The 274,038-nt window shown below is 36.6% G+C and overlaps 17 protein-coding genes, 1 long non-coding RNA gene and 6 other non-coding genes across 49 annotated transcripts in view; 8 read left to right on the top strand and 16 right to left on the bottom strand.

Annotated features, from left to right (window-relative positions):
* Positions 1–3,176: 3,176 nt before the first annotated feature.
* Positions 3,177–32,721, bottom strand: ppp2r5b (protein phosphatase 2, regulatory subunit B', beta). The gene is made up of 13 exons (XM_067400404.1): positions 32,399–32,721; positions 22,031–22,227; positions 19,380–19,481; positions 19,121–19,213; positions 16,480–16,610; positions 16,311–16,370; positions 14,745–14,853; positions 7,491–7,544; positions 7,332–7,382; positions 6,501–6,620; positions 6,244–6,371; positions 6,049–6,150; positions 3,177–4,054 (listed from the first exon to the last, which is right to left on the bottom strand). Exons 1-13 carry the CDS (start codon positions 32,592–32,594, stop codon positions 3,886–3,888), a joined length of 1,512 nt encoding a protein of 503 aa, XP_067256505.1. The 5' UTR covers positions 32,595–32,721; the 3' UTR covers positions 3,177–3,885.
* A 3,051-nt stretch (positions 32,722–35,772) lies between these two features.
* Positions 35,773–41,076, bottom strand: batf2 (basic leucine zipper ATF-like transcription factor 2). Its single transcript, XM_067400615.1, has 3 exons — positions 40,806–41,076; positions 40,460–40,564; positions 35,773–37,154 (listed from the first exon to the last, which is right to left on the bottom strand). Exons 1-3 carry the CDS (start codon positions 40,935–40,937, stop codon positions 36,816–36,818), a joined length of 576 nt encoding a protein of 191 aa, XP_067256716.1. The 5' UTR covers positions 40,938–41,076; the 3' UTR covers positions 35,773–36,815.
* Positions 41,077–46,839: 5,763 nt separating this feature from the next.
* Positions 46,840–51,606, top strand: arl2 (ADP-ribosylation factor-like 2). Its single transcript, XM_067401567.1, has 5 exons — positions 46,840–46,907; positions 47,089–47,199; positions 49,011–49,173; positions 49,319–49,399; positions 50,461–51,606. Exons 1-5 carry the CDS (start codon positions 46,843–46,845, stop codon positions 50,593–50,595), a joined length of 555 nt encoding a protein of 184 aa, XP_067257668.1. The 5' UTR covers positions 46,840–46,842; the 3' UTR covers positions 50,596–51,606.
* An 829-nt stretch (positions 51,607–52,435) lies between these two features.
* Positions 52,436–56,654, bottom strand: LOC137030224 (uncharacterized). 2 transcript variants are annotated; one of them, XR_010896393.1, is made up of 14 exons: positions 56,631–56,654; positions 56,052–56,093; positions 55,453–55,499; positions 54,980–55,025; positions 54,753–54,800; positions 54,499–54,550; positions 54,255–54,304; positions 54,036–54,085; positions 53,816–53,842; positions 53,589–53,619; positions 53,288–53,349; positions 53,059–53,102; positions 52,851–52,896; positions 52,436–52,676 (listed from the first exon to the last, which is right to left on the bottom strand). It is a non-coding gene; the product is annotated as an uncharacterized lncRNA (long non-coding RNA). The 2 variants fall into 2 exon arrangements; XR_010896394.1 differs by having other exon boundaries at positions 53,589–53,616; positions 56,631–56,653.
* LOC137031408 (small nucleolar RNA SNORD31) lies at positions 52,749–52,816 on the bottom strand. Its single transcript, XR_010896546.1, has one exon. It is a non-coding gene; the product is annotated as a small nucleolar RNA SNORD31 (small nucleolar RNA).
* Positions 52,958–53,029, bottom strand: LOC137031406 (small nucleolar RNA SNORD31). The gene has a single exon (XR_010896544.1). It is a non-coding gene; the product is annotated as a small nucleolar RNA SNORD31 (small nucleolar RNA).
* On the bottom strand, positions 53,176–53,247 carry LOC137031407 (small nucleolar RNA SNORD31). The gene has a single exon (XR_010896545.1). It is a non-coding gene; the product is annotated as a small nucleolar RNA SNORD31 (small nucleolar RNA).
* Positions 53,418–53,544, bottom strand: LOC137031409 (small nucleolar RNA SNORD22). Its single transcript, XR_010896547.1, has one exon. It is a non-coding gene; the product is annotated as a small nucleolar RNA SNORD22 (small nucleolar RNA).
* Positions 53,916–53,984, bottom strand: LOC137031404 (small nucleolar RNA SNORD30). The gene has a single exon (XR_010896543.1). It is a non-coding gene; the product is annotated as a small nucleolar RNA SNORD30 (small nucleolar RNA).
* Positions 54,155–54,219, bottom strand: LOC137031403 (small nucleolar RNA SNORD29). The gene has a single exon (XR_010896542.1). It is a non-coding gene; the product is annotated as a small nucleolar RNA SNORD29 (small nucleolar RNA).
* Positions 56,655–58,818: 2,164 nt separating the features above from the next.
* sb:cb1058 (uncharacterized protein LOC394209 homolog) lies at positions 58,819–64,820 on the bottom strand. 2 transcript variants are annotated; one of them, XM_067401566.1, is made up of 3 exons: positions 64,733–64,820; positions 60,759–61,382; positions 58,819–59,631 (listed from the first exon to the last, which is right to left on the bottom strand). In XM_067401566.1, exons 2-3 carry the CDS (start codon positions 61,347–61,349, stop codon positions 59,476–59,478), a joined length of 747 nt encoding a protein of 248 aa, XP_067257667.1. In that variant the 5' UTR covers positions 61,350–61,382; positions 64,733–64,820; the 3' UTR covers positions 58,819–59,475. The 2 variants fall into 2 exon arrangements, with proteins under 2 accessions (XP_067257667.1, XP_067257666.1); XM_067401565.1 differs by lacking the exon at positions 64,733–64,820 and adding an exon at positions 61,514–61,636.
* A 5,981-nt stretch (positions 64,821–70,801) lies between these two features.
* Positions 70,802–79,705, bottom strand: b3gat3 (beta-1,3-glucuronyltransferase 3 (glucuronosyltransferase I)). Of its 3 annotated transcripts, none has more exons than XM_067401563.1 (6): positions 79,529–79,705; positions 79,250–79,428; positions 79,008–79,164; positions 76,286–76,640; positions 74,871–75,161; positions 70,802–71,792 (listed from the first exon to the last, which is right to left on the bottom strand). In XM_067401563.1, exons 2-6 carry the CDS (start codon positions 79,335–79,337, stop codon positions 71,694–71,696), a joined length of 990 nt encoding a protein of 329 aa, XP_067257664.1. In that variant the 5' UTR covers positions 79,338–79,428; positions 79,529–79,705; the 3' UTR covers positions 70,802–71,693. The 3 variants fall into 3 exon arrangements, with proteins under 3 accessions (XP_067257664.1, XP_067257665.1, XP_067257663.1); XM_067401564.1 differs by having other exon boundaries at positions 79,250–79,352; XM_067401562.1 differs by having other exon boundaries at positions 79,250–79,705.
* Positions 79,706–85,449: 5,744 nt separating this feature from the next.
* On the bottom strand, positions 85,450–95,812 carry naa40 (N-alpha-acetyltransferase 40, NatD catalytic subunit). Of its 2 annotated transcripts, XM_067400443.1 has the most exons (8): positions 95,468–95,812; positions 92,984–93,079; positions 92,800–92,852; positions 92,595–92,690; positions 92,162–92,320; positions 89,101–89,184; positions 86,709–86,786; positions 85,450–86,508 (listed from the first exon to the last, which is right to left on the bottom strand). In XM_067400443.1, exons 1-8 carry the CDS (start codon positions 95,471–95,473, stop codon positions 86,364–86,366), a joined length of 717 nt encoding a protein of 238 aa, XP_067256544.1. In that variant the 5' UTR covers positions 95,474–95,812; the 3' UTR covers positions 85,450–86,363. The 2 variants fall into 2 exon arrangements, with proteins under 2 accessions (XP_067256544.1, XP_067256545.1); XM_067400444.1 differs by lacking the exon at positions 92,595–92,690.
* An 8,241-nt stretch (positions 95,813–104,053) lies between these two features.
* rcor2 (REST corepressor 2) lies at positions 104,054–111,673 on the top strand. The gene is made up of 12 exons (XM_067400696.1): positions 104,054–104,174; positions 104,473–104,529; positions 104,849–104,929; positions 105,704–105,756; positions 107,891–108,052; positions 108,544–108,668; positions 108,778–108,844; positions 109,406–109,645; positions 109,940–110,017; positions 110,226–110,283; positions 110,937–111,154; positions 111,308–111,673. The coding sequence occupies exons 1-12, from the start codon at positions 104,054–104,056 to the stop codon at positions 111,671–111,673; spliced, it is 1,626 nt and encodes a 541-aa protein (XP_067256797.1).
* Positions 111,674–115,429: 3,756 nt separating this feature from the next.
* On the bottom strand, positions 115,430–182,529 carry mark2b (MAP/microtubule affinity-regulating kinase 2b). 9 transcript variants are annotated; one of them, XM_067401550.1, is made up of 19 exons: positions 181,568–182,526; positions 158,410–158,580; positions 156,658–156,711; positions 155,080–155,128; positions 151,637–151,702; positions 151,365–151,435; positions 150,280–150,336; positions 147,057–147,293; positions 146,829–146,948; positions 145,142–145,244; positions 143,654–143,766; positions 143,408–143,546; positions 143,183–143,322; positions 141,348–141,436; positions 134,192–134,338; positions 128,408–128,671; positions 125,051–125,077; positions 118,544–118,582; positions 115,430–116,805 (listed from the first exon to the last, which is right to left on the bottom strand). In XM_067401550.1, exons 1-19 carry the CDS (start codon positions 181,616–181,618, stop codon positions 116,367–116,369), a joined length of 2,376 nt encoding a protein of 791 aa, XP_067257651.1. In that variant the 5' UTR covers positions 181,619–182,526; the 3' UTR covers positions 115,430–116,366. The 9 variants fall into 9 exon arrangements, with proteins under 9 accessions (XP_067257651.1, XP_067257653.1, XP_067257652.1 ...); XM_067401552.1 differs by having other exon boundaries at positions 118,544–118,579; XM_067401551.1 differs by having other exon boundaries at positions 145,142–145,241; positions 181,568–182,525.
* A 335-nt stretch (positions 182,530–182,864) lies between these two features.
* Positions 182,865–191,629, bottom strand: krcp (kelch repeat-containing protein). 3 transcript variants are annotated; one of them, XM_067400706.1, is made up of 13 exons: positions 191,470–191,629; positions 190,968–191,129; positions 190,816–190,888; positions 190,036–190,095; positions 189,665–189,932; positions 189,450–189,581; positions 187,352–187,539; positions 186,934–187,130; positions 186,691–186,782; positions 185,673–185,727; positions 185,385–185,482; positions 183,491–183,585; positions 182,865–183,388 (listed from the first exon to the last, which is right to left on the bottom strand). In XM_067400706.1, exons 1-13 carry the CDS (start codon positions 191,529–191,531, stop codon positions 183,254–183,256), a joined length of 1,617 nt encoding a protein of 538 aa, XP_067256807.1. In that variant the 5' UTR covers positions 191,532–191,629; the 3' UTR covers positions 182,865–183,253. The 3 variants fall into 3 exon arrangements, with proteins under 3 accessions (XP_067256807.1, XP_067256808.1, XP_067256809.1); XM_067400707.1 differs by having other exon boundaries at positions 190,968–191,126; positions 191,470–191,624; XM_067400708.1 differs by lacking the exon at positions 191,470–191,629 and adding an exon at positions 191,224–191,443.
* Positions 191,630–195,273: 3,644 nt separating this feature from the next.
* On the top strand, positions 195,274–204,552 carry adad2 (adenosine deaminase domain containing 2). The gene is made up of 8 exons (XM_067402355.1): positions 195,274–195,682; positions 195,763–195,891; positions 197,913–198,063; positions 198,303–198,470; positions 201,622–201,836; positions 203,006–203,240; positions 204,099–204,231; positions 204,374–204,552. The coding sequence occupies exons 1-8, from the start codon at positions 195,274–195,276 to the stop codon at positions 204,482–204,484; spliced, it is 1,551 nt and encodes a 516-aa protein (XP_067258456.1). The 3' UTR covers positions 204,485–204,552.
* Positions 204,553–206,848: 2,296 nt separating this feature from the next.
* LOC137030989 (uncharacterized) lies at positions 206,849–229,359 on the top strand. Of its 7 annotated transcripts, none has more exons than XM_067401542.1 (24): positions 206,849–207,040; positions 212,480–212,584; positions 212,847–212,961; positions 213,087–213,481; positions 213,786–215,457; positions 215,571–215,843; positions 216,013–216,402; positions 216,499–216,924; positions 219,217–219,483; positions 219,562–219,813; positions 219,943–220,188; positions 220,263–220,520; positions 221,515–221,823; positions 221,926–222,195; positions 222,310–222,393; positions 222,780–222,924; positions 225,027–225,091; positions 225,191–225,402; positions 227,588–227,844; positions 227,927–228,040; positions 228,290–228,461; positions 228,530–228,574; positions 228,726–229,010; positions 229,228–229,359. In XM_067401542.1, the coding sequence occupies exons 4-24, from the start codon at positions 213,127–213,129 to the stop codon at positions 229,281–229,283; spliced, it is 6,153 nt and encodes a 2,050-aa protein (XP_067257643.1). In that variant the 5' UTR covers positions 206,849–207,040; positions 212,480–212,584; positions 212,847–212,961; positions 213,087–213,126; the 3' UTR covers positions 229,284–229,359. The 7 variants fall into 7 exon arrangements, with proteins under 7 accessions (XP_067257643.1, XP_067257642.1, XP_067257639.1 ...); XM_067401541.1 differs by having other exon boundaries at positions 212,551–212,584; positions 229,225–229,325; XM_067401538.1 differs by having other exon boundaries at positions 229,225–229,325.
* A 396-nt stretch (positions 229,360–229,755) lies between these two features.
* LOC137030990 (PC-esterase domain-containing protein 1A-like) lies at positions 229,756–237,011 on the top strand. Its single transcript, XM_067401546.1, has 10 exons — positions 229,756–229,887; positions 230,018–230,093; positions 230,163–230,242; positions 230,637–230,869; positions 230,946–231,096; positions 231,183–231,417; positions 231,598–231,672; positions 234,681–234,743; positions 234,871–234,996; positions 235,072–237,011. The coding sequence occupies exons 2-10, from the start codon at positions 230,036–230,038 to the stop codon at positions 235,173–235,175; spliced, it is 1,125 nt and encodes a 374-aa protein (XP_067257647.1). The 5' UTR covers positions 229,756–229,887; positions 230,018–230,035; the 3' UTR covers positions 235,176–237,011.
* Positions 237,012–237,444: 433 nt separating this feature from the next.
* On the top strand, positions 237,445–245,805 carry LOC137030606 (PC-esterase domain-containing protein 1A-like). The gene is made up of 10 exons (XM_067401019.1): positions 237,445–237,504; positions 237,640–237,715; positions 237,838–237,917; positions 239,325–239,557; positions 239,652–239,802; positions 239,889–240,123; positions 240,334–240,408; positions 245,252–245,314; positions 245,443–245,568; positions 245,651–245,805. Exons 2-10 carry the CDS (start codon positions 237,658–237,660, stop codon positions 245,752–245,754), a joined length of 1,125 nt encoding a protein of 374 aa, XP_067257120.1. The 5' UTR covers positions 237,445–237,504; positions 237,640–237,657; the 3' UTR covers positions 245,755–245,805.
* Positions 245,806–247,996: 2,191 nt separating this feature from the next.
* On the top strand, positions 247,997–255,076 carry LOC137030333 (PC-esterase domain-containing protein 1A-like). The gene is made up of 9 exons (XM_067400583.1): positions 247,997–248,057; positions 248,193–248,268; positions 248,390–248,469; positions 249,981–250,213; positions 250,308–250,458; positions 250,548–250,782; positions 251,861–251,947; positions 254,660–254,722; positions 254,898–255,076. Exons 2-9 carry the CDS (start codon positions 248,211–248,213, stop codon positions 255,068–255,070), a joined length of 1,080 nt encoding a protein of 359 aa, XP_067256684.1. The 5' UTR covers positions 247,997–248,057; positions 248,193–248,210; the 3' UTR covers positions 255,071–255,076.
* A 479-nt stretch (positions 255,077–255,555) lies between these two features.
* On the bottom strand, positions 255,556–258,373 carry cskmt (citrate synthase lysine methyltransferase). 2 transcript variants are annotated; one of them, XM_067400585.1, is made up of 2 exons: positions 258,154–258,353; positions 255,556–256,388 (listed from the first exon to the last, which is right to left on the bottom strand). In XM_067400585.1, the coding sequence occupies exon 2, from the start codon at positions 256,369–256,371 to the stop codon at positions 255,709–255,711; it is 663 nt and encodes a 220-aa protein (XP_067256686.1). In that variant the 5' UTR covers positions 256,372–256,388; positions 258,154–258,353; the 3' UTR covers positions 255,556–255,708. The 2 variants fall into 2 exon arrangements, with proteins under 2 accessions (XP_067256686.1, XP_067256685.1); XM_067400584.1 differs by having other exon boundaries at positions 255,557–256,388; positions 258,215–258,373.
* Positions 258,374–258,409: 36 nt separating this feature from the next.
* On the top strand, positions 258,410–270,134 carry otub1b (OTU deubiquitinase, ubiquitin aldehyde binding 1b). 2 transcript variants are annotated; one of them, XM_067401537.1, is made up of 8 exons: positions 258,410–258,475; positions 259,029–259,090; positions 260,915–261,013; positions 261,103–261,221; positions 261,435–261,519; positions 264,537–264,731; positions 269,197–269,368; positions 269,901–270,134. In XM_067401537.1, the coding sequence occupies exons 1-8, from the start codon at positions 258,433–258,435 to the stop codon at positions 269,903–269,905; spliced, it is 780 nt and encodes a 259-aa protein (XP_067257638.1). In that variant the 5' UTR covers positions 258,410–258,432; the 3' UTR covers positions 269,906–270,134. The 2 variants fall into 2 exon arrangements, with proteins under 2 accessions (XP_067257638.1, XP_067257637.1); XM_067401536.1 differs by lacking the exon at positions 269,901–270,134 and having other exon boundaries at positions 269,197–269,846.
* Positions 270,135–273,579: 3,445 nt separating this feature from the next.
* The window catches only part of shroom4 (shroom family member 4), a 71,527-nt gene continuing 71,068 nt past the window's right edge, over positions 273,580–274,038 (bottom strand). Inside the window, exon 10 of one of the 3 annotated variants that reach the window (XM_067401533.1) lies at positions 273,580–274,038. This exon is cut by the window's right edge and continues 1,219 nt beyond it. The gene's annotated coding sequence lies outside the window, so the exon portion shown is untranslated. The other 2 variants (XM_067401534.1, XM_067401535.1) reach the window with 2 other exon arrangements.

The raw sequence follows: 274,038 nt of genomic DNA, 5'->3' as shown, positions 1-274,038 counted from the left end.
AGGCTTATTTCACCCAAAAAATTAAAATTCTGTCATTTATTACTCACCCTCATGCTGTTCCACACCCGTAAGACCTTTGTTGATCTTTGGAAGACAAATTAAGATGGCTCCGTGAGGCCTCCATAGGGAGCACTGACATTTCCTCTCACAAGATCCATAAAGGTATTAAAAACATATTTAAATCAGTTCATGTGAGTACAGTGGTTCAATATTAATATTATAAAGCGACGAGGATATTTTTGGTGCGCCAAAAAACACAAAATAACGACTTATTTAGTGATGGCCGATTTCAAAACACTGCTTCAGGAAGCATCATAAATGAATCAGTGTGTCGAATCTGCTGTTCGGAGCGCCAAAGTCACGTGATTTCAGCCGTTTGGCGGTTTGACACGCGATCCGAATCATGATCCAAAGCTTCCTGAAGCAGTGTTTTGAATTCAGCCATCACTATATAAGTCGTTATTTTGTTTTTTTGGCGCTTCAAAAATATTCTCGTTGCTTTGTAATATTAATATTGAACCACTGTACTCACATGAACTGATTTAGATATGTTTTACCTGTCATTGCTGGCTATGCAGGCCTCACGGAGCCATCTGATTTCAACTAAAATATCTTAATTTGTGTTCTGAAGATGGTTTTACGGGTGTGAAACGGCATGAGGGTGAGTAATAAATGACAGAATTTTCATTTTTGGGTGAACTAACCCTTCAAATGATTTGTGGCAGTTCTTGTGGTGGGTCCTCTGATTGCCATTACATACATGTGACCAGCAGACGTCGCCAGCGTGCGGTATGACGGGGGTTTGTATAGAGTAGACATTACTAGTTAAAAGCTTCAGAAATTCCCATTTCGACACACCATTTCTTGTATAAATATAAGCCATAAACAAGGCGTTGTATTTGTCATCTTTTTAGAGCAGAAAAGTACGTTCCAAAGTGCTTTACTAACTCAAATGGCATAAATCTACACAAATGAACAAGCAAATTTATGTAACGCTAACAACTAAACCTGCTGAAAAAAAACAGCATATGCTGGTTAAGGTAGGTTTTGAAGCTGGTATGCTGGTTTATGCTGGTACTGAGCTGGTCCTATGCTGCCAATGCTGGTCCTGGACCAGCTTAAACCAGCTCAAACCAGCATACCAGCTTCAAAACCTACCTTAACCAGAACATGCTGGTTTTTTTTTTCAGCAGCAACATGACTTGTGAGATGCTACGGTGCTACTTCTAATTTATCTTTAATTTTGAATTTCAGCAAATTTAAGTTTCTAATTATGTGAAAGTAATCCTTTTTTATGTCAAATTATGTAAATTAAGTGGACCAGCGTACTTTATTTTTGAAGGCTATTTTATTTTGTCTCTTGACTCCCATTTATTCCCAAATTTTAGCCTACCTGCTAAGTGAATGAAACAGAAATTTTACACATTATTGTTATTTAGTGTAAGTAGGCTGTTAGGTTCGTCAGTAAGACCCGATAAAAAAAAAACTGTAATGTAAATTAATATAATTTATGAAAAAAAAAATTACTAATTAATCTAATCAGGTAGTTATGGCAGAAATAATCATAATCCATGAATAAATCCTTTTTTTTTTTTCATTTAATGTAACAGTAATTGGAAATGTACAGTTTTATAATTTAAGAGAGCAAATTTTAATATTCATTATAGAACTTTTAGCATACATTTAATGTGTATAAAATATGGTCATTCGTTCTGAAGGGCATCAGAGAGGAAACCTGGAACAGCTCTGGTCATGTGACTGAGTATCGATACCTGCCATGTAAAAATGTTTACATGAAATCTAGACACCCTGCACTTCCATTTATAGTTGACAACTTTAACTCATTGGGATTAAATCAATGACATTGATGCTCAGTCCTTATAGAATCACACAAAATATCAATAAAACAAGAAACTCACCTATTTGAGTCCACAAGCAGATGCCAGAAGCTTTTGGGAAGAAAATGACCAAACCACATTCCTTCACAGACTGCCTTCTTGCTGTTTTAAAGCGCATTTATAGGACAATCTGACATCACTCTAATTACAATTCCCATTAATCTAGCCTGGAACATTACATGTAAACTTAACCAAACATGTTTTAAACATCTGCTCGTGTTTTAGGAATGAGCCGAATGACATCAGCTTCAAGTCAATGATGTGAACTAATGTTGCTAAAACTAAAGAAAAGGGTCAGCTTTGAATGAACACCTTTCAGAAACCCATAGGCTACTAGAGAGTGAACAAAACCCCCAGATGTGTCAAAGGTTTTGAGTGAAAATAATGACAAAAGTGTTCTTGATGCTGAGTTTTCATGTTTACATCCCACTTTTATACATTCATATCCCAAAACCGCTCATCCCCCAAAAATACATTGCTATGTTTAAACACAAGACATTGATCAAAAGGACGGTGCAACTCTAGTTTAAGTGATGCTACGTATGCATACAATTTCAGTCCGTTTTTATTGCCGTGTCTATTCTATTTCATTTTTTCTTTTCCGTTTTGTTCCTATGAAATGTGATGTTTCTGCAGATACCAGTTTTCTCAGAGGTCAAACAAAGGGTGTTAATCCAGATGCAAGAGTCATTAAGTTTGCTTTTCTCAATAAGACAGACTACTGCAAATTAATAATCAACAGTGGCAGTTCATTTGAGTGTTGACGCACACTCAAAATGAATGGTACATTCTGATCTAATCCCTGTTTTCTTCTAAACTGTAATAAGCTTCTCTACAACATCCACACATCAGTCTCTTCCTAAGCTTTCTCAGTATGCCTACACACACAGTTCCTTCCCATTAACAATCCTCTACATCAATAAATATAAGCGACAAAAAACAAATATACAAAACTCAAGACTGTCCTCTCTTTAAATTGAACACAAAAAGAGAATGAGTGCAAGCAATTTGATTGAATGAAATAAATAATAAAATAAATACAAAATAGCCGGACACACATTATTCAGATGAGATGAGAATATTGCTAAAATAAAATGTTTTGAATGTTATGTGTATATATATATATATATATATATATATATATATATATATATATATATATATATATATATATATATATATATATAGATAGATAAATAAAAAACATAAGAACAGACTAAAATGTTGTCACTTCAGAACAAGTTTCGTTTTACCTAGCAGCATACTTCAGTCATGTTTATGAGGTGCTACACTAGAATACCCCCACCAACACTATAATCAGACATAGATATCATATTTATATATATATATATATATATATAAAAACATCAGTTATATTAGCATAGAAGTAGTACTTATAGAATAAGCTGTAGAAGTAGGAACATTATAATCTGTACTTTTAAAGAATTTTCATCTTTAGGATCATCATTATTCATTCCTCTTCAGAGTTTGACAGTATGCAGAGTCTGTTGGTCGATTGACGGGGGGCTCGGATCGGCCCGAGAGAAACAGAGCCAGTTCTGGAATGACAGTAATGAACGATGTACGCGTTCGATTTCGAGTGTGCGCATGTGTGTCACCTCATGCAGGTATGTTTCGCATGTTAAGGTTGATGATCCCGGTGCGTGTAGGAATAGAAAGAAAAGATGCAGAGAGGCAGGTGTGTGAAGCGTATGAAAGAGTAGGACGCGTGTGAGAGGTACTCATTTTTTTCTCTTTTATATCTCACTCGTTGTGTGTGATGTGTGCTTCTGTGTTTTTCAGATATCTACATATGGACAGCCTGTCGTACGTGTGCTTGTGACGGTCGTGTCTGCATGGTGTGTGCACGTGTGTGTGTGTGTTTTCAGACGGCGATTGAGGCATTGATTGGTTCCCAAGTCAGGTAATTGTTGTGTTTTACAGTGCTGTGATACTGTGTGTGTGTCTGTATGTTTGCGTGTGGTTTCTAGGTGGTGTTGGCAGCGCTGGTCTCTGACTGGCTCTTGGTAGTGTTCTCTCTCTCCTGCAGGTTCTTCTGGTTTCTGCTGGCCTCGGTCAGACTCTGCAGTCGCCTCTCCTGCAGATCCTGCAAATTCTTCCACAGCTCGGCTCGCTCCCTCTCTTTTTTCAGCTCCCTAAGGAAAGGAGATGAAAGAGGGATGGGGAGGAGTGTAAAAAAGGATAGAAATACTTGCTGTGCTCAAAGAAATACATGTCATTATAAAATCAAAACTCATTTACTTTCTTAATACACAATCCTGGTCTAATTGGTGCATGTCTTATCCCAAATTATATCAAAAATATTAATAAATAAATAAAATTACCCCCATGGAATTGGTTTTCAGCTTCGCTTTTTTAAACATAAATAGACACCAGAGTTATTTTAGTATAACTTATATACTATTATAGTATTTATTAATATTTTAAATTTCAGTTTTCATTTGAATGTTATGTGCTTTTGTCTTTTATTAGGTGTTTTTTAATATACACCCTTGAGACACCCCTGACAAAGTGTGGTTTTGGATGATATCAGCATGAATCCTTATCATTTTTTTTGGTGCAAATACATTACAGTAACTTGACATTATCATTGAAGACCAGCAGTAATAATTTTCATTTTGATATTTGATAATAATGGCAATATATACATGTCAAAATCAGACATGCTCCTTTGCCAGCTGTGATGCCTGCTTACTGTTTTAAACTCTGCCCAGGTTTGTAAAAGATTTGTGGGTCAGCACACCTTAATAGCTTCAACAATTGATTGCCAATTAAGTTTAGAATACAATGAACCAATCAGAACCCAGTTTATGTCAGATAGTGGCTAATGGTGGATATTCTTCTATGTGGAGTTTTTTCTATGCATAAACTGTTTATGTAATAAAATATGTCTTCATAGTTTGTGTTGTCCCTTATCAGTGCAAAATTATCACAAATTAAAAAGGATTCATGCCAATATTGTCCAAAACCCCACTTTTCTAGGGCGTTTCCAAACTTTTGGAGGGCAGTGTGTATATATTTACATTTATTTTATTTTATTTTATTTGAGTTTTATTTTATTTAAATTAGTTGCAACATTTCTAGCTTTCATTTAATTTTTTAACATTTTAATAACATCTAATATTTATGTTTGATTTTATTTCAGCATTATTTCAGTGAATGAAAATTATTTTTCATAGTTTTATTATTTCACAGCTAGAATATGACGGCCACACAAATAGATTTTTAAATGCCAGTCACAGTTTTTATTATATTTCTTATTGTGGTATTGTAATTTCAGGTATGAAAAAAAAATTGTAGACATAAATGAAATGCGAGACACTACTTAAGTCTTGCGGGACGCGGGACAAAGCTCCCAATTTCGGGACTGTCCCACATTACCATCATATTTAATATGTTTTTAAAATAGGCTATATAAATAGTAAAATGGTTCCAACAGATTTTCCTGTGGTGCTGAAAGTGGTACCGAGAACCATAAAATCTTTATGGTATTGGTACCGACTACTGGAATTTTGGTACCGTGACAACACTAGTTTATACTCTTGTGTACTGTATGTTTGTTTTTTTGTTTTTTTTTGTGCTTTCTTGTCGTTCGTTCATCATCTTTGTTTTATTTTTTGCGTTTGTGCATGTTGGGGGCGGAGCTATGGAAGGAGAGAGTGTGTTCATTTGGGTTCATTTCAAAAACAGTGTTCAACAGCGATTTTGAGAATTGCAATAATCTATTTCATTTACACCTTTAAGTGTAAATGAAATAGATTATTGCTGTTACCTCTAAATACAAATAAACATTAAATCCAAAAGTACTTGTAAATCATGCATCAGAGATCATACACAATTAATGCTCTTCTAATTTTATAATTGCTCATTACTTCAGATTATCCAACTCTCTACTGTCTCTGGTTAATTTCTGAACCTGACTTACTTCACACGTCACAAATCCATATTTTTTTATTCCCCCAATTTCTTAATTTATAATATGAACTCCTCCCATCCAACCACCTTGCTTCATTCTTGTATGTAATGGCCACTTCATGCAACCAACTCCATCCAGTTTCATGTCATATTACACAAGTCAAATGAGTTTTAATTCTGTTTCATGTTGACTTAAACACCGTCCTGTACTCACTTCTGTTTCTCCACTTTGTAGGAGGCAGTGAGATCATCAAAGAGCTTGCTGTTCATCTCCATGAATGTCTTCAGCACATTGTAGATAAGAGAGATGATCGTCCTGAATAAGACAACAGAGAAATGTCCTTGATTGATGTCAATAGCATTAATGTTATTGAAGAGTTTCTAAAACGCATGTTAGAATGACACTGACTGGTTCCAGTGCTCTTTGGAAACTCTGTACAGTGTGCCAAAGACCAGAGGCAGGATGACCTGGCAGTTCTCCTCTATTAGACTCAGAATGTACTCATTATTCCAGAAATACAGAGCCCGCTCTGCAACCTGAGACAGAATAAAGAGAGAGAATGAGAAAAGAGTACACAAACAGGTGCATTCATCACCTCCGCGTGTTCACAAGTACTACAGGCAGACGAGTGGGAGGAATGCTCCGGTGTGAAAGAGGAAGCTGACCTGGAAATGAGGGCTGGAGATGCAGGCAGCAATCTGTTTGAATAGAGGCTCCTGCACACGGATAAACTGAGATGGCTCAATCACGTCCAGAATCTCCTCGATCTCCCCCAGGAACATCACCTGTGTTCATGTGACAGGATTATACAAACACACTAGCAAATATTTCCAAGTTCATTTGCAATCAGAAAACATGAGTGGATTTCAATGTCTCAATTCATCAGCAACGATTAACGGCAATAACAAACTTCAGCATCTGCATCAGCCAATGCAGATAATCTTAACAAGTCAAACATTGGCTCAAGCTATGTATTTTAGTCGGTCACTAACAACTATCACTAGCCTGGTTTCCATTCACACTTTTTATGCAAATTTGGTTTTTGTCATATTCAGATTTTTTGCATAAATTAAATTTGCAGCTTGAATGAAAACATAAATATTGTCTGAGACGGGATTTCCCAATTGGGGGTTCTATTATTATACAGAATGTAAAAATAAAATATATAAATGGGGCGTGATTATCAAATCAAAGGCTGCAATTGAATTAAATAACTATAGTCTGATGCACTGTGTGTTTCAGAGTGATTTATCATTATAATTATCAAATATAATTTTTTTTATTTTACAGTACAATTGTAATGTACATCAGTAATATATTTCGGTCTTTATTTTAAAACACTACTACTAATAATAATAATTATTATTCACATCAGAGGATGATGAACATGTGAAATATTAACTTAAAATCGAAGGGGTTACTTATTTTATGTCTGAGGGGTTTGTCTGACCTCTGGTCTGAGAGGTAAAACTATATGTTTGCAATGCTTTTCTTACCTCTTTCTGAGTGCATGTTTTTGGCCAGTATCTCAGCAGCCCCCTGATGATCTAATGAAGTACAGAAGATTGAAAAATGTAAAAGACAATCTTCTTTTTTAATCTGACAGCGCAGTGGTATGTATATGAAGTTGCATGACATAATTAAATTCAACGTACGTGTTCTGTAACTGTGGCATCTTTCTCCATGAATTGCACCACACAGTAAGCCAGCTACATGAAAAGAGCACAAAAAAGATTTTTAATAAAGTCACTTGCAGGCAGGTTATCTACACAGCGTCACTTCAATGGCTTATTGATTTTACCTGCAGGTGCTTCTGATTCAAGGGTATGAGAGTGAGGACATTACCCCATGTCCCCATTTTTCAAAAGGTGTATAAATCATACAGAATGAGTTTTTTTTTGAGAAAATAAAAATGTGCAGTTTCCTGTGATGGGTAGGTTTAGGGGTAGGAGTAGTGTAGGGTGAAAGAAAATACAGTATAAAAACCATTACGCCTATAGAATGTCAATTCACAAAAACAAACGTGTGTGTGTGTGTGTGTAAGTGTGTGTGTGTGTGTGTGTGCACTTCTCTGCCTTTCATGATTTGATCTGAAGAAGCACTAAGCTAACTTCACAAATAAACCATTCTTCTTATCAAGATCCTAAATGCCACCACATGGCTTTATCTTTAATCTGCCCACACTGGGAGTTTCTGCAGCAGTCAATGCATTGGCACATATCTATACTCAACAATCCATATGCGAGTGCCAGTTATGTAGGCTTAGCTGCTAGATGTCTGTCAGCAAATGTTTGACTGCTTTCTGGACTTACGGAGAACAGTTCTTTGTGAAACACAATGTGTAGCACGTGTAAAACGTAGGTTCTGTGCACTAAAGCAATAGTAAACCTGCAGTATAAGCCGGCTATAGTGAATGGAAATTTAGCAGACATGGTATGCTTTTTTTTCTAAATGTTGTTCATTTTTATGAACTTTTAACAGGGACAGTCCCCCTGGAAGAACCTTGTGTTATATGCATTGCTCAAGGGCACAGTGGTGATAGCACATGTCCTGTTCCTCGTGAGCATCACACCAGACACCACCTCAGTGGCGGAGATTGCCTTTTCGGTACAGTATGTGGGTGTAAGTGAGAAAGCCTGGGTTAGGTGCAAGCTCTAGAAATTGGATAAAGTCCATAACAACTAACAGCAGAAACGAATATCAATATATACATTCATACACAGGTCAAAATGATGTCAGGAGGGGATATTTGTTTTAATGACTCTGTAAGTTTGATTAAACCATCAAATTATGAGGAAAATATGATGTACATTTGTATGGCCTATATATGTATAAAGCTGTATCACATGATTAAGAGTATCATGTGATATAAAAAAAATGCCTGGTTGATACTGCTTTTATACAGCTGCTCAATAAACAAGAAATTAATATTGAGTAACTTTATTGTGTTTAAAATATAAATAACTCAATATTAATTTCTTGTTTATTGAGCAGTATAAAAGCAGTATCAACCGTGTTAATAAGTTCATACTTATTTCGAAGTGTTTATTTTCTTTCTTTTGCATACAACACAAGTTCACAGATTATCTTGCTCTCTGGGTGTTGTAAGGCAATATTGTCTATAAAACTGCTTTTAAAGGTGCCCTAGATTAGAAATTTGAATTTACCTCGGCATAGTTAAATAACAAGAGTTCAGTACATGGAAATGACATACAGTGAGTCTCAAACTCCATAGTTTCCTCCTTCTTATATAAATCTCATTTGTTTAAAAGACCTCCGAAGAACAGGCGAATCTCAACATAACACCGACTGTTACGTAACAGTCGGGATCATTAATATGTACGCCCCCAATATTTGCATATGCCAGCCCATGATCAAGGCATTACACAAGGGCAGAACGTCTGGATGAGCACAGCTGAATCATCAGACTAGGTAAGCAAGCAAGAACAATAGCGAAAAATGGCAGATGGAGCGATAATAACTGACATGATTCATGATAACATGATATTTTTAGTGATATTTGTAAATTGTCTTTCTAAATGTTTTGTTAGCATGTTGCTAATGTACTGTTAAATGTGGTTAAAGTTACCATCGTTTCTTACTGTATTCACGGAGACAAGAGCCGTCGCTATTTTCATTTTTAAACACTTGCAGTCTGTATAATTCATAAACACAACTTCATTCTTTATAAATCTCTCCAACAGTGTAGCATTAGCCGTTAGCCACGGAGCATAGCCTTAAATTCATTCAGAGTCAAATGTAAACATCCAAATAAATACTATACTTACGCGATTAGACATGCTGCATGACGAACACTTTGTAAAGATCCATTTTGAGGGTTATATTAGCTGTTTGAACTTTTTTTATGTTGTTTAAGGCAAGCGCGAGCTCTTGGGACGTGGAGCACTAGATTTAAAGAGCCACACACCCTGAATCGGCTCATTTCTAATTATGCCCCAAAATAGGCAGTTAAAAAAATGAATGAAAAAAAAATCTATGGGGTATTTTGAGCTGAAACTTCACAGACACATTCAGGGGACACTTTAGACTTATATTACATCTTGTAAAAAAAAGTTCTAGGGCACCTTTAACATTGCTCTATTAGTGAGTAGAATGAGATATGTTTTCATATTAATACGAAAATATTTTCCAGATGATATTTTATTCATTTAGTTTGAATTTAGTACATATACATGTTAAATTTATAACATTCAGTACATATATAAAATTTAGTACATGAAAATTCTAATCGAAAATAAACGTCTTTATATTTTAGGAAGGGGGTCCATTTCACAGCACCCATACAGTACATGGCCAGATATATATATACAATGAATCTATGTATAATTTGTTAATGTTTTAGCTGATAAGGAACTGATTATCTGGTTGTCAGTACAATATTTTAATTCAAGGGGTTTAAAGTGATTTCAGTAGAACAACCTATTACAGAATCTTAGTTTCAAGAAAGCAACTTAGAGCCTAAAGAAAAACTACTGAGACTGTACATAACTAAATGATGACATCCTTGGTCTGCACACACACATGCTGCATTTATTTCCAGATTAATATATTCCCTGAAGAGGAAAAATTCACAAAGCACCTGAGCCTCAGAGATTACAGGCAAAAGACTGAGAAAAGGATGTTTTTATAATGGGAGGTTACACAAATGCGTGTGTGTGTGTGTGTGTGTGTGTGTGTGTGTGTGTGTATATATGTGATATGGCCACAAGAGTGTTTTTTGTTGCCATGAAAGCCCTTCTGCACCGTTGCCTAGGTGAGCTGTTAGGGTGGTGATGGTGTGTGTGTGTCTACTTTGGAAGGGCTGATGTCACATAAAACGTCTGTCTTTTCCCCAGGGGGTGAGAGCCCTGTTAACTCCTGTTTTTTTTGGTTTTTTTTCACTCTCATTCTTTTCCCAAAAAGAACATCATAATTATCCTCTTAGTCTCAGTCTATGCAGTGCATTACAAAAAGGTTCAAATGTTTAGTTTGTGAGAGTATGTTTATGTGCATGTGTCTGAATCTTTGTAGAAGATAATGGAAGCCTGTTATGCCCTCAGCGTAAAAAATCTCACAAATATATATCACAAATGTAACTTCATATGTCCCAATTATAACTTATCTTACAACCTCAACTTTTTTAATACCAACTGCAACTTCATCCCACAATTGCAAATGAATTTCCTAGTAATTGTAACTTTTTACCTCAAAATTGCAAATCTTACAATTCATAATTATGACTTACAGTTGTGAAAATAATTGTGTAATCCTCACATTATTCTTCTTTTGTCTTTTTTAAGTGTGTGTGTATGTGTGTTTACAGGTTTATATTACCTGTATTAGGATAGTAAAACCTGAATCACCTACAGTGTGGGGACCAGCCAGCAGTCCCCATGGGGGAAATGGATTAATAAACATACTAAATGATGTTTTTTGAAAATGTAAAAATGATGAAAGTTTTCTGTGATGAGTAGGTTACTACACACGCTGGGTTAAAAACAACCCAAGTTGGGTTGAAAATGGACAAACCCAGCGATTGGGTTGTTTTAACCCAGCGGTTGGGTTAAATGTTTGCCCAACCTGCTGGGTAGTTTTATTTAAACCAACTATTATTTAAAAATGTCTATATGGCTAGCTTAAAATGAACCCAAAATAGTTGGGAAATTAAAAACCAGATGCAATTAGAGACAACAATAATAGACAAAAGGTGAATGTTTATTAATAAGCTTTAATATTGTATATAAATTTATTAATAAGCAATTTAATAAATGTTTATTGTTTAATAATTATTCATTGAACATTAATAAATGTTCATTTCCAACATACTTTGGGTTAATTTTAATAAAGCAATACAGTAATTTTCAAACAATAGTTGAGTTAAATAAAACTACCCAGCAGGTTGGGCAAACATTTAACCCTACCGCTGGGTTAAAACAACCCAATTGCTGGGTTTGTCCATTTTCAACCCAACTTGGGTTGTTTTTAACCCAGCATTTTTTAGAGTGTAGGTTTAGGGTTAGAATATACAGTTTGTACAGTATAAAAACCATTACGTCTATGGAGAGTCCCTACAAGGATAGTGAACCAGACTCTGTGTGTGTGTGTGTGTGTGTGTGTGTGTGTGTGTGTGTGTGTGTGTGTGTGTGTGTGCGTGAGCACGCATTTATGTGATTTATGAGGACACAAATTTGTATAATGACATGGGTATTACACTGGTATTATGACGTAAACATGAAATATGAGGGCATTTCATGAGTCCTCATATTTAAAATAGCTTTAAAAACATACTAAATGTTTTATTAAAAATGTAAAAATGCAGAATGTTTTTTCTGTGATGGGTAGGTTTAGGGGTAGAGGTAGTGTAGGGGGATAGAATATACAGTTTGTACAGTATAAAAACCATTACGCCTATGGAATGTCCTCATTTTGATAGCAAAACAAACCCGTGTTTGTGTGTGTGTGTGTGTGTGTGTGTGTGTGTGTGTGTGTGTGTGTGTGTGTGTGTGTGTGTGTGTGTGTGTGTGTGTGTGTGTGTGTGTGTGTGTGTGTGTGTGTGTTCGTATGTTTTGTCTGCCTGAGAACCAAACATTAGTCTGTAAATTACTGGCCAAGGTAAAAGTAAGATTAAATCTCAACACTTTACAAGGCTTTGGTATGTTTTGACTTGGCACAAGATAAAAATCCCATACCCAAGAGACACCTCAGTGAAAAATATATCCCCTGGTGTCACTCAGTAGTTTGAGGCTCAATGAGGACTAAGCTCTAATCATCCAGGATAAATCCCCAAGACTTAACTCAACCACTCACCATTAGTTCCTATGCAAACAAATAAAATAGTAACCAAATCACAACAGCCACAGATTACACAGAGGCTAAAAGAATCACTGAAATGCACACTTAATGCTGGTGACAAAACCATTTATAAAAATAGAGTTCGGTATTTAGCCTTTCATCTCGCTAAGAGCTTTCTAGAAATGTGTGATGTTCTGATGAAGCCTTGAGGGAAGTGTGATTAAGGATTTGGCTGCACTGTCCTTCTGTTTCTATGGAAGCTACATAAAATAAGTCTGGCCACCCAAAGGCATTCCCTGGGAGAGCTCTATATGCCCTTGTGGCGAGTAGGAAGTATAAACAGCCCGGAGTGTGGGCACTGAATTATGGATGGGGTGATATCGACAAGGGAAAGGGCGAGTGTAGGAATGTAGGACAAGCACTTTCAGAATACACACACACACTTATAAACATATACAAACAGGCAGTACTAACATTACAAAAGCACTTTTCAGACATAACATGCTGTTAATATGCGGAATAATCTACTGAATCTTTAGAAAGAATGCATGTGCAATACAGTTCAAAGGATTGGGTTGTTAAGATTTTTATGCTCAACAAGGCTGCATTTGTTTTTGATAAAATACAGTATTTTGAAATATTATGATTTTAATAAATTTCAAAATGAAATGTATTCATGTGATGGCAAAGCTGAATTTTTTTCAGTGTCACATGATTCTTCAGAAATCCCTCTAACACCTTAGCATTCCTGTAAAATCTGCTTAAAATGCCTTAAAAAAAAGGCACGCCCAAAGTAAATTGCATGCTATTCTTGAACCACTTGGAGTATATGTATGGTTTTGGTCTCTTTTGAAAGGTATGTGTACCACGGGTGGTACAGTGGAACGCTAACAGGCTAAACATGTTGATTTTGTGCTAAAGAAATACTTCTTTGATGAATAGAAAGTTCAAAAGAACAGCATTTATTTGAAATATAAATTTCTTGTAACAAAGCAAAAGAGATCAATTTAATGTCCTTGCTAATAAAAGTATTAATAAAAAAAAAAAAAAATCACACTGACCCCAAACTTTTGTATGTGTATGTCATAGGCAGTGTTGGGGGTAACACATTACAAGTAACTTGAGTTACGTAATCAGATTACTTTTTTCAAGTAACTAGTAAAGTAACACATTACTTTTATATGCATTACTTTCTAAACAAATAACGCAAGTTAATTTTTTTTCCCATGTATTGACTGACAGCTCTCCTGTCGCCATGTAGAGAGAAATCGAGAGTAAGCGCATGTAAATGTGAGTATTTACTCATCTCACTTGCATAACAACGGAGTCAGTATTCCTCAAAATGAATAAAAACAGTGAAATGCATACTCAATAATTAAATTAAACAAATATACTTGTATACTTATATATTTAAATATATGTATTTAATCTCACTTTATTCACCAGTTTCTTTGCTGCTGACCTTCGATTATCCAATTCAACCATACACTCTAAAAAATGTTGGGTTAAAAAATGAATTAAAAAATTTAACCCAATGGTTGGGTTTGTCCATTTTTGACCCAAACTTGGGTTGAAACAACCCAGCATTTTTTAGAGTGTACTAATAAGCAAAAATGACTTTAGATAAACATCATATTTGTGATCAGCCTGAGGCTTGGTGTGAAAAGGTCTTTACATTTGCCAAAAATAGACAAACAAACAATCAAGCCAAGCCCAGCCCAGCTGAAAAAAGTAACACAACTTAGTAACGCAATTAGTTACTTTTTTTAGGGAATAACGCAATATTGCATTACTTTTAAAAGCAACTCTCCCCAACACTGTTCATAGGCACACACACACACAAAGGCAAGATGAGTCTTCAAAATGTCCAAAAATTCTTCTGGACACTAAACATGTATTCATGTTATTGCATAAAATAAAATATCAAACCAAGTGGATTGGACTGACTTGGGGAATGACTTTTAACCAACTGGCCATTTTTGTGAATGTATCAAGTCAATTTTCATTAGTATTTAGCGCCCCCTCGTGGTGTGATATCCCATTACAGTCCATTAATTAACAGCATGAGATCTGTATGTGCATCCCAGTGTGACTGTGTCTGGGCGTCTGACTCTAACCTGTGCATGAAAAATGGAGAGAGACTTGGCAGTGTGCAGGGGGATCAGGACCCTCACCAGGAACTGCTTGTGCTCTGATTTGAGAGGCAGAGCAAAGCCATTTATGATACTGGAAAAGAGGAGAGGAGAGGAGAGGAGAGGAGAGGAGAGGAGAGGAGAGGAGAGGAGAGGAGAGGAGAGGAGAGGAGAGGAGAGGAGAGGAGAGGAGAGGAGAGGAGAGGAGGCGGAAAAGAGAAAAGGGAGAATAAACAGGATTAGTATCAGTCGTCCTGATGATGCTCTGTACACTCATTCGCCACATTATTGTTCATCAGCTAATCCCCCGCTAAACCCCCCTCATCTCCTCCTCTCTTTCTGTCAATCCTTCTTCTACTAGTTTTATCTTCTTCTACTCAATCTGTTCCTCCCATTGCTTAACTGTTATTTAATTCCATCTATACTGTCTTTCTCTGTTTCTCTCTTTTGTTCTACAATCAACTCTCTTCAATCGACTCTCTATCTTCTTTACTCTTTGTCTTTCTCTCTCATTTTACATACTCAATCTTTCTCTAATTCTACCAGTTATCTTCCCTTCCCCTCTTTTCTTCTTTTTACTTTGCTTATCTCTTATCTCTTATCTTACTGCATATATATAAAAACATCTGAAACAACTGAATAATTCAAACAGTTCAACAACAAAAAAAAAAAACAAAAAAAAAATTGAAAGTATATTTGGTTTAAATTTGTGTTTCTTATCTATTCCCAGGAAACACTGATAAAACTGTGTTTAAATTTATTTTGGAGAATACTTCTGTATTTTATGACATATCATACATTTTGTATATTGTTTAAATATTATTATAATATTTATATAAATATAAATATTGAAATATATTTTAATTTTACAGATTTTAAAATTAAAATATGCATGTATATATATATGTGCATACATACAGCTCTCTCTCTTTCCCTCGTTCTACCTCATTCTCTCCTCAGTAGTGATCAGAGAGATGTGTGGGTGGGAGGCACTATAAATACTACTGGCATCAACCTGAATTTAGACCTCCATCCCCAACACTCTGACTCATGCCTCCCCCTGGTTGTCTCTCTCTTCCCCTGTTTCTCTCTGTCAAAGGTTTTCTTTGTTTATGCTATTAAACACACTGAGAAATAGGCACCATTTTGTGTACATTGAACCCAATATGCAAAGCAGCAGTGGTTTTGCTGAGAACATGGCTGTGAATTACATGGCTGGTAAAATGGGAAACATGACCGGGGAACAGGCAGCAGGTACATGCAGCAAGCGCTGATGTCTGAGATCTTTGCAAAGTGTCTGAATCACCAGCTCACACACCATAATCTGCCACATTAAGTTATGTAAAACTATAATTTACTCATTCAAGATTATAGTACAAATGTCATGAGATATTATATGTACCTCCTAACACTGGAAACAATGAATAAACCATAGGGATCTACCTTAAAATCTTCTCATTTACATTGCTTAGCTATATAAACATCATCTGAGCTGGTTTTTAACATAAATTTAGTGTGCTTTCTATTATGAGAATTTGAAAGAGTATCTACCTTCCCAAAATTTCCAGAAGTTCAGCAACTCCATTGAAACGCTCAGTTTCATAGATGAACCTGCAGAGTTTAAAAAAAGATATGACATTTTAAAGATGAACAAAGAGCAGTTATTGTCTGTGTAATATCAATACTGGTCATGCTTTTTGTCTACACGACTGTGTCTGACCTGAGGAAGATGTTGTTGATCTGTTTGCGGATGTAGGCCCTCAAGCCCAGGAGTTTGCCATAGACACGGTGCAGGATAGTCTTCAGATATTCTCTCTCTCTGGGGTCCTCACTGTCAAATAACTCCAGCAGCTACATCCACACACATAAACACAAGCAAGTCAGCCTTTTTGCACTTAATTAAAAGCACTAATCATATGTCCTGACATTTAAAGGGATTGTTTATAATTGGTGTAAGTAGCCTTGATAAAGTTTCAAATCGAGATCAAAATAAATACAAATCAGAAATACTAACAGTCAAACCAGGAGGGTAGATTGCCTAATTGGAAAGTATTTATTTTGACAAATATTGCGATTTGACTATGATATGATAAAAATATAACATCTCATATTGCTGCTCTAAATCAAGGCCAAAAAAACAAACAAAAAAAAAACATCAAATCACATTGAAAATGTTCAACCGTGGGTGCCAAAACTACAAACTAGCAATGTTTTTCTCCCAACACTGAACTTGAAGATGGACTAAAATCACCTACGACCGCCTTGACTCCACTTTACTTGTCCATTTTCATTCACAGTGTTTCATTATATATTTATTTTCATTTATATTTATTATATAATAAGAAAAATATATAGATAAGTAGAATAGTGCATGCAAAATATATATTTATTTTAATTCTAAATATGTACCATATGTATATATATATTAGGGCCATAACCACCATAGGCATTGAGGGTCCACCCCAATAATTGGTCAAATTGTCCCCCCCAATATTTGATATTTCTTAATGCTGCTCTCCATTATGCATCACTCTTTATTGTTAGGATGACAGTTTAAAAACTCGTTGTCCCCGCCCCAATGTCATGGTTAGGCTTTGATATACAGTACAATCAATATTTATTTAGACACCTTGAACAATTCATTCATTCATATTCATTAATCAGTTTATTCACTATAGTTTAACAAAAAATGGTAATAAAATATGACACAATCTCAGAGTTAAACTGTGTCAGAAAAAAATAATCTTAATTATGTCAGGCAACACTTAAGCAAAACATCATCAGGTCAAAGTCTCTGAATAATTTTTGGTTCCAAATTTTTATCAATTTTACTGGTAGTCCACTGTATGAAGAATTTTTGGGTATAATATGTCACAGTTTACTTTATTTTGCTATCCTCACTTACATAAAAGAACTATAGTGTCCTGCACCCACATATCAAAAATGGTTTGACTAGATAGATAGATAGATAGATAGATAGATAGATAGATAGATAGATAGATAGGATGGGAATATATATATATATATATATTTGTTTATATTTTTTCTTTTTTTTATATTAGCTGCGTTTACATGGACCCTAATAATCAGATTGTAATCGGAATAGTAGCACAGTCGGAATAAAAAAGTCACATGTAACCACGTCACTCGTAATTGCAGTACAATACATGTCGTATGACGTATGACACCTGCAATGAGCTGTTGTTGTTGTTGAATGAAGTGTCATAAATGACTGTCATGTCATTCTAAAATTCTCCTTCCGCTCCTTCCGATCTGTTGAGTGGAGCAGGACAACGTCCCACCGATCCTTATTTCGGACTCTCATCTACACCTTGGATGAGAACCACCTTGGAGAGAAGACACCTTGTTTTGGGTGCAGGAAGGGGCATTTTTACTGCTTGATAAATATAAGCAGCCCAATACAATGGTTCATGTGCTCGTCATCTCCTAATCAGGACCTGAAACAGATAAATATTAAAGGTGCCCTAGAACTTTTTTTAAAAGATGTAATATAAGTCTAAGGTGTCCCCTGAATGTGTCTGTGAAGTTTCAGCTCAAAATACCCCATAGATGTTTTTTAATTCATTTTTTTAACTGCCTATTTTGGCGGTTACGCAAATATCGATGGCTCTCTTGTCTCTGTGAATACAGTAATAAACGATGGTAACTTTAACCACATTTAACAGTACATTAGCAACATGCTAACGAAACATTTAGAAAGACAATTTACAAATATCACTAAAAAGATCATGTTATCATGGATCATGTCAGTTATTATTGCTCCATCTGCCATTTTTCGCTACTATCCTCACTTGCTTACCTAGTCTGATGATTCAGCTGGGCACATCCAGACGTCCTGCCCTTGTCTAATGCATTGAACATGAGCTGGCATATGCAAATATTGGGGGCGTACACCCCGACTGTTACGTAACCTGTTCCTCGGAGGTCTTTTAAACAAATTAGATTTATATAAGAAGGAGGAAACAATGGAGTTTGAGACTCACTGTATGTCATTTCCATGTACTGAACTCTTGTTATTCAACTATGCCGAGGTAAATTCAATTTTTAATTCTAGGGCACCTTTAAGTCTGCTCTATAAAACAATGCAGGGAAATTCTGTATATTCGTGCAGTGTGCACATGTCAAAAAAATATATTCCGATTTGAAGCGTGTGACATATAAACATGCACATCAACCCGATCATTTTATTTAGCCTTCATGTAAACACTATGTTAGGATTCATCAATTGGAATTAATTCATTCCAACTGAAACAAAAGGTGTCCATGTAAACGTAGCTACTGCACCCTTTTTAGGTTTACACCTCTATACCTATACCTCTACACCTATACAAGCTCTTTACCTGTAGAACAAATTTCTGGTCCACGTAGCGCTTGGCAAGAGAAGGCTGGAAATCCGGACTCTCAAGAAAGCGTAAAAAGAACTCATACACCAACTAGATAAAAAAGTATAGGAGGAAAAGACAGAGCAAATGAGATCGGAGCTGTGACACAAGCTATAAAAAACAAAATAATAATGCTTTCTCACTCCATGCTGTCATGCCGTAATGTATGTGTTAGTGTGTTTGAGTGTATTATGAGAATGTGAGAATGTACATGTACCTGTAAGTGTGGCCAGGAGGCTTCCAGGGCTGGTTCATCCTCCTCTGGGTCAAACTCAGGGTTCTCACTGGGTGGGAGAGTTCTAAAAATGTTCACTGAGATCTACAGGAAGAAGAGGGGTTGAAAAGTTGTCTTTTAAAAAAGCATGGAAAAATACTATTGCTTCCCCATAGCAACTGACATTAAAAGAACTAAGATAGACAAATAAATCAATGAAGGCTCCAGCTCCTGCTCTAACACAGGGGTTCTCATCGCTGGCCCTCGAGGTACACTTTCCTGCAAAGTTTGGCTTCAACCTTGATCAATCTCACCTGCCTACAACTTTCTAGTAATCCTTATGAGCTTTATTATTTTGTTCAGGTGTATTTGATTAGGGTTGGAGCTAAACTCTGCAAGAAAGTGGACCTTGAGTGCCAGAGTTGCAGACTGTCTCATCATATTCAATTGTTCCCTTATGCTGTGAATATTTAAATTAAAGGGATAGTTCATCCAAAAGTGAAAATTCTGTCATCATTTTCACAACCTTGTGTCCATACATGACTTTCTTTCTTCTGTAGAACACAAAAGAGGATATTTTGAAGAATGTTGGTAACCAAACAGTATTGGTTACCATCAGGGCTGGACTGGGACAAAAAAATGGCCCTGGCATTTTTGCTCAGACCGGCCCACCACAATCGGTCGGACACCACCCACCAGAGTATTACAATTATTTGGTAGAGTTATTAAAAGTACACTTAGTAAGAGTAGGATTTCTAGATGGACAATGTGCTCCATGATATAAAAGCTAACCCTTAGAACGTGGATGTAGAATACTGATAATTCTATAAAGAATAAAAAAAAAAAAAACATTTCAATGAAACAAACAGCAGAAAATCTATAATTTACAATTACAAATATACTATGCTTTAAAGAGCACAAACCCCTGTTTAAGTGTCAAACATTTACCTCTCATTGTTTAGATACTCCCCATTAAAAACAATGAAAAAGAAAACTATACTACCAAATTACTCACAAAAAATGTCCTAATAAAATGATATTCATGCTATTCACTTGCCATAAACAACCAAGTGTTCATACCAGAGTAATAGGGTACAAGAGCTACAAAACATAACTTTTATAGCCGAAAAGTGAGATCTAGTAGACCATCATCACGACTAACAGCTATAAATAGGCACCTATAGTCTCGTTGTGAAATAAACACATCATCAGTAATATTACATTATAATAATAACCTGAATTTTTTTTTTTTTTTTTTTTTGAAAAATCAAATTGCATAATTTCAGGTTTTTCTGAAGGGCCGTTACTGCATAAGTGAACTCTGATAGCTACAAGGGCACTGCTAACTACAAAAAACAGTGCAAAATAACTTTTGCTGTGCTATTTGACTTTAGCTGACTGAGTGACCAGTGCAGTAGGTGACAATCTGACTTTATAATAACGACGACGATTATGTTGTCTTATAATAATCATTAATTTAAGCATCATTGTCGCCGTCGTCGCATCGTGAGTCCCTCGCTGTTAATCATGTAACTACCCTGCTTACCGCTTCTATTATACTCTCCTGCTTACTCTGTCCCTCATTGGCTTCACTGTCAGACACCTGCTGCTCCTTTGCCTTACAGGTCTCCTCCATGTTCTTCTATGTTCACCTGTTTTTGCACGTCAGGTACTGTAAGTTTGGAAACTGAAGCTACAGTAACCACACTAAACATGCCAGTAATTTTTGCACGTTGAGGCATCAACCTCTATATTTTTTTATTTTTTTGCCCGCAACTTCTCCGCACCCCCCTTGCACTTGCACTTTTGTTTCTCCATCCTCCTAATCCACAGATGTTCTGGCGAAACAGAGGGGACGGGGTGGAGTCTAAGAGATGTGATTGGGCCAGCCCAGAGTCAGTATGGAAAATGAACCAATGGGCCGCTGTCCCTGCTTTATGGGCCGGTCGTTGGCCAATTTTATGTTTATTAAAAAAAATCATATCATATAGCGGCCCCGCCCTCAAGTGTGTCGGCCCACCGGGCATTTGCCCGGTATGCCAGATTACCAGTCCAGGCCTGGTTACCATTGATTTTCATTGTATGGAACATTGTATGAGACATTTAAAAAAAAAAAATACAGGTTTTTGATAAAGTCTCACTGCTATTTGCTTTACGCAATTGCACAATGTTGTGCCATTTCCGTAGACAGAATGCAAGTAAAAGGAATTTCATTTTAAAAAGATATTTGTGTACATTTTCCATTGATCAGAGCAACAGTATTTCACTGTTACTTGATTTGCATAATTCCTCTAGTAAACAAAGGGCTAAAACAAAGGCAGCAGGCAGCATATTTAAATAAACAGCACTATCAGATGCCATAAATTAATTTTTAGCGAATTCCCCGCCTTTGTCTTTGACATCAAAACATGAAAGGACTAGTTAACAAAAATCAATTGCTCCCCAATTAAGGTGTTTCTGTATTTCAACTTCATACTGTAGAAAACTAGCTAAACACAAAGAAACGTAAATGCTTTTGAGTCTTTAAGTGCACTTTAGTGCATTGGAGATCTTGTGCATCCCTCAAAATGATTTATCTCCCTCTGCCTCTTCTGCTCTTTTATCAAATCCCATCCTACTCCATCACTTTTTGTCTCTTTTGCAATTCATCTCACCATCTTAATAGCCTCTGGGTAAAGGGGTTCGATGAGGACTCCGCGACTGGTGGCCACGCTCTCCACGAGCTCGTTCAGCGCAGCACGTTTGATCTCTTTCCCCTTCAGGTCGGCGACACAGTCCAGAAAGTCAAAAAGCACGCAACACTGTTGCAGCTTCTTACAGAACAAGTCATGAAGTTCTGCCACTGGAGCATCTGAGGGACAGGAAGAAGAGGAGATGTAATCAAATATACAGATACTCAAAAATATACTGCACATTTACTATTTTTTTCCTAGTCTAGCTTCCCAATAAGCCTGGCATTGTACACTATGAACATGATTAATTTTTTTAATTCCCTTTGGACAAAGGCGTCTGCTAAATGCATTAATGTAAATGTAATGTTTTTTTGTTGTTGTTTGTTTGTTTGTTTAAAAAAAACAGAAAGCATCTTCAAGCACATAAATATGATAAATGACTATAACTGTAATTTTTTTGTAATGCTACATTCTTAGAAAACAGGTCCAGTGGGGCTCTACACAGAACCCTAGAGTTCTTTACTCAATTTTAAACAACCTTTTATGCCAAAAATCCTAAATGGTTGCATAATACTTTCAACTTTAACAGGTTATTTCAGTTTTTTCTAGCGATAAAGTATTATTATGAGCTGTTTAATCCATAAAATGAAAAAAAAAAAAATATTAAAACCAAATTCATAAAATGATCCCAGGATGGGAACCCCAAATTGTTCTATATATTAAGTGCCTAAAAGAATCTTTTAAGGTTCTATATAGAACCTTTTCTTCTAAGAGTATAAAGTGAACCTTTTTGGGAACCTTTCTGTAAACAGTTCTTAAAAGAACCATTTAATTTTCTTGCAAAAACACATTTTGATAATCTTCAGAACCTTTCCCCTCTAATAAGAATCTTTATTGCAATGGAAAGGTTCCATGGATACTAAAGATTCTTCATGGAACCCACAATGCCAGTAAAGGACCATTATTTCTATGCTCCCCAGCAGCACAATTACATTAAGATTGTTGGAGTTACACGGACCCTTGGGTCTATCGGGTATATTAATGCAGATTTCTTGAAGTGGATGGACGGGATGCTAATGAGAAATGAGTGGAGGCGTCTGGTGCTAACAGGATTAGCGGGTGCTATCTTTAACCCTGCGCTGCCTCGGCCCTCTGTGGACGTAGCGCCTCGAGACACGATAACCATGACAATCCACTCCATTCATCCAAAAACTCAACACAACTACATGCCTTTTTTGTTCCTGTACCTCGGCATGTGAATCGCTCTCTCTGTCTCTCAATCTATCTTTTTCTTTAGCCTCAGCCTGCTACTTTGCACAATTACTCTCCATTAAAAATGAATTAGTCTTAAAGTTCACAGTCTGCCAAAGGTAGAGTCAAACAAGTGGGTAGGAGTGCAGTAGGTAAGGTCAAAGGAGACAGATAGAACAAGAAGTAAACAAAGTGCAAATAAAGATTGCTGAAGAGAATGTGATGCAAAGAGGCTGGTATGTGTTTGTTTGTAGATGGGGGAAGGACAGAGTGCAAAAGAGCATGACACAGCCACAGCAGTCTGAACAGAAAAACTAAATTGTCTAGGGAAAAGTGTGAGAGAGAAAGAAGGTGGAGACATGTGGAACTGGAGATGTACAGCGCATTAGAGGAAGAGCGAAGCTGAGAACTGAGAGAAGGAAACTATAATTATTAATGTGAAGAAATAGCAACAATTTTAAGTCTGAAGTTGAATGATATCACTCCGGTTAGACCAGTCGGTGCTCTATTAAACATGCTGTAGTGTTGAACATGCAAAGCTGCTAAATATAGAGTGGCCAATAAGCAACAGTGCGACAGAGAGAGAGAGAGAGAGAGAGAGAGATGCGTGCTAGGCAAAGAAAACAGTGCAGAGAGAGCAGGAGAGATGATGTCATCCCTCTACCCTGTTCCTCTCATGATCTCCTTTTACCCCTCCTCTCCATCCCTCTCTCACTCTCATTCTCTTTGTGGATCTCTTTCAGTGGTAGTGTGATTTTAATGAGTAAAGTCCTTCTGTTTAAAAAGTTATTATTGTGTTAGGGTGGCTGTTGAGTGCCTGTACTTTTGAGCCACCACAACTCATAAAAAAGATTTAAAAGCGAAAAACAGGAGTTTTGAAATGCCACGTCTCACATGAGATTTATTTTGAGGACGTGGAATGATGTTCAAATAATATTTTAACTTGTTTCATGGACATCATGATGTTAATCTGATCATTTAACTGCAAAACCAGCACAAAATACAACCTTTAGTGACAGGTACAGTTCTGATAATGAGATATGTGATAATCACAATGATAGGAATACCAGTGTGGGGTTGTGTGTGTGTGTGTGTGTGTGTGTGTGTGTGTGTGTGTGTGTGTGTGTGTGTGTGTGTGTGTGTGTGTGTGTGTGTGTGTGTGTGTGTGTGTGTGTGTGTGTTTACAGTATACTATAATTCAGCAAGGATGCATTAAATTGAGCAAAGTGGCAGTAAAGACTTGCTACATTGCTACAAAAATCTGTTTAAAATAAATGCTTTTCTTTTGAAGTTTTATTCATCAAAGAATCCTGACTATATATATATATATATATATATATATATATATATATATATATATATATATATATATATATATATATATATATAGTTTCAACAACAAAAAATATATATATTAAGCAACAATTTTAAACATTGATGATAATAATAATAATAATAAATGTTTCTTTAGAACCAAATTAGCATACAGAAATGATTTCTGAAGGATCATGTGACTGAATGATGCTGAAAATACCATCACATGAATAAATTACATTTTAAAACATATTACAAATAGAAAATAGAAAACAGTTATTTTGAATGTTAATAATACTTAAAGGATTAGTTCACCCAAAAATGACAGTTCTGTCATTAATCACTCACCCTCGTGTCGTTCTACACCCGTAAGACGTTCATTCATAATCCGATGGCTCAGTGAGGCCCCAGAAAGCTACTTAAGACGCATTTAAAACAGTTCATGCGACTACAATGGTTCACCTTTAATGTTATGAAGCGACGAGAATACTTTTGTGTGACAAAAAACCTAAATAACGACTTTATTTTACAATATCTATTGATGGGCGATTTCAAAACACTGCTTCATGAAGCTTCAAAGCTTTACGAGTGTTTCGAATCAGTGGTTCGGTGCGTATATCAAACTGCTAAAGTCATGTGATTTCAGTGAACGAGGCTTTGTTACATCACAAACGTTTCGAAATTTCAATGGTTCACCACTGGGGGGCGTGACTTTGGCAGTTTGATTCATGCTCCGAACCACTGCTTCGAAACAAAAGATTTGCAAAGTTTCGAAGCTTCATGAAGCGGTGTTTTGAAATCGCCCATCACTAGATATTGTTAAATAAAGTCGTTATTTTGTTTTTTTGCCGCACAAAAAGTATTCTCGTCACTTCATAACATTAAGGTTGAACCACTGTAGTCACATGAACTGTTTTAAATACGTCTTTAGTAGCTTTCTGGGCATTGAAAGTGTAAATTATCTTGCTGGCAATGCAGGCCTCACTGAGCCATCGGATTTTATGAAAAATATCTTAATTTGTGTTCTGAAGATGAACGAAGGTGTTACAGGTGTAGAACAACATGAGGGTGAGTAATTAAGGACAGAATTTTCATTTTTGGGTGAACTAACCCTTTAAATAATTCACATTATTACTATTATACTATATTATTAATACAAAAACTATTCTTTTTGATCAAATAAATAAAGCCTTATTGAGCATAAAACAAAAAAAATACTGACCCCAAACTTTTGAATATATATATATATATATATATATATATATATACACACACACACTCAAATAAAATTAACTGTTGGATTTACTTAAAAAAGAAGTGTCAAGTGGTTCCACGCAACTATATTGAGTATTTTGTACAAATAACAATTTAGTTGTATGAACAAAAGAAATTCAAGTAAAGCTGACAAAATTTCTTTGAGTAAATACAAATCATTTGAATGTCACTGTTACATAATATTTATATGTGCAGTTTACTTAATAATGTTTATTACGTAAGGTGAACACAATTATTGACTTAATTTACCTTATTAAATGAACTATTTTCTCTACAAAATGCACTCAAAAAAACAACTCATTGAACAAACTCAAATTGAATTGAGAGCAGGAATTCCATTCTATAAACATGCAGCTTAAACACGGGCGACACTTTTCTGCATAATGGTAACTACAAAATTCAAAAACATTATAGAAACTTCTCTAAATGTCCAACATAACTGAACATTAAACACTAACATAAACTAACAACATCTTTCCCTTTACTGAAAAACACATAAAATAACAATTTAATCAGTTAAATTACATTCATGTAGTTACATGAGTTTTTTTAAGTAATGTGAACAAGGGTGGTTTGAGTGAAACCAACAACAGTGAAATTTTTTTTTAGGTATATATATATATATATATATATATATATATATATATATATATATATATATATATATATATATATATATATATATGTGTGTGTGTACTTGTTTATTTTACATTGTGGGGACCAAATGGATTAGGGGTAGTGTAGGGGGATAGAATGTACAGTTTGTACAGTATGAAATGCATTACGCCTATGGAAAGTCCCCACAATTCGCAGAAACACAACGTGTGTGAGTGAGTGAGTGAGTGCATGTGTGTGTATTTTTCCCTTTTCCACATTTAGTGCTCAACACTCTCCCTCGGTACACTGTTCCTGCACTTACAGCCTCACATGCTTATCCATTTCACTTTCTCTAATGCTCTTTTTCTCTTCCCTGTCTCGATAATCACTCACTCCCTCTTTTATTCTCTCCCTCTTCCTCTCTTGCCCTCTTTATTGATCGGAGGAGGCCAGAGAGGGAGCAGGCCTTCTGTGTACTGTAACCTTACACCAGCCCTGACCAGCTGGACCCTGCACGAAGAAGCAGGCGGATATATACCCACCACTATGTTCTTTAACATAGACATACTTTTTTACCCTGAAATAATGATTCACAACCTCAAAATAATGGTACAGTAATCTTCACACTCTGAGGTGATTGCTAATAGATTTATCATAGCTAACCCAACAAGTGCAAATATTTCTGTTCTCTTATGAAATTGATGCGATTTGACTGTGTAGACGAGTCACAATGCGAATGAGGCTGAGAGCTCTGAGCTGCCCATTGTCCGTGTGGAAGACACTTTGCCTCCAGCAGTGACAGCTATTTACAGAGGCACACGCTCGCAAACTCACGAGGACTAGTAGTGAAGTCACTCAAGAGACTTATGTGGAAACAACAACCCAAATTAACTTGAAGAGCAGAATTTGAAGGTTTACAAATGAGAATAAGCACCACCAATGGCTTTTTTCAGTAACTAATAACATAAACTAGCAAACCTGGGCCATATTTTTGGCTGGTCAACCAATTAAATATTCAGGTCATGTTTTGGACTGATAGAGCATCTCAGCTGTTTTCTTTACTTGCTCTCTATTTTACACAAGCACAGACAGGGACTCACAGGTAAATTCACAGACCACACAAACACTCACAGGTTCTATATCAGGTGGTGTCTGTCATGCTCCACTAAGCTAATCTTGTGTTTAAAGAGCATTATATATGTCACATCTAAATATCCTGTAGCATTAATGGAGCTTACATATGTAGCAGGTACATGTTAAAACAAAAACATTTTTTTAGCACACTGATAGTAGACGTTTGCCAATCCATAATTGCCATAAGCTTTATGAGGTATAATCTAACACAAGCACCCAGAATACCACAAAGATTCACCAGAACTGTGCATTTTATCCAGTTATGGTTTAAGAAATAAAACCAGAGGGCTGAAGTAAGAGTAGACTAGACTTAGTAAGAGTAAATTAGACAGACATCGATTAACCGAGGAGATGTGTTTCAGTGACATGTGAATGACTAAAAGCAGGTCAGTTGGATGGTTAAGCAGGACAGAAGCTCAGTCTGGAACCCCTGTGACACACCAACTGGCAGCAAAACCTCAGCTGGAGAGTCTCATTAAAACTGGTACCAGTAAATCCTACTTCACTGGAAATGTACCTCAGATGATTCCTGTATTAGACTAAGTGAATCATATCCTGCTGAAGTGTGAATCATGAAGTTGTGTAAGAACTTGGAACACCTTTGAAACTGAGTGCCATCTATGAAATACTGTGGGATAACACTGTATTATTTGTGAATATTCATTGCTACTCAACAATGCATCTACTTTTATAGGGTTAGTTCATCCAAAAATGAAAATAATGTAATTTATTACTCACCCTCATGTCGTTCGCACCTGTAAGACCTCATTTATCTTCGGAACACAAATTAAGATATTTATGATGAAATCCGATGGCTCAGTAAGGCCTCTATTGCCAGCAAGTTAATCTACACTTTCAGTGCCCAGAAAGCTACTAAAAACATATTTAAAACAGTTCATGTGACTACAGTGGTTCAACCTTAATGTTATGAAGCGACGAGAATACTTTTTTAAATAAATAAAAAAATAACGACTTTATTCAACAATATGTAGTGATGGGCGATCTTTTAACACTGCTTCGAATCTTTTGTTGCGAATCAGTGATTCGGATCACGCATCAAACTGCTGAAATCACGCTCCAAAACACTGATTCAAAACAAAAGATTGGACGCAGTGTTCTGAGATCGCCCGTCACTAAATATTGTTGAAAAGTCATTATTTTGTTTTTTTGGCGCACAAAAAGTATTCTCATCGCTTTATAATATTAAGGTTGAACCACTGTAGTCACATGAACGGTTTTAAATATGTTTTAGTACCTTCACTGACTTGCTGTCAATGGAGGCCTCATTGAGCCATCGGATTTCATCAAAAATAGCTTAATTTCTGTTCCGAAGATGAACGAAAGTTCTTACGGGTGTGGAGCGGCATGAGGGTAAGTAATAAATGACAGAATTTTCATTTTTGGGTGAACTAACCCTTTATGCATCTCAAACTGCTTATTTAAAGGTGCTCTAGAATCAAAAATTGAATTTACCTTGGCATAGTTGAATAACAAGAGTTCAGTACATGGAAATGATATACATTGAGTTTCAAACTCCATTGTTTCCTCCTTCTTCTGTAAGTCTCATCTCGTTTAAAAGACCTCCGGAAAACAGGCGAATCTCAACATAACATCGACAGTTACGTAACAGTCGGGATCATTAATATGTGCGCCCCCAATATTTGCATATGCCAGCTCATGTTCAAGGCATTAGACAAGGGCAGCCAGTATTAACGTCTGGATCTGTGCACAGCTGAATCATCAGACTAGGTAAGCAAGCAATAACAATAGCGAAAAATGGCAGATGGAGTGATAATAACTGACATGATCCATGATAACATGATATTTTTAGTGATATTTGTAAATTCTGTCATTAATTACTCACCCTCATGCCGTTCCACACCCGTAAGACCTTCATTCATCTTCGGAACACAAATTAAGATATTTTAGTTGAAATCCGATAGCTCTGTGAGGCCTCCATAGGGAGCAATGACACTTCCTCTCTCAAGATCCATAAAGGTACTAAAAACATATTTAAATCAGTTCATGTGAGTACAGTGGTTCAATATTAACATTATAAAGCAACGAGAATATTTTTGGTGCGGCAAAAAAACAAAATAAAGACATTTAGTGATGGCCGATTTCAAAACACTGCTTCAGGAAGATTCAGAGCACAAATGAATCAGTAGGTCGAATCATGATTCAGATCGTGTGTCCAACTGTCAACGGCTGAAATCACATGACTTTGGCACTCCGAACAGCAGATTCGACACACTGATTCATTTGTGCTCCGAATCTTCCTGAAGCAGTGTTTTGAAATCGGCCATCACTAAATAAGTCGTTATTTGGGTTCCAAAAATATTCTCATCACTTTATAATATTAATATTGAACCACTGTACTCACATGAACTGATTTAAATATGTTTTGAGTACATTTAGAGAGGAAGTGTCATTGCTCAATACGCAGGCCTCATGGAGCCATTGGATTTCAACTAAAATATCTTAATTTGTTTTCCGACGATTAACAAAGGTTTTACGGGTGTGGAACTGCATGAGGGTGAATAATAAATTACAGAAATTTCATTTTTGGGTGAACTAACCCTTTAATGATGCCTCAAAATAGGCAGTTAAAAAAATTAATAAAAAAAAATCTATGGGGTATTTTGAGCTGAAACTTCACAGACACATTCAGACTTATATTAAATCTTGTGAAAGAACATTCTAGGGCACCTTTAAGACTTAGTCTATATAAAATAGATGTTGGTTGTCAGAAAACTATTTCACTCATATACTTCTATAAAATTAATGGATTACTTCAAATTACCCCCCACTAATAAGATCAGGACAGTGGATTCCCAGCCACTTAGAGTTTCTCCCTCATTTCAAGTGGATGACAGAAATGAGCCCATGGAAAGAAACTATCAGGGTCTTCACACTGAAGATGCTTTTAACCACAAAGAACTTAGCACTAACTATGACAATGCAACTGGAAACATGGCATTCAAAAACAGATTTTTGCTGCTAGTTAAATTGAGTTTAATGCAACACAATTCCTACTTGATTACATTGCATTCAATCTACTTAAAGGCATAGTTCACCCAAAAATGAAAATTCTGCCATCATTTACTCACCCTCAAGTTGTCCCAAACCTGTATGAATTTCTTTCTTCTGCTGAACACAAATAAAGACAATTTTAAGAATATGGGTAACCAAACAGTTGATGGTATGGAAAAAAAATACTACGGAAGTCAATGGTGTCCATCAAGTGTTCAAAATATCTTCTTTTATGTTCAGCAGAAGAAAGAAATATTCATACAGGTTTGGAACAACTTGAGGGTGAGTAAATGATGACAGAATTTTCATTTTTGGGTGAACTATGCCTTTAATTTGTAAAACAGAAGCTTACTTATTGCATTTGTGTTGGACTTAATTAATCATTTTCGTTAGGATTAATTAAAACTGCACAAGAGATTTCCGTTTCCCAGCAAGCTTTGCATGGGACTACGATTAACTAAAAATGTTATTTTATGTGTTTTTGAAGCAGATACTATGGTTTATGTTGTACTTAATGATTACTATATGCAAATCCCACTGCAATGATCATTTTGTTCTTTCCTGCAATTCCCGTCGACTGCCATGGTAGCTAGTACTGCAATAGATTCATTTGAGTTACTTTGACACATCTAATCTTATTTGGTGTTACTTAAATAAGGGGTTAGTTCACCCAAAAATTTAATTTCTGTCATTAATCACTCACCCTCATGTTATTCCAAACCCACAAGACTGTTAATCTTCGGAACACAAATTAAGATATTTATATTTTTTATCTCCCATAGAAAGCAATGAAAATACCACATTCAAGGTCCAGAGAAGTAGTAAACACATTATTAAAATAGTTGACGTGACTGCAGTGGTTCAGCCTTAATGTTATGAAGCGAAAAGAATACTTTTTGTGCGCAAAAACAAAACAAAAATAATAATTTTATTCAACAGTTTTTGTCGACACAGTGAACGCAGTGCAGATCTTCCGTGTTTACGTCCGAACGCTGACTCTGTATTGGCCGGCTCCTACATCAGCATCACACGCATGCGTCATGGTGCTCACGTGAACAGCGTCGACCAATACTGAGCCAGCGTTCGGATGTAAACACTGCACTGCGTCGACAGCATTGGAGACAAACATTGTTGAATAAAATTCTTATTTTTGTAGGCAAAAAGTATTCTTTTCGCTTCATAACATTAAGGTTGAACCACTGTAGTCACGTCGACTTTTTTAACAATGTCTTTACTATTTCTCTGGACCTTGAATGTGGTAATTTCATTGCTTTCTATGGGAGATAAAAAAACCTATCAGATTTCATCAAAAATATCTTAATTTTTGTTCCAAAGATGAACGAAGGTCTTGCGGGTTTGTAACAAAATGAGGGTGAATAAATAATGACATAAATTTCCCTTTAACTTTCTGCAACACAAGATATTCAGGTTGCATTGAATTTAATGTTACAACCCCTCATTTCCAGTATATATCAGAAGTTCAGTCAGAAAATGTGTGCATCTTTTAAATTATGTACCCTTGAATGACAGAAGCATTAAAGTGAATTTTGCTGAGCCTAGCTGTGCTCCTCAGAAGATTTAGTTACAGTTGGAGTCCTTATGGTGGTACCATGACATTTCTCAATGATGCCCAAGAAGACAATGAATTCACCAAAATGGCTGTATTTAGTATTAGAAGATGAATTATTATTCTCATTACTTGCTAAATAACAAGTCATTAAAAACAAACCAGATAAAGCAACCTACCTTTAAGTAAGGGCAGCGGCGTGAGCTCCACCTGGGAGCTCTGATAGCGGAACTGTGAGGAGCTGTGGGACCGTCGCTGCCGGGCACGGCGCATCGAGCGGCGGGGGAAGCCGTCTACCTTTTCCGCGCTCGGTACAGAGAAGCCCGTAGTCGGCGATGATGGGCTCGACGGAGGTAGCTTCGTGGGGGTCTCCATCGCTGCAAAGGTGGTTCTCGACAGAAGATTGTTCGAGGAAGGAAGCCAGTGGCGAGAATAGGCACCCAAAGCGCCTTGTTATTGAGTCAGAAATATTTTTTCTCGGATTGAAGGGATCCAAGCAGGGATCTACTACAGACAGAAGTTATCTAACCTGGTCAAAATTGTAGACAGAGTAACGTAAAATCTATCGGTGTTCAATTTTGACGCGTCTCTCGCTCGTGTTACATTAACCCCCCCAAAAAATACGAGATTAGACACGGAAATAAGCACAAGGGTGAATGTAATTGTCTATATCTTCATGAGTTGCGAACATATGTTTCTACAATAAAGACATCTCTGCCGTACTGTCGTCATTAGAAAGTCATCGGCCTAAATTTGGTCTTTATTTAAATATTTATAGGCTAGAGGCATAAAGCGGCACTGTATTAAAACTCGGATGTAATAATGATTCTATCCAGTGATAATGGCCCAATCAATCCATGTTGAAAAACAAATGGGCGATTAAAATCCCGTCATTTATCTCCTCCACACAGGTACAAATGCAACACTTACTAATTAAATGTTATCGTCATATTACCAGTCACCAGTTCTGCACCTTAAGTCCTTTTCAGAGCCTTCCAGTGTCCTGCTATTAAATCCGTAATTGCACAGTCGGTTCGGTTCGGTCAGATCCACACAGGGCGGGGATGAACTGCTTCAAACGTGCCTACATGTGTAAAGCATCACGGCGGCCGCTGCAGCACTGATACCCCCTTCTACCTCCTTCCCTCAAATACAAGGAGGTTCAATTACTTCTATATCACAAGGACGTTGACAGTCTCGCTGATTTTGCCCGTCTCCCTTCCTCTCTTCTGTTTTTCCTCCGTTTCTTTATTTCCCAGCAGCAGTCGGTGTCGGTCGTTGTCTTCAGGTGGTGCAAGTAGATGTAGATGCTACACACACTGCAGATGACGCTCACGCGCTCTTATTTATTTATTTACTCATCTTAAATTTGCGCGACCCGCTTCTAGACGTCGCGATGTTATGGCTATACCGTTTGCTCTATTCACCGTTTAAGCGAGCATATATGTGCTATTTGTTTTTATTTCATCCGTATCTTTATCAGACAGCTGTTTTCTACCTCAGCCCCTTCCCTTCTCCTCCCTCTCTTTCCCTCCCTCACTGGCTGACACAGTCTCTGTTAGCCGCGGTGTTTTGGGACTGTCAGGTTGGCCATTGTTCTTGCTTCATTCGTTCATTATTCCGCGCGTTCTCTGATTTTTGTTCAATCCGTCGCTGAGTATTCTCCGAACACGAGTTTTGTCATACCAGTCGACCGACGACGTGTCGCTGACCTACCTAAAAGACCACTAAATGTGATGCTGAATGCTATGGGCGTTTCGGCCATCGAGAGACCATCCCCTGCTGTACCACAGAGAAAGATTGATTTGCCTCGTTTTACAGAAATGTTCAGGATTCATAAACTGACTTATTTTCAAGTGTATAAAAGAGTTAATGATGAATAAGAAAATAAAAAGAACATAAATAATTGTTTTAAAAATCAAGTCCTTAAAATACATTTTCTAATACATTTATGATTTAATGAATCTAACATGTAGATGTTTAACCATCAATAATACACAAAACTTTTTTTATTTTTTGTAAATATCATGAATTTTTGAGTCACTCATATCATATGACCTGAAAAGAAGATTCCTCCTAACAGAAATATCAAAATATCTGGGGGTTTTTCTGTGTGAAAATTATATATATATATATATATATATATATATATATATATATATATAGAGAGAGAGAGAGAGAGAGAGAGAGAGAGGCATATATATATATATATATATATATATATATATATATATATATATATTAGGGCTGTCAAAATAATGTGGAAATAATAATTAATCGGAGAAAAAATAACGCGTTAAAAAAATAACGCAGATTAATACATTCCGTAGGACAGAACGAGCAGAGCTCCTCCCTCGTGCGCGCGAGCTCTCTCTGTCTTCAAACACCGTCAATACAGAAAACACAGAAGTGTTTTCTGTGTTGACAAATCTTTTGCAATGTCCTAATAACAGTCGCGATTCGCATGCAACGCGTCAACGTCCGCTAACGACCTAATGACTCATTTGAACAGATTCATTTTAATGAATCATGACAACAACAGATCTGTCCACACGGTCTATAATGAATCATTTACTCGAACAACTCTGAAATGAGAACATAAGTGTGCTTACCCTATTTAGCAAGAGTTGTTAGTAAAATTAGCCTTAGGTTATTTAAATGACAATGTGTAGTAAATTAGGCCTACCTATAAAATCAGTTAGTTTAGACTGAAGTGAGGTGAAACCAGAACAAAGCAAGTTGTTGTTAGCTAGGTGCATTCAATTGTATAGAGTAGAATATTATATTATTAGTTCATATAACTTCTAAATGCTACTTTGTAATACTTTTCAGGTTTAGCAAAAAAGCATCTTCTCTAACAAAGCTATAAAATCACAAAAATTTTTGCAAAGAGGGCAAGAAAGAATTACAGTGAGAATGATGGGTACTTTATTGTCAGTATCGGGCTCGCAGATCACGTGGGTAGGGCACTTTTTACTGTTTGTGTGGATGACCATGTCTGTCACTACCGAAGACCATTTTTGACCCAGGAAAAACCCTGCATTGATTCATTTGAATTGAAATATTTAATACTTTCACAGCAAAAATTCTGTATGCGATTAATTTAGATTAATTCAGGATTCTTTGATGAATAGAAAGTTCAGAAGAACAGGGTTTATTTTAAATAAAATCTTTTGTAACATTATAAATTTCTTTACTTCTGATCAGATTAATGCATCATTGCAGAATAAAAGTATTCATTTCTTTAATTTATTTAAATAAAATAGAAATAAAAATAAATGAACAAAAAAATAAAAATAAAAATTCTTACAGACCCCAAACTTTTGAATGGTAAATTTAATACAATTTAAGATATTTTAATCACAAATGAAGTGGCTGTATTGGCCTTTGGATGGTTAAACCGAATTACCTTTTGACACTTCAAAAACTTTAAAATACCTTTTATATGTAGCAAAATATCATTAAAGTTGATATTGATAAAAGAGATCTAGTCGTACTACCTTGCATGTTTGGATGTCATATCTTTGTTTTTTATTATTATTAAGCCCTTTGGACAAAAAAATGACCCGTCATGTGTGTGTATATGTATGTGTATATATAAATATATATACACTGCCCTCCAAAAGTTTGGAAACACCCCTGGCAAAGTGTGGTTTTGGATGATATCAGCATAAATCCTTATCATTTTTTGGTGCAAATACATTAAAGTAACTTGACATTATCATTGATCATAATAATTTTCATTTTGATTACATAATAATGGCAATATATACATGTCAAAGTCAGACATGCCCCTTTGCCAGCTGTGATGCCTGGTTACTGGTTTAAACTCTGCCCAGGTTTGTAAAAGATTTGTGGGTCAGCACACCTTAATAGCTTCAACAATTGATTGCCAATTAAGTTTAGAATACAATGAACCAATCAGAACCCAGTTTATGTCATGCTAATGGTGGATATTTTGATGAATTGAAAATAAAAGTTTTTTTCTATGTATAAACTGTTTATGTAATAAAATATGTTTATAAATGTATGTATGTTGTCTGTATATATATATATATTTATTTATACACACACATTTTCTACTGTAAGCCCCACAAGTATTCAGAAATTAAAAACAGGCTAATTGAAACATAAGTGGTATAGTGTCTCATCATGTTTTTTAAGAAATTAATTTTTAATGTATTTTTGAATGACTTTTATGTGGACAACAGTGAGTGACACTGAACAATACTTCAATAAATAACATTTGAAATTATTAAAATATAATTTATTAATTAACTGAAAACTCTCATATCAATCACAAATCAAATATCACAAAACCAAAATGGATTAAAGTAAGGAATACCTTAGCCCAACATTCGGTTGTGGTCTTGTAATACATTTTAAAAAATAATGCCCATTTTTCAAAATATAGCTACATGTAAAAATAAATCTTGACAAGTATTGTTTAAATAAATTAGAATATACAACATATTCACACCTTAATGGATTGTGGGTTTTAGCACCGTTTGTATTTGAACACAATAAAAAGAGCTGTTTGCAGTATGTGGTAGTGTGTAAAGTTTGTCACCAAATAAGAACGTAACTGACTGCGCCTCAAAACTGCTGTAGGCACCCATTCCCATTCAATGTGTCCCAAGGAGACCAATCGCTACTGTCGAGGAGCCCTGTTAGAGGCAAATCCACTGAATTAGTGTCTGGTAATAATGTAAGGTCCGGAAAGGGGTTGAGTTCTGGGATGAAGTTGGAATCTGAGGTAAAGGGTGTAGCTGTGGATGGACCTGCTGGAATACCAACTGATGGTCCATATGGACATGGTTTAGTGCAGTGAGGTTCATGTTGTTCCAAAGCAGTGGTGTACATTTTAAGCTCTTTCTCCAGTTCAGCGATTTCTTTTCGGATTGCGGCATTAGACTGCTCTAGAGATTGGAGTTCCTAAGTAAAAAATAAAAAATAAGAGTTTATAAACAGTGCAATAAATGCATTCAGCTGAAATGCAGAAGTTACGAAGTAAAAAAGAAAATGTAGCACAGTAAAATACAGAGTAGTTGTGAGTAGTTTAAAATAGATTTCACCTGAACTGCTCTTCCCACATACAGTGCACAGCATAAATGAGTATACCTCCTCTGAACAAATACAAAATATGTACTTTCTTTATGATCACTAATACAATTCATGGAAAGATGGCAAAACTAAAATGTATTAAACATATACATAATAAAAACTGAGAAATATATGTCATTAATAGCCATTAAATAAGTAAATTAGCCAATTTTGTTTAAATTAAGGATTGCAGAAATCAGTACACCCTAGATTTAATTCAACAAATGTATAATATTCAGGCACTTAGTATGCCCTCCATAATTTTCAATATACTGCTCTGACCCTTCTTGGCACGGAGTATACAAGTCCATGACAAATTGTCACATCTGTCCTGTTTAACTCCTGGATGATGAGCTCCTTAAATGCCCTGATCTTTAATAGGGAGTGTTGCTCAACTCGTTTCTACAAATTCCCCCACAGGCGCACAAGAGTGTTAAGATTGAGCGCAATACATCTCCACAGAAAGTTTTTCACCTTGGGAGAAAAAATGCCCAACAATGCAGAGAATGAGGTAAGGTTAACATCTTCTGTTACAAGTTTGTGTATTAAATTACACAGTGGTGTGGGAATTCATGACAGCATTGATAAAGCACAACTCCCTCATACCTTCAGCACTCATACATCCCTATATAACAGCTTTACTGCCACTGAACTTTACTGTGGGAACCAGGCACTTGTCACTGTGCTCCTCCTCTAGCAACACCATAACATTTGGATGCTGTTAGATCCAAAATGATTGATTTGGTCTCATGAAACCAGAGCATTGATTCCCAAAATCTCTATTTTGTAAATATGGGTTTTGAAATGGCTAACTGATTTTATTGTGCTTTGGCTACAGTAGGTAGTTCCAGTGAGAACAACAACCATGCATGTAATTTCTGCAGTCTGCATCTTACTCTGTGAATAAACAGTCACTCTTTTCATAGCTTTTGCTGAGATATTTCAGGCTCGCTTGGTATTTCTCCTGCTCTTTGTCTAGCCAAAAAAATCCCTCATCACTAAATGAAAGCTTAAAATGAAGGCCTGATTATTTCGGGGGCCTTGTTACAAGTCCATTGTTTTTGAATTTCTGTGTTACTTTTGCTCTATTTTTACACTTAAAGGTACCATAGAATTAAAAAGGGAATTTATATTGGCATAGTTAAATAACAAGAGTTCAGTACATGGAAATGACATACAGTGAGTCTCAAACTCCATTGTTTCCTCCTTCTTATATAAATCTCATTTGTTTAAAAGACCTCCAAAGAACAGGCAAATCTCAACAACCGACTGTTACGTAACAGTCGGGGTGTACGCCCCCAATATTTGCATATGCCAGCCCATTGAACCCATGATCAAGGCATTACACAAGGGCAGCCAGTAACGTCTGGATGTGCACAGCTGAATCGTCAGACTAGGTAAGCAAGCAAGGACAATAGCGAAAAATGGCAGATGGAGCAATAATAACTGACATGATCCATGATATCATGATATTTTAGTGATATTTGTAAATTGTCTTTCTAAATGTTTTGTTAGCATGTTGCTAATGTACTGTTAAATGTGGTTAAAGTTACCATAGTTTATTACTGTATTCACGGAGACAAGAGCCGTCGCTATTTTCATTATTAAACACTTGCAGTCTGTATAATTCATAAACAATTCTTTATAAATCTCTCCAACAGTGTGTAATGTTAGCTTTAGCCACAGAGCAAAACCTCAGACTCATTCAGAATCAAATGTAAACATCCAAATAAATACATAATCCGACGCATGCATGCAGTATGCATGACGAACACATTGTAAAGATCCATTTTGAGTGTTATATTAGCTGTGTAAACTGTGTTTATGCTGGTTAAAGCAAGCGCAAGCTCCGGGGGAGGGGGAGCACGAGAATTAAAGGGGCCGCAACCTATATATCGGTGCATAGTTAATGATGCCCCAAAATAGGCAGTTAAAAAAAAAGGAATAAAAAAAAATCTATGGGGTATTTTGAGCTGAAACTTCAGACACATTCAGGGGACACCTTAGACTTATATTACATCTTGTAAAAAAAACGTTCGATGGCACCTTTAAAACAATGATTTGGTAATTCCTCTTGTACCACTGTCCTAAGAAATGTGCTAAGAAATAAGTCTCCTGACAGTTCTCTCCCAAGTGGTTCCATTGTTGTCAGCATTAAGTCTGAGAATGATTCAGTGGGCTATATAACACTTTTAATTGTCAAGAAATTACTTCTCTTTAAATGGTTTGGCTCAACATACTTGTTGATCAAACATTGCCTTAAACTTACCAATAATTTTGACCGCTTCTTTGGTAATTGACTTGCTGGAACATTATCTCTCTAAAGAACCCTAACATGTCTTCTAAGAAATTTAGTAATTGCTGACTTTCAGAACTTTCAGAGGGGGTGTACTCATTTATGCTGTGCACTGTACAAAAGTTCAGAGGGAAAAAATAAAACGATTTGTTTTTTTTGTTTGTTTTTTTTTAAAAGAAACAAAAAAAAAAACACATGGAAAGAGTGTGTTGGATAAAAAGGGGAAAGTCCAAGATTTACACATAATCTGAAGAGAAAATGAAAGTGAAAATGAAGTTGGGTCAGATTGCAAAGTGAAATAACTAGTCTGGCACTAGCGCAATTAATCTGTAAGCTGTCCCAGTCATGTAATGTGTTTCCCAGAAATGCCTGCTCTGAACTGAAGTTGTGCAATACTATGCTTCCTCTCTCCTCCACACACACACACACACACACACACACACACACACACACACACACACACACACACACACACACACACACACACACAACACACACAACACACACACAGAGAGAGACTACAGAGTAATCATTAACAAAAACACACAAAAAATAACCTTTACAGAAACATACAACTGCAACATTTACACACACATTCTGCTGAAGGTTATGATAATGACACATTAATTCATGATTCCAAGTAATTATAAGGGGACAGGTTATGTGTCTGACAATTACAATAAGATATTTGTGTTTGTGTGAGTAACGTGAACGAAAAGATACATACACAGCAAATGTGAGGATTTGAAGATATAAAAAGATAACAAGTAGTAACAAAGCAAAAGTAACACAATGAAAAGGTGAAAGAAAGGGTGTGTGAAAGGTCCCAAATGCCACTGACCTCGTGCAGCGTGTCAGCCTTTTCTGTCTGTTTTCTTCGACTCTTGCGAGCTGCATCTCTGTTTTTCTCTCTGCGATGGTACGTGTGGCCATCTGACTGTGTGCTCTGAGGATACACAACATCAGATCATATATATATATGAATTATAATGTATAGATTTTATTTATAAAAATATTCTTTAAATATAGAGATATATTTGGAGAATAACTGTGAAATTATGCTTATGTTTTAAACTAAAAATAAGTATTATAAATATAAATTTAAATATTTTATTGCTTGTTATAACAGCATTATAAGTAGCCTATACATAGTACAATTACATTAAATAAGTTAATTCACCCCCTACCCAGTCTTGAGGACTTTGAGAATCACTTTGCGAGAATGGACTTCCCCGGTCAAAGTTGTCCATGACAGCAGCTGGCATCTCCAAGAGCACGGATTGTTCATCGACAGTTAAATCAGAACAAAATGCTTGCATGTATACTTTCAGAATAAATCAGCAGTCTTTTGTCATATTTCCGTAATATACAAAATTCTTCGAAATGAAAAGCGAGCGAGTTAATAGAATGTGGAGGCAACTGTAGCCGAGTCTGCAAAACTAAGTGCCTGTTCATGATTTAAACTGCTCGGAGGTCTTTAATGTAAGCAGTGGGCGGTGGAATGAGGTGACGCAACAGAGGGGTGGACTCGAGTGTTTTCGGTTTCGAATTATTTTAAATGACCCGGTTAGCGGAGTCGAGCCTGGAGATCATCGCTTCCGGCACATCGATGCCCGTAACTGGGTTGCTCATTTCCCGCACTACATTGACCAATACTGGGAATTCCTAGAGGAAGTCCAAACCGGTGGAACTGTGTGGGATATTCATGCGGTGGAACTGTGTGGGATATTCAGGCTTTACTATGTGTGTAAGGCTAATGAATGTGTGGGCTAATACAAATTATGTAGAAGCATAATTTAGCAGCGTTAAGGGTCTGGTGGAAGACGAGTTTGAAGTCACGTCTTTCATTGGCTAAAGGTAAGCCAACGGTGTTGAATGGATAAGCATCTATGTTGCAAAACAAAAGGGCTGCAAGTTCAAGAGGGGGAAACACAGACTCGAGACAGACTAAACAAGGTATTTACCGTAAGGTTTTTTTTTTTCTCTCTCTCTCTATGGATGAAAGCCAACTTAGAAACATTCTATTCAGTTACAAATTTTAGATCACAGTGTTCATCAATTAATTGTTTATAAAAATGAGATATTATACCACATCATCAAAAAAAAATTTTTTATTATTATTTCCATACTTAAAGTGTTAGTTCACACAAAAATGAAAATTCTGTCATTTATTACCCACCCTCATGCCGTTCAAGATATTTTAGTTGAAATCCGATGGCTCAGTGAGGCCTGCGTAGACAGCAATGACACTTCCTCTCTCAAAATCCATAAAGGTACTAAAAACATATTTAAATCAGTTCATGTGAGTACAGTGGTTCAATAATAATATTATAAAGCGACGAGAATATTTTTGGTGCGCCAATAAAAAACAGAATAACGACTTATATAGTGATTGCCGATTTCAAAACAATGCTTCAGGAAGCTTCAGAGCACAAATGAATCAGTGTATCGAATCAGCGATTCGGAGCGCCAAAGTCACGTGATTTCAGCCGTTGTCAGTTTGACACGCGATCCAAAACATGATTCAATACACTGATTCATAACACTCTGAAGCTTCCGAATCATGATTCGGATTGCATGTCAAACTGACAATGGTTGAAATCACGTGACTTTGGCGCTCCGAATCGCTGATTCGATACACTGATTCATTTGTGCTCCGAATCTTCCTGAAGCAGTGTTTTGAAATCGGCCATCACTATATAAGTCGTTATTTTGTTTTTTTTGTGCACCAAAAATATTCTCGTCGTTTTATAATATTAATATTGAACCAATTTAAATATGTTTTTAATATATTTATGGATCTTGAGAGAGGAAATGTCATTGCTCCCTATGAAGGCCTCACGGAGCCATCGGATTTCAACTAAAATATCTTAATTTGTGTTCCGAAGATGAACGAAGGTTTTATGGGTGTGGAATGGCATGAGGGTGAGTAATATATAACAGAATTTTCATTTTTGGGTGAACTAACCCTTTAAAGGATTAGTCCACTTTTAAATAAACTTTTCCTGATAATTTACTCTCCCCCGTGTCATCCAAGATGTCCATGTCCTTCTTTCATCAGTCGAAAAGAAATTACAATTCCGGCAGTGTAGACACTGCTAAGTGTATTACTGCCCTCCACATGTCAAAGTTTGAACTAATTGTTATATACTAGAATATTGCATATAAAAATGAGTTCAAAACTTTGACCTGAGGAGGGCAGTAATACACTTAGCAGTGTCTACACTGCTGGAATTCTAATAAAGAAGAAGAAGAGAGCTAGTTCAAGATGAGCATTTATGGTTAAAACTTATATAATATAAATATATATTTTTATATTATAATATACTTATATTTTCAATTTTTTTCAGAAAATGAGTGATGGTTTCTCTAGATAAGACCCTTATTTCTCATCTGGGATCGTGTAGAACTATTTGAAGCTGAAGTGAAACTAATTTTGACCTTCAACTGTTTGGTGTCCATTGAAGTCTACTATATGGAAAAAAATCCTGGAATGTTTTCATCAAAAACTTTAATTTCTTTTTGACTGAAGAAAGAAAGACATGAACATCTTGGATGACATGGGGGTGAGTAAATTATCAGGAAAAGTTTATTTAAAAGTGGACTAATCCTTTAAGCATACTATGCTGCAATAAACTTCTTCAAAGTACTCTTTTTTCTGTCTCTCTCTTGTTATTTACCATCATTATTAAATGTTTTCTAATACTATTCATAGTTTTCACATGACACACACTTACAGGAAAGCCTACCTGGAGGGCAAAACCAGGCTTTCCTCCATTGCCCACCAGTGATTTTTAGCAGGTCTGTACAAAGTACTAATGAAGTAAGATGGTAATATTGGGGGACCAAGTTCAGTGTGCACCTTGTTGATGATACATACTATGTACAGGCAAGCAGATGAACCCAGAATATAAACAGAATCTTTAAGCATTTTTTCCATTAAAAAAAAAAAAACATTATAAAGAACATATTTAACAATTTATATTCTGAGCTCATCTCGCCTGTGTGCTGATCATTTTCTTTTAAGGAGGGGTGCAGGTACAGCAGATTCCTACCCATCCCCCACTCACAATATTTTGTATAGGGTATATGTCGAACATCACATGACCAAACCAGAAAACTGTCTCATTGCATCTGCTTGTCAGAGAAAGTGTTAACACCAGTATGAACTGACGGCATATCTATGGGCTTTTAAGGTAATCAGCGAAACTTTCACATTGTTACAGGTGTTTTATTCCATTAAATATCTTTTTTAAAAGCTTTTAAATATCAATCTGCATATGCAGGGGACATCAGTTATGCCTTGCTTGCTCTTTTAAGTTATCTTGAACAAAACAGCTAATTTTTTCATGAAGCACGTACAAAAGACCTAAACCGGAAGCGATCTGATCCATTTTACAGAATACGGAAGTTAGATTGCACATAACCCATATTAGGTTTAATTTAAATAAATTTTAATTTTAAAAAGAGGAACCTTCATGAACATCTCTTCTTATAAGCTAATTAATTTTACACAGGCTAAATTTCATTTCTGCTTTTTTGTATGGTAGGTTACACGTACAATACAAGTCAACACAGCCAGTGCAAGTGAATGCCTAATCGCCTTCAAGGAGGCCATTCTCCTCGCCACATGTCTCATAATAATAAAAATAAATTATTATTATTACATGTCTCATGGAGCCAGTCCTTGCAAACAATGCACATGATCCAGTCCTCTTCTTGGAAACATTTTTATCACCATTCCTGGCTTTGGAAATGTCCTGGCCATCCAAGCTTGTACCCCCAATCTTTCTCTTTTTTTCTTTTTTTTTTTTAGGTAATATAAGCAGTTTAAGTAAATTTTTGTTGAAATATCTAGCTAGCTAACTAAATTTATGAGGGACATATAAAAAGGGAACTCAATTCCCCTATTAGAATGACTTGAATGGATGTCACAGTTTGCCAGTAATACCCTATCCCAGTTTAACAATACGCTATTGGCAAACTGGGACAGTGTCAAATTGCATAAAAAAAAAAAAAAACAAGAAGATTAATATAAATGTGATTTTTAAACATTCTGATTCACCATTACATCCTATAGCAAAATATATAGCAATTACAAACGATCCATGAGTTTTTAGTTTTTATTATATAACCTTAACATTATTCACCTCAGAATGCTATGTCATTTTACCTACCATCACGGTTCACTGCAAGGTTGAATATGGTGTACCGCATTACCGGAAGTGATGTCATAGCCATAGAACCTTTTTTTTTTTTTATCGCACACTTGCTTATTTGGGTGCCTGTTGTTTTTCTAAAGTTAATATGAACTGCAATTTATGCATTAAGGATGTTTTTTGTTTTTTTGAAAACCAAAACAATCTTTAGAATCGACTATTAACTTTCTTATTCTTGTGGCAAAATTGTAGGTTTCTTAAGAAAATATCTTACTGATTTCTTACGTGAAGTAGAACACTTATTCAAACCACTCAGAATAATTAACAATAAAAAATGTACGTACTTTTTGAAGAAATAAGTATGATGAGATCTTTCATGTACCGTGATTGATACCTGTTTTGCTGTTTTTGTTTGTTTGTTTTTTGTTCTTTCTTTCTTCCTGTTTTTGTCCATTTTGGGAGTGTCACTGTGCTAGAATGAATGAACAATATTTTAAAATATGAAAATAATGTTATTTTCATTTTCTAAAAATTAAAATAATGTAATTTATTACTCACCCTCATGTCGTTCTACACCCGTAAGACCTTCTTTCATCTTTGAATCACAAATAAGATATTTTTGATGAAATCCGATGGCTCAGTGAGGCCTGCATTACCAGCAAGATAATTAACACTTCCAATGCCCAGAAAGCTACTAAAGACGTATATTTAAAACAGTTCACGTGACTACAGTGGTTCAACCTTAATATTATAAAGGGACAAGAATACTTTTTGTGCACCAAAAAACTAAATAACGACTTTTCAACAATATCTAGTGACGGGCGATTTCAAAACACTGAATCATGATTCGGCTCATGTGTCAAACTGCCAAATTGCTGAAATCATGTGACTTTGGCACTCCTGCTGATTCGAAACAAAAGATTTGAAGCAGTTTCTTGAGAAACCCATTACTAGATATTGCTGAAAAGTTGTTATTTTGGTTTTGCTAAAAAGTATTCTCGTCGCTTTATAATATTAAGGTTGAACCACTGTACTCACATGAACTGTTTTCTAAGTAATTAATGACATAATTTTTATTTTATTTTAATAATAATTAAAAACAAAATCACACACTTGCTTATGATGAGTTCAGTGCTAATTTTTAGTAATGGAAGCATATACATATAAAGATAGTTTACATTACATAAAGATTGTGTTTTAAGCATCTCGCTGTTTTAGTGACTGAAATACAGCAGCAGGTGCTGGATATGCATCACGGGTGCCCAAAACACATATTTTTGTTGTTCTTCTTTAAAGAAGAAGAAATTTGATGAAAATTTGACAGGTCTGTAATGCAGTTCAGTCATGTGACTGAAAACTATGAAATGTGGATGTTCTTGTTTTTAAATTATTATTTTATCGTCTATTTTATGTTTATTAATTACATTTATTTACATTTCATTCTATTGTATATAACATACCTGTACATACTTATGTATTTTTTATATATATTTATATTAACTTTTATTACTTTTATTATCTGTCTTGTCACTGTCATTCTGTCTGTGCACTGGAAGCTTCTGTCACCAAGACAAATTCCTCTTATGTGTAAGCATATTAGCAATAAAGCTCATTCTGATAATAAATAATCTAAAAATATATGCACAACTAGCATGACTGACCAACCGATCATACAAGCAGACAGACAAAAGTAAGTGAGATGAACTTACTTGGATACTATCGGGCTTTTTAATGGAGTTGCTCACATGTTTGGAATACGCACATAAGGGGGCGCTGCTATAGAAACGACAGATTTTACTAAAACGCGAACACGCCCTTGTCGCGGTTCTCCTTTGCCAATAGAAAAAGCCAAAGTATAATTGACAGTTAGAACAACCAATCATATGCCTTCAACATCACACTTGCGCACTGTCTAGTCAGACTTGAATGTGTGTGTTACGCTTCCTCGTTTCCAGTATGGCTTTGCCCTAATACGCATGTTAAGGAAATTATTTCATGCTTTTCGATAGTTAATGTGCGATTTAGGGTTTTAGACAACTCCAGTGTTTACATTTAAACGTCAACGATGGGTTTACTGACGATCTTGAAGAAGATGAAGCACAAGGAGCGTGAAATGCGTCTACTGATGCTGTATCTTTTCATAGAACTGAAATGTTCATATTTGTTTCATATGTCTGTATTTTTGTAAGTGTCTGTAAGTGTATATAATCAGCTTACGCGATGCACGACTTTCAGAAAGGCTCGTTTAGTGTAATGTTTTTATCAGCTGTGACGCAGAAGACTATTATGGCCCTTAACTGTGCTTTTATAGTGGACTTGACAATGCTGGAAAAACAACCATCCTGAAGAAGTTCAACGGGGAAGATGTCAGCACCATCTCTCCAACATTAGGCTTCAATATAGTGACGCTTGAGCACAGAGGGTATGACTGAAGCTTAATTTATTGTTATGCATCAGCACGAAGCTGAGAACGTGATAAGATGCTATCTTTTACCTTATTAAAGGTCTCTGAAGAGTTTTAATTAAACTAATTGTTGAATATGTATATCCTCCTGAGACCCAGAAAAAAAAAGAATAAGAAAAATAATAAAAAAAATAGCATTTTTGAAAAATTATATTTTATTCATATATATATATATATAATATATATATATATATATATATATATATATATATATATATATATATATATATACTCCTCTGTAGTGGACATTAAAAATAACATGGCATGAAATTACATGTATAGGCAAAAACAATGAGATTTTTTTTTTTAATCACCAATTAATTTTTTAGGCTTCAGGATTGTTTTTAACCAAACTTTGTATAAAGATGATTGTCAACTATGTTATGAAAGATATAAGTGATATACCACTTCATTTTATGCAATATGTGGGTAAAATAGTCATACATTGATTTTCCCATTCAACACAATGTATCTATACACTGTACCTAATTTGCATATTAATCTGTTCTTGGAGCAACATGTAATGAAAACAGAAGTGTAATGGGAGTAATAATTGGCAACATTTTCATAATAATATGTAATATCTAATAATTAATATCAATATTTATATATAATTTATTTCCCTATTCACTTGTTGTATCTCATAAAATGCCTGATAATCATGATTTAAAGGGTTAGTTCACCCAAACATAAAAATTCTGTCATTAATTACTCACCCTCATGCCGTTCCACACCCGTAAGACCTTCGTTAATCCGATTGAAATCCGATGTGTCCGTGAGGCCTCCATAGAGAGCAATGACATTTCCTCTCTCAAGATCCATAAAGGTACTAAAAACATATTTAAATCAGTTCATGTGAGTTCAGTGGTTTCAAAACACTGCTTCATGAAGTCAGTGTATCGAATCATGATTCAGATCGCGTGTCAAACTGACAACGGCTGAAATCACATGACTTTGGCGCTCCGAACAGCAGATTCGACACACTGATTCATAACGCTCTGAAGCTTCCTGAAGCAGTGTTTTGAAGTGGGCCATCACTAAATAAGTCGTTATTTAGTTTTTTTGGGGCACCATAAATATTCTCGTCACTTTATAATATTAATATTGAACCACTGTACTCACATGAACTGATTTAAAAATGTTTTTAGTACATTAATGGATCTTGAGAGAGGAAATGTCATTGCTGGCTATGCAGGCCTCACTGAGCCATCGGATTTCAACTAAAATATCTTAATTTGTGTTCCGAAGATGAACGAAGGTCTTAAGGGTGTGGAACGGCATGAGGGTGAGTAATAAATGACAGAATTTTCATTTTTGGGTGAACTAACCCTTTAAAGTCCTGGTGTCCTCTACAGAGGTCATGTATGAAAACAATGCCCTGTTTAGTAACAGAAAGTCATATTTTGATTTGAAACCCCATAACATTTTCCTGAGATGTTGATTTATAGCAAACAATTTGAAAATTAATCCAATTTAAATGATAATTACAAAATATCATATTTCCATAAGAGTGCTTATTTTCATTTTCAGTCATATTTAAAGACCAAGAAGTTGTTTTCATGGTATCTCTGCAAAGCCCTGAATGTGCTCTCTACAAGACATCCAAAACTGTGACATGTATGATGTCAGAGAAAATCACTAAAATATAATGTCCACTACAGAGGGCAGAAGTCTATTCCCGGGTCCCAGGAGAATTTAAACAGTCTGCATTTTCCACAATAATTCCCAAATACATTGTGTTTGTTTCTTTTTCTTCACATTGAGACTAGGTTTAAGCTGAATATCTGGGATGTGGGTGGTCAAAAGTCATTGAGATCATACTGGAGGAATTATTTCGAGAGTACAGATGGACTGGTGTGGGTGGTGGACAGTGCTGACAGATTGAGACTGGAGGACTGCAGGAAAGAGCTGAGTACTTTATTACTAGAGGAGGTGAGATGACCAATATCTTTATTTGGACCTAATAATGTCTTACAGTGTTTAAAATTAAATGAGTAGATAAAATGTAATGTGTAAGTCTCTCTATACACTTAATATTTTACATGAGTTTGATTCATTTTAAATTTTTCTTGAATAGCGATTAGCAGGAGCCACACTGTTAGTTTTTGCCAACAAACAGGACTTACCTGGTTCTTTATCAAAAGATGCCATTCGAGAGGTGAGCCTTCAGTTAAACAGGCATTTGTAGGGCTGGGTAAAAAAATATTTATTTCTCGATTTTAATCGATTCTCATTTTTACAAACCGATATCAATTCTTAAATCCCAAGAATCAGTTAGTCTAGTCTGTTTTCAGTTGATAAATGAGCAGAATATGTAGCGCCTCCCATCCAATTAATCACAATAATCTTTGTGATTTGTTACTTTTGATATGAAGCAAAGTCTCAGATTTCAAATGATGTCAATCTTATTATGAGATTCAAAAAATAAATACCGTTTTGGCGCTGTTAAATGTGTTGTGACGGATCGCTTTAGCGCCTCAGAGAAGCGGCAGCGTGGAGCGCATGTGAACATCCTCTCCTCCGCTTTAATACTAGTTACAGCGTGAAATATGAATAAAGATCTGAAGGTATGTTAAAAGATACATTACAACTTACCGAAATCTGTATCTTGTCTCGTGTCATAGCTCAGTGTCAACCTTGGAAAGACGTTAAAAAAAACAACTTGTAAACAATGTCACGTAACGTCACATTTACCTCAGAAAAACCATATTCAGTGACCATAAACTCATTAGTCCGCTAGAAAAGTGATCTTTCATATTCATTATAATTTTTAATGTTCTTCAATATTTAATGCATGTTTGAATAAATCAGTTATGACAGCCACGATTTAAATGTTTATATTTAAAAAAAAATGAATTGGAGTAGAAATATGATTATGTAATTCTAAACTTTATTTATAATAAAAACATCATCAAGTGTAATTTAAGTGTTTGTATATAAATAAGATAATTTAACCTTCAATATTATTATAGTAGTACCAACTGACTCCTGTGTGTCGTTTACAGCATTAGTTGAGATTTTTTTCCTCTAGAAAATTTGCCATGTACTGTAACTGAAATACTACATCCAAAATAATCGATATCGAATTGAAATCATAATCGAATCGAATCGTGAAAATTGTGTCAATACCCAGCCCTAGTCATTTGTAATTGCATGAACGTGACTTGCATTACTGTAATTAGTAAGTAAGGTCTTGTTTTCTGAATTTTATCCATGCAGGTTTTAGCCCTTGATGACATTAAGACCCATCACTGGTGCATAGTGGGATGCAGTGCTGTGACGGGTGAGAACCTTCTTACAGGTGTGGACTGGCTGCTTGATGATATAGCAGCTCGGATCTTTACAGCTGATTGATGAACTGGAAGTTCAAACCTGATTTGTGGAGAATGGACAATAAAGAAGGATCTTGTTGGACTGCAAATGTATGAAAAACAACTGTATCTTAAATTTATTTAAGATGGTCAATGTAGCTGTATTAACAGGTTTAGTGTGTTTTTAAAAGCACACAGACAAAAGCTGCTTGCTTTAAATGGTTGGAAATGGAAGCCATTTTTAAAGGATTAGTTCACCCAAAAATGAAATTTCGGTCATTAATTACCCTCATGCCACCTAAACCCGTAAGATCTTCATCTTCAGAACACAAATTAAGATATTTTTGATGAAATCCGAGAGAAATTGCCACATTCAAGATCCAGAAAAGTAGTAAAAACATCATTAAAATAGTCAACGTGACTACAGTGGTTCCACCTTAATTTTATGAAGTGAGCACTTCCATGTTCTACGTCAGAATGCCAGCTCAGTATTGGATAACGCTGTTCACGTGAGCAGCACGACGCATGCGTGTGATGCTGATGCAGGAGCCGGCCAATACATATCCAGTTTTCTAACTTGGAACCTGGAAGTGCTGCATCATAATAGTCTAGGAGAATTAACAAATTTATTGAATATAGTTATTTTTTGTTTTTTCACACAAAAAGTATTCTCATGACTTTACATTAAGGTTGAAACACTAGTCTCAAGTATTTTTACTACTTGTCTGGACCTTGAATGTGGTAATTTGAACTTGAATGGCTTTTTATGGAGGATAAGAAAAACTTCAGATTTCATCAAAAATATCTTCATTTGTGTTCCGAAGATGAATGAGGGGTCTTGCAGGTTTGGAGTGACGTGAGGGTGACTAAATAATGACATTTGTGCTTCATTTTTGGGTGATCTAACCCTTTAATTGATTATGTACTTTTCAGCACCACTTGTTCAGGTGCGTACAATAAAGATGCATCACATCTGCCAACTGTACACGTTTCTGCCTTGACAAATCTGGTTATTAAAATTGCTGCTCTTACTGCTGCTGCTTGAAGTAATTACAGGTCAGTCACCAGCCTTTTTGATTCTGGAGGGCAGTTGCCGCTCAACTAGCCACTGAATTTAAAATATCATGAACCCAGTTCAATTGGATTATACTATCAGAACACTATGAAATCACTTAACTGTAGATAACCTCATGAGAAGCTGTATGCTGTAAGTTTTAGCTCCTTTAGTTCAAATCTAAACTTGAATCAAGATTATTGTAAGTTAATATCATGAACACCAAAAACACTAAACAAGGTTCATTAAACATTGTATGAACCATGAGCAATACATGTTACTGTATTTACTAATCTTAACATTAGTGTAGTTCGTTCAGTTTGTCAGCGTTAGATCAGTGCATTAACTTATGCTGCACACACACTTAACGATTGCAAGGCTGATTATGTAAATTGATACTTATGACTGATCACGCTCAAACGCGTCCACTCAGAGCCTGTTGCCTTCAGTCTGCGATTACAATAGTGTTCAAATTCCATGTGTATATAAATCAGCTCCCAAAGGAAACAATCGGTATGTGTGTTCAGTTCACTCTTATGTTTCAGCTAATTGTTAGATGTATCCCCAGCTTTAAGATTAATGCATTAGTAAATGCTGTATAAGTGCAGTTCATTACTTCATGTTTATGAACCTTGTTAAGGGTTACCCCAAAACTTTTCCATGTACTGTAAAGGTTAAACCACTACATACCAGCATTATCAAGTTAAATGTATATATAGTGTATTTTACATATCCCATTACTGGTTCATATTGACTACTGTAAAAAGGTGTCACCCTTCAATTTAGTTAACCGATAAATACCCTGGTAAACACGAAAGATGAAGACTAGTTTGAAATTTAGCAAATCCATTTATTTAGCAAACTACTTCATGTCAGAGGGGACACTTCCCAAAAAGCAGTAACATTACCAAGTGAATTTTACTAGTACAAAATGGGGTGGGAACATTTATATTGTCAGTCTTAAACATGCCATTCAAAATCAACACTTCAGCATACTATAGGAAATCAGGAGCCAACAAATCAAGGTTTCATCCAATATTCAGCTTTTCCCTGGATGCCATTTAGGTGACCTGGGAAAAAGAGGGTAAGATAGGGAAGGTCAGTACAAGTCAATTTCTTAAATGTAATGAGTCAAAAGAAATTGTTTATCAGAGTTATCGATCAGTCATGACACATCAGACTGGGGCGATATGAAGTCATCAGTTAAAAAAAATAAAGTGAACTCAAACAATGAAACCACAAACCTTTTAGGTCAACAAAACACCAGCATTAGGTTACAACTGGGGCAACCTGGAAAGACAGTAGCAACAATTAAAGTCACAAGAAAAAAAAAAAATTAAGACAGACAAAGTATGGATCAGAGGGGTTACCAATCAGTCATGATTTTTCAGCCTGGGGCGGTAATTAACTCATCACATCCATACTAATGATATAAATATGCATTTTAGGTACCTGTACACAGGACAATATCCTTAATCAGCCAGTCATGGAACCACCTGAGGGAGAGGAGAGAAAGACTTGTTTTAAATGAAGTATCACATTTAAAGTACAAATTTAAAGTCAAGTCAATTGAGGTCAGAGGGGTACCATTCAGTCAGATAAATCAGACTGGGGCGGTAATCTCACATCATCACACCTACTTGTTCAATAGGTCAAGTCAAAAAAACAGGGAAGAACATACCATCTTCAGTATGAAGTGGGTACAGAACTTCCAAGTGTAGGCACAGAACTGCCACTGTAGTCCTGCATAAAATAAAGAAACAAAAGTTAGTTGGCACAAAAGGAAAGAGTTCATCTACACTAAAACTAGTCCTTCTCAGACTGTTGGTAACCCCAACGGATCATCCCCTTGTTGCCAAGGTAACACCAGTGGGTTCACCTTTTCAGGTTCTGGTATTGACACAAGGCGTAAGACGTGCGCAAGTTACATCATAAAAGGACAATGGGTTTGCCATGTTACATATTTGGGATTGAATTCTTACCTGTTTGGATGACTTCATCAGGTAGCACCTACTGGCAAGAAAAAAGCACTTCAGATGGGTATTGCACACATGCAGAGAAACAATGCTAGTTCTGTAACATCAGTACGTTAGTTTATCAGCAGGACTTCAGACGAACGAGACTACAAAATCATCATAGGTTACAGAGTATTAAAAGGCACAACTTAGAGAATTTGTAATTGGATTTAAGATAGATAGCACATTCTTACCTGTTAAAACTACTTCAGGTGCACAACCTTTCAGGAGCAAAAGCAAACCTGGGCGTTATTTGATGCATAAAACCTCTCAACATAGATAACACATGTAATGTAACATCAGTAATAAAACGTATCAACAGGATTTCAGACGAACGAGATTCCAAAGTAAATCATCATTAGTTACAGAGGGACTGAATATTAATAAGCACATGGGAACAGCAAGAAACCTTACCTGGTACCACTAAAGGACTTGACCCACTTGGTGTTGGACAAACAATAGTCCTGTAGTGCAAAAAGAGAGGGGCGATGTCTGACATGTTCACAATATTAGAATAGTTACAAAATCCATCAATCTCTCAGTTGTTCGTTACTTTTCACATGGGTTCAAAGTGAGCTAAGTATCTTCATCACAGAGATTGTGTAAAATACTACGTTAAAACACCACAATTACCTTTGAAAGATGCCAGTCCTTGGTTAAAGGTCATTTTGTGCAGATGATACCTAAACACAAAAAGGTTTTGGCTGAATATTTACACTACAGAGAAACAAAATCACCATGTTAAACATTGTCTGATCAGTGCTTTGGTGACTATAATGCCATGGAGCAATAATGCCGTCCACATATTAAACGGTATAAACCGTTCATCCTCTCAGATGACTCAAGCAAACACCATTTAAAAAAAAAAAAAGCTCACCTGATCACCACGACAACCACGCTATGGCCACCAGGACAAAAGTGGAACCCACCTAGATAGAGAAGCACCGTAAGCACAGAAACCAACCAATATGGTTCAAAAAGTAGTACTGAAGTCATATGGTCTGATCAGACTTTGGTGACTAGAACGCCATATGACAAATCTGTCGTCCGGTTATGTTGTAAAAAAAAAATCATCATTTCAGACAATGCAGAATTTTGAAGCCAATTAAAATTTGATTTTGTAAAACTTACCAATACAGCATCTATGGACATCATGCACTCCAAGTATATGCAGGCAACCTTAAAAAGAACAATTTCTCAAAAAGCTGCAACAAGGAAGTGATGATTTAACTTAAAGCCATTTACATTGTCAGAGTAAAAAGGCATACATCACGGTTATTCAGATATATGCTTGTCTTTAAAAATCATCATTTAAATGTTTATCCCAAAATAAGAGGACCTTCAATACTTAAACTTACCTTAATTGAACAGGCCTCTGCCTCATCCCAGCAGACTCCATAGAAACTGCAAACAAAAAAAAATGTTTTACAAGAGCCTGCATTCACAAGCAATGCTAAAAACAAAAACACTTGGCTGTGTGTCCAATGCTACTCAGTTAAGAACAGTTAGAACAATTCAGGAAGACAATTTGAAAGTCATAGTACTGGATGCCTAAATGCATGCACTCAGCACATAAATGCCGCAGTAACTTCTTGGGTGTGGTAGACAAAAAGTCTAAACACTAATAGAACTGTGGACCGTCTCATTCAAGCTCTCCTTAGGTTTCAATAGGGAAGTGGGCCAAATTAAACTGAACAAGTTATCCACATAATATCAGAATAAAAAGGCAAACATCAATGCAATTCAGACATATGCTTGTCTTTGTAATCATCATTTAAATAAAATAAAGAGGGGGGGGGGGGGGGTGAACCGTCAATACTTGAAAATGTACCTCGAATTTAACAGGCCTCTGCCTCATCCCAGCAAAACGAATGGAAGCTGCAAAAACAAAATGTCTCTTTACAAGAGCCTGCATTCACAAACTAACTAACAAAAGAAACAGCAATGTTTGATGTCCAATGCTACTCAGCTTAGAACATTTACATCAAAGCAATTCAGGAAGAGAGAATTCAAAAGCCATCACAGTAGCACTGGATGCCTAATGCATGCACTCAGCACAAAGGATGCTTCTTGGTGTGGTGGAAAATTAGTCTAGACCATCCTAATAAAATCCTATATCATTTGTCACTTAAACTCCTTCAAATTTAAGTCAAGTGTGCATAAAGTTATAAAACATGCACAAATAATCTGTTGGAAAACAATTCTCATTGAATTCCTTAAAATCAGGTCCACATGAGTGCAAGTTCTCTAAAACACCTAATACTGCAAATATACTGTGCACTCATAAGCAAAGATCATTGATGTAATAGTTTGCATATCTTTAATGTTACTCATTCAAATTAGAAAATGGCCAAAATACATGAAATGTCAACAATATCTGTCGATCTCTACTACGCATGTTTTAAGATATGAACCTACAACAGAACTTACCATCCCATGATCCCCGGGACTTCGTGCTCGTCGCAGTCATGACTGCACAAGAAAAGACGTAACGTTAGTTGAGACACGTGTTTCCATACGAAACTTAAGAACACTCAAGATTTACTAATATAACTCAAATGCAAATCATGCGAAATTCAGTGCAAATCTCTCTTCAGATAAATAAAGATGCAATCACAGTGTTTCAGTACAGGTCTGTGAAGATTATCATCACTGAGAGATCTCGTCAAAGTCGGAAAAAAAACAAGCCAAATAACAAATATGCGGTAATTGCGTTATGGCAACAAGTAAACTTTGGTAAAAATGGTAAAACTTCAAATAATAGTAACAAGTGAGCCAGGATGGCTTCAGATTCAGAGGCTCGTGAGGGAATGGATTGCAATGCAAACACCCGGCAGATGTCTGCTTAAGGCCTCTGTACAGAAATAAACCTTTAAATATATACTAACAAAGAACAAGGGACCATTTATAAATGAGGTCCTCTATAGAAAAGGGCGATTTAAAAAAAAAAAAAAAAGCCACACAAAACAACCACACTTCAGTTAACAAACGAAGAGTAAAACACCTTACCAAAGACGAAGCTGCAGCAAAATGGACGAAACGAAGGTCTCGTCGCTTTTTATTATTGTCACATGTGAAATCCACGCCCATTTTACAACAACCAATAAGGTTACTGGATTATATTAAACGCGCCAGCATAAAATGCAGCTTGTGCATTAAAGTTAAACAAATAGATAAACTGTAACTACACAAAATGTTGTTGAAAATGATGTTAATTCTTGTGCACATAATACACATTCTAAATTGCAAAATAATAAATGCAGCAGACGAGACACTGAGGCTAAACAATGTACTAATGTGAGCATATAACAGTAGTGCTTGCACATAAGTATAGGTGTAGAACTAGTGCGTTTTGCTCCATGATGGTTTGTAAAGTAGATGAAAATCATAACTCTCTTTTTTTTTTTTTCAAGCTTCACATTTTCCACTAGATGGCATCACATCTGCACCGATACAAGAGTCGTACATTAGACTTGGAAATAGCAATGCTACTCATTCTGGTCTAACCCTCCTGTATTGTATGGGGTCAAATTGACCCCAAAACTACTTTGACATCTCTGAAAAATATACTAATTGTACTTATTAGAAGAATTCATAAACATCTACATCTTGTGTTACAGAGGTTTCAAAATGCTTGTAAACATTTTTACCCAATCGGTGATGGCTGGGGGCATTTTGACCCCACACAAAACATTGCTGAAATGTACACATAAAGAGGGCTTGTCTATATCAATGGAGTATACAGTGCATAGTATGCCCATTTTCTGCATGCATCAAATACCCACCCCATTAGTCAAATAGTCCAGTATTGAACACACTGCATGGGATATAGTCAGAGGTGTAAAGTATTTGAGTTAATGTAATTAGTTACTGTACTTAAGTATCTTTTTGGCTACTTTGTAGTTGTACTGAGTATCAAAGATATTGGCAACTTTTACTCTCTATTTGACTACATTTTTGAATAAGTAAATGTACATTTTACTCCACTACATTTGTGATGAGTAATGCAATTACAAATTACATTTTTCTTGGCAGCTAACTTTTTCTGAAGCAGTTTGTTTTTGATATAAAGAAGCGATATCGCCATCTAAGGGCATTGAAGGTATCTTTTTTTTTTTTTTAGATGAGCTCACAAAAATTAAATGATGACTTCTAAATGTTTTATAACTATCTGAATTAATCATGAATTACAGTAGGTTATATGTATTAATAAAGCATTTATTAACGCACTGAGTAAATAATACTCTATAAGATGCACAAATAAAGTTTATTAATAATTTCTTCACACTTTCTAAATTATCTTATGAACCACTGACAACTCCTAAATAACTGGTTTGTAAATAATATAATACTTTATTAATGATCAATTTATAATTTCTAAATTATGAAAATACAATTATTATACACATTATAGATATGCTTAGAAATCAAGAACAAAGCATTTATAGATGTATAAATTGCTTACTAATGTCAATTAATGCTTTATAAATAATGAATCGACTGTAATGCTAAACTAATGCTTCATAGCATGAGTTATTATAAAGTGTTACCACATTGTTTTATTTATCCACTATATTGACAAGACTTTTTTGAAGGATATTGGTTTACTTGTGGCATTTCTGTGGCCTTACTTAAGCTCAACTGAGACTTGAGAGTTTGTAGAAGTTTAAAAAGTCATTGTGTCGACCTTGATTTATTTGCAACATTGAGGTGTTCAGTTTTATTTTGATTTTAAAAAATAAACTTTATTTCTCATCTTACAAATCAATTGTTTCTTATTTTCACCGGTACATCTCTCAGGTGTCAAGGACTAGTGCATCTTTGAGTCTAGATTCAGTACGAGTAAAATACTTAAGTACTATTAAAATCAGATACTTTAAGACTTTTACTTAAGTCGTATTGGAATTGGTTACTTGTAACTTGTAGTTCTGTCATTTTCATTGTAAGGTATCCGTACTTTTACTCAAGTATGGTTTTCATGTACTCTTTACACCTCTGGATATAGTACTAGGCCTATCCCACAATGCAATGTATCTGATTTGACCTTCCATTTCTAGTGTGATGAATGAACCATATCAACCACTTAAAATTTCTTTCTTGACTATTTTTCTGTTTAAAGAATAGCATATACCATTCTTTTCAAAACAATACTTTTGTACAGTAGAATAGAATAAATTAAGTACTAAGCAAATTTAGTTTTTTATACCTTTCTTTTTTATTAGCATTGGTTTAATGTCACAACCCAGATAAAACAAGACATTACACACAAAATACTCATTTCACCTATGTGACATTAAGAAACAGTAGGTAAGATACAGAAGATAAATAAGTCAGAACACAAAAGCCATCTTCACCCCATCTTATGGCTCAGTTATTTACTTCACTGCCAGTGATGTTGTCCCTTTTGATGACTTTTTAAAATTTATTTATTGTATCTTTGAGCTCCCAGATTCGTTTTTAAGAGTTAACCCAGCCTGGAAGAATACATTTTCATGGCCAAAGTACAGAAACCCTGCTTCTGTTCACAGCTCAAAAACATTATTGCATCCAAAAAAAAAAGAAAAAAAGAAAGAAAAGACATTTTTCTTGTAGGATAGTTAAAACCATTGCCCTCTTGTTTCCTTACGAGGGAACAAAGATCAGGTACACGCCTCATTAGTTAGTGCAGTGATAGCAAATTCATACACTGATAAAAAGTTCAAATATTGACCTCTCATGTCAGGTTACATAATGACCATTTTAAAACAAGATCAGTTTTATGCAAAATGCAACAATGCATATTAAATATTTGCGCACATTTAAATTAATAAATGAAATTATTCATCAATTTGAAAATATATACAAGTCATTCCTTTCATGATCTGAATTCTGCTAAAACACGATTCCTGCTCAATTCAGTTTTGTCTGATAGTGTGGATGAAGAAGAGGTTGATGATATAGGTGTCAGTGTCACACTGTACAGATTGGCAACGAAAGTCTCCCATCCTCGACGGAAAGCTCTGTCCATGGCCTAAAAGAGAAATAAATGATGAAGTCAATTTATCACAGAAAACACACATTGTTAATAAGGAAGAAGTTTGTTCACTTTGAAAGGGTCATTGCTCTGAAAGAGAAAGAATGTGCCTTTATCGGCTAAACTAGAGTACATGGAATGTAGGTGAAGTGACAGGGTCGTTTGGTTATTTGCAGATGTTCCTCCGAACAATGTCACCTTGTATATGACTGAAAAGAGTTGTTGTCCCTGTATTGATTACTTGACTTGACTATATATAAGAGCAAACATAACAGATGGTGACATAACAGATTGATCAAGAAACTGACTAATTAAACAAGGGAGTGCAAGGGGTGCTTAGTTTACTACTGAGGAAAAAGCAGAGACAACCATGCTATTGCACTATATATAAACATTGTTGGACTCCGGCAGAACTCAATAGGCTGCTAATTTCTACACAATGCAGAAAAAGGAACTTTACCCCAGATGCCTCACCAAAATATTTTCCCTCACCAAACCATAGATGGTTATGGAATAACCATGACCCCACCAAGTAACGGATAATGCTATCCAATATTTGTCCTTAACAACAACAGGCTACAAACAAAAATATGGAAACATATTTTTCCAATATTTATGAAATACTACTAAGCAAATGCATAATTTGTATATTTATCTACAAATTGTTATATGTAGGCCTACAACCAATCAAAAATTAACCATGGTTTTCTGATAGTAAAACCATGTTTTTTGGCGTATTGACTATTATTTGTATAACCACAACAAAGCCATACTTAAACTATGGTTTTTGCAACATGGTTATTTGTGGCTACCATGGAATAACTATGAGAACCATGGTTTTTCATACTCAACTTTAAGTTTCACATTGTTGTGTTCGATTCACTAACAAGAATCGACTCTTTAAAGTCATTAGTTCGATTTAAGATGGTGGCATGCATGCTTTTATTCACTAAAAAGAACCGCAGCAGTGTTGCGGCACCGCTGAACAAGTTACAGGGAACTCTGTCAGGGTATTTTAGTATAGAATTGCAATAATGAACGTCAATTAATGTAATTCAATTCCATGGTATTTTTTGAAATTCTTATTCAGAGCCGGTTATAAGTTCTCAATAGCTAAATCTTACCTTGCGATAATTCTTGAGAGTGTTCCTCTTTACAATTTCCATTGCCTCTCCATTCAATTTGTCTTCTGTCTTCTTCTCTTTTCTTGTGTCGTCTATTTCCCCATCTCCTTCTTTCTTCCCTGATATCAGAATCTGGTCATCAGCATGTTCCCTCGCAGAGAAATGGACCATTGTTGGTTCTGATTCTCCACTGTTTTCAGGGGTTTGAGTTGCTGGTGGCACCTCTGGGTTGGTCTCATTACCCAGTCCTTTGTGTGAGGAAAATTTGTCATATTTTCCCTTCCTGGAGCTCATCCTGCTCCAGCGGCGACTTAGTCTGCTGGGCTTTCTCTTCAGTAAAGTGGTCCCATCATCATCCATCATACCCTGGTTAAAATCAACCACATGGTCATCTTCTTCTATCCAACCTGGAACTGTCCCATTGTCTTGGCTGGTCCGGTTCAAGGCTCCAATCTGCTCTTCTGTGGGTTCTCCCTCCAACTGTACATCGTCTCCAAACGTGTCATCCAAACGCCCATAGAATCCATTAGCCTTGTCCAGGAAAGGAGAACGAAGGGCCTTGTTCTTTTTGGAGCTCTTGCCGATAGTCATGGTCTTGAGAGATGTTAATCCAAGCTTTGCAATCTAAAGAGGAAGGAAGGAAGAAGGAAACATGTGAATTTGACGTGTAATAGTGGTCATCTGTTGAAAATGTTGGGAAGAGATCAGACATATATTTGTCATGGAGAACTGAGCCTACAGACAACATTCCTTACATAATCGAACAAAAGAAGAAGAGGAAGAAGAGCAGCAGACTTCCTCGAGGCTACTGTCGAAATGAAGCTTACATGGCCCGAGGTTTATCTTTCCCCTCCATCCCACAGTAATGAGTGTTTATCAGTCATGTCATCATAGGCACACTGTTCAAAGTTCATTCTGTGTGTATACAGCGTATCAGTAAGTTCCTATTTAGGGACAGTGTGTCTCCTAAATTGACAGACTACCCTCTGCTTTATGACTTTTTGATAAGATGAGCTCCAGTCTGTCATTGACTTTGACTCCAGTTGGTTGTGCTGGAACTGCAGCTGGTGCCAAGATGACTGTGACTCAATATCACTCACAAATACGTCATACTGCACAGAGATTTAAAGTCATTACTGCATGATTTTTTTATATTATTCATACAAAAGTAATGGACTATGAGATAAAGAGCTATTATACAGTAAGTATTTGACCAAACACATTTTAGTAAAGCCTTTAACTTATATATAGAGTATGTCAAATCATATAAATCGAGTAAATAATTTACAAGCCGTGCTAAAGACTTCAACTCTGGAAATGGTGTTATTTTCTCATATTCTCAATGTTTTCTCTTCTTTTTAGAAGAAAAGGAATTGACTAGCTTGTTCAGAGTTAACCATGTCAGTACAGTACAGTCCAAAAGTTTGGAACCACTAAGATTTTTAATGTTTTTAAAAGAAGTTTCGTCTGCTCACCAAGGCTACATTTATTTAATTAAAAATACAGTAAAAAACAGTAATATTGTGAAATATTATTACAATTTAAAATAACTGTGTACTATTTAAATATATTTGACAAAGTAATTTATCACTAGAAGTCCCAGAGATTTGTAACCCTCCTTTAGCCAAGTGGATGCTAACTGGCTACTCTTTTGGCTATCATTAGCATCAATTCATGTGTAAATATGGTCATTACCTGAGCAATCTGCAGGGGGGCTGGGGGTGTGTGTGTGAATGGTTGCTGGTGGCTTGTTTGTATGTGTGGGGGAGGGAGGGCAGCTAAAAGCAGAGAACTTGATTGACCATGGGCCGGTTTCAGAAAGGAGGTTAAGTGAAAACTCTGACTATGTTAACCCTGAAATGAGGGAGTGCAAGTGATGTTTAAAAAGTTAACTCACTCATTCACACTGCAAAAATGCTTTTCATACTAAGTTTTTTTATCCTATTTCAAGTAAATTTAAAAAAAAAAATCTTAAATCAAGATGGATTTTCTATATGAGAAAATTATATGATATTTAGTCTTGTTTCCTGGGGGGATCTAAATTAAGTGCATTTTACTTAAGTAAAATGATCAATATCTGCCAGTGTGGCAATAAAAATAATCTTAATGCAAACGGAAAGTGTTGGAGTGTCTACCCAGGTGAAAAAAAAAGTGCAGTAAAATACACTTTATTTTAGTACACTTTTACACTTCCATAATGTACAGTGCTCTATTTCCGTGCACTTATTTTGTACTTAATATACTAAAAGCTCTTCTTTAGTACTTCTTAAGATAATCTTAAGAACATCTAAGTGTACTCAACTGTGCTACTTTGAGACACCGTGAATTTGAACTAAAATGTGCTTTTAACATACTATCTCTATATAGAAAAATGTATTTAGTTACCACTTGTAGTACACTTGAACCCATCTTTCAAACACTTTTAAAAATGGACTTATGATGTATTTCAAATATAAGATTAATATATAATGAATATATACAAAATGCATTTATAATATATTGCCAGGCAGTGCCAGGATTGTGAGTGATTGCTGGAATGTACTCACTCACTTTTTAATATTATTTGTAAATATATGTACAAATGGTTGGTTTCTTTATTTTATTTTGTACTATTTTTTATCAATAGATCTCAGCAACAAAGTAAAAAAAACATGTGTGTTGATTTCTCCCTAAGATGGCAAAGTGAAACACAAATTTCCTTGAAGTGGCTCAGCATGGCCCCACATTGTTTACATAACAAAAGCAACTGTTCACAGCTGATTAAGAATATTAGCCTAAAGCCTTCCAGCCATTCGGCTGTCCTGCGGGTTTTATAGGTAGAAAAGCCAAATGGCTGCTCTCTGGGACTTCTAGTGTTATTCCTGTGATGACAAAGCTAAAATTTTAGCATCATTACTCCAGTCTTCAGTGTCACATGATCCTTCAGAAATCATTCTAATATGCTGATTTGCTGCTCAAGAAACATTTATGATTATTTTCAATGTTGAAAACAGTTGTGTACTTTTTTTTTCAGGATTCCTTGATGAATAGAAAGTTCAAAAGAACAGCATTTATCTGAAATACAAAGCTTCTGTAGCATTATACACTACCGTTCAAAAGTTTGGGGTCAGTAAGAATTTTTATTTTTATTTTTTTTTAAAAGAAATGAAAGAAATTAATACTTTTATTCAGCAAGGATGCATTAAATCAATCAAAAGTGGCAGTAAAGACATTTATAATGTTACAAAAGATTAGATTTCAGATAAACACTGTTCTTTTGAACTTTCTATTCATCAAATAATCCTGAAAAAAAATATTGTACACAAATATTTTGTACAATTGTACACATTAAATGTTTCTTGAGCAGCAGATCAGCATATTAGAATGATTTCTGAAGGATCATGTGACACTGAAGACTGGAGTAATGATGCTGAAAATTCAGCTTTGCATCACAGGAATAAATTACTTTGTCAAATATATTCAAATAGAAAACAGTTATTTTAAATTGTAATAATATTTCACAATATTACTGTTTTTACTGTATTTTTAATTAAATAAATGTAGCCTTGGTGAAATTTAAAAAAAATTTAAAATCTTAGTGGTTCCAAACTTTTGGACTGTACTGTATATATAATGTGGTATTCTAAATGATATTTTACACAAATAAAAGAAGAAAAATCTGTATTTTCATATATATATATATATATATATATATATATATATATATATATATATATATATATATATATATATATATATATATATATATATATATATATATATATATATATATATATATATATATATATATATATATATATATTACATTTCTTCATCTTATTGTCTTATTCTTATGTGTAAACTATCATAGACTTTCCCAAGATCAAGGTTGCTTCACAATAAGCTTAAATCAAACCATTTTAAAGAAAAAGAACATAAACACACGTAAAATGGCTCAGATAGAATACAAGAGCATTCAAGTTTGAGCGACTTACCTACTGGCAGTGTTCGCGTGACTCTTCTCTCACTCGTTCTCTATGTTCTGGGCCCAAACTCACCTTAATCTGACACACACAATCGTCACACTGTCTGAACCTGTCGTCATTCAAGCACATTAATTCCTCTCCTTCTCCCTCCCCCTCTCTCTCTCTCTCTCTCTCTCTCTCTCGGTTTCTGTTTCATTTAATTAACTGAAGAAGACAAGCAGCCTACAAAAACTACAAAATAGTAAGTACAGCCAACACAGATCTAAATACATAAACAGTATGAAACTTTTACTGCATATGTTACACTGTTAGCCCGGATAAGTTGAATTTACATAAAAAATTTGAGGAAACTGGTTGCCCTAAAAAAATTAAGTAATGATTAAGTAATGTGAACTTAATAATTCGAGTTCATTGAACTTAAAATGTTTTGTAATATTAATTATTTTGTAGTTATTACAACTAGTATATTTAAGTTCAATGTACTAAGCAAGTTAACTTGCCACCAATCAAAATTCATCCATGCCTCCCATCATGCATTTCTGCATGAATAAATTACGAGCTGAATTGTCTTAATAATTTTCTTTATTCTCACTATTTAAATTTTGCTGTTTTTCTGTGACTTTTTAGTAGCTTGTTTTCTAATGTTCAGAGTTGATCTGTTTATCAGAATATTTTGCTTGTCACCGTTGTTGAGATTCATACGCTGATTCTTGATGTCTGTGTGTGCCTAAAATATATATATATTTTTTTTTTTTGTGATAAGGACAACTTAAAAAAAAATATATATATTGTAGAAGTTGATCTTCTGCTGTAGAATCTCAGTGCTGCTGTAATCAATAATGTAAATCTAACTCAGAGATTGGGCTCTAAATGAGTTCAGTGATTCAGATCAAATAATGATTATGTGAAAACATAACCAAACCTGATCATTTTTTAACTTTGCTTGTCTGGTTGGTTTTAATGCAGTTAAAACTGTCCAAACAAAATCTAATATTTAAAAGTTAAGGGTCAAGAGCTCAACTAAAACAAACCCTGACCCTCGATGATGGTAACTCAAAAATTGTGATTTTCTCCTTTGGTGAAAAACTATAAAAAGGTAAATGTTTGGAAAAAATGTCTGTAGAACAGCCAAAACAAATGTTCCAACTGCTCATCAACAGCTCCTTGAATTCATACACACCACGACAAAATGGCGTCATTACCTGCTGCAAACCAGTGTGAAGGAGGCGTGGTCAGGAGAAAAACTTCATAATTTAAGTGCATTTAACTTACATTTATTAATACATTCAAATACACCCACAAATTAGTAGAATTTACTTATATTTTATAAGTAATGCAACCAAACTTAAATATTTTAAGTATATTGTAATTATATTTTTAAGTAAATATAAAATCCGGGCTAAGAGTGTATAAAGTTGTAAGTGCTGAGAACAATTATCAGAGGAACTGACACACCTGAGCTTGGCTCTTAAATGTGTTTTGGGGATTATTCACTGGGTGGGAACATGATGTACGGTCAGGGATTTTCATTTCCAAAAGGAATGCTACTCCAATGAACTCTCACTGTACAGAACACACACTCATAACACACTATTACCAAATGCTCTTGCTTATTTACAAGTTTCTCACCCTCAAAATCATGTTGAAATAAATAAACAGGGTAAAATAGGGCCAAGGGAGCTCAAAATACAAAAGTGACAGTGATGGAAAGAGTTGAAAAGAGAGTGAATACATGCCTGGAAACACTAGGTGTGGCATTTAAGACAGCTAAAGGGTAATACTTAAGAAAGTGCATGTAGACGTGGGTATTCGCATGTAATTGTACGTCGGAGTGATGTCTAAATAGCTGTCTCATTGAGTTCTTTAAAATAGTTTAAACAACAGTTGTCTTTTGAAGAATCATCTATCCTTGTGCTTCCAGACAGAAAGCTGTAGAAGAGTTAAGGTCATTGCCCAGTGGCATATACAGAAACAGCTGTTTCACAGATGTGATTGCCCTTGTGTGTTTGGTTAAGAAGGCACAGGATGCTGTAGTAATGTTGAATCATTGTAAAGAGGGAGTTTACTGCCTGCTTATTTAATCCTTGTGGTTTCTGGGGCACATGTGGAAACATATCCATAGATATAGCTGGTGAAAACAGACAGCAAATTCGTGAAAAGGTTAGGATTAATTTGTCTGTTCAAGAGGGCTTCAAATTAGTAGACCTGCATGCTATTCAAAAACATCAAAAAAAATCTTCTTTTGTTAATGAGAGAGTCATGACATAACAGGTGGTGTTTGAACATGCTTCAAGGGGCCTTGACATCAGGGTTATTCGGTTATTCATCAAATAAATTGAGAATTCTTTTTAAACTCCAGAATTTTAATTAAATTTGAACTGCGGTAGCAAACAGAATGCAAAGCCTTATTTGAAGGTTTTGAAAAGTTCAAATTAGATCAATAGGTTCTTGTTATTTCATGAAATCCAAGGTTTTCTTATCCCCCACAGAAAGCGATGTAATTACCTTCATTCATGGTCCAGAAAAGTAGTAAAGACATTGTCTACAGGTGCTGGTCATATAATTAGAATATCGTGAAAAAGTTCATTTTTTTATTGTAAATTATTTTTAAAAATGAAACTTTCATATATTCTAGAATCCCTACATGTAAAGTAAAACATTTCAAAAGTTGTTTTTTTTTTTAAATTTTGATGATTAGAGCGAACAGCTCATGAAAGTCCAAAATCCAGTATCTCAAAATATTAGAATATTTCCTAAGATCAATCAAAAAATGGATTTTCAAAACAGAAAAGTTCAAGTTCTTTAAAGTATGTTCATTTGTACACTCAATACTTGGTCGGCAGCACATATTACAGCAAATGACTTGCTCCTAGCACAAATTACAGCATCAGTAAAGTGTGGCATGGAAGTGATCAGCCTGTGGCACTGCTGAGGCACTATTGAGCCTTCAGATCATCTGTATATTGTTGGATCGACTGTTTCTCATCTTTCTCTTGAAAATATCCCATAGATTCAGGGGTCAGGCATGTTGGCTGGCCAATAAAACACAGTAATATCATGGTCAGCAAACCACTTGGAAGTGGTTTTTGCACTGTGGGCAGGTGCTAAAGTCCTGCTGGAAAAGGAAATCAGCATCTCCATAAAGCTTGTCAGCAGATGGAAGCATAAAGTGCTCCAAAATCTCCTGGAAGATGGCTGCATTGACTTTGCACTTGATAAAACACAATGGACCAACACCAGCAGATGTCACGGTCCCCCAAATCATTACTAACTTCAGAAACATCCCACTAGACTTCAAGCAGCTTGGATTATGTGCCTCTCCAGTCTTCCTTTAGACTCTGGGACCATGATTTCAACATGAAATGCAAAATTTACTTTTATCTGAAAAGAGGACTTTCGACCACTGTTCACTGTCCAGTTCTTTTTCTCCTTAGCCCAGGTAAGATGCTTCTGACGTTGTTTCTGTTTCAGAAGTGACTTGGTAGTACTTTTCCTGAAGATGTCTGAGTGTGGTGACTCTTGATGCGCTGACTCCGGCTTCATTTGACTCATTGTGAAGCTCTCCCAAGTGTCTGAATCGGCTTTACTTGACAGTATTCTCAAGCTTGTGGTCATCCCTGTTGCTTGAGCACCTTTGCCTACCCAATTTCTTCCTTCTAGTCAACTTTGCATTTAATATGCTTTGATACATCACTCTGTAAACAGCCACCACATTCAGTAATGACCATCTGTGATTTACTCTCTTTTTGGAGGGTGTCAATGATTGTCTCCTGGACCATTGCCAAGTCAGCAGTCTTCCCCATTAGTGTGGTTTCAAAGAACAAGAGATACCCGGAATTTATACTGTAGGGATGGTCATTCAAATGTAAATATTCTAATATTTTGAGATACTGGATTTTGGACTTTTTAATTAGCTGTACGCTCTAATCAACAAATTAAAAAAAAAAAAACATTTGAAATTTTTTACTTTACATACAATCTAGTATAAATGAAAGTTTCATTTTTTTTTAAAAATAATTTCCAATAAAAAAATGAACTTTTTCAAGATATTCTAATTATATGACCAGCACCTGTATATATTTAATGTGACTACAGTGGTTCAACCTTAATGTTATGAAGTGACGAGAATACTTTTTGTGCGCAGAAACACAACAAAAATAACTTTATTAAACAAAATCTTCTCTCCCCTCTCATTCTCATACGCTGTTTATGTTCAGCACCTTCCTGGTTCTACCTCAGAACGCTGACTCCATATTGGCCAGTTCCTGCATCAGCATCACACACGTGTCATGCTGCTTACATGAACGGCGTCGGCCAATACTGAGCCTGCGTTCTCAGGGCCGGCCCGTGACGTAGGCAACATAGGCAGTTGCCTAGGGCGCAAAATGGGGGCGCCGTACAAAAGTTTTTTTCTATGAATTGTGACCATTGTGCACTCCTAAACCCATATATTAAGCAAATACTGACAATTAACAATTTTAGTACTGATCAAACTGATTAAAATAATTTTCACATCAATGAAAAATCATAAGATTTGACAACATGTCATGTTGGACTAATTTATTATGCATGGTAAACAGTTAAAATGGTTTTGCCATTTATGTGCTCTGAAAGTATCATTTCTAAAAAATGAGTGAAAAAAGAAAATTGTCAGGTGCACAAGGCAGGAAGTGACGCAAAGAAGAGATGCAGAAAAAAAGAGCAATATAAAAGGTAAGAATCACAAGTTAATCACTTTGTATTAGCCCATGATGTTTATGCAGTATTTTGAAATAGCCTTTTTAGAACATCTTAACTGGCAACACTGACACTGTGGAACATTTTTGCTTGAGTTAACTGCTTATTTAATTTTACTTTATTTTCTTTAAAATAAATGTTAGCTTCTGTAATGTTGTTTTAATTTCAGTTACATCACTGCTTGCTTTTAATTCACCAAAAAGTACACTAAATGTCTTTTGTAAAGCTGATTAAAACCTGCTTGAGGTCTACCATTCCCCAAGACTTGCTGTCATTAGCATCACTAATGAGATTTCTCAGAATTTGTCATTTGATGCAGACTTTGCTGCAAAGAAATCCAGGTGTGTTCAGTTTTGAAACCGTTCTGTAATTCTGAAAATATAATAGTTTTTTGCACTTTTTAGTTGATTTGCACTTTAATTTTTGTGTTATTCTTCAGGTTACTAAGTCAAATTTGTTTATTATCACAATTTATTTACGACTTATTTATGTTGATACTTATGTTATATTATAGTAAAGTTTAGAAAAATCTGCATTTTCTGAATTTTTAAATGGTGATCTAAAATCTCGCCTAGGGCACTAACAGTGCCTGTGCCGGCCTTGCGCGTTCTGACATAGAACCTGGAAGCACTGAACGTAAACAGTGTACAAAAGAATGACGGGAGAGAAGATTTTGTTGAATAAAGGTATTTTTGTTTTGTTTTTGTGCACAAAAAGTATTCCTGTCGCTTCATAACATTAAAGTTGAACCACTGTAGTCACGCTGTCTATTTTAACGATGTCTTTACTACATTTCTGCGCCATGAACATTAATTACATTGCTTTCTATGGGGGATTAAAAAACCTCTTGGATTTCATCAAAAATATCTTAATTTGTGTTCCGAACATGAACGAGGGTCTTGCAGGTTTTGAATGACAAGAGGCTGAGTAATTAATGACAGAAATGTAATTTTTGTGTGAACCAACCCTTTAAGCTAAAAAAAAAATATTTGGAAAAAACATTGCAAAATGTGCATATACAAATATTTCAGTAGTTTGATAGTGTAGGGAGACTCTATTACGTCATTCATTCTTGTCGCGATGATCTGATAGGTGAAGATTCCTCTGCCATAGTTTTTCACCAGGAATTCTGCTGTTAAACATGAATATTTAAAATAAGCTGAAATAATGCAGGCTGCTTCAACAAAAGCATATACAACTGATTAACAACCTTGTAGCTTAGAGTAGAACTGTCTTTAATGGTTTATAAGTTATTGTTAAAAATCAATTCCCCTAATCAGAAAATGTTGCAGTTGCACTAGATTGAACTTACTGTGAGATGACAAACTCAAGAACTGGAAGGGAGACAATACTTTAATTCAGCATTTTGCACATCTTGATTGACATCTTTACATTCTTACATTATTTACATTTGGATTCAGTCAAACAGGTAGACCTCTAAAGCATAAAACATGGAATGACAAACCTGAAATTGAATTGATCTGCTATATTCAGCTATCTACATTTTTACATCGCCACCGTTATGATAATGTGCATAAGAACTCGAAACGTTCTCACAGTCTGTAAATGTTTTCACTCTAAAATGTTTCAAAGGGTCAAGTGACATGATCTGTACTTTACACTGAGTCACCTGAAGCTTTACCAGTGCCACGTACACAACATGCCACTAGATTAAAGATAATCACGCCTCTGTGATTCAAAAGAGATTATTAATGGCATAAATAGACACCATATCTGACCTATTTATATCCTCAACCTATCAAATAAAAAAATTTGTCTTTATATCAAGACATAAGACAAGTATGTCTAGAATGACAGAGACATGGACAGCATAGACATAATGAGTTCACATTATTATAAATATATTCCAAGCAAACCTCACGCTTTAAACAAGTGTGTTTCTAATATATAAATACAAGCTCATCTTAATTACTGATACTATATGTACAATTCCCTTTAAATACTGTTTAAGGTATAAGGACGGTTTATGGGGTGCATGATGATTTATAGCAATCCATTTCCTTTTAGCCTGCAGGTTTCTTTGTCTTTTTATCCCCGCATTCACCTGCACTCATCACCTTATGTCTTTTGTGTGCAGCCCAGAAATCACACTCACAGTAGTGTCTTAAGTACATTACAATTTACCTCTTGCCATTTAAATAAGAGAATCTGTTTGGCACAATGGAAGTGTGGATGTTTGGTGAAGTTCAGGCATGTTCTGAGGAGGTGGTGCTCACACCTCCACATCCGGATCTGAACCCAACCCTTGCTTCTGCAAAGCGTCTTCCCTCTTCATCTTTGGCTTCTCAGTTCGGGTGTGCCACACCAGCACCTGAGCAAGAGAAAAATCATTTCAATATGAAATAGTTGACCCAAAAAGGCATCTTTACTCACCCTCATGTCATTTCAAAACGGGCTGGGCAAAATTTGGTTCACTTTTCATTTTAATTCTCCACACAGGAATTTGAATAAGATTTAAATGAAGTGTAAATCACCGAATAACAATTCAGAGAAGCAGGTCATGTGATTCAGAAATGAAACTGGAATTTAAAATCATTCTTAACTGATTTCTAAATGCGCAACCCTGATTCCAACGAAAGTGGATTTCTTGTGTGTAGCTCTCAAATCTAATTAGGTACTTGCATGTCACATGATTGACCATAATGTGGTAAGCAGTGTCGTTATAGACCTTATGCTCCAAAGAAACAAGGGCGCAGTCATCTTTAGAATATTGTGTTTGAGCTTCTGTTTTTGCGGTAGCTCTGTATATTTCTATTGCATCGCTGTTGAAGAGTAATTAGCTTATGAAGTAGATTTACTCATTGTAGAGTTAATGAAAGTTATCATGAGCATTGTAATGTTGGAAGTGAATGTCAGTAGACTGGTTCATTCATAAAGCCGTAAGATCTTACCTTAAAGGGTTAGTTCACCCAAAAATGAAAATTCTGTCATAAATTACTCACCCTCATGTCATTCCACACCCTTAAGACCTTTAATTTCTGAACACAAATTAAGATATTTTTGATGAAATCCGAGAGGTATATGACTCGTTTATAGACAGCAATTAAACCGAAACTTTCAAGGCCCAGAAAGGTATTAAAGACATTGTTAAAACAGTCGACGAGACTACGGTGGTTCAACCTTCATTTTATGAAGTCGTGCTGCTCACGTGTGCAGCTTTGACCAATACTGACCCGGCATTTGGACATAAACACGGAATCCTTCACTGTGCTTACTGCGTCACTTGCGTAAGACAGGGAAGAGAGGAGATTGTGGAATAAAGTCGTTATTTTTGTTTTGTTTTTGCGCACAAAAAGTATTCTCGTCGCTTCATAAAATTAAGGTTGAACCACTGCAGTCACGTCGACTGTTTTAACAGGGTGTGCCTCATACGTCCTGAAAAGTGAAGCTGTGGGCTCTTTGATCGCCCCCTGGAGGCTGGATGCAGTACAGGTCATAAACCCCGCCCTCTCAATGCAGACGAATGAGACTTAAGTTAAAACATAAAAATAAATTATGCTTCAAATAAAGTTTTCCGAAAGATGGTCTTGGTCATTTAAGGTAGTTGTTATCACGCTGATATATATTCAATTGTTCGTTTTTGTGATAAGATTTTAGCTAGCAATTTGGTGCTATAGAAATGGGGCGTGTCGTCGTGGTTCACAGTTGATTGACAGCTTGTCTGAGGACTGTCAGAGCTTAGAGGGGAGATTGAAGATATATAACTATTAATTTTCAATTTCTGTGTTATTTCACACCGACAAAATGAGTTGTTCAGCAGTAAACTGTACTAGCCGACCTACAGGATCTGACGGATATCTGAGCTTTTCTCGGTAACGTTAAATGTGGGCGTTATAAGCTAATTAATAAATGTTATTAGTTAAGATAACATGCCTAACGTTAGTCATGACGGAAAAAAGCAGGCGATCATTATCTGGCAGTTACTAATTATTTTTATGGGTATAAAATAATAATTAGCAGGATAAAACTAATGATAGCCTACTCTAATTAATTATAGAGCACTGTCTACAGCAATCGATCTCCTGTAACGTTAGTTTAAACATTTTATTTAAAATGGCAGGACCGTTTCTGACATTTTAGAGTTTCTAGAGGCATATTATATTGAGTTTATCTGAATTTGCTGTTTCAAAAATATTATTGCTCTAGAAACAGAATAGGCTATTATTTTATAGGTAGAATTTTAAATTGTATATAATTTATATAGCCTATTTAAAATAAATCATCGATGACGCAGTCGTCTGGGCGGAAGTTTGATACCGTGACTCCGCCTCCAGGCTCCACTGACGATTCTTTCTGTGCATGCCCAGTCTCCAAACCTTTTTTTTTTTTGACGTTTTTGCGTAACGTGTCAGCTCCCATCAGCGTCCATTTTGGCTTCGGTTCAATACAATGGAAGGAAGCGGCGTCCATCTTTTTTTACAGTCTATGGTTTTAACATTAAAAGTAATGTATTTTAGTACTTTTTTGGACTTTGAAAGTGTCGTTATATTGCTGTCTATGGACGAGACATTTACCTCTTGGATTTCATCAAAATATCTGATTTGTGTATTCCGAAGATGAATGAAGGTCTTGCAGGTGTGGAACAACATGCGAGTAATTAATGACAGAATTTTCATTTTTGGGTGAATTAACCTTTTAATGCTGTGGAAATACAAACAGGAAGTCAGAACACAGAAAGTGCAGCGCTGAAAAGAGGCGGGGCTACATAAGGTCTGTAGTTACTAAATATACTAAAAACTATTTAAAAACATATTATATAATAAATAATAAAAAATATTATTCTACTTCCTGTGAGATGACCAACTCATGAATTGAAAGGGAGCCAATACTTTAACTTTTGTTAACTGAAATAAAGCTGAAATAAAATAAAATCTAAATATTACATGTATTACAGGAAAATTAGAAAAGTTGCTTTGGCAACTATCTGAAGTTGAAATGATAAAATTACTAATTGAAATAAAACAAACTAAAACTGAAATACAAATAAATTTATACTGTTTAGAAATAAAAACACTAATAAAAATGACTAAAAATTCAAATGGAAATATAAAAATAAAAGTTAATTCAAAATAATACTAAAATAACCCTGAATATACACAACACGAACAGCTATGGCATATTTTTTCTTTGCATGGAAAAGTGCTACTCTGACATTCTTTCGCACATAAAAAGAAAATAATATGGGGTCGGAATAATATGATGACAAACATTTCATTTTTTGGAGAAATTTCTTGTTCCTGCATGACAACTGCATGCAAACTAATTTATTTTTATTTGCAAATGTATAAGTGTTAATAAACAAAACCTTAAAGAAATAAGAGTCATAAAATAAGCTCATGTTGCATTATCTTAATATGCAGCAATGCTAGGTGCAGAATAAAGGATTTACCTTGGTGCACAGGTCTGCTTTGGGTTCAAGGTCATCCATAGTAACCAGATGCTGAAGAAAGCTACTTTCCAGGAAGCCCATCTGAGCATCACCGTCAAACCTTGCTTCGGGATTGGTCATAACTGACCTCAGGGACACTGCAAAACCAGCCATGTCGATGGGGAAAGGGCGATTGGGGCGCCAGCCAGTGTGGAAACGCACAACCTTCCCATCCTCCACCACGGGCCGCTCAAACTTCATCCCACCCACCAGACCCACGGGCCACACAGAGACACGGTATGTGTACCGCATCTGAGGATGAAGGGAAGGAGAGTGGGAATGGGGGAAAAAAAGTGTTAGATAAAGACAAAGAAACAAATCAGGAAACATTCTGTCTATATTTCCATAGGACCCCACATGGTTTTGAGAAGGTTTGGTGTAAATGAGACTTTGAATACATCTGCTCCACCCCAAGCACAGCTCCACCTGGAGGTTTAACCAATAAACACCCATTTAATGACTTGAGATGATCTCAAGTTCAGTTTTCATTACAATTCTCCAAAACATTACATCCGGAACAAAATTTTGCATCGAAATCTACCAATTTTTTGTACCATTTTATACATATCAGAACAATAGAATTAATTAGAAACATCATTACAATCTTTGAAATAATCCAAGGAAGTATGTAGTTATAAAACAATTTTAGTTCAGGTAAAGATAATTTATGCGTTTAATTTTTTTCATCGTGTTTAAAGAAAATCATTGTAGAAACAATTTAGATTTTCCTACAAAACTTATTTCAGACATTTATTGAAACATTTAAGCCATTAAAAGAACAAATTATCATGAGAAATCTAAATTCATTTAATAAGTCCAAACATTTGACTGGTAAAAACTAAAGTTCAAAAGTTTGGGATCAGTAAGATTTTTAAAGAAATTAATACTTTTATTCAATACCGACGCATTAAATAAAAGTGACAGTAAAGACTTTTATAATATTACAAAAGATTTCTATTTCAAATTAATTATGTTCTTTTGAACTTTCTATTCATCAAAGAATCCTGGAATAAATGTATTACAGTTTCCACAAAAATATTAAGCAGCATAACTGTTTTCAACATTGATAATAATAAATGTTTCTTCAGCATATTAGAATGATTTCTGAAGGATCATGTGACACTGAAGGCTGGAGTAATGATGATGAAAATTCATCTTTACCATCCATCATCACTGGAATAAATTACATTTTTAAAACACAAATAGAAAACAGTCATTTTAAATTGTAGTAATATTTCACAATATAACAGTTTTAACTGTAATTTTTGATCAAATGAATGCAGCCTGAGAGCATGAGAGACTTTCAAAAACATAAAAAAGTTACCAACCCCAAACCGTTGAACAGCAGTGTATTTTTACTATTAAAAGCACCTCACCTCTTCAAAAAGCTGCAGGCTGTATGTGTTGTCATCATCAGCAAAGTAAACCACAGCCTCCTCGAGAGCAGCCGCTTCCTTTCCCTCAGCAGCAGCGCCCATCTCCCGGAGCCAGCGTAGACCCTCGTTCCTCTGCTCAGCACCCCGAGGCTTCAGCCAGCTGGGATCACCTTCCTGGAGCTTCCTGTCCTTAGGGGTCAGCTTGTGTAGATGGGTGTAGGTCAAGCCAGATGCAGCCAGGAAGTCTGTGACAAGTGAAGTTGGATGGGGAGAGTCCTCCACCACGATCCAGTGGAGCTGAGGAACATGGAGGAAGGTGTGAGACAAACGAGTGAGCTCAGCTTTCTGCACCAGTCTGGAGAGAGGATGAAGAGAGAGAAAGAGAGAGATTCAATTCTGTACAGTTCAGGGTGACTTTCCTCAAACGATTTTTTATTCTTATCCAAAAAGTTCATTAAACCTCATTTTGGAGGTATTTTAATGTCTAAAGGTCCATTCTGAATGCATTTTTGCATTTAAAAACACAAGTGGAAGTGGAATGGAAAAATGCACAAGGTCTAGAGATGTGCTTTTTAAAAGTTGAACTTTTTTAAATGCCATGTCATGCGCAAGACAGCGCACAAGACAAAAGATGCGAGTGCAATGTCCATATTGCGCATGTTTACATAAAAGAAACTGAGTGGAATGCCAGAAGGTGAGATGCAAGTTCTAAAGACATGTTTTTTTAAAAACTTGAACTTCTTTTAACTTGAGCGCTACGTTTTTAGAACGTGTCTCACGAGCGAGGTGTTGAAAAACACGAGACACAAGCATAATGGCCAAACACGTCAGTCCAGTGCAGTGGAATGCAAAAACATGTTTTGTGTGAACGGTCCCCAAGAATGTTCACCATTTAAAATGTAATTGTATACAGCATTTGCATACTGCAAAGCTTAGGGCGATTCACACAGAATGCATTTTTGCAGTGAACAATATGAGCAGTGGAACGTGAGCACTGACTTGGCTCTTTTTAACAAAATTTATGCTGCAAAAATGTCTTGATGTAAACATCATGTAGTTAACTGTGTTATAGGGGTGTAACAGTACATGTATCCGTCCCGATATTGCATATTACTAGGTTATTAGCTGTTTATTAATGCCTTATTCTGCATCCCATAATCCTAACCAATACCTAAACTTAACTATTAAAGGGTTAGTTCACCCAAAAATGAAAATAATGGCATTAATTACTCACCCTTAAGCCGTTTCACACCCGTAAAACCTTTGTTAATCTTCGGAACACAAATTAAGATATTTTTGATGAAATTGGAAGTCTCAGTGAGGCCTGCATTCACAGCAATGATATTTCCTCTCTCAAGATCCATTAATGTACTAAAAACATATCTAAATCAGTTCATGTGAGTACAGTAGTTCAATATTAATATTATAAAGCGGCGAGAACATTTTTGGTGCGTCAAAAAAACAAAATAACGACTAATTTAGTGATGGCCGATTTCAAAACACTGCTTCGGGAAGCAATGGAGCGTTATGAATCTTTTGCGTCGAATCATGATTCTGATCACGTGTCAAACCGCCCAAACTGCTGAAATCACGTGACTTTGGCTCTCCGAACCACTGATTCATAACGCTCTGAAGCTTCATGAAGCAGTGTTTTGAAATCAGCCATATAAGTCATTATTTTGTTTTTTTGGCGCACCAAAAATATTCTCATCGCTTTATAATATTAATATTGAACCACTGTACTCACATGAACTGATTTAGATACATTTTTAGTACATTAATGGATTTTGAGAGATAAATGTCATTCCTGGCTATCGGATTTCAACAAAAATATCTTAATTTTCGTTCCAAAGATGAAAGAAGGTCTTACGGGTGTGGAATGGCATGAGGGTGAGTGATAAATGACAGAATTTTCATTTTTGGGTGAACTAACCCTTTAATAAGCAGTAATTAGGGGTTTATTGAGGCAAAAGTCATAGTTAATAGTGAGAATTGGAGCCTAAACTAAAGTGTGACCATTTTTCCTATTATACCGAAATCGTGTGTATTGTTCCTAATGTAGCATTTCAAATAGTAATGCCAAATTTACACTGCAAAGGTGGCATAGAAGTGCTTCTAAAGTGGCATTTAGGTTTCTTTCCACAGGCTGTTTAATGCTGCTCAGAGGTGGCATTAATGCATTACACAGCAAAAACGGTATAATTTGATACTAGGAGTTGAGGTGGGTCAGAGCAGGCATAATTTAATTTGGCTTTTATCTGGCACTGCGTCTTTACACTGAATTTTGAGCAGGCACAGACCCGCCTTAAAGGGATAGTTCATCCAAAAATGAAATTTCTGTCATCATTAACTCACCCTCAAGTTGTTCCAAACCTGTATGAATATTTCTTTCTTCTGCTGAACTCAAAGGAAGATATGTGGAAGAATGTCAGTAATCAAACAGATATCGGGGCCATTGACTATCATACAACTACGGTAGTAAATATGGGGGCATATTTCTTCCAAATATCTTTGCAAGAAATTCATACAGGTTTGGAACAACCTGAGGGTGAGTTAATGATGACAGAATTGTCATTTTGGGGTGAACTATCCCTTTAACTCTGCTGAGTATTAAATCTTTATTCTATTGATGCCTTGCAAGCTTTTATATTTCTTTCAGTAAAACTACATGAATGAATGACATTCCTGCATTGTTGTAATCTTGCACCAGCAGCCTACATACCTTGCATATGTGGGTGTTATCACATAAATTTTGGGAACATCAGTCTTCTTCAGTTCCGATGTTTTTACATGTTCCTGCAGCTTCCGCAGCTCCGTTTGCAGATGAGAGATCTGCTGATCTTTAGACATGTCATGATCTCTGCAGTCACAACGCTGACCTGGAGAAGAGTCATCGCCATGGTTAACAATGAATGATTCGAGGCTGAATGAACAAGGTAAGGATGATAGTGATTCCAGTCTTACCCAACTGCATCAGCGCATAGATGAGTCCCAGCAGTGACACCATGAAGTACATGACAAACACAGTCTTCAGCTTCAGCCTCATTCTCATGATGACCTGCTGGTGCTGAAATCAAGACAGATGGAAACCGGTGATCATGAAGACAACCCATGTGAATGCATCACAACAACCACGACTACAGCTGGATACAAAACAGAGATGGTTTGCAGCTTCGCAGAGACTCCCAGTGCATCCAGTGAAAATAAAATCAGATATTAATTTCAGTATATATATAAATTTACCGTTACAACTAATGTATTTTAATATATTACACTCAATGATTTGATTTTAAGTTAATGCTGAGATGAATAAATCCTTTCCGGTCGCTTCATTTTGTGTATTAAAGACTGCGTTGTGCGTCTCTGTGCATACTATTAAAGTGCACTATATACAGCGACCCCATTCATCCACTGCGCAGTACCAACAACTTCCGCTTTTAATGTGTAACACGGTCAATGATCTCCTGAAGCATGGAAATAAACCATAGTTCCGCCCTCTAACTTTTGTTCCAAGGACTTTGAACCATAGACTTAAAGGATTAGTTCACTTTCAAATTAAAATTTCCTGATAATTTACACACCCGCATGTCATCCAAGATGTTCACGTCTTTCTTTCTTCAGTGGAAAAGAAATTAAGGTTTTTGATGAAAACATTCCAGGATTTTTCTCCATATAGCGGACTTCACTGGAGCCCAAACGGTTGAAGGTCAAAATTACAGTTTACAGCAGCGATCCCAGACGAGAAATAAGGGTCTTATCTAGAGAAACCATCGCTCATGTTCTTAAAAAAAAAACTAAAATTATATAAGTTTTAACCATAAATGCTCATCTTGAACTAGCTCCCTTCTTCTTCTCTATTAGAATTCCAGCAGTGTAGACACTGCTAAGTGTATTACTGCCCTCCACAGGTCAAAGTTTGAACTAAATTGTCATTTACAATATGCTAGTGCAATAGTATATAACAATTAGTTCAAACTTAAACCTGTGGAGGGCAGTAATACACTTAGCAGTGTCTACACTGCTGGAAATCTAATAGAAAATAAGAAGAGAGCTAGTTCAAGATGAGCATTTATGGTTAAAATGTATAACATTTTTTATATATTTTTAGAAAATGACCTTTTAGAAATAAGATAAGACCCTTATTTCTCGTCTGGGATTGCTGTAAACTGTAATTTTGACCTTCAACCATTTGGGCTCCAGTGAAGTCCACTATATGGAGAATAATCCTGGAATGTTTTCATCAAAAACCTTAATTTCTTTTCGAACGAAGAAAGAAGGACATGAACATCTTGGATGACATGGGGGTGAGTAAATTATCATGAAAATTAAATTTGAAAGTGAACTAATCCTTTAAACCCTTTTAACCCTCACTACAAGACATTCTTAAAAAAAAAAACTCTTATGAGTGAAATGCCAGATTCTTTAACTTTTTTTGTATTATGACTTGTTATAAAAAAAGATAAAGGGTAAAACATGTTGAATATACTAATTTTGAAATACCATTATAGTGATTAACCCATTTGTGCCCAAATTTTTCTAAATGTTTCATGCATATAATTGTGTTAATAGTGTCAAATATGAACATATTTTGCCCTTGACAAACATGGAACACACAACACTATAATAGTCGAGTCAAGTCACCTTTATTTATATAGCGGTTTTTACAATGTAGATTGTGTCGAAGCAGCTTTACATTGATAACTGGTACATTATTTTTGGTGCACGGCAGCTCTTAAAGAATAGTGTCAATGCAGGCAGATCAAAGCACTGTTGAATATCAAATGTCAAGTCAAATGTCAAGTGTCCCCGACTAAGCAAGCCAAAGGCGACAGCGGCAAGGAACCCAAGCTCCATCAGGTGGCAAACAAGTGGCAAATAGGTGTTAAAATGGAGAAAAAACCTTGGGAGAAACCAGGCTTAGTCGGGGGGGCAGTTCTCCTCTGGCGAACAGTGCTTTGTTACGAATAAGGTTGCTCTCATAAGTCTGATAGGATCGTAACATTCAAAATATTTATTTAAGTTCAATCCAGTTGAGGATCGTATTCATCACGCCGGTATGGACGGTTGTTGAGGAACTGTGCCACTGGTTGTCGTGTTGATGATGTCTTCACAATGGATGATCTAGTTGACTCAATCTCTGCTGATATTTCAGGGCTGCTTTGTGGGCATGTCGAGGCGCAGGTCCTCGGTCTCACCTGGATACGGCCCGGATCCGGTTGACTACGGTAAACCTCGGGATAAACAGAAAGACTAATATTAGCGTAGATGCCATTCTTCTTCTGATGTAACGAGTAGCTACATCTGGTGTTACAGAACATTATTATTTACTTAAATCACATACTTATTTATACTTATTTATATTTAAAATTTGCACACATCATAACTGTACATACAAATTGTCTATATATTGTTTTTTGCTTTTTTTGCATATTGTATATTTGTATATTATTCTTTATTCTTTTTATTATCTGTGTCTTGTCTAGTCGCTGTCACTGTTGCACTGCAGCTTTTGTCACTAAAACAAATTCTTAGTATGTGTAAACATACCTGACAATAAAGCTCTTTCTGATTCTGATTATAATTTAGTTTCCGCAGATTTTTGTTTTTTTCTCCTTAAAAATCGTATTCGAATGTGCAGCAACTATAGTTGCCGCTGGGCAAATATGTTGTAAGCACCCTTTCATTGTCAAATTTGAATAGGAGGAGAACATTTGGCATCTAACTCAAAATAACTGCTTTCAACAGATCAATCTCTGCAGATCAAAGCTGCATCTATCTTATAATCTCTTTAATATGAAAACACAACAAATCCATTTGTCTTAAAGTGGTGGAACACGGTGCAGAACAAAGTGCAGCCATTAAGTTGCCCAAACAGGGCATTGTGAATCAAAAAGTTAAATGGAAATAAATAAATAAATAAATAAAAATCATAGGCTAAAGAAAATTTTACTTCTATGTGACCCTGGACCACAAAAGCAGTTATAAATCACAGTTGTAGCAATAGCCAACAATCCATTGTATGGGTAAAAATTAGCGATTTTTCTTTTATTCCCAAAATCATTAAGAAAGATATGGAAGAGGATTAGGGCCAAGCAATAATGAAAAAATAAAACCATCTCGAGATTAAATTTCGAGAAAAAAGTCGTTAAATTTCGAGAAAAAAGTCGAGATAAAATTTTGAGAATAAAATCGTTAAATTACGAGAAAAAACTTGTTAAATTACGAGAAAATATTCGTTAAATTATGAGAAAAATTTTGTTAAATTTCGAGAAAAAAGTCGAGATAAAATGTTGAGAATAAACTAATTAAATTATGAGAATAAAGTCATTAAATTATGAGAAAAAAAAGTCGTTAAATTACGATATTATATATTATTATATTATAATTTAACGACTTTTTTCTCGTAATTTAATTACTTTATTCTCAACATTTTATCACGACTTTTTTCTTGAAATTTAACAATTTTTTTCGCGTAATTTAACGATTTTACTCTCAACATTTTATTTCGACTTTTTTCTCAAAATTTAATGAGATTTTTCTTGAAATTTAACAACTTTAATCTCAAAATGGATTTATTTTTTTATTATTGCTTGGCCCTAATCCTCTTCCGTAGTACGATCATGTTCCGTGAAGATATTAAGTAAATTTCATAAATATATCAAAAATATTGTTAAGGACTTCATTTGGACAACTTTAAAGGCAATTTTCTCAATATTTTGACAGTGTATGCAGACAATTTCTTTCAAAAGACATTGGGAATAGGAAGTTATGTCATATGTGTCCTCCCTGCTCCCCTTTTCTCTCTTGGGTAGAGTTTTAGTGGTTTGCATGAAATTTCTTCAAGCACTCAACATGCAATATGTTGTAATATTCCTCACATGCAAAGGAAGTGCGTCCATCACTACCAAACTAAGCTGTACAGCAGAGATGTCAGTTAAAGTGTTAAATTATGTTTTAGGTGGGATATTATGAAAGAAAAAAACCCTAAACAAGACCAATAACCTTGATTTATTAACACAGTATACCCCATTTCCCCATGATATACTTACAAGTCATTTGCCCACCGGCAAGCTTTGACTTTTGACTAAGTGTACAAAAAACTATAGATCTCTTGTAAGATTTGTTTTGTTTGGATTCTAGAGACCTTCATGATTATGTAGATATGTATATGTCAACAAAAATATTTATTGGTAACATGAAAATTAAGTTTCTTTAGGAGTGTTTGCCTTCACCATGATTCCTGGAAGTAGGGGTTGGAAGTTGACAGCCTCAAGTGGCAGGAAGGAAGTGAATACTTTTTTTGTTTTGTTCTTGAAATCCTTTATTTGGTTGTTTTCTTGCATGTCATTGAGACATAAAACATGGATAACATCTAGAAAAATACTTCCAAAAGGAAAATGACAACTGTACACTGCGGCAACTATAATTGCCGGTGGGCTGAAATGGGTTAAAAGATATCCAAGGGACTTACTTAGCTGATTAAATTTCTATTTGATAATAAAATACTCTTAAGAGAGCTGGGTATATTGCTTATGGATTGTAGTTACTGATTACAAATTACATGACAAAATTTGTAATCAGTAATATAATCTCTTAGATTACACAGTTTTGTTAATGTAATCTGACTACTTTTGGATTACATTTAGAACAGATACTGAAAAGCATGAAATTCTCAGCTACATCAAATATTTCATCTATATTTCATATATATATTATTATTATATTATTATTTCATATATATAGATTTCATATATATTCATCTATATTTCCCCCTCATTGCCGGAAAAACTTGAAAAATCATTAATGTGCATAAGTGGCAGATTTTTTATGAAAAAAAAATTAACATTAAAAAAATGACAAATGAGGAAAATCAATGAATTGTGAATAATTTACTGCTATTGTGTAAATAATATGTAATTATGTAATCCATAAAAAAGTAACTGTAGTCTGATTACGAGTATTTTAAAAAGTAGTTTACTCTAATTACAAGTACTCAGATTTTTGGAATCTGATTACATAATCCAGATTACATGTAATCCGTTACTACCCAGCTCTGACTCTTAATATATCCCAACAACCTTCATATGAGCATTTGTGGAAGAGTATGGAACAAAGCAGTGTTGCTTATTCAGACAGAAACATCTTACATTTATATTTTACGTCCATGAAACGTCCGGTTTCACAGACAGGGTTTAGCCTAAAACAGGATTAGGCTTTGATTCAATTTATTCAACATTTAAGTAACTTTTATAAACAAACACTAGAAAAAAGCATTATTGGTGTGAATCTTGAGACAAAACAATGACACTAACATATTTTAAGATATGTCAGTGCAAGGTACTTTCAGTTAAAACGGCTCAAACATGCATTTTAATCTTATGCCTTGTCTGTGAAACCAGGGGAATGTTTCCCAAATATTGGTCAATAATAAAACATTTGTTAAAATAATCATTTTTAAAATAAAATAATACTTTTATTCAGCGACGATGCATTGATCAAAAGTGACTTTTACATTGCTACACAAAAAAGTTTTTACAATAAATGCTGTTCTTTTGAACTTTCTATTCATAAAAGTATTATGAAAAATATTGTCTCAGTTTCTACAAAAATATTAAGCAGCACAACTATTTTTAATACTGACAAATGAAATGAGCACCAAATCAGCTTATTAGAATGATCATGATTCATGTGACACTGAAAAAAGGCTTTGCCATCGCAGGAATAAATTACATTTAAAACTAATTAAAATGATTCACAATATTGCTGGTTTATTGTACTTATCAAATAAAATGCAGCCTAGGTGAGCATAAGAGACTATAAATGATTTTTATCAACCCTAAACCTTGGAATTGGTAATGTATTTTTCTCAAAACCTTTTCTTGAAAGGTCTGTAAAATTTTAAATAGCGCAGTTGATATTCCTTAAAATAAACAACATTATGAAGATGCTTGTTCTCTCTTCAATGTGAAGTTCAAAGGACTCAGAGAACAAAGCAGCCTTTCTTAATAAAACCGAGGGTGGGGATTTTATTATCAGTGTCACGGCATGATCCACAGTGAAGTTTTTTCCCCTACTAAAATCAACGTTTAAGAACAGCTTATTCAAGGTACATTTGAAACTCAGTGAGACCATTAAATATCAAGAAGTCAAACAAGATTCCTTTATTGGTTGCATACAAATCAAACGCATAACAAAGCTGGAATGACCTTTCGTTTCAGTTCAACAGGAGAGCACAAGACAGGAACACTCATCTCTCAAACTGTTTTTAAGTTTTGTATATCATTTTTCCAATGTCTCTGAAGGCAAATAAAATGTACATGGCAAACAGATTATATACAGTGCAGAAAAATGGAAATATACAGTAATGACATGATAAAAATGTTATGATAAAAAGTAAAATGAAAGTATATTTCTACCATAGCTAACATACCAACGCCTTTATCAAATCAAACATCAAGATAATCCTCATCCATCAGTTCCCTAATATAGCTGTTATAAAACATTTTGTTGAATGACCTGAGACAGTCTAAGTGATTACGAATTATAAACAGTACAGATTGTTGTTTTCATATTCTTGAAGTGAGAAACAAACGTCCGCTTGTAGTTAAAATACATTTACCCTGAAAAGTGGTATAGAGTAAAATGGCTGTAATAACCACTGTGACCAACACCTGCATTCACTCACTATGGTATATATTTATATATAAAACAAAAAGATAAGGGAAACTTTCTGGGGGAAAAATAAAATGCAGGCTTTTTTTTTTTTTTTTTTGATATGACATACATTTGAGTCTCACCATGCTGATACCTGAGGTGAGAAAAGTTACATTCGGCTCACAGTGGCTTTTACTGCCATTTCTTTGTCAGTCAAACCTGTATGAAACTGAGAACAGCATACTATCGCTTATTATGTGAAATGCTGGATGAGCTTTTTAAGTTAAAAAACAAGAGCAAGCATAGAGGGGGTTTCATTGACGATTATGGGCAGGAGAGTCTGTTTTAAGGGCTTTCTAAGAGGGGATTGTGGGTGATGGAGTGAGGATGAGGAAGCTCTGAAAGAAAACAGGAAGGCTTGCTCTTAATGGCAGCAGCCTCCACAGTGGCCGCCCCCATGCGCGTGCCCCGACGCCTCGCCATATTTTGTTCTCCGGCTCAGAATTTCATAGGAGCAGTCCTCTCCACAGCAACCGGACATACTGGGTGACGTTTCGTCAATCTCAAACCTGAAAGGAAGAGGGCGGCCATTGGTGAATTCCTATTTTAACACTGAATAAAGAATAGCAGTTTTTTTCAGTAGTTGGCTAAGCACTTGTTGCCATGGCAACTGCTATCATCCAGTGTTTGGCCAATCATAGAGGCCTGTATAAAAATCTGTATTCAGAGGAATGTTGAATGTGTATTAGTCCAGAAGGATGGGACTTACTGTAAAGCCTCCCTAAAGAACTGGTAAGCCCCATGATTGTGTTTAAATACAGTCAGCATGACCTTTTTCATTTGCGTGCTGAGGAAAGACACAAGGACAAAAAGAGAGTGAATCATGAGTTTTGTACTACACAGGTAGGGGTGTGCGATATATATATAGTGTACGATAATACGATTTACTTTATTAAAAGTTCTGTAAAAATGCTCCTGTATGTGTCTTTTAGGCTATATTTATTATCTTATGATATAGCTAAGCAATAACACAAAGAGTGTCGTTTCCCCCCTCAAATATCAACACGATTGCAATGCGATATTGATTTTATACAACAGTTGAAACAATTAAGCGACTTATTTTAGACACAATATTGCCTGTTTTGCTCTATTTTGTGGATGAAAATAGTTCCAAAAAAACTCTGAGCAACACAGTGGTGTTTTGTTACTGAATGAATCAGTCCATTTAAACAAATCAGTTGAATTAATGACTTAAAGGGTTAGTTTACCCAAAAATGAAAATTCTGTCATTAAGTACTCAACCTCATGTCGTTCCAAACCCGTAAGACCTTCGTTCATCTTCTGAACACAAATTAAGATATTTTTGATGAAATCCGATAGCTGTCTGACTCAATTGACAGCAATTTAACCACTGTCAAGGCCCAGAAAGGTACTAAAGAGATAGTCCACGTGACTACAGTGGTTCAACCTTAATGTTATGAAGCAACAAGAATACTTTTTGTGCGCAAAAACAAAACAATAACGACTATATTCAACAATCTCTTCTCTTCTGTGTCAGTCTCACAAGCAGTTGAAGCAGTAAGCACAGTGCAGGCTTCCAGGTTCTACGTCAGAATGCTGACGATTATTGGCCGGCTCCTGCGTCAGCATCACATGCATGCGTTGTGCTGCGCACATGTACAGCTTCGGCCAATACTGAGCCAGTTCCGAAGATGAATGAAGGTCTTAGGCCGGTTTCACACTGCACGTGTCAGCAGAGCGCAAACAGCGCATATTTTTTTTAGGCACCCATGTTAACAGACGAGAGCATTCACACCGCACACAGAGGCTGCGCGGCAACGCGTTGCAGGAGCAGAGCAGAAGCAGCGCCGTGATTGTTTTGGCGCTGGGTCTATTTTTGCTGTGCTGCTAATGCTCAATTAAAGTGAAAGTACACCTTTGATGGACAAAAATATGATTTCACACAAAAGAATTGGAGCAGGAAAGAAAATTAATATTAAATATTTATAGAAGATTTACTCATTTAAACTTGTTTTTAATTATTCAGTTTGGGTCAAGTATGGTGTATTACAAAAAGAAAATATGATATATAAACATCATTTTAGTTATTACACAGACAGATATATAGGCTATAGCATACCCAAATCAAACTCATTTGTGTCACAAGGCTTTTAGTTATTTATTTTTATTTTTTTTATGTTTTAATGCGGGTGTTGTACACCTCCCCATGTTAAACTTTCAAGACTATCAAATTTATAAATGACCAACTTATAAAAACAAATTTATAGTTGTCTTTGTAAAGAAATGCTCACTTTATATGCAGCTTGGTGCCGCTGCTATGACGTTGTACAAACGCTTCCAGTGTGAATACTCGCGCATCTCTGCAGCTGCAGTTCACGCTCACGCGCTGCTATCATGCACCGCTGACGCTTGTGGTGTGAAACCGACTTTAGGGGTGTGGAACGACATGAGGGCGAGTAATTAATAACAGAATTCTCATTTCTGGGTGAACTAACCCTTTAATGATTCGCTTTTTAACAGTGACTTACCACCACCTACTGGCTATTTTAGTTTCATATTTAAAGTATCTTTTCAATTTTAAAATCATTTGATATCAATGTTTTATTTTTTAAAACATCAAAACATTATTTATGCATTTGTAACTGCAGGTTAAATGCATTTATGTCACATCTGAGCTGCATGAAAAAGTCTGTGTAAATATATCCAAATGCCACCAGATGCAGCTTCTGCCTTTCCTCGGCATTGCGTGGATTTTGTTGATACTGATTTCATTTGATATAGTATCTTATCATACTAATTTAATTTATTGATTAAATGTAATAATTTGACATAATAAATGGTGCATTGGCTACATTTAAAATGCCCTTATAAAAAAGGTAAAAATGCAGATAAAAGGTTAAAAATAAATCAATTTAAACTTATTGGAAAATTTTATATCCGTCACTGCCGTGAACCAACCACCACACAAAATTATGAAGAATAACAAACTTCAGGAGTCAGCTGTCCATGGCGGTACCCACACACACACACACAATACACACTCAGCAAAATATCGTCTGATTAAATAGAGATATTTTGTGTCAATATCGCACACCTCTACGCAGGAATCATTTTTTGGAGTGCTGTGTTTGTTGTGGTACCTGTTGGCGATAAGCTGAAGGATTTGGATGAGAAATTTCCCCAGGCCTTTCCGTCTGACTTTACTCTCCAACTGAACTTCATAACTGAGGAAACATTATTAGAATCAGTCAGATAGAAACAGCAATCTCTGAAGTCATGTGTCTTATATGACTCAGAATCAGTGAAGTCACACGTTGCCAAAATAACAAGCGAGTCAGACGCCCTCCCACAGACTCTCACAAACAATGTGTGCAATGACAAATGGACAGAGAGATATGCACAATACATCAATAAGCCGATAATGGTTTTGTTTTTGTAAATATTAAAAGGACAATAACTAAAAAATTCTATACCATTTTGTCTAAAGTACAATCAATCATTTTAAATGCAACATGTTAATTTAGGTATAACATACTGTATGGAAAATGAATATAAATTTTCAGTGTCAATCAGAGTGTTTTGTACCTTGTATTAAGCTTTATCCTCAATCCAATCACAAGTGGACGAAGCTAAACACAGGTATAAATGGGGTCTAAAACATTTTGAGCTTGTCCACTTTCGACTACTTCTAAAACGCATTCGACCAGATTTCTTTTGTAGTGTAGACGCTCATGTGGTCAAATATGTTCGAACAGCAGCAAAAGACCACCTACACTTCACCTAACATTAAACACTATGGGAACTGCAACTAGCCAAACGGGATTTAAACTGTTGAATGAAGACCCAAGTTTGGTTTGAAGATGAAAAACGTAAAGCACAATGTTCTCTCACCATTCCCGATTTCTAACGCACTCACCATGTTCGAGTGAATCATCTGTGGTCTTGCAGCTGCCAGAGCAAACGAAAGCTACTGCTCTATGTTTTTCCGTCTTCTTTCATGTTCATATGTAAATTGCGCAAGCTTATTTAGTCCATTAGACAGAAAGACTTGAAAAATCGTATACATTTACCCTCCCCTCGAAGAAATCAGGACAGAAGTGGCCGAAAGTGGACAAAAGACGGATTAAAACACCAGGTGTAAACAGGGATGCGTCTCCCTCGTCTACTTGTGATCCAATTGACCAAAACACATCTTAATATCAGGTCTAAACACAGCCTACGTAGGGTTGCAGAGGGGTGGAAACTTTCCTTAAAGGTGCCATAGAATGCTTTTTCACAAGATGTAATAAGACTAAGGTGTCCCCTGAATGTGTCAGTGAAGTGTCAACTCAAAATACCCCATAGATTTTTTTTTTATTTATTAATTTTTGTAACTGCCTATTTTGGGGCATCATTAAATATGCACCGATTCAGGCTGCTTCCCCTTTAAATCCTTGCGATCCCTGCCCCCGAGCTTTCAACTCTATAATACATTACATAAAGTTCACACAGCTAATATAACCCTCAAAATGGATCTTTACAAAATATCCATCATGCACGCTGCATGCATGCATAAGATCATGCAAGTACAGTATTTATTTGGATGTTTACATTTGATTCTGAATGAGTTTGATAGTGCTTTGTGGCCAATGGGCTATAGCTAACATTACACACTGTTGGAGAGATTTATAAAGAATGAAGTTGTGTTTATGAATTATACAGACTGCAAGTGTTTAAAAATAAATAGCAATGGCTCGTCTCTGTGAATACAGTAAGAAACAATGGTAACTTTAACCACATTTAACAGTACATTAGCAACATGCTAACAAAGCTTTTTGAAAGACAATTTACAAATATCACTAAAAATATCATGATATCATGGATCATGTCAGTTATTATTGCTCCATCTGCCATTTTTCGCTGTTGTTCTCGCTTGCTTACCTAGTCTGATGATTCAGCTGTGCACATCCAGACGTTAATACTGGCTTGCCTAATGCCTTGAACATGAGCTGGCATATGCAAAATTTGGGGGCGTACATATTTATGATCCCAACTGTTGCGTCACAGTCGGTGTTATGTTGAGATTCGCCTGTTCTTCTGAGGTCTTTTAAACAAATGAGATTTACATTAAGGAGGAGGAAACAATGGAGTTTGAAACTCACTGTATGTCATTTCCATGTACTGAACTCTTGTTATTCAACTATGCCAAGATAAATTACATTTTCAATTCTATGGCACCTTTAAATTTCTGAAAACTTTCCAGAAATTTTCCATGAGAAGTCAAGGTGGGGAATATTGAAAATTATATATATAATTATTATATATAAAAATCTTCTGATTCCAGAGTGACAAGGGGCCTCATGTATAAAATGTTGCATAGAAACCATCCAATATTTGATCTTACAATCATTTCTTCAATGGGCATCTGTCTGATTTAGAGAAGGAATGTATGCAGAAAAAATGTATGTACACCTCTCTTTCATATGTGAAACCTATAAATCACAAATGATCTTGAAAATGACAAAAGATCACCAGTCAATGTCCAAATCCTTTACTTGAGAGTTGTGAGCAGCAACAATTGGTTAGATTCCCAAATTCCTACAGTACTCCGACTCTATTCCATAAAGAAAAGTGTGCATGCCTGCTTAGAACCTGACGTGGTGCCAAGCACTTTTCCACATCAAAGACCTTTCTATAAATACAGTACGCACACCACGTTCAAATCTGTGTATGCACGTTTTATAAATGAGGCCCCAGGATTCTTGAAATTATCTGTGCATGTGATGGAGGAATGCACAGTGCATGCAGGAGCTGTGGCCTCAATAGCCCTGCAATAAGTAGTCTGCTCTGTGCATGTAATTGAGGAATGCACAGGGTAGAAATTCAACTGAATTTACATTAAATTTGGTTGTTTTAACCAAGATTATGCTGCAAGATGATTTTTTTCAAACTACATTTAAGTTCAGTTAATTCCCCTTTGCAACCCAAGGCCTAAATGAGTGTTAGATGATGGCAAATGTGATCTAAATGTAAAAATAGGGGAACTGAACAATTAAGTGTCCAATACTGATTTTAAAAAACAACACACCTCTTATATCAGCCGATAACCACCATGGTACTAAAACACAGTGCATTCTTAATAAACTGATAGATTTTATATTAATTCCCAACAAGAAATTCATAGCCGCCCTGTGTGATACGTAATAATTAAAGCAACGTTACCAATATAAAACCTCATCTCCACACTCCACATCAAATCGAAAGTGGGAAAATGCTAAAGGCGTGGAGTCAGCATCACGGGCCAGAAGATACCACGCTCTCTCGTCCTTCATCTCCTCCCTTTTCTCTCTCTCCTTCCATCCCCACTCACTCTGTTCATATCTGCCAAAACAACAGAACAACATTCACATTTCGCAGAAGCAGCAAATGCACACTTTTCATAGGTTTATATACTCGTTCACAGGGACATTTCTCACTGAACTGAAAGTCTATGGGACACAACAAACTAACAGGTATCCATTAAGAAGCTATACGGGAAAGCTCAAGATGCCAGACACTAAAAATTTGACAAATAAAGCAGCAACAAAGTTACTACTAAGGCAGTAACAATATGGGATGTTGGATTACCCCACATGTTGACTTGCTCAATACCTACAGCGTCTGCATGTTGGCTCTAGTCAACTCATAGGCCCACTCCACTGTATCTGGACTCAATGCAGTTACCCGTTTACACTCAATCACCAGGTTTAGCCTGTGACCGATTCAGACATTCACAATATTAGTATAGCATTAAAAAAAGAAAAATTATTTCAGTTCACAAGCAGACATATCCGGCAAAGGGGAAAACAAAGATAACATACCCATTTCTGTCATACTTTTTGAACACTGGCATGGCAGACAGTGGATCGTCAAGCTGTAAAAAAAATAAATAAATAAAATAATATGGACACACATTGCCTTAATATTTCTCTATTTCAAGAGCCTAAACAAATGTTGCATGTTAATTTTAAGACAAGTGCACTGATATATTGTTCTCAATAATACCTTATTGGCTGCATCCACCTTAGCACACACTGCATCCATAGCTGCCCGTTCTTCAAGTCTTCTCTGCTTTTTCTCCTTTGCTCTGTTTGATTTTCTCTAAATAGTAACGGAAAAACATACTGTCAAACACCACCCTCAGATAAAGACTGAAAAAAACCTATATTATATTATAATAAATCTGGGAAAGTTAAGAGTAAATACAAACAGACATCGGATAATGTTTTTTAATTGTCTAGAGAGCAGGCTGGTTGATGGTCAGAATAATATGAATATACATACAGCGAGTTCTGAAGTGAACTGAATCAACATTGAAATTAAGCTGAATAGTGACACTATTGTTTTCAGAAGCTGCTTTACAGCTGAAAAAGTCATTTCATAATTAACTGATTTTGCAACATTAAAACTGTTATTTTCCTGTTTGAAGCTGCTTTGAAAATCCATATTGAACTGCATAAATAAATGTGACTTGACTCAAAATCTGAGACATTGATAATCTGGTATCTTTTATCATGAACTTTTAGGCTTTTGGAAAAACTTAAAACAATGTTATGATATTAAATGAAGACTAAATGGATCATTAAAGGTGCAATATGTAAAATTTTCTGTCCGCTAGAGGCCTATTCAAAACAAAGGCGTAGCTTGATGCCAAGTTTGAGCGCAGAATCTTGGGACATGTGGTCTTCACCTCAACGGACGGTGCAAAAGAATAGGGATTGGACTCAGGAAGAAATCATGTTCATGGATGCGATTATTAACGTTACTGTAATATGAAGCAGAGCAGGACCGAGTGATGTTGGAGCTGAACGAGGCCGCTGGGACTTTTATTATGACACAGTCACCGGCGCCACTTCCACTTTTCCGGTCATCAGTATGTGGTAATGCAGCTCTGTTTATCATATTAGATACATTTGAGTGTGTTGAAAATTATGTTACTCTGTACGTTCGTTCGGCGGCTGCTGTGAGACACTGTTACACACTGCAGTAAGATAGATCCATAATAGAATATCATATTAAATGCTGGATGGCTTGTGTTGATAAATGGCATGCAGTTAATTTAAAAACGTATTGTATGATGGAGAAAATGCTGTATTACTGTTACTAAAAATAAAGCTGCATCTGATTATGCAATGTTACCTACTTGACAAAATAGTGTTTTTCTCTGAGGCATGGTAAAGCATGGTACTCGCAAATAGAACAAGAAAATTAGATTTAAACAATAAGACTAAACGTCTTGAGCTATATAACAATAATTCGAACCGAGGGTAACGCGGGTATGTGAACAAAAAATCTTACATATTGCACCTTTAATCAAATTAAAGTACATTTTGAATTTTCGTACAGACGGTCAGCTACTCTTGCTTCCATGGAAGCACAAGATTTTTAACTTAACTTTTCACAAAAAATTGTGGAATTAAATGCTTATTTTATCATGTTTAGAAATAAAATAATATTAGCTAGAAATGTTAATGTTTTACTTTAGTTTTAAAAAGAATTATCGCCCTAAGCTGAACATCTCAAAATGGCTATATTGTCCAGGTCAATTCAAATTACAAGCAAACAATAATGTTGCCTTCAAAACACATCCCATAAACATAATTATGACTGCATTTGTTCCTATCCACATGTGACCACATGAAAGTTAGTGACACATTTGTGGATGTCATAGGATAATGGTATTTCTGAAAAACTGAGTATTTAAAGCTCGTTTTTAATAACTACATAATATATTATCAATAGGAGCACATATCTAGCTCGAAGCACAGAAAGCAAGCCTTTCTTCAGCTCAAGGTATAGCACTGGCAAGAGAAGCAGGAAACAGGTGCTGAGAACACAAAGCACGTGGAGATGAACGTGGTTAATAATAGTTTTCTAGGGGCTTGACGATGGCGGGCTCTGTGCATAAAGTTCACTACTGCCAAACGCAAATTTATCATTCAAACGCGATGACTGAGCACTGTCGGTGTCGTGAAGGGTTTGATCTCGCAGTGGCTGTTGGCATCATGCTAATTAAAAAGCCAGTATGGTGAGCTCTCAAATAGTCATATCTGACCAGCTCCTTGCATGACTCTGATACATCGACTGTTTATACAGCTGATAATACAGGCAGTTTGATGAAAACGGCAACAGTTTGCCGTGTTAAATGTATCAGTGTTATTGTGCTTAGTGTTGAAATGGCGCAGTCGACGAGGCACCTGAAATGAACCAGAAACCACTTGAGGTGGACATTTGTGTACTTAGATGGACACTACAAGAATCTATTCGGGACTTGAGCATCTTTAAACCACCGAATTCCCACCACCACCACCCCCTCGTTATTCATGAGCTCCGCGTTTGCCTCCATCACACACACACATTCACACACATTCACTCTTTCCGGGGATCATGATTTGCTTCCATCGGTCTTTGTTCAAATTGCCGCACGCATTTATCAAAACCCAAGAAAGAGCAAAGCTAACAACATACAACATGGACAGACAAACTCACCCCCATTGTGCAGATTTTATACGACCACCTTGACGCGACTACTGCACTCTAAAATGCTTTAAAGAAGTTAGAGATCTGAAGATGAGATATGGTCTGTGGTAAAGAATGTTAGAAATGCTAACGAGCGAGCTAGTCTGATATAATGCACGAGCTCGCAGGGTAGGCAGCCTGAAAACACTCTACAAAGCAACTAGCGACGGCTGTTCGCTTTTATTTTTTCCTGCCAGATTCGCGCCAAGAAGCGGGGACGAAATTTCCGCGCTCTACTCTCCCTTTCTTTATCTCCTTCTCCTTTCCTCCCTCCCTCTCTTCACTCTTTCTTTCCCTCTCAGCAGCACTGGGCATTAGCTGCTGAGTCTTGGGGAAATGACGACATAGGGTTTGGGGTTAAGGGTCAAGCTCTCTCCACATGCTTCCTCATGTTAAAAGGTATTTAGTGACCTAGAGCTATAAAGATAAAGGACATGTAATTGATATAAATGGGAGTTTTCTTTGATGGATATCGTGAATGCTGTTTAGGTGCAACCTAAATGTGTAACATTCTTTTTTAAAATTATGGAATTAATGATACTTGTTAAAAAAATAGTCACAAAGTTAATGTTGTGCACACGTTATGTAAAAAGTTGTTTTTAAATCACATTTTATTATTTTTTGGAATATCATTTTTTTTTTGTTTATTTTCAATCATGTCAAGAAGAAAGTATTCTGAATAAGGACAGTTCTGCGACATCATGCGTTCATGTAGGTCTTCACTGTATGTTTGCTAGTGAATACACACAAAGTGTATTTTTGACTTTTCCAATAAAGTTGAATTTATTCATTTTCTACTATTTTTACTATTTTCTTCCCTCGGTTTACTAAAACATGCACACGATTTACTATTTCGTTCCCTCGGTTTACTAAAACGTGCACGATTTACTATTTCCTACCCTCGGTTTACTAAAACGTGCCCACGATTTACTATTTCGTTCCCTCGGTTTACTAAAACGTGCATGATTTACTATTTCGTTCCCTCGGTTTACTAAAACATGCATGATTTACTATTTCGTTCCCTCAGTTTACTAAAACGTGTGCACGATTTACTATTTCCTTCCTTCGATTTACTAAAACGTGCATGATTTACTATTTTGTTCCCTCGGTTTACTAAAATGTGCACGATTTACAATTTCGTTCCCTCAATTTACTAAAACGTGCACGATTTACTATTTCCTTCCCTCTGTTTACTAAAACGTGCACGGTTTACTATTTCGTTCCCTCTATTTATTAAAACGTGCCCACGATTTACTATTTCCTTCCATTGGTTTACTAAAACGTGCCCACGATTTACTATTTCGTTCCCTCGTTTTACTAAAACGTGCACGATTTACTATTTCCTTCCCTCTGTTTACTAAAACGTGCCAACGATTTATTATTTCGTTCCCTCGGTTTACTAAAACGTGCATGATTTACTATTCCGTTCCCTCGGTTTACTAAAACGTGCACGGTTTACTATTTCGTTCCCTCGTTTTACTAAAACGTGCACGATTTACTATTTCCTTCCCTCTGTTTACTAAAACGTGCCAACGATTTATTATTTCGTTCCCTCGGTTTACTAAAACGTGCATGATTTACTATTCCGTTCCCTCGGTTTACTAAAACGTGCACGGTTTACTATTTAGTTTCAACAGTTTACTAAAACGTGCACAATTTACTATTTCGTTTTAACAGTTTACTAAAACGTGCACGATTTACTATTTCGTTTCCTCGGTTTACTAAAACGTGCACAATTTACTATTTTGTTCCCTCGGTTTACTAAAACGTGGGCACGATTTACTATTTCCTTCCCTCGGTTTACTAAAACGTGCACGATTTACTATTTCGTTCCCTCGGTTTACTAAAACGTGTATGATTTACTATTTTGTTCTCTCAATTTACTAAAATGTGCATGATTTACTATTTCCTTCCCTCGATTTACTAAAATGAGCGCATGATTTACTATTTCCTTCCCTCGGTTTACTAAAACGTGTATGATTTACTATTTTGTTCTCTCAATTTACTAAAACGTGCACGGTTTACTATTTCGTTCCCTCTATTTATTAAAACGTGCCCACGATTTACTATTTCCTTCCATTGGTTTACTAAAACGTGCCCACGATTTACTATTTCGTTCCCTCGTTTTACTAAAACGTGCACGATTTACTATTTCCTTCCCTCTGTTTACTAAAACGTGCCAACGATTTATTATTTCGTTCCCTCGGTTTACTAAAACGTGCATGATTTACTATTCCGTTCCCTCGGTTTACTAAAACGTGCACGGTTTACTATTTCGTTCCCTCGTTTTACTAAAACGTGCACGATTTACTATTTCCTTCCCTCTGTTTACTAAAACGTGCCAACGATTTATTATTTCGTTCCCTCGGTTTACTAAAACGTGCATGATTTACTATTCCGTTCCCTCGGTTTACTAAAACGTGCACGGTTTACTATTTAGTTTCAACAGTTTACTAAAACGTGCACAATTTACTATTTCGTTTTAACAGTTTACTAAAACGTGCACGATTTACTATTTCGTTTCCTCGGTTTACTAAAACGTGCACAATTTACTATTTTGTTCCCTCGGTTTACTAAAACGTGGGCACGATTTACTATTTCCTTCCCTCGGTTTACTAAAACGTGCACGATTTACTATTTCGTTCCCTCGGTTTACTAAAACGTGTATGATTTACTATTTTGTTCTCTCAATTTACTAAAATGTGCATGATTTACTATTTCCTTCCCTCGATTTACTAAAATGAGCGCATGATTTACTATTTCCTTCCCTCGGTTTACTAAAACGTGTATGATTTACTATTTTGTTCTCTCAATTTACTAAAATGTGCATGATTTACTATTTCCTTCCCTCGGTTTACTAAAACGTGCATGATTTACTATTTTGTTCCCTCGGTTTACTAAAACGTGCATGATTTACTATTTTGTTCCCTCGGTTTACTAAAACGTGCATGATTTACTATTTCGTTACCTCAGTTTACTAAAACGTGCATGATTTACTATTTCGTTACCTCAGTTTACTAAAACGTGTGCACGATTTACTATTTCCTTCCTTCGATTTACTAAAACGTGCATGATTTACAATTTCGTTCCCTCAATTTACTAAAACATGCACGATTTACTATTTCCTTCCCTCTGTTTACTAAAACGTGCACGATTTACTATTTCCTTCTCTCGATTTACTAAAACGTGCGCAATTTACTATTTCCTTCCCTCAATTTACTAAAACGTGCACAATTTACTATTTCATTCCCTCAATTTATAAATCATATGCAGGATTTATAAATCGAGGGAACGAAATAGTAAATCGTGCATATGCAGTCATGACCTCATCTCATAAATCAAACACCTGTGATTCAGAAACTACCTGCTAATGCACTCACATTCATGTAAAGTATCCTTGTTGACAAGTTTGGGTAAGCAAAGGCAAAACGCACAAGATACAGTATCTTCAATGCCCTGTAGATGGCGATATCGCTTCTTTATATCAGAAACAAACTGTTGCAGAAAAAGTTAGGTGTCATATAAAATGTAATTTGTAATTGCATTACTCATCACAAATGTAGTGGAGTAAAAAGTACATTTACTTGTTCAAAAATGTAGTCAAGTAGAGATTAAAAGTTGCTAATATATTTGATACTCAGTACAACTACAAAGTTGTAAAGTTGTAAAGCCAAAAAGATACGTAAGTACAGTAACTAATTACAGTTACTCAAGTACTTTACACCTCTGCCAGCCTGTCACCCTCCGGACTGTTTTTTTGCCATGGCTTCAGTCATAAAGAACTCCAACTCTGAATTCTTGTTTGTGCTATTTTGTAGTAAATTCCATAGTGTGCTGTTTTGTGTGTACTGTGCATCAGTAAAACAATTAAATGTGATGGTGTTATGTTTGATGATTTTTTATTTATTTTTTATTTTTTTGGCTCATAAAAAAAATTAATAAGCTTTTAATGATTATGGATTGATTTAATTTTTAATATATAGGAAAAGTTTATTTGGGTTTAGCCTGGGGAACACAGGTCAACACTGTGTTTTCAGTCAATAATTATGTGTTTGTTTTTTTGTTTGTTTGTTTTTTTGCATAATTGGAACACATGTAACAGAAAAGAACAATGAAACACAAATAGATGCTAATATTAATTAACCAAAATTCTAAGCCCATCAGGGACATTATTAAATGCTTGGTATCATATTATATTAAATATTCAATGAATACAAAATTCTTTCGATTCCTATAATAGAGATATATGTTTAGGTGAAACCACCACCAACATGTCCGAGGGAATGAATTATTTATCAGAGGCCTATAATGACCCTACAGTACCTCTTTCGTCCACAAGGAAGCACTAGTTGACAATACAGGGCAGCAAGTTAAGTTGCTACTGTGGAGGAACTGCTACTGTGTGTCTCCACCTTGGAGAATTACCATGGCTTGAACTGCATACTTAAATACCAGTGGTAATAATTTCAGTACACCGAATACTACAGTAAACTTTGAACCTCACACATTTAGTAAGGATGGTCCCTTGTTGAACACCAATTGCTTCTTTATTATAAACAATCCACAGCCATAACTTATAGGATCTATCATGTGTTGAAAGCAAAGAACGCTGCATATTCTTGACCACGCCCCTCTCGCAGATGGGCCGTCACGAAGCCCCGCCCCGAAGCTTTTGTTTTCGGGTAATCTGTCTCGCGACGGGGAGAGATGGCATTTTCAGGAGGGGAAACAAGGGAGGGGGGTCAGAGAGTTCACCACTGTTAAAATCACCACCACAACTCACACTCAACCTTCATACATGCTCGATAACCACGATGGAGTGATTTTAATGCCTATTAAAATGTTTATAAATCAACAGATCACGACCTAAATGGCTATACTAATGCAGCACGAGAACAATGGGATGTGGCTTTCAATGTTATTGCTGAAAGTTCGTGTAAAAAAATAGGGCAAGACTCAAACTACACCTCCAGGCCTGTGGTTGCGAGCAGAGATCAGTCCTGTAAACCTCTTTCTCTGACTAGTGTGCATGTGCGCGCGTGCACGCCTGCGTGGGGGGTGGTGGAGGAGGGAGTGCAAGAAGAGGAGGAATAGAGAGAGGGGGAGGGGAGGAAAGAGGAACTCAGAGGTGATGAGGATGGAGGAAGTCTAACAGAGAGGAAGAGGAGAGAGAGAGAAAAGAAAGGAGAGATCATCATAAAGGGACAACTAAGGTGAGTTAGAGAAAATGGAGATGGTTCTTTTGCACAGTACTGGCAAGATGGCATGAAGGAGGGGAGGGAGAAGATGGTTGGAGAGAGAAACACATAGACAGAGAGGGGATGGTTGGGAGGGGTCTTGTGCCACAAGTGCTGGTATGTCTGTCTCTGTTCTTGTCTGCAAAAACCACAGAGAAAGAGTATCAGTGAATACGAGTGAGGATCTGTCCATCACTTGGGCCTGCTGGGAGATAGTGTCAGTCCATATAATCCAGTCTTTATATGTCAGTATCAGTGTTGTGCCTTGATATCAAGTTTATTCTCACCTGTAATAGCTCCAGGTTATGTTTAATAATTGTAGACCATGGCTTACAGTGTAAATCATATTGATTTCTTTAGGACTTGGATGTTGTAAAAGAACTATAACTGAAGCTTAATCCATGATATTCATCATAAAATGCTCATTATTAAGCTAAACAAGCAAGTTCTAGGCTGTTTTTCCCCTCTCCTGCATATATTAGTGAAGAGTCTAGGCAGCCTCAGCACTGCATTGCACAGCTGACGAATCCCTTCGCGCACACAGCAGGAAGTAGTTCCGTTTGATTTAATGTAGGAGCACCGCAGGTAAATCACAAAGTAATGGATCGGTATTGAGTTCGTTTTATGAAGAGATTTGTCTGAGATGTTCTAAATTTTTTTTAAATATAAACAAATGCGCAGTTAACAGTGAAATAACGGCTTTTTACGACGGGACTGTTTCACTTAGCGTTTTGTTATTAATGCTGCGCATTTGCGAACGGCGAGAGTCAGATTAACTCATGAAACGATTGTCCAAGGCACTTGTTATGAATTTGATGCCGGTTAAACGGACTATGTAATTGACATGGAAGTTAGTTGGGGAGAGGCGAACACAGCGGAAGGTTTTCTCGGTTGTGAGGAGTTCTCCGGTCTCCCCGGCACATACACACGGATAGGATCCGTATGTGGCCGATGCGATGAACTGGAGAGAATGAGAAACGTGCGAATATCCACTGAAGCTCTAATGTAGTTGAATATTACCAAACGTGCGGAGTGCTGATGTTTTAAAGCACTTATTTCTCGCTTAATAAGTTTGAATAGGTGAGAAAGAAAGCAAGCCAGGTAGTAAACTGCTATTCGGACTGGCAACTAACGTTATAAGGCAAATGTTCTAGCCATCAACTGGAATAGGGACATAAGCGTGGCTCTACACAAAAGGACTCAGACTTGAGTGAGCGACTGTGCGAAAAGAGAGGTGAGGGGAAAGATGCTTTTTGTCCCTTTTGTGTACTTTTGAAGTTTGAATGATGAATTATCATTAGCCGAGCAAGATGCGTGCGCGTTTACTCACAGAAATGTTTAAATGAACAAGGAACGGTTGATTGGATGGTGGTCGGATGATGCGACCTCTCGGAGTTTTAAGGGGGCAATCGATAACTGTTTTCACCTGAAACACTATTAAGAGTTGATTTGGACACTTTTGTTATGCGAAGGACGGTCCAGTGCCACATAATTGAGTGTTTTGGACTGAATCTGAATTCACACCGAGCCGGACGGCAACTTCAATCAATAGAGACACTGGTCGTGACGTCACGCTCTCTATTCAACGCTTCATTTTATGACACATAACGATTTTTTTTATTTTTTTATTATTATTCTTTTTTTTAAAAAAACTTAATTTACAAGTGTGAACAAATACTTAATCTTATTTAATATTTTGCTGACGTGTAATCAGAATAAAGCCAAATTATGTAATTTATTTTGTCAAATGCGTCTTTTGTGTCAACTTTTATAGATTAGAAACATTTTACTTTTTATATTTGTGTATATTTTTGGGTGTTCAAATGCACAATTTGAGTTTTAACTTATGAAAACGGCGATAGGTGCAGGTTGGCCATCACAATGGCATTTAGCTTAACAAAATAGTTTTTTGGGTCATTGTTTACGAAAATGATGGTATCTGTTGTTCTGCAACTGTTCATCTACATATTTATAAAATGATGAAAGTCAGCTCTAGTGTTCACTACCAGTTTTCGCGAAACAAAGACTTCTTGTCCACCGAGTGAAAGTCTCATTTATTGGCGTTGAAACAAATGAAAGTTATCTAATTTCGTTACAAATTTAGAAACATTACACTACAGTGTATCCCGCGCTTTTTGGTTTTATACCTCAGCCAGGCGAAATGAACTCCATCACCTACTGCTCAAAACGCAGCCAAGAGCATTTAAACCCCCACAACATCTAGCCAGACTTCATTTCCATACAGATATGTTTCAATTGTTTGTACTAATTTGAGGTTAATTTGATTTTATCATCACGTTTCATAACAGACTGCGGCTGTTCACAGAAAGAAAATACGTGTAAATAATGTGACTGTTGGAATAATGTGACTTGAGGAAGTAAATAAAGTCAAAAATTCGCCACTGCAATGTATGTAAAGATACATTTGGTGTTTCCTCAGACTAGTGGAGCCCTTTAGACCCTCATATATATATATAATATTTTAGCAGCACAACTGTTTCCAACACTGATAATTAATCAGCATATTAGAGTGATTGCTGAAGGATCATGTGACACTGAAGACTGGAGTAATGATGCTGAAAATTCAGCTTTGCATCACAGAAATAAATTATACTTTAAAGTATATTAAAATAGAAAACCATAATTTTAAATTGTAATACTATTTCACAATATTACTGTTTTTTCTGTATTTATTATTAAATAAATGCAGTCTTAATGAGCATAAGAGACTTCAAAAACATTTAAAATGGTAATGTTTCCAAACTTTTGACCAGTATAATATATATATATTAGTCTGAGGAACCTCATATGGAGCCTTTCATTGTTTTTTTGATTAGCTGTTGTACCTCCTTATGCTGGCTGTCTGTTTTTTTTTTTTGTTATAATATTGTGGTTAGACACATTTTGTTTTACAGCAATATGTCTTATGAATAAAAACAGATCAAATTCTTTCCATGAAGCATAACTTATTATATTAGTCAATTAATTTGCATCAAAGATGCTTCTACGTTAAAGGCATAATTTAAATACAGAAATTAAAATGATCATTCATCATTTACTCATGCTTATGTTATTCTAAACCTGCATGACCTTTTTCTGTATTTTGAAAAATGTCTATTTTGTCCATACACTTAGTTATTAGGGCTCAGTGTTGTTTTAAACCATGTTGACTTTCATTGTATAGGTTTAGGAAGACATGATGTGAATAAATGATGACACAATTTTCATTTTTGGGTGAACTATCCCTTTAAGACTTTGAAAACAAAGGCCAATGCTGATCGTTTTAAACTCTCTCTCTCTCTCTTTCTCTTTCCCAGCCATGCCATCAGTGATGGAGCGATCAGGGTCTGGTGTGCTGTCCCGAAGCAGGGCCAAAACAGTCACGAACGGGAACAGCCAGCACTCTGAGGAAGAGAGCAGCGATGAGGAACACACACATGGTGTGTCTGACACATTCACACACAAACCCAGCAACTCCAAGCCACCATCTGCACCTTTATTCCCTTACATGTTAGCACAGTTTCAATCCTAAATTGTTTAAATGTAAAATGTTTCAATATATCAGTGTATGTATGTGTATTTGGTCAAGCATCCCCTATTCTTTTTACCTCCTCTCCCTCCACCCACTTTTCTTCCTCTGTCGTCTGTCAGGATGCACTGCCTGCCTGCCTGTTTTTTTTTTGTTTGTTTTTTTTCTTCTCCCTGACCGTCCTTTTCCCTCTTGCTCTTTTGAAACAGACAGTATGATCCGTGTTGGTGGGGACTACCAGGCACAGATCCCAGAGTTCAAACCAGGTAAAAAGGAAGATGGGAGTTAATCTCTGAAGAGATGAATATATCTCTAAACTCCATGCATTTTTCACAGTCTGTATGAGCATGATAAGATAAAGGGCTGTGTGTAGGTGTTTCTGTGTGCACTCAAGTTATGGGGAGTAGGATGGGGAGTAGGAGAGAACACAGCTATAGTCTTTGAGTGTGTGTGTGTGTGTATTTATATATTTATTTTTATATATAATATAAAAAAGAAGGTTGTGTGGGGAGGAAGCAACTGCAGAGTTATTTGAGCGAGGCTGCTGTGCTGTGGGACAGACATGTTTGTTCTTTCTGTTGACAGACTGTGCATCCCGCTACAGTGAGAATGACCACAGGAGCATGCTGGTCTGGTCGCCAAACAGCCAAGTGTCCGATGCCATGTGTAAGAAACGGTTATTTACATATAAAATGTTTAAAAACTGCTGCGAGTTTGATTCAGGCTATTGATGAGGAGTGCTTTAGAAAAGAAAAGAAACGAATCTTATTCTTAAAATGATGCCAGTTATACTTGTAGGGCTGTACTGATACAACCGTATATAGATGCAATGTGTATTTTTCTTACAACTTGTTTTGCTTTAACTAGTCAAAAATCTAAATGCATTGATTGTGAAACTACCTTTAACTTGTGAATCATTTGTGTTGGCCAGTGATCTATTTAAAATGTTAAAATTAACCATGATTCATTAAGTTAATGTGCAGTATTTAAATGCTTCTCTTTATTGGCATATGTGTAAGTGAAAGTAGTCAAAGCATTATGTTGTGTTGTGATATTTGGATTTGGTTAATCCACAGTAACTGCTCAGTCTCTGGTTATGTAGTCTACAGATTGTTTGGATTGTGCTCTTAGTTTTTTTAAGTAATGTGCTTCTTTTGACGTCTAGAGTAGTTTGTATTTCTTTTTCTTGATATATTAAGATATATTAAGTATTTAAATCCTTTTAAATGTTTTTTTTAATAAATCAGACATACTCAAATCATACTCATATACTTTGTTTTCTATTATGTTATTGCGATGCCTTTCAACGTATTCATATTGTAGGTACCATCATTGTATGAATTATTAGGTCATTAGCTATTCCCATTCCTTTGTACACTGTCACCAAATATGCCATTTTGGATTGTAAAGAAACTTTATTTTCCATTCTCTCACTCTCAGTGGATGAATATATACTGATGGCCAAAGAGAAGCACGGATACAACATGGAACAGGTACCATTTCACTTAAATCAGGGTTCCTATGCGGTATGTATGGAATTTGATTTGAGTAATTTCCAGGTCTGGAAAAGTATTGAAAAAAGAAAGCAGAGTATGGAAAAATATTTGCATTTCCAGACTATTGCCCCTATTTAGTTTTTTAGAATAGAAAATTAAGTTAATTTAATGAAAATAATTTTATCATACAAGAAGTATTTATTTTCATGGCAGCTGTTTAATGATTATTTAGTGATTGTCAAACATGACTGAATTAATTCAAGTTGCACTTTTTCATTATGCAAAAATGCAGGTTATAAGTATTTTGAGTTTCTTCTCATGATATTCTAAGCGCTCTATTACAGAGCCTCTAAAAGGACCTTTGCTAAAAAAAAAAAAAAAATGTATACAGACTTTCCTGTGTGCACAAGAAAACATTTAATGGTTTATTGGCTGCCAAAATATGATGTACTGCCCCAACGAAAGCCTAATTTTGAACACTTTTCTTTTACAGTACCAGTCATTTTTATAGACCCTTGAACTTGGCGAATAGGACAATGCACACAGCCGTATTGTGCCATCAGCCCATTTTGTGTCATGGTTTCTCTGCTTCCACAGAGGATGCATTAAATTGGATATTAGGCCTTAATATTAGGGGTACTACCCTAAGGAAAGACAAATTTTGTGCAAATAGATCTCTATAAATTCATGCGCATCCATGCTCTCGTTTTCTTCATAGTAAGATGGCAGTGACGCACAAAGGAAATAGGTTACAGTATGTATAAAAACTAGAAATTGTAACGCGTAAGCGGCACACGTGAATAGTTTCTCGAGGGCACAAAAAAAGTTTCTTGTGTGCATGCAAAAGTTTATATATAATTATATAATTTATATGAATTTTATATTTATATATATACAGTACAGTCCAAAAGTTTGGAACCGCTAAGATTTTTAAGGTTTTTAAAAGAAGTTGCTCACCAAGGCTACATTTATTTAATTAAAAATACAGTAAAAACAGTAATATTGTGAAATATTATTAAAATTTAAAATAAGTTTTCTATTTGAATATATTTGACAAAGTAATTTATTCCTGTGACGCAAAGCTGAATTTTCAGCATCATTACTCCAGTCTTCAGTGTCACATGATCCTTCAGAAATCATTCTAATATGCTGATCTGCTGCTCAAGAAACATTTAATGTGTACAATTGTACAAAATATTTGTGTACAATATTTGTTTTCAGGATTATTTGATGAACAGAAAGTTCAAAAGAACAGTGTTTATCTGAAATCTAATCTTTTGTTACATTATAAATGTCTTTACTGCCACTTTTGATTGATTTAATGCATCCTTGCTGAATAAAAGTATTAATTTCTTTCATTTCTTTTAAAAAAATAAAAATTCTTACTGACCACACACTTTTGAACGGTAGTGTATAATGCTACAGAAGCTTTGTGTTTCAGATAAATGCTGTTCTTTTGAACTTTCTATTCATCAAGGAATCCTGAAAAAAAACATTGAAAATAATCATAAATGTTTATTGAGCAGCAAATCAGCATATTAGAATGATTTCTGAAGGATCATGTGACACTGAAGACTGGAGTAACGATGCTGGAAATTCAGCTTTGCATCACAGGAATAAATTACTTTGTCAAATATATTTAAATAGTACACAGTTATTTTAAATTGTAATAATATTTCACAATATTACTGTTTTTTACTGTATTTTTAATTAAATAAATGTAGCCTTGGTGAGCAGACGAAACTTCTTTTAAAAACATTAAAAATCTTAGTGGTTCCAAACTTTTGGACTGTACTGTAATATATATAAATATATATAATAATTTATTATTATTATTATTATTTTTTTTTTTTAGGGGCTCTGTATGTTGTCAAAATATCAATGAAAAAAACCCTGAGAAAATAAAAATATTTACAGATGATTGTACTATATAACAAATATAAAGCTGAAAATAATGCCGTATGAACCATTTATGTTAAATATGGTCTTAAAATATACAGAGAAAATTTGAGTCTGGAAAAGTATGGAATTTTTAAATGGAAAATGTGAAGGAACCTTGTTAAATGTTAGGCATGATATGGAAATCCTCTAGACAGATGAGAGTTACAGTCCTTCTGTCTTATATCAACAGGCTCTTGGCATGCTTCTGTGGCACAAGCATGATGTGGAGAAGTCACTGGCTGACCTGGCTAACTTCACTCCCTTTCCTGATGAGTGGACAGTGGAAGACAAAGTTCTGTTTGAACAGGCTTTCAGCTTTCATGGCAAGAGCTTCCATCGCATCCAACAGATGGTGAGCGGGAGGGATGGAGGCAAGATGGGTTACATAAGAGTCATCTGCTGCTCCCACATCTGCCTGCAACTACAGAAGAGCAGACATCTTGAGATATGGCCCAGTGTAGAATCACACATCCATGTAAAGTCATAGTGAGGTCTCGCTGTTAAAGGGACAGTTCACCCAAAAATGAAAATGCTGCCATCATTTACTCACCCTCAAGTTGTTCCAAACCATGTATGAATTTCTTTCTTCTGCTGAACATAAAAGAAGATATTTTGAACAATATGTGAAACCATACGGTTGATGGGGCCCCATTGACTTCCAAAGTATGGAGAAAAAAAAAAAGAGTTTTGAGACCAGCCTGTTGTAATGTCATCCATTATAACATTGAAACGATTTAAGAACTTTCCAAAGAACATCTGACACACATTTGATTCAGGACATAGAATCTTCTTCTTTTTAAGTGTATAAACTTAGTCATAACATCTGTTATTTTTATTTTTCAGCTCCCAGACAAGCTGATCTCAAGCCTGGTGAAGTACTATTACTCCTGGAAGAAAACCAGAACCCGAACAAGCGTCATGGACCGCCAAGCACGCAAGCTCCTCAGCAAGAGAGAAAAGGATGAGAGGTAAAAAGAGAGCAAAAGAGAGAAAGATGGAGAGAAAAGACAATCAATCATAACGGTTGTGGCTTCCAGACATATACAGTTACAAAGTGTGTATTTTTGTTCCTGCCAGTAATGATGAGATAGAGGAAGGAGATCCAGGCAGTGACAGTGACTTTGACATCAACGCCAAGAAAGAGGTGAGCCTATGGGTATAATAAATAACTAGATTCCATGGCATGAAACTGAAGTTGCAATAGTCTTTTCTTCCATGTTGCGATGTATATCAGGGCTGGATTTTGTCTGTTGAGAACTGATTGGTTCATTATGGTTTGCTATTGCTGTGATGTCATGTGAATGACAGGTTGTTTTGCCCTCGTGCCGGTTACTAGAGAAGTGAAGAGATGTCACTGGAGGAGGGAAGGGTGGTTATTTTAATTAATTAATTAATTATTTATAATAAATACTAGAATATTTAATAAAAATAAGAATTGTCACCTTTGATTTCATTGTGACTTTAAACTATTTAACACATTTAGTAAATTCTTATAAGCTAATTATACAGCTTTTGATTCCATATTATTCTGGAGACTAAAGGGAATAAATGGAGTATCATTGGTCAGGGACAAGTGAAGGCAAAAAGTTGTTTAAAAATGTAAAAAAAAAAAAAAAAAAGATAGACATTTTCCTTCAGACATGAATTTTAACCTAAAATCCGATAAAAAAAAAAAAAAAAAGACTGCATTTGTGCTGCTTTTCAGGCAACAAAGCAGAACTCTGGAAATGGAGGAGGGAGTGATAAAGGTTCAAGCAAATCTGGTCCGACTCGGAAAGAGAACCAGGGTGCACAGTACCGACACCATCCTCTCCGTGCTCGTCGTAGGCCTCCTAAAGGCATGCACCTGGAACAGGAGGACATCGTCGCCCTCTCGGCGTCCACTGATTCAGGAGCTGTTACTATCAGGCAGCTGGACACACAACTAGTGTCACTTAAGAGACAGGTAATGTGCACGGAAACACACTTTCAGTATCAAATCACAAGGTTTTGGTAGTGTTTGTAAATCTGAGATTTTTAAAGAAATTAGTATTTTTAATCAGCAAGGATGTGTTACATTGATCAAAAGTGACATCTACTTCAAATAAATGCTGTTCTTTTGAACTTTGAGTTCAACAAAGAATTCTGAGAAAAAAAAAAAAAGTGTTATGACTACTACTAAAGTATTACGCAGCAAAAACTGCTTTCAATAATGTGATCACCACTCAGAACATTCTTTGGTTATCGGTTTTGTTTTTAGGTTCAAAGTATCAAGCAAACCAACAGCGTTCTCAAGCACAACTTGGGTGATGGAATTGAAGGCATGAGACCATCAGAGGTAGGTTTCCATCTGCATTGCTTTGATACACAAACCACACACATACATGTAAAAGTTAAAAAGCAAGGCATAATATTGAATGTCATTTTGTGAATGCCATTTCCAAGACGCTAATAAAGCCTAATATTTTTAAAATACAGAGTTTTCTAAATCCTTTAGTAGCTACATTATACTTCAAATTTTTCTCCCTGGACTACATTTCCTTCAGCCCACTCAAAAAATCAACACTCGCTGGACGACGGAGGAGCAGCTCCTCGCTGTTCAAGGTGAGCTGGTATCCATATATTTCAGAACAGATCTCAAAATGAATAACCATATTTCATACAGTATATTATAATGATGTGATGCCTAAATTCACGTGTAGCATTTAAAACCACAGATTTTAGTTTTAAGTGTTATTTAGACAAAACCGTGTAGAATTTTCATATATTTTTCATTTAATGCATCCCTAGTTAATAGTAAAAGAATGCTTCTGTAATTCCTGGTTTGAGAGCAGAGAAGATCTTCCCAAAAGACTTGCATACAAGTTGAAAACATTAAATAGTAGCTAAATCCAGCGAACCTAAGATTCAACTAATACCCATCTTAAAAGTATGGTAAACATTATTGGTATGGTCGTATTACCCAAACTGATGGCCCAAATTTGTGAGTTCCTAATAACCTCAGAGTAACCCTTCCACTTTGTAATCTTTCATGAAGATAAAGTCACCATGAAATTAAAATGGACAATTCTTGTTTTTTATGGAATATTGCAGTATTCATTGTCAATTATTTATCATTTCTGGTTTGCGCCAAAAAGCGAATTCACATCATACACCTTGTTTTAAAGCAAGATGTCAGGATTTGCAAGTAGGAGATACTACAGATTGAATGCATAATATTGTTTAATTTGAAATCATGTCACCGTTTTGCTCTCCAGCTATTCGGCGATACGGTAAAGACTTTGCAGCCATAGCAGATGTGATTGGCAACAAGACGGTAGCGCAGGTCAGCTCGTTCTTCGTCAGCTACCGGAGACGCTTCAATCTTGAGGAGGTGCTACGTGAATGGCAGGCAGAACAGGAAGTGGTGCAAGGGAGCAGCGGGAGGACTGTGAACATGGAGCTCAACGGGTCGGCAGGAGCGGAGGACGATGAGGTGAGAGAGAATGAGGAAAAAGACTTGATTTGAATATGACGAGGCTTATGAATGTTGCGCAATAGGACTTGTTTCAGCAGGCAGGAGATAAAGAACAGTTTACAACAACTGAGGAATTCATTTTCTCTTTTCCATCTTTCTTTGTTACTATAGGTGAAGATGGATGGCAGCTCTCCGCCTCACTCTGACAGTCCATTGCCCTCTTCGGATGCTAGTGTTGTTGGGAACCCCAACTCTGCCCAGTCCTCCCCACCCCTCACTCAACCTCCACCCTTACTGCGCCCTGCACCCCCCTCAGCGCCCCCTAGCCTGCTGCGACAGCCTCCCCCGCTACAGACGCGACCTCTACAAAACCGGACGCCCCACAATCACCCTCCCCCTCCGCTCATCAGACCCGCGGTGGCATCCTCGCTCCACCAGGGGGCACTGAGGAACTCGCTAAGTTCCTCCTCTGGCTCTGCTGGACAGCTGCCGCCCTCACTGGTGGGGTTGAAGGTGGAATCCCCCCAGTCACACTGATTGCCATGTAACATTTGCCTTTTTATAATGGTTTTTAGGAGACTCAAATATTAAAAAGTCATTTAACTGAGAATTTGGTCTCAAATCAGTGTAAAAGGGCAATGTGTAGAAATGCCTCCCAAGAGACAGGAAAAAACAGAGGTGAACCGGAAGCAAAGCTGGACGTGTGCCAAAACACACGTTTAGCAAATCAGGAAGGATGAAACACATAGTGTGACACACTGCTTCTCTACTTCAGGACTGAGGATAAAGCTCCATATACATGAATATAAACCCCCGTCTTGCCAAAAAACAAACCCCACAAACCTATCTGTCCTCAGGTTCTACAGCTATACCTCGTGAACAGTTTCAAGCACAACTGCTTCCACTGTAACTACAGCGACTGAAACACCGTCTGTCATAAAAAGCTCTGTGGAAGCTGGAGGTTTAACCAAAATTGTGGGGTAAAAACCTTATACACTGGAATTAAAAACTGCCATGACAACAGACTCCGTTGTTCCTTCCACCATCTCTATGGCAACAGCAGCACATCACCTGGTGTGCATGACTACAGGCACTGCCGAGTGTTCTGAAGTACACCTGGTGTCAGGAAACTGGGAGATTGTGTATACTCTCTCTCCCATTGAAGAGCCATGTTGATAGAATCATCCTGGGTGAAGCGTTTTTTTGTCGTTTGTATAATTAGGTCTTTGAGATATTGTTAGGTAGTGAATTTATGTAGTACTAGTTAATATTGACTAAGCACTAAGTGATGCAAAATACTTGATTTTTTGTTGTTGTAACTCTGAAATACACTGATTTCATCTCGCTCTTAAAGGCACAAACACAGAAGCATCAAAACTCTAAAGAGGATTCCCGAGGAAGCTCATGCAAGAGTTCTCGTTTCTTCCAAAATGTTGTATGTATGTGAGAACTGTTTACAAATGAACTGGATTTGCTTGTGGCTATTTTTGTTTTAGATTTTTTTTTTTTTCAGAATAAAGTGAAAATAACCAAAAAGTTTGTTGTTATTGGAAACTTCAGCCTTTTTTTTGTTTTGTTTTTTTACATATACTTTAAGAGACCCTTAAATACACATGAACTAATAGGTGATGCATATTATGCGTAATCACGTCCCAACCAAACGTGATACGACACATTTTTAGTCATTTTTCACAGAAATATGAAGCAAAATGATGCTTTCTGTAGAGGTTTCCAAACTGGTCTGAGGCCACAAGAAGGTCCCACTTCTGAGCTGTCAAAGTTAGCATGCAAACTTAAAATAAGCAATAAAAAAATAATTTTTTAATTAACGCATGGACAAAAGTAATATTACGGTTTAATTTTTCATTCTGTTTTCTAAAGAACTAATAAGATTGATCGTGATTAATAGGAAAAATACAAGAGTAAGAAATAAAACGTACATACAGAGCTTGTTTTACACACGTGTTTTGAGTGTTTTATGTGTGGTTTCAGTAACTGAGATCCAGATGTCAGGTTTTAAATCCAGTCACTGCCTTCCTTAGGAACTGCTCAGCCTATGTAAAAGCCACTGTATGTTAATTGATATTTTACAGTCTTTCTAATGTTATATGCTTATATATATATATATATATATATATATATATATTTATATAATATATAAAGTGATATTCACGGCTAGCACAAGAACAAAAATGAGTCAAACATGGGCCTTTCCATCGAACAAGTGCCATTTTTGTCCCCAGGAGGACATTACATGTATAAAAATGCATTAAACTCAAATGTACATTTTATTATTAAGCATAATACACATTTTAAATAGTGTAAAATGTGTTATTAGATTCAGTGCTAAAAAAAAAAAAATTCAATGGGAATTGTAACAAACAAATGGCACTCATTCGGTAGAATGGCTTATGCACTCATATACAAATCTGTATAGGAATAAAATTGTATACATTTTTCACGCTCGTTTTTTGACAAGCTACAATATAATAAAAGCTTAATATGTTTTTGATACAGTATACATGGTTCCTTCTATATGAAAATAATAATAATATAGCTGCCTTTGCAGTAGGGGATCATCATACTTGGAAAGCCTCAAAAATTTTGGAAACCCAAGCAATAATAAAAAAATTACAAGAAAAAAGTCGTTAAATTTCGAGAAAAAAAATCAAGATAAAATGTTGAGAATAAACTTGTTAAATTGCGAAAAAAAAACTCGTAAAATTTCGAGAAAAAAATCGAGATAAAATGTTGAGAATAAACTCGTTAAATTACGAAAAAAAAACTCGTAAAATTTCGAGAAAAAAGTCTAGTTAAAATGTTGATAATAAAGTCGTTAAATAACGAGAACAAATTAGTTAAATTATGAGAAAAATGTCGTTAAATTTCGAGAAAAAAGTCAAGATAAAATGTTGAGAATAAAGTCCCGAATTTGTTCTCGTAATTTAACGAGTTTATTCTTAACATTTTATCTCGACTTTGAGAAAAAAGTCATTAAATTACGAATTTGTTCTCATAATTTAACGACTTTTTTCTCGTAATTTAATGAGTTTATTCTCAACATTTTATTTCGACTTTTTTCTCGAAATTTAACAACTTTAATCTCGAGATGGTTTTATTTTTTTTATAATAGCTTGGCCCTAATCCTCTTCCGTACAAAACCCCTCAGATTAGATTTTAGATTTATCAAGAGGCCCCATTTAGGGCACATGTAATTCAAATACAATAACACAAGCTGGTATTTGAAGAGCTTAATCGATTAGCAGTCAAACATGCCTTCAGAGATGCCACAGATAACGTTAGGTATATTAAATGTTAGAACATATTGCATCAGTTTTAATACAGACAGCTTGAATTTAATTGTTTTATTACTATCATTGATCATAATTATCTTTGCACAAAAAAAACAAACAAAAAACAAAAAAAAAAACATTTGGTGTATTTCTATGTGAACCCCCCTAACCCAACAGCAAAGAGTCTGACACAAATAATAAAATTACAGCAATGAAAAACTTGTCTGAATAAAAATAATCAACCCTGAAGAAAAATAAACAATACTTAAGATAATTGGATCCCCAGCACCTTGAACAAATGATCAGTTGTGAGAACAGCAAAGTACATGACAAAAAAAAAAAAAAAAAGAATCATTATTTTCTATGAAGATATAAAACACACATGTGCACAGTTGTCCCCTGAACTGGTGACAGGCTTTACAAGGTGATCTGATCCCAACCCCCCTCCTCTTTACACAACAACAGAGGTGACGGCGCACCTGATGTCAACTAGAGGATGCATGCAAGCATGTACAGCTCAGCAGAAATGGATGGAAACACACTGTGGCTCTCTAGCTTTTTTCATGCAGATTGGTTCCCGTCTTCTCTACTTGCTGATCTGCTTGTGCGATAACGACATCTGAACTGATTTCCATAGTGAAAATGATAATGCCAACAAAATATTGGAATTAACAGAACACCAATATTTGACTCTTCATGGCAGGTACTTGTGGTCTCAAGGCTACGTATTAATAGTCTCTGCATTGAATATGAAACTAAGCAAGCCTTTTGGTTATTCAGATATGACACTCCATCATCGTCGTCATCATCTCTCACACACACTTACACATTCAATCACGACACGTTTTCATAAAGAGTGTACCATTGAATGAGTAATGCCAAAAAGCCACCTGCAGACGAGACAGAGGTGGAAAGTTCTTGGCTCGAACCATGAAGGGTCGTGGATGCGGAGAAGAGCAGCTCAGTTCCTTAGTCACGAAAATGGCAAGGGAATGATTAGTTGCGTGGATTTTGTCCTTTAATGTCTTTTCCAGTGGCTTTTTTTTTTTTTTTTTTAAGCATGAGGATTTGCTGTCCCATGTTCCTTTGCGGCAAAGTGGGGCAAGAGTGTGAAAGGTTCAGTGGGAGTCATGTGGTGCTTTTTTCAGACATTCTTTATACAAGGCATAGTACGATCAAGAACACGAGACCACAAATAATAATAATAATAATAATAAAAAAAAAGAATTTGTTTTTACTAGGAATAATATTAAAACATAATCATTGGTAAATACAACAATGAAATATTTAATTTCTTTAAGAAAATAAAAAGGCAACAGAAATTCACCCATTCCAGTGCAGCGAATCTAAACCCAGCCGATTAAGAATTAAAATCACCTTAACCAGAATTTACAGTCCTATCAGTATTGATCAAGTGTGCTGGCCCTTACTGAACAATGGTGAGGCGTAACCCTGTCGACAGAATAAGAGGAAGAAATAAACACAGAGAGAGAGAGTGTGTGTGTTTCTCTCTGAAGGGAGCTTTCCTCGTCAATTGCCCACCTCCACCCTGTGAAAGTCAATGGCCACCCCTCTTTCAAGTTTGGCAATTTATGCTCCGTCTGTTTCAATAGGCATTAGTTGCGTTTGTGTGCGAAGCGACTGAAATGAGTTCTGAAATTCATTTTCAGCAGAAACAAACCATGTCGAGACCCGTCGCCTTTCTGAATTGAACGTTTTCAGGACAATGAACCTGCAGACTTCACCCTCCTAAAACTCCTCCTCATTCTGTGCAGGATTGAAGGGCCAGTGTGCTATTTTTCCCCCCGTTTGTATGAATCTGATCTTACATCTCTCTCTGTACCTACCCATACCAGCAGGTTGTGTTTGAGCAGTATGTTCTCCACTCATCCCTGTTCAGAGACTCTTTAAAATGCTACTTTCGCATCTCTCTCCTCTCACAGTTTCAGCTCGTTGGCGATTTTGGAGGCGATGTTTTTGAAGGCGATGGACGTCCCGGATATCCTCTTGAAGCGTACGCCGTTGAGCGAGAGACGGGGCAGCTTGCACACCTCCATCTCCCACTGCACAAAGTCATCGCGGGCGGGATTGCCGGCCATGCACAGCAGCATGTAGCGCTCGCGCAGCTCGTACTCGCAGCTGTTGGCGTCGAGAACCTTCCGAATCTCCTTCATCATCTCGCCGGGCTCCATGGAAGACGTGGTCTTCATGCTCCAGGTGAAGCGGAGCGAGCGAGGCTTTGCCTGGTCTTTAAGCGAGGACACGGGTGCGGCTGGAGGAGTCCCGCCTCCCCCTGGGGAGGAGGAGGAGTCTTTGTTGTCGTCTTCCGGCCCTACGCTGGTCTTCTCCGACTTCTCTGCGCTGCTGAGCATAGATCTAGGGAGACGGGGATGGACAGAGAAGGATGGAAGTGGGGGAGGTTGAGAGAATAAAGTCGGTAGGGGGTGAATGAGGACAGAAAGAAAGGAAAGAGAGAACAAAGAGGATGTAGGAAGGTGCGTGGGAGAAAAGTGAGAAATTGTTGAGAGACAAAAAAGGAGGATTGAGGGAAATTGAGGATGTTGAAGAGAGAGAGAGAGAGAGAGAGAGAGAGGATGAGGCAGTGGACATAGTTGGAGAGAGACATATTGCAATAATCAACTGGAAACATTGCAGAAGAAAGGAGAACGCATGCATATGTTTGTGTGCAAATTGATGTGGCGCAAATACATGGAACAGAGATAGCTTTCTGCTTCAGATGAACACCTTCACTGTGTTCAGGATGTGAAGTCGCACCTCACATGCTGAAAGTAGAAGTTTTATTGACTCTCGACTATGAAATCTGAGCCTGTTAGTGTGACTTTAAGCCGTTAAGAAGCTTTGAATCTGAGCCCTGAGAAGACTAAATATGATTCAGTTCGTTCAAATGTCTGAATGATGCTCAGTGACAAAAGGAGAATTAGGTTCAGTTTAGGGCTGCAATGATTAATCGCGATTAATCGTTTGCAAAATAAAAGTCTGTGTTTACGTAATATATATGTGTGTTCTGTGTATAATAATTATGTATATATAAATACACACACATACAGGTAAAAAGTATAGAAATATATGCATGTATTATAAATATATATATTTTATATGACATATAAACAAATATTTTATATATAAATATAAAAATTTTCTTAAATATATATATGAATGTGTGTGTATTTATATATACATAATTATTATACACAGAACACACACACGTATATGTATATATATATATATCACGTAAACACAGACTTTTATTTTGCAAACGATTAATTGCGATTAATCGTTGCAGCCCTAGTTCAATTTACGTAATTAGACACTATGCTAGTGACAATCAAGAATGCTTAATGCCGTATTCAAGTCCTGCTGGGAAACTAACAAACGCAGAAAATGGTGTTGTTGGTAAAAATGATGCATTAGCCAATTTCATGTTTCAGGAAGCTTTTCACTTACAACAAAATAAAGAACACACATAAGGTGTGTAATTGATGCTTTATCTATACTACAGTTCAAAAGTTTGGGGTCCGTAAGATAAAAAAAAAAAAGAAATGAATACTTTTATTCAGCAAGGATAAATTAAATGAATCCATGCTATCCATGCTAAAATTATAAATAAATGAATTGAAGGCAGCACTACATTCATCTGATGTGTAATATTTAAACTTAGTAAAATACTAATACTGTTAATGATGATGCTCAAAATATCTGATACAAGTCCAAAGTGAGGTGCGTCGCAAATGTGATCACAGCATTTAAGATTTGATTATTATCTGTGCATAGTCAGAAAAAAAAATAAGCAGAAAGCTTTCAACTGTCCATGTGTTTGCAAACAGAAGACAGGCAGTAATCTGAAATTCATTCTTTGTGAACACAAACTTAGGAAACAAATTATGAATTGACTAAAAATCAGAACACATCCCTCTCACTTACACATACTCATCCACACACAGCAATTAATCCTCCAATTAAATCCCACTGGGTAACTACTAATATTTGTTAAAGACCAATTATCAACCATTTAAAAGCCCCTCTGCTGCCCAATTACACCTCTAAGGTTCTACTGATTAGGTCTGATGAAGAAATCCTTGTGTTTTGTTCTCACCTGCTCCCCTCCTCTCGACCCTCTCCCTCATAGGGGCTCCTCGAAAAAAATTGCAACAGTTTAGTCTTAGTCTGAGTTCTAGTTTAACTCATTCAGTACAGTGAGCAGGAAGGGGAAAACAGTCTAGCGCCACATTAGGTTATGAAAACATTTACCCCTCCAGAACCACCACATTCCACCAATTCAATTGTTCAATTCTATTTTAAAACTACTTTCAATTCTATTTATGCACTGTACAGCCTGTAGCCTCTTGCCTACCACAGAATCACAGCTGTGCTAATTTATATTTAGTACAACGGTATAGTATCTTGTGTGATACTGCTTTTATATATATTACAGGGCTCAACACTAAGGATTTTTCCTACTGGCCCGGTCTAACCCCACCACAAAAAAGTAATAAATAAATAAAAATAAAAATATTTTTTAAATTATAGTTATTGTTTTCATTAGCCATGTTTACATGTACCCTTTTTTGTCATTCCAACTGATTCCAACTGATGGACTGTGACGTTATCTAACCCGATATGGTGTTTACATGTGCCGGCGCGTTCAATCGGAATCACTTTGTGACATTAGCTTATGTCCTGTTTGCCGCCTTGTATTCGTGTCAACATGGAGTTCCATTATTTCTTATGTGCTATTTTTATGTAAAGTGTTGCTCTTTAATCAAGCAACAGTATGCATTTGTAGCATATTACTGCTGGAAGGTATGAGGAAAAGACGGGCACAGGAAGCTGACCTGTTTGGTCGTGGCTGTGCATCTCTAAGGAGGAGCATCTCAATACTACCCCTCCCTCCGAAGAAAAGCAGAAGCGTGTGGATGAAGGTCCGTACTAATGATACACTGAGTTCCTTCAGTGTATTTAATAAATGTGTTGTACTCCAGTTTGATTTTGCCACCACCATAGAGTATTCTGTCGACCCCTGACCGCTTGACGTGATGACGTAGACGCAAAGTAATTGGTTTAACTCCCACCTCTCTCAAACCAATTACAATTTCATTTGGTTTGGGCATTTTTATTCCGATTGAGATGTTTATATGGAGCATTTTCAATCGGATTGGACTTAAACTGATTACAATGCTCCATGTAAACACACCTATTGTCTTTGACACATAACCTTAAAGGTGCTGTAGAACGTCTTTTTAAAAGATGTAATATAAGTCTAAGGTGTCCCCTGAATGTGTCTAAAGTTTCAGCTCAAAATACCCCATAGATTTTTTTAATTCATTTTTTTAATTGCCTATTTTGGGGCATCATTAACTATGTGCCGATTCAGGCTGCGCGGCCCCTTTAAATCTCGTGTTCCCCTCCCCCGGAGCTCGCGCTTGCCTTAACCAGCACAAACAAAGTTCACACAGCTAATATAACCCTCAAAATGGATCTTTACAAAGTGTTTGTCATGCGGCATGTCTAATCGCTTAAGTATGGTATTTATTTGGATGTTTACATTTGATTCTGAATGAGTTTGAGGCTTTGCTCCGTGGCTAAAGCTAACATTACACACTGTTGGAGAGATTTATAAAGAATGAAGTTGTGTTTATGAATTATACAGACTGCAAGTGTTGAAAAAATGAAAATAATGACAGTCTTGTCTCTGTGAATATAGTAATAAATGATGGTAACTTTAACCACATTTAACAGTACATTAGCAACATGCTAACAAAACATTTAGAAAGGCAATTTACAAATATCACTAAAAATATCATGTTATCATGGATCATGTCAGTTATTATTGCTCCATCTGCCATTTTTCGCTATTGTTCTTGCTTGCTTACCTAGTCTGATGATTCTGCTGTGCACAGATCCAGACGTTAATACTGGCTGCCCTTGACTAATGCCTTGAACATGGGCTGGCATATGCAAATATTGGGGGCGTACATATTAATGATCCCGACTGTTACGTAACAGTCGGTGTTATGTTGGAGATTCGCCTGTTCTTCGGAGGTCTTTTAAACAAATGAGATTTACATAAGAAGGAGGAAACAATGGAGTTTGAGACTCACTGAATGTTCCATGTACTGAACTCTTGTTATTTAACTTTGCCAAGATAAATTCAATTTTTAATTCTAGGGCACCTTTAATAAATAAGGTTATGACACCAAAAACTTCTAGCCTAACTCAAATATAAATTTTAAATACTGTTAAAGGTGCTCTATGTAAGTTTTTGACTGTACTAAAGCATAAAAATATTATAATATGTTTGCAGATATTTATTAAACATGCTGAGTTCACATACTCGTTTCTCTGAAAACCATTGCTACAGCCAGGTATTTTACTTTGAAATTTGCATTCCATTTCGGAATTTCTGTTTTTGTTTCGGTCTGTGCTAGATCGCATGATCGCATCTTGCCACCCCGGGTTGGGTGAGAGTGTTGAGTCTGACGATGAGGAGGGGGCGGGGCGAACAATATTTTGAATTTGGACTGCATTACCCATTTCAACCACTAGCTGTCACTCTTAAGACCCCGATATACTTCAAACGAAATCGAACTGATGTGACGTAATTTCGAACACAATCAGGCCAAAACGAAGTTCGTTTTGTGTTCTTTTTAGAAGTTCGAAATGGCTTGCCAAAGCGAACTTTCAGGAAATGTTCGCTCCAGCTGCAAAACACCTTCATGCCACAATTGGTCTGTGATGATAACATTATAGGAGGTGTGCACTGAGGCTCCGCCTTCACTCGCATCGAACGCATCTCTGACTCATTTCGTGTGTTTGAGTTCGCTGAGGTAAGATCTCCGCAGGTGAAAACATGAACACACTGGAACGCAGTCATGTTTGATACTGTAAAGCTGCTTGATTTTAAGCAATCTATTGAATAAAGCGCTATATGAAGACGTGACGTGACTGGAGTGCTACTTTGCAGAGCTCGTGCTAACATACCCATGCTTTTATGATCAGACGCTTTTCTTAAGCTTTCTATAATAAATGCTTACTGTTTTCTCATTTTTGTTGTGTTTATTTTGTTACTGAGAAGAAAGTGCATGGCACATATTTACATATTCATCTAACCGTTGCTCTCAGCAGTGTGGGCGGCGTCAGATGTTCGTTTACAGTATATTGCAGCTCACATATTTCGAACTTCGTTTTACTCCTAAACGAAGAACGAAAAAGAACTTTGTTTGAAGTATACCAGGGCCTTTACATAGAGCACCTTTAAAGACACGTAAACTGTCATTAATAAGAACAAATAATCATGAATGAATTAATTTTTTTGGGCTTCAAAATCTACCCTTTCACTACCATTATAAAGCTTGGATATGTCCGATTGTGTTAATCTGAAAGCCTAGGATGGCTTGAGGGTGAGTAAATCATGGGATAAGTGTCCTCTTTGCTCCGTGATGTATTTTTCACTGTGTGGCGTAACGGCACCATGGCTTGTCGGACAAAGCAACAATAACTAAGGGGGTCGGGTCTTCGCAAAGGGTCAATTATCCCTTTAAGGGGATATGTCCATTCAAGCACAAGAAGACATGAAAGAGATCTGCATCTGCATGCTGTTTGAGAGGCAGCTTTCTGGTGTGCACACTTCAGGTGTGTTGTACACAACACTTATCATAAAGCGCTCAAGTATCTATTTGTTTCTCTTTCGTGCATTTTTAAATTGGCAAGGCTTAAAACACATGCAAATTATAAACTTTCCGTCAACTGTCCCAAGCGTCGTTTACGCTGACCCCGGGCCATCGGGCAGTCCTTATTGTCGAGCCCTGTGTTATTCATAATGCTTATTAATTATAAGATTATGGTGCGACAAAAAAAAGTGCACACTCACACAGTTACTGTGCTGATCTACTGTATGCAACAATGTATGTGCAATGCCAATGAACAGATGAATCAGACAGACTGCTTCATTAACATGAAGTGGGGTGGAATGATGCAGGTCTGTCCAAGACGTTCTAAAGGATTCTACAGAGCCCCATCACCATGGTAACTACTCACATCCAACAGTCACCTGCCCCTATAGTCTGTCTGGCCAAGCACACAAGCATCCCGAACACACCAACAGAAACACACACACAGACAGACAGACAAACAGGCCCTTAGCAAACTGACATCACCCTTCATAAGAAAACACCACACAGAGGACAGAAACGCACACAAACTCAGTCACGTGGACAGACAGTGAGGATAAAACACAGACAGGATAATACACAAGACACAAACAGCTCAGGACTTTGTATGCACAAGGCTCTTCACGACATAAACGGTTTAAAAAACAAGTAAAGCAGCATTTGTGCGGTTTAAAGCTCTGAAAGAAACATGAACCATTAAATTGGACAAATCCTGCAAAGAATAATTGGTTGTCACCAACAGACATGAATTACAAAATACAGGTTTCAGGTTTGACCACCAGAGGGCGCAAAGACATACATTTCCTTCAATAAACTGCTCGCTTGCGCCCTCTGTTGGGCTCTAAAACGTTATAAGCACCTCACACAACTTCAGTTACGTAAACATGAACAAGTTATCAACAATCATGTCAGTGGAAGAAAGTGTCTTTCATTTGTTAATTCAAACTCCATGTATCTGTGCCAGTGGCCCAAGTGGTTAGTGACTTCAGACAGATGGTGACGTCCATTCACCAGGTGCCTGTGTGTGAGTGAGTCATCAGTCAAACAGATTCAGACAATGCCGCATAAACAGAGAGAGAGAGAGAGATGTGCGATTGGGAAGTTTGGCTTTAGGTGTTTGAGCAGGACAAAGCCTGACAGCTGGTTGGTCTCAGTTTCTGTAGCTGTTGTCATTGTTAAAGAGCAAGAGAAAAAGAGAGAAAGAGAAGAGAAGTTGTTCTGCACAAGATAACCACTGGTCTCAGTCATCCTTCAACCCTTTTTCTTTTAAATTTCCAGCTTAGAGAATGCTTACAAATACTGACATTAACATTTATTGTCTTTACAATGGCAGATTGTCTTCATTTTTAATAGAAAGGGCTTTTACATGATCATAATTAATAATACTTGCTAATAGTATTTTGTTTCCCATTTTTACTCCGTTGTTCAAGCAACGTCTTCCTCTTTTTGGCACACAGAGGAAGTCATGGTGTAACAACCTGGGCCAAAACAATTATGACATACACTACCGTTCACACGTTTAGGGTTGGTGAGATTTTTAAATGTTTTTGAAAGAAGTCTTTTATTCTCACCAAAGATGCATTTATTTGATACAGTAAACAGTAATATTGTGAAATAATACAATGCAAAAGAACTGTTTAATATATTTTAAAATGTAGTTTATTCCTGTGATGGTAAAGCTGAATTTTCAGCAATCATTACTCCAGTCTCCTGAAGAATCATGTGACAGTGAAATCAGTCTAATATGCTGATTTTGAACATTTCTTGTTGTGCTGCTTAAAGGTTTGGTTCAGCCAAAAATGAAATTTCTGTCATTAATTACTCACCCTCACTTCGTCCCAAACCCATAACACCTTCGTTCATGTTTGGAACTCAAATTAAGATATTTTTGATGAAATCTGAGGTTTTCAGAAGCACACATAAGCAGCAATGTCATCGCACCCTTTGAGGTCCAGAAAGGTAGTAAAGACATTGTTAAAATAGTCAGCGTGTACTAAGCCAGCGTTCGGATGCAAACACAGAAGTGCTGAACTGCATTCACTACGTCAACTGCATATGACAACAGTTCAAATTGTTAAATAAAGTTGAAGAAGTATTCTTATCACATAATAACATTAAGGTTGAATCACTGTAGTCACATGGACTATTTTAACGATGTCTTTACTACTTTTCTGGACCTCAAAAGGTGCAATGACGTTGCAGCCAATGGATTTCATCAAAAATATCTTAATTTGCGTTCTGAAGATGAACGAAGGCTTAAGGTTTTGGGTACTTAATGACAGAAATTTCATTTTTTGGGTGAACTAACCCTTTAATATTTTTATGGAAACCATGATCCATTTTTTCCCAGGATTTTTTAATGAATAAAAAGTTCAAATGAACAGCATTTATTTGAAACATAACATTATAAACATTATAAATACTGTCACTTTATCAATTTTATGCATTCTTGCTGAATAAAAGTATTTCTTTCAAAAAAAAAAAATCTGTATAGACCCTAAACTTTTGAATGGTAGCATATGCAAATGGCTGTTTGCTTCTTTTTTCCATGACATCATATCCTATTAGCAATCTCAATTATGACCTCAGGTCCTGTTATCAAAGCCCTGTGTTATTTGAGCAGGCAGTCACACATAGAATCTGGGGCACACAGGTGAGATCACCAGGTAAACTGACAGGGACGGGGAAATGAAAGGATGGAGATGGGGAGAAAAGGCACTGAGTGTTACTGTGGAAAGTTGAAGGCGGTGGTGTTTTTAGGGCTGAAGTTGGTCATTAGTGTTGGTCATGACATTGCACACAAAATAAACAACCAGGAAAAAGGGCCAATCACAGAACACACTGAGGGATGAAGACAAGGAACAAGGAAAGAGAAAAAAATGGGTCAAAACAAGCCTTAAACAAAGGGGGGGGTTAGGGTCATCGTTGCCTACCTTCTGGGGAATCTGAATGACAGATTTCTACAAAACAAAAGTAAAAGAAAAAAGAAGAAAAAAAGGAAAGAAATGTATATATGTAAATTGAAGTGCAAAAAAAAAAAAGAAAAAAAGCAAATGAAAATGTCAAAGTGGTTGGGTTGTCCTGGACACAGCAACAATCAGTCTGAGGTTATTTGATGGGTTATCTGTTTAAACTGTACAGAATGAGCAAATAACATTAGTAATCTGGGTCACTGCATGCAATTAAACTATTAAGTCAATTATTAACACTCATAAAAAGATTGGAATGCTTACACAAACTAAGTAGAGTTAAACTGCCTCATCTAAAAGTAATGTTAAAGCCAACATGAAATGAAAACCGACCCAATTTACTTTATACATGGAACAATAAGACTAGGAATGTAGTAACTATCCAATATTAATCATTGCAAATTATTATTATTATAATTATCATTACTTTTCATCAGTGTTGGGCAGTAACACGTTACTAGTACTAGTCATTATTTCACTTTAGTTGAGCATAAAGACAAAAACCATTTAGTCAAATGTAAGCTGTGTCTTTCTGGTTCGAAGGTCCTATCTACTGCGATAAACGTGACATGCTGGATCGAAAATATGTGAAATAAGTTTTTCTAGTCGACTAGTAGTTGTTCATTTAAGCCAGTAGTTGACTAATTACATTTATATTCATTTAATTTCTTAAATACTGGAGAGAATAAATCAATAATGAGCGTTTATGTAATATAGGCTATGCACTCATGCGCACACATAACGCTTGCCATAAAGAACCGGTAAAAGTAATGATTATGAATATGACAAAAAACAGCAAGGAGACATTTTAATTGTTAAAAATGTAATGTTTTCTGAATCATTGTCGGCTGCAAAGATGAAGTTGACATTGCTGACTCTCATCATCTCCGCATACTTGGACGCGCCTAGAGAGAAAATGCACATTTCAATCGGATTACATAATCAGAGTAGACTCTTTTCGTTTTTAATTATTTCGTTTTAAAGTAGATATTACAAGCTTTCTATATATATATGCCTCATGTCTGCGAGGGAAGTAGCCTATACGCTGAGTTTCGGTTAATTTAGCCTATAAGTCGCGCTACAGTTCACGCGCCAGTGATCGCGCCCGCGCATCCCTGATTATATTGCCAGCTATATTTGCTTCTTATTTATTAAATCCAGGCAATTGGTTGATGATACATTGATTAAAATTAAGATGCAAAACGAAATTCACTTTAAAGAGAGGCTTTCTATAAAACAAAACTTAATGAAGTGGTCAAAATCATGTCTGACCCACTCCATGACTCCCGATATATTGCGCATCTTATGATGCATCTTACTCATGCTGTTCACTTTTTATAATCAAGTAAATGAATTTGAAACATAGGACTATTTAAACATATATATGAAATTACATTTTCTTTAATGACAATACAGAGAAATTTCATAAGCAAGAGCGGAACGTGAGTCACAAGTCGGATCAAGAATTATTTATTCTTAGACTTATATTTAATAATGGGGGCATTCAAGTTATTTGACATATTTTAATTTAGTTTAAAGTAACGCAATAGTTACTTTCCCTGGTAATGATGTAACTCAGTTACTAACTCCGTTACTATTTGTGAGAAGTAACTAGTAACTATAACGAATTACTTTTTTAAAGTAACGTGCCCAACACTGCTTTTCATCACTAGCTCCTTCATGGCTCGCCAGTAGCCAGTAGTTATTGTTTCAGCCATAATATTTGGTAACGCAGCCTTGCCAATTGTTAAAAGTAGTAATTTAATGCTATATTATGTTCATATACACTACTGTTCAAAATATTGGGGATGTTAAAATATCTGTTTTGTATTTTTATATCATTTAAAATGTAACTGCGATGTTAATGTTGTAATTCCTGTGATGGCAAAGCTGAATTTTCAGCAGCCATTACTCTAGTCTTCAGTGTCACATGATCCATCAGAAATCATCAACTGAAGAATTACTTATTATCATTACGATCAATGCTGAAAACAGTTGTGTTGCTTAATATTTTTGTGAAACATTTATACTCTGATAAACAGAATGTTCAACATTATAAATGTCTTTCTTGTCACTTTTGATCAATTTAATTTGCCCTCGTTGCTGAATAAAAGTATTAATGAATGAATTAAAAAAATCTTAAATGACCCCAAACTTTTGAATGGTAGTATAATAAAGGTTGCAGCAATTATATCAACTATGGCCACTTTTCACAATCCAAATTCTGATATTCTGTTTCATTTAGAAAAATGTCATAAGTAAAATGGGTAGCGAATGCCATTTTATGTTGACCTTAAGAAAGGATGTTTACATTCATTTATTAAAGCTCACAAATCTTGTTCATGTTGAAACATTCCCACACTGGCTTGAACATATACCCAAAAGGACACAAAAACAAACAGACAGATATACATGGACAAAATGGAAAAAGTCATCTGTCATTTTACCCTTTTGAAATCTGAGACTGAATATAAATGAAAGACTACTGACCATGAAGGTGTTCTTATGTTCGTCAGTGTATTTTAAGTCTAGCAGTTTAAACATGACTGCCTAGATCCAACAGAACAGTTTTGTGGTATGCTGTTAAAGAAATGTAGCAATGTAACCCATAATGTAAGTTTTTTTGTGAACTGCTATGGCGGCACTAGTGAGTGAATGCCAAGGTGTCCCCTCCACAAGTATTTATAGAGCAGGGGAATGCAATACCTCAGCTGTTACCAAGGATACTGTCACCACGGAGGTGCGGAAAAGGTAGATATGTGTTGGGAGTGTGTGCTGGAACTCGGAGGCAGAGATGATGAAACTGATGAGAAATATGCATGCGTTTAAATGAGCTGTGATTCGTGTTGGGATTATGGGGACTGACAGCGCTTTGATTGCCTTATGAAGGCTTGACCTTGTGGGTGAAATTATGATAATACCCAATACCCTGTTGAACAGTGTGCCGGTGCTTTGCAAGGACAAATCTACTTGTAAAGCTGTTTGATCAAAGACGGACAACCAATCAGCCGATTTCTATGTACCAACTGAATATAATGACAGACACCTATGAAAAAACCCTGAGCAGGAGGTGTGAGAATGTGCTGATGTGTCAGTGTGGTCGTCTTTCACTTTGTCTTCAAGTCTCTTTCTGTTCTTTTTCATCAGCACCTAATCCATCTTTACTGCCGAAAATACCCGGCATTCATCACACTCATCCTCACACCATCACGCACGGGCTTCTCATGCCATTAACACTTCCCAAAATCAGTGACTTCCCCTGTCATTCTTCCAGATCCATGTCACTATACTGATTTATCGACACTCATTTGTCTGCCTCACCTGCGCACAAACTTGGAGGTGAACTTGCTGAAGATGCCGGAAGCCGCGGGTCGTCTCTGTTGGCTGTTGCCATGGGAGAGGGAAGGGGAGGCGGGGGCTCCGTGGTACGGAGAACCCTGTTGGTCTCGTGCGCCCCTCTGCTGGCCGAGGTGGAAGGTGTTGCGGGTGGGCACCCCTCTAGGGAAGTTGGTACGGTCCGTCCCAGCTGCGCTGCTTATATTGTGGGCTGACGGAGAGGCGCCAGGTGCTCTCTGGGGGGGATCACTGTGACAAAGCAATTTTTCCCCAAACAAAACAAAACAAATAAAGATGAGATCATGGCAGGATTAGTATCAAATAATAATAATAAAAAAAAGTAAACATTTTAAAAATGTATTTTTATAAATTTTTAAATAAATTAGATTTAAATACACAATTTATTTAAATGCATTTTAAATGTTTTTTTTTATTTAAATAAAATTAAAATTATTTAAAATCTTTTTTTTTTTAATTAATAAAAAAAAACCATTAATTAAAATTAAATAAAATAAAATAGGGCATGGAAGGTTGATTTTCACTATGTCTGCAGAAAGAATAGCCACTGATAATGGGTGTAAATATTCAAAGGAGATTCAAAATGTAAATACCTGATCTATGCATTTATGAAATCTCCATAAAATTATGCTGAACTTAAATTAAAATTTGAAATATGGTAGAACAATGGTTTATGTATCAGGAGCTCCGTTCAGGCTCTTGCAATGCTCTAGTAACTTGTATTATGTAATCTTAAAATAATGAAATATGTCGACTGCAGAGAAGAGAACATAAACACATCTCTAACCCAATGCATAGACCTTTAATCTGCTTAATCGCACACGCACGCACACACACACACACACACACACACACACACACACACACACACCACAGAAACACACAGATCAGGGATAATTGTGAAACCTGCTCACTGCAACTTGTGTGTGTGTGTGTGTGTGTGTGTGTGTGTAAGAGTGTGTGTCCATTCAAGCACACCTCCCCCATAGCTGTCTTTTCTGCACACTGACTGAGAAAATCTCACCCAACCATGCCATGTCCATGCCAACATCTGTTTAAGTGCCAACCAGTGTAGTAGAACCTAGTTAGAACCAGTCGCCAACTGGCACAAGAACAGCCGTAGAGGTCACATGACTCTGGGTAACTGAACCTGCCAAAGCTAGATTACAACACACTGTCCATCCACTTCAGCCAGGAAGTGAAGTGTGCTGGACCCTTCTCAGAAGCATAGCTGTGTTTGGAATAACAAACTATGATCTGCTCTGTATGTGGACGCCAGACTATCATCCATATTACTTAAGGACATTTTTTGAAGCTCCTGGTTTCACAAGGTTACACATACTGGTCAGCTTCTAGAAAGTGAAAACTTTTTAAGATTTTTAAGAGTCAACATGAAATTAATCATGCCCATTTACTTTCACATTTCTGGTCTTACTGTGCATGTTACTCCAAAAAAATATATTTGTGTATACACTTTCTACAATCCAATCAATTCTTGATGGATTAAAATAAAATTAAATGGCAGAATTTTTTGGATCTAAATTCCTAAACAGTGCAAACCAGTATAGCAATGATATAGCCTATTATTATAGTTTTTGTTAATATATATATTTTTTATTGATTTTGTTTTTTAAGTCAAGTTTTTCATGTCAAGTTTTTAGTTTATTTAGTCATTATTTTAGTACTTCAACTTAAACTAAAAACAATGAGAAATGTTGCATTGGCAACTAGCTGATAATGTTTTTTATTATTTTATTTTATTTCACTTAATGTTTATTTTATTTCAACTAACTTTTTATGATTTTAGTTTTTGTTAATAATAATAACCCTCTTATTTATAAAATGGATTTCTCATTGATGACATCAAATCCTGATCTACAATTTCCTCCAATATTCTTTCACTCCAAAATACGTCACATTATGGAGGTAAAATGGGTTGTGAGCATCATTTCATGTTGACTTTGAGTTAAATAAAACATTAGCTGGTTACTGGGGATCAGTACTTACAATGCCACTGACTCACTTTTTCTCTCCATTTCACCTCAAATGAGCATTTGTCTTTCTTTCTTTTTTTAAAAAAATGTTTGGCCACAGCCTTACGGCCATCTACCATAACTTACCTTCTGCAGATCCAACTATAGCCCAGTACACTGGCTAAATATGACCTTCTCAAACCCTCTTTACACAAAAGTTCACAGAATGTCATCCCTAACACTTCAGGGTGGAGTGAACGGGAACCTGAATCACTGTGCACATCACTGGGATAGTGTCTAACTCTATCATCATACCATGGAGCAAAAATACTCAAGGGCAAATTCAGGGAAAACTTTAGAAATGGCACACAGCTGGATGTTTAGAAGTAAAAACAACATGAGCACTCACTCTAGCAAATAGGAGAAGCTTAAAGGTATAGTTTACCCAAAAATGAAAATTGATTTCCTCACCCTCAAGCCCTCCTAGGTGTATATGACTATCTTCTTTCAGATGAACACAATCAGAGTTATATTAAATACTGTCCTGGCTTTTCCAAGCTTTATAATGGCAGTGAATAGAGGATGAGATTTAGAGGCTCAAAAAAGTGCAACCATCGATCATAAAAGATATCCACACGCCTCTCGGGAGTTAATAAAGGCCTTCTGAAGTGAAGCGATGCACTTGTTTAAGAAAAAAATATCGCTTTTTTAAACTTTAAAAACTAAAATAACTAGCTTCTAACAGACAGCCGTACGCATCGATTTACGGCGAAAGACCCGATGAATGACGTATTGACGAATATGGAAACGCAGAGGAGAGAGCAAAACAAAACACCGGTTGCAAATTAAAAAAAAAAAAAAAGGCCTTTATTTAACCCCCAGAGCCATGTGTTTTTTTTTTTTAATGAATGGTTGCATTTTTTGGGGCTTCAAAATCTCCTCCTTTTATTCACTGCCATTATAAAGCTTAGAAGAGCCAGGACATTATTTAATATATCTCCGATTGTATTTGTCTGAAAGAAGAAAGTCATATACATCTAGCATGGCTTGAGGGTGAGTAAATCATGGGGTAATTTTCATTTTTGGGTAAACTATCCCTTTAAAAACCAAACCCATGCCACTGCAAAAACACATCTGCAGTTATGAAGCATGTCAGAACACACAAGAAATGTATGATGAGACATATATCTAGAATTATTTTCACGTATTCCATATATATTTTTGTCTTTAGTGCAGAGATTTTCACAGTGGCAAACCACACTGTTCCAAGGTGTCAAAGTGAAGGCTCTTACACGTGACTCACGTCAATGTTCCTCTAAGCAGCATAGCATTAAAGTACAGTGGTTACAGTGTGCAAATTGTTGTAATGAAACGTTCAGTTTGCCACTGACCTTTCAAAACACATCCAATGATTACTAGAAGAGGTGCAGGACGTATCATTACTTGGGCAGTTTTGGTGCGAAAATCAAAACAAGATGTAAGCGGGATTGATCCAGGGGCAACCAAAAGTGTTTTGAGAAAGTAAAGTTTTACGATACCCTATTTTTTCTTTCTACGTTTACATTTACGCAAGGCGCAGCGCAAGTGTGTTTGCTAGTTTGCGCCCAGCGCCGTTCGCGTTTTCCAGTTCAGCGCCACGTCCTTAAATTAGTAAATGCATTTGCGCCAGTTAGTGCGCCCATGGGCGCGCTGGTCTAAAAAAGAGGTGTGTTCAGGCGCATTGCTATTTTAAGGAGCTGAGCTTATTACACACAGGGATGCGCATCACACAAACATGCCAAATATTAAAAACAAAAGGATTACAGTGTAAAAGAATATTATTGTGTAGGCTACATAAATATAAAAATGTAATGATGAATAGTCATTGTGTGTATTAGAATTAGGCTACCTATTTTCAATTCAGCCTATTACTACTTGGCTAATTAATTGAACAATCGTGCCAATACGCACACATATATATTAACTGACTCATCGTGCGGAGCTATTTGAAAGCCTGCATTTGCAAGCCCGCTTTAACGCGCACGAGCAGATCGGTTCCTTCGCTTGAAAAGCGTTCAGCTTTTACACCAACAAATTCCGCCATGTAAATAGCAATCCGCCATGGCACGAGCGCATCTCGCTCTTAAAGGGAAAGGGATATGACACTCTGATTGGTTTATTGAACGTTACGCCCATTACTCATTAAGAGAATAGGGACAACCCATTTCAAAAATGCGCCCCGGCGCACGGACCATTTATCCGTCGTTAAAATAGCAAAAGTGGATTTGGACACGCCCTTAATGCACCTGCGCCGTGCGCTTTACACTTTGCGTTTAGCTCGTTAAAATAGGGCCGTTAAGATTCATTTTATGCATTCACTGGGAATCAAACCCATGACGTTGCCATTGCTAGTGATCAGATCTAAGTTCAAACTTGTTTCTTCCGTTTGTTGTCACTATTTTCAGTTTACTTGAAGCAGCCTTGTAAAAATATTCCATCCTATAAGCTATTAGAAGCATCCGTGGAAGTCAACGCTTGTGTCCTGACGTGAGTCACATGAAAGAACCTTGAGTGACAGAATGAGCCACACTATGTGCTGTACAGGATCCCTCACTCGCTCACTCACTCATATATACAGGTCACAGATCTGAATATATGACCCTTGTACTAAGGTACATTTCACTCCAGAGGGGAGAGGGCAGAGAAACACAGAGGAGTGAGAGAGACGATGTAACAGAGCAGCGGTACCTTCTCTCAATGGTCCCCAACCACGCTCTGAAGAGGCTCAGCTCACTGCATGCAACAGACCAGCCATTCACTTACTTACAGGCTAACACGAACCATACACACTCCACGCTGCCGTAACTGCAGCGCTACAATTGATGGTGTGTTTCTGACATTTTTAGTGTGAATATGTGGTTTTATTTGTGGCTTTGCGCAACTTTTATCAGTGATAGTCCAGAGAGGACAGGAAACAATGGTTAAAATGGGGAGAACATGATTGAGAAATCATTTGGCTGTAAAGTGAAGTGGGGTCTGTGTTGCATTATTATCATTTATCCACACTGCACATTCACATGGTTGTTAGGTAGAAAAGAACATCAATGTTCTCATTCTCAAGGGCCAGGTATCACCGTTCACTCATGAATCACTCATGATTTCATGAAAGCTGTAATGACAAATATTATTATTTCTTATTTGCTTCTAAAATCCCTGTTGAAGTGAAACTGGTTGACCAAGAAGATCTTGCTGGTTTTAAAAATTACAATTCTGACGTCATTTTCTGGATTAGCTCCATGTTGTTCCAAACCTGTATGACTTGTCCTTACAATGAAAGTCAGTGGGGTCCAAAACGACTTTCAATTTCACTGTATGTTCAAAGAAAAAGAAAACATTTTTTAAAAATATCATATTTTGTGTTCCACAGAAGAAAGAAAACCATACAGATTAGGAACACCACAAGCGTACGTAACTGATGACATTTCAATTTTCGATGAACTATCCCTTTCCCTTCCAGTCAAGAGGGGGCACCAGTACAACAGTATTGCATACTGTGGACCACCAGCCAAAACATATGTTAGTGACCAGCTGTGCTTGTCTTTTCAGCAGGAATAAGAAAATTTGTCTTGTTTTGTAGCATAACAGTCTCCAAATGTTGACTCTGTAGACGCTTGTCACTCCCTGGCTTCCTGCAAGCTTTTTCCCCGCCAAGTAAACGATTTCTAAGAATGCATAAACCCCCTGAGACACGCTACAGTTTCCAGATTTGTGTTCTCTCTTTGGCGGCGTGGGGACTTGCCTGGGCCGGTGTGAGTGCAGGTCTGCGGGACAGGGATGGGCAGAGGTGGAGAGGGACTTGTGATGGCGGGTGCGTGAGGAAGAGATTGATGAGGAGAGCACGGCGCCGGCCGAGGCCGTGGAGGCGCGGGACCCGGGGGTGCTCAGGCTGAGGGGAGAGAGACAGCGGCCCCTCCGTACACACACGCACAAATCGACACACACATAAACACGAGTGTGTGCGTATGTGTGGAGGGAGGCAGGGAGGGAGGGAGAAGCATTCCATTAGAAACACTGCACACATTAGATAGAATGATAAATAGACAGTCAGCAAAGAGATAGACCGGTAGATAGATAGACAGACTGATAGATGGACGATATAGAGTTAAAGCCATAAGAGCAAGAAATAGACAGAGAGATGATTGATAGACAGACAGACATACATACATACAGACTAGGGATGTAACGGTACACACGTTACACGAATACAGAGTTGTATAGCCCATTAACCACTTTTATCCACCATTAACCACCAATAATCGCAATCACGAATCAAGAAATTCAAACAATAAATGCTGTTTTGTCGCTCTTTGATGTGGCGTGACAGATCTCATTTCAATCAGCAGCGTGGAACGCGAGTAAACGCGATCATCTCTACCTCTTTAATACTAGTCACAGAATATTTAAATGAACATCTGAAGGCATGTTGAAAGATACAGTACAACTTACTGAAACATATCTCGTGTAATCAGTGTTTCAACCGCGAAAAGACATCAACGGAACAGCTTGTAAACAATATGTTATGTAGTATTTACCTCAGAAATGCCAATCAGTGTCCACAGCTTGTTAGTTCGCTAGAAAAATTAACTCTTTCACTACATATATGCACTATATTAGCCTATAAATATTCATTATATTATATTTATATTTTATTTTACTTAACCACTTAAATCTTGATGCATATGTTTAATGTATGTTTAAATAAATCTGTCATGAAAACAAGTTATGATGGCCACTGTGTGAATGAATATTTTAAAGGTGCCCTAGAACCAGTTTTAATAAGATGTAATATAAGTCTAAGGTGTCCCCTGAACGTGTCTGTGAAGTTTCAGCTCAAAATACCCCATAGATTTTTTTTTATTAATTTTTTTAACTGCCTATTTTGAGATATAATTATATATGCACAGATTCAGTGCGCGGCCCCTTTAAATCTTGCGCTCCCCCGCCCCCGAGCTCTCGACTGCCTTAACCACCATAAACAAAGTTCACACAGCTAATATAACCCTCAAAATTGATTCTTTACAAAGTGTTCGTCATTCATGCTGCATGCAGTTTGAGGCTGTGCTACTTGGCTAAAGCTAACATTACACACTGTTGGAGAGATTAATAAAGAACAAAGTTGTGTTTATGAATTATACAGTCTGCAAGTGTTTAAGAATGAAAATAGCGACGGATCTCCTGTCTCCATGATACAGTAAGAAACGATGGTAACTTTAACCACATTTAATAGTACATTAGCAACATGCTAACGAAACATTTAGAAAGACAATTTAAAAATATCACTAAAAATATCATGATATCATGAATCATGTCAGTTATTATTGCTCCATCTGCCATTTTTCGCTGTTGTTCTTGCTTGCTTACCTAGTTTGACGATTCAGCTGTGCACATCCAGACGTTTTGCCCTTGTCTAATGCCTTGAACATGAGTTGGCATATGCAAATATTGGGGTCATACATATTAATGATCCCGACTGTTACGTAACAGTTACACTGTTTTTCTGAGGTTTATATAAGAAGGAGGAAACAATGGAGTTTGAGACTCACTGTATGTCTTTTCCATGCACTGAACTCTTGTTATTCAACTATGCCGAGGTAAATTCAATTTTTCATTCGATGGCACCTTTAACATCGAATTGGAGTAATAACAGATTTAGAAGTTAATGCAAAAACTGCCTTACATGCAATTTACATGTTTGCATTCAATTTTTATTTGAGTGTTGATGATTATATCTAAAACTAAATTGCAACTTAATTTAAGAATTTGGGCTCTATTGTTATTTGTAACCTTTAATATTATAATAATATGCAAGAAAGTACCCCTTATATACAGTTTACAGCATTAGCAGACAGATTTTTTTTATCCTTAAGAAAATTTTTAATTATAATTGAATTTTTTTAAAGACAGAGACACAATTTGTTCAGTAAACCACTGTTTAATAACAAAGAAAAAAAGCATGTTATGTTTAGTTTTCTCCCTCCTGTTGTACCGAATTCGTACCGAACCATGACTTCCACAAATTTACACCCCTAATACAGACAGATAAATGAGAGCAACAGATAGACAGATGGACAGATAGAGTGATAAATAGACAGGCAGACATAGTGATAGATTTATAGAGCTATCGATAAGCAGATAAAACAGAGCAATTGGCAGTGACAGACAGACAGACAGACAAACAGACAGATAGACAGATAGACAGATAGACAGATAGACAGATAGACAGATAGACAGATAGATAGATAGATAGATAGATAGATAGATAGATAGATAGATAGATAGATAGATAGATAGATAGATAGATAGATAGATAGATAGATCTGGGCATCTAAAGTGAGAGACAGTGGTGAATGGTACAGGAGAGAGGGAGAGGGAGTGAGAAAGAGGTCAAACAGAGTGCTGATTTCACAGAAAAGCACAAAAGAAACACACACACACATACACACACACACACCCACACATCACTATGCAGGGATTAGTTAAGCTTGTGGTGGAGAAATAACATGCTATCACCTTGCTATGTGGCAGAGAGAAGCTAAGCCTATTACAGACGACTACAGCAACCTTACAACAGAGTTAATGGTGCTTTTTTCCATCACAAGCCACCCTAATCCATTTAAAGCTATACATACGCTCACAAAGACACAAAGTTGCATACACTCACACAGCACAGACAGAAGAAAAGCAAAATGATTGTTCAAAGACAAATAAACCAGAAAAGGGAGAAAGAAATGGAAAAGTAGAGGAATGTGTGGGGAATATTTAACCCGACACACTGCCTTAAATGCCTTCAGAAAAGTTCATGAGAAAACACAGAGGCAAATCAACAAATCCTGCAGGAGCATTTAAAGGACAAAAGGTTATAACACTTAAAGACCCCATGAAATCATTTGTTGAAAACAGCTTTCTTTCTAGTGCTGAAATATTCGCTACTTAAACAGGAAGTTGGGGTGGGACATAGTGAAGGCCTATTTAAAATAGGCTTTAGATCACATGATTTGCTACTTGCTATTGCTAGTCAGAAGTTGATATTAGGAACATGTGATGTTCTTATTCTAGAAAGCATCATTTGAGTTCATGGGGTTTTTAACACAGTGTCACTAACATCTTTACACATATACACCCATAGAGAACTAAAGCAGCACTGCACAGCTCTAACAGCAACAGTTGAAGGCTTGATCACACCAAGTTCAAGGGATACTCCACCAAATGAAAGCTCTCTCATCATTTACTCAGACTCATGCCGTCCCAAATGTATATGACTTACTTTCATTGGATGAAAACAGGGATTTTGTAGTCCATATATTGCAAGTGTATCTAAACTGATGCTTAAAAAGCCATGTAAACACGACAGTAATCCATGACACCAGTTGATGAATCAATGTTTTCGATAGGCGTAAGAAAAATAATTTTACATGCAGTTTTGTGAGTCCATGCTTAACGAAAACGTCAGCACGTTGTGAAACTCTTGTGACAAGAACAAGCTGATGTCATGATTCAAAACGTGCTGACACAGCGCTTCATAGTGCTATCATGAACCAGTGTGACATTTGGCCAAAAGTTATGGTTTATATATATATATATTTTTTTTTTAATTAAAAATTAATAATTTTCTTACACGCACCTATCAATTCACTCCAGAAGACATCGATTCATCAAATGGGGTCATAAGGATTATAGTCACTTTCATTTTGCATGGTTTTTGAGAAGTTAACTTTGGGAGTCGAGTACACTTGAATTATATGAACTGACAGAGATGGATTCTTTTTCTAAAAATCTTTGATTGTGTTCATCTGATGAAAATTCCAATATGCTGATTTTGTGCTCAAAAAACATTTAATATTATCAACACTGAAATTAAATCAATTAAAAGTCATGTAAATCATCATACATTTCTTTTTTAGGAATCGTTTAATGAATTGAAAGTTCAAAAGAACAGAAATGGAAATCTTTTTTAATATTACGTCTTAAAATATTATGTTTACTGTAACTTTTGATTAATTTAATGTGTAAACATTCATTTCTTTTAAAAAATTCTCACTGACCCCAAAACATTTGAACGGTAGCGTATGCTATTCTGTACGTCATTTACCACGTAAGATCGGAAACTACTATGCCTATCAAAGATTTTAGAGAAGGTGGTTTATTCCCAGCTAATGTCATTTTTTTAATGTAGGTATGAGATCTTAGACAAATTTCAGTCTGGTTTTAGGGCAGGTCACAGCACTGAGTCTGCACTCTTAAGAGTTGTTAATGACCTACGTATAATCAGAGATGCAGGTAACGCTGCAACTCTGTTTTAATTGAATTTGAGTGCAGCTTTCGACACAATACACCATGTGATTCTTGTAAAGCGGTTATCCCATTTAATTGGAATTCGTGGGACCATTTTAGAGTGGTTTAAGTCTTATCTGTCAAATAGATCATTCTCTGTAACTTTGTTTCAGCTGCAGCGCCTGTTACTTGTAGGGTCCCCCAGGGTTCTGCTTTTGGCCCCATTTTATTTTCCTTTGTACATGTTGCCCCTGGGCTCAATTTTTAAAAAATACGACACGTCGCGGGAGAGAACAATGGCTCTAATTTGCTATTTGCATGTCTAGAGGAGGTTAAGAGCTGGATGACACAAAATCTGCTTCAATTGTATTTTTACTTCAATATGTTTTTTGGCCCTGCCAGAGGATGTTTAGATATGTCCACGTGTTTGGGATCATGGTCCGATTATTGCCATGACCAAATAAGGAACTTAGGTGTTGTGTTTGACCCAGAGCTGAAATTTGACAAGCAGATTAATGCTGTGGTTAAGAGTTGTTTTTTCCAGATTAGGTCTATTGCTTGACTAAAGCCTATTCTGTCAAGAAAAGACTTAGAGAAGGTCATTAATGCCTTTGTTTTGTCTTGTCTGGACTATTGCAATGTGTTGTATGTGGAGTCTTGCCAGACCACTATTTCACGTTTGCTAGTGGTTGCTAAGAAAAGTAATCATATCGCTCCTATTTTGGCTTCTCTAAAGTGGCTACCAGTGAACTACAGGATAAAATATAAAATGTGTTTTTAAAGCAGTGCATGGGATGGCCCCTGCTTACGTGTCTGAGCTCATTGCTTTTCGTCAAGCACCTTGGTCTCGCAGATCCAATAATACGTTTTTACTTACTGTCCCTCATACTCATTTAAAGTTAAAAGGGGATCAGGCCTTTGCTGTTGCGAGTCCGAGGCTCTGGAACAGTCTTCCTCAGGAACTTTGAGAGGTCTCAACTGCTTTAACTGCTTTTAAAGTTGAAATCAAAAGCTACTTCTTGTCTTTAGCCTTTGAGAGGGTGGGCTAGTCTTTGTTGTTTTAGTAAGATGTGTGTTGTTTTAAGTTGAGTGCTGTTTTATTGAAGGGTTTCTTGATTGTACAGCACTTTGGTCTGCAGGTGCAGTTGTAAAGGGCTTTATAAATAAAGTGAATGAATTAATTTTTGCTACTCTGTTTTTAACTTTTATGTAGCTCTGTAAAAGTCAAATTGGCTGTACACTGATAGGTCAGTTCCCGACACATGACCTAAAAGCTAATATCTTATTTGAATGTCCAATATTCAAATTTTTTCAGCATCAGAACAATTAAAAAAAAAGTAATACAATTACAACCAATAATAATGAAGAAAAAGAATAACAATCAACCATTGTGGTATGTTACTCAGGGCTTGGTACAAACGAGTTTACAGAGATGCATTGTTTCTTGTCATCCCTGTTTATTTAGACTTGGTCTGAACAGGCCTTCATTATGAATAAAGGCATAGCACTTTCTGCACTGGAATCGGCACTTGTTGACAGAGCAAAAGTGCACATTGAAAGCTCCAATTCCCACATATATGTGTTGTCTCAGTTTAAGAAACAATTAACAGTATTTAAACTGCAAGGTACACGCATATTGAGATAACTCATAGCCATAATTTAAGTATTTGCATAATTTGTATGCTGATGGTCACCATTCTACACTTCGGTAGAACAGAAGATTTCATCTTTGTGCAACATGACTCCAGTAGGCAGAAAGCTCTATATCCGCTTTTAAAAATACATCTCATGCATATGCTTATGCATAATTTATACAGTGAAGGCACAGTACACTGGAGTGTGTGGAATGTGAGCATAGGCAGCAATATGAATGCTGGAAAGGGAGGAGTTATGATGGATGAATGGTTAGAGGTGCACAGGAAGTGAAGGATGACTGACTTCTTAGAGGTTGTGGTGATGACCGTGGGAGGTTTATATGGTGCTTAGATGATGCTCCAATGCAGGGATGGGCAATGTCCGTCCTGGGGTGCAGCTGTCCTGCAACGTTTAGCTCCAACCCTAATTAAATAAACCTGAACAAGCTAATCAATGTCTCTAGTCTTAGGCTACAGACAGGTGAATTTTTTTTATATCAGGGTTGGAGCTAAATTCTGCAGGGCAGTGGCACTCCAGGACCAATGTTGCCCATTCCTGCTCTAATGATTGATGTTATGTTTGCACTGTACATGTGCAGCTAATAAGTTTTCAAAAGAATACAAACTCTGGAGATGGACTTTTTTGTTTTAATTAGTGTGTGGGTTTGAATGAGATGGTACTCTAGGAGTCAATAATCCGGCTGAAATCCAGGGTGACAACTTGGCATTTCTGGGGATCAAAAGCATGCCAGTCTGGGTTCCATGGCAGATAACGGCCAACAGAGACAGGAGATAGAAGCTGAAGTGTATGTGTGTGTGCAGTGTAAATTAGAGAAAAATGGTGACTGGTTTTGTTAGTGATCTTATCTAGAGGGATGAACTGTGCCCGTGCGCGTGTGTGTGTGTGAGACACAGGAGGTAGGTGTTTTTCTGTACTTTGCCTTTGAAATTTACAATCTTTCAACAAATATGGTGCATCTTTGGGTGTACCTGTCCTTGCCGTTTTGCACTCCCAGAGTGGCTCTGTCAGAAATGGGGGAGTTTCTGCTGCGGCTTGTGCCCGTGGACAGGATACTATTCTGAAATCATAAAAACATACAGGTGCAAACCAGTGTTAATATGATTAAATTAATAATAAAAAAAAATTGAGGCTGAAATCAAATATAAATGTAAGATGAAATACTTTAACTTACAAATAATAAGATAGTAGAAATAGTAGATAGTAGAGAGAGAGAGAGAGAGAGAGATGTGCGAGTGAATAAGCAAAAACAGATGTTACCCCCTCATTGCTAGGAAATATAATGTAGCGATTCAGTAGCGAAGCTATTTTCTTAATAAAAATCATGGGCCAACGTTGATAAGTTTCTGTGCTCCTAATCGTTTGTGTGTGTGCGCAGTGTGATCTCTGATCTCTGTGTGCAAGTGATATTTACATTGAATCCACTAATTTTATTAATGTAGTACAACATAAAAAAGGAACATAATAATTTAAAGTTTAATAATAGTTAATAATAATAATTATTATTATTTTAATTATTATTAAAAAAATATTTCTATAATGGATTACTGTTGCAGTTTCACAGCTAATAAATGCAAATGAACATTTATCAGAATAATCTAGTAAAAGGATGCCAAGTATGGGTATGAAGTGATTAAAGGAACCATGCTATGAATTAAGCAGAGGACAGCCCTGCTATGAAGCTTGGGTTATTGTTTAATGACAAACTAGATACAAAAACCATTTCGGTCTATCACTCAAGTTGCTCTCTCATGCAACTTGTAGTACAACTACTATTTGGTTAGTTCTCAGAAAAGGGCCTATTTCATAAAATAGTATTTGCACTTTCTATTGACGAAAAAAAAAAAGAAAAAAAGCACACTATCTAAAGACGTGCAAACCCAGAAACTCCAAGTATGATGTGGTGTTTGAAAGCTCAAAATAGCATCCTCTGTAGCTTTTTTACAGAAATAACTGGAGAGCAGAAGCCATGAGCACCGGCCGTGCCAAACATCTCTCGGTCAGAGAGTGCACTTCAACCCTGGGCAAGCCCTTCCAGCCATCTGCTGCCTGAAAAATATCAGTGTGGAAAGCAGCAAGCTTTCCAGAGCACTGCTGTGTAACTGAGAACAGAAGCAGTAGTTAAGATGTTTAAAAATTACCCTGCTATTATGTCAAAAGCTTCCTCAATCCATAATGTAATTGCACGTTCAAGTACATGGAAACTGAACTAAAGAACATGACGTGACTTTGGTACTGCATTAGTCCTGTTGATAAGCTTGCCCTACGGTGCCGTTTTGTATATTGTTTAGTTTTAGCCTGTAAAAGATCAACAAGCACTCTGTCTATATAAACAATCTGATACATTTTCCCTTTTTTGTAGTATGTTTTATAGGTTTCGACTTCTTTTTAGCAGCTCAGAGTGGAAACAACAGGACTAGATAGAGGCACAGGATTGGGAAAGAACACAAGCTTGCTGCCCACATCAACACCACAGCATAAAATCTTGCTAAACAGGTGTTAGTTTATGAACTAATGGAAATATGTGTACCTCTGGTAGGATATTTAATTGTACATGCTCATTTGTCCTATTTTTACATTTAGTTTAGCTTTGCCATCATCGCACACTCAAAGTTACTTTTTACAAATAATAACACTGTTAAATGTAATCTTAAACTGGTATTATTTTTTTATACTATACATAAAATGTTATGATGCTTACATTTAATTGACTAATTTTAGTTTTTAGTGTTTTATTTGTAATTTATTTAGACATTTTTTTGATAAAATTTTAATTAACTGTTTATCAGAACAGACACACACTTACAGTAGAGGGTGTCGAACTCTTTTTGCGTTCGCTGCTGATCACTGGACTGGGTGGAACTTTGGTGGAACTACTTGAACCTTTCCTTCCAGAATCGTCCACTCCATGCTTGTTTTCTCCCTGAGGCCTTTTCGAGTATGAACCTGAGGGATGAAGGGAGAAGAGTTTAAAGATCATCATACATGTTTACAGGGGTCTTTAATCCACAAAACCTCCCTATCAACTCACCCTGATCTGTCGTTTTTCTGACGGGTTTCTGAGTGGATGACACACTGCGCTGTACCTTATGAGGTGGTGAAGGGGCGTTGCTGTTAGTGAGGTCACTTCCTGGGCGTGGCTTTAATGACAAATTGACACCTTCGTCAAGCTGCAAGGCAGAAATTTCAAAGATACATGAGCGTAAAGCAGTTATATGATTGTATTTTGATGCCTCTAAGGCTACTGAAGTACGAATGTGTTAATGTATTTGGGTACCTCTGAATTCCTGTAGTCAAGCAGCAGATACGTTGCCATGACTTCATTATATTTTTGTTTGACGAGAGAGTCCTCTATGTCCTCTTGAGGGAAACCCATCTGAAGCATTATGTCTGAGTGCGAAACATATCCACAATGTCATTTTAATTAAACCTCTTTTAATACGGTTTCTTTCTGTATTTTTTTCTTTGAGATATATTTTAAAGGGGACCTATTATGCTCCATTTTACAAGATGAAAAATAAATCTCTGATGTCTCCAGAGTGTGTATGTGAAGTTTTAGCTCAAAATACCCCACAGGTAATTTTATAGCATGTTAAAATTGCCACCTTTTGGGGTTGAGCAAAAATGCACCATTTCAGTGTGTGCCCTTTAAATGCAAATGAGCTGCTGTGCTCAGCGATCATTTGGAGAAGAGACGGAGCTTCAAGAGCTGATTCTCCGGTGTCAGGATTCAGTCAGGATGCACTATAATGTCAGAAACTGCAAATATATGCTGCATGGAGATAGAACAGGTATAGTTTAGTTTAATTATGGTTATAACTTATATTGTCTTCTTGTCCAATAAGTTTTATAATGTTTATTGTACTTGACGCAAAATATGAAGCATCTGTTTTCACTCTAGAAAATCACTGTAAGAGCTGAAAAAAACACAGTGCACATGTGCATTAAAATATTATCACAAATATTTTAAATATTATACACAGCAAAGTACACAAACACTAGTTACAACAGTAAACAAATATATAAAGACCTTATGCCTTTTCGGGTGGTGCTTAATAAACTGGTAAACTTTATATCCGTAAATCAACTCCGATGAACTGTAATAAAGTGCTCTCACCTTCATTACTGCTGGATCCAGTATCACTCTGGAGGCTGTAAGCTGGATCATGAACAGTTTACTGATCTATCCTTGAGTAACAAATTTTTAGCTCAACCTCTGTTTTGTAATGTCCCTTTGTACTGACATTCGTTCACAAAGCAGTCCGGTGTGAAATGATTCGCGCAGACATAAACTAATTTAGGTAGAGTTGAGGGAGCATTTTCTTCGAAAAACAAAATAATCCACCTCGTCTTCAGCAGCTCAGATTTCGGGAGTAAATGGAGACAGCTATGTGGATTAATCCATCCAGCTACAGAACACCTAAAATGCTTGGGAGACGTTCTCATCAGTGCAGCAATGGCGGACTGTGTACAACTCGCTGTGAACTCGCTCCGGGCAGTTTAATGTTAAAACAGCAGTGTCTGTCAACATTCGTGGGCGGGGCCTGTAGCTAATGTGACGTCAAATTGCCAGGAACCTGCAAATGGCTTGTTCTGAGACACTGCTTATGATTTATTGGGATTTAAAAAAAAGGAGTGGTTGGATTTTTATCATTATAGGGTGGTTGTGTACACACATTTATGTCCAAACACCATGCAAAAGTGAATTTTGCATAATAGGTCCCCTTTAACATCTAACTATTTCAAGTGTGAGAGTCACACACACCTGTTCTTCTGGGGTCTTTGTAGTCGGGCTGAGGGTCAATGTAGGGCTTCAACTCATCGTCTTCATGACCTACATTCATCCAGCGATCCTTCATGATCTGCTGCTGAGCCAATGGCAAACACACAGAGAAAGAATGAGAGAGATGGTGAGGAATTAGGCACATTGATTTTCAGATCATATTTTTTCCAGGCACATCTTACCAATTCCAAACCAAATTAATCTTAATAACTACTATTCATTTTGTATTTAATCGTTTAGAATGTGATATATAATTGTTCATGAAGGCTGGAAATGAAAAACGCCTTATAATCAGGTGTGCAGAATTATTAGGTACGTTTTCTTTTACAGATAAAATGAGCCAAAAAAGACATTTAACTCAGATTGAAAAGTCAAAAACTATTAAATGACCATGAGAAGGATGCAATACCAATGAAATACTAGAAATTGCGGTTAAGGCATGACCACTGGACAGTGAAATGCTCATTGGATCAGCAGAGTCAGACAAAAACAGGTGGAGAAGAAAAGACACATTTTAACTGCACAAGAATTAAGAATGAAGGTGAAGTATTAAGTGTGAAACCATCAGGAACCCTTTAGTCTCCAGCGCCACCATTTTTCAGAACTGCAACCTTCCTGTATTCTCCAGAAGTGTAAGGTGTAAGGATCTTAGATGCTCCACACGATGAACATTTTGACAACTACAGTACGTGTGCATTTGACCATTCAGGTGCAAGGAAAACTGATCACGTGCTGTCTGAGAGAACTGAGATTGTGCGCAAGAAAGAGAGAAGGCACGCGCGAGAGAGAGCGCTTCTGGTCTGTATCACATACAGTTCACAATGTGTGTGTTGTCATCATTAATTTTGAAGTATTTCCGCACCCCTGAGGCTGACACTGTTTCTGCTGCTGCCACCGGTGTCTCTGTGCACGGATAATTCTGTCAGTTACATCACGTGAGGTATCGGCCTTTGGTATCGGGGGTATTTTTACGAGTAAGAGTACAAGTACACAAGCTTGGTATCAGTATCGGTGCATCCCTAGCTGTAAGGTTAGGGACACACCAAACCTGATGCCAAAGCCGACTGTGTTGTTGTCTCGCGTCAGGGAAAAAAATCTGTGCTTGAACACACCCAAAGGAGTACAGGCGACTGTCAACTAGCGCGCATTCTACATGCTGAATCGGCCAAAGAAAACAAACAAACAGACGGTCCGACTAAAGCCAACGGTGCGGAACACACGGGAAGAACTAAGTTGGTCGACGCACAAAAAAACGGCCCGACACTGCCCGACTATCGGCTTGGTGTGTCTCTGGCTTAATATACAGAAAACTAAAAACCACACAAGAAAACCCGCAACACACCGTAGATGCATTTGTGTAGCACAGAGTGGCTACTGCACTGTATGTGGTTCAGCCTTAAACCCAGAAGTGCTGCACTGTGTTCACTACATCAACAGCGTAGGAGACTGACTGTCATTATTTTTGTTTAGTTTTTGCACACAAATAGTACTCTCGTCGCTTCATAACATTAAGTTTGAACCACTGTAGTCACATGGACTATTTTAACAATGTCTTTACTACCTTTCAGTGACTTGAAATGTGTATATTCTGTTTTGTTTTTAAAAACCTTAATATTTTGTGCTGTGAATTCAGATATGAGATGTGTAAATATGTCTAAACCAAGCGCACCTCCAAACTTCCCCTCTTGGTAGGATTGAGGATGAGAAACTTCTTCAGCAGGTTCTCACAGTCTGTGGACATGTAAAAAGGAATCCTATACTTCCCTCTCAACACACGCTCTCGCAGCTCCTGCAAAAGAGAAAGACAAACAATGAGAATGATATAACAGAAATGAGGAAGACAAAAAAGGACAGAGACAAACAGGAACATTAATACAGATATTCACTGTCCCTTCACCTTCAGGTTCTGTCCATCAAAAGGCAGTGAGCCACTGACCAGCGTGTAGAGTATGACCCCGAGACTCCACACATCCACCTCCGGCCCATCATACTTTTTGCCCTGGAAGAGTTCAGGGGCAGCATACGGCGGGCTCCCGCAAAATGTGTCCAATTTATTGCCAACCGTAAACTCATTGCTGAAGCCAAAGTCAGCGATCTTTATGTTCATGTCAGCATCCAGTAAAAGATTCTCAGCCTTAGGGAGAAAAGAAGGACAGCATGTTGGTAAGTAGAAGGATTTAAAAGAGAAGACACTTGATATGGAGAACAAGAAGCATACAATCAGCAAGACACATCTCCCTTTTTGACTTCAACACTCTTACTGTCTACCAGAAATGCCTGTTTCTCTTCTCTTACAGGGTGTTTTTCCAGCTTTTCCTAATGAGTTCTCTTATGCGGTTGTGTGTGTGTGTTTGTGAGTGTGTTGAGACTTGCCCTCTGTGCTGCCACTCAACATCTACACACCAACTTTAGCCAAGCAGGGAAGCTGTGTTGCCTAGCAACAGATGCGGGGTGCTAACTGGGCTCGGTTTGCAGAGTTAAATATTGCTCTGCCAACAGAGCCAAACTTTTACAACATGCAAACACACAGCAACAAAGACATGGATGAGGCATGGGCAGAGACAAGGTGCTATTATACCGTCAATTAAAACTGCAGACTGAATGTTGCTCTGCTGTATTTAATATATCTAATCTGCATGTTGATTGGCTGCTCGAAACGTCACGTCATAGGCTTTAACCACACAAATTTCATTAAACTCATGAAAGAGTTTAGTGTGTGAACACAGTTTTTTTTTAAAAAGGATTTTGTTTTTGCATCGGGGGCCTCAATTTTGAGATGAAAGGAAGTAAAAACATTAAAGGATTAGTCCACCTTCAAATTAAAATTTCCTGATAATTTACACACCCCCATGTCATCCATGATGTTCATGTCTTTCTTTCTTCAGTCGAAAAGAAATTAAGGTTTTTGATGAAAACAATCCAGGATTTTTCTCCATATAGTGGACTTCAATGGAGCCCAAACGGAAGGTTAAAATTACAGTTTACAGCGATCCCAGATGAGAAATAAGGGTCTTATCTAGAGAAACTATCGCTCATTTTTAATTTTATAAGTTTTAACCATAAATGCTCATCTTGAACTAGCTCTCTTCTTCTTCTCTATTAGAAGTGTATTACTGCCCTCAACAGATTAAAGTTAGAACTAAATTGTCATATACAATATTCTAGAGCAAGTATAAAACAATTAGTTCAAACTTTAACCTGTGGAGGGCAGTAATTCACTTAGCAGTGTCTACACTGCTGGAATTCTAATAGAGAAGAAGAAGAGAGCTAGTTCAAGATGAGCATTTATGGTCTAAACTTATATAATTTGAATTTTTTTTTTTTTTTAGAAAATGAGTGATGGTTTCTCTAGATAAGACCCTTATTTCTCGTCTGGGATCATGTAGAACATTTTGAAGCTGCACTGAAACTGTAATTTTGACCTTCGACCGTTTGGGCTCCTTTGAAGTCCACTATATGGAGAAAAATCCTGGAATGTTTTCATTAAAAACCTTAATTTCTTTTCGACTGAAGAAAGAAAGACATCTTGGATGACATGGGTGAGAGTAAATTATCAGGAAATTTTAATTTGAAAGTGAACTAATCCTTTAACCGATAAGATCAAGAATCCAACTCATAAGACTCATTTGTTCAAGAATTGGAGATGGACTACACTGGTCATACTGTACAGAGTTCAAAAGTATATAGTATATATACAGTTAAACCAAAATATATTCAGACATTTTTGATATACTTTTACTAGTGGGTACAGGACACTATAGTTCATTTATGTAAGTGAGGATAGCAAAATAAAGTAAACTGTGACATATTATACCCAAAAATTCTTCATACAGTGGATTACCAGTAAAATTGATAAAAATTTGGAACCAAAAATTATTCAGAGACTTTGAACTGACCATGTTTTGCTTAAGTGTTACCTGACATAATTAAGATTATTTTTTCTGACACAGTTTAACTCTGAGATCTTGTTATATTTTATTACCATTTTTTTTTAAACTATAGTGAATAAACTGTTTTAATGAATGAAATGTTCAAGGTGTCTGAATATATTTTGGTTTGACTGTTTAAATATATTCAGATTTCTTCCTATTCAGGAATAGAAAGTTCAAAAGAACAGCATTTATCAGAGGCAGATATCTTTTGTAACATTATAAATGTCTTTACTGTCACTTTTGACCAATTGCAAGCATCCTTGCTGCATAAAAGTATTAATATCTTTAGAACATAAAAATAAAATCTTACTCTAAACTTTTGTACATTAGTGTATGTATATTATTGCATAAAACCAGTGACGACAAAACAATTCCAATTATTTTAATTTCCTTTTCTGGGGCAACCGGCACTGAATACAACACAACAATCAACACGCCTGTAACTTGAAAGAGAAACACGATATAGATCCTGCAATCTAACCTGAATAGCCAGAAACCTCTGTAGCCACAATAGAGGTGTGGCTTAATGCTTAACACACACACAGATGCAGCAACCATTACATTTGCAAACCTTTGGTAAGTGCTCTATTATTTATAGTGCTCATATTAAATCAATGTCAAACATTGCCCTTTTCTATTGTAATCAATACAACTCCAGCATAGTGGTGTCATTATTTAGTGTGTGTGTGTGAGAAAAAGAGACAGGCCAATAGAGAGAGAAAGGAAGAGGATCACACACTATGCAGGATTTCTGGGTGTCCTGAGTGGGGCAGAAGAGAATTACATTAAGTTATGCATGGAGACAGTGACTAACTCCAAGTTACAAAGGTCACTATGATGATGGTTTGGTCCAATAAGCAACTTCAGTATGTGGGCAGAGTATCATCATGGGAACAGTTCATCCAGAGAGACACTTCCTTTCATCTTAACAAAGAAAAGCTCTGAGGTCAGCAGTTCCAGAGTTCAGAGTACACTCATGATAGCGTGCAAGTGTGTGTGTGTGTCTGTTTAAACAGAGGACTAATTTCTTCACCTGGACTTCTGTAATGAACTTTGATGACAGACACAGAAGAACTACTAAAGAACATCTGAAAGATGAAGATACAGCTGAATGGAGATCATCCTGCTCAGGGCATGTTCATATGTAACAGGCCCTAAGGGCCCTCACACACTCATACACATTCTCACCTTGAGATCTCGATGTACAATACACTTCTGATGGCAATACTGCACAGCTGAGACAATCTAGAGAGATAAAGAGAGAAGGTGTGGTGAGTAATCAGGAGAGTAGGTGAAGTCATTTCTCCTGCTCATGGGAGTTGTCGCTCTTTAATTGAGCTGTTCCATCATTAATTAAGCCATCATACACACACATGTACACAGCAGAGTTAATGAGCACGTGCACACACACACACGCACACACACACACACACACACACACACACACACACACACACACACACACACACCTACTAGTAGAAAAGGCCCACTTAGCACCACCTGCCACACACACTAAAAAAAGCTACATTTATTATTCAAAAATACAGTAAAAACAGTCATATTGTGAAATATTACTTTTAAAGATTGTTTTCTATTATTTAACATATTTTAAAATGTAATTTATTCATATTTCAGCATCATTACTCCAGTCTTCAGTGTCACATGATCCTTCAGAAATCAAACTAATAGGCTGATTTTGAGCTCAAGAAACATTCTTATCACTTATAATTGTTAATTAATCATGGTTTTAATGAAAACCTTGATTAATTTTTTACTTTGTAAAAATGTAAAAGCTTTTACTGTTACTTTTGACCAAACTAATGCATTCTCCTTGATGAATAAAAGTATAAATTTTTTAAAAAACATTGTACTTAACTTTTGAACAGTATAAAATAAGTCTGAGACCATAATAAAAATCTAGGATTCTAAATTTAATAGATAAAGTTTTAGAATTTTGACTAAAGAAAGGTTATGTAAAATTAATTACTAAAATTTATTTCTAAATTTGCACCACTAATCATGTGGATTTCAGATGTTCTTGCTTTCACTGAAACAGACAATGCTGTTTGGATCATTCTCAAATCATGCTGAAGAACATAATCATCAGGTTTTATGTTATTTCATGTTAATTTTTCAATTAAACTTTTGCACTCAAATGCCACCCTGATGATATAATCTGTAATTACAAGTTATATCACAAAATACAGAATAGAATTCAAAATTTTTACTAATGGGCTCAGACTTGTGACTCACTCACATGCACTCGCACTGACCTGTCTAAATTTGGCACGAGCTTCCTTTTCTTTCATCCTCCCGTGAGCAACAAGGTAATCAAAAACCTCGCCTTGGAAATGGAAGAGGGGAACATTGCAACAGAGTAGAAAATGACAGAGGAAGGCAAGAGGTAAAGAAGGAGTGGTACAGGAAGAGGAGAAGAACATCAGACAAAGGAAGAAGAAAGATGTGAAAACATTATTTAAAATGCAGTGTCCTGATTTTCAGTTCTTGACATGATTGACAGTTGGCAGTCTTTCAGCCCACTCACCTCCACTGGCATATTCCATGACTAAATACAGCGTCTTGTCTGTCTCGATCACCTCAAATAACTTCACTGGTGGGGAAAGAGAGAGATGATCACAAATCAAAACATGCAAAAGACTATTCACACCAAATTTGAATTTTGAAAGAACATTTCTTTGAAATCATTCACACTGACACTGTGATCTATAAAGCAACAAGCGATAATGTTAATCACAAGGGGTAAGTGACATTTTATTGGTTGATCGTTTTTTTCTGTTATGTCTTGCTGGATAACCCACCACAAAATCGTATTGGTCCAAAATCTTGCATTAGTAGAGTTCTGCAGGTACTGTATGACATATTTTGTAGACCAAAACTCGAAAATAAATTAGCGCTTTCGGTTCAATCATCCTTAAGTCAATGGGTTTTTTGAATAGGTTTTCTTGCAAACTATTCTTTCAGGGAAAATGTTTTTAGTTGTTTTTTTTTTTGTTTTTTTTATATAAAAACTGAAAGAGTGGTCGAAGCTTAATGGTGGCGACTTTGGAGTCATGTGAATGTGGTGTAGTTCATTTATAGACTACATTTAGCTTTTTACTTCTGCCAGGCCTCAAAATAAAAATAAAAAAATCATGTTCATTTGAAAAGCTTCCAAGGGAAATGATTCAAAAAAGCCAGCACACTATATAAATGAAGAAAAAACAAACAAAAATTGTGAGATAAACCCACTGTTTTAATTGCAAACATTTCTTACACATGAGAAAGGTCACGTGTGACCAAAACATTTGCCAGTAAAGCAATGCTTTTATTTCTTTTTGGTCTACGCACTAGGGCTGCAACAACTATTCGATAAAATCGATAATAATCGATAATGAAAATCATCGACAACGATTCTAATTATAGATTAGTTGGCTCCGCCCACCGTGCACGGAAGACTTCCGCCAGTCGCTGCAAATTACAGCACTGTATAACGCATTTTTATGGACCAAAATGCATCTAAAAATAGCGGAGGAAACAGAGTGAGCTGCTGCGGGAAAGGTACGAGATCACAGCTGATCAAAACATGAGAATTATTTATTTTAAGCTTCAAGCTAATGCATTAGCTTAATGGCTTGCCCTGTCAGGCGCTTTGACAAATGCATGTGCGTCCTCAGCGCAAAACGTTCATTCTACAGCTACATACTTATTTGTAAATGTTACAAATTCACATGAGCATTTACATTTTGCATAAAGGCTCGTCCTTATAGTCTGCGTTCAACTTCAATCTTTACTGAATGAGCGCCGGCGCGCGCACCCGCGTCAGACAGACGGAGCGTGGGGATATTCAGCGCAAAAATGTTCATTTTGCTGAAATATCTGTTGTTTAAAGTTAAAGTTAGATTTAAAAGTCAACATGTCATTCAAGTATTTTATGATAGTAGTAACTGTAAAGGGAGAACTGATTGAAAATAAATGTAAGACGTTTCTTATGGCCTATTTACAGGATAAAGAAATGACAGTAAGAGGTTGTTTTTTTTCAGATGCTATACAGTCAATATGAACGACTATGTTTTTTTGGATATTATGTGTGAATATTATTTCAAAAACATATTCAGTTATATTTCAGTTTGTTATTTTCCTAATAAATGGGAATACCATTTTTAGTTTTTGATAGATTCCTAAAATATTTGTGTTCTCTCTTTATTATGACAGTGTAATAAATGACTGTATGTTTTCATAGCATTCAGTTGGCACATTTGTTTGAAGTACATTATGCAGGATGTACAATAGTGTGGGGTTTTTTTTGTCAATAAAATAAAAATAAATAAAATTAGGATTTTTATCCGATTAATCGAAAAAATAAATCGACCAACTAATCGATTATCAAAATAATCGTTAGTTGCAGGCCTACTACGCACCTTATTTGGAAAGTTTTTAAGGTGCGGTGAGTTCTCTCTCATTTGAAAAAATGATCATGATAAACAAAATGTGTAAGAATCATAAACTTTTGTTAGAGCTTATTTTCTGCAATAATCTAAAAGCCAATGGAAAAGTCCTTTTGGGAAACCAGGGAAGCAGGTTGATACCAACTTCCGGTTTGGCCTACAAAAACACATTACCACCGCAGCATTTTTTTTAGCAATAACTAGCTGTGACTGTGTTTCATTAACAGTTTTGCTTCCGATGTATACAAACAAACTATCTGTGTGAATTTGAACTTTTTTTAAACTTATTATATTCTGAACAATTCATTCTGGCATCTTTTCAGAGAATGTCAAAAATTTGCTATATGACCGTTTAAATAGTGTTGGAGCAAAAATGAGTTTGAGAATATGTATAATTTTTGTGTTTTTTAGTTGCATCAGAATTGGTGTGAACAGGCTTTACTTCAAAAGTACTCTATTGGCATTAACAGAGCCAACAACTAGAGTTGAGAAAAAAAAATCCTATAACTGATGATATCACATCTACACCTCTAAAGCACAGCATTATTACTTCATAGGAAAACACAGATTGAGCTATGAAGGAAAGCAGAGGTGATAAACACATGCCTTTCCATATGAAGCGCTTCAGGCTTTGCAATGAATGCTACACAACCCAGCATATCTGTCTTGATATGGTAAAGATTACACTTACAAACTGCATTAGAATGAGATTCCTGAGCTAGCAGCAGTGACAAGAAATTTCTCTCATAAAAAAAGTCTCATAAGCAACCATAAAACCCACAAACGCCCCAAAACACAAAAGGAAAAAAACTGAAATGTTCCAAATCCAAACAAACACCATCTAATAAAAGGAGATGCATTAATAAAGTAGAATTAGAAAAAGGAACAGGCGATAGGAGTTGCGTTTTAAAGCTCAGAGCTATTCCATTCATCAGTCTATTCAACAAAAACAGGCCACTACTGTTTGACATTAATGCAATGAATAAAATACATAATCCCTACTTTGTGTGTGTCGTCATGGAAAGATCAAGGAGCATTTCAGATCAATCAGCTGTGATTTTATGATGTGATACCAGCAGCGCCACACTCGGCCATTGAACAGAGAGAGCAAAGGCTGTGAATCAGGACTGAATCCTCAGTGCTGCATCCTCAAAGGGGGCAGGTCTTTCCTTTCATAGTTCAGCTCTGCGCTTTGATATTTATGAACACAAGCTGAGCACTAATGAGTTAGCGCTTCCGTCAGGACCACAGACACAGCACAGGCAACCACACACACACACACACACACATACATACAGGCTAAAACGCACGGTTCAATATAGCAGTATCTGACTTGTGTGCAAGATTGAGCGAATGCACATCAGCACACATCAAACAGTCCATTTCTTCGGCATCTATGAAATCGAAGCCGCAGGAATGCTGATATCAACAATTTCGGCAGAGTGTTCTTATCTCGGATCGGACAGTACAGATGATTCATGTCAGATGCTGAATTGAAATACTGAAATAATTTTATTGTAGTGTGGCCAGTTAGATCACTCACCGATGTTCGGGTGATTCAGAAGCTTCATAATTCTCACTTCTCGGAAGAGCTGAGAAAACACAGAAAAGAGAGAAGATTTGAGAAAATCATAAGCCTTGACCAGGAACTCCTAACCTGATATATTGTGATAATATCAGATACATGAAAGTAAGGGTTCAGGGCTGCGTTTCTTAAAAGCATTGTGAGATAAGTTGATCGTAGAGACCATTGGTGCCAATGATCTACTTAGGCTTACAATGCTTTTGAGAGAAGCAGTCTAGCTCAATCCCATTTCAAGCTGGTTTGCTGGTCTTAGATGGCCTCTCAGTCTGGGCAGGCCGGACCAACAAAACCTTTTAGGGTGTTTAAAAAAGTTTACGAACAAATTAAGTAATAATGAAAATCTAAGTCTGAACATTTGCTATTGTCTGATGTAAATATGTTCTATTTTTGTATAAACAAATATGTACTGTGGCAATCTGGGATTACATACCTTGCCGTTTAAAAGGTCAGTAAATTTCAGTCAAAGATAATAATATTGTGAAAAATTGTTACAATTTAAAATAGCCTAACTGTTTTGTATTTCCATTTTTTTTTTTGTACATAACATGATCCCTAAGAAATCATTCTAATATGCTGAGTTGAAATTGGCTGTTCTGCTTAAAGGGATAGTTGACTCGAAAATAAAAATTATCCCTCAAAAGCCATACGCATTCAACGTATGTCCAAAAAGCGCTAACTTCCATGATGTAATACACAATACCATGAAGTTCTACACAATAACATGATGTACTACGTGTTGTACGCACCTGAAGCTCATTATTTTACTTTATAAAGTTTTAAATAAGGATACTTGTCTTACACAAATGCATCGATTCACTTCAGAAGGCCTTTATTTACCCCTGGAGTCGTATTGATACATTTTTTTAATGGATGGATGCATATTTTTTTGTCTTCAGAATTTGGATTACCATTCACAACCATTATAAACCTTGGAGGACTAAGGATATTATTTAAATATATCTCCGATTGTGTTCGTCTGAAAGAAGATAGTCATATACACCTAGGATGGCTTGAGGGTGAGTAAGTCATGGGATAATTTTCATTTTTAGGTCAACTATCCCTTTAAAGTGTTGAAAGAGTGTTTTTTTCAGGATTCTTTGACAGAAAGTTTGAAGAACAGCATTCTTTGAAATAGAAATGTTTTGTGTATGTCTTTTGTCTGTCTTTTTTGATCAACCTAATGCATCCTTGCTGAATAAATGTAGAAATTTAATACAAAATTTTTATAAAATTCTCTAACCCCTAACTTTTGAACGATAGCGTATTAACATTTTACAGCACATACATTGTTAAAATTTCACTAGCAGGAGAAACAACGCAATAAATGCATTTTTTAAATGTCCTCCAGGACATTCTGCAGTAGTTACAGCAAAAAGTTAATGGTACATGACCAGTATATGTGTGTGTGGGGATAAAACAGAACCCAATCATTCCCACGTCAGAGGAAATCCTTCAGCCTCTCTTCCTGTAATTACCCCCTGTATACCCTCTCTCCAGACAGATATACAGATAAAGAGAGGAGATCTGCAGACTCACTTTTTGAAGACTAGAAGAGTTGAGCTGGGTCTTGTCTATGATTTTCACCGCTACCTGTGACCAAAAAAAAAAAAACAAGCACATCTTTAAACACCTCTCTCAAACACAAAACTTTTTTCAAAAAGATTTTTGCTGTAAAAAAAGAAAAGAAAAAAAGAAACAGTTACCCTAGAAAGATGACTTGCTAAATAATGAAACTTTAGGCACTAAAAGTGCGTCCCATGGTTGATATTTTTGTATGGGTGGGGGTAGGGCTGGGCGTTATATCGAATGCTTTTGTCACGCGCATTTCGTCGGTAAAGCCGGTTCCCTGATTACCGCTAAATCGCCATCACATGAGCCGTAGTTCACTGATAAGCCACGCAATATCGCGTTCAATATCGACGGCGATTCATATCGATATTGAACGCATTATTGCGTGGCTTATCAGTGAACTACGGCTCTGTCTATTAAATGCCACTTCATTTGAAAGCAGGTGATGGCGATTTAGTGGCAATCAGGGAACCGGCTTTACTGACGAAATGCGCGTGACAAAAGCATTCGATATATATCGCCCAGCCCTAGTGGGGGGGGAATAAAGGCCTTCTGAAGCGAAACGATGCATTTGTGTAAGAAAAATATCCATATTTAACATGTTATAAAGTAAAATAACTAGCCTCCGTTGTTAAATGTGTCCCAAGCTTAAGTTGGATATGGAAGGTGTAGGACGCAGCGTAAGCGTTTTGAACTGCGAGAGGTGTTATACTTTCTTCCTAAGTTGAATACAGCAGGTGGTCTGGCGGAAGCTAGATATTTCAGTTTATAACATGTTAAATATGGATATTTTCCTTACACAAATGCATCACTTCCCTTCAGAAGGCCTTTATTAACCCCCCGAAGCTGTGTGGAGTACGTTTATGATGGATGGATGCACTTTTTTGCACCTGTTGGTGGTTTCTGTGCACTGCCATTATAAAGCTTAGGAGCATCAGGGTGATTATTAATATAACTCTGATTGTATTCGTCTGTCATATACACCTAGGATGGCTTGAGGGTGAGTAAATTATGGGGTAATTTTCATTTTAAATTGAACTAGAAAGTTTATTAAACTAAGCAAGATGAAAAAAATCAATATATAAGTGCATGCTTTAGATGATATATGAAACATGATGTGTCAAAAAAAGAATAAGAAGAGGAAAACAGGATAAATACTTTCTTTTGCATATTTGATTATTTATTTGTAGTCTAAATATGAGCAAAAAACACAGATTCTCACACATCCATTGCAAACCACTATCATACGTAACATGAAATTAGATTCCACTCCTGGGAACATGAACACAGATATTATAATATGTTAATATTGTGTCTTAAGAACTAGTCTGACCAACTAGCAGTTAGCCAAAGGATGAGTCATACTTCTTGTTCTTAAAACTAGACCAATCTAAGTTTTTCAGCAATTGACTTAAAACAGTTATGACCAATTTTAGATGATTAACTTGCAATACTAGTCTAATCAGCTTATGTAACAGGCCCCTGGACATGTATCACACTCAGACTGTGGAAATTTAGGACGCATGGCTGCAAGTTCAAATCTCAAAACGGTCAGACCATGAAATAAGTGTACTTCAAGTGTCCGCTATAAGACTGACTAATAATTAGTTTTTAACTGTGCATTATCTAGAACAAATCAGAATTGTCTGCAATAAGAGCAGGGAGCTCATTGCATGGACTCATCTAACTAGATCCACTATATACAGGAGACCTAGTTACCTCTTTAGAAGTGAGGACATGTCGGGCCAGTTTAACCTTGGCAAAGTTGCCCTTGCCGATGGTCTTCAGCAGTCGGTAATTTCCTATGTGGGGGTTTTCATCCGCCGTCGGCACCACACCCCGAACACTCCGAACACTGGGACGCCCTCCTCCTTTGGCATCAGAGTGGGTCTGATAGAGAGATGGGATATAGGGATCAGAATAATGTTTCAGATGGTCACGTAGATCAGCAAGTTTGAGTGATATGTGAAGCATAAAAACTTGTACGCATCAATTTGTTATTGTGTTAAAGAGCACAAAGACAATAAATTGAAGCAGCAGTTGGTGTGTGCTGGTGAAAAGCAGCTGGTATTGTACTCTGTTGTACCCATATCTTCCATAAATGTGGGAAGCCTTCTTACTTTTATCCCACAGATATGGGTACAGAAGAGCACGATACCATTCAAAAGTCTTTAAAGAAATTCTTAATAGTTTAATTAAGCAAAAACGCATTCAATTGATTAAAAAGTGACAGCAGAGTTGTCAAAATGAAATTGTAAAAAATGTGACGCTTTGAGTGCTGTTGAGCGGATTCGTAAACACCTCTGATTGGTTATTGTGTTGACATGCTCATCGGAGATGTCTGTGATTGGCTTCAATGATCAACGCTACTGATCAAAGCAGGTGTCTATTACAGACCAGTCGCTGACAGACGCCTACTTTCAAATGCTCCTGCTCCTTTTATTTTCAAACTCTGATCTAGCCTCCACCTTACACACACACACACACAGAGTTGTGAATAATTTTTTTCATTATTATTATTGAACATATTAAGTATTACAAAATGATGGACAAAAGTGGCAGGTCTGAGCAAATGACATGAGCAAGACTTGAACTTGCATTGTCCCTATGTGCAATACAACTCAACTTTTTAGAGGATGTGCACCAACAGTTATGAATCTTTAAGGGATAGTTGACACAAAAATGAAAATTTTGTCATCATTTACTTAAAGATGCCCTTGAACCAGTTTTATGTAATATAAGTATACGGTGTCCCCTGAATGTGTCTGTTAAGTTTCAGCTCAAAATACCCCATAGATTTTTTTTTTATTAATTTTTTTTTAACTGCCTATTTTGAGCCATAATTATATATGCACCAATTCAGTGCGCTGCCCCTTAAATCTAGCGCTCCCCCGCCCCCGAGCTCTCGACTGCCTTAACCAGCATAAACAATGTTTATGTAAAGTTTAGGTAATATAACCCTCAAAATAGATCTTTACAAAGTGTTCGTCATTCATGCTGCATGCACGCATCGATTCCTGTGAGTATTGTATTTATTTGGATGTTTACATTTGATTCTGAATGAATTTGAGGCTGTGCTCCATGGCTAAAGGGCTAATGCTACACTGTTGGAGAGATTTATAAAGAATGAAGTTGTGTTTATGAATTATACAGTCTGCAAGTGTTTAATAATGAAAGTAGCGACGGCTCTTTTGTCTCCGTGAATACAGTAAGAAACGATGGTAACTTTAACCACATTTAACAGTACATTAGCAACATGCTAACGAAACATTTAGAAAGACAGTTTACAAATATAACTAAAAATATCATGATATCATGGATCATGTCAGTTATTATTGCTCCATCTGCCATTTTTCGCTGTTGTTCTTGCTTGCTTACCTAGTCTGATGATTCAGCTGTGCACAGATCCAGACATTAATACTGGCTGCCCTTGACTAATGCCTTGAACATGAGCTGGCATATGCAAATATTGGGGGCGTACATATTAATGATCCTGACTGTTACGTAACAGTCGGTGTTATGTTGAGATTCGCCTGTTTTTTGGAGGTCTTTTAAACAAATGAGATTTACACAAGAAGGAGGAAACAATGGAGTTTGAGACTCACTGTATGTCATTTCCATGTACTGAACTCTTGTTATTCAACTATGCCGAGGTAAATTCAATTTTTCATTTGATGGCACCTTTAACGTCACATCTTTCTAAACTCTATTTTGAAAAAGATGCATTTTTTTTAATCACCAATATTCTTCAAAACTTTTATGCTCTGTAGAAGAAAAAAAGTCAAACAGTTTTAGAATGACATGATGGTGAGAAAACAATGATAGAATTTTATTTTTTGAGTCAACTATCCCTTTAATAACACCAATCAAGGGAAGAATATGATTGTACAAGAGAGAGGAGGCTTCACCACAGCAATCGTAAAGCGTTTTAGTGAATGAAAAATCCTAATCTCATGAGACCTCGCTGCAGTTTAGGATGTGTTCCAAACACCCAACATTCCCTTAACACCTCCAAATCATCTCAACTCTCCTCTCCAAATAAAGATTAAATACCAATTTCCCACTTTACCCCATTAAACTGGAAAAACATACAGATCAGATTAGATTAGAATAGATTGGATTAGATTACAGTGGATTAGATTAGATTAAAACAGAGGGGTCCATCTGCTGAAACCACAAATACACAAACATATACAGATATGCTGTGCTTCCCTATGTTTTCCTTCTTTCATTCCGTCACGAAAATGCCAACATTTACGCAAGTAGCATCATGCAGCATTTATAATTTTAATCTCTAACTTTACAGATGTTTCTCCATTTTGTACTCAAGCGAAAGCGGACACAGAGCTCATTAAAGAGAAAGTTCAATCATCAAGAGGAACCCAGCCAACTCCATGAGCCCTGTGGTGTGATGTGTGTTTGTGTGTGGTGTGTGCTTGCAAACCACAGTTCACATATCTGAGCACTGTACTTCACGAAAGCTCCGTCTTCAAAGACCAACCGATCAAAGTTCAAAGCCATAAATGTACCGTTTGACGTCAGCCCACTAAATGGTGCACACTCAGAGGTATGTCTTTAAATGAAGATGCTCTTTATTTCTTTACCCGTTTCACATGATGCCAATTTTGAAAGAGGGGCAGCTCAAGAGAAAGGCATGAGAAAAGCTGGCCAAAACAATACAGCAAAGCCACACTGTCTGCCTGAATGTGTATGTGTGTTCATAGGTAAGCTGAGCCAAGAGAAGTAGCAAAGGTCAGGGCATGGAAAGCAAGGAGATTGACAGTGTGCTGACAGGAACAGAGGGGCAAGGACTTAAGGTATTAGAGGGCATGTATGCAGATATGCCTGGGGACTCAGATTTTAGACTTTGCTATGGCTTGTGTGTGTGTGTGTGTGTGTGCGTGGACACGGGAGTGCTGATACAGTACATACATAAAGCAGAACTCATATCAATACATCACTCATAAACAGCAATGAAACACAATGCACTTTTACAATGGCACACTCCTTTCTAGCTAATCAAGCAGAACTACACAAGAGACCTGACTCACTGCACATGTTTCATACTGTTAGATAAAAACAAGTGTTTAATCAAGTGTTATTCACAATTTAAAGCATAAAAACTCAGAACTACAAAACCTAGTGAGCTGAAATGACATTTTTAAGCATCAAAGCTGTACTCTCGACACAAAGATTGTTCCAAATGTTTAATATTTGATTTTGGTAAAATTTTGAGACTGATACCATCTGTGGACAAGGCAACCCAACAATGCACTGCAAAAAGAACAGTTACAACTTTCATCTCAGATGGACATGAACTACCGTTCAAACATTGGGAGACAGTAAGATTTTTGTTATGTTTTTGAAAGAAGAATCTCTCACCAAGGCTGCATTTTGTTGATCACTCATACAGTAAAAGTAATATTGTGAAATATTAATACAATTAAAAATAACTATTTTCTATTTATAACGTAATTTATTCCTGTGATGGCAGAGCTGAATTTTCAGCATCATTACTCCAGTCTGTCACATGATCCTTCAGAAATCATTCACATATGCTGATTTGGTGCTCAAGAAACAATTCTTATTATTATCAACGTTGAAATCAGTTGTGGTGCTTTATATTTTTGAGGAAACCCTTATATTTCAGTAATGAATTAAAATAGTTATATTTAATTAAAAATAAACCATTTTTAAATAGCATCTGTATGTTCTATGAATTGTTTGTGCTTTTAGCTTAGCAACATGCTAGCATCAATCTCTTCAGGAATCAAATGTGATTGTTAGTCAAGTCTTTTTGTGCGTGTCACATGAGGAACTTGTGTTGCACGGATGAGTGACCCTTAATTGAGTAGCTTGACCTGACATATAGCATTTCAAATCAGTCACTTCCAGGTTCCATTTCAGTTAAAATGCTTCCTTAAAGGCATAGTTTACTCAAAAATGAAAATTCTGTCATCATTTACTGACCCCTACAAACCTGTATGACATTTTTCTGTGGAACACAAAATAAGTTAAAAATTTTTTTTTTTTTGTCTATTTAAAGGAAGTAAAGTGCTTATCAAAAAATCTTCTTTTGTGTTCTACAGAACAGTCAATTGTACATGTTCAGAACATCATGAGGGTGAGTAAATAAAAATGATGCCAGGATTTTCATTTTTGAGTGAACCATCCTTTGAAAACAGCATTAACTTCATATGTAATATGTCATTTTACTGGTAGCCCACTGTATGAAGTATTACGTACATAAATTAACTACAGGTGCTGGTCATATAATTAGAATATCATCAAAAAGTTGATTTATTTCACTAATTCCATTCAAAAAGTGAAACTTGTGTATTATATTCATTCATTACACACAGACTGATATATTTCAAATGTTTATTTCTTTTAATTTTGATGATTATAACTGACAAATAAGGAAAATCCCAAATTCAGTATCTCAGAAAATTAGAATATTGTGAAAAGGTTCAATATTGTAGACACCTGGTTCCACACTCTAATCAGCTAATTAACTCAAAACACCTGCAAAGGCCTTTAAATGGTCTCTCAGTCTAGTTCTGTAGCCTACACAATCATGGGGAAGGCTGCTGACTTGACAGTTGTCCAAAAGACGACCATTGTAACCTTGCACAAGGAGGGCAAGACACAAAAGGTCATTGCAAAAGAGCCTGGCTGTTCAGAGAGCTCTGTGTCCAAGCACATTAATAGAGAGGCGAAGGGAAGGAAAAGATGTGGTAGAAAAAAAGTGTACAAGCAATAGTGATAACCACACCCTGGAGAGGATTGTGAAACAAAACCCATTCAAAAATGTGGGGGAGATTCACAAAGAGTGGACTGCAGCTGGAGTCAGTGCTTCAAGAACCACTACGCACAGACATATGCAAGACATGAGTTTCAGCTGTCGCAGTCCTTGTGTCAAGCCACTCTTGAACAACAGACAGCGTCAGAAGCGTCTAAAGACAAAAAGGACTGGACTACTGCTGAGTGGTCCAAAGTTATATTCTCTGATGAAAGTAAATTTTGCATTTCCTTTGGAAATCAGGGTCCCAGAGTCTGGAGGAAGAGAGGAGAGGCACTCAATCCACATTGCTTGAGGTCCAGTGTAAAGTTTCCACAGTCAGTGATGGTTTGGGGTGCCATGTCATCTTGCTGGTCTTGGACAACTGTGTTTTCTGAGGTCCAAGGTCAACGCAGCCGTATACCAGGAAGTTTTAGAGCACTTCATGCTTCCTACTGCTGATCAACTTTATGGAGATGCAGATTTAATTTTCCAACAGGATTTGGCACCTGCACACAGCCTGACCTTAACCCCATAGAAAATCCATGGGGTATTGTGAAATGCGATATGCCAGACCCAACAATGCAGAAGAGCTGAAGGCCACAAATCAAAGCAACCTGGTTTCACATTTTGAATGAAATTAGTGAAATAAATTAACTTTTTGATGATATTCTAATTATATGACCAGTACCTGTATAGTGTCCTGCACCCACTTGTAAAAAGAATATAAAAAAATATATCTAGTGTCTGAATAATTTTTGGTTTGACTGTATGTAGACCGCAGACAGTCCACTACGATTTAGAACAGAATCGGGGAGTCTCAAAAGGGATAATTTTTTGTATCTAGAACTATATCCTTTGGCATCTACCTTACTATTAAAGAATCATCTAGGACGAAGGTCAGTCTGGGTAAAATTAAATTCACTTTTTTTTTTTTTGCTGTTTTTCTGGGTATTTCACTCGCTCCATATCATCATCTATCTCTCCTTGTAATTACACCCTGCACAGACACAGACAGCAGTGAGGATAGGATAATGTTCTCCCTGACAACATGCTGTCTGTGGTGGAATCTTTTTTAGGTTTACTGGGAGTCCTGCTCACTTCAGCGTTGAACCTTAAATACCACCTTCTTCGGCAGCTCTGAGATCCCGAGTTTAGCTGACACTGGTTCAGCTCAGTAGGAAGCTCAGGACAGCTGAAAAGACCCAGAAGCTGCTTTAAGTGCATCATATAGCTGCACAGCACATAATTCTGTGACCGGACCTGACGTTTATTCACCTGGTTATGAGTTTCATCACTGATCTTCTAAACTTCAACAGTCTCTTTAAAAGAAAGTTGCATGAGTGAACCAGAGGCACCGCGAAACCCTATAAACACAGATGCCGTAGTAGCTGTAAAGCATGCTCTCCTGTTCAGTTTAAAAAAACACACATGCACACTTGCACACAATCCAGCGTGTCTTTGAAGAAGCAGTCAGTCGCTGGGTCGTGATTGCAGCGTTGCCATGGAGATCTGTTGTTCGTCCTCATGCTATCTTCTCTTCTCTTTACCTTTCTAGAGGACAGCTCCCTTTACTCCCTTCCTCTCTCTCCCTCCCACTTCCTTACTTTTCTTTATCCTCTCTTTCTCACTTGCTGTGGTAAAAGTGAAATTGGCTATAATATTCCAAGTACAGAGAGTGAAGCCCATCTCTGCTTAGAAAAAAATAAACTATTTTTCAACAGACACACAGATGCGGTCATACACGCCCAGAAAGCGACAGTCACGATAAAGAACTATAAATACTTCACCACCTACACATTCACAATCTCTCTTCCTCTCTTTCTCTCACACACACACACACACACACACACACACACACACACGTTTTCTACAAAATTCTTTTTTTGTGAACCTCACTCCAATAATTGGTTCTAACTACATATTAATCAAAAATACTAATTTTTTGTTGGCATATTTTAATGTTTTGTTATAAACTTATTAAAAAAAAGCTTATTTTGAATGTGTAACTGTAACTATATGTTGTAATATAAACATCCAGACAAATAATTCAAATTCCACAACCATTCTGACTCTTTCAGTGATTATTACATAAGACAGATCCAAAGTCGTGATGACACAAAGTAGCAACAGATCTTTTTTGGTATTGTGACGTACATCCGAGTATAACAGATTATTGAACGAGAAAATAACAGGGTGGGCACTTGGTTGTATTCATGGGTTGTTGATTGAACTTTGAGATGTGAGTGTTGCACCTAAAAATAAATGCGACCTTGAAATCGATTGTGGCGGTTTGGGATTAAGCTGACTAAATGATTGGAGAAGTCTGGCATACGTCAACAGAGAGAAGTCTTTTTTTACCGGAAGATCGAGTTATGACATTATGAGCTCAAAAAAAAAAAGTTCTAAAAATAAATAAATAAATAATTATAATACATGATGAAACGGTCACAATGAAATCCAAAACATGCATCTAAAAAATAAATGAGTAGTGAATTTTCATTTCCTGCCGCCTTGTGCCTCATTTCCTAACTTGTGAACAGAGTCATTCATTTGCGAATCATACCCTAGTCATGCTGTACGTTTGGTTATGCATGCAGCAGGCAACAATTATATAATATAAAACTGCTTTGACCTGTTTTCAAGTTCCAAGAAATAATGGAAGGAAGGAAGGAAGGAAGGAAGGAAGGAAGGAAGGAAGGAAGGAAGGAAGGAAGGAAGGAAGGAAGGAAGGAAGGAAGGAAGGAAGGAAGGAAGGAAGGAAGGAAGGAATAGAGGAATGAAGGAAGTATAGGAAAGGAAACAGGAAAAATAAATAGGTAGGTAGGAAGGAAGGAAGGAAGGAAGGAAGGAAGGAAGGAAGGAAGGAAGGAAGGAATAGAGGAAGGAAGGAATAGAGGAAGGAAGTATAGGAAAGGAAACAGGAAAAATAAATAGGAAGGAAGGAAGGAAGGAAGGAAGGAAGGAAGGAAGGAAGGAAGGAAGGAAGGAAGGAAGGAAGGAAGGAAGGAAGGAAGGAATAGAGGAAGGAATAGAGGAAGGAATAGAGGAAGGAATAGAGGAAGGAAGGAAGTATAGGAAAGGAAACATTAAAAATAAATAGGTAGGAAGGAAGGAAGGAAGGTTAAAGATGGATGAATAGTTTGATGGACAGACAAATGCAGAAATTTTTGATTAACATTACTATTTCTGGGTGGGATCATTCCTTGTTTGTACAGTGCTCAGTGTAAATGAGTACACCCCTTTGAAAAGTAACATTTTAAGCCATATCTCAATGAACACAAAAACTATTTCCAAAATGTTGACAAGACTAAGTTTAATATAACATCTGTTTAAATTATAACATGAAAGTAAGGTTAATAATATAATTTAGATTACACATTTTTCAGTTTTACTCCAAAAACATTTATCTTGGTCTCATCACTCCAGAGTATAGAATCCCAGTAGTCTTCGGCTGCGTCCGAAAACTGGAAAATGCTGTCTTCCGAGGACACATTTCAAGGTAAGAAGGCATCAAGGCACGTCCGAATCCAATGTTAGCTTCACTCCCTCTCTCATGAGATACCTTCCTCAGATCGATTTTTGAAGGAAGCATGGATGTATCCTTAGCTGCCTTTGATATCCCACAATCCTGTGCTTTCCATTCTGTGACAGTTGAGCTAGAAAAATAAAGATGGCGTCCGAAGGTTGCGTTTGCTGCTCAGTTTGTGTATAAATGTACGATTTTGATTAACATATTTCAATTTTGATATAATTTCTATTGAGAAATTACTACTGTAATAATTAAATATTTGTTTAGTTTTCACCAAAGCTCACGCTATATTGCTGTAGATCATTAAACTGTTACGCTGCCTCAGAAGTGTGTCCGAAATCAGTTTCGTGAGGTACCTTCATGCACAAACGCTGCCATACAAGTCATTCTCTTATAAGATAGCGAAGCAGCAAGACAGCTACCTAGGTTTTCGGACGCAGCCTTCATCTTTGTCAGCATGGGCCCTGGCAAACTCTAGGCTGGCTTTTTTTGTGCCTGGGCTTTAGGAGAGGCTTCTTTCGTGGACGGCACCCACGCATGCCATTCCTCTGCAGTGTACGCCGTATTGTGTCATGGGTCATAGTCACTTCAGTTTGGCTTTCTACTTCTTTAGATAACTACAGTATTCTGATTGATAAGTAAGGCTTTGCTGATCTTCTTGTGGCCTTCACCTTTCTGGTGTAAAGAAATTATTTTCTTTCTCTTGTGACATTTCTCTTCCATGTGGTGCCATTGCTGACAGCATGAAATGGGAAGGGGTTTTAACACCCGTTTATAGTCAACTGTCTGCTGGACACCTGTGTAATGAATAATTAGACTCACCTGTGGTTGAATTCTTGTTAAATTAGACATTTGTAGTCTAAAATTTAGCTTTGCTCCAGAGACTTTCAGTGGGGTGTACTCATTTTTGCATCACCCTAATTTGAGTAAAACTGAAAATTTTGTTTTCTAAGTTATATTATTAACCTTACTTTCATGTTATAAGTTAAACAGATGTTTTATAAAACTTGCAGAAATGGTTTTTGTGTTCATTGAGATATTGTTTAAATGTTACTTTTCAAAGGGGGTGTACTCATTTACGCTGAGCACTGTATGTCTCATCACTTCAAACTGGTCAGATGAATCACACAAGGAAGGATGAACTGACGGATGGATGAATGGCGGTCAGGGCCTGCAGGTAAAACATGGGGCTGTAAATCCCACACTGCCTCTATTTAAAATTAGAGTCAGGAGGCAGCCAAGGGCACAAACAGAGAGCAGATGGAGCGTCTCTCTCACTCTCCCTCTTCTTCATCACACCTCTCCCCTCGCTTCTCCAGCTTGTCCTATGTCAGAAAACTGTCAACAGTGAATAAATAATCCTGATATTAATACACTCTCCCTCAATGAGCAGCAATTCCTCTGGGATATAAAGCTCCTCCGGATGGCCTGGCTCTTTCCGGAGCACTGTAGGGTGTGGTGTACGCCCTTCTGCCCGCATGGAGTGTAGATAACAAACAAATACACCTCTAGTGACTGTTTACCTGAACTGAGCTCCAAAAAAAATCATCTATAGACAATGACAGAGAGGGAAAAGTACTTACATAAGTCATTAAACAAAACTGCACAAATAAATTTGATATTCAAATTCGGTAAACTCATTACTTAAGAAGGAAAAAAAAAAAATGTAGATCAAGAAACATTTTAGAATCGGATCAAGAGGTACCTAAAGATTCCCTCCTCTAATAAAAACACTGCTCAGAAAGGTATCAACAGTCACGCATTAACTCATCACATGAAATGAAAGCACTAACAACCACTAGAAAAGGCAATGACGTACTAAATCAATCAGTTCAGAAAAAAACAAGCATTGACTCAGTCTTTTCCTCAGACACACACACCTCTACATGACGTCAAGCTCCTGAAATCAGAGAGAAGGCCTCGGCACTCCCTTCAGTCAACTTCACACCCAGTGCAACTGGAAAGGCCTGTTTACACACACTGAGCGATTTAGACTCTGGACTTGATCTCAACATGGTGACTCCATGCTCGGCGTCGTAAAAAATGCAAAGCCGTGTGTAAATGTGATCCCTGTTCAAGCTGCTGAAGGTCAGGGAGCTAAAGAGGGTTTATAGTCCGCTGTATTCATTCTCATATTAAAGCTCGCACTTCGGCAGCCCAACCTCATGTTCCCAAACACATCCAAACTCTGTGCTTTCTGGCAGTATTCAAATTCCTCCCCTTTCCGAAAGGTAAATCTGGTCTCTTGTTTTTTTTTTTTTTTCTATACTTTCATTTGTTTGGGTGTGGTAGTTTCACAGAAATGTCAATGGAAAAGTTAATCTCAACTCAGAGGATGAGGTGATTGCCAACTTTGAATATTTTCTTGCTACACTATTTTTACTGCCTTTCCCATCCCATATTTTACACAGCTACCTAATTAATAGTACATTTATTAATGTGAATATGAGTGAAAAAATGACTATATTCAGTGAAGCCGAATCAACTTTTAAATCAGCTACGACGTAAAATGTAAATCAATCTAGCAAATCTCATGGAGCAGAACAATAAGAAACAACTGATATAAGAGCAATTCTAAAAGGTTTCACATTAAAGTTGGTTTGTCTGAATGTTGTATCAACTTGATCAATACAATTACCAAAGGCCAACCCTAATGTCACCAACATGATTAAAAAGTCAATTTACAAATAACTAGCACTTGACTGATTTATTACGCATGTGATTGAATTTACTCACCTGTTGTACACTAACTCATTACAACCAAATGTTACATTGGAACGAAGCCTGCAAAGGAGGCTAATTTTATGTCTTTGGGCACTTTCACATTTTTGTTACTTGTAACTAGCAATGAGGCTTGTGAGACTGCCTTAAAAGGCAGATTTGATTAATGTAAACTACAGTATGAGTCAATTTTAATTTGAAATGAATACAGTTAAGAATTGAATCATGCTGATCCAGGGTTTTTCCTGGGTCAAAAATGGTCTTCTTCGGTGGTGGCGGACAAACACAGTCATCCACACACAAAGTACAAAGTACCCTACCCATGCGAACTGCGAGCCCAGTACTCACCATAAATCAAAAATAAATTAAAATAAACAGTTTGTAATATTAACTTATCTTATTTTTTCATGAAATAAAAACACTCACTGTCAGGACAGATCACAAAATAATGTGCTTAGAAGTTAGAACTATTTTATATTTTTAAAAAGTCTGTAAATTTATATGTAAAAAGACAGTGAGTGACTGCTTGGAAAAGTTAGTAATAAAATTAACAAAGCAACACGTTAGAAAAAGTTGCAGATCTATTATTTTGCATTTACACTCCAAGTCGTAATGCACAGATCATACAGTATCAAACTGTTATGTTCCATCCATTTCTAGAAACTTTGCAATGTGTAGTTAATGTGTAGTTATGAAAATAAAAAGCGAGCAAAGATCGCTGCCATTATAATCACTGAAGCTGTCAATTACATTGCGAGGTGCACAAAGCTGCACTGAAAGCAATGAAGCGTTCTATGCTGTGCAATGAATTTTATATTGTCATCGTGTTTATAATTTATTGGTTATAATGAAAGGATTCACAGAACTCGCGGTAAACAAAAACTCCACTGTTTTGAGCGGTATTAGGCTGATTCTGACTAACTTAAACACATCTGATAGGCCAATGCATTCAAGCGCTCAACAGATATGTCTGTGATTGGCTACAAAGCTCAAAGATGCAAAAACACATTGTAAATAGTAACATTTGACGCGACTGCTTTGCTACCTAACAGACTGTGCTACCACCAACACTATATTTGCATTGTTGAACACCAGCTATCAGGAGGTACCGGTACTGCAGAACGGCAGTTATTTTAAATGATCAAATAAATCTCTGGCAGGACAGATTCATTTTGGCAGCCGCCTAAATATTTTAAATTCAGGAAAAACCCTGTGTGTTATGGGACTGCAGCACATTATCCAATCAAAATCAGTTTTGAGATGTCGGGGGACAAGGGAGAAAATATTTTTTTTTGAAATGTGACCAAAGTTCCTTTAAAGGGGACCTATTATGCAAAATTCACTTTTACATGGTGTCTGAACACTGATGTGTGTCCACAGTGTGTAAACAACCAGCCTATAATGATTAAAAAAAAAACAAGAAACACCCACTCCTTTTTTTATAATCTTCATAAATCAGAAGCAATGTCTGAAAATGCTCTGTTAAAGGTTTTCGCACTAAAGTGACATCCCAGTATGGGCATGCCACGCTCTGATGATGGTTACAATCTGCCCTATTAGCATAGATCCCGCCCTGAGTGAGCCGCACATAGCCCGCACATGTTTATATCCTCACTATATCACCTACTGATATAATGTTTGCACCACATAAACATTACAAATGTTCCGTTTTTGGATATAACAATGTCTCCATAGACTCCCGGCATCTGAGCCACTGAGGACACAGCGGATAAATTTAACTCATAAAGGAAATATACCTATTAGGTAAAGTCTTCTATGTTTGTGCAAATCATTTTATATAAAATATACAGCTGAACACCGCTACTGACAACTTCTGACATTTTGGCTGCATGATATTTTCCAGTTTTGATGTTGCCGGATTATTCAAAGCACCAGCTGTAAAGGCTTCAGCCTCTTCTGGAAGGGGGGCGGGGAGCAGCAGCTCATTTGCATTTAAATGTACACACATGAAAACGCCGTGTTTTTGCTCACACCCAAGGACAAGCTATAATAAAAAAATCTGTGGGGTATTTTGAGCTGAAACTTCACAGACACATTCTAGGGATACCAGAGACTTATATTACATCTTGTAAAAAGAGGCATATAGGTCTCCTAGTTATGCCCATGGCAGCTATTTTATATGTATGCAAAAGCTTCAATATAGGAAAAGACTAAAAACTCAAACTATGTGTCAAGATTATGTTTCAGTAACACGTCCAAACAAAAAATCAAATCCGACAACATTAAAATTTACAGCGTGCGAGCATGTGCATGAAAGTGTGTGAAAGAGAGACTGGTGCGTGCGAGTGTGTGTGTGAGCATTATTGTAACTTATGTAAACTACTTGACAGTTTCATGCGCTTTTTGTATTTACTAGTGTTAGTTCTAAATGCTCCTGTCGTATGCTGTGTTCGGACTTAAGTTTTGTTTGATGTTTGCTACATTCAGAAAGTGTACTTTAAAATAAAAAGAGATAAAAGACTTAAGAATAAAAAGACAATTTAAAAAATAAAAAGATATTTAAAGGGAACCCCTGGTATTAAAGGTGCCCTAGAATTAAAAATTGGATTTACCTTGGCATAGTTGAATAACAACAGTTCAGTACATGGAAATGACATACATTGAGTCTCAAACACCATTGTTTCCTCCTTCTTTTGTAAATCTCATTTGTTTAAAAGACCTCTGAAGAACAGGCGAATCTCAACATAACACCGACTGTTACGTAACAGTCGGGATCATTAATATGTACGCCCCCAATATTTGCATATGCCAGCCCATGTTCAAGCATTAGACAAGGGCAGGATGTCTGGATGTGCACAGCTGAATCATCAGACTAGGTAAGCTAGCAAGGACAACAGTGAAAAATGGCAGATGGATCAATAATAACTGACATTATCCATGATGATATCATGATATTTTTAGTGGTATTTGTAAATTGGGAGACAAGAGAAAACAGAGACAAGAGAGCCGTCGCTATTTTCATTATTAAACACCTGCAGTCTGTATAATGCACAAACACAACATGATTCTTTATAAATCTCTCCAACAGTGTGTAATGTTAGTTTTAGCCACGGATCACTATCAAACTCATTCAGAATCAAATGTAAACATCCAAATAAATACCATACTTACGTGATTAGACATGCTGCATTACGAACACTTTGTAAAGATCCATTTTGAGGGTTATATTAGCTGTGTAAACTTTGTTAATGCACTATTTAAGGCAAGCGTGAGCTCTGTGGGCTGGGGCCATCCTTAAAAATATTTTGGTTTGCAGTAACAGTAAAAAAAAAAAAAAAAAAAAAAAAAGGGTCGGTAGGTCGATCTATATATATTTTTTCAAGTTTCAATGTAAAAAAAAAAAGTAAAATTTTGGTGATTACGTAGGTATGAATTTAAACAAATTATCGTGACGTCACTGACTGGGTCTTTCACCCCGTGCCTTCGGGCGCAGCCGTGTTTCCACTGTCGGGCCTAAAGCGGGCGTGCTAGTGCGTGCCAGGGCCAGTCGCGTTTCCACTGTCACTTCCGGGGCTTGATCGTGCCTCGTCGGGGCTTCCTCGGGGCCAACGGCCCGGGTTTTTCGGCCCGCCGAATAACTTGGTCCAAAGAAGACCAGCTCGGGCTTGAGGAGGGAGTGGTTATGAGCAAAGGCGGAGTTTATCTGTGTGTGGAGACGGAGGCGCCGATGATTACATGTAGGTTACCAGCTAACACCAGCATTAAAGACTTTTAAAATCATTTTAGCTCAAAACTCACTTTCAGACAGCAGCAAGTGTTTTAAATAACTTATGTTTGTGATCCGATGTGGATTCTGATCACTAAGACTATGCGCGCTATTACCATAGTAAACATGGTAAATACGACGGCTTGAAGAAATCAGAGAAATATACGTAGGCTATCACAATCATGTAATTATTTTATCTGTCAGCACGTCTCCTCTCTCCTCGTCTTCCTAACGGGTTGAGACGAAGCGAACGTCCCGCCCATAGTGTGACATCCTTTAACTAATAATGTAAACATAGATGACGTTTTTTATTTAAAAGAAAGAACGTAGCCTTCGTTTGTATGTAGGCCTAGGCTATTCATATATTTACAATACTTACTAAAATATAATTAATATTATTTTATTGCTTTTGTATTAGTTGTTTGAAGAGTAAAAAAAAAAAAAAAGGTCGGTCTTAACGCAAGTCGGTCGGACTTAAAGCAAAAAAATATTAAAATTTGAGTCGGTCCTAAATTGACAGGGTCGGTCGGGTTACGGCAAACAAGAATATTTTTAAGGATGGCCTGGGAGCGTGAGCATTTAAAGGGGCCGCAGCCTAAATCGGCTCATAGTTAATGATGCCCCAAAATAGGCAGTTACAAAAATTAATTAAAAAAAAAAGAAAATAAATCTATGGGGTATTTTGAGCTGAAACTTCACAGACACATTCAGGGGACACCTTAGACTTATATTACATCTTTTAAAAAGACGTTCTACGGCACCTTTAAGACTTGTATGGCTTAATACAGCGTAAATTATGTCTCTTACTGAAATATGTAGTAGAAAACCCTTGAAAGATTTACGTTGTTTAAAAAATCCATGACATATTTGTACAATGGGGGGGGCGCCATTTTGTTTAGGTGCACAGTGCGCTCTATGTCGATGACATCAAATGGTTGCACTCGGTGAGCTACTGACGCTACCCTGTTGCTATTTTTACCGCAACACAACTCAGAATATAATACGATGCCAGATTTTGCTGCTTTTTGTTGTAATTTTCAGTCGATGGGCAACAAGAGAAGCGATGGAAGTCTTCACTGTTTTAATAGCGATAAGAGGAGAAAAGAATTTGAAGTTGTGAAGAATGTGGACGAATAAAACTACCTAACTGCGTCTTTGTTCTTTTCACTTTTCAGTCCTGATGTCTTTTATACTTTTCATCTTTATGTTTTGGGGCAACAGCAATCGACTAACGCATACAAATCTTAATATCCATGGGGTTCCTTTTAAAACCCGATCAGCCTTTTTAGTTTGATCCAGAGCACAAAATTAGTGAGGATGAAAACGGCAAAGACGTGCAGACGTGTGGCTATTCAAACTACTGTTGTATGATTGAAGTGTAAAAAATGTCTGATATGTCACCTGAATGCATTACACACAGTTAAACATGCTGAGAAGATGGTACTGTTTTATGCTATCGTAGATATCCCATGCACGGCACACACAAGCTTTGAGGCAGTCTGTCTCAATCAAGATGTGTTATGAGTCTCCACAACAGGCGCCAACTTATATCCATCGCCAACTGTAAGCTTTTTCAGTAGCTGTGGTCTACTATAAGCCTCGAAGGCATCAGGTCTAAAGTGAAAAGAACGAAGACGCGGATCTTTAGGAAGTTTTATTCGTCCACATTCTTCACAACTTCCCATTCTTTTCTCTTCTTGTTGCTATTAAAGCAGTGAAGAATTAAATCGCTTCTCTTGTTGCCCATCGACTGAAAATTACAACAAAAAGCAGCACAATCTGGCATCATATTATATATTATATTGTGTTGCGGTAAAAATAGCAACAGGGTAGCATCAGTATCTCAGCGAGTGCAACCATTTGACGTCATCGACATAGAACGCACTGTGCACCTAAACAAAATGGTGCCCCCCATTGTGCAAATATGTCATGGATTTTTTAAACAACGTAAATCTTTCATGGATTTTTTACTACATATTTCAGTAAGAGACATAATTTACGTTATATTAAGCCATACAAGCCTTAAAGGATTAGTCCACTTTTAAATAAACTTTTCCTGATAATTTACTCACCCCCATGTCATCCAAGATGTCCTTGTCCTTCTTTCATCAGTCGAAAAGAAATTAAAGTTTTTGATGAAAGTTTTAACCATAAATTCTCATCTTGAACTAGCTCTCTTCTTCTCTATTACAATTTCGGCAGTGTAGACACTGCTAAGTGTATTACTGCCCTCCACAGGTCAAAGTTTGAACTAATTGTTATATACTAGCATATTGCATATAAAAATTAGACCTGTGGAGGGCAGTAATACACTTAGCAGTGTCTAAACAGCTGGAATTCTAATAGAGAAGAAGAAGAGAGCTAGTTCAAGATGAGCATTTATGGTTAAAACTTATATAATTTTCAATTTTTTTCAGAAAATGAGTGATGGTTTCTCTAGATAAGACCCTTATTTCTCATCTGGGATCGTGTAGAACTATTTGAAGCTGCACTAAAACTAATTTTGACCTTCAACTGTTTGATGCCCATTGAAGTCTACTATATGGAAAAAAATCCTGGAATGTTTTCATCAAAAACTTTAATTTCTTTTCGACTGATGAAAGAAGGACAAGGACATCTTGGATGACATGGGGGTGAGTAAATTATCAGGAAAAGTTTATTTAAAAGTGGACTAATCCTTTAATACCAGTGGTTCCCTTTAAGATAAAATAAATAGCGAGTTCATATATCTGACTGCTTGTAGCTATTCATTGATAAAAATGAAGCCATGTGCAATAATATTGAAAAATGAGGATGCAACGCATCATGGAATCAAATCAAATCATTGACATGATAATAGTAATCAAACTGAATCGTGAGACCAGTGACGATTCACATCCCTAGAGCAAATGCAAGTGTGTTCAAGTGTATACAAATACACAATGCCTTCATCAAAAAGGTGATTGGCTCTTTTAACTGAAAGGCAAGAGAGCCATACTATTATGATTTCTCGTCTCCATCCTTATACTTTCTGTGAGAAGGTCTGGCTATAACAAAAGAGACAGAGGACATTATTCAAAATGTCAAGCTTCATTGGTTGGTGACAGTAGTAAACTGCCAACTGCAGTTCTAACATTCTTAAAGAAAGCATTATGTCCAAAACATTATCTCCAAAAGCTGCTATAAACTGATTGACTTCTAGCCCAATTCATTCGCTCATGTAACTATACAAAATGAATTACGACGTATCTGAGAAGACACAGCAAGACACTATAATGTGGTCAGATCACCGTTTTGTGGGTCTACCCTGTAGCCATATAAGGCTACAGGACCTGAATGAGAGCCGTTTCCACAGCGCTGATTACATGCTGATGTTCCATCTAGTAATTTATCAGTAATGACAGTGAGTCTAACGTAATGCTGTCCACCCCTTCAGATTCAACCACACCTAATCCCCTCATAGTCTAAGAACATGTGGATGCAGTTCAGTCTCTTTATATGTAGTGACTTGCATCTTTTATTTTTAACAGAACCATCCATTTGAGTTCACAGAGACTAACCATGAAAAACAAAACCATTTACAAAGATGGCAGCCATACTTTATGACTTTATAACCTGCTCTTTCACCTGTATTTTCCCTTTTGTTCTCTCTGTCAATATACTTGCCTTTGTTTGTGTATATAGAACATGGAAAATATGAAATCAAGTGTGGGAAAAGATGTTTTTATAGCAAGCAAGATAGTGAACTCAGTGAACTCTTTCCAGTATCATAAATTGTAAATATGTAATCTATCAGAATTGAAACATTTAGGTATATTCCACCACTCCAGATGAAACATTATACACCAGCACTGATTAAACGACAAGATGATACCATCTTAAAGAGGTGCATCTCAATGAGTTATAAATCCAGGAATTACTATAATCAGTCGGCTTGCCAGCCATCCTTGTAGATGACATGATGATGGATTGTTTATATCTAAGCATCTCAAAAGATTACATAACTGCAATACTATCAAGTCCTTCCAGATCAGCTTTAACTGACTGGATAATATCAGGATTACTACTTTCACATACATAAACTGCTGGCATTTAAAAAAAATGTTGTTATTCCATTGAAATGATATGCTTAGTGGAGCAAGAGGTGCTAATGGAGTAAATCACTGCAGTGAAAAACTGTGAGTCTTTGAGACTGATCAGGGTCAGCGGACCCAACAGAGATCTGTGGTACTATGGAGGACGTCCAAACACCACACCAGACCGAACAGCACAGAGCACAGTTTGAGGACTCTGCCAAGAAGACGTGATCTGTAAAACCACGCAGGAGGACAGACATTAAAGCAAGTCCACAAAAGCTACAGCGATGAGCACAAATAATGACATACAGACAGAATCACGACAGGCGAAAAGCTGTTCATTTTGTATTTAAAGGGATAGTTCACTCAAAAATAATAATTCTGTCACCATTTACTCATCTTCACAGACTTTCACCAGTGAATATAAAAGAAGGTATTTTGAAGAATGTTTAAACTATTTTTGTTCATACAATGAAATTCTGTGATGTCCAAAATAACTGACTTGAAACATGAAAATTATTACAGATTTTCATTTTTGGGTAAACTATCCCCAAAATAGTGAAATCTGGCAGTGAGAATATAGACAATTCATAAAAGCTCAGTCATTAGCACTGTGGTAAATTTCCATACCAGAGTTAAGTCAGACCAAGCGTGAATTTGCAACAGATTGTGGACGCTTGCCAGTCGAACTTTTATGCAGGCCTTTCGAATGGGATGTGGAAAAAAAAAAAGTTCACCCTCAAGATATATTTCTTAATTCTTGCAGTCAAAAATGTGTAATTATTATCTGAACCTTTTATTTGCCAACCAATATGTTGCCAAGGCTGATATATGGCATTTTGTCATTGGCAATAACGGTTTCTGTTTGGTCGATAAGTGTCAGGCTTTTATTTTGACCGTGGAGAGAATGCGCAGACACACAGGATCTCCAATTCTATGTCGTCATTAGTTAACTTTGTTTAACAGTTCTAATAAATTTTTAGACAGAAATTAAACAGTTCATAAAAAAGTATTATAGCATTTATTAGTATTATTAGCAATAAAAAGACAAACGCTATAATAATAATATAATCCAGCATTCAGCAAATACGAATTTATAACTAAAACAAGTCTTTGAATTTAATAAATAAATACTATAAAAATACTAAAAAAGACTATAATGGGATTATAGAATCAAGAATTTGCTCTCTAAAATGTATAATAAATAATTTGTCATTGATTCATTCTCAAATGATTTACTTCATAACTAGTAAATATGTAAAAATTTAATTGCAGTATGTGATATTTATGATCTTTAAATTAAAAGGTCATACAGTATGATATCAAATACTGTAATCCATCCTACTTTCTTAGATGTTGGTATCGGCCAATAAAATTCTTATATAAATCCACTAGAACTTTACAGTTGCATTAAATTACTACATTACCAATAGCAAATGCCTTAAAACAAAGCGACATTAACATTATTTGCCCAACCAGCAGCCTAGGTGACATCAACTGAAAAGCAAAGATGCTGCAGAGACATCAATTATATTTGAACAAATTTGGAATAACATGCCTCGTTAATTGTGCACAGTATGACCAAAAAGTGTATTAATAAAGCAAATAGGGCCAGTTTTGATTGAATGTTGAGTTCCTAAACCACTTGATTTAGCTAAAAACATCAGTACGCAGAGGTTAGAGGATGAGAAACAGGTGAAGGCCCTTTCTCTCACACTAAATCTGTGTTTGTAGGAACTGTAACACAAACCTGTGGTGTGGTGTCAGGTCACAGTATCAGCAAGGTGACACACTGAGTTACTGAGGACAAGGAAACCCTGTGTTAACACTTATTGGGGTGGTGTGCTTTTCAGATATGGATGTCACAATGCTGAAGAACAGAGTCACAAGCTGAATGGGCCTCAATTTAGGCTGAACACCAAGGTCTGTGAAAGTCCTATTGAAGAAAAGCCCATTCATGTGTATTAAAATAAACATCGCAATCAATAACGAAACAGCACAGTGGATGACGGATAAAATTCCCAAAGATGCAAAACTCGGTCCAAGTCATAAACATAAACACATTGTTCCAAGTCCGATTTTTTATGCAAAGCATCCTTCCCTGTGCCTGAACAAACCCATGGCAGATAATGCAAAATAATAACACATTTTCATACCTCTCCTCCTACATAGCAGGCTGAAACTCACCCACAACCTCACTAGTATGATTAACACCAATGATTCATTCCTCACACTCTTCCTCTGCTAAAACAGACACACTCTGAAGAAGAGGTTAGAGATCTCGGAGAGGGCATCCGGAGAGCTGGACAAGGATATAAAGTCCTTCGTTTTTCATTAAGCCACTTAGCGGAAAACACACACGTTAGTGCTGCCTGTATTGTATGAAGCTCAGTCAGCATTAGTCACACTGGCATGAGTTATTAATGAGCACTGAATCTGTCCTCCTCCTCCTCACTCTGAATGGCTTAATTTTCCATCCTCTGGCACTCGCACCGCAATCTGTGCCTTATCACATTGAGAGGGACAAGGCTGGCTACGTGGTCTTCCTGGTTCCCAAGTCAAATGTACTACTCACTACCTGTGGACTGATTTTCTCAGAGCAGTGGTTCTAAAGCTTTTTGACTGTCCAAAACAACATTTGAGGCCACTCACGCCCCTTTTTTATATACAGAAATTAGGAGAACATAGATAGAATTCAAATTAAAATAATAAAATTGTTCAATTTCAGAAGCTTGTGTGTGAATTAAAATAAAAGATCTTGAGTTTTAGTTGTTTTAGCTTATTTTAAAACATTTTAAGTCATCTTGAGGCCCTCTTGGATATTTGCTGAGGGTCCCGGTCCCCTGGCTGAAAACGATGGGTATAAACTCCTTGCTAACTTCAAGGGTTAGTTCACCCAAAAATTATAATAATGTCATTAATTACTCACCCTTATGCCATTCCACACCCGTAAGACCTTTGTTAATCTTCGGAACACAAATTAAAATATTTTTGTTGAAATCCGATGGCTCAGTGATAGCCAGCAATGACATTTCCTCTCTCAAGATCCATTAATGTACTAAAAACATATTTAAATCAGTTCATGTGAGTACAGTGGTTCAATATTAATATTATAAAGCAACAAGAATATTTTTGGTGCGTCAAAAAAAACAAAATAACTAATCATATAGTGATGGCCGATTTCAAAACGCTGCTTCATAAAGCTTTGGAGCGTTATGAATCTTTTGTGTCGAATCATGATTCGGATAACGTGTCAAACCGCCAAACTGCTGAAATCACGTGACTTTGGCGCTCCGAACCACTGATTCGATACGCTGATTCATTGTGCTCCGAAGCTTCCTGAAGCAGTGCTTTGAAATCAGCCATCACTAAATTAGTCGTTATTTTGTTTTTTTGGCGCACCAAAAATATTCTCGTCGCTTTATAATATTAAAATTGAACCACTGTACTCACATGAACTGATTTAAATATGTTTTTAGTACATTAATGGATCTTGAGAGATAAAATGTTATTGCTCCCTATGCAGGCCTCACGGATCCATCAGATTTCAACAAAAATATCTTAATTTGTGTTCCGAAGATGACTGAAGGTCTTACGGATGTGGATCGGCATGAACGTGAGTAATTAATGACATTATTTTCATTTTTGGGTGAACTAACCCTTTCATCTGTATTGAGCCAGTCAATTTTACTGATATAGCAGAGTACACTGATTATTAGTATGCCAATGGGATTTTCCGTTTATCCAACGAACAAAATGACTGTAAAAACACTGTTATGGCAGCCATAAAAGACCAAATTTACAACATCTACAGCGAGGAACATGAAAGTTACCTTGAAAAGCCTATCAATTAACAGTTAAGGGAAGTCATGTCGAGTCAGGGAAACTCTTCCTGAACTAACTTGATATATATTATATACACAAACACACACAGTCACCTGTCTTTCAGCTTGAGGGAAATACAATTCAACAGAAAAGCAAGAATTACGTCATTCCTAACAACAAAAACACACACATTCACACACACTAGTTTCTGTGCCGTCAGTGAAGATGTGTCTCACCTGGCTGGATGAATTCTCTATAACACCAACTCCTTGAGGCCGGGTTGACATTTTCGCCCAGGTATTCACAAAAACAGGGCCAAGGGGGGAAATATAAGTGGAAAATCGTTTTTAGTGGTTGACAAGCATTTAGAAACTTGCCGTTAGAGGCTATTCTCTGTTCTGACAGAAGTGATCAGTGTTGCTAGCTAGCTTGAACTAGCCACGCAGACAGAGATCAACAAGTTGAAGCCCAACATCAGTTCATATGTGGAAAAAAAAACTTGTATTAAAGTCTCTAGTTGAAAATAAACAGCAGGTCCTTGATGAGGATTTATGAAGTTCTTCTTGGGGAGACTAACATGGAGCTCACTAACATTTATATTTGCTTCCCAACGAAATAAGCGAGAGTTTAAAACCAATTCATATCCTCTCAGGTCTTAAAAATGACAGTCATAGAGAATGAGGAGACGAAAAGGAAATAGAAGTGTTAGGCCAACCGAAAATCGCAATTTTACCGACCTTCAAAACAATAAGTGTCAACAAAAGGTGAGAAATGCCTCAACCGTCAGTTTGAGATAGACGAAACAAACGGCGATGGACTAAACACGGATATAAATAAATAAAATGAACCGTGAGTGGTGAGAATGAAGCACCAACAGACGTATGATGGATTTCAAAAATGATCAATCCCGAGAAAAACCCTCATGATCCACGAAACCGTCTTCCGCCACTCACAGGATCCCGGTGACCAACGGTTCTTGAATGAAAGGAGATGTCTGAGGGCTCGTATCCAAAGACAAACATCCACAGTCAGGTAGTAAAATCCATGATTGGCTTCGGGGATGTGGTGAAACGGGCTTCACTGGAGGCGGATCGGTGTCGTACTGCGGCCGAGCTGCTCAAACGCTCGTGCCTGATACCGGAACAAGCGCGAGAGGCAACATGGCCGATCTCCGGAGCGAGCGGAGGGGGGGCTGAACGGGGAGGGGCGGCGGCGGCGGATCCGTGCACGGATTCTCTCTAGGCGTCAGTCGGTGCTCGCATACTGCGGTATTCGCGGTCTTAACGGCGACTGTAGACGTGGGGTGACATCATGCGGTCGTTGTTACCTTGGAGATTTTGAGATTTAGCAGATGCCTGGACACAGGAAACAGCATCTGTGTGACTGACCTGCTGTGCTATTGAATGAAAAGTGTTCAAAGAAGTGAAGAAGAGAGGCATTTTAATGTTTAAAGAACGTTTAATTTTGCTGTGATAGTATTTACAGCTAAATCATAATTTTACAACAGACATTTAAAAAAAAGCTTAATCTAAAAGCATGTATATACAAAAAGCTTTTCATAAATCTGAACCCTTTCAGTGGAATAAATCAGAAAATGAATCAGTTAAAGAAATAATTAAGCCATCATCCTTATGTCATTCCATAAACAAATGATGTTAATTTTTGTGAGTAAATAATGTTTGGTGAACTTGTCCTTTTCTGTAGGAAACACTCTTAATTATGTAAAATAATGGGCTTGTATTACAAATAATAACATTATAGAGTGACTTCACAAGATCTGAACATATGCTTATATTAACAACGCAAATACCTGAATGAAAGTGTAATACACTTCTTTAAATAAGCCTCAATCAATGCAAAGAACAAAATTTGAAACAGCACAGCATTAAAATGCATGTAAAACATTGTTGTGACGCAAGTGTTTAGTCTCTTCTTAGCTCCTCTACTGGCATAGTGAAAAGGTCCGAAAAGAAGCTCCCTTCGTTGTCACCCCCACCGAAAACCAACAGCGTCTGTGGAGCAGACTCTGAAAGTTCCTCCTGTTCATCTATGGATCCCTTTAAAGCAAAGACACTCGTATTAAATAATAATATAATATAATAATGAACCAAAAATACTTTATAAATGGTGTTCATAATGTGATTTTATTTTATTTTTACCTTTCTGCATGTGGTGGGCATGGTAATGATGGAGTGTCCAGCTCGGGGAACAGAATTGAGCTGGGGTAGAATCAGAGATGACCAGCAACTAGTGTCTGGAAAAACAACAACAAAAGAAGTGTAAATAAATAAAAATAATAATAATATTAAAAGCTAGTTGCTTTGAAAGGAATATTCCAGGTTAAATACAATCTTTAAATCTATCAACAGCATTTATAAAATCATGAAAATCAACACACTACAATTCAAAATTTTGAGTGAGATTTCTTTTGAAGAAATAACTTTTATTCAGCGATTTACAATATTTACAATGTTATAAAGATTTTTATTACAAATAAATGCTGTTCTATTGAACTTTCTATTCGTCAGTCCTGAATGTTTCCACAAAAATGTGTTTTCAATAGGGATGCACTGATATGATTTTTGGGGGCCGATACCAATACAGATTTTAACAAACAATTATTGGCCGATACCGATATTTGTCACTTCCTCTTTTATGTGAAATGTAGTCATCAAAATAGATAGCATTTTGATCATGTTTTAAACAAGCAAAGTTAAAAAACACCTGCATTAAAATATACTAGCAGGTTTATTACGGCATCATCAAATAATTTTTAATGAACATGGATTGGATCCATTTAACATTCAGCAGGCCTACATAAAAACAACAGAACAAATGTAAAAATAACACTGCATATTCTTCACTGTATAAATTAAATACATATTAATCATTTATTGTAACAGACTTTGTTGTGATTAATCTTCTAATTTGTTTTTGTATACGTTTCAATATTTTTTGTAAGTTTAAATATGTATAAGATCTCCACCATCTCCTTTACTAAGGCAGGACTCTTATTTTGACGGGTGTTCTAGTCTACGGACTGACAAGGTGTGCAGGCAGTTCTTCAGAGGTATTTTGCAGATTTAAAGTTTGTCAGTTTATTAAGCACCCTGGAAAAGGTATAAGATCTGTATGTGTTTGTTTACTGTTAGTTGTAATAAATGTTTTGTGTAAATCGCTGTATGTGGATGATGCAATAGAGAGAGAGTTTAATGCGCACTTCTTGTGCTCTGTATTGTTTAGCTTTTGTGGTGATTTTTTTGGAGTGAATACACATGTAAATGCATATATCAAAATGAAAACATGAGTTTCCACTCAAATTTAAATCATTCCATTTTTTTATTTAAAACTGTTATTGTGAACATGCACTGTATTTATGATTAGGACTCATAATTAGGATTTAAAGTGGTTTTCCTTCATCTGCCGTCAGTCTCTCAGCTCACCATTGGTGTCGCTAAACTCCTCTGTCTCCAAAATGTTCGTACTCATGGGTCAGATTTTGCGTGGAGGAGCACAAATTTTCCCGTCAAGTTTGTTTTTATAAATCAAAAACGTATGCGTAAATATTTTTGAGCCACTTTGGGGTGTTTTGGAGGAGCAAGTCAGAAAACATTTTCCTCCACCAGAATCACATAGTGACCTGGCCACTGTTTTGGAAGAGGAACAGCTCAAAATCACTCTGGCCACTGTGCAGGACTTGTATCTGTCATTCCCAATATAAAATGATGCTATGTTGGCTCCAAAATGAGGCCCTAATTAAAATTATTGTGGTCTAAAACCAGGTGTTTCAGTTTCATTGTCAATATGTCAATGCCCTGTATGTAAAACGAACAAAAATAGTTAAGTAAATCATAATAATTTTTCATAGTATTACTGTTTTTACTGTACTTTCTGCTCAAATAAATGCAGCCTTGTTGAGCATAAGAGACTTCTACAGAATATTACGTCCCAAAACTTAAGTACTAGTGTATATAGTAGAAACCATAGAGTCCTGGAAATGGAATTGGGGCAAAAAAAAAAAAAAAAAAAAAAAAAAAAAAAATTTAGTCCCACCTGTGTTGAAGATGAATGTATCACTCAGTGCGTTGTTCCCATTGTAGCCGCCATGGATCAGGAAGCTGCAGTCCGAAAGAACCGCACAGCCATGCCAGCTGCGAAACAGTGTGGGACAGAGGTCAAACACTCAATACATCTAGGTTGATGTTACATGATGTGGATCATGTAACCATAAGACAACTGAAATTCTGTTATACATTTAGTTTAGTTGAAAGTATGCTTTTAGGGAACATAATAAACTGTTCTTAGTTTTCAATTTACTACAAGAATAATAGTTTTAAATACCTTCTAGGAGAGGGGGCTGTTCCACTTGTCTTCACAGCAGAAAACTCCATCAAGCCTGAAATAGGATGTGACAATGTGCCATTTTAAGCTGACTACCCCACTTTTTAAAGAGCGCTTCAGTAATTAATGTGTATAACAGCATTATACTAGGTATTACATATGCAGAAAATCTACACAAATCTACGTGGCAGTATAACAGTTTCATATAGAAAACGTGCAGAACAATGGATATATGACACTCCTCTACCATGTACTAGACCATGTCTAATAGGATTTTTTTCCCTCAAACAACAGTACTGAAATTACTTCTACGAGTAGTGAAACACCTCCTTCCACCAGTGGTTGCTTTAACATTTCTTATAGTCCATCATTTTGACGGACAGGGTCATAAAAATTATGTCATAATCTATTACCCGTCATTTTAATTTTCATATTTTAATGATAAGACATTTAATAGCTTTTGTTTTCACTCAAATTTTCATTTTTAATCCAACTTATAGGACAAGGATATAGGCTAGACTATGGATTTATTTATTTATAAAAAGAACAGATGATCCCACATGAGGCAGATGAATATTTGTTTTAGGTTACAACTGTTTGATGAAAATTCACACTCAGCTGCCATGACAGTTTTTGTATGCATGTAGTGTAGATACAATACTGCATAATAGCTAATTAAAATGCATGCTCGCCATCAACTGGACAGGGGTGGGAATTACAGTTACAAATTACAATAAACCCTTAGTGTAATCTCTCATTATATATATATATATATATATATATATATATATATATATATATATATATATATATATATATATATATATATATATATATATATATATATATATATATAAACTTTTTTTCAGAAAAATTCAGATACCACGACCACTGCCTTCAGGTGACTGTACCTATTAAGTTATTCCTTATTTTCCCCAATAAGACATCACACAGTGGGAAACCAAATTAAAATCAAATAATAAGTGTTGAAAAGAATAACAATCCATGTAATGTTTACCAAGGTCTAGCATGAACATGTCATTGAAGCAGACAGGGGTGTCCCAGCCGCCAAACACAAAGATCCTCCCCTGCATCACACATGCTGAGTGCCTGCACAAACGAATCAAAATGTGTTCAAGTCGGAAAGAAAATACTTATATACCACATGCACAGCTGAAAATAGCTTTAAAACATCACTATCACTCATGTAATTAATAAAATCTCTTAAAATGTTGCTTTAAATAACAGTGAACTGCCCTACCCAGAGCGTGGAGCAGGCTTCTCTCCATTGACAATGGGTTGATACCAGATGGCCATATCAGGGTTGAAGATATAGAGGGAGTCACTGCAGCCGTCTGGTTCTGGATGTGGGCGAGGAAACACTCCTCCGAACACAAAGAGCTCTCCCCGAAACATACTGCAGCTGTGGTAAGCCAGAGGAGGCACTTTTCCCTGCGCCTAAAGAGGTAAATGAAATTCAAGAGCTTTTAAGTATATTCAGAGCATACTGACTGATAAAATGAGACCTGCATTTACTATGAACAAGAACAAGATGACATCTATAACACGAAAAACAAATCAGATGTGCGTAGTCATGTGTTGCAGTAATACCGTAGAGGTTTTTTTGAAGATGATTGACAGGTTTTTGTTGTTAATCTTAGAATAAATTGCAGACTAACCTCAACCAAAGTCCAACGCCAGCTTTCTGTGTCTAAGATGTGAACATCATTGAACCATTTCTTATGCTTCGAGCCACCAAACACAAAGATACGCTTAGACTCAGGGTCATAGGTCGCAGTGTGACCAATGCGGGCCTCAGGGGTCGGTCCTTCTGCCAGGGTTTCAGCAGGTACCCAAGAAAGATCCTCTGAAAAACAGTCACCATGAAATCAAGGGGACCATTCTAGTTTGTTTTTTTTCTAAATGGAAACTGCAGTATTTATTATAAAGGATTCATCTGTGACATTTTTATATTCTTGTGCTCTCGTAATCTTTGATCAAAATAACTTCCTCTTCGACTTACGCAGCATGATCTCTTCTCTTATTGTATGTTTATCGCCGTGAGGGCGGGGCCACCTGACTGTCACTCACATGAGATCAAAGCAATAGCAAACCACATTGATCCAGTCAATTCCAGATATAACAAAATCAAGTCCCTACTTACATTTTTCATTTCACTCAGATATACATCACAATAGGGAAGAAAAAACTATTGCAACCTCTGTTTCATGAAGACCCAAAAATGAAAATTCTGTCACAGGGGTGACCATTAAGAGCAGTGTTATATCTAAGACTATCTATTGCAATATCTATACACTCTAAAAACTAATTCAGGGGACCTTCAATCATTACTTAAATATATATATTGCTGTGAAATAAAAAAAAAAAAAATCAAGTTCTGACATGCTGTTAGACTTTTTACTTGTAATTGTTATTTTATTGCGCTTGAATGACACACAAATTATGCCTATTGATTCGATATACTATCATGACTTGTCATAGTTTAACATTTTCAGTTAATCAAAAATGTATTTAATTTTAAGTTCTGTTAATGTAAAACACAATCTGATGACGTGCAAACGTGTTTCATTGTTTTGAGTTGTATGAACACTTCTTTTAATTTAGACGAACTTAAGTTAAGTGAAACTGGGCTGGGATTTATATTTCCCATCATGCTTTGCCCATGGCACTTGAAGGAGAGTAAATGCTAAAATTAAATGTTTTTTTGCACAAGATTAATGGTAAGGGAGATTTAGCAGTAATTAATGTTTTGCTATGCTAATTTAGAAGAGTTTCTGTTAATGTGGGTTTTTGGAGATTTACCATCACGGTGACAAGCGGTGCTTGGTAAGTTCATGTAACTTAGAAATGCGTTATATTGTGTCCAAAAACAGTCTTCACCTTACTTAAAACATTATGTTGGATCAACTCAAATAGTTGCATTCATCTTGACAATTATTAAGTTCATGTTACTTAGAAATGTGTTTTTAATGGGGAAAAAAAAAACATCTTCACCTTACTTAAAACATTATGTTGGATCAACTCAAAATATTGCTTTGAATTAATGAAATTCTCCCAATTGGCTTAAAGGTGCTACAGAGGATGTTTTGTTTTATACATTTTTGCAATATTACTTGAAACTGTCTTTACTAAGTGATAAAAGACTATTTATTAGGTGCACTGAAAGGAATAATATTAATATACATCATCTGTGCATGAGGTAGGGCCTTAAAAACATCAGCCAATCGTTTACGCGATCATCGCGTAAACGATTGGCCCTCTGGCTTGTCAATCACTGCCATGACGTTCATTGTGAGAGACGATCCAGTAACTTTCCACACTCCACAGGCGCCGCATGCAATGTTTTTGTCAGGAGACAGGAGTAACAATTGCAGATAATTATGAGTTACCTGCGGTGAGTCCGACATAATGAATCCACTAACACGACACAGCGAATGCCGGTGGTAAACACTCGTGTTTCAATATTCATGCACGAGTTTTGGGAGGCGTTCCCTCAAAATGAGTTGTGAAGGAGGGGGGGGTTGTTCTTACGCATGCGCTCATTTCAAAAACTCAGTAACAGTCTTTGGTTTCTCAGTCGACAAAAAGATCCTCTGTAGCACCTTTAAATTAAAAATTCTAGTGGAAAACGTTAACTTTTTTTTTGTTGTTGAACCAATGTTTTATTTTTCAGAGTGTAGCAAGTGATAGCAGATCTAGTAAAACAATATCAAAATTACAATTTGACATGGTGAGACAGAAACATGAAATTCCTACCTGTGCACAGTTTCCAGATGGGGTCTTTACAGAACTGCATTCTGGATCCTTGTCCTCCAATCAAAATGGCTGTCTGAGGATCAATGGGACAGAGAGTCTGACCCCAGCGACCTGACGGCTTGTCTAATGGAGCTGGAAAATAAATATTACCAAACATAAAATAACTATCATAACACATTATTAACATGCTCTGCAATGAAAAAAATCTCACTCACCAGTCTGTGAGGGGGTTTTGGCTTGCTTGCCTTTAGCTTTGTGACTCTGAGAACTGGAAGTTGCAGTCTGTTCCTCCTTTTGCGAGAACAGTCGTGTTTGACCTCCACGAGGATTGTTCTTGCCCCGTCTGTGAGGTGTTGCCTTTTCTGAGGCGTTAGGACAGATGTTCTCCTTTCCTCTCCCTTCATCAATTTCTTCATCCTCCTCTCCCTGAGACCGCTTCCTCTTGCCTGGACATTCCCTTAATGCCGGTGCTGTGGAGTTGCACTAAAAACAATGAATTGGAAGAAACCACTGCGGGTAAGTACCGGCAAACACAGAGCGAATCTAACTTAAGCAAGTCAAAGTAGGTGCAACAGGCTAAACTCACCTCTGGAGTGCATTCCATCTGTGAAACAGTCAACATTGGATCCAAGAAATCACTAGTACCCTTTGGAAAAAGGACATCGGGTAAGTTTGTTGCCGCAATGCAGAGGTGCAGATAGAGTATCATATTAAAGAATATCATATTAAATGCTGGATGGATTGTGTTGATAAATGACATGCAATTCATTTTAAAACGTACTGTATGATGGAGAAAATGCTGTATTACTGTTTCTACAAATAAAGCTGCATCTGATTATGCTATGTTAGCTACTTGACAAAATAGTGTTTTTCTCTGAGGCATGGTAAAGCATGGTACTCGCAAAAAAAATAAATAAAAAAAAAATCAAGAAAATTAGATTTAAACAGTAAGACTAAACTTGTTGAGCTATATAACAACAATTAGTTTTCTGTCTATAAATATATCAAAACAGCTGTTCCCTTGTCTATTAAAACATGTAATATTTTAAAGCGTCTTTGGTGTTTCTATAGTTTCTACAAAATAAAACCTGAAACCGAGGGTAACGCGGGTATGACGCAATAGACAGGCGACTCCTCACACGTCCCGGAGCCTTGGTTAAAATTGCAATTTCCTCACAATTTACAAATAGTTGGAAATATTTGGGATATTGTAAGTACTCAAGTGAACAAAATATATAACACTGGCCTAGTGGTTTTTAGATATTTTACTGCAAAAATATTACATATTGCACCTTTAAGATCAATATGGATAGGGTGATTTGTCATTTCATGCAGTCTGAGCTTAAATCTTTTTACAATTTCTTACCCCACTGAGTTTTACAGTTAAGGTTGCTCCATTGGACCAGACTCCATCTTCACCAGCTTCCCATGACAGACATCTGAGATGGAAGGTTTAGTAAGGGGTTAAAGGTTACAAGTAAACATATTAGATTAATTTAACGCAAGCAGTACACTTACTTATTGAATGGTGTTAGTTTCCCCATACTAATGGGTATGTTTCTCTCATCAGCAAGTTCCACAGAGATTGCATCTCGCTTTCCCCAGTCTCCTCTGGAGAAGAGAACCATCAGCTGAACACTGGGCTGGATCTCAACTGAGCTCTGCCAGCCATCACGCCTGCTGTGGACAATACATGATGAAGAATACAAACAACTTATTGAAAGGACACCGCGTTAACATATAGTAACCGAGACACGTAGCTTCAGTAACTTACAGTTGATATTGTGCAAGAAATTCAAGAGGCGGGAGACAGAAAGCATTGCACTGTCAACGCGTGCATGACTCCAATCATTGCTTAATAATAATAATAATAATAAACCACATCAAGCTATCTGAATACATTTCATGCACCATTTGAATAACTGGAAGGATGCGCAGCTTGAGTTGCATTCAAATAATTTTAAGTAACGTTAGAGAGCCCAATGCATTTCCAAAGTTTGTTTATCTCAGTCCGCTTTACCTTAAGATCTGCTGTGGTGGTTCATCTACTCCAAATATCGCATAAACACCAAAGTCCTCCATTTGAACGCTTTTAAGTTGGCACTCTCCAACAGAACAACAATTTGCGAAACTCCTATAAGCAAAACGGTGTCTCCCGCCGACTTGATGCACAATAAATATAAATTCCGCGCCAGCGCCACTACTTTTCGTTCACGAAGCGCGGTGATTGGATGAGAGGGCGGAGACGTAATGCTATCGACCAATCCTATGGAAGAAGCAACCGTTTTCCTGTTGTTGCAATATTGATTGATAGGTCAAGTCAGCCAATGGATGAGTGACTTTATAACAGGCGGGATGCATGTTTGTCAGGGGGGAGGAACATTCTTGTGTTGGTCAATATGGTTTGGTTATCGATGAAGATAATCAGAAAGTGAGACCCAGTTAAATTGTTGTTTATTATATATTTTAAATAAACCCTTCTATTGGTATTTTTTATATTCACATATAATCGTACTAAAAAAAATAAATTAAAAAAGACAACAAAAGGTTTAATTTGTATGACAGACTAGAGGGCTGTCAAAAAAGCTCAACTAACCACATAAATCGAAACACTGCCCGCTGGTGACACCTGCTGGTCAAATATATGTAAATGCCAAGAAAATATCTTAAAGGATTAGTTCACTTTCAAATTAAATCTTTTCCTGATAATTTCTTCACCCCCATGTCATCCAAGATGTTCATGTCTTTCTTTTTTTAGTCGAAAAGAAATTAAGGTTTTTGATGAAAACATTCCAGGATTTTTCTCCTTATAGTGGACTTCAATGAAGCCCAAACGGTTGAAGGTCAAAATTACAGTTTCATTTCAGCTTCTAAAACGTTCTAAATGATCCCAGACAAGGAATAAGGGTCTTATCTAGAGAAGCCATTGCTCATTTTCTTTAAAAAATTATAAATAAATTAATAAATAATATAAGTTTTAACCATAAATGCTCATCTTGAACTAGCTCTCTTCTTCTTCTTCTTCTTCTCTATTTGAATTCCAGCAATGTAGACACTGCTAAGTGTATTACTGCCCTCTACAGGTAAAAGTTTTAACTAATTGTTATATACTTGCACTAGCATATTGTATATGACAATTTAGTTAAAACTTAGACCTGGGGAGGGCAGTAATACACTTAGTAATGTCTACACTGTCGGAATTCAAATAGAGAAGAAGAAGAGAGCTAGTTCAAGATGAGCATTTATGGTTAAAACTTATAAAATAAAAAACATAAAAAAATAAAAAAGAGCGATGGTTTCTCTAGATAAGAATCTGGGATCGCTGTAAACTGTAATTTTGAACTTCAACCGTTTGGAGGCCATTGAAGTTCACTATATGGAGAAAAATCCTGGAATGTTTTCATCAAAAACCTTAATTTCTTTTCGACTGAAGAAAGAAAGACATGAACATCTTGGATGATATGGTGAGTGAGTAAATTATCAGTAAAATTTAATTTGAAAGTGAACTAATCCTTTAACTGTTTTATAATTTGCACAGCCTTTTACATAACGTACAGGTGCATCTCAATAAATTACAATATCATGAAAAAGTTTTTTTTTTGTAATTTAATTCAAAAAGTAAAACTTAAATATATTCTAGATTTATTAGACATAAAGTAAATTATTTCCAGACTTTTTTGTTTTCATTTTGATGATGACAGCTTGCTGCTCATCAAAATAAAAATAAAAAATCAGTATCTCAATTTATTAGAATATTTAATTTCACGTTCTATTAAATTACCATTCTCAGGGTATAAATACTGGGTTTATGTCAGTAATCCCAGCAGCAGTCATGGGAAAGTCTGCTGACTTGACAGTTGTCCAGAAGACGATCATCAAGACCCTCTACAATGAGGGTAAGCGACAGAGGGTCATTGCTGAAAGAGCTGGCTGTTCGCAGAGTGCTGTGCCAAAGCATATTCATGGAAAGTTGACTGGAAGGAAAAAGTGTGGTAGGAAAAGGTGCACAAGTAAAAGGAATTCACAGGCTTGAGAAGATTGTCAGGCAAAGCCGATTTAAGAACTTAGGAAAGCTTCAAAAGGAGTGGACTGAAGTCAGTGCATCAAGAGCCACCACACACAGACGTCTTCAGGAAATGAGGAACTGTCACATTCCACGTACCAAGCCAATTCTGTACCAAAGACAACTTCAAAGCGTCTTACCTGGGTTAAGGAGAAGAAGAACTGGACTGTTGCTCAGCGGTCCAAAGTCCTCTTTTCAGATGAAAGTACATTTTGCATTTCATTTAGATATCAAGGTCCCAGAGTCTAGAGGAAGAGTGGAGAGGCACAGAAACCATGTTGCTTGAAGTCCAGTGTGAAGTTTCCACAGTCAGTGATGATTTGGGCTGCCATGTCATCTGCTGGTGTTGGTCCACTGTGTTTTCTGAAGTCCACAGTCAACGCAGCCATCTACCAGGAAATTTTAGAGCACTTCATGCTTCCTTCTGCTGACAAGCTTTATGGAGATTCTGATTTCATTTTCCAGCAGGATTTGGCACCTGCCCACACTGCCAAATGTACCAAAAGCTGGTTCAATGACCATGATGTTACTGTGCTTGATTGGCCAGCAAACTCACCTGACCTGAACCCCAAAGAGAATCTATGGGATATTGTCGAGAGGAAGATGACAGGCACCAGACCCAACAATGCAGATGACCTGAAGGCCGTTATCAAAGCAACCTGGGCTTCCATTACACCTGAGCAGTGCCACAGGCTGATCGCCTCCATGCCACGCTGCACTGATGCAGTAATTCATGCAAAAGGAGGCCCAACCAAGTATTGAGTGCACAGAAATGAACATATTTTTCAGAAGCCTGACATTTCTGTTTTAAATATCCTTTTTTTATTGATCTTATAAAGTATTCTAATTTATTGAGATAGTGAATTGGTGGGTTTTTGTTAAATGTGAGTCAAAATCATCACAATTAAAAGAACCAAAGACTTAAAGTTCTTCAGTCTGTGTGCATTGAATTTATTTAACACCTGAGTTCCACGATTTGAGTTGAATTACTGAAATAAATTAACTTTTCCACAACATTATAATTTATTGTGATGCACCTGTAGTTTCTTAAACTTTACAGAGGTTTCATATAAGGCTTTGATATGATTTTAACCATCATCATTAGGCCTATATTACTTGTGTTTAATACCTCAATCCAATTTTAATTCCCTTTTGTTAACAACTTTTTATTTTAGTGTAAAGGGTCTAACTTAGAGCTGTATTTTACACAGAGCTGTCAACAAAGCAAGTGACATTTTTACTTTTTCGGTTTTTAAAAATATTTCTAAAAATGTAGCTTTTCATGTATAAAATGCGTTTGTATTGTGTATGTTTAACATTTTTACTACAAAAAAAAAAAATGCGTTGGAAATTGTTTATCCTGTACTGTACTCACGCTTTTACTCGATGTCGCCGTCACGTGACTCAAGCAGGCCGCTCCCAAAAAATTAGCTCAACCTTGCAGGTGAACGAGCTGCTGATCAATTAATTCGACAATTCAGGTATAGTTAAACATACATCGCAGCTAAGGTGTCAGTTTATGTATTATGTATTACACTCTAGCTCATCTTACTTCTTGTATATTTTTTATAAACGCAATTTGATATTAGTATCCCGTTATCAGTCACATTGGTCAGCTAAAATTAGGCACTTAGCTAAGATAAACATATCATATTTCAGTCCCATAACGTACAATCATGTTTTAAAACCAACATGTTTTGTGTTGTGTATTAATATGATCACAAATAGGTCCATCAAAACTGCATAACATCACAGCAGATGATGGCAAACCACGGTGTCAGTGCAGAGGGGAAACGACTTCCCCGAATGGCTGCCACTCTTATGATGCGCTTTGCTCCGGAGAGGGAGCCCACCTTTGGCCTCCACAGGGCCAGTCTCAGGCCTCTTGCCCCTAACAGCGAGTTTGAAGAGTCTCCGTCTACTGGAGAAGAGAGTCAAACCACCAACCCAGAGTTATGTCACTTTGCTGATATAGAGGAACCCTCTGCTGAAGCCCACCATACCCTAGATCTCCCGTCATTGGAGTCTTCGCCACAAGTGGAGGACCTGGACTCTGGCCCAGAGTCCCCTTCTGTATGGAGCCTGAGTAGTATTATAGGAGCCGAAACAACCCTAGAAGGGCTGGAAGACACCACAGACGGCGCTCACAGGAGGGACCAGAGAACTGGAGGTATACTGACTGATTTTCATTATGTTTTGTTTCAGATGTTTCTTTACTATTACTGTTTTCTCAAAATCTTGCTCTTTCAGTGAAGTTCACGGACTGGCACAAAGACCGCGTAACAGCAGTGTGTGCTGAACGTTTTGGCAAGCTGCTTAGAGAATGCCCTGAGTACCACAGGACTAAGAGCTGTTTTGCTGCTTTTGTACTGGAGAGAGGTGAGATGCTCTGACAACCTCTGTGTTTTGAAACAAGACCACTCTTTGTTCATGACTAGTGTTCGAAATCGCCCCCTCATTCACTATTCCCTGCATTACTCCACTAATATAGTCCACTTGAAGGAGTGAATGAAAACGAGTGAGCGAATTCGGACACAGTGTGCGCCGGAAAGGCTCCCGCTTTTGTATAGTTTGTGCTTGTTGTTTAATAATCGTTTGAAACTTAACAAACTAGCAGCTCCAGTAGTAATGAAAAGATTTCTCTTGAACTCTGTCTCTGGAAACTAGCATGTATAAACCTTAATTAAGCAATTTAAAGGTGCAACATGTAATATTTTTGCAGTAAAATATCCAAAAACCACTAGGCCAGTGTTATATGTTTTGTTCACCTGAGTTCTTACAATATCCCAAATGTTTCCAACTGTTTGTAAATCATGAGAAAATTGCAATTTTAACCAAGGCTCCGGGACGTGTGAGGAGTCGCCTGTCAATTGTGTCATACCCGCGTTACCCTCGGTTTCAGGTTTTATTTTGTAGAAACCATGGAAACACCAAAGATGCTTTAATATTTTTAGTTTTAACAGACAAGGGAACAACTGTTTTGATATATTTATAGACAGAAAACTAATTGTTGTTATATAGCTCAACAAGTTTAGTCTTATTGTCTTATCTTATTATCAAATTTTCTTGATTTTTGCGAGTACCATGCTTTACCATGCCTCAGAGAAAAACACTATTTTGTCAAGTAGCTAACATAATAGCATAATCAGATGCAGCTTTATTTGTAGTAACAGTAATACAGCATTTTCTCCATCATACAATACGTTTTAAAATGATTTGCATGCCATTTATCAACACAATCCATCCAGCATTTAATGACATTTTAAAATCGATCTATCTTACTGCAGTGTGTAACAGTGTCTCACAGCAGCCGCCGAGCGAACGCACAGAGTAACGTTATAACGTCATTTTCAACACTCTCAAATGTATCTAATATGATAAACAGAGCTGTGTTACCTCATACTCATGACCGGAAAAGCGGAAGCGGCGCCAGCGACTGTCATAATAAAAGTCCCGCTGCTCGTGAGGCAAGTGTTGCGCATTCGCTCCAGCGGTCTCGTTCAGCTCCCACAACACTCGTTCCTGCTCTGCTTCACACTACAGTAACGTTAGTAATCGCATCCATGAACATGATTTCTTCCCGAGTCCTATCCCGATTGTTTCCACCGGCTGTGATGTGAAGACCACATGTCCCAAGATTCCACGCTCAAACTTGGCTACGCCTTTGTTTTGAATAGGCCTCTAGCGACCTCTAGCGGACAGAAATCATACATATTGCACCTTTTATAATCAATTAAAAAGGAATTTATACATGTATGATATTACTTTGATCATACATTGGATCAGCAGTTTGGAAAATGGATGGTAGGATGACTCACCTGCGGCGGCATCTTCTGGTGAGACACAGAGATTCATTTGGCATGACCCTTACAGTGCATCATGGGTATTCTCTATAATGATTGCACTCAATAACGCCCACTATGGTTTCGGACACCACTACAAATGGCAGTCCCCTCAAATAGTGCCCTATTTAAGGATATAGGGGGTGATTTTAGACGCAGCCTAAGACTCAACAGTTATTTTTTGTTGGGCCAGTAGGATATAGATTTACAAGTAGATTTCTACTTGTACTGCTAATTTTTTCACTGGCCCCAAAATAACAAGAATAATAAATTAAAATATATTTATGAATTTATCTATTTCTCAGTTTAAATGTGTAGTCTTTTCATTTATCATATAATATTTATTCTAAAACTATATTTTATAATTTTAATCAAAGAAAAAAATACTACCTACTGATGAGCAGTTCACAAACAAATTTCACAAACCAAAATTACAAGGCATAGTGCATGTGCATGAATAAAACCATTATGCTTTGTATATGTGTGTGAATTGTGTACCAAAAAAACTTTCCTGAGGCGTTTTTTTATGGTTAAATATGTTTTTATTGTGTGTGTCAGAGGTACGTGACACGGATACACAGCAGTGTGAGCAATATCAAGTGGTAGCTCTGGGATCAGGTCAGAACTGCTGCAGTGGTTGGCTTGCTTACACAGGATCTGTCGTCCATGACTGCCACGCCATTGTCATCGCCCGCAGAGCCCTCAAAAGGTGCAAAGATTTTAAGCAGCATAGATGCAAATGGAGAGAGACAAAGAGCAGGACTATTTCATATATGTGTGTTTGTGTATATGTATGTATGATCTTGTGGTAAAACATTATGTAAATGGTATTTATTGAGTGTATTTGTCCAATATTAGGCATGTCAAATCTCCGTTAATAATATAATATATTAAGGAGATAATATATTAAGGATATAGATGTGTTTGCTTTCCTGTCTGGTGTCACAGGTACTTGTACAAGCAGCTCCTGCTGTTCTACAGTGCTGATCCAGAGCTGAAGCAGCGCTCAATATTGGAAAGTGTTCCATCTGAACGACTGCTTCAGCTAAAACCATGCATGTACCTTCACCTGTACACTAACAAAACCCCCAAAGGAGCAGCTCAGAGCATAGTTTTGTAAGTAAAATTTTAATATACAATGCTAGCATACATTCTGTAGATCCTCCAGGACAGGGATGGGCAACTTTGGACACTATCCTGCATAGTGTGGCTTCAACCCTATTCAAACACAACTGGACAAAGCTAATCAATGTCTTTAGGATCACTAGAAAGCTATGGGCAGGTGAGTTTTTATTAGAGTTAGAGCTAAACTCTGCAGGATAGTGGCTCCACCGGAACGAAGTTGCCCATCCCTGCTCTAGGATCTGAGTTTGACATCCCTGCGTTAGACCAGTGGTTTTCAACCCTGCACTAACATGCTGACAAGTTGAATCAGGGTGGGTTTGATACGGGAGACATCTAAACCATGCAGTGCTGGGGGTACTCCAGGACCAGGGTTGGGAACCACTGCATTATCCACCTTTTTCCTACACCCCATGACACTTTGATCAATGAAATCAGCGAAAGGTTCGCTCTAAAAACTGAATAACAATCATTTTTTAAAAACTGGGTACAATGAGATGACATTATTCTACTCATCCATCGAATGTTAAAAGTGTATAACCATTAAAAATTACTACAACAGACCATGAATAACCTAATAATGTGAATCACACAATTATGTGAAATATCACTGTAGTAATATATGTCTGTATTGTACGTTGCCTTAATCACTAGTACATTGAGTGATAATAAAGTGATTTCTGCCATTTTGACAGAAACACTGCTAATAGAGATTAGAAGTGAAAAGGGGAGACAATTAAATTTTAAAGCATCCGTGTGAAAACAAAACTGGAAAGGGACATGATGATTTTGACATGATGATAATGCATTCCAGTGAATTATTTGTGGGATACAGTATAGTCCAAAAGTTTGGAACCACTAAGATTTTTAATGTTTTTAAAAGAAGTTTCGTCTGCTCACCAAGGCTACATTTATTTAATTAAAAATACAGTAAAAAACAGTAATATTGTGAAAAATTATTACAATTTAAAATAACTGAGTACTATTTAAATATATTTGACAAAGTAATTTATTCCTGTGATGACAAAGCTGAATTTTCAGCATTGTTACTCCAGTCTTCAGTGTCACATGATCCTTCAGAAATCATTCTAATATGCTGATTTGCTGCTCAAGAAACATTTATGATTATTTTCAATGTTTTTTTTTCAGGATTCCTTGATGAATAGAAAGTTCAAAAGAACAGCATTTATCTGAAACACAAAGCTTCTGTAGCATTATACACTACCGTTCAAAAGTTTGGGGTCAGTAAGAATTTTTATTTTTTTGAAAAGAAATGAAAGAAATTAATACTTTTATTCAGCAAGGATGCATTAAATCAATCAAAAGTGGCAGTAACGACATTTATAATGTTACAAAAGATTAGATTTCAGATAAACACTGTTCTTTTGAACTTTCTATTCATCAAATAATCCTGAAAACAAATATTGTACACAAATATTTTGTACAATTGTACACATTAAATGTTTCTTGAGCAGCAGATCAGCATATTAGAATGATTTCTGAAGGATCATGTGACACTGAAGACTGGAGTAATGATGCTGAAAATTCAGCTTTGCCATCACAGGAATAAATTACTTTGTGAAATATATTCAAATAGAAAACAGTTATTTTAAATTGTAATAATATTTCACAATATTACTGTTTTTTACTGTATTTTTAATTAAATAAATGTAGCCTTGGTGAGCAGATGAAACTTCTTTTAAAAACATTAAAAATCTTAGTGGTTCCAAACCTTTGGACTGTATTGTACATCATAAATTAAATCAGGAGAGCAGACCACAAATACACAGTATATGTTGTATTTCTTCATACTGTTACAGCAGCATTTCACAGGAAAAAATAGAAAATAATCAGGAGGAAAAGAATGCAGCCACTGAAAAGAACTATAGATATTCGTGTTATACTATACCATGTCATATTAAAAACCAAGCATTACGTTATTCTTCTGACATCTGCAGTAGAACATTTTACAGCTCATTCAGATTATTTGTAGTGCAACCTTATGATTTGAAAACATTTCATTCTTTTTGAGTGGAATTTGCCCAAACTTCCCATAATCTAAATCGCAGTAGGCTCGTTAGGAAAAAGGTGGATGCAATAATGCAGGGGTTCTCAGCTCTGGCCCTCAAGGTCCACAGTCCTACGGAGTTCAGCCCTAAAACACACCTGAGTACGCCTATCAAGGTCTTCAGGATTTCTAGACAACTAGTGTGTTGGAGCAGGGTTGGAACTAAACTACAGGGCTGTGGCCCACCAGAAGCTGAGTTAATCTTTGTTAAAGGGTTAGTTCACTCAAAAATGATAATTCTGTCAAAAATTACTCACCCTTATGACGTTCCACACCCATAAGACCTTTGTTCATCTTCTGAACACAACTTAAGATATTTTTGATGTAATCTAAGAGACATGATTACTTTATAGACAGCAATATAATCAACACTTTCAAGGTCCAGAAAGGTACTAAAGACATCGTTAAAACAGTCGACGTGACTACAGTGGTTCAACCTTAATTTTATGAAGTGACGAGAATACTTTTTGTGTGCAAAAACAAAACAAAAATAAATTTATTCAACAGCATCTTCTCTTCTGTGTCATTCTCAGTTTGTTTACGTCCAGTGTTTCCAGGTTCTACGTCAGAATGCAGACTCATTATTGGCCGGTTCCTGCGTCAGCATCACACGCTTGAGTGTGCACTTTGACCAATACTGAGCTGGTGTTCGGACATAAACACGGAAGCCTTCATTGTGCTTACTGTGTCAACTGCATAAGGATAATGACAGGGTATTATTAAATACAGTTATTTTTGTTTTGTTTTTGCACACAAAAGTATTCTCGTCGCTTCATAAAATTAAGGTTGAACCACTGTAGTCACGTCGACTGTTTTAACGATGTCTTTAGTACCTTTCTGGACCTTGAAAGTGTTGATTATATTGCTGTCAATGGACTAGACATAAACCTCTCGAATTTCATCTAAAATATCTTAATTTGTGTTCCGATGATAAACAAAGGTTTTACGGGTGTCGAACGACATGAGGGTGAGTAATAAATGACAATTTTCATTTTTGGGTGAACTAACCCTTTAATGTATACATCACCTACCTTTTAAAACCTAAAATAAGTGAAATCTGCATGTATCCTTTCACAGAAAGTCTGAAAGCAGTGCTTACACCACTCTGAAGCTGCAGTGCCATGCTAAAGGTTCTCTCATACCTGCTGCTTTCGTGCTTCCAAGCGTGTGGGGTGCACGTATCTGTTGCATGTCCGACAGTGCCAAACTCACCCGTTGGACTGTCACTGGCGTGCAGGGGGCACTACTGAGTCATTTTATTAACCCAGTCTACATTACCAGCATTGTACTTGGTAAGCTGTGCATATTTGCAAGTGACTGAGTGTTAACAAATATGCTAATTGGATCATGATTGAAACTATGGGACAGAGATCTGCAGTATCAGCTTCTGTCTTGTTCTGTAAGTTTTGTGTGGTTCACTTTGCTTTTGTCAAGTACCACATCTCACAGAAGCTGCTCTGACCGCACATTGAGTAGTCAGTTTCCACTTGTTTAGATGCTTCTTCATTAAAGGTGCTAAAGAGGATGTTTTGTTTTATACATTTTTGCAATATTACTTGAAACTAGGGCTGGGCGATATATCGCATGCGATTGTCACGCGCATTTCGTCAGTAAAGCCGGTTTTTAATAGACAAAGCGGCATTTAATAGACATATCTGCGATATGAACGCGATATTGCGTAGCTTGTCGGTGAACTACGGCTGTCTATTAAATGCCGCTCCATTTGTAAGCAGGTGATGGCGATTTAGCGGTAATCAGGGAACCGGCTTTACTGACGAAATGCACGTGACAATCGCATGCGATATATCGCCCAGCCCTACTTGAAACTGTCTTTATTAATATTATTCCTTTCAGTGCACCTAATAAATAGTCTTTTATCACTTAGTATACATCATCTGTGCACGAGGTAGGGCCTTAAAAACATCAGCCAATCGTTTACGCGATGATTGGCCCTCTGGCTTGTCAATCACTGCCGTGACGTTCCTTGTGAGAGACGAGCGGCTGCACGCTCCAGTAACTTTCCACACTCCACAGGCGCCGCATGCAATGTTTTTGTCAGGAGACAGGAGTAACAACTGCAGATTATGAGTTACCTGCAGTGAGTCCGACATAATGAATCCACTAACACGATTTTGGGAAGCGTTCCCTCGAAAGGAGGTTGTTCTTACGCATGCGCTCATTTCAAAAACTCACTAACAGTCTTTGGTTTCTCAGTCGACGAAAAGATCCTCTTTATCACCTTTAATAAACTGTAGGAATTAGGAAACATTCATTTGAAGATGTGAAAAGACTGAAGAATCAACACAATATCATGAGAATGAATTGCAATATATTGATACATGATTGCATTAGAGATTTTATAGACAGACATCTTTGTGTGTATATTCCATATTCATAGATGAAATCCTAGCAATCAGAAGAATGGCTGTACTTATTAACCTTTTCTCCACTTGTTGTCTAGGTGATTCCCGACACTGCTCAGAGAAAGTGTCTGAAATCATCAACAATCGTCTGGGCACTGGCTGGAATAATGCTCTGCCTCCTCCATTCAAACAAACCACCATCTTCTTCTTGAGTGGAGAGAGTGTGGGGCCTGTTGAGACCACCGAATACTGCAAAGACCTTAGTGTCAACTGGTGTTTGGGAGACTCCAGTATTGAGATTCTGGACAGCACCACTGGCTATGCAATCAACAAGTCAGTCATACTTGATAAACTAGCTAATGACTTATAGAATTAGTTCACTTTCAAATAAAATTTACTCACCCCCATGTCATCCAAGATGTTCATGTCTCTCGTTTTTCAGTTGAAAAGAAATGAAGGTTTTTGATGAAAACATTCCAGGATTATTCTCCTTATAGTGGACTCAATGGCCTCCAAACAGTTGAAGGTCAAAATGACAGATTCAGTGCAGCTTCAAAGGGCTTTAAACAATACCAGACGAGGAATAAGGGTCTAATCTAGCGAAAACAATTGGTCATTTTCAAATGTAACCATTGAAGTCCACTATAAGGAGAATAATCCTGGAATGTTTTCATCAAAAACCTTCATTTCTTTTCGACTGAAGAAAGAAGGACATGGACATCTTGGATGACATGGGGGTGAGTAAATTATCAGTAAAATTTTATTTGAAAGTGGACTAATCCTTTAAGCAGAAGTTTATTGCTTATATTGGGTTAGACTATTGTAAGTATGTGCACCATTTGAGGAGCTGACCACCCTGTGTTTGTCACAATAGAGCAAAACATTTGGTGTCTGGAAATAAAAATCCCATTTATTTTTTTCCATAGAAAAATTTATTTAGTATAAGTCATGTTGTTTCAACATAATTAAAAGAAATCTTGTTTAATCGCTGATAATAATACCTGATTATTTTGTGAATATTGCTGTTTTTGTACCATTTATACACTATAGTTTGCTTTTTAACCGTTCTATCTCTCTATTTAACAGTGCAATCTGTTTAAATATGAATTCCTATTCCTTTACTCTCACACTCAGTTAATTTATTGCGTTTCATATTGCCTTTATATCACCCTTTTAAATTTTCTCTCCCAGTTCTCCATTTGTAAGCGGTCCCGGATCGTCAAGCAGACTTTGTAAAAGAGCGTTGTACTTCTGCTTCAGAAAAGTCTCAGCACTGGCAGGCCACCATGACTTCTTGTCATTCACCACCTATCGCAATGCTAAAGTATGTGTATATAGTTTTGTATGGATAATAATATCCACTTGCATGTGAGTTTGAGTTCATTAGTTAAAACTGCAGTTGCATGCACATAAATGTGCACAAATCTGCTGCTGTAAACTGCTAATCTGTTTTATATTCCATTTAGATGGCTGCCCAGATGTATCAGGAGACCAAGACTCAAGTCAATGTGCAGTTCTTGGCCAACAATGCTGGACCTTGGAACTCCAAACACTTGGTAGATTGCTTCAGTCGCTAAATGAGAGCTTGAACAACCCTTGAAATACATTTAGGTTCCCAGATGTTCAACAAATTGGCACCCTTTGCTTTTGGATGTTCATTGATGTTTGAAAACACATGTTCATATTTAAGTTCTTAGTTCATTATCAGGTAGCTATAAGGCATGTAAGCCCACTTCAACTGAAAAAAAAAAAAGTTCTAAAAAGTATACACCAGGTATTTTAACTTTGAAGTTATTTATGTGTGTGCTTGTTTTACTTTTGCAGTGTTACTTGGATTCTGTGATTTGGTGTTTTGTTTATTTGGTAAGAAAGATGGATGAGACTTTAAGTTTGACTTACCTACACAGAAATATTATAGCACTTGTAAGGCTCAGGCCTTTCATGTTTATTCCCATTCATAATTTGTGATAAATTAAACAATAAAAACATTGTGAAAATGACTGATCATATTAGAGTATTGGTCTGTCAGGAACCAGTAACACCACTGACAAATTTCAAGATTAAAATATATATATATATATATAAATAAATATATATATATTTAAAAGTAATAGCACTGATCATACAATTACTTAATAAATCATTGTATTGATAATAAAAACACAGCAGATTAACAATCTACTCAGGGTGTCCGCGGGTCCTTAAAAAGTCTAAAATATACTTTTCCTAATAAAAGGCCTTTAAAAGCCTTAAAATGTCTTACATTCAGATTCGATAGGTCTTAAATATTTTTCGTTACATTACCGCAAAAATGTTTTATGTAATGTTTTATGTTTTCTCATACGTCACCGACGGAATGGTCCAGCGCTGTGCAAAGATGCAGGGCAAAGATGTAGGAATATCTGATCAGAGCTGTACAAGGACACACATTTTTAAATAAATCTGCTGTGGCAAAGCTACTGCTAGTGATTTTCGGTTCTGGAAATCCATATATCCTTTGCTGAAACAAACTCGTCATGGAGAGCGCAGCTCATGGTTGCTTAGTAACGGCAGACGCTACCGCAGTGCCCGAGCGCTTTGGAAAGCGGCGCCGACGCGTTTTCCATGCGTTTTTTATGGACGCGACATATGAACGGTCCCTAAAAGAGTTCAAATGGAAACACACAGAAACGTGTTCGGTAACTTTTTTATGAATGGTGGTATTAAATTTATAATTTGCAGCGGCTGTGATGTAATTATATAAATATAATAGTCTGACGCGTTGCTTGCTTGCTGTAGCGGTGCTGTGTTTTCATTTTCGATTAACTGTAAATTATGCTTTGTTTGTGACGTTTAAATTTGCATTTGGGAACGCATTATAAGTCATTAGAATCGTATATAATTCAAATAAATGCTGTTCATTGAACTTCCTATTTTTCAAAGAAAACTAACAAATATCACCATTTCCACAAAAATATGAAGCAGCACAACAGTTTTCAACACTGATAATAATCAGAAATGTTTATTGAGCATCAAATCAAATTGTAATGATTTCTGAAGTATCATGTGACACTGAAGACGAGTAATGATGTTGAAAATGATCACAGGAATAAATTACTTTTTATAATATATTTTTTATAAAGTATAGAAAACTTTTTATTTGTAAGAATATTTCACAATGTTGCTGTTTTTACTGTATTTTTGATCAAATAAATGCAGCCCTGGTGAGCAGAATTATTTTAAAATCAATAGTTGTTTCCAAACATTTCGTAGGTACTTTAAAAATAATTCTATTTATACATCTAATATATTATATTTTATTAATTATTATCATCATTATTAAATGCTGCTTTTTATTTTTACAGAACAATAGTATGTATTATTACAATATATGACATATCTTTTAATGTGATAAAATATATATTTTTTAAAAAAGGTGCCGGGGCGTGGTTCTAGCTGATCACATATAGCTATATAATGTGTGTGTGTTTCCATCACAGATTTGGTCTTAAATTTCATGTGAGGTGGTATTAAAAAGGTCTTAAATTTAACTTGTTCATATCTTGGCTATATTATAAAGACATCATATTTAATAATGGTATAAGATATGTTAATTTCGTTTCAGTGTATTACACTATAAAAGGCGTTCTGACTAGCAGATGTGGTGTTTGGAGTACATTATCAAACCGCGTTGCGTTCAAACCTGGGCAGCTGGGCTCATAACATGCTTTAGTTTGGAGTTTTCTGCACTATCCAATAAGCCACTTTAAGCGTTTAGAATGTCCCATTTTGGGGAGCAATTGGTTCAATTAATTCAAAGTTTCGAAGAGCTTCGTTTCTCCCATTACTGCTGTAAAACGTGATATCTATGAATAGATTTATTTGTAGCCTAGCTGACCTTATCGAAAATGAAAGACTTAACGTTACTTCCACTATTATTCCTAAAATCTAGGTCTGACGCACTGCCCCGGAACTTCGGCGTGACCTATATCAAAGTATAGCCATAGTCTTGTTGGTTTGCAGCAGTAATGTTGGTCTGTGATCTTAATAGAGACTTGGAGAGCGAATCTTGTCCATGGATGACTTTGCAAACCTGTCGTTGCTTTATGGATCTTGTTTGTGCGATGCAAATCTGAAAAGTTGCACTGAATAAGGTAGGTAGACAGATGTGCGCCATCTTTTAAACGTGTGTTCTAGGTTAGAAATGTACCTACAGCCTATATTTTTGAACTTTAACTCGTTCATCATTTTAATTAATTTCTATGTCAAATTATCGTTACATTTATTGTTTTTGTCAATGGTTCATTAGCCTATTTGTAGATTACATTTAATGTGTTAAACTTTAATGAGTACATTATACATGTTTGTTTTTAGTGCGTTTTTATTTACACCGTTTTGAACAGCAGATGCTGTCCGCTTGTATCATTGTGATCAGTTTATTCAGAGTAGGGGGAAACAGCTTTTTAATTCATTTGGACTGATCAATATTTATAGTTTACACCGAAAATGCCAGTTTTATAAGATAAGTCACAGACAACTTTGCGACGGGTAGAGTTAAGTTTACAGCACTTTTCATTCGTTTCTATCAAAGCAGTTCCATGCCAAGCCTCCAATGGTTAACTCAAAAAAGCGGAAATGCTGCTAATGCGTCACAACAATTAGCATACTTTCAGCGCTTACGGTCAGTGGCTGCTGCGTGCGCGTGTCCGTTAGACCGTAGGGTTTCAGAAGGTTCAATATTATGCGACCTCGATGTGATTGCCGTATTGTTACTTTTTCATTTTGACTGCGGTAGACAGTTTAATAGATCTTGAAGAAAAAAATCTCACTGGATTAAGTGTGAACCTTGAAATTTGTTTAGTTTTTTCTTTTTTTTTCTTATATTATAAAACAAATGACATTTAAGCTGACTACAATCATTACACACATGACTTTTGTAATAAAGAAAGGCAGTTGATTTTATTTTTGATACTAAAAATAGGAACAGAGAAGCAAATTACAAACAATAGGGCAAATACAATAGAAAAAAAATATATCCAATTAAGTTTTTTTTTTTTTTTTTTTTAGATTTTCAGGTGCAGTAACCTAGGTTTATTTGACATTTAGTAAGAAATACTACAGAAATTGATTCATAAAATGTAAAAATAAAACAGATTTTCTCCTAACTGTTTATGTTCGTATAGAACATTACATCCACACAACGTGCATTTTGACATAATTGTGTATTTGACCATGTAAGCGCAATAATTAAATTCAATTCACATTTATTTTCTATAGCGCATTTCACAATACACATCGTTTCAAAGCAGCTTTACAGTGAATGCATGTCAAAATTACAATATTGGAAGAATGCAGTTAGCAAATAATGTAATAATTTGTGCAATTAATTTACAAATACTGTTAGCATTTAACAGCAATAAGCTGTGAAAGAGAACTGTATTCGGGATTGCATGCATCTGAGAGGCGTTAGCGATTTTTTTTAAATTTGTGAATCGATGGTAGAAGATGGATCTCTACCGATTAAATTAAATCATCAATTTAATGAGATTTGTGTTGTAACATGACTTGGGTTGTAACATGCTCTTATGCACTTTGATAGAAAGCCCTAGGCACTGCAAGTGGTGAAGGAGATTTGATTTATGACTGTTTAGCACATTCTCAGAATGGGCCAAATCAGCCAGTCCTATATAGTTCAGGAGACGGTCACAGTGATTTTGCCAAGTAAGACAAGTTCCTGTATCAATATATTTTGTTGATCCTGGAACAACATTCCAGTCTTAAAATTTAGTAATTCCTACCCCTAAACCTAATCCTACCCATAATTTATCCCTAAAATCAGAGGGGAAAGATAGGTGAATAACATTGATGTAGAAGCACCTAACCCTGGTTGCAAACCTAAGCTTGACATAAACGGTAAACTTATCCCTAAAATCTGATTGGTTGATTGGAATGTTGTTCCAGGATCAACAAAGATGTTGATCCAGGAACATGTCTTACTTGGCAAAATCACCGTGACCTTCAGGAGAAACATTCCGCTCCATTTTAGAGGGGACAGTGCAGCACCCATGCATTTTGAGTGAGCGCAGTGAAAGTGCACTGTTCGATGGTCTCAAATCCAAAATAGGTTGAAGGCCGCCATCCTTTTTCGAACCCAGAAAATAACAGCTGTACTCTGAATCATCCAGAGGCAACACCTCTATTGCATGCTTCTCTAGTGCATGTATCGCTGTGCGCAAGATGGGAGCATCTTGTGGCGGAACAGTAAACATCATTATGCCAATAAAGTAGGGTGGTCTGCGACAAAAGTGTAGCCACTTAACATAGTTCTCATCACCCATTCTGAAATGCCCAGAATCGCTCGCCAAGTGTTTGACGGGCTGAATAATTCTGCGCTGTATACAGGGCAGTTTGCCATTTCGTGACAGGCTTTTCTGAGTGGTCTGGCACATCACACTTTGCACGAAACTACTCACTGCCCTGTTACGGGGGTTGTTTATGTCGCACAAGCATATCCGATTGTTTACCTGTTTCAAATGAACCAGCTCGCTGGCTTTGAGCGGGGTGCTGTGTGAGTGTGTATGAGCTTGCTTGAGTCTTGGGACTGCATGTGTATGTGAGAGTGTGCTTCATGTACAGTCATTTGCTGCTCTGGGGCTGGGAACTGTGTGAACATATGAGTGTATGCTTTGTGAATGGTAGTTCACTGCCCTGAGGCGGAGGACTGTGTGCGTGCATCAGTGCTTGCTTTACACACTGCAGTTTTCTGCCCTGAGGTGGGGAACTACTTATTTCATGTGAGGGTTAAGGGCAGAGGAGAAAAGTTGCTCTGATATTGAGAAGTTTTGTTTGTTTTTGCATTTATTAAAGGCAAAGACTTTGAACAACAAACTTTCTCGCTCACAACAGGCAAGGGATCTAGAGGACAAATATGAATAGCAGCGTGAGAAAGGCGGGCTTCATGCTTGGGCATGAAGTGACTCATGGCTTTCGATTGTTTCTGGGCTTCCAGAAAATGTGCCAACACATCACTGAATAATCCGGCCACGTGAACTGGGGCATCCAAGAGGGCTCTCTGTCAGAGTGAGACACAAATGGTGGTTTAATACCACCAAACTCCCCATGCTGCGGCAGATGGACTGGGCAGTCTTTTTCATAGCTCAAAGGGCCAGATCGATAGAGCTTCAGAGCTCTTTAAATGTTTCTCAATCCAGTGACTTTAGCAGCTTTAGCTGGAACATCTGAGGCACTGCCATGGTGTGGAGAGCTGAAGCTGCCTCCCTGACAGAAATAAAAGCCTTCTCTGCGATGTGTGCTGTGTTGTCCAGTAAGCCTTTTGAGAGAAGCGTGTGGGCAACGTTCTTGCCGTGGCCAGTGTGCTGAAATCACTCATCCAGTTGGCTGTGTGGCAGCACGGAAGGAGCAGACCACTCTAGACCTAACTCCTCCTCCACTTTAGTGAGAATGCACAGCGGTTTGTCATCCATGGCGGCTGCCACATGCTTGCTTGCCTCGCTGGGACGCCATCGATTCTGGGACAGGACTCCATGTCCAATCCTATCTCTCCGAGGCTGTAGTCGACATGGCGTCAGCGTCGTCCTTCGGCGAGCCAAAAGACACCTATCCACAGACTCCTTCAGAGGGGTGGAGGAAGTCTTCGGCATAAGTAACAGTATGCTCAGGTGAGTACAAGGCATGCGGTTGCTGGGCCAGCATGAGCATGTCTCCTGAGAAAGCAGCCTCCAGCTGCTGCTGCTTCTTTCTCCGCGGCTATAAAGAGGTGGAGGTGGGAAGCATATTCACGGCCATTTTATAACCAAGGATGAGGAGGTGAAGGGTCCTGATGCTTATCTCCTTGAAGTGGGGGGGCAACCAGACCCTTCCATCACTGTTTCCGCATGGGCATGACCCAGGTAATGCACACACGAGTTGTGCCAATCTGGGAGCTCAATAGGTTCTGCGCAGGAACGGCACTGCTTCGAAGCCATCTTTTTCAAAGTCGTCTTGAGGCCGGAGTGGTTCTAGGATTTCATCCTGAGGGGGGCTTAGCCCTCAGTGAGAATCTGTAGCAAGAGACCACTGCCTAAGTGGTGTATCTTTAAAATCATCACCACTATATTACTATATAGGAAGTCAAAAGTAGCCTACTTAGTCAATACAAACATTTTTAAATGATATAATGATACCAGCCTTTCTGCAGTACAGTTCAAATTGGTACACATGTAGACTACTGTTAGACAATTGTCAAAATCCTTATTATTAAAGCTGCAGTCCACCATTTTTCCTCTTTGTCGCCATCTCTTGTTTGAAACCTGCAATTGCAGTCATACGCCGAATAGATATCTGTACGTGCGTTGTGCAACGGCACGTCTAATGCTTGCTGTCAGTCACCATACCGGTGTGGATACGGTACTTCAGAATCACAGATTCGACGTCCTGAAAGTATGACTAACATAAGAATTTTCACGGGAAAATATCATCTGAACAAGTAAGTAACATGTCTGCCACTTTCGTTCTGACCAACTGAGGAAAAAAGCATTAGGCCTACAATAAATCACGCTGCCAATCTAAACGATCAAATCTAACGATCGCTTAGCTGGGATCATGTCAAACCGTGCAAATTATTATTACTGTTATATTGTTCTCAAATTGTTAATGTTAACAACATCAGCATTGCTATGACTATGTGTATTTAGTGTGTATTAGCATTATCTGTAGATTTCAATTTCTGTAGCCACTCCACAGTCCAAAGTCTTTTGCTTTTTGACTACGGGTCAATCTCCAGTGTTCACTGATGATTGTCATTTGGATCTTTCTGGATTACAATCCACCATCAAAGTGATAATTTTAATTGTTTCAGCTGCTGTGAAAACAGGCTATAAATGAAACAAGTATCAATAAAAAACTAAAATATTGACTCAGGGCACTAAGGATTTTTTTAGATTAGATATTTATTTGCCCTGCCAAAACATTCACTGGCCTTGCCTAAATAAAAATAAAATAACTCAATTCGGTACTTGCATGCTGACTTCATGTGTGTGCACGCAAATTAACTATCTATCATAGCGCTCCAGTACCTCACTGATTTCTCTTTTGCAGCATGTTGCGCTTGGATGGATTAAATCAGTTGTTTAAACTGACCAGACTTAAAAACACGTGAAAATTTCAAACTTTCTTGTTAAAGCACCACTGGCCCGATCGTTCATATAGGTGAATACAGTTTTAGGGGGGCTGAGACGACAGATAGGGGGTTTTAAGCCGCCTGAAAATGGCTTAGAAACACCCCTGTCTTGAAGTTCACTGGAACACAGAAGAGAAATAATCCACTTTGAATGCAGATTTAAGTAGACAGGTGTCATGAAGGAGAAAGATTTGAATGCAGTGACGTTAGCTGCAGCTTATATAGCTGGAGCGCTCACCCTTTTTTTGCACACTTGAACGTCATTGGTCGGCGTGACGCACACAGAGCCATTCGGTAGGGCTTCAGACTAGGAGAATCAATGACGCAATGTCGAGAGAACCAGCCTCAAAAGGGAAATATTGCATTGTCACATATTTGGGCCTGTCTGATCTTGCTTCACTGATGTTGATCCCAGCTTCCTGTCAATGGCTACCATCAAACTGTCTGGTTACCAACATTCTTCAAAATACCTTGTGTGTTCAACAGAAGAAAGAAACTCAAGGTTTGGAACAACTTGAGGGTGAGTAAATGATAACAGAATTTTCATTTTTGGGTGAACTGGTGGGTTCTGGAAGTAAAAACTTAATTCATAGGGAGATTATTTTTGAACCCTGAAAGACAAACCTATTGTGACCTAATTCACAATTATTTGAAAAATAGGTTGAAAATGTTAACTGATGGCTTCAAAAGCGAATCATTTTACAACAGCGGAGCTCACCAGATTTCTTTCTTTAAGGTTTGATAATTACATTGTATATTTTTCTGAATTTGTTTTTAAAAAGGCACCACTGCATGTGAACGTCCATTGCAAAGTCAGAAGAAATTTCACATGCTCAAAGTAGTGTGACCACGGCTGTGACAACATGTGACACATATGTGTCATATATAGGCTATAAAGTGAGTTTTTTTTAATTATTTATAAAAAATGTAAACAAAACAACAACAAAAAATGCTAAAAACTAACACTAATGATTTAAAACATGGTCTTTTATTTTCTCTCTTTCTCACAATTAATCTTTCAGAATTTGATTACTACAACAGGAACCGAATAAAATCTTCAGGATGGCAAGCACCCAGCAATCTGCACAGGAATTCCTCGGAAATGGCCGAACGCTGCTAACTGAAGGACGTTTAAACTGTGATCCTTTAATTGAAGCCTTAAACCAGTGCAACTTCTTCATAAATCATGAGCTGAGTTCAATTGAGTCTGCAGAAAATAGTCAGGATAGGATAAGGATTTTGCTCGACATAGTTTTTTCTAAAGGAGAAGAAGCCTGCTCAAAGTTTTTAAAAATTCTTGACAAAAAAAGATTTGAAGTATTTCCAAGACCTGTTTTGGGAGATCGGGATTTACATCACTGGATTAGCTGCTTCTCCTTCCAGGATGAACCACAATCTCAGACTGCAAACCTAGCAGGTGAGCATCAAGCACAAGTATACTGTGTTCTTATTTTTAAGATGATGATTGTGCAAATTGGTTTAGATAAATGTATTTATATTTGTACCTTAAATTTAATCTGAGGCATGTAGTGATAGTAGGGGAAGGCAAAATGGTAGAATAACGGGGTTCTGTATGAGGCAACCTGCCAACAAATGGACCTTTTTCCAGACAAATGGAAGCATGCATTTATTACTCAGAAAATTATGGACTAGTTTTCATTTTTGTAGATCATATCTCTATCAAAATGTTTAAAAAATGCGCTTTTAAATATTTTTTTCAGACCCAGATCCTTGTGTCGCATACCAAGGCCTTTTGAGATGGAAAGCAAGACAAATACTGGAAAATAAATGGAACCAAAGCATGACTTTTTTAAAAAACGAGCATAAAAGCAAACCCTTCACATACATACCCCTTGTTATGGACACAGATTCTAGTACAGTTTCAAAACTTAAGAAGAACAAGGGATTCAAGAAATCTCGCTCAAAAAAACTTACAATTTCCATTCCAACAAACAAGAAAATGTTGTCTCCCAAAGACTTACTAATAAATGATGAGAAAAGCATCCTACTTGTGGGGAAACCTGGAGTGGGCAAGACAACAGTTGCACTAGAGATTCTTAGACTCTGGACTGAAGAGAAAAGCATTCCAGTGAGTTACATGTTTTATTTTGATGAGCCACTGATGAGAGTTTTCTCCCAGTATCCAAATCCTCATATGTTGAAGGATCTTATTTTTCACCATTACATATGCCCAGAAGAAGCATCAGATCAAGTTCTAGAAAATATTGAGAGCAATTCAGAGAATGTTGTACTCATTTTTGATGGTATCATGGATGTGACTGGAAACAACGTGATTAAGCAGCTCATGGGGAAAGAATTTTTGAAAGATGCAAAGGTCTTGACCACTTGCAGACCAGAAGCTGAGGATACAGGTTACCTGTCAGACTGGCCATCTTATCGAGTAGAGGTTCAGGGTTTTAGTCATAGGTCCATCTATGAATACTTCAAATGGATGCTGGGAACAACGGATGACATTGGTCCTTTGAAAAACCCAGAGTTGTTCAGTTTGTGCTCTGTACCACTGTATGCCTTCATAGTAACTGCCTGCATTTCAGTAAGTCCTGTTGAAGCCAGGAATAAGCCTTTTACAATTACGGAGATGTATGTCCAAATTTTTCGCTTTTGCATGAAACAACATGGGCACCAAAATGTGGAGCACTTAGATAAATACATTACGGACAACAAAAGGGACATTGTTAAAATAGCTCTAGCCTCCTATCAAGCAATGCTAGCAAAGACAGTGAGCCTGACAGATTTGGATCTTGAAGACAACCCTGTGCAAAATGCTTTCTTGACAAAGCAATTCTGGAACCCATCCACAACCTCTTGCAAAGTCTATGCATTCCTGCATAACACAATGCAAGAGTTTTGGGCAGCCCTCTTTCTAATTTTAAATCCTGACAAGATCACTAATGTGCTTGATCAATGTCACAGCGATGAAGATGGAAAATACCTTAAATATATCATGCCCTTTTTGTCTGGACTTCTCTCTGATAATCTGGTTGAGCTTATAAAGTGTTTGGTGCCAGTAGAACAGATAGAAGCCACACGTGCCAAGTACTTTCAACAGATTATTGACACTTTCCTTTACACTAAAGAACAGAATCAAGAAGGTGATATCGAGCAGTTTGTGGAAGTTGACAACATCCTGTTTGTGTGTCGATGTCTTTATGAGTATCAATCTCCTGAGGCATGCCTACTCTTCCTGGCAAAGGTTCAGTATGAGCTTGATTTAGAGGACCAAACCCTTGATCCCCACCACTGCTGTGTACTATCCTATGTGGTCAGTCAAACTACGCATCGGAATATTGATCTGAACCTCACAGATTGCAACATTTCTGACCCTGGGGTGAAATTACTTCTTGGCTCGTTGAAAAATCTTACATTTCTCAGGTACAAGAAGTTAATTTATGGCTGGTGAAACAAACTTTATAGCAATAACAAAAATATGATTTTTAAGATTTTATGTATTTATTTTGCTTTTTACACTCATTTTTTATTCCCAGGTCAACAAGCAGGTTGCAGTCGCAAATGTGGAGAGTGGCTTTTGAAGCTGAACAGTTTTCAGATTTTGATAGCCTGCTTAGCTTGTTCAGCTTTGAAATGCACCTCTATGCACATGAAACACAAGACCAGAAAGTGTTTCAAAGGATAGGAGAAGTCCTTAAAAAGAAGAGATCAGAGAGTGTTCATCTTTTTCTTCATGTAAATGAAAAACTCATAACCAGATCTTTGCAGAAGGCCATTTTTGAGAGCTTATCCAATATTGCAACCATTAGGTACAACGAGTGAACACTTATTCATACAACACTTACTTCCTGTTGTAATCTAAAATTATTTAGTTTTATTCAAGTAAAAATATGACCTATAATACATTCCACAATCATTTTTTAATTTTTTTTTTCTTATTTTATATGTATTCTTTATTTATTTCTTTATTTTTTGCAGGATTTCCCCCCATCAGTTCAAAGTAGCAATAGAAACAGACCTCTATGTTCAAGGAGCTATTTATGAGATGAAGACTGGTCAACGATGTGTAAGAAATCTGCTGTCTGTTTTCAGCAACAATCAAAGAGAAAACTTTGAGGAGCAGTGTAAATTTTTGCTAAATCTGCAAGAACAGGGTAAGAACATGGATGTTCTTCCAGTTTTGCAACCTGTTTTTTATGCATTGCCAACCACATGGGTTGTACAGCCTTCAAACCCATCAATGTCACTGCTCTTCCAAACCATGGAAGCTCTAAATTTAAAGAAGCCCGCTGAACTAGATAACGTCACATACGCGCTGAGTGAACTTAAACTTTTTCTTCAGTGTATTCCCTATATTACAGAAATGAGGTGAGTAAAATTCACAAACCTTTTTGAAAATTGTTCATATAAAATAACTGGATAAAGTTCTAAAATATAAAATAAGCATCTTTTTTTTTATTGCAGGTTCAGTGCTGCTCTCAGACAGCCTAAAGAAATCCACAAAATTGTGAAGATTGTTACTGATCTTTTCATTCTTGCATCTGAATGTGGAGAGGAGAAACTAAGGAGCCTTTCTACAATATGCAGTTACTCAACCTTTCCCTTTGCTGAAGACAGCAAAGACATGCAGAGCTTTTTCCTTTTGGATCTCTTCACCCAGCTGAAAGAAAGTTCATCATGGAAGACAGCACTACCTGCATTAAAGCCCATTCTTATGGTTGCCCCTGCTGTATGGACAGTGGACCTACTAAAACTAGAGAAGACATTTGCTCTAATTGAACTCCTAAAGCTTCAGGCCATTACAAAACCAGTGGAGCTCAGGAGCTGGTCATGCGAAAGAGAAAAACTTAAGATTTTCCTAAATTGTTTACCCTATATTTCAAAACTTTGGTGAGTAGATTAGTTCAAATTAAAATGCATGACTGATGTTCCTTTGTCAATGTTAAAGGGATAGTCTAAAAATGAAAATTCTTTCATTATTCTTTCATTCCAAACTTACGGAAGAGGATTAGGGCCAAGCAATAATAAAAAAAAAAAACCATCTCGATATTAAAGTTGTTAAATTTTGAGAAAAAAGTCTAGATAAAATGTTGAGAATAGACTCATTTAATTCAAGAAAAAACTTGTTAAATTACGAGAACAAATTCATTAAATTATGAGAAAAATGTCGTTAAATTTCGAGAAAAAAGTCGAGATAAAATGTTGAGAATAAAGTCATTAAATTATGAGAAAAAAGTCATTAAATTAACGAATTTGTTCTCATAATTTAACAAATTTGTTTTCATAATTTAACGACTTTTTTCTCATAATTTAACAAATTTGTTCTCATAATTTAACGGCTTTTTTCTCTTAATTTAATGACTTTATTCTCAACATTTTATCTCGACTTTTTTCTCGAAATTTAACGAGTTTATTCTTAACATTTTATCTTGACTTTGAGAAAAAAGTTATTAAATTACGAATTTGTTCTCATAATTTAACAACTTTTTTCTCGTAATTTAATGAGTTTATTCTCAACATTTTATTTCGACTTTTTTCTCGAAATTTAACAACTTTAATCTCGAGATGGTTTTATTTTTTATTATTGCTTGGCCCTAATCCTCTTCCGTACAAACCTGACTGAATTCTGTGGAATATAAAAGAAGATATTTTGAAGAATGTTGGTAACCAAACTATTTTGGTTACCATTGACTTCCATTGTATGGACAAAAAACACTGAGACATTTCTCAGAATACCTTCATTTGTGTTTCACAGAAGAAAGAGATTCATAGGGTTGGAACAACATGATGACAAAATTTTTATTTATCGGTGAACTATCTCTCTTGAGGTCTTCAACGCTGCTCCTAGTGACCCACTATCCTGCAAACTTTATTTCCAACCTTTAACACACCAAGCAATCCTGAAGAGCAGGGTTAGATACTTCAGGTGTGTTTGATTAGGGTTGGAACTAAACTCTGCAGGACAGTGGGTCCCCAGAAGCAGGGTTGAAGACCTCTGCTTTAAAGGGTTAGTTCACTCAAAAATGAAAATTATGTCATTAATGACTCACCCTCATGTTGTTCCAAACCCGTAAGACCTTCGTTCATCTTCAGAACACAGTTTAAGATATTTTAGATTTAGTCCGAGAGCTTTCTGTTCCTCCATTGAAAATGTATGTGCGGTATACTGTCCATGTCCAGAAAGGTAATAAAAACATCAAAGTAGTCCATGTGACATCAGAGGGTCAGTTAGAATTTGTTGAAGCATCGAAAATACATTTTGGTCCAAAAATAACAAAAACTACAACTTTATTCAGCATTGTATTTTCTTCTGGAATCCTTTCCATTGAATTGATTCCATTGAATTGATTCCATTGAACTGATTCCTTTGAATTGATTCCATTGAACTGATTCCATTGAATCCTTTCATCTGTTGGCGTTGGTAATGCACTTTTACGTCGCCGTGGTTGTTTTTGGCGATTAGGACATCCGCAACATTTTGTAGCATCGAAAATACATTTTGGTCCAAAAAATAACAAAAACTATGACTTTATCCGGTGTGCTCGAGCTTCGTTTACAGTCTGAGGGAGACGCAAGCTGTATTCAAGCTATTCTACATTGTTTGTATTTTGGTATTGCTATATTTTTTTTAAATGGTGCGTAAGTGTGCATGTCGCGGATGTCCTAATCGCCAAAAACAACCACGGCGACGTAAAAGTGCATTACCAATGCCGACAGATGAAAGGATTCAATGGAAGCAATTCAATGGAAAGGATTCTGGAAGAGAATACGATGCTGAATAAAGTCGTAGTTTTTGTTATTTTTGGACCAAAATGTATTTTCAATGCTTCAAAAACTTCTAACTGACCCTCTGATGTCACATGGACTACTTTGATGCTGTTTTTATTACCTTTCTGGACATGGACAGTACACTGTACATACATTTTCAATGGAGGGACAGAAGGGACTAAATCTAAAATATCTTCAACTGTGTTTTGAAGATGAACGGAGGTCTTACGGGTTTGGAATGACATGAGGGTGAGTCATTAATGAGAGAATTTTCATTTTTGGGTGAACTAACCCTTTAAGGTTTCATATTGAGATATAATCATTAATCAAATCCTTTCTTGGATTTTCTTGTTTGATTTGTGTAGTAACTTGCATTACATATTACATTAAATAAAACTTATACTCTCTCTATAGCTGTGATGAGCAGTTTTTCCAGACCGTGTGTGAGGTCCTCTCAGCAGACAATGAATGGAATCCAAAACAGATCGCTGAGCTTTTGAGATCTCTTGGTTTTAGCATTTCATTGATGGACATGCTGCCAAGTCGCCTCTGCAAAGCTGTTGGTAACATTTTCAAACTGCTGGACAAAGAGGACATCTCCCTCAGTCTTCTCCCTCAGAAGATCTCTTGTCAAGGTTGTGCCTACCTCTTTTCAAATATGAAAAAGCTTCAAACCTTGAGGTAATAATTTTTGTGATGCAAATATATTGCACAGTTTTATTGATTGATTGATTCATTGATTGATTGATTGATTTTCAGAGTAAATGAAATTGCAACTTCAAAGCTGGCAAGACTGGTTAGGTCACATAAAGAAATAAATTCCGTAACGGTGGAAGAGCTGTCTTTGGTTTTGTCAAATTCTCATCTGCCAGAGAGAGAACTTTGCCAGCTATTGAGCAGCCTGACTTCTCTTCTTAGAGTCTGGACAGTCCACAACTTGAACCTTTCTGACTTTAAAATTGAGCCTCACTTGCTCTGTGTGCTGTGCCATCAGGGTGCCTTGTCCATTAAGTAAGTGGGAAACTGGCATTTTTTTTGTTCTGCAATAGTACTGTGGTATTTTATACCACATGTATTTGAAGTGTTGTTTACTTAATAATTATAAAAATATGTATAATAACAACAATTTTGTGACAACAGATTTAATAAAGACACTCTGGAACAGCTAGCAGAAGTTGTGTATGATGCTCAAGATGAAAATCTGACACAGTTGTTCCTGGGGAAAATTGATGGTGATTTGTCCCCTTGTGGTTTGTCCTGGGATGTTTTATCTTATCTAGCTCAGGTCACCAAAAAGCAAGTGATACTAGACCTTCCAGAAGGCAGATTTAATGTTCTCAAAGTTCCAAGCCTTCTTGCTGTACTGGACACAGTCTGCTTTAAAAGGCAAGACCTTTCCTTGTTTACATTTAATTATGTAAATAGACTTATATAAAACTAATTCTTTCTTAATTATGCAGGATAAGCCCACGATTTGTCAGGGCTGCACTGAAAGAGATATATCAAAAACGTGCTGGTCATCTAATTGTGAAATTAGTAAAATCTTCAGCTAACCTGATTAACCTTTGCATGAGAGAGTTGGATTCAACTGATTGCAAAGCCCTCTGCTTTGCCCTGCACTATAGTGATGGTGTGAAGCTCAACCTGTTAAACTCTGTCATTCCAAGTAATGAGACGGACAGCATTGTAAAACTTATGCACAGAGTTTCTGATCTGAGGTAATGTCCACATGATTTTTGTACAACTTAAAGGATTAGTCCACTTTTAAATAAACTTGTCCTGTTAATTTACTCACCCCCATGTCATCCAAGATGTCCATGTCTTTCTTTCTTCAGTCGAAAAGAAATGAAAGTTTTTGATAACTTTTTCTCCTTATAGTAGACTTCAATGGGCAAGAAACAGTTGAAGGTCAAAATTAGTTTCACTGCAGCTTCAAATTGTTCAACACGATCCCAGATGAGAAATAAGGGTCTTATCTAGTGAAACCATCATTCATTTTCTGAAAAAAAATTGAAAATTATATAAGTTTTAATCTTAAATGCTCATCTTGAACTAGCTCTCTTCTTCTTCTCTATTAGAATTCCAGCAGTGTAGGCACTGCTAAGCGTATTACTGCCCTCCACAGGTCAAAGTCTGAACTAATTGTTATATACTATTGAACTAGCATATTGCACATATATGAAGAAGAGAGCTAGTTCAAGATGAGCATTTACTTATTTTCTGAAAAAAATTGAAAATTATATGAGTGATGGTTTCACTAGATAAGACCCTTATTTCTCATGTGGGATCGTGTAGAACAATTTGAAGCTGCAGTGAAACTAATTTTGACCTTCAAATGTTTGGTGCCCATTGAAGTCTACTACAAGGAGAATAATCCAGGAATGTTTTCATAAAAAATTTTAATTTCTTTTTGATTGAAGAAAGAAAGACATGGACATCTTGGATGACATGGGGGTGAGTAAATTATCAGGAAAAGTTTATTTAAAAGTGGACTAATCCTTTAAAGCCAATTTACACCGCACCAACAGACGTTTGAACATGCTGAATAGGAATTAAAATGTCAAGTGACATGCTGTAATCTGTTGACTGTCAGCGTTGGTCTGCGTCTGTTGATGCAGTGTGAATTAGCCTTTTTACCCTCAAAATACTTTGAATCACTTACTCATGCACTTATGGCCTTACTAACACTACTGTTCTACTTCATTGGACTAGGGTCGATAGAAAGCTGCTGTTGAGTTTTCTTCATACCTCCAAGGAAATGGAAAAACAAGGATATTCAATGTCTGCCCTCTTGAGTGCCCTGAACCACAAACTGGACTTCTCCTGCAATTCTTCCCTCAGTAGTGGCCGTTTCGGTCAAGAAAATGGGGATGTTCTAACTCTGAGTCTTACGGATTTTACAGCCATTTCTTCTGCCATTAATACATCAACATGTGACACAGAATTAATTTTATATGACTGCCAAGCAGATGATTCTGCACTTGAGCTTCTCTTCCCTATTTTGCACAAAGTGCATCTTCAGTGAGTCCTCATATATTTTGGCATAAATTAGGTAATTGTTTTTATTGTTGTATTTATACATATGATTAAATGATTGGGTTGCAAAAACTTCTATCTCAACAGCTTGGGCAAAAGCCTTCTTTGTCAGTTTCTGACATTGATTTTCAATGTCCCCATGGCTGTGTCTTTGAAATGGGCATCATCACTTTCCAAATCACTTGGAAAAGAGCTGGACCTCAGTGACACTCCTCTTAACTACCGTACATGTGAGTCTCTGCAGTTAGTCTTGGATTACACAGAGGACCTTACGCATCTTAATCTCAGTCATTGCCAGATCACAGATGCATGCTTGGATCTCTTCCTTCCTCACCTTCACAAAATTATGACTTTAGAGTGAGTATTCATGGGCTAATCAGCATTTAAAGGACTGGGCTGTTTTTAAAAAGCTGCTGAATGACTCTTAACCACATGATTACTGATGTTTAACCACATTGTCCTTTTTTTCAGTCTTACTGGAAATGACATAACTGACAAAGGAGTACAGAGACTGTGCATAGCCTTAGATGGAAACAGTTTCACAGAGACCATATGGTGATTATGGTGTTGGTTAAATATTATATGCAGCTATCATTGTACACTGTTATTAGAATGGAAAAAGAAAGTAAAAATGTGATGGTAATTGGTTCATTTTATTGGATAAACAATATGAATGTCTCACTTATTTACCCTTAAATTTAAGATCATGGAGTGCTCTACAATTATTGAATATTACTTTTTTTTAATGCAAGTAGTTGTTTATAAGTATAAATTATAAATTCACAATGTCATCAAAGTACCTCCAATAATGGTTGTAACATTGCCACTGTATTTTGTTACAGACAAGTTCTGGCAATCTCAACTGCCACTTTTGTATTTTATTACAGTTTTGGTTTGCCAAAATTAAACTTTTGATAATCTTTGTTCAATCATTTGCACAGCCTTTGTGACAACCAAATAACAGAGATTGGCCTCTTGGTGGAAGAAGAACGCTTTGAAACCCAACAGGCTGGTAAAAGAAGATGCACCCAACCACAGCATTACAGCACAAAAGATTTAGGATCAAAAAGCAAAATGGAAAAGAAGGTATGGTATGGAACAGGGAATTTGTTACTTTTGTGTTATGTTTGTGCGATTAGTCAGACATTTTATAAAGTATTATGAATATGGCATATGTAGCTTGACCAGCACAGAGTAAGATTCAATTGTACAGTTATAATCTATCAAAAATCTAACAGTAGTTGGGTGCAGATGAAGTAATACAAGAGGAATGTCAGTAAAGGCCAACAGATCATGTAAAAAGACTTGCAGGACAATTATGGGTAATGTGAAGGAGGACCTCTAAGCTAAGAAGGATGCTAGTAGTGGATGACTGTGCCAAACGTAAACAGTTTCAAGACAGATAAGAACTGCTTTAAAGGTGCCATCGAATTGAAAATTTAATTTACCTCGGCATAGTTGAATAACAAGAGTTCAGTACATGGAAATGACATACAGTGAGTCTCAAACTCCATTGCTTCCTCCATCTCATATAAATCTCATTTGTTTAAAAGACCTCTGAAAAACAGGCGAATCTCAACATAACACCGACTGTTACGTAACAGTCATGTTCATTAATATGTATGACCCCAATATTTGCATATGCCAGCTCATGTTCAAGGCATTACACAAGGACAGCCAGTATTAATGTCTGGATGTGCACAGCTGAATCATCAGACTAGGTAAGCAAGCAAGAACAATAGCGAAAAATGGCAGATGGAGCAATAATAACTGACATGATCCATGATATCATGATATTTTTAGTGATATTTGTAAATTGTCTTTCTAAATGTTTCGTTAGCATGTTGCTAATGTACTATTAAATGTGGTTAAAGTTACCATCGTTTCTTACTGTATTCACGGAGACAAGAGCCCTCGTTCATTTTTAAACACTTGCAGTCTGTATAATTCATAAACACAACTTCATTCTTTATAAATCTCTCCAACAGTGTGTAATGTTAGCTTTAGCTACGAAGCAAAGCCTCAAACTCATTCAGAATCAAATGTAAACATCCAAATAAATACTGTACTTACATGATTAGACATGCTGCATGATGAACACTTTGTAAAGATCCATTTTGAGGGTATTAGCTGTGTGAACTTTGTTTATGCAATGATAGTTCGAGAGCTCTGGGGGGGCGGAGAGTGTGAGCAATTAAAGGGGCCGCAGCCCTGAATCGGCACATTTCTAATGATGCCCCAAAATAGGCAGTTAAAATAATTATTTAAAAAAAAATCTATGGGGTATTTTGAGCTGAAACTTCACAGACACATTCAGGGGACGCTGTAGACTTATATTACATCTTGTAAAAAACACGTTCGATGGCAGCTTTAAAATTTTGCTGTTCTCAGTACCCACCTTGTATCAGTAATCAATTAAAAGGTTAGTTCACCCAAAAATGAAAATTCTGTCATTAATTTCTCACCCTCTCACCCATGTCGTTCCACACCCATGAGACCTTTGTTCATCTTCAGAACACAAATTAAAATATTTTTGTAAAATCCGATGGCTCAGTGAGGCCTGCATTGCCAGCAAGATAATTAACACCTCCAATGCCCCGAAAGCTACTAAAGACGTATTTAAAACAGTTCATGTGACTACAGTGGTTCAACCTGAATGTTATGAAGTGACTAGAATACTTTTTGTGCTCCAAAAAACAAAATAACGACTTTACTCAACAATATCTAGTGATGGGCGATTTCAAAACACTGCTTCATAAAGCTTTGAAGCTTTATGATTCTAGATATTGATGCACTAGATACCCTAGATATTATTGAATAAATTCGTTATTTCATTTTTTGGTGCACAAAAAGTATTCTCATCTGAACCACTGTGGTCACATGAACTGTTTTAAATGCATCTTTAGTAGCTTTCTGGGCATTGGAAGTGTTAATTGTCTTGCTGGCAATGCAGGCCTCGCTGAGACATCTGATTGATTTTATCAAAAATATCTCAATTTGTGTCACGAAGATGAATGAAGGTTTTACGGGTGTGGAACGACACGAGTGTGAGTAATAAATGAGAGAATTTTCATTTTTGGGTGAACTAACCCTTTAACATACCTGTTGAAAAGGTGTGTTATTCTTTTAATGTATGTGTTATGTAGTAGGAAAATGTCATGTAAAACATTTCTAATCTTATATCATAGAAGGAAGATCCTATAAAGGAGTTTGAGCCTGAACTAGAAGTAAATAATAGCAGGATTTCCTACAGGTGAGTAAATGAATGTCTTAAAAGTATTACTTCTCTTCAAAATAAATATGATGTTTCAGTCTGCAATAGTTTCTCAAATGTTTTATTTGTGTGTTGTAGGTTTCAGTACACATCTGAAGGCCTTTTTATGTGCAAAACAACTGGGCTATTGTTTGGATTGAAAGGAAGTGGATGTGTAGAGTACAGTGTGGTTCACTGGGATATGCGTCTCCTTATCAACACTCGCTATGAGCCTGCTGGACCTCTGTTTGATATCAAAACCACTACGGGAGAAATCTATGAACTTCATCTTCCACACTGTGAGACACATGGTAAATGATGAAGCTAGTGCCAGTGCCAGTCAATACAAAATCTTTATAATTAAAAAAAGAAAGAAAATTAGCAGTTTGAATAGTAATGTATTCTAGTTGTGTTTAAAGGTGCCCTAGAACCAGTTTTTACAAGATGTAATATAAGTCTAAGGTGTCCCCTGAATGTCTGTGAAGTTTCAGCTCTAAATACTCCATAGATTTTTTTTTATTAATTTTTTTAACTGCCTATTTTGGGGCATTATTAACTATGCACCGATTCAGGCTGCGGCCCCTTTAAATCTCGCGCTCCCCGCCCCCCCGAGCTCTCAACTATAATACAGTGCATTTACAAAGTTCACACAGCTAATATAACCCTCAAATGGATCTTTACAAGATGTTCGTCATGCATATTGCATGCATGCGTTGGATCATGTGAGTATAGTATTTATTTGGATGTTTACATTTGATCCTGAATGAATTTGAGGCTGTGCTTCGTGGCTAAAGCTAACATTAAACACTGTTGAAGAGATTTATAAAGAATTAAGTTATGTTTATGAATTATACAGACTGCAAGTGTTTAAAAATGAAAATAGCAATGGCTCTTGTCTCCATGAATACAGTAAGTAACGATGGTAACTTTAACCACATTTAACAGTACATTAGCAACATGCTAACAAAACATTTAGAAAGACAATTTACAAATATCAATAAAAATATCATGTAATCATGGATCATGTCAGTTATTATTGCTCCATCTGCCATTTTTCACTGTTGTCCTTATTTGCTTACCTAGTCTGATGATTCAGCTGTGCACATCCAGACATTATACTGGCTTGTGTAATGCCTTGAACATGGGGCGGCATATGCAAATATTGGGGGCGTACATATTAATGATCCCGACAGTTGCGGAACAGTCGGTGTTATGTTGAGATTCGCCTGTTCTTTGGAGGTCTTTTAACCTGTTAACTGTCACGGGCCCACCGGTGGGCCCACAGCCATTACATATTTAAAACAGTAATATTCTATACTAAACCTAAACTAATCTTGACAAACTATATATCATTTGAAAGCTTAGAATCTCGTTTACATATTTGACTGATTTTCAAAATAAATTACAGAGGAGCAGTAATTTATCAATTTGCAAAAAGCATATTTTCATACTCATAAGGCATGTTCAGACCTTTATTTTGAAATAGCGATGAACATGAAAAATCATTAAAGATTGGTTGAAACATGTTTGTTTTCATGCCAAGAGTTCAAAAGATAACATCCATTCAATTTTTTGAGGAAAAAAAAGGTCTGAAAATGTTTTTAATAGAAAAAATAAATAAATTTATGATTGTGGCGGTGATCTATAACCCACATTCATGTTAATTTTATGTTTATTAGAGGCTGAATTCATATCAATTTTCTGCCAAACTTCCCATACTACTTCTATATAGGATGTGTACTTCATAAATTGTATGAAAATAATGGAAATATATGGTTCAGATCACTAAAACCATATATGGAAATGGAGGCGCCTTTATATGATCAGTAATGGAGCTTGGTTGTCATCTAGTGAAAAAGTGTGGTACTGCGCCCAAACAAAATCTTACTGAAAGCTCATTTTTTTGAGATATCAACCTGAAATTTGGAACACAACTTGTTCAGATTTTTGGCTTTGATTTCCTTGCAGTTTTAGAGTAAAACTTGTTTTGTAAAATATATATTTTACATAAAATATTATATTTTTACATTTTCATAAACTTAAACTTCTATAACTTTAAGTATTCTTGAATTACAACCATTTATGTTTGGATAGTGCATTTTCTTGTCTAAAAAAAAAAGTGGGGGTGACAGTTAACAGGTTAAACAAATGAGATTTACACAAGAAGGAGGAAACAATGGAGTTTGAGACTCACTGTATGTCATTTCCATGTACTGAACTCTTGTTATTCAACTATGCCGAGGTAAATTAAATTTTTGATTCTAGGGCACCTTTAACAAAAACTGGAGTACATTTTGACTTGAACAACTTTAATCTAATTGCTTACAGCCTTTTACTAACATTTGTTGTGAAATCTATTTCTTCATAAGTAGAAACGAGTAGTTTTTAAAAATATTAACACAATACTAGTTATTTTAAATATATATAACTACTTTTATATAAAACTTAATTGAGATTCTGACTGTTTTTTTGTGCCACTCATCTTTCTATGTACAGTTGATGCAATTGGAAATCTTTCTGTTGTCCATATGCACAATGAGGACACCCGGGAATTCCTCTCTCCAGTTAAAATTTCGAAAACGCATATAGCTGTAAATGTCTGTCGGTTATCTCACTATGGCGTTGTGCATGAGAATGATCAGAATAACAGAATGATCAAAGGGCAGGTGCTGCTGTTCCAGGAACCTGATGCGTCACCAACCCTGCAAAGACTATGGGTTTTCCTATTGCCGAGCAATGTCCCACTCTCAGAGGTCTGAAAACGTTTAATTTGTTCTGCTTTTGCTTTTGTAGATTATTTTAAATAAACATTACATATTCTTGTTTGGTCAACAGATAAAAAATCAGCAACAAGAGTATGTGTTCATCCAAACCAGCTCTGACTGCAAACTAATGACAAGTGCAAAGTATACTCTGATCTCAAAAGAAGCCAAAAAAATCCAACCAAAGGTAATTAAATTGTTTGTCCCAGGCATTTGCTTATCAACACCTATAATCTATATTTTAGCCACCAGTTTCTTTCACCACAAAGACATTTATTTTGATGTATTTTAATAGTTTTTTCACAATGTGAAGCTAATTGGGCACATGTCCGTTGGCACAGGAAATGAAAAATGCTTTATTGATTTTACTAACCTTACTAAATGCTGTACAGCTTTTTGTGTATGATTACAGTTTTTTTTTTTTTGTACCCTTTAGAAAAAATTATTTGAACTCTTGCATGATGGTAATCACCATCCTACATTTGAGGTCTTCTTAGATAAAGATGTGACTGAACTGCAAATTAAAATTCAGCATAAATTAAAGGAAAGTGGTGAAAAAAATTTCAAAACTACATGGAGACGTTTGATAATCCTCAAGAAAGACAGAGGTAAGACTTTTTTTTTGTTCTTTGTACTCTGTGAAAAGCATCTAATTTTTTTGTTCTCGTGTAACCAGATAATCACACCCAAATGAGATCTGAAGAACATTCGAACAATCAAGGTACTGTAATATTTTTTAAAAATTTAAACCTATTGAAATGTTTCCAAACAAAATTCACTTTGAAGTTCCCTGAGCTTCACAGAATGCTAAAACATCATTTTAAAATGAAAAAAAAATTAACACCTGATAATTGACTATTTGTGTGTCTAAGAAAAAAAATGGATATCTGATCTTGGTGAAATGATGGAGGATCTTAAATGTGATGAGCTCAAGAAGTTAAAGAATTTAATGAATCACGCTGAGAAAAGAGCTCCGATTCGTTGGAAGAAGCTTAATGAAGCAAGTGACAGGTTTGAGTTGGCGAGTTTGGTTGTTGAGACGTGGGGATTCGAAGAATCAGTGAAAGCCATTCACGAGTTCATGAAGAAGCTGCCTCGCAATGATGAATTTGTGACAAACCGACTGAAGCCATATGTGACGCAGTTTGGCCTCGAGGGTTAGAGGCCTTTTACAGACCTTTCAATCGTAGTGTGAATAGACATCAGTATAAAAACACTTTACATGAACAGATTATCACAGATTGGTATTATATCTGATTGTTGTTTCATTGTACTTCAATTGTAAATTCTAAGTATAACTGTGAATGTGATTTTGTAAATTTTAGATTGTATAAATGTTCAGGTTGCTTACATGTCCAAATATTTATTTAGCAGATGCTTCAATCCAGAGTGATTTACAAATGAGGAATACAACATTGGCAGTAACATGAGAAGTGCAGCAATATGAATATATACTTTAGTTATGACGATTCATTTTTTCTGTCTGTTAATCTGTTGATTTGAGAATTATGTGCAAAGATTTCACAAATGAAATGTACAGCCTAATATTTGTTGATGAAAGTGGAATCAACAGACAATAAGTAAACAATAAAAGTTTGATAAAAGGAATAAAAAGTTTAATTGAATCATTCACATAATCATTCATTACCTGCTGCAGTCAGGGACAATCTCCCAGAAACCAGCATTGCTTGCTTGCATAAAAGGTGCAAAAAATTATCAGTAAGAATTTATCAGTAGTTTTTTTTTTGTTTGTTTGTTTGTTTGGTTTTTTTTTAATACAAATTTTTGGTTGGGTTTGCATATTTTTCTTTACTTTTTAACATTGGTTGCACCATTCTAAAATATTTTGAATTTAATCTAAATATATTACATTTGCTTATTTTATTTTTTGTGTGTGTTTGTAAAAAAATTAGCATGTCTTGCCCATATTAACCGCAAGGGGAGCAACATCTCACTTTTCTTCACAATCTCCACTGAACTCTCATTACGACACGCAATTTATCCTCATCATTCACTGAATTCATGATTTAACGGGTAAGTTTTAGTGGTTTATAGCGTTTGATAATAAGAAACCCGGGATTAACGATTCAAACCCAACGCTTATCGTATTTCCATTTGTTAATACAAAGTTTACGTTTGTTTCAATCAATTACTCTGATTTCAGTGTGACAGTAAAGCCACGATGAGGCCTGTAGCTCAACTGCTCCACAACAAGTTTGTTGTGGTGTTAGGAAGTTCATGTGAGTAATAACGGAGATTAATATCGTGTCTAAACTGCACTTAATTTTTAATAAGACTTTTCTCTCCAGTTCAGCGCTCAGTGTACAAGGATTTAGTCCTAATCCTGCAGAGAGACTCCTATTTAAGCTTATCTCAGTTAAAAACTAAGGTCAGTATCTGAATGGATGTTTCATTAATTATCTGTTTCCTTTTACTAATCCTTGAAAGTACGTTGAAACATTTAATCTTTTAAATTTAGCAAATTATTTTGTTGGAAAATAAAGATTAAGATACTATATTTTGGATTTTGGTAGCTGGTTTCTAGCTGGTCCAAGTTTTTCATAATCTGGTGTGAGCTAAAAATCAGGTGCTGTGTCCAAAAGCTATTTTGGCAAAAGGCTTTTCAAATATACAGTTTCGATCATTTTTATTTCATGTAATCAATATACGGGAGCAATTGAAGCTGTTGTGTATGTGAAGGATGGGAATATTCTCTTATCCCATGTAAAGTTTCCTTGTTAAGCAATATCTGATGATGCATCAATCTTATCCATATTTCCTAGGGTGAGTTTTCGTTTGAGCAGGATTGCCTGGTGGAAGGTGGCCGGTTGGGTCGGATGAATAACGGCACTGCGTACAGAGAAGTGAGACAGTACCGCACTGATCACCACTTGGTCCGCTTCTATTTTGTGACGAAAGTTTTCTCCCGATATATGGAGAGTATCCTAGCTGACTTTGAAAAGGGCATTAAACCAGACCTGGTTATAGTGAACTCTTGTGTGTGGGATATATCCAGGTACGAGTGCTCTTCATTAGAGCTTATTACAGACAAGATTTATTTTTTGATTAACATGATTTTTTGTTTTACACAGGTACAGCCGTCAATGGGCTTCAGAGTACAAGGAGAACCTTAACAAGTTCTTCAAGAAGTTAAAGGCCATTTTGCCTGAAGAGAGCCTGGTTGTGTGGAACGTGACAATGCCTCTGGGAAAGAAGATTGTGGGAGGATTCCTGGTCCCAGAGGTGGTTAACAAAAAAAGAGTGGTAGAGTATGAACCCTCATGAACAGGGATGAGTCAATAATCCTTTTTTCTTGTCCACAAACTCAGATTCAGCACATGGGTCCAACATTAAGATTCGATGTGATCGAGGCGAATTACTTTGGAGCCACTATTGCCAATAATTTTGGCTTCGATGTGCTGGACTTACACTTCCAGTTTCGTTTCAGCCTGCAACACAGGATGCATGATGGTGTGCACTGGAATTCTGTCGCCCATCGCAAAATCACATGCCTCATCCTGGAGCATGTGGCTCAGGCGTGGGGAGTGGAACTGCCAAAACTTGGTGAGAAATGCAGATTGAGTTGGTGCCATTGGTTAGCTGAGGTTTTGAAAATGATTTTGAAAGTGGGATATATTGATCCATACCAACCAAACAGTTCATATAATCACTTTTTTAATTAATGAATTGCCTAAAGCTACATGTTGAATATAGTCACCCATTTATGTTTGCTCTTTTTTGCAGACCAGATTAATGCAGATACTCACCCACCATTACGTGAGAACCATAGTTTGCAAACGGCTCCTGCTCGCTATCAAGGTACATTATCAATCAAAAAAAAAAAATTATACACACTACCGGTCAAAAGTTTGGAAACATTACTATTTTTAATGAGTCTCTTATGCTCATTAAGACTGCATTTATTTAATAATAAATACAGAAAAAAACAATAATATTGTGAAATATTATTACAATTTAAAATTATGGTTTGCTTAATATTTTTTTGGAACCTGTGATACTTTTTTTCAGGATTCATTGATTTAAAAAAAAAAAAGGTTAAAAAGAACAGCATTTATTCAAAATAGAAATCGTTTCTAACAATGTAAATCTTTACTATCACTTTTTATCAATTTAACACATCCGTGCTGAATAAAAGTGTTAATTTCTTTAAAAAAAAAAAAAAAAAAGAAAGAAAAAAAATGACTGACCCCAAACCTTTTAACGATAGTGTATATTGTTACAAAAGATTTCTATTTTAAATAAATGCTGATATTTGATGAATTCTAAAAAAGTATCACAGGTTATAAAATAATATTAAGCATCACAACTGTTTCCAACATTGATAATAAATCAGCATATTAGAATGATTGCTGAAGGATCATGTGACACTGAAGACTGGAGTAATGATGCTGAAAATTCAGCTTTGCATCACAGAATAAATTATATTTTAAAGTTTTATTAAAATAGAAAACCATCATTTTAAATTGTAATAATATTTCACATAATTGTTTTTTCTGTATTTATTATTAAAGAAATGCAGCCTTAATGAGCATAAAAGACTTTGTTAAAAAAAATAATAAAATAGTAATGTTTCCAAACTTTTGACCTGTAGTGTATATAATTATTATTATTATTATTTTTTTTAAGAAATGATCACTTATATTTAGCAAGGATGCATAAAATTGATCAAAAGTGATACTAAAGACTTCTACATAGTTACAAAATAAAATCTGTTCTTTTGAACTTTGTTCATCAAATAATCATAAAAAATGTATCATGGTTTCCAGAAAAATACAATGCAGCACAACTGTTTTAACATTGATAATAATAAGAAATGTTTCTTGAGCACCAAATCAGCATATTAGAGTAGGTGCGTTCGACATCGGCTGCAGCTGGATGTAACGATTGGCGAAGGTATCCGCTAGCATTCGGGGATGATCTGAAAATGGATACATGAAGTCGGACAATTTCTGCTTCCCGTAGTGACGCTCGTGCTGCGTTTGCATCCTTTATCACAGCTGAAGTGAAATAAATGCAATATTTATCAAATACACAGATGTTTTTCATTCAATACTTTATGTACTGCTTACAGCATCTGTTTGTACAAGAATAAAGTTCAGTATAAGCATATATTATTTAAATACCAAAGTGGGGTCTACATTTTTTTCATCAGTTTTATTTTGATAAACATGACACAATATAACATTGTGACTACATGAAAAGAGCCCTTACTGTTATAAAAATAAAGATTTGCGATCATTAGTGGAACTGAAGTTTTCAGAATAAACATGAAACACGTGATCGTTGTCATGCGTGTCAGCTGTGTCATCATCAGAGCTCATGCATTCGCTCTGGAGAATCTGCGCCGGCTGACTCAGCCGTCTGCTCTCGAATCGCTCTCGCGGTACTCTGATGTCATATGTCACAGTGACGTGGCATCTGTGCTCTCTCACGTTGGGCAAAAATTCTAACTGCTTCAGGTCAGCTGCTGATCGGTCTGCGCAGCGCTGCATGAATTCATCTTCAGTGTCACATGAGATCATGTGACACTGAAGACTAGAGTAATGGCTGCTGAAAAATTCAGATTTGCCATCACAGGAATAAATTACATTTTAAATATATTTTAAAAACTGTTATTTTAAATGATTATAATATTTCACAATATTACTGTTGTTTTTTTGTTTGTCTATTTTTGATGTAATACATGCAGTCTTGGTGAGCATAAGAGACTTGTTTTTCTCTTATGTTTTTAAAATCTTACCTGCAACACTGATTACTTTTTTTACTTTTTTTTTTTTCCCCTCCAAGTACAAACCCGATTCCAAAAAAGTTGGGACACTGTACAAATTTTGAATAAAAACAGAATGCAATGATGTGGAAGTTTCAAGTTTCAATATTTTATTCAGAATACAACATAGATGACATATCAAATGTTAAAACTGAGAAAATGTATAATTTTAAGGGAAAAATAAGTTGATTTTAAATTTCATGACATCAACACATCTCAAAAAAGTTGGGACAAGGCCATGTTTACCACTGTGTGGCATCCCCTCTTCTTTTTATAACAGTCTGCAAACGTCTGGGGACTGAGGAGACAAGTTGCTCAAGTTTAGGAATAGGAATGTTGTCCCATTCTTGTCTAATACAGGCTCTAGTTGCTCAACTGTCTTAGGTCTTCTTTGTCGCATCTTCCTCTTTATGATGCACCAAATGTTTTCTATGGGTGAAAGATCTGGACTGCAGGCTGGCCATTTCAGTACCCGGATCCTTCTTCTACGCAGCCATGATGTTGTAACTGATGCAGTATGTGGTCTGGCATTGTCATGTTGGAAAATGCAAGGCCTTCCCTGAAAGAGATGACGTCTGGATGGGAGCATATGTTGTTCTAGAACTTGGATATACCTTTCAGCATTGATGGTGCCTTTCCAGATGTGTAAGCTGCCCATGCCACACGCACTCATGCAACCCCATACCATCAGAGATGCAGGCTTCTGAACTGAGCGCTGATAACAACTTGGGTTTTCCTTGTCCTCTTTAGTCTGGATGATATTCCAGATTTTTCCAAAAAGAACTTCAAATTTTGATTTGTCTGACCACAGAACAGTTTTCCACTTTGCCACAGTCCATTTTAAATGAGCCTTGGCCCAGAGAAAAACGCCTGCGCTTCTGGATCATGTGTAGATATGGCTTCTTTTTTGACCTATAGAGATTTGTCTCTGAGAAATTCCTTTCTGATATTGCTCCACTATTTTTTGCCGCAGCATTGGGGGAATTTTTTGGAATCGGGTTTGTAACTTCATCAATTCAAAACATGCTTTTTTTAACAGGATCGTATAGCAACCAGAAATGCTTTTATCCACAAGTGATGCACGCCACCAACTACAGCTATGGTAACAATCAAGCCACTTTTGAGAAGATTCAGTTAATCAGCATAATAATCCTCATAATGTTGTAGTTTTTAGTCATGTTTGGTTATTTTGTTAATATTAAGGTGACCGTTTTATTCTCCTCTTCCAGGTCCGGTCTGGACACGGGGCCAAAGGATGAGGCAGTTCAGTGGCTTCTGTTCACAGTATAGCAATAATTATCTGCCTCCCCACTCGACACGTTACCAGAGCTTTGAAAGGGAGGCCTTCTACAGAGGTACAGATTTATTTTCTCAAATCAGAATATAATATTAATGTAATGTTGTGCTTAAAGGCTGGTTATGTTTTTAAGGTGCTAATAATGCTGCCCCCTACTGGCCAGTGAACAACGTGGTCATGAAGCAGAAATGCCAAAAACCACATAACAGAGCGAGACGGCATCCCTACAGATATTAAATCCATCAAGACAACATCTCATTGTGTATGATTGTAATATGCAAGACTGTTGCAAAATCTCATCCTTAAAAAATATTAATTTTGTTTTACTTTTGCCTTTGTAGATTTTTAATAAAAAATGCATTCACTTGTTTGGTGAATAGATCAAATCTGCAACTGTTCATCCAAACCAGCTCTGACTACAAACTGACAAATGTAAAGAATACTCTGAGCTCAAAAATAGCCAAAGAGTCTAACTAAAGTTTATTCAATTCAGAGATTGTTTGTCCCAGACATGTGTTTATCTACACCTATAATCTGTATTTTAGCCACCAGTTTCTTTTATGACAAAGACATTTATTTTGACATATTTTAGATGTTTTTTCACACTGTGAAGCTAATGGGTCACATGTCTGTGGGCACAGGAAATGAAAAATGCTTTATTGATTTTACTTACTAACTTTAACTTACTAAATGCTGTACAGCTTTTTTGTGCATGGTTAGTTTGTTGTACCCTTTAGGAAAATTTATTGGAACCCTTGCAAGATGGTAATTATCCTACATTGTTATCATCTTAGATAAAGATGTGACTGAACTGCAAATTATAATTCAGTGTAAAAATAGAAAGTGATAAGAATACTTCTAAAAAAATTTATTTAAAACATTGTAAAAAGCATCTAAATGTTTCATTTTTCTCATGTAACTGAATAATAATCTGAGAGTTTGCATATTCTGCGTGGGTTTCCTCCAGGTGCTCCGGTTTCCCCCACAATCCATGCAGTAAAAACATGCAGTATAGGTGAATTGGAGATGCTAAATTGTCCATAGGTGTGAATGCTTGTGTGTGTGTGAGAGTCCCACGTCATGTAATGGGGAGGGTTGGGGAAAGACCTGGGCAACCTACCCAAGAAAAATCATTGCCAAGAATTCATGGACAGTCTCTCACATATGTATGGCAAGAGATGGACATAGAAACTCCAAGAGTCGGATTAAAGACTGAAATGGGAATTGATCGATGGATAGATCTTGATAATCACACACAAATGAGATCTGAAGGACATTCTAACAATCAAGTTACTTTAATATATTAAATATTACCTATTGAATATACCTATTGAAGTGTTTCTAAACAAAATTCTCTTTAAATTTCTCATTTTAAGATATTTTAACCCCTGATAATTTTTTTGTCTATTTTTGTGTCTAAGAGAGAACTGGATCTTGGTGAAATTGAGGATCTTAAATGTGATGAGCTCAAAAAGTTAAAGCATTTAATGAATCACTGTGAATAGAGATCCCATTCGTTTAGGAAAGCAACCAACAGATGTGAGTTGGCATGTTTGTGGGGATTCAAGGAATCCGTGAAAGCCATTCACGAGTTCATGAAGAAGCTGCCTCGCAGTGATGAATTTGTGACAGACCGACTGAAGCCATACGTGACGCAGTTTGGCCTTGAGGGTTAGAGGCCTTTTACAGACCTTTCAATCGTATTGTGAATAGACATCAGTATAAAAGCACTTTACATGAACAGATTATCACAGATTGGTATTGTATCTGATTGTTATTTCATTGTACTTCAATTGTAAATTCTAAGTATAACTGTGAATGTGATTTTGTAAATTGTAGATTGTATAAATGTTCAGGTTGCTTACATGTCCAAATATATATTTAGCAGATGCTTCAATCCAGAGTGATTTACAAATGAGGAATACAACATTGGCAGTAACATGAGAAGTGCAGCAATTTGAATATATACTTTAATTATGACAATAAATTGTTTTTGTCTGTTAATCTGTTGATTTGAAAATTATGTGCAAAGATTTCACAAATGAAATGTACAGCCTAATATTTCTTGATGAAAGTGGAATCAACAGACAATAAGTAAACAATAAAAGTTTGATAAAAGGAATAATAAGTTTAATTGAATCATTCACATAATCATTCATTACCTGCTGCAGTCAGGGACAATCTCCCAGAAACCAGCATTGCTTGCTTGCATAAAAGGTGCAAAATTATCGGTAAGAATTTATCAGTAGCTTTTTTTTTTTTTTTAATACAAATGTTTGGTTGGGTATGTTGACTTTTTTCTGAGTAAATTTTTTGTTGGCCTACACATACTTTAACATTTGAATATTTTTCTTTACTTTTTAACAATGGTTCCACCATTCTAAAATATCTTGAATTTAATCTAAATATATTATATTTGCTTTTTTTTTTTTTTTTTTTAATTAGCATGTCTTGCCCATATTAACCGCAAGGGGAGCAACATCTCACTTTTCTTCACAATCTCCACTGAACTCTCATTACGACACGCAATTTATCCTCATCATTCACTGAATTCATGATTTAACGGGTAAGTTTTAGTGGTTTATAGCGTTTGATAATAAGAAACCCGGGATTAACGATTCAAACCCAACGCTTATCGTATTTCCATTTGTTAATACAAAGTTTACGTGTGTTTCAATCAATTAAGTTACTCTGATTTCAGTGTGACAGTAAAGCCACGATGAGGCCTGTAGCTCAACTGCTCCACAACAAGTTTGTTGTGGTGTTAGGAGACTCAAGTGAGTACTCACGGAGATTAATATTATGATAGTAATGGCATTCGTGATTTCACTCTTAAGTGCACTTGATTTTTAACAAGAATAATTGTTTTTTTATAAGAATTTCTTGATCTTCTCTCCAGTTCAGCGCTCAGTGTACAAGGATTTAGTCTTAATCCTGCAGAGAGACTCATATTTAAGCTTATCTCAGTTGAAAAACAAGGTCAGTATGTGAATGGATGTTTCATTAATTGTGTGTCTCCTTTTACTAATCCTAAAATGTACATGTTCAAACAGATTTTGGTTTTGGAATATGGTATCTTATTTCTAGCTGCTCTAAATTGCTCATTTTCTGGTGTAAGCTGGTAGGCCATGATAGACCAGCTACATTTTCAGCTGGCTATACCATTTTAAGGTTGTCAAGCTAAAATTTGTGACATAGTTAATGGTCTACCATCCGATGACCAGCTAAAAATCAGGTGCTGTGTCCAAAAGTATTTTGGCAAAAGGCTTTTCAAATATACAGTTTTGATCATTTTTATTTCATGTAATCAATATATGGGAGCAATTGAAGCTGTTGTGTATGTGAAGGATAGGAATATTCTCTTATCCCATGTAAAGTTTTCTGGTTAAAGGGTTAGTTCACCCAAAAATGAAAATTATGTCATTAATGACTCACCCTCATGTCGTTCCAAACCCGTAAGACCTCCATTCATCTTCGGAACACAGTTTAAGATATTTTAGATTTAGTCCGAGAGCTTTCTGTCCCTCTGTTGAAAATGTATGTACGGTAGACTGTCCATGTCCTGAAAGGTAATAAAAGCATCATCAAAGTAGTCCATGTGACTTCAGTGGGTCAGTTAGAAGCATAGAAAATACATTTTGGTCCAAAAATAACAAAAAACTATGACTTTTTTCAGCATTGTATTCTCTTCTCGGTCTGTTGTCAATTCGCGTTCACGATTCCGCTGCTGCTGCTTCTTCTTTCCTGTTTTACGGTGGTTGGCATCCAGCTTATTGGTGTATTACCGCCCCCTTCTGCTCCGGAGTGTGGTTCATGACTCCGCAGTGACGCTACTGATGTAAGACGCTGCTGACGTGTTATCTAGTGCGCCCGAGCTTCGTTTACAGTCTGAGGGAGACGCACGCTGTATTCAAGCTATTCTACATTGTTTGTATTTTGGTATTGCTATATTTTTTTAAATGGTGTGTAAGTGTGCATGTCGCGGATGTCCTAATTGCCACGGCGAAGTAAAAGTGCATTACCAACGCTGACAGATGAAAGGATTCAATGGAATCAATTCAATGGAAAGGATTCCGGAAGAGAAGACAATGCTGAATAAAGTCGTAGTTTTTGTTATTTTTGGACCAAAATATTTTCGATGCTTCAACAAATTATAACTGACCCACTGATGTCACATGGACTACTTTGATGATGTTTTTATTACCTTTCTGGACATGGACAGTATATTCGAACTAAATCTAAAATATCTTAAACTGTGTTCTGAAGATGAACGGAGGTCTTACGGGTTTGGAACGAGGGTGAGTCAATGACATAATTTTCATTTTTGGGTGAACTAACCCTTTAAGCAATGTCTGATGATGCATCAATCTTATCCATATTTCCTAGGGTGAGTTTTCGTTTGAGCAGGATTGCCTGGTGGAAGGCGGCCGGTTGGGTCGGATGAATAACGGCACTGCGTATAGAGAAGTGCGACAGTACCGCACTGATCACCACTTGGTCCGCTTCTATTTTGTGACGCAAGTTTTTTCCCGATATATGGAGAGTATCCTAGCTGACTTTGAAAAGGGCATTAAACCAGACCTGGTTATAGTGAACTCTTGTGTGTGGGATATATCCAGGTACGAGAGCTCTTCATTAGAGCTTGTTACAGATATAAGATATTTAGCATGTTATATTTATTTTTTGATTAACAGGATTTTTTGTTTTACACAGGTACAGCCATCAATGGGCTTCAGAGTACAAGGAGAACCTTAACAAGTTCTTCAAGAAGTTAAAGGCCATTTTGCCTGAAGAGAGCCTGGTTATGTGGAACGTGACAATGCCTCTGGGAAAGAAGATTGTGGGAGGATTCCTGGTCCCAGAGGTGGTTAACAAAAAAAGAGTGGTAGAGTATGAACCCTCATGAACAGGGATGAGTCAATAATCCTTTTTTCTTGTCCACAAACTCAGATTCAGCACATGGGTCCAACATTAAGATTCGATGTGATCGAGGCGAATTACTTTGGAGCCACTCTTGCCAATAATTTTGGCTTTGATGTGCTGGACTTGCACTTCCAGTTTCGTTTCAGCCTGCAACACAGGATGCATGATGGTGTGCACTGGAATTCTGTCGCCCATCGCAAAATCACATGCCTCATCCTGGAGCATGTGGCTCAGGCGTGGGGAGTGGAACTGCCAAAACTTGGTGAGAAATGCAGATTGAGTTGGTGCCATTGGTTAGCTGAGGTTTAAAGCTGTAAAATAAGCTTCTATGATTTTGAAAGTGGGATATATTGATCCATACCAACCAAACAGTTCATATAATCACTTTTTTAATTAATGAATTGCCTAAAGCTACATGTTGCATATAGTCACCCATTTATGTTTGCTCTTTTTTTGCTTTGCTTTTATGCAGACCAGATTAATGCAGATACTCACCCACCATTACGTGAGAACCATAGCTGGCAAACGGCTCCTGCTCGCTATCAAGGTACATTATCAATCAAAAGTTTTGCCTAAGTTTTTATTTATATATATATATATATATATATATATAATATCTCACACACACTCACACACACACACACACACACACACACACACACACACACACACACACACACACACACACACACACACACACACACACTCTCTCTACCGGTCAAAAGTTTGGAAACATTACTATTTTTTATGTTTTTGAACAAAGTCTCTTATGCTCATTAAGGCTGTGTTTATTTCATAATAAATACAGAAAAAAACAATAATATTGTGATGATGATATTTCACAATATTACTGTTGTTTTTTTGTTTGTGTATTTTTGATGTAATAAATGCAGTCTTGGTGAGCATAAGAGACTTGTTTTTCTCTTATGTTTTTAAAATCTTACCTGCAACACTGATTACTTACACTGATTTTTTTTTTTTTTTTTTTTTCCTCCAAGTACAAACCCGATTCCAAAAAAGTTGGGACATTGTACAAATTGTGAATAAAAACAGAATGCAATGATGTGGAAATTTCAAATTTCAATACTTTATTCAGAATACAACATAGATGACATATCAAATGTTTAAACAGAGAAATGTATCATTTTAAGGGAAAAATGGCATCAACACATCTCAAAAAAGTTGGGACAAGGCCATGTTTACCACTGTGTGGCATCCCCTCTTCTTTTTATAACAGTCTGCATTTACATTACATTTACATTTAGTCATTTAGCAGACGCTGTTATCCAAAGCGACTTACAAATGAGAACAGTAGAATCAATCAAGTCAACATGAGAACAACAGTATGTAAGTGCTGTGTGAAGTCACAGTTATGACAGTAAATTGCTCGTAGCAAGGATTTTTTTTATTTATTTTTTTAAATACACAAATAGATGGAATGAAAATAGAAATTGAGGTAAGTGCTACTATTACTGGGTCAAGTGCTTGGACGAGAATTTGTGTGGAATGCTCCGATAGGAAGGGTCTAATCTTCCTGATGTTGTACAAGGCAAATCTGCAGGACCGGGCCGTTGTAGCAACATGATCTGTGAAGCTTAAACAATCATCTATCACCACTCCAAGGTTCCTGGCTGTCCTGGAAGGAGTAATGGTTGACGACCCAAGTTGAATTGAAAGGTTATGATGAAGTGCTGGGTTGGCACCGACCACCAGCAGTTCCGTTTTTGCAAGGTTGAGTTGAAGGTGGTGGTCCTTCATCCTGGCAGAAATGGCTTTCAGGCAGCCTGCAATATGACCAGCAACTGTCGGATCATCTGGTTGGAATGAGAGGTAGAGTTGTGTGTCATCAGCATAACAGTGATAGGAGAAACCATGATCCTGAATGACAGATCCTAGTGATGACATGTAGATGGAGAAGAGAAGTGGTCCAAGCACAGAGCCCTGAGGCACCCCAGTAGCAAGATGATGTGACTTGGACACCTCACCTCTCCAAGATACCCTGAAGGACCTACCTGAGAGGTAAGACTTGAACCACTCGAGTGCGGTTCCTGAGATGAGTGTTGACAGGAGGATCCAGCAGACAGATCCAGCAAGATGAGTACTGATGATTTTGAAGTTGCTTGTGCCAGTCTCAGTGCTTCAGTGACTGAGAGCAGGGCAGTCTCCGTTGAGTGGCCACTCTTGAAACCAGACTGGTGGTCACCAAGGAGGTTGTTCTGTGTGAGATAAGTAGACAGTTGGTTGAACTCTCTCCAGTGTCTTCGCAATGAAAGGAAGAAGGGATACTGGTCTGTAGTTTCCTAAAAGTGCTGGATTCAGAGTGGGTTTTTTAAGCAGTTTGGTAATCGTAGCCTGCTTAAAAGCTGTGGGAAATGTTCCAGTGTGAAGGGAAGAATTGATAATGTGAGTGAGTGCAGGTAGAATTGAGGAGGAGATGGCCTGAAGAAGATGAGTGGGGATAGGGTCTAGCGGACAGGTAGTAGGTTGATTGGAGAGGATCAGTTTGGAAACATCTGCCTCAGATAGCATGGAGATGGAGGAGAGAGTTTGTGCGTTTTCCGTTAAGATGTTATTGTCAGTGTGTGGTGTGGAGAATTGGCCACTGATGGTTGTTATTTTGTGTGTGAAGAATGTGGCAAAGTCATCAGCTGTAAGAGCTGACGTGGGAGGGAGGGGAGGAGGGCAAAGAAGAGAAGAAAAGGTTTTGAAAAGTGCGGGAATCAGTCAAATTGTTAATTTTAGTGTGATAGTATGTGGTTTTAGCATTGGAGACATCAGTAGAGAAAGAAGAAAGGAGTGACTGATATAAGCTAAGGTCAGTAGGATCTTTAGATTTGCACCACTTCCTCTCTGCAGCCCTGAGTCTCGACCGATGCTCACGGAGAGCATCAGAGAGCCAGGGGGCAGAGGGGGTGGCGCGGGCTGGTCTGGTTAAAAGGGGGCAGAAGTCATCTAAGCAAAATGTGAGAGTGGTGCAAAGAGTGTCAGTAGCATTGTTAGTGTCCAGTGATGAGAACTGGTTAGGGGGAGGAAGTGTGGATGGAGACCAAAGAGGATAGTTGAGATGGTGAGAGAGCGTAGGTTTCGCCGAAACGTAACGTGATGGAGTGTGTGTTGAGTTAGAGGACAGGTTGAGATTAAAAGTGATGAGAAAGTGGTCTGAGGTGTGTAGTGGAGTAACCATTGCATTGTTGGGGGAGGCACAGCGTGTGTAGATGAGGTCCAATTGGTTACTTGATTTGTGGGTAGCTGAAGTGGCCACTCGCTTGAGATCGAATGAAGCAAGTAGAGTGTGGAAGTCAGCAGCCTGAGGTTTGTCTAGATGGATGTTGAAATCACCAAGCAGAGGAGTTCCATCCTCAGGGAAGGATGAGAGTAACACATCTAACTCCTCCAAGAAGTTACCTAGCTGACCTGGGGGACGATAAACAATTACAACATGGATTTTAGCAGGGTAGGTGATGGTAATTTGCATGCGATTCAAATGAGCCATTGCCACAAAGAGATGGTAAAGGATTGAACTTCCATTCACTGGACATAAGCAAACCAGTACCACCACCCCTCCCAATCTGGCGTGAGGTGTGAGAGAAAGTGAAACTGGAGGAGAGGGCTGCTGGTGTAGCAGTGTACTCTGGTTTGATCCATGTCTCAGTCAGAGCCAAGAGATGGAGATCTGAATAAGTAGCAATAGCATTAATGAAGTCTGCTTTGTTTACAGCAGATTGACAATTCCAGAGCCCAATAGAAATAGAAAATGATGTACTAGATGACATGGGTAAACTACGCAAGTTGTTATGGTTACACTGCCTCCAATGTGTAGCACGCAATTTATGAGTGTTAGTAATAGTGGGAATTTGAAAGCACATATCGAAGACAGGACAAAAGACAGATAGACAAGAACAGGTAGAGTCGCACAGGTAGAGTCGATCGTCTTTACACTCTTCGGTCTTCACACAATGAGGGCTTCACAAGAGGGCTGCCGCGGTACACTTACAGTTATACCAACTGTACAATGCTAATTAGTTCAGCAGGCCACGCCTTGCTGACTCAGAGTGAAACGAGAACAAACGCGATTTGCAACGCGACCACACAGTAAACACACTTTCTAGCAACTACACAGAACTAAAATCAAACTAGAAACAACACAAAACACTTACAGTACGCAGATCTCCTTGTAGCTTGAATGATTCTCTCTAATGAGTGCTAAATTACAATGGTTTAAATACTAAACTGGCTTTGGCCACGCCTTGCTGACTCAGAGTGAAACGAGAACAAATGCGATTTGCAACGCGACCACACAGTAAACACAGTTCCTAGCAACTACACAGAACTAAAATCAAACTAGAAACAACACAAAACACTTACAGTACGCAGATCTCCTTGTTGCTTGAATGATTTTCTCTGAGTGCTAAATTACAATGGTTTAAATACTAAACTGGCTGCAAACATCTGTGGACTGAGGAGACAAGTTGCTCAAGTTTAGGAATAGGAATGTTGTCCCATTCTTGTCTAATACAGGCTCTAGTTGCTCAACTGTCTTAGGTCTTCTTTGTCGCATCTTCCTCTTTATGATGCGCCAAATGTTTTCTATGAGTGAAAGATCTGGACTGCAGGCTGGCCATTTCAGTACCCAGATCCTCCTCCTACGCAGCCATGATGTTGTAACTGATGCAGTAAGTGGTCTGGCATTGTCATGTTGGAAAATGCAAGGTCTTCCCTGAAAGAGACGACGCCTGGATGGGAGCATATGTTGTTCTAGAACTTGGATGTACCTTTCAGCATTGATGGTGCCTTTTCAGATGTGTAAGCTGCCCATGCCACACGCACTCATGCAACCCCATACCATCAGAGATGCAGGCTTCTGAACTGAGCGCTGATAACAACTTGGGTTGTCCTTGTCCTCTTTAGTCCGGATGGCATTCCAGATTTTTCCAGAATTTTGATTCGTCTGACCACAGAACAGTTTTCCACTTTGCCACAGTCCATTTTAAATGAGCCTTGGCCCAGAGAAAATACCTGCGCTTCTGGATCATGTTTATATATGGCTTCTTTTTTGACCTATAGAGTTTTAGCCGGCAACAGCGAATGGCACTGTGGATTGTGTTCACCGACAATGTTTTCTGGAAGTATTCCTGAGCCCATGTTGTGATTTCCATTACAGTAGCATTCCTGTATGTGATGCAGTGCCGTCTAAGGGCCCGAAGATCACGGGCATCCAGTATGGTTTTCCGGCCTGCACTGTAGATGATGATAACTTCAAACCCTTTGCAATTTTTCTCTGAGAAACTCCTTTCTGATATTGCTCCACTATTTTTCGCCGCAGCATTGGGGAATTTTTTGGAATCGGGTTTGTAACTTCATCAATCCAAAACATGCTTTTTTTTTAACAGGATCGTATAGCAACCAGAGATGCTTTTATCCACCAGTGATGCACGCCACCAACTACAGCTATGGTAACAATCAAGCCACTTTTGAGAAGATTCAGTTAATCAGCATAATAATCCTCATAATGTTGTAGTTTTTAGTCATGTTTGGTTATTTTGTTAATATTAAAGTGACCGTTTTTATTCTCCTCTTCCAGGTCCGGTCTGGACACGGGGCCAAAGGATGAGGCAGTTCAGTGGCTTCTGTTCACAGTATAGCAATAATTATCTGCCTCCCCACTCGACACGTTACCAGAGCTTTGAAAGGGAAGCCTTCTACAGAGGTACAGATTTATTTATTTTCTCAAATCATTAGAATATAATATTAATGTAATGTTGTGCTTAAAGGCTGGTTATGTTTTTAAGGTGCTAATAATGCTGCCCCCTACTGGCCAGTGAACAACTTGGTCATGAAGCAGAAATGCCAAAAACCACATAACCGAGTGAGACGGCATCCCTACAGATATTAAATCCATGAAGACAACATCTCATTGTGTATGACTGTAATATGCAAGACTGTATGCAAGACTTAAAAAAATATATTAATTTTGTTATACTTTTGCCTTTGTAGATTTTTAATAAAAAATGCTTACACTTGTTTGGTCAATAGATAAAATCTTCAACAGTGTTCATCCAAACCAGCTCTGACTACAAACTGACAAATGTAAAGTATACTCTGAGCTCAAAAATAGCCAAAGAGTCTAACTAAAGTTTATTAAATTCAGAGATCGTTTGTCCCAGACATGTGCTTATCTACACCTATAATCTGTATTTTAGCCACCAGTTTCTTTTATGACAAAGACATTTATTTTGACATATTTTAGATGTTTTTTTCAAATTGTGAAGCTAATGGGTCACATGTCTGTGGGCACAGGAAATGAAAAATGCTTTATTGATTTTACTAAACTTACTAAATGCTGTACAGCTTTTTTGTGCATGGTTAGTGTGTTGTACCCTTTAGGAAAATTTATTGGAACCCTTGCAAGATGGTAATTATCCTACATTGTTATCATCTTGGATAAAGATGTGACTGAACTGCAAATTATAATTCAGTGTAAAAATAGAAAGTGATAAGAATACTTCTAAAAAAATGTACTTAAAACATTGTAAAAAGCATCTAAATGTTTCATTTTTCTCATGTAACTGAATAATAATCTGAGAGTTTGCATATTCTGCGTGGGTTTCCTCCGGGTGCTCCGGTTTCCCCCACAATCCATGCAGTAAAAACATGCAGTATAGGTGAATTGGAGATGCTAAATTGTCCATAGGTGTGAATGCTTGTGTGTGTGTGAGAGTCCCACGTCATGTAATGGGGAGGGTTGGGGAAAGACCTGGGCAACCTACCCAAGAAAAATCATTGCCAAGAATTCATGGACAGTCTCTCACATATGTATGGCAAGAGATGGACATAGAAACTCCAAGAGTCGGATTAAAGACTGAAATGGTAATTGATAGATGGATAGATCTTGATAATCACACACAAATGAGATCTGAAGGACATTCTAACAATCAAGTTACTTTAATATTTGAAATATTACCTATTGAATATACCTATTGAAGTGTTTCTAAACAAAATTTCTCATTTTAAAATATTTTAACCCCTGATCTATTTTTGTGTCTAAGAGAGAACTGGATCTTGGTGAAATTGAGGATCTTAAATGTGATGAGCTCAAAAAGTTAAAGCATTTAATGAATCACTGTGAATAGAGATCCCATTCGTTTAGGAAAGCAACCAACAGATGTGAGTTGGCATGTTTGTGGGGATTCAAGGAATCCGTGAAAGCCATTCACGAGTTCATGAAGAAGCTGCCTCGCAGTGATGAATTTGTGACAGACTGACTGAAGCCATATGTGACGCAGTTTGGCCTCGAGGGTTAGAGGCCTTTTACAGACCTTTCAATCGTATTGTGAATAGACATCAGTATAAAAGCACTTTACATGAACAGATTATCACAGATTGGTATTGTATCTGATTGTTATTTCATTGTACTTCAATTGTAAATTCTAAGTATAACTGTGAATGTGATTTTGTAAATTGTAGATTGTATAAATGTTCAGGTTGCTTACATGTACATATATTTATTTAGCAGATGCTTCAATCCAGAGTGATTTACAAATGAGGAATACAACATTGGCAGTAACATGAGAAGTGCTGCAATATGAATATATACTTTAGTTATGACGATTCATTTTTTCTGTCTGTTAATCTGTTGATTTGAGAATTATGTGCAAAGATTTCACAAATGAAATGTACAGCCTAATATTTCTTGATGAAAGTGGAATCAACAGACAATAAGTAAACAATAAAAGTTTGATAAAAGGAATAATAAGTTTAATTGAATCATTCACATAATCATTCATTACCTGCTGCAGTCAGGGACAATCTCCCAGAAACCAGCATTGCTTGCATAAAAGGTGCAAAATTATCAGTAAGAATTTATCTGTAGCTTTTTTTTTTTAATACAAATGTTTGGTTGGGTATGTTGACTTTTTACTGAGTACATTTTTTTGTTGGCCTACACATACTTTAACATTTGCATATTTTTCTTTACTTTTTAACAATGGTTCCACCATTCTAAAATATCTTGAATTTAATCTAAATATATTATATTTGCTTATTTTATTTTTTGTGTGTGTTTGTAAAAAAATTAGCATGTCTTGCCCATATTAACCGCAAGGGGAGCAACATCTCGCTTTTCTTCACAATCTCCACTGAACTCTCATTACGACACGCAATTTATCCTCATCATTCACTGAATTCATGATTTAACGGGTAAGTTTTAGTGGTTTATAGCGTTTGATAATAAGAAACCCGGGATTAACGATTCAAACCCAACGCTTATCGTATTTCCATTTGTTAATACAAAGTTTACGTGTGTTTCAATCAATTAAGTTACTCTGATTTCAGTGTGACAGTAAAGCCACGATGAGGCCTGTAGCTCAACTGCTCCACAACAAGTTTGTTGTGGTGTTAGGAGACTCAAGTGAGTACTCACGGAGATTAATATTATGATAGTAATGGCATTCGTGATTTCACTCTAAAGTGCACTTGATTTTTAACAAGAATAATTGTTTTTTAAAAGAATTTCTTGATCTTCTCTCCAGTTCAGCGCTCAGTGTACAAGGATTTAGTCTTAATCCTGCAGAGAGACTCATATTTAAGCTTATCTCAGTTGAAAAACAAGGTCAGTATGTGAATGGATGTTTCATTAATTGTGTGTCTCCTTTTACTAATACTAAAATGTACATGTTCAAACAGATTATGGTTTTGGAATATGGTATCTTATTTCTAGCTGCTCTAAATTGCTCATTTTCTGGTGTAAGCTGGTAGGCCATGATAGACCAGCTACATTTTCAGCTGGCTATACCATTTTAAGGTTGTCAAGCTAAAATTTGTGACATAGTTAATGGTCCATCCGATGACCAGCTAAAAATCAGGTGCTGTGTCCAAAAGCTATTTTGGTAAAAAGGCTTTTCAAATATACAGTTTTGATCATTTTTATTTCATGTAATCAATATATGGGAGCAATTGAAGCTGTTGTGTATGTAAAGGATAGGAATATTCTCTTATCCCATGTAAAGTTTTCTGGTTAAAAGGTTAGTTCACCCAAAAATGATGTCATTAATGACTCACCCTCGTTCCAAACCCGTAAGACCTCCATTCATCTTCGGAACACAGTTTAAGATATTTTAGATTTAGTCCGAGAGCTTTTTGTCCCTCCATTGAAAATGTATGTACGGTAGACTGTCCATGTCCTGAAAGGTAATAAAAACATCATCAAAGTAGTCCATGTGACATCAGAGGGTCAGTTAGAATTTGTTGAAGCATCAAAAATACATTTTGGTCCAAAAATAACAAAAACTACGACTTTATTCAGCATCGTTTTCTCTTCCGGAATCCTTTCCATTGAATTCTTTCCAATGAATTGATCCCATTGAATTGATTCCATTGAATCCTTTCATCTGTCGGCGTTGGTAATGCACTTTTACGTCGCTGTGGTTGTTTTTGGCGATTTGGACATCCATGACATTTTGAAGCATTGAAAATACATTTTGGTCCAAAAATAACAAAAACTACAGCTTTATTCAGCATTGTATTCTCTTCCCGGTCTGTTGTCAATTCACGTTCACGACTCCGCTGCTGCTTCTTCTTTCCTGTTTTACGGTGGTTGGCATCCAGCTTATTGGTGCATTACCGCCCCCTTCTGCTCCGGACAATGACGCTGCTGACGTGTTATGTAGTGCGCCAGAGCTTCGTTTACAGTCTGAGGGAGAATGCTGTATTCAAGCTATTCTACATTGTTTGATTCTACAGATGAAAGGATTCAATGGAATCAATCAATTCAATGGAAGAGAAGATAATGCTGAATAAAGTCGTAGTTTTTGTTATTTTTGGACCAAAAATATTTTCGATGCTTCAACAAATTCTAACTGACCCTCTGATGTCACATGGACTACTTTGATGATGGTTTTTTTTACCTTTCTGGACATGGACAGTATATCGGACATACATTTTCAATGGAGGAACAGAAAGCTTTCGAACTAAATCTAAAATATCTTAAACTGTGTTCTGAAGATGAACGGAGGTCTTACGGGTTTGGAACGAGGGTGAGTCAATGACATAATTTTTATTTTTGGGTGAACTAACCCTTTAGGCAATGTCTGATGATGCATCAATCTTATCCATATTTCCTAGGGTGAGTTTTCGTTTGAGCAGGATTGCCTGGTGGAAGGCGGCCGGTTGGGTCGGATGAATAACGGCACTGCGTACAGAGAAGTGAGACAGTACCGCACTGATCACCACTTGGTCCGCTTCTATTTTGTAACGCAAGTTTTCTCCCGATATATGGAGAGTATCCTAGCTGACTTTGAAAAGGGCATTAAACCAGACCTGGTTATAGTGAACTCTTGTGTGTGGGATATATCCAGGTACGAGAGCTCTTCATTAGAGCTTGTTACAGATATAAGATATTTAGCATGTTATATTTATTTTTTGATTAACATGATTTTTTGTTTTACACAGGTACAGCCATCAGTGGGCTTCAGAGTACAAGGAGAACCTTAACAAGTTCTTCAGGAAGTTAAAGGCCATTTTGCCTGAAGAGAGCCTGGTTATGTGGAACGTGACAATGCCTCTGGGAAAGAAGATTGTGGGAGGATTCCTGGTCCCAGAGGTGGTTAACAAAAAAAGAGTGGTAGAGTATGAACCCTCATGAACAGGGATGAGTCAATAATCCTTTTTTCTTCTTGTCCACAAACTCAGATTCAGCACATGGGTCCAACATTAAGATTCGATGTGATCGAGGCGAATTACTTTGGAGCCACTCTTGCCAATAATTTTGGCTTTGATGTGCTGGACTTACACTTCCAGTTTCGTTTCAGCCTGCAACACAGGATGCATGATGGTGTGCACTGGAATTCTGTCGCCCATCGCAAAATCACATGCCTCATCCTGGAGCATGTGGCTCAGGCGTGGGGAGTGGAACTGCCAAAACTTGGTGAGAAATGCAGAAGCTACTGAGCCTATTAGCTTAACTAAAGTAAAGCTTTATTACTTAGCTTTACTGAAGTTTGTATACAGCTTGCAAGGTTTATGTGCATGCTCCAAGTCGTCTTCTCCATTTTTAGTCTATCTCTGTGGCAGAATTACAGCGCCACATACTGATCTGGCATGTATACTACATTAAGACGGGGCTATATGGCGATATATATCGTTATTGCGGTGTAAAATATCTGATATATGAATAAATAGCACTATTGATATGTCATGAATGAGATGAAATGCATGAATGAGAATATAAAGAAGAGCGATATGTGCTTGATGTTAAGTTACAAGCGCAATATCCTGAAAAGGACCTCGGTGCTCGTGTTTACTGACACACTGCCAAAGTGCGCTCACAGAAAGCTGCCTCTCTCAGACGGCGATCGCGAACTTGGGAGGTGCTCTATGTTAAAGAGTATTAAGCACAATAAGCAGTGAAAAAGAACGGACACACGGCGTAAGTGTGAGCAGAAAGCCGCGTCTCAAGTGAAAGTAAACATTTGGGTGTAAACCAGATGTGTATCACATATCTGCAAACTAGTCGCTTTTCGAATCAAAATATATAATTTATGTGAATCGTGTAGATCCAAAGAGGTTTTTTTTTTTTTTTTTTTTAATCGGGGGTGGGGGTGTCAGGGTGATTTTGCAGGCACAATAAATCAAAAATGGGCTACTTTCCCATAGACTACTAGAGTGAGTGGTGAGTGATACACACTGCAGTGTGACTGACACATCACTGTAGCGTTTCAGTTCAAACAGATTCAGAGCGCACGTGAACTGATCATCTTCCACTTTACAACACGAAATAAACATGAATGGATGTAGGATGAATGAATACCGAAGGAATGTTGAAAGATCCAGTACAACTTACTGATAACCGAATCTTGTTATATGTAATGTTAATCGATCAATCATTGTTTTAACCGCGGAAAAGGGGGGAAAAAAAATATTGGATAGGGAAAGCTCTGGCTTTTTGTGGATGTGACCTTAGTCACCCATTTATATTTGCTCTTTACTGCTTTTCTTTTTTGCAGACCATATTAATGCAGATACTCACCCACCATTACGTGAGAACCATAGCTGGCAAACGGCTCCTTCAAGTGCTCCTGCTCGCTATCAAGGTACATTATCAATCAAAAGTTTGGATTTTTCTTTAGCAAGGATGCATAAATTTGATCAAAGGTGACAGTAAAGACTTTTACATTGTTACAAAAAAAAATCTGTTCTTTTGAACTTTGTTCGTCAAAGGATCTTGAAAAATATATCATGATTTCCAGAAAAGTATGATGCAGCGCAACTGTTTTAACATTGATGATAAATGTTCCTTCAGCACCAAATCAGAATTTCTGAAAGATCATGAGACACTGACGACTGTAATGATGCTGAAAATTCATATTTGCTATCAAAATAATATGTTATTTGCTTGTGATTTGTTCCATTTCGTACAGCTCCCACACTTTTTGAATCCTGGCATTGAATGATGGTGGATCAGGTTTTAACCCCTAAACCCTTTTTCCACCTGGTATTAAGATGCGTTTTGGATCACAAGCGGACAACGCTAAATATAGGTGTAAACGGGGTCTAAAATGTTTTGAGCTTGTCCACTTTCAACCACTTCCAGTCAGTAATGATGCCAGACAGTATACTATCACCAGAACACGTATCGGAGGTTTTCTTAGAGGGATTTTTAGAATCCTGTGAAGGATTCTGCTAATTCATCAGGTTTGCTAAGGAGGTTGATAGAGTTACTAGATTTTTATTTATTTATTTTTTTGCAATATTTGAGGATCTTTGCTTTCTTAATGTAATTGCTAACAGTCTACTAGCCCTATTGCCATGTTCATAATCTTTGGTTAATAAACCTTAGATCACTTTAAATCTGATCAGCAGTTAAGCTATTATGTGCATCTTTTATTTTAGTAGCTGTGGTTTGAGGTTTGTTTGGTTTTTTTGTTTTTTTTCTAAATTTTTAATTGTTTTAATACTTCTTGTTTAGCTTTTCTCTCTTCTTGGCACTTGCAAATGAAATAATCTGACCCCTAAGATGTGCTTTTGCACAATCCCAAAGTCGGGTCAAGTCATCTTCATTTATATAGCACTTTTCACAATACACATCGTCTCAAAGCAGTTTCACAGTGACAATAGAAAAAATTATTATCGAGCTAAAGTTGGTTTTTGATTGAATCACTTCCGTTGTAAAAATTGTTAATTATTATCTTAGGGGCCACTTAAATGACAACTTTCCTACTGAAAAAACGAATACATTTAATGCATTGTATTAGTCTATAGGTTTGGTGTTTTTAGTGTGTATGTGCGCAGAAGCTTGGTCTTTAAAAAAAAGTGGTTATGCCTCTGTAGAGCCATTTATACTTGGGTATAATTTAAGTTCTGCTGTGATGAAAGAAATTAATGCTTTACCATTGAGGATCGAGGCGTTAAGTCTACATTGTTTGGAAGTTTGTGCTTAGTCCTATGCCCCGTATTAGTCCCATAGGTGAAGAGATCTTTCATTGGTAGTATCTTCATGTTAGCTATTCTATCCTAGGACAAGATGCATGTCTATGGGAGTAAAACGTAAAATCTCTTCAATTTGGAAATTTGCTTTTCCACATGTTTACAAGTTCAAATTCAGAAGATTGGTATTTTAGTATTCTCTTCATTCTGGAGAGTGGGGTGTTTAAAAAATAGTCCACGTAAGAGACTTGTCTATATAATGCAATTAAAATCCCCCCCCAGAAAGTAAAAAAAACCCCAAAAAATCTTCCCTCTATATCCTACGGAAGAGGATTAGGGCCAAGCAATAATAAAAAAATAAAACCATCTCGAGATTAAAGTTAAATTTTGAGAAAAAAGTCGAGATAAAATGTTGAGAATAAACTCATTAAATTACGAGAGAAAACTTGTTAAATTTCGAGAAAAAAGTCTAGATAAAATGCTGAGAATAAACTCCTTAAATTACGAGAAAAAAGTCGAGATAAAATGCTGAGAATAAACCCGTTAATTTATGAGAAAAAAGTCGAGATAAAATGTTGAGAATAAACTCGTTAAATTATGAGAATAAAATCATTAAATTACGAGAAAAAAGGTCATAATTTAATGACATTTTTCTCATAATTTAAATAGTTTATTCTCAACATTTTATCTCAACTTTTTTCTCGAAATTTACGACATTAATCTCGAGATGGTTTTGTGTTTTTTTTATTATTGCATGGCCCTAATCCTCTTCCGTAATATCCTTTATAAGTCATTGCTAAAGTAAAATGTACTTGTCTATGTATCAGGATATAGACACTGGATGTAATGGATGAGAAGAAAAGTACAGTTTATCTGCCCATCCTTTCTTTCTCCCCAATGAATGAGAAGAAAAGTAGACTATTTTAAAAGTAGACTTTATCTGCTTTATCTGCCCATAACCTCTTTAATTTCTCACGTTTTGTCAGACGGATGAGTTTCTTGCAAGAAATCTATCTGAGAGTTAGTATGTTTCATCTGATGCAGAAGGGAAAAAAATCTTTTTTACCCTTCAAAGAGTAATGAAGGCCCTTAACATTAGAGCTTAGTTACGATTACAGATCCCATTATTGGTTAAATAAGGGCAAACCTACAGTAAAGCATGGACAAAAGGGGGAGGGGGGGGAGAAGAAAACAGGTCATGTATAATCATAAGGAAAAAAATTTCACAATATTGTTTTTATTCTACTTTTGATCTAATAAATACAATCTAGGTGAGCATAAGAGACTTCTTTCAAAAATATTTAAAAAATTTACTAACCACACAGATTTTTTTTTTCTTCAAGTAACTTTCACAATTCAAAACATGCTTTTTTTAACAGGATCGTATAGCAACCAGAGATGCTTTTATCCACAAGTGATGCCCACCACCAACTACAGCTATGGTAACAATCAAGCCACTTTTGAGAAGATTCAGTTAATCAGCATAATAATCCTCATAATGACTCATTTTGAACCACTAATTGTACAATTTTAGTAAGCACTGTGGATGTTGTAGTTTTTAGTCATGTTTGGTTATTTTGTTAATATTAAAGTGACAGTTTTATTCTCCTCTTGCAGGTCCGGTCTGGACACAGGGCCAAATGATGAGGCAGTTCAGTGGCTTCTGTTCACAGTATAGCAATGATGATCTTCCTCCCCACTTGACAGGTTACCAGAGCTTTGAAAGGGAAGCCTTCTACAGAGGTACAGATTTATTTATTTTCTCAAATCAGAATATAATATTAATGTAAAGTTAAGCTAAAAGGCTGCTTGTTTTTAAGGTGCTAATAATGCTGCCCCCTACTGGCCAGTGAACAACTTGGTCATGAAGCAAAAACGCAGAAAACCACAAAAGCGACAGAGACAGCATCCCTACAGATATTAAATCCATCAAGACAACTTCTCATTGTGTATGACTGTAATATGCAACACTGTTGCAAAATCTCATCCTCCAAGCCTTTCATGTTAAAAGGCACAGGTTCTGCATGCCAGTTATAGACCTGGTTGAAATTATAGGCCTTATTGTGTTTTTCTCCTAGTGTTTTTTGGAGAGTGTACTGTGTATGTTAAACTAAGCATAAAACAGTCTCTTTATTTGTATTTCTTATTTTGTTTTAAATTATGTTGGTTTCATTTAATGTTATGATTCTTAAAGTAATTTCCCACATTGATGAAAAATAAGCACCACAGAATATTTGACAAAAACATTTTTTTTTTTTTTTTTTTTAAATAAATTGTTTTTTACAAAAGTGTGTAATTGATTTGTTCATCTGATGCAAATAATATAAACAGGCTTTTAACTATGCAAGTGCAAAAAATATATATATTCAGTATTGTTAGACTATATTGTCACTTGAAAACCCTTTTAGAAGTTTAAATGCATTGTATTTTAAGAGTGGGGGCTAGTACAAGGAGAAATCTGATAGCAAAAATAGCTGACACCTCTCAATTCCCCCACCTCTTGAACTCCTACATCAGCTGTCAGTTCTGCTCCTCTAACTTCTGTTTCTAGCCATACAAGCCTGGCATCAGGATCCTCATCTGAGAACTGCAAGAGAACCCCTGAGGGCTTCAGCACCTCTAAACATTGCCTCACTATCTGTCCAGCCTTAACTTGACCTTCTTTAGACCTAACTAAAGCATCTGTAGTACCCTTGTCCAATATCATGTCAAGGCTTCTGGTCCCAAAGCGTCCTCTCAACTGTGTGCAGTCAAGCTCCAGGAAAGCAAGAGCAGAGGATGGGTTGCATGGCTGTACTGATGCAGAATTAGTGTGCTTCTCCATAAGTTTCACTGCCACTGGGGAGATATCTGCACAAGTAACCTTCACAACACATGGAGAAGTTCTGTAGATAGAGGGTCCTAATGCAGATGTGCCACAACCCATGTCCAGGATGTTGAACGGGCCACTGTGGGAATGAGACATGGTCTGAAGTACAGGAAGAATGAAGTCCTTGACTGATTGAAATCCGAAGAACCATTCAAAGTTTTTGAATTGGCCTTTGCTTCCATTTTCTGTGTAGAATCTGTCCCATGTTGCTTTTTTGTCCATGTTTTCAATCAACTCATCTGTGAACACCAGTAATACATAATTAACATATAGAATAAAAATATTTTTAATCTGTTAACTGTCAACCCCACTTTTCTTTTAGACATGAAAATGCACTATCCAAACTTAAATGGTTGTAATTTAAGAATACTTTGGAATATAGACATATGGTTAGTCTTTTGCAGATTATTGTAGAAGTGAAATAATTTATGTAAGTGAAACACAAAGTTATAGAAGTTTAAGTTTATGAAAATATAAAATAAAAATATAATATTTTATATAAAATATATATTTTACAAAACAAGTTTTACTCAACTGCAAGGAAATCAAAGTCAAAAATCTGAACAAGTTGTGTTCCAAACTTGAGGTTGATATCTCAAAAAATTAGCTTTCATTAAGATTTTGTTTGGGCGCAGTACCACACTTTTTCACTAGGTGACAATCAAGCTCCATTGCTGACCATATAAAGGCGCCTCCATTTCCATATATGGTGTCAGTACGGAAGAAGATTAGGGCCAAGCAATAATAAAAAAATAAAACCATCTCGAGATTAAAGTTGTTAAATTTCGAGTAGAAAACTTGTTAAATTTCGAGAAAAAGTTCGAGATAAAATGTTGAGAATAAACTTATTAAATTACAAGAAAAAACTCGTTAAATTTCGAGAAAGAAGTCGAGATAAAATGTTGAGAATAAAGTCATTAAATTACGAGAAAAAAGTCGCTAAATTACGAGAACAAATTCGTTAAATTATGAGAAAAATGTTGTTAATTTCGAGAAAAAAGTCGAGATAAAATGTTGAGAATAAACTCCTTAAATTACAACATTTTATCTCGACTTTTTTCCCGTAATTTAACGTCTTTTTTCTCGTAATTTAATTACTTTATTCTCAACATTTTATCTCGACTTTTTTCTCGAAATTTAACGAGTTTTTTTTCTCGTACTTTAATGACTTTATTCTCAACATTTTATCTCGACTTTTTTCTAGAAATGTAATGACATTTTTCTCATAATTTAACAAATTTGTTCAAGTAATTTAACGACCTTTTTCTCGTAAATTAATGACTTTATTCTCAACATTTTATCTTGACCTTTTTTCTCGAAATTTAACGAGTTTAGGTTGAGGCAGCTTCTTTACCACAACATGTGCCACATCATTCTCCTCGAGGGTTTTTTTGCCCCAGCCCCAGGTTGTCTTTCCTGGTGTTTTGCCTTGGCATGATGGCTTTTCTACAATGTTTATGACATTAAAAATAAAACATATGTAATGTAATATTACATTTAAATATTTTTAAGACTAAATTTAACTTGTGCCTCATGCCTCACTTTACCCCACCACTACAGCTAGCATCACACAATGGTTCATCAACATGTATAAGTTTTTCTACCTGAATCATTTTGCTTTGGCACAACAGTTGATTAAGTTGACCGCAAGAAAATTTACTTTTACATGCAAAAATATATATATTTTTGTGGAAAAAAAACATGCTTAGCACAGCACCATGAGGTCCTCTCCTTCATGGCCAAGGGGAAATGTGAGGGGCTTGAAAACATAATGGTCACATAACCACAAATGTGTTCCGTTGCCAAGATACAGGGGGTGTCTCACATTACCCGATGTCTCACATTACCCCACTCTCCCCTATATAGTTTGTCAAGATTAATTTAGGTTTATTACTGTTTTAAATATGTAATGGCGGCGGGCCAGTGACAGTTAACAGGTTAAAGATGCTGCAAGTGATTTTTTTTTTAAATACTACCTGACAATTATCACTGAATGACACTTACAGACACTTGATGTCCATCAAAGTGAATCTCTACCTAAGTGAAACTGGAAATATGCACGCACTTGTCAAACTGGTATGGTGCCATCTGTGAGCCTCCGTCAGTTTTTGAAGGGTCCTCAGCGACACTGCAAGTCTGTTAAATGACAACATTTCAAATACCCAGCTTAGGTAAAGGCATTCAAGATAAACCAAAACACTGGCAGCATGTGTTATTATCCTGAATGACACGACCCGGAAGTGTACATGAGAGAGGGGGCGGTGGAAAACGAACTCAATCAAGATGGCGGATGAGCAGCAGGAATCATCACAGGGAGAGATGGAGGGTAAGTGCAAAAATAAAATTTCCTCGCGCAGTCTGAAAGATTAATGACATGCGCAAACAAAACATCTGCACGAGGGAGCTTGCATTAGAGAAAGAGTCTGCTTTGACTGCTGCCCGAGCAGGAGGAGGAAATCCAGAGCAGGAGCATTAGCTGTACAAAGAGTAAACTCTGGGCTCATTTAACAACAACAAAACAGTCTTCCTAGCATTTTTGCACTGTCAAATTTTCGTTACGGACTGTTTACTAAAATATTTTATTTTAAGCTATCTGCTTAAATTGAATAGAAGCCTTATTTGCCATTCAGCTGTAGACTATAACATTCACTTACATTCAATCAATCAGTGTATTAGGAGATAAGTGGCGTATCTTTGTGTATTTTAATTGTATGATAACAGTTAGATTATGGTTAGAACACTCATTACACACGACTTTGTTTACATTCCGTAAAAATAAAAATAACTAAACTCCAGCATTAGTCATCACTGTCCACTGGGTCAGATCCAGTTCTTGTGTGGCAGGTTTCTATAACTTTTATGACTTATTTATTTTACAGGAGTGAACTGCCTCGCACATGATGAAGCCATTATGGCACAGCAGGACCGCATTCAGCAAGAGGTGAGGATCAGAGTCATGACTCAATGCTGCATTTAAAAGTACATATATGGTAAATATTTGTCACTGAACAAATTGCTGATGATTTTGTGTATGTCTTGTCAAATTATTATTATTTTTTCAATTATGAATAGAGTTCTTCTCAAGATGCGTCTAAAGTGATAGTTCATGTGAGGCAGTGTTATTGCTGTTTTTTAATTCTATGCAATTAAAGGTGCAATATGTAAGATTTTTGCAGTAAAATATCCCAAAACCACTCCACTAGGCCAGTGTTATATATTTTGGTCACTTGAATACTTACAATATCCCAAATTTTTCCAACTATTTGTAAATCGTGAGAAAATAGCAATTTTAACCAAGGCTCCGGGACGTGTGAGGAGTCGCCTGTCAATTGCGTCATACCCGCGTTACCCTCGGTTTCCGGTTTTATTTTGTAGAAACCATGGGAACACCGAATACGCTTTAATATATTACATGTTTTAATAGACAAGGGAACAACTGTTTGGTTACGTTTATAAACAGAAACTAATTGTTGTTATATAGCTCAACACGTTTAGTCTTATTGTTTAAATCAAATTTTCTTGATTTTTTGCGAGCACCATGCTTTACCATGCCTCAGAGTGTATTTTGTGAGCTAACATAGCATAATCAGATGCAGCTTTATTTTAGTAACAGTAATACAGCATTTTCTCCATCATACAAAATGTTTTAAAATTAATTGCATGCCATTTATCAACACAAGCCATCCAGCATTTAATATGATATTCTGAAATCGATCTATCTTACTGCAGTGTGTAACAGTGTCTCACAGCAGCCGCCAAGCGAACGCACAGAGTAACGTTATAACATAATTTTTCAACACACTCAAATGTATCTAATATGATAAACAGCGCTGTGTTACCTCATACTCATGACCGGAAAAGCGGAAGCGGCGCCGGCGACTGTCATAATAAAAGTCCCGCTGCTCGTGAGGTGTGTGTTGCACAATCGCTCCAGCGGCCTCGTTCAGCTCCCGGTCCTGCTCTGCTTCACACTACAGTAACGTTAATAATCACATCCATTAACATGATTTCTTCCCAAGTCCTATCCTTATTCTTTTCCACAAGCCGTTGAGATGAAGATCACATGTCCAAAGATTCCGCGTTCAAACTTGGCGTCATCAAGCTACGCCTTTGTTTTGAATAGGCCTCTAGTGGACAGAAATCTTACATACTGCACCTTTAAAGAGATGGGCTGTCACGCTCCAAAAATAAGAAAACACCCTGGCTGAAAGTAGTCTATACAGCTTGTACGCTGTAGTCATCTAAACCTACCATGGCTTTGATAGCTTTGAACAATCTAGAATTTAAAGCTGAAGCATGTAATTTCTGTCATTAACATCATCAAATGGAATTGCCCCAAGGCATTTTGATACCAAGAACAATAACTATAACACACCAATGGACTGTTAATAATCTGTTTATTTTACGCACGCTGCACTTATGTTGTTGTCTGCTGCTTTAAAAACTCAAGCTCTTTAAAGTCATAGCATTCTAATTGCCTGTAAAATGGTTCATCAAAGTTTCTCTGTGATATTGTTATGGTATTCTCTTTAAAGTAAAAAAAACTTTATCATTATATTTATCATTCTTAGTGTGAACTGCCCTTTAGACTATAGCACACAACTCATATGAATTGTCTTTCCCTATTTACATTCAGTGTATGGAAAAGAGCAGTAACATTCTGCCCTTTTTATATGCCACAGAGAAAAAGAAAATCACACAGGTTTGGAACAATATGAGGGTGAGTAAATGAACTAACCCTCTAATTGTGTGTTTGTTTTAATAGATAGCCACCACTAACCCTTTAGTGTCGGACATACAAGATCTCTCTGTGCTTCAGGGTGAATATGCTGCAGAGGACACCATTTACCAGCTCAAGATAAAGGTCAACACAGTTTCACGAGCTTACTTAGCAAGTGCCCGAAACCTTTTGTACAACTGTTTCTCTTACATGCGTTTCTCTTACATTCATAGGACCTTCACAAAAAGTATGCGTACATTCGGAAGACACGGCCGGATGGAAATTGTTTCTACAGAGCTTTTGGATTTGCACATTTGGAGACACTACTGGAAGACAGCAAAGAGCTGCAAAGGTAGTAGTACTGTTTTTTTGGGTTGCTTAAAGCCGATACCATTGCTTTTGTTTGGAAATTATACACTAATTCAGAAGATGGCAGCAAGCTTATTTACGTGAAGTGCAATTTTGTATATTGTGTATATTGTTTTGCTCTGTCATTGTTTTAGCAGTGTATAACCAGTTTATTGAATGCCTATTTATCAATCCTGCCTCTATTTTGGCACTATAGGTTCAAAGCTGTGGCAGCTAAGAGCAAACTGGACCTTGTAAACCAGGGCTTCACTGAGTTTACTATTGAGGACTTTCACAACACTGTGAGTTTGAAAAGGTTTTATTTAAAGTGCCCCTTCAAATATTACCTTTCATGTGTAATATAGCTGTCTGTGAATGTAAGCGGTCTGCTAAGTTGTAAATTCGAAAGTGCATGATAAATTAAGTTATTGTCTCCCAAAAGAAAGGATCGACTCTGAACCACCTAAACGAGTCGTCAGAAATTCCAGTCTTATTCCGTGACTTGCATACATAACGCAGTAACACATTTGCATAATGCCAGCCTAATAAGTTGTTTGCACATGACGTCACTGCTGCACGTGAAATTGCGGCTGGAGGGCAAGCAGTGATTTTTCTATATAGGAATCCTATCAAAAACTCATGTTTTGCATCGTTTATGGTTGCTCAAATCGATCAATCCGAGAACCCACAAGGAGCTTTTATCGTTTACATAACTTATATCATTTTTTAACTTTAAAAGTTGTCACCTTTTTATAGCGTTTTGCATCTGCCGATACTGAAATGAATATGGATACCTGCTTACGTTATTTGTTTTTGACTTGGTTAAATATTTACTGCTTCAGCCAGCATATGGTAGAAAATAAATAAATGTTTTACAAGCTGACAGAAGTCGATCCATTTCTTTGTCGAAAAGGTGTAGCGTTAAATGTGAGTGTAGTTTTAATGTTGTCTTTTTAAATATTCACTTTCCCATATGACCACGGAGGAGATCGGAGGGGCATTCAGCAGACAGACACCGACACACTTTTTTTTTTTTTTTTTTTTTCAACAAATGACAACCAAAATCAAACCCATAGAAGCTCGTGAACAGTTTTGAAGTGGCTGTGTGCAAGTTATGCTCTTTAACAAGTCGAATGAGAGTCATACTCGCAAATGTAATGTTAATTATTACACCAAAACAAAATACAAAACTTTCAAAAACACTCAGCTATGTGATTATTTTATTAAATGATAGGCAGTGCAGTGGGTTCAATCAGTGACATTACATTTGCTATATGGTGTCTTCCCATCAGCTCCTCAGCCTGCTTCCCTTTGTGTGTTTTTACACATAGAAAAGGCAAAAATTGTATTTACACTGACCAGTTTTTTCCCTGAATGATGATGTACACTCCTGATGCAATTCTCGATTCGGCATAAATGACCTACAATGGCGACATTTTTTCACAATTACGACAAACTCAAAATACTGCTCTAACTTCACTAGCAGAAAGGCAGCGCGATATAAACAAACTAGAACTGAACGCGGCGTGACATCAGCTTTACATTCTCTATATCTAACTCCTCGATGGCAATCAAGTCTTTCAATTCAGTGGAAAAGTCGCTCCTCTTCATAACATAGATCATGTCCAGTGCTTCCCACAGGTTTGAAATATACTTGCGGTGGTAGCCGGGCGAAAAGTCCTCCTATTACCCACGGCACAAAAATGGCCTACTACATGTGACAAACAAATAATGTGTGATTTTTAACAGTATTTTTATTTATTGAAATTAATTTTAATTACATACTAATATTATGCATTAATATGCATTTTAAATTATGCAAAATTACAGCATTTCAATAGTTCAACTTTTCCTATGTTCTTCTTGCTGTCACATAGTGTCTTTCTCAGTGAATGGGACACAGATTTTACTAGTAAAATTTATAAAATGAAAAATATGTGTCAAATAATGTGCCTAGTCTTTTCTTCTACTTCTGTGGGGGAGACTTCAATAATTTACTATGAATTAAATGGAAATCAAATTAAATACAATTTATTGTGTAACCAAAATACCAATAATGCCCAAAAGAAAAAACTTGCGTGTGACTTTTAATTATAAACAAGCCGAAATACACTAGGACTCTTATTTTGAAATGTCTATACTATTGCAGGCCGATCCTTCAGATTCTTACAATCATCTATATAAAGGCCATGAAGTAGAATTCATCAACTTGAGTTCATTATTAATCGCTTGGCATAAATCGGCGCTTTTTTTTATTGATCGAGAATCACTTTGAAGCAGTCTGAAGCGCTGTTGCGCGAGCATGTAGAACACGCAACAGCACCCCCTTGTGACTTTGAAAAATGCAGCACCCGTGGGAATGTTAGCAGGAGTAAACTGTTCTGATGCACACACGGAACGACTAGTTTATCGATTGGGGTTGGTTTCATTGTGTTGCGCGGATATAAAAGTATAAGAGCATAAAAATAATAAAAGCAAAAATGTGTCTCCAAATATACTTGGGCGGCCGTTATTATACGTGGGCGGCCCGCCCAATTAAGGTCTATGTGTGGGAAGCACTGACGTCCAACATATGTTGTGATTTTCTGTTTATACCTTTCTAAACCAGCACAGAAAGGACTTTTCTCCATCTCTTCCATTCTAATTTTCACTGCTTGCCCTCCACCGGAATTTCGCGTGTCACTAGAACCACGTGATTGCAAATAACCTATTGGCTGCCTGCAAACGACATCTACTTTGACCCGCCCTCAAACACTGTAGCTGGTTCGTGTTGTTCTCAGGTCGAGAAGATGCTGTTTTCTGCTCTGCAAAAGCAAATTGTCTTTGTACATACTTCCAAAGGATGAGGATTTAAAGAATCAGTGGTTGATATGCTAAAATTGACAACATTGACTACATTGTGTACAATCACTGAGCTTTAGGAAGCATCTGGAGATATGGTAATAGGCATTTTGTTTTCCGACACGCGCTGTAAGCGGTAGACCAAACACAACAGACGGGGCCATCTGGCCAATCAGAGCAGAGTAGGCTCGCGGAAAGGAGGGTTTTGGAGAGACTGAATATTTGCATGAGTCGTTTGAGAATCATTGAAAAATATATATAATGAGAAAATTAAAGTTTTTTTTTGACCTTTGATGCATGTAAACCTGTTGGAGACCTCCAAAACTAAATTAGAAACCTTTTAAAATAGCATAATTGGAGCACTTTAAAAACTGCATTCTTCTTTTCAAAACTCAAGACTTAAATCCTGTGATTTTTATTTGAATTATGTTGACTGTGTTGTAAATTGATGCTTACTGTGGTTTCTCTCCTTTGTCAGTTCATGGACTTGATTGAGCTGTGTGAAAAGCAGCAATCACTTGGAGAGCTGCTGAACTCCTTCAATGACCAGAGCGTGTCTGACTACATAGTGGTTTACCTGAGGCTTCTCACCTCTGGATACCTGCAGCGGGAGCATGTGTTCTTTCAGCACTTCATAGAGGGCGGCCGCTCTGTCAAAGAGTTTTGCCAGCAGGTGAAAAGATTATTACTTGTGAGCTAGTTTGTTTTTGACATGTTAATTTTAATGTACTTTTCAGTGGAACTTCTTTACTGATGAGCCAAAACATTATGGATTAATATTATGCCTAATAGGCTGTTGGTCCTTTGCATGCTGCCAAAACAGCACTGACCTGCCCAGGCAGGGACTTTACAAGACACCTGAATGTGTCCTGTGGTATCTGGCACCAAGATGTTAGCAGCAGATCCTTCAAGTCCTGTAGGTTGTGAAGTGGAGCTGTCGTGGATCAAACTTGATGCAGCATTCTCAATCTGTGGTATACACATGCTCAATTGGATTGATATCTGGGGAATATGGAGGCCAGGGCAACACCTTGAACTCTTCATCATGTTCCTCTAACCATTCCTGAACAATATGTGCAGTGTGGCAGGGTGCATTATCCTGCTGAAAGAGGCCACTTCCAGGGTCATGAAAGGGTGTACCTGGTCTGCATAAATATTTAGATAGGTGGCACGTGTCATATTCACGTCCACATGAATGGCCGGACCCAGGGTTTCCCAGCAGAACATTGCCCAGAGCATCATACTTCCTCCACCGGCTTGTCGTCATCCCACAGTGCATCCTGGTGCCATCACATCCCCAGGTATACAGCACACATATACACAGCTGTCCACGTGATGTAAAAGGAACTGGACTCATCGGACCAGGCGACCTTCTTCCACTGCTACAAGGTTCAGTTCCAACGCTCGCATGCCTATTGTAGGAGCTTTCGATGGTGGACAAGGGCCATCATAGGCACTCTGATTGGTCCATATGTAGTAGAGTGCAATGCACTGTGGTGTGACGTGTTCCTCTTATAACCATCATAAATTTGTGTGACATACAATAGTAGACCATTTGTTGGCTCGGACCAGACAGGATAGCCTTTGTTGCCCTTGTGCATCATTGAGCATTGGGTGCCCAACACCATGTCGCCAGTTTGTGGTTTGTCCCTCCTCGGACCGCTGTTGATACTGCTGACTTGCCATTTCAGAGAAATTCTGACCCAGTTGCCTTGCCGTAACAATTTGGCCTTTTTCAAAGTCACTCAGATTTTTATTCCTGTCCATTTCACCTGCATCCAACAAGTTGATTACGAGATCTGATTGTTTGCTTACCATCTAATCTACACAGTCCTTAATATGTGGAGATGATCAACGATATTCGCTTCACCTGTGAGTAGTCATAATGCTTTGGCTCATCAGTGTATATTAGTTGCATTAGTTAATTCAACTAGGATACTAGGATTCAACTAGGATAAGGATATTTTTTAAAAAAAATATTTCATAAGAGATAGATGTCGGTATGTTACTGACCTTTAGATTATATTTCCACACAGGGCTTGACATTGACACCCGCCAACCCGCCAAATGCAGGTGGATTTCAGCAGTGGCATGTAATGCAGTCACTCCTACTAGCCACTTTGGCGGGTTGAATTTTAAATATAGTATATACATTTTTCAGTTGTAGTCTTTTAAAAAGGCATCTGAAATAATAAACTAAGTGCAATGTAGTGTTGTCAAAAATATCTTTTTTTTTTTTTTTTTTTTTTTTTTTATATCTGAAATGCTTCCAATACTAATTTTACATAGAATAGATACACAATACCAGCTGCACTTTCTCATCTCCTCAACAGCGAAACTTTTGACTTTTTGAAACATTTCTGTTGTCAAGACATGCAGACAAATCCACAAATAAGTGGACTCCACCCTCCATCTACTTAAAGGGTTAGTTCACCCAAAAAATGAAATTTTTGTCATAAATTAATCACCCTCATGTTGTTCCAGACCCATAAGACCTCCATTCATCTTCGGAACACAAATTAAGATATTTTTGATTAAATCTGAGGGTTTCTGAACCAGCAACTTCGTTGCACCTTTTGAGGTCCAGAAAGGTATTTAAGAAATCATTAAAATAATCCATGTGAATACAGTGGTTCAACCTTGAAGGTGCCCTAGAATCAAAAATTTAATTTACCTTGGCATAGTTGAATAACAAGAGTTCAGTACATGGAAATGACATACAGTGAGTCTCAAACTCCATTGTTTCCTCCTTCTTATATAAATCTCATTTGTTTAAAAGACCTCCAAAGAACAGGCGAATCTCAACATAACACTGACTGTTACGTAACAGTCGGGATCATTAATATGAATGACCTCAATATTTGCATATGCCAGCCCATGTTCAAGGCATTACACAAGGGCAGCCAGTATTAACGTCTGGATCTGTGCACAGCTGAATCATCTGGTCAGCAAGCAAGAACAACAGCGAAAAATGGCAGATGGAGCAATAATAACTGACATGATCCATGATAACATGATATTTTTAGTGATATTTGTAAATTGTCTTTCTAAATGTTTCATTAGCATGTTGCTAATGTACTGTTAAATGTGGTTAAAGTTACCATCGTTTCTTACTGTATTCGCGGAGACGAGAGCCGTCTTTTCATTTTTAAACCCTTGCAGGCTGTATAATGCATAAACACAACTTCATTCTTTATAAATCTCTCCAACAGTGTAGCATTAGCCGTTAGCCATGAAGCACTATCAAACTCATTCAGAATCAAATGTAAACATCCAAATAAATACTATACTCACATGATCCAACACATGCATGCAGTATGCATGACGAATGTCTTAGACCCATTTGGGTCTTGACCCATATTATCTGTGTGAACTTTGTAAATGCACTGTATTATAGGCGAGAGCTCGGGGGCGGGGAGCGCACGATTTAAAGGGGCCGCAATCTGAATCGGTGCATATTTAATGATGTCCCAAAATAGGCAGTTAAAAAAATTAATTAAAAAAAAATCTATGGGGTATTTTGAGCTGAAACTTCACAGACACATTCAGGATGTATACTACATCTTGTAAAAACTGGTTCTAGGGCACCTTTAATGTTATGAAGGAACAAAAATACTTTTTGTGCACAATTTGTGTTCTGAAGATGAAAGAAGGTCTTTAAGACCTTTAAGCCAATACAGCCATTGCACTGACCAATCAAAGCACACTCTTGCTGCAACCAATCATGATTTGCATTACAATCAGGTTGGTCTTGCCCTGAAATAACTTTGCTCATTAATTTGCATTGGCTCAAATAGGAAGTATAAAGCCCATAAAATTGGTACAGTAAAACATTTAAAATTTGAATTTCGTTAGACTGTGTACATTTAAGATTAGATTTGAATGTGTTCATTAAAAAACAGCTTTATTGGACATGCATAGCAGTGATACTAGTCACTACAATGTAATTGTAATTTCATTGTATAAATCTGGAAGCTAGAGAAAGAATAATTTTATTTACTAATTAAAATCTTTATTTTTTGTTTACCTTCATTCATTAAAATATCATTATTAGGCATACACAGTAGTCATAAATTATTACAATTCGCATCTAATTTATTTGTTGAAACAGCCATAGAAAGCACATCTTTTTTTTTTTTTTCATTAAACATACAATATAATACAATATTAATAATTAAATTATTCATTTTCTCATAATTTAATTAATAATTTAATACTGCTACACATTTGCTGGTGGTAATGCTGTAAATGAGTCCTACCTGTTGCAACATTCTCTACTCTGCCTTCTCTTATAAAATACATGAGTTTTTCTTAGTAAAATCTACATATAGTTCCCAACAAAAATATTGTTTAGCATAAAACATTTTAAGGATTAGTGGACAGGCAGTTGATTAATTAAATGAGCTATTTCTACATAGGTGTTTTATTCATCGTAGTGAAGCCTCCTTCATTGAAAAAAATAAAATAAAATTTGCAAACCAGCATTACCGTTAGCCACTTTTTTTTCGGTTAAGGTTGCCTTCCAGGTTGTGTTTTTAAATTTTTTATTTTTTTTTTTATTTGTGAATGTTTCATTTTTGTGAATCTTTTTACATTTATTTTATCAATCTATTTGGAATAATGCAACAACTCTCCATAAACATTGTTGGTGTAACAGGGCTTGAATTTCGATTGTGGGATTGTGCATAATTTTAGTAGTATTCATGTAAACAGTTAAAGAAAATGCAGGTGTAACAGTATAATGGATTAGTGTGTCAGTCAGGTCTTAAAGTGACAGCAGCCTAATATACCTGCTGCCAAATTATGAGATATTAAAAATATCTATATGGTAATTTTCCCCCATGGTATTGATGTCAAAATTGTGGCCAGTGAAAATGCTGAGTGGATAGTAACTTAGGAAAACCACTAGCTACAGTGGCTGGTGAGCAAAAAAAGTTAATGTCAAGCCCTGTTTCCTTGTACAAATGGAAGAGTTTCATGTTTTCTGGACCAATGTTTTTAAAAATTAACATGTGGCAAATGGAGTTTGTTTACATGGGCGTTGAGGCATGGAAACGGCCCTGTTGAGCTACATTAATCAGGATTCAAAGAGTTAACAATTATACTTGGCCTAATAGTCAATGTTTTATTTTTTTTAGGAGGTGGAACCCATGTCGAAAGAAAGCGACCACATCCATATCATTGCCTTAGCACAGGCACTGAATGTGCCCATATTAGTGGAATACATGGACAGAGGAGAGGGTGGAACAGTGAACAATCATATCTTCCCTGAAGGAAGTGAGCCACGCATCTTCCTGCTCTACCGCCCAGGTCACTATGACATCCTGTATAAGTGATACTCTATATATTCTGTGGTTCCATTGTGAAGAAACCATCCCAGCTCTCCAGCCAAGTTGAGTCATACATATGTATGCAAGGCTCTGTTATAATTAATCACAATAAAGTTTTCACTGCAGTTTTCCACTCATTACAAAATGATTTTCCCCCCATTACAGAAAACTTAAGGCTCTTAATCTCAGAAAAAAAAAAAAAAAGACTGCATCAGACAGCATCATTAGGGTTGTACAGTAGGTTTTTTGTGGTTGTAAATGTTGTCAACTTGCTTTTAGTGTTTTCCCTTTGTTACACTGCCTTTCATGAGTTTTATTAAAGGGACTTACACCTCACAATTAAAGTGAATTTGTGGTTGCTTCATTAATTGTGAACGTGACAGAGATGGGAATCAGACGTGGAGCCAAGCCAGTAACAAAAAGAATGACCACCATTGAATCAGTTTGTTTAATTTCATCTTAGACATCACAAATGATATAAGTGTTCATTTTACATTCTATGCCTTGTACAGACTGAAGGTTATCTAAAGTAGGTTTGGGGAACATCAATTACACTTGGAATCCTGTACAACTCAAACCACTGCGCTACAAAAGATGCATCTAATTTCCAGCTGGAGGCATCAATCTCCTTCCTCATTTCTTTTTTCTGTGGGAGTCAGACGAGTTGGACAGGATCCATCCAGCCGGACCAAGGACGGCAATAGAGATAAAGGCCATCACAAATACACTCTCCTAAAAGTGTTGAAGGGAAGGATATATGCCTGAGTACACAATAATTGCAAAAAAGGAGGCAAGTATGAAAACCTATAGACCCACGCATGCATTCAAGTAATGCCCAACTTCTGAATTCATTTATTTTTTTTAGTTGAACAGGTTCACAAAATGGACTGAATACATCAGAGCAGTTCTCTATTCAGGTCAACCTACTAAACCAAGAACTTGAATTTTTCTGCACAAGTATGGCATTATTTTGATATATGATGTTGATGGTTAAATTTGTTACGCATTATTGTAATTGTTCCAGTTAAAAATTGATTGCAATGAAATTTGATATAACATTTAACTTTTAAATGCAGTGTATATTAGGAGCCATATAATGTTTTTACATAAATCGTTTCCAAGGGGTTTGATCTGTATTGTCTGTACAATGTAGTGATGCAGTTAGACAGACTAGGTTATTTGGTAACACTTTACAGTAAGGTTCATTGGTTAAACAATGCATTAACTAACATGAACTCACCATGAGCAATACATTTGTTACTGTATTTAATAATCTTCATTAATGTTAGTTAATGAAAACACAGTTAATTGTTTGTTCATGTTCACAGTGCATTAACTATGTTAACAAGATTGTATTAGTAAATGTTGAAACTAACAAAGATTAATAAATGCTGTATAAGTGCATTTCATTATTAGTTCATGTTAAATTAAGATATTTTTGAAATCCGATGGCTCAGTGAGGCCTGCATAGCCAGCAATGACATTTCCTCTCAAGATCCATAAAGGTACTAAACATTTAAATCAGTTCTTGTTAGTACAGTAGTTCAATATTATTATAAAGAGAGAATAATTTTGGTGCGCCAAAAAAAAAAAAAAAAAAAAAACATTTTAAACAATATCCACCTGTTTCCGCGGGGCGCTAATGTAAAAGAGAACGTGGGTAAAACTTCCGGTGAGGCGGCGGAAGTAGCATTCCAATGGTATTTTGTGTGCTAATTAGCGGAAAGGTTTTTGGATCATTGTTTACTTTGTAAAGTTGCAAATCTTTATGAGAGATGTCGTTGGGGTGCTCAGGGGCAACATCTCAGTTTACTACATTAATACCACAATACAATAAACAGTTTTTGTGCCCTTAATTGCTCTTTACTTTACTGACCTTCCACTAAAGTGCTGCTGCATGACTAGAGCATCCTGACCCTGCAATACTTGAACAAACCGCTGTCTGTACGTCACTGATGCACCAAAGCCTTATGATGTGATATTTTACTCCTAACGTGTCGCGTGTGCCAGAGCCAGTCGCGTTTCCACTGTCATATATGCGATGCTAAAGGCTACTTCTGTTAACCATTGCGATAATAAATACACACGTTTATGGAAAATATCAGAGACTGCTTGAGGAATGAAGACAATTCTTATGTGATTATAATCGTGTATTTATTTGGTTTAATATTTTATGCCTCTTCCCTGTGCCTGTTGATTCCTAACAAATGCATATCTTTCACAGATTCACACACTCCGGTTAACTCGTATAACTCATAACTCCTGTTGTCTTCTCATGAGCTCCCTCTGTTGCTCTGGCTGAAAGGATATCATAATAGTGAGACAGAGATCGCAAACATCCTCAGATTGCAATCATCGCATAATTTAGAGGAAAATCAATAGAAATGCTCAGAAAAGTGACGTAAACATAGTGTATGTTATCAATATATTTCTAAATATGTAAGCCTTTGGATTTAAAAGCTTTAGTGGAGTTGTTTTTTGCATTCTTGTGATCGCAAATAAATGGAAGCAGGCCTAACTGAATAGGTCTGTGTTCTCTTTTTATGTCAATATAAATATCAGTTAGATTTAGCATGATTGATGTGCACTCCTGACATAAATTACTATTACTGTAACATTTTTTTATTGTAAAACATTGTTCAAATATTGATGCTGGAATCTTAAATCTTTAAGTAAAAAACAAACGTTTGCAAGTTTGGATCGTTAAATCTTGAATGACTGTCAACTGTTGAATGAATGAGTGTCACGTCCAGCTTGTTTACTTCGAACCGGAAGACGCTCCCACGTTTGACGCAAGGCCTCATGGGGCGTAGGAAACTTGTGGATAGTGATGGCCAATTTCAAAACACTGCTTCATGAAGCTTCGGAGCGTAATGAATCTTTTGTGTCGAATCAGCGGTTCGGAGCGCCAAAGTCACGTGATTTCAGCAGTTCGAAGCTTCCTGAAGCAGTGTTTTGAAATCAGCCATCACTAAATAAGTTATTTTTTTTTATTTTTTTTGGTGCACCAAAAATATTCTCGTCGCTTTATAATATTAATATTGAACCACTGTACTCACATGAACTGATTTAAATATGTTTTTAGTACATTAATGGATCTTGAGAGAGGAAACGTTATTGCTGGCTATCACTGAACCATTGGATTTCAACCAAAAATATCTTAATTTGTGTTCCGAAGACGAATGAAGGTCTTACGGGTGTGGAATGACATGAGGGTGAGTAATTAATGACATCATTTCATATAAATAGGTGAACTAACCATTTAAATAATAATTTAGATTCTAAATTAGCCAAGTAGGGATAACTGAAGGCTGGAGCGATGGGCGTGCCGAAAGGTAGGGGCGTGAAGTAAGACCTTTATGATTGGTCGACACAGCTGTCTGTCAGGGTGTGGGGGTAGGGTTAGGGCAGAGCCATATAGAGAGAGTTGCGACATGACCATAGAGTTGGGGGTAGTTTCAGTTGTACCGATTCTTCTTTCGGCACGCCCATTGCTCCAGGCTCCCGGTCTCAAATTAATTGAATGAATCATGGCTTCAACAATCTGAACGCCAACACAAAGAGCGGAAACATGAGCTAATGGCGTTGTTATAATGTTTAAAACATCAAAACAAGTGAAAATTCTTATGTAGAAAAATTGTTCGGAAAAACTATTTAATGAAAAATCCTCTTATTTCCCTTTATTATTGCATTCCCGTTGAACTTACCACAGCACCGACGTTGCTTTTTGAAGATTTAGAGGTAATGTAGAAACGCTGGGTAAAGGCTTGCTGTCTGAAAGGAAATCTCTTGCTTCTGAGAGCTCGTGCAAAGACAAACATCTTGTATCTTACTGTAATCCAGCAATGAAGAGCTGCGAGTAAACAACGCTTGCACGTTTTATTTATTGTTTACGTTTCCCGCCAGCTTCAAGCTCACGTTTGCATCCAATCAACACCCTCGTTAATTATTAATTACGTAAAGACAACCTATTAACCTATTAAGTCACATCTCAAACATTAGAATGATTATTAATGTTCAAACAGACAGTGCGATGATGATGATACAAATACTCCACAGCCTCTAAAATCTTCATGCATAATTATAAATTAGCAAAATATTGGGAGTATATCATGCAACACCACACAGCATGTCAAGTCCCTAAAATGTTATTTTCCTAACTTTTTCAGAATGAACTGAGGCATAACTGTGATAAGATATTTTTAATTGTACAGGTGAATCTTTTTAATAAAAAAAAAAAAAAAAAAACAGGATGAAATTATCAATAGACCAAATATTTCCTTTCATCTCCAGCTGTTTACAATGTATGATACAACAAATGAACAAGAGTTTATAGTAAATAAACTATAACTTTTATACAAAGTAAAGCAAAAATTAAAACAGCAAAAATAAGCACTAAGGCACATTTGCCTTCTTGTTCTGCATTTTTGAAACCAAATACTTACATTCATTCTTCATTCCTATACAGCAAACCCTTCAAATACAAATCAACTATATCTCACTCTTAATCTTTCCTTAATCTTCATCTCATGTTCCTTTGTTTTGCAAAAATAAAAAAGACTTTCAAGGCGGTAAATGGTCAATGAAGCAGCATTCTCCTTCCTTCAAGAGAAATGTCCAGTTTCTCAAAAAGATAAGGAAATCTAGTAG

Source organism: Chanodichthys erythropterus, chromosome 11 (genome assembly GCF_024489055.1).
Source record: "Chanodichthys erythropterus isolate Z2021 chromosome 11, ASM2448905v1, whole genome shotgun sequence".
Taxonomy (NCBI): domain Eukaryota; kingdom Metazoa; phylum Chordata; class Actinopteri; order Cypriniformes; family Xenocyprididae; genus Chanodichthys; species Chanodichthys erythropterus.
The sequence above is the reverse complement of the archived record's forward strand: the minus strand, read 5'-3'. Positions and strand labels throughout refer to the sequence as shown.

Excerpts from the sequence above, each read along its gene's own strand:
- b3gat3 (XM_067401562.1), bottom strand. The coding sequence starts at position 79,337 with ATGAGAATGAGGCTGAAGCTGAAGACTGTGTTTGTCATGTACTTCATG. Across the intron at positions 79,165-79,249 it reads CTATGCGCTGATGCAGTTGG|GTCAGCGTTGTGACTGCAGA; the intron begins GTAAGACTGGAA and ends ACTCTTCTCCAG. Across the intron at positions 71,793-74,870 it reads AAGCAGACCTGTGCACCAAG|GTGCTGGTGTGGCACACCCG; the intron begins GTAAATCCTTTA and ends TCTCTTGCTCAG.
- sb:cb1058 (XM_067401566.1), bottom strand. The coding sequence starts at position 61,349 with ATGACTATCGGCAAGAGCTCCAAAAAGAACAAGGCCCTTCGTTCTCCT. Across the intron at positions 59,632-60,758 it reads CTCTCAAGAATTATCGCAAG|GCCATGGACAGAGCTTTCCG; the intron begins GTAAGATTTAGC and ends TTTCTCTTTTAG.
- rcor2 (XM_067400696.1), top strand. The coding sequence starts at position 104,054 with ATGCCATCAGTGATGGAGCGATCAGGGTCTGGTGTGCTGTCCCGAAGC. Across the intron at positions 109,646-109,939 it reads TAGTGTCACTTAAGAGACAG|GTTCAAAGTATCAAGCAAAC; the intron begins GTAATGTGCACG and ends TTTTGTTTTTAG. Across the intron at positions 111,155-111,307 it reads CAGGAGCGGAGGACGATGAG|GTGAAGATGGATGGCAGCTC; the intron begins GTGAGAGAGAAT and ends TTGTTACTATAG.
- LOC137030990 (XM_067401546.1), top strand. The coding sequence starts at position 230,036 with ATGAGGCCTGTAGCTCAACTGCTCCACAACAAGTTTGTTGTGGTGTTA. Across the intron at positions 230,870-230,945 it reads TGTGTGTGGGATATATCCAG|GTACAGCCGTCAATGGGCTT; the intron begins GTACGAGTGCTC and ends TGTTTTACACAG. Across the intron at positions 234,997-235,071 it reads AAGGGAGGCCTTCTACAGAG|GTGCTAATAATGCTGCCCCC; the intron begins GTACAGATTTAT and ends TATGTTTTTAAG.
- mark2b (XM_067401550.1), bottom strand. The coding sequence starts at position 181,618 with ATGTCAACCCGGCCTCAAGGAGTTGGTGTTATAGAGAATTCATCCAGC. Across the intron at positions 156,712-158,409 it reads ATGTCCTCACTTCTAAAGAG|GTAGCGGTGAAAATCATAGA; the intron begins GTAACTAGGTCT and ends TTTTGGTCACAG. Across the intron at positions 143,547-143,653 it reads TTGACTACAGGAATTCAGAG|CTTGACGAAGGTGTCAATTT; the intron begins GTACCCAAATAC and ends TCTGCCTTGCAG.
- LOC137030333 (XM_067400583.1), top strand. The coding sequence starts at position 248,211 with ATGAGGCCTGTAGCTCAACTGCTCCACAACAAGTTTGTTGTGGTGTTA. Across the intron at positions 248,269-248,389 it reads TGTGGTGTTAGGAGACTCAA|TTCAGCGCTCAGTGTACAAG; the intron begins GTGAGTACTCAC and ends TCTTCTCTCCAG. Across the intron at positions 250,214-250,307 it reads TGTGTGTGGGATATATCCAG|GTACAGCCATCAGTGGGCTT; the intron begins GTACGAGAGCTC and ends TGTTTTACACAG.
- ppp2r5b (XM_067400404.1), bottom strand. The coding sequence starts at position 32,594 with ATGGAGACCCCCACGAAGCTACCTCCGTCGAGCCCATCATCGCCGACT. Across the intron at positions 7,545-14,744 it reads TCTCCATTTTTCATGCACAG|CTGGCTTACTGTGTGGTGCA; the intron begins GTTAGAGTCAGA and ends CTTTTCATGTAG. Across the intron at positions 6,372-6,500 it reads TCTCCAGCCCTCATTTCCAG|GTTGCAGAGCGGGCTCTGTA; the intron begins GTCAGCTTCCTC and ends ATTCTGTCTCAG.
- LOC137030606 (XM_067401019.1), top strand. The coding sequence starts at position 237,658 with ATGAGGCCTGTAGCTCAACTGCTCCACAACAAGTTTGTTGTGGTGTTA. Across the intron at positions 240,409-245,251 it reads GGCTCCTGCTCGCTATCAAG|GATCGTATAGCAACCAGAGA; the intron begins GTACATTATCAA and ends TTTTTTTAACAG. Across the intron at positions 245,315-245,442 it reads CGCCACCAACTACAGCTATG|GTCCGGTCTGGACACGGGGC; the intron begins GTAACAATCAAG and ends CTCCTCTTCCAG.
- arl2 (XM_067401567.1), top strand. The coding sequence starts at position 46,843 with ATGGGTTTACTGACGATCTTGAAGAAGATGAAGCACAAGGAGCGTGAA. Across the intron at positions 46,908-47,088 it reads GAAATGCGTCTACTGATGCT|TGGACTTGACAATGCTGGAA; the intron begins GTATCTTTTCAT and ends GTGCTTTTATAG. Across the intron at positions 47,200-49,010 it reads GTGACGCTTGAGCACAGAGG|GTTTAAGCTGAATATCTGGG; the intron begins GTATGACTGAAG and ends CATTGAGACTAG.
- LOC137030989 (XM_067401541.1), top strand. The coding sequence starts at position 213,127 with ATGGCAAGCACCCAGCAATCTGCACAGGAATTCCTCGGAAATGGCCGA. Across the intron at positions 216,403-216,498 it reads CCCTATATTACAGAAATGAG|GTTCAGTGCTGCTCTCAGAC; the intron begins GTGAGTAAAATT and ends TTTTTATTGCAG. Across the intron at positions 228,041-228,289 it reads CCAAAAAAATCCAACCAAAG|AAAAAATTATTTGAACTCTT; the intron begins GTAATTAAATTG and ends TGTACCCTTTAG.
- batf2 (XM_067400615.1), bottom strand. The coding sequence starts at position 40,937 with ATGCAAGCATTTTGTTCTGATTTAACTGTCGATGAACAATCCGTGCTC. Across the intron at positions 40,565-40,805 it reads CTCAAAGTCCTCAAGACTGG|AGCACACAGTCAGATGGCCA; the intron begins GTAGGGGGTGAA and ends GTGTATCCTCAG. Across the intron at positions 37,155-40,459 it reads AGGCTGACACGCTGCACGAG|GAACTCCAATCTCTAGAGCA; the intron begins GTCAGTGGCATT and ends TTTTTTACTTAG.
- cskmt (XM_067400584.1), bottom strand. The coding sequence starts at position 258,302 with ATGTTGTCATTTAACAGACTTGCAGTGTCGCTGAGGACCCTTCAAAAA. Across the intron at positions 256,389-258,214 it reads GCACCATACCAGTTTGACAA|ATGAGTTGATTGAAAACATG; the intron begins GTGCGTGCATAT and ends TGGTGTTCACAG.
- adad2 (XM_067402355.1), top strand. The coding sequence starts at position 195,274 with ATGGCAAACCACGGTGTCAGTGCAGAGGGGAAACGACTTCCCCGAATG. Across the intron at positions 195,683-195,762 it reads GAGGGACCAGAGAACTGGAG|TGAAGTTCACGGACTGGCAC; the intron begins GTATACTGACTG and ends TTGCTCTTTCAG. Across the intron at positions 198,064-198,302 it reads GCCCGCAGAGCCCTCAAAAG|GTACTTGTACAAGCAGCTCC; the intron begins GTGCAAAGATTT and ends CTGGTGTCACAG.
- krcp (XM_067400706.1), bottom strand. The coding sequence starts at position 191,531 with ATGGAGGACTTTGGTGTTTATGCGATATTTGGAGTAGATGAACCACCA. Across the intron at positions 190,889-190,967 it reads AAACTAACACCATTCAATAA|ATGTCTGTCATGGGAAGCTG; the intron begins GTAAGTGTACTG and ends CTTCCATCTCAG. Across the intron at positions 183,389-183,490 it reads TGCCCACCACATGCAGAAAG|GGATCCATAGATGAACAGGA; the intron begins GTAAAAATAAAA and ends TTTGCTTTAAAG.
- naa40 (XM_067400443.1), bottom strand. Across the intron at positions 92,853-92,983 it reads AGGTGGATGCAGCCAATAAG|CTTGACGATCCACTGTCTGC; the intron begins GTATTATTGAGA and ends TTTTTTTTACAG. Across the intron at positions 92,691-92,799 it reads AAAAAGTATGACAGAAATGG|GCTAAACCTGGTGATTGAGT; the intron begins GTATGTTATCTT and ends AATCGGTCACAG.
- otub1b (XM_067401536.1), top strand. The coding sequence starts at position 258,433 with ATGGCGGATGAGCAGCAGGAATCATCACAGGGAGAGATGGAGG. Across the intron at positions 261,520-264,536 it reads TTGAGGACTTTCACAACACT|TTCATGGACTTGATTGAGCT; the intron begins GTGAGTTTGAAA and ends CTCCTTTGTCAG. Across the intron at positions 264,732-269,196 it reads TCAAAGAGTTTTGCCAGCAG|GAGGTGGAACCCATGTCGAA; the intron begins GTGAAAAGATTA and ends TATTTTTTTTAG.